Here is a 288358-nt window from a genome sequence, read left to right as displayed (position 1 = left end):
GTAATCCTCAGTATCTGTATTATTCTGTATATATACACTGCACAGTACCACTTCTCCTGTCCTGTATACTGGGTGTAATCCTCAGTATCTGTATTATTCTGTATATATACACTGCACAGTGCCACTTCTCCTGTCCTGTATACTGGGTGTAATCCTCAATACCTGTATTATTCTGTATATATACACTGCACAGTGCCACTTCTCCTGTCCTGTATACTGGGTGTAATCCTCAGTGTCTGTATTATTCTGTATATATACACTGCACAGTGCCACTTCTCCTGTCCTGTATACTGGGTGTAATCCTCAGTATCTGTATTATTCTGTATATATACACTGCACAGTACCACTTCTCCTCCATCCAGGCCCCGCTATAACAATAATGGCAGCTGCAGTAATTTATGGCGTTTTGCTCTTATTGACGCAGTCATTGATTATTTTCATTAGCTGCGATCTGATAATGAAGATTCTCTGCTGATCAATGGAGAAAGCGCAGAATAACAGCTACAACTCATCTATTATTAACCCTCCCCGTTCAAGGCATTGACTGCGCAGATGATTGATGCCCTGGGGTGCAGTGGTTTCTTGCTACCACCTGGGGGCAGTGTGACACCGCGGGCCACTGGCTGACAGCGCAGCATGCGGAGTCGCAGTAAATTGTCCGCCACTTAATCCATCTGCAGGTGAATATGGAGCAGATCTACAGTGTGTGCGGAGCTAATGAGTGGGGCTGGGGGCTCGCATTAACCCCGCGTGCAGGTTTTCTCCATCACACATTTAGCAGCCATGTATGAATGTGTGACATTCAGAACCTGCAGCGCTGAGATATATGCAAACATTGAATAATGTGTATATTGCGTATATATTAGCGCCCGCAGCGGCGTCACTTTGCTTTTGCATTACAGTTGCAGCAAATTTGCTCTCGTCCAGCCTCATACTTGTGTGGAGGACAGAGAACCATTGAAATTTATGAAGCTATTTTTATCCCCTGGGCCAGAGGGGTGCAGGGCTGTGACGAAAAACACCCCCTTAAACTTTAGTTAAGTTCCTGCACCCCCAAACCAACACACGGCCTCCTACAATAAAAGATGTTGGGTCTCAGAATGGAGGATCTCTAAAATCTAAAGTAAGAGGAAGCATCATATCTTACAGGCACTGCAGGTGATACTTTGTGGCCATCAGTGCCCTATATAAGTTCCACACCTATGTGCCAAGCCGGACACCTGACCCCTTGCTGACCCTGATCTGGGCCTTAGGTAGCAAGCGGTTGCAGTGAGCTCTTTGTCACTAGGGATAATAAACAAGGGAAAAAAACAAAACTTATTTCTAGGCGACTCAGTAAGAAGTTCAGTAAAAAACAGCAACGATCCTACAGATGAGTGCAAGCCGCCTGCTTGCATCCAAAGCTTGCAAAGGAACTGAATATCACCAGCATAAGTCCAGGAGAAATGAGAGTATTTAAACCAAAGGGGAAAAACAGATGATTAGCAGCTGAAGGGAAGAAATGCTCCCCAGGGTCCTAAGGGGAAAAGGATGAAAACCCAGCAGAGGAGATACCTAGTACACTGAATACTAACAGCAGGAATAACAGAGTCAAGGAGCATTTTGCACAGCCAAACGCTGTGACCTTCTATTGCTGGACACCATAGGACTGTGGTGACAGCCTTTTACCCTCGTCCCAAGCGTAACCCTTTTTCTATCCCTAACACTAACGCTAGTCTGAACCCTAACCATAGTTTTCTTTTATACATTGTAGTTTTTTTACATTTTATTTTTTTACATTTTTGTATTTCTTAATGTAATGATAGTATTACCATAGCCCTAAACCTAACCCTAGTCACAACCGCTTGCGCTTGTTCTAACATAACCGTTTTTCTATCCCTTAACCTAACTCTAGTCCTAACCCTAGCCCTAGTTTTATTTTATACATTGTAGGTTTTTTTACATTTTTGTTTTTTTAATGTAATTATTTTTTTTTTACAATAGCCCAAAAACTAACCCTATTTGTAACCATAATACTATCCCTAACCCTAGTCGCAACCCCTTGCCCTTGTCCTAACCATAACCCTTTTTCTATCCCTAGCCCAAGTTTTCTTTTACACATTGTAGTTTTTTCACATTTTTTTACTACATTTTTCTATTTTGTAATGTAATGATTTTATTACCATAGCCCTAAAACTAACCCTATTTGTAACCCATGATGCTATCCCTAATCCTAGTCCTAACTCTTGATCAGCTCATAAAAAAGTGTAAGCTCTTAGTGTCGCGCCCAGGGATATGGGGTACTCGGTCCTGGGCAGTGTATAACTGGGGGATGTCACTTTGGTGGCCGTTGCCCGGTTCCGTGCCTTGGGCGCTTTTTGTAAAGGCACGGCAAAGCTGTGGAGAGATAAGGCGCAATAGGGTCTTACCCGGTATGACAAAGGGCGGTGAATGTCAAAAGGAACACTCACCTGGTGAGGTTGTGTCAGTCACAACCCCTTTGAAAGCATGTAGATAACGTGGATGGCAGCGGTCCCGCAACAAGGAGTAGTTTCAATCAGCAGGAGAAAAGCAGGTTTAGAATACCGCGCCAAACCACAGGAGTCCAGGTGAAGATAGTAAAACTCTTTTCTTTATTTTCACAGGTCTACGCGTTTCAAGGACATATCCGTCCTCTTCCTCAGGACAAATGTGCAGAGAATACTTTTTGTAAAGGGGAATATTTACAGGGGATTATTTTAATGTTCACACGTGACGCCACTTGCGGTATTGCGGCTATCGGCTATATGGATGGAGCCGCAGCTGCGCAATGTGACTACTGGGGCTGGTATTAATGGCAGCCTGGGTGGTAGGCCCTACGCAAGTAGGGCTGGGTCCCAGAGGATAGGTGATGTGACGGGTGTCGGAAGAAGGTAGGCCACACAAGGAGTTCTGTGCAACTGGTCTTTACTCACTTTTGCTGGTGGTAACTGGTCACCCGAGGCCGGCTGGTTTCACCTCCAGGTCCCCTTTGCTACAGTGCCAGTATAGTAATCTGGTGCCTTCTTTCCCTGCACCTGTCTCTGGTTAGTGGGTCCCCGTGGCGTAGAGCAACTGGAGGTCTCCGTTTTGTGGTTTGTCCACCTCTATCCGCCTGACGGTAGCGTGAACCTTGTGGGGTTTAAGTCTCTGGTCCTGTCCCCGGTTCTCCCTTTGCTACTGAGTCTTCGGATTCTTTGGGTCAGCGAGGTCCTTGATGGTCCCCTCGTTGTGCAGGTGTTAACAGGTCGGCTTGAAGCTTCTGCCTGTCCTAGGGTCCTGTACCCCGTCGGTGCGTAGTTCCAGGAGTACTTCACCGTACTCCCCCGGCAACTACCCTCCTGGGTACCAGGTTACTGTCAACCCCGCGTCAGTGTGTCTCCTCCTGTCCACCTTCACTCCTCGACTTCCTTAGACTAAAGGCCACTTTACACGCAGCGACATCGCTAGCATTGTCGCTGCCGTTCGCACCCGCCCCGTCGTTTGTGTGTCACGGGCAAATCGCTGCCGTGGCGCACAATATTGCTAGTACCCATCACACTGACTTATCTTCCTAGCGACGTCGCTGTGGCCGGCGAACTGCCTCTTTTCTAAAGGGGCAGTTCGTGCAGCGTAAAAGCGACGTCACACGGCAGGCGTCCAATAGAAGCGGAGGGGCGGAGAGCAGCTGCATGAAAGAAGCGCCTACCTCATTTCCAGAGGACGCAGGTACGGTGTTGTTCGTCGTTCCTGGGGTGTCACACGTAGCGATGTGTGCTGCCTCAGGAACGACGAACAACCTGTGTCCAAAAGCAGCAACGACATTTGGGATAAGAATGACGTGTCAACGATCAACGATTAGGTGAGTATTTTTGATCGTTGGTGTCACACGCAACAACGTCGCTAACGAGGCCAGATGTGCGTCACGAATTCCATGACCCCAACGACATCTCGTTAGCGATGTCGTTGCGTGTAAAGCGGCCTTAACTCTGACTCTCTGTCCTCAGTCTGCCCCTCCCACTTGTCAACCAGTGGACTGGACTAGCTCCACCTCTAGGCGGCCAACCATTGGTCCGACCCTAGCCCTGTACCATTGTATGGGGGAATGTTGGGGAAAACTGGGATTACCTGGAGTTTTTGTGTGTTACCGGCACTGGTCTTCCGGGTACCTAGGGGGTAGCCCTGCATTCTGGTGAGGATGCAGAACCTTGTAGCTCGCTGATGGCTTCAGGGATGCTACATTAGCGTATATCGGTCCCTATTATCAGCTTTTTCATGTTAGTAAGAGCCTGACTTAAAGGGAATTTGTCACTCGCTTTGACTGTTTTAAGCTCTTAGTATTGGCATACAGGTAGTAGGATGGTGATAGTATTCTTACCTGTACGCCTCACAGTAGATGCCTTGTTCCAGAAATATTACTTGATATTACTTTATACCTATGCCACCTGTCGGGAATCGGCGTGGGATCGTACTGAAGGGCATCAGGACACATTGTATCACTCGGCGCGGTTCTGGAGACGTTCCTTGTGGACACATTTGTATTTCTCCTGTTGGAGCGTCCGTGTTGCCCACTTCAGGTTGAGTGTGCCGGCACTTGTAACTAAAGGGTCCTCACCTCCCCCCACACCCGGCGCGAGGTGCGCCGATCAATTCCGTCATTACGAGTTAAAGTCGTTAGGCCGGGCTGCTAATTTTGTAGGATCCGTGGCTGACAGCTGGAAGGAGCCGAGGCCGCGAGAACGACAGATCTGTGTGTTTAATTGTAGCTCATGTGCATTGGAAAAAGCCAATCGATGCTTGTTTACAATTCATTTCCCTCGCTCTGCAGCTCGGCTCGATGTCGGCAAACATTAGCCGGGAACACGTGTGCATTAGTCAGGAGCGGAGCTGTCAGGGAGTCGCCGGCCTCATCTGGAGAATGGCGGGGGCTGCGCGGAGTCACTCCGCCGCTCCGGAGGCCGAGCGCAGCCAGGTGACATTCCGATACATCCCTCATCACTGTCAGGAACGGCTCATTACACGACAACACCGGCCGCTAAACACGAGAACATTAGTGCGGGAGGCCATTCAGCAGGCACAGCGGGAGCCGCATTGTGTATCCGAGTGCGCGGGGATACACTACTTACTGCACATTCTTCATATGGCAGCCATTACCCCACACACGGCGCCGCTTATCTCCAAGGAAGAGCTAAACTCACTGTAATCTGAGGTGGTAGAGTCAGGGGCGGACATATCAATGGTGCAACCTGTGCGGCCGCTCCTGAGCCCATAAGGTGAGGAAGCGACTACCACCTCCAATGCAGGAGGAACTGTGCATTATTATAAGTTCTTAGACTCCAAAGGACCCATATATTGTTCTTACACAACGGCCTCTTCTGTCTGTGTCCACTAGTGGGACAAATGATGAGTATGTGTTCATATATAGAAAGCGTGAGTCCACCAGCAGAATAGTGAGTGCAGCTCTGGAGTATAATACAAGATGTAACTCAGGATCAGTACAGGATAAGTAATGTAATGTATGTACACAGTGACTACACCAGCAGAATAGTGAGTGCAGCTCTGGAGTATAATACAAGATGTAACTTAGGATCAGTACAGGATAAGTAATGTAATGTATGTACACAGTGACTGCACCAGCAGAACAGTGAGTGCAGCTCTGGAGTATAATACAAGATGTAACTCAGGATCAGTACAGGATCAGTAATGTAATGTATGTACACAGTGACTGCACCAGCAGAATAGTGAGTGCAGCTCTGGAGTATAATACAGGATGTAACTCAGGATCAGTACAGGATCAGTAATGTAATGTATGTACAAAGTGACTGCACCAGCAGAATAGTGAGTGCAGCTCTGGAGTATAATACAGAATGAAACTCAGGATCAGTACAGGATAAGTAATGTAATGTATGTACACAGTGACTGCACCAGCAGAATAGTGAGTGTAGCTCTGGAGTATAGTACAGGATTAGTATGGGATAAGTAATGTAATGTATGTACACAGTGACTGCACCAGCAGAATAGTGAGTGCAGCTCTGGAGTATAATACAGGATGTAATTCAGGATTAGTACAGGATAAGTAATGTAATGTATGTGCACAGTGACTGCAACAGCAGAATAGTGACTGCAGCTCTGGAGTATAATACAGGATATAACAGGATTAGTATGGGATAAGTAATGTAATGTATGTAGACAGTGACTGCACCAGCAGAATAGTGAGTGCAGCTCTGGAGTAATAAGGAATGTGACTCAGGATCAGTACAGGATAAGTAATGTAATGTATGTACACAGTGACTGCACCAGCAGAATAGTGAGTGCAGCTCTGGAGTATATACAAGATGTAACTCAGGATCAGTGCAGGATAAGTAATGTATGTGGTTTTGAGCTTCACCATAAATACCTGCAGTTATAAATGGTGACGGAGAAGGGCAGGGGTAGCTGTGTCACAGTATCATGTTCCCGGGTTTTTCCTATCTCTATGTACCTCTGGGAACATTCTCCTTCCTTGCAGGAGACAGGGACGTCCTGTATGGAGTGAATCAGTCACTGACGGGAGCATCTTGTAGTGAAACCATCTCCCTGATCCCAGGGTGAGTGGGACATTGCGATCCCCTTTTATTTTATATGTGACGTGTAGGATTCGTGTGATATGTCTGTCCGTGTAGCTGCGCGCCGCATGTCGTGGATGTAGGAACGGCTCCATCACAGCCGGTGATCTCTTTTTTATGAGCAGCCGATACATTATATTTACACATTATACTCCATATAGATGACGCCAGATGTCGCCGTTGCAGATTTACTGCGCTTTCAATAAACAAATAAAAGCGAAGCTCCATAAACACAGGAGAGAGGAGCTGAGATTGGAAGGAAAGTGTCTGTAATGAGCTGCGCAATTTCTTCAGCGGGGTTACATTCAGGTTGTGGTTCATCGTGATTGACAATAACAGAAGAGAATCTCCAGCCGTAAAAATAACAAAAATACAAGATATACAAAGAAAGGAGGATCTGGTGCCGAACACACTGACGATAACGAGTAACGAACAGTGGTATGTGGTGGCCCCAGCACCGCACTAATCACACCCCAAAATCTTCAATAAGGGAAGAAGTTAAACGACACAATAACAATGTTTATGCACTGAAATAATCATTGTTGTTTCAACAAACTTAAAGAAACCAACCGCACAAGCGAATGCAAGACACTTTGTATTATATCTTATCACAGAATCCTGCTTCTTTCTCCACTTAGGAGCCACTTTTTCTCCTTGTCCCCTAAACTCATCATTCATTGTCACAGTCGTCTCCCTATGTTTCCAGACTAGTGAACGGTTTAGGACTGGAGCCTCTCATCTCCATCTGGGACACTGTTTTTCATTTCTCTTGGTGCTCTAACAGTTAATGTTAGTTTTGCTGCTAGCAGCTCTCCTCTAGTGCAGGTCAGCTGCAGCTGCTCTGTAGCCTTGCCCCAGGGTTTCCCAGCAGTCTTTGCTGATTATACAAAACCATTTGTGTTCTAGCCGCCTTGGTGGAAGGAGCTGCTGTGGATTCGTCCTGAAGACGTATCTTTTCCATTTTGGTTGTTATTCCCATTTTTGTCTAATCTTGTTGTATTAGTGCAGCGGTGGGCCTAGTGAGCCTTGCCTTCCCACTCACTAGCCAGGACTTTTGACGGGTCTTGTCAGGACTTCAGGTTCCTGCTCGGTGGAAGGTGCAGAGCCTGTGTAGGGTCTGGCTAGGAGTTCAGGGTACAGAGGCAGGTTTAGGCACTAGCGCCAGGGCCCACCGTTGTTATTGTGTTCCTGGTGTTCCCCTTGTTGGTGGTGTTGGTCTTAATGCGCCTACCACATGTAATAGCGTGACATTCATGCTGAAAAAGTCTGTGTTGTCAAAATAAGACAGACTGCCAAGCTTCCAGTATTTCTAATGCTTTATCTCACTCCAGTGCTGGACTCACAGCTGCACAGCTCAGTACTGCTGTATATTGTCCTCCATGCTGCTGCTGCTGCTTCTGCCCATGTAGTATGTAGATATAGGAGAGCTTGGATCCCTCATGTCTGTGTGTGCTGTGTATGGGAGACATGATACCAGCTCCACCCATTGGTTGAAAGACCTCTTAACAGGCAAATCTGCTTTTTTTTTCTCCACATATGATACACTTCTACTCTTCTCCTTGTCTTCTGAACTCAGCATATCACTCTGAAAAGCTGCTAAAAGACATCGTTCTTAAAATAAGACGGCTGACATCTTTACTACACGGCTACATTGTTCAGAATTATTGAATATTGTTCCCCTTGCTGCTGCTTTCTAGTATTTATTTCACCCAATGCTGGATTTACTGTTATTCTTCTTAGTTCCGCTGTATAATTTCCTATATGCTATTGATTTCTAGTAAGTTTAGACAAATGTGGAAGCCACACAATGGAGTCAAATAATCCATAGATTTTTATTTATCAAAATGTAGAAACAAACAATTAAAAGGAATTGTAAACACACTTCCTAAGTAACAAACATGGTTAAAGAGGAAAAATAGAAGACCTCAAACATGTGGGGACCAGGGCCTTATGAATAATATATGGCTGGGGTTTTGTGGATTCCTAAATCTAGTGAAAGTGATAAGGCCACATCAATCACAGTCATACTAGTGTAATGAACCCCTCTTAAGTAAGAGACTGCATGGCGTGATAATAAAGGGGGATTCCCCTAATATCCAGGCACTAATAGTCCAGGATAAATCAATAGATCGTCTCAGAGTACATACCAGCAGTTCAATTAGGAGGGAAGGTCCGGGTTCCGCGCCCAACAGCCGTTTCGGTTAGCCTTTTTCAAGGGACACCGCACGTTTTCTAGTAAGTGTTTTATCTCATTCTTAGTGTAACGTCCATGCCAGCGTCCCCACGCTGTCCTACCCCCCTCCATCGACGTGTATGTCAGTTCTCTTACCTGCCCGGCCGGCCTGCGGTGGCTGTCCCTTCCCCAGTCCATGCTGCTGTCTCCCAGAGCTTGTTGTCACGTCACAGGTCAGCTGGTACTGCCTGAAGGGTGTGCACGGCCACACCCCTTTTCTTCAAGGGCCATCGCACCCTGACCCGGAAGTGCTTCTCAGGTCAGCTGAGATGTTTCAGGTATTTAAGGCACCTGCCCCTTAAGGGAGGTGCCTGGGCAGTGAATTCCTAACATTGCTAATTCTCAGGTCCCATTGTGCTGCTGCTGTATTTGTGCTGTCTTCTTCTCCTGATTCGTATCTGTGTTTCAGTGCATTACCAGTCTTCCGCTGCTGCTGGAATCATCCACGCCAGCCTGCTACCACAATACCCACTGCCACATACAAGTATCCACATTGGCCGCTGCTACTGCATCCATCCATCCATCCATCCTGGCTGAATCCACGACTGCAGTTGCTGCTGCTCTTCTTATCACCAGAGACTGTATGGTGTCTATGGTGCCAGCTGCCGAGGTGCTGCAGATCCCCTGGTGCTGCCCTGGGCCAGCCACTTACCAGCCAGCCACTTGTGTATCTGCTGCCAACTCCTGTGACAGCAGTGAAGACTCAGCTGCTGTTCCAGTTCTCTCCTCCAAGCAAGTGAACGGTACTTTTGGTCCAGTGGACCAACTAATACCATGATCGACCCCTTGAGCATAACACTTACCATAGAGCTGGATTCACAACTACACTTCTCAGTAGTGATCCATAATGTTTCAATGCTGCTGCTGACTAGTAAGAATTTATCTCACCCAAGTGCTTCATTCACAGTTATACTGCTCAGTACTGATGTATAATGTCCTCCATGCTGCAGCTTCTTCTGAACATGTGCTGCATATACATCAGGGATTCCTGCACTCCTGTCTGGGTGTGCTGTGTATGGGAGACATCATAGCAGCTCGTCTCGACCCACCAGCTCAGAGGCAACTGAAAATGATCAACAAAGCCTGCAGAGTGGAAATTGGTGACAAATGCAGGGTAAAAGTCATATAATGACCAGAAATTGTGATATTCCTCATGTGCACATAAAACAGCGCATTCTGAACACTCATGTGAAATGAGTTAGTGGGAACTAAGAGGCATTGTCTTCCATAGTAGCTTGTATTGTCCCAAAATGACCAATGCAATCACATAACAAAAAGCTCCATGATTACATTTGGCGTCCAATGTCATATTTGTGTTGCTCCGGCGTGGCCTCTTAAATTGCCACCATTTATACCGAGCCCGTTCCGATGTCCCCCCAATCTTACTTAGTGACCCCGCAGGCTGCAGATGTGTAATTACTCCACTCTCCGCACAATGACGCCTAATTATTATGTGTCCACATGTTATCCAGTGAGGGTTTTCAGTGTTAGGTTAATCAGATGTTTGCAGAATGCGCTCAGTAATTATTTCCTTGGATGCTTCGGCTGGGACAGTTTCAGCAATGTCCGTCCATTCATTCATTCATTGATCATTTCTAGGTTAAAATAACAAATGATGCAACATTCCAAAGTCCAGAATGTCACCATATTTACCAAATGGCGCAGAGCTCATACAGCGTGGTGCACAGATGCGAATGAATAAAAATTAAATATAGCACATTTATAAAAATGGTCAATATGCGTAAATTATTCATAGGCAAAAAAAAGCCTAATTGATGGAAATGTCACCTAAACCTTCATTTAGCCAAATCAGAGGCCATTTGAAAAACTAAGCTAAAAAATATCAGCAGTGAAGATATGTGAAAAAGCTGGTGACCAGATAGTAACATTCTCTTCACTTCTGTATATTCTATGTTATATGGACACTATATGGTAGCATTGTTTCTCATATTACTTAGGTTTTATATTGGGTATTGTGTCACAGATGACAGACAGTCATGTGGTTTCTGGCTATAGAAGGTCACAGCGTTTGGCTGCGCAGAATGCTCCCTGACTTTCTATTGTTCCTGCTGTCAGTATTCATTGGTATAGGTAGCTTTCCTGCTGGATTCATCTCTCTCACCTTTGGGCCCAGCAGGAGCCTTCCTTCCATCCAGCTGCTGATCATCAGTATTATCTTGGTGCTTATGTGCCGCCCCCGTGTCAGCAGCTTGGCTGCTCGGATCCAGATCCGCGGTGGCTCGAGGGGCGTCCGGACCCGGGGGTCGTGCGGCCACTCAAATGAAGAGGGTATTTACAGTGGATTGTGTATTTAGAGTTCGTGATGCCACCCGTGGTGTGTGGTAATGTGGAGTACCATCGCTGCAGTTGGGAGCACCCGGGGTCGATGGAGTGGGGCAACTAGGTGTTGGAACCCACCACGGGTAGGGGGGATGCCCCGGGACTCGGTGATGGTGTTTGGGGAGTGCTGTTGGGAGTGAAGGGGTCACTTGCGTACTCACTCAGTCCATAAAGCTGACACCGACAACTGGATAAACCAAAGTTCTGGACACCGCTGCCGCTGAGGGGAGCTAGTTTGGGTCCCGTCCCCAATGGTGCTGCCTGGTGATCTGTGACCTTCCTCCTGGCACTAAGTTCACTTGTCAGTTGGTCCCTGTAGTGTAGAACTAGCCGGGTCCCGCTCCCCACTATGGCTAACTGTGGGAGCTTGCTCTCAGGGTTCACGCTTGGGGTTTTCTGGACCGCTTTTGTGGAAAGTCCTATCCCCCTCGTTGCGCTAGTACCCTGATTCTAGAGTGAGTGGAGAGCGGATCTTGAAGGCTCCGTTCTAGTCGGGTAAATTGTCAGGTTGCCTGAAGCTACTCCCTGACCTAGGGTCCACGTACCCCGTCATGCCCTGGTCCCAGCCCGGTGATGGTACAAGGCCGCTGGCTGTCCTCCTCAACAGTTTCGTGCCCCTTGTCACGATCCCCTGCGACCGGGGTCCAGCTCCTACCAGGCCCAGACCACCGTCTGCTACCTAGTTGCTTCCAGGGAGCCCAGATCCTGACATCCTCACTTCACTCTCTCCTTCTCACACACTGACTGACTCCTGACCTCCCCTTACCAGCCCCCCAAGTGGGCAACCCTATTCCACTCAGGCCGTCCACTGGTGTGTCTGGTGGGTGTGGTGCAGAGTGTACCTAGGACTTTACTAGCTGTTGTAGGCAACACCATATAGCTGAGGACCCATAACCAAGGAGGAGGTGGATATTGCATAGAAGGGCAGATTGCACAATACCCTGTGACGACCTGATAGTCCAGGGCGTCACACTTATATACCCCTTCCTTCCCTGGACTGGTGCTGGTGATATTTTTCAGTTCATTCAAGCTTTGGTTGGAAGCAGGCGGCTTGTACTCAGCTGTGGTATCGTTGCTGAAGCTTCACTGAACCTCTCCCTGAGTCATCTGTAGATAAGTAATTCATGATTTTTCCTCTGTGTGACCTCCTTGTGTCTTATCTAGTGTTTAGTGGAGTTGGCAAAGTGCTCATCCAACCCATTCCCTATTTAGTGTCCAACACTAGAGATACCAAGGCTCAGGTATCCAGCTCAGCACATAGGTGCGGAACCTATCTAGGGTAGTGAGGGACCAGCACTAGGGATACCTAGGGTCAGGTGTCTGGCTCAGCACATAGGTGGTGAGGGAACCCAGGGACCAGCAGTAGGTTTGGTCAGGGGTCACCATCTTCCATTTTCCTAGACGCAGGGTTTCTTTCCCTTTCCCTTCGCTGCTCACTTGGTACTTCCCCCTTACCTAGTGTGACATTGAAATTACCAATAAAGTTGGTGAGGTGGATGGTTACATTGGTCATCATGCACCCCATTTCCAAAAAACTGTTTATGATTTTGGAAACACTGATTAGACCCCTAAACAAGAAAACAGGGTAAATACAGTAAACAAAATTATGATAAATTCCTGCGCCATTTCCAGCACTGGATTTTTAAAAAGAAAACTGCCTGTAGTGCCGGCCACCCCAGACGGGTCGCGTCCTCTCCCGCACTCCCCCGGCCATCCATGCGGGCTGCTGCCTCCTTCCCCTGCCAGGCCCTATACATGCCGCACATGGTTCCCAAGAGTGCACCTAAGACATGCACGCGCACTGGCCCTCCTCTTAAAGGGCCGGCATGCTATTTCCAGGAGATGCCTGTCAGCCTATGGCTGAGAGCCACAGTGTATTTAAGGCATCCTCCCATTAGGGGAGGTACCTGCACACACCTTCTGTTAATTAGTAAGTCAGTTAGCTGAGTCAGCTCCTGAGCTCCTGTTCTGTTATCCCTGTGTCCGTCTCCAGTGCCTGCCTTCCCATACCTGTCTATCCCTGCCGTACCCCCCATTCCTGTCCGTACCCGCTTGTCCAACCTGCCTCAGTCACCCCGCTTGTACCCGTCTATTCCTGAGTCCGTCACCTGTCCTGGGGGTCAGCTGCCAGAGTACCGATCACTGCCCTGGGAGTAGTACCTGGAGTCTGCCTCACGGTGGGCGCTTAGCATTAAGCCCCTTCCATTAAAGGGTAAGCCCAGGTCTCCCCTGTGATCTAGTGGGTCCACTAATCCCACTTGCTGCCACTACACTGGCCGCGAGCGTTACACTGGCCCACTTTCATATATGTCCATCAGGGACATTTTGGGGCTTGTGGATCCAAAAAAAGCAGAATCTAATCCCGGTTTTGGTAGAACACTGCATATTAGCGCTGAAGGGGGCGGCCATCCTGTGTGCGTGAATACTCATCTCCCTCCATTTTCGGCATACTACATCAGGCTGGTTCATAATAGGTGAAACGTTCGGAAAGAAATTCAAAGACCTCTAAAATTAGACGGAGGTAAATTGCTCCTAAGTATCGGTTCTGGCTGATCTGACTCATGTAATGTGGCCCCAGCAGGAGGACGCTGCGGTGACATCCCCCTCCTTCCACCGCAATCTCTCATTTAGTTCTTGCGTTTATTATAAATCTGTATTTCTGGCTTATGTGGGATTTATCCAGTAAGGAGGAATTAACACCTCCACTAACAGACGGTAATCCCAGTACAGAGGTTTCTACGGACAACTCCGCTCCCCTCCAGTGAATATTCAAAAGAAATCTGAGACCACGGGACATTCTATTTTGAGTTTTCACTAATTCGGCACATCTATAGAGATAAATTACTCGAGGAGGTCCAACTGTCGGGATATCAGCACTCCCAAAAACAGGACTCTCAAATTTCCCATAAGAGTGTGTTGGTGGCTGCACATGCGCACTAGTGCTTCGTTCTCCACAGGTCTTCTGGCCATAGATAGCCATATCTGACGGGACATTTCAATGCCCCAATCTCCAGTCGGAATAATTCCTTTAGAGTTCATTCCAAATATTTAAAGGGAACCTGTCACCAGATTTTGGCCTTCTAAACTAAAACTAGCACCTTAAGAAGCGCCTGTGCTGTATTTGTACCGCCCCGCGGGCTCGGCTGCGACCGCCGAGCCGCTCGGATCCGTGCTCGTACTGCGGGTGGTGGCTCGAGCCTCTCACGGACCCGGGGGTCACGTCGCTCTGCAAGGGAGTTGGCGCTACACGCGGGGACTTGGGTGAGAAGTTCCACGGCCGGGGCTGCGGTGGTTTCGTTTGGGATGTAAGTTCGTGACGCCACCCACGGGTTGTGGTGATTGTAGACACCACCGCTGCGGTGAAGGTATGGGGGCTCCCGGGAGCGGTGTAATGACGCAGCTAGGTGTTGACCCCTCCGTGGGTAGGGGGTGTTGGTCCCGGGGCTCGGTAGGCGAGGGCCGGGGTGCAGGGTGAAGTGTTGCGGTGCGGTGCAGTGCGCGGCCCGAAGGCACTGGTGTACTCACTATGACACAAGACACCGGAGTCTCTGGTAAACCAAACGGAGTGATGAACGGGGCCCGCAGCCGGCTGCAGCTTCTCCCAGAATAGGTTGGTGGTTTCCGCCTTTCCCCTGCACCTCTGTGTGTAAATGGTTGACTCCTATGCCTAGGCACCTGTAGTCCGCTCCCCGACTTGTATATGCCGAAGGAGCCCGTTTGCCCGCAGACGCTGGCCCTTTGGGTCTCTATGCCTTGGCGGTGGCGTTACCCTATATGGTTGGGCTGTTGTCTTCTAACGGGGCTTGTGTGGGATAGGTCCTAAAGTCCAGTCCGCAATCAGTTGATTCAACTCAGCCCTGTTGGTTCAGGGCTTTGTACTGGGTCTGAGTACCCCTCCTGGTGCTCCGGTTTCCAATCGGTTTCCCGGTTCGGTACCGGCGGGCCACCGCACGACCCCGTTCCCTACGGTTCCCCCGGCTGTAATCCCAGCTCCTGCAGGCGGCCACCACCGTCTGCCTCATTGCCAATGGTGACTGGGCTCTGACCCAGCCACCCGGTAGTCTCTTGGCAGACCTGGACACAGGACTGCCCGTGAATTTGACTGCTCTACACCTCCTCCTGACTACTCTCTTCTAGAACTTGCACTTCACTCCGTGTTTTCCCGCCTCCAGGTCTGTGAACTCCTCGGTGGGCGGAGCCAACCGCCTGACTCCGCCCCCTGGTGTGGACATCAAACCTGGAGGGTGGTGACAAGGGTTTTAGTTTGACTGATGTCACCTAACCGGGAGGGGTGTGTGATGTTGTGTGTGACTACCTGGGACGACCTGACTAGTCCAGGGCATCACATATTCTATGAAGGTGCACATTACCCCCTGACCCCCCCCATAGACCCCACAAATAAGTATAAAATCTCCAGCCCTGTATATAAATTGTCCGGTCCGATGGGCGTCCTAATCTGCGCCTCCCATCCCTCCTGTCACCCTCCTCCTGATTGACGTGGATGACGCCTCGGATGCCATCCAAGTAGGTGGACAAAATCTCTTAACTGCGCAGACATATTCCCGGCTCACACAGGCACACTTCGCTCTTACCTGTTGTGAGCAGAGCCGAAAACATAGGTACACTTGCGCGAATCGGCGTATTCTCTGCACAGGCGTGAGATATTGACCTGCGATGTGGATGACGTCTGTGGCGCCCCTGAGGCTTCCGTCACCACAGAGATATTGCACCTCAGCCAGAGGTGTGATGTCCCATCCTGGGTAAGAATGGGGTCATATGCCGGTCCACAGACTAAACTTGCACTCACCAATTGGTAGGCATACACTGGGTCAGGGATAGTGGCAGCAACCCCCATAGATGTATTCATGGGGCCATAAGTCCCATTTCTGGTCCCAATAGTGTGGGTGGAGCCTAGTCAGTGGGTGTGTGTGAGGAGTCAGAAAGTGTGAGTAGACAAGGAAACCAGGAAGTTCAGGGCAGACAGTCTGTGAGAGGGAGGAGGAGAGGGAGGTAGTTACCTCAGGAGAGTGAAGGAGTACAGTCTGAGGGAGGAGAAAGTGACAGAAGGAAGTTCCTGGTGGAGATCCTGGGGTCTAGTTAGGCCCAGGTGACACCTAAAGAAAGAAAGGGCCACGGAAGGGCATATTGGCTCGTGGCCTGTTCCACTGGAAGATCGGCTGGAGTGATCTGGCTGCATTCGGGGACGGTCCCCAGACAGAGGGAAGAAAGACAATTCCTCAAAAGTAACACCGAAGGCCCGGGGGTGGTTGCAAGCACCCAGGGTCACAACCCACCACAGATCCCCGGTGGAGGGGGCAAGATACAACTGCGGTTAGCCCCCTTTGTACAGGCCCTGTGGTGGAGGCCAAGACCAGCTCAGCTAAAACAGTCAAGGCTAAGAAGTCAGTCAGGAAAGAGACACAGGAGGGGTGCACCGGTATTGACCTCTGAACTACCCGGGATCGGCGGAGGCACCTGACAGTGGATCCCAGCATACTGTGGGCAACCGGTTTGCTAGCACCTGGACCAAGAAAACAGTGAGTAAAGATCTTAACTGCAAGCCCTGTGTCATCTGCTTTATTCTGCACTGCATCCAAAACACCATAGACTTTGTCTGCGCCCGACGGAGCCGTTGGAGGAGCGGCGGTCGCAGCCGCGGCATTTAACTAACGCTGCAGCGTGCAGGGATGCCAGGACTCTGCCGAAACACGTTCCTGGAACCAGCCATAAGATGTGCCAGGAGCTCCAGGCCCAAGTCCACTTCATGCTGGCGAAGTGGACGTCGGAGATGAAGGGCCTGACCGCAACCGTTTGGGCATCCGAAGTGGAGGTGGTCTCAAAGGAGCGGGTAAGCGACCCACGCCCCTATGTCCCCGAGGGATCTGTCGATACGGCTGAGGGGCCCGGCCTGCTGTCATCCACCACGCTACCTCCCTCACTGCCCATGCCCGCGGCCAACACCCCGACCGACCCGTTACCCCTGTCACCGGTAGCGGAGCCCGCAGCGTCTGAGGGAGAGGGCCCAGACCTATGACCCATGGGCCTTACCTTTGCCACCACCCTGGCACCCGTCCAGGCTTCCATCCCGACTGCGACAAAGATGACGACGGCCCCGGCAGTCAGCCCGACCGCAGCGGAGGCGATCCTCGACCAGAGGCCAGCGCCGCAAGTCCCGTCAACCGCTTCCAGACCCCGGGCCTCGGCTGAGGCACGGCGGGGATGCAGCTGCCAGGAGGCAGAGCAGGCCACGTCACAGCGGGGTCCCTCATTATCGAAGGTACTGGTCGTAGCCGGCACGAAGGGACTCTGTCTGGGCCCATCCCCCACACCGCCTGAACTGGAGCAAGCAGAAGGTGCTCCACACCGGGAGCGGCAGCAATGGCAGCTGTGCCGCGGGATTGCTGTTTAAAGCTGAGGAAAAGAGCAGTTGTCCCCGTTGGGACCCTGTGCAGTATGTTGATTGTTCCAGTTGTGAATGAATGAACACTAATCAAACCGAGTTTCGTCTGATTGTCTACCGTGATTATCCCGGCTGTTGCTGGCAAGTTGTCGACGGAGGGATCCTATGTGTTTCACTGTATGCATGAGGAACTGCTCATGGACATGGCCGAGAACTGGCAGGCCACCCACGAACTTGTGGGCCTGTAAATAATGTTGTGGGATAGATACCGTTGCCGCCTCCGGAGGAAGGGCCCGCAGCAGAGCAGGCTGGGGCCTGGCCACCACCAGGACCGATGGCCATCCTCCGGGGGTCAGGGGTCCCCCTGGACGTGGGGCCCCCTGAAGTGACAGTCGGGTGCGAGTTACCGTACCCGTTCCCGCTCGGGCAGCCTGAACCTGGACTGGGGTCAAGGGGTGCTGCCCACTTCTTAGGGGCAGCATCAGGGCTAGGTTGCTTGGGTGGGAGAGCGGAAGACATCCATCCGTCCGTCTGTATTAAAAATGTTTGTATGTGCAACGTTTGAAGTGACCTGAAAAGAAATGCTTGTGTTTTAAATGTTTACCGTTTTACCTGTTATTTATATTTTTACAGTTTTTGAACAAAAATAAAACCGGTGATGGACGGGCAGCCCGCGGACGGTCTGCATTTTACCAAGGGGGAATGTGACGCCCTGGACTAGCCAGGTAGTCACAGACATACCAACACACACACCCCCACCCTAGGCAGTTACAGCAGCCAAACACAAAACCCTTGTTGTCTCCCTCCAGAGTCTGATGTCCACACCAGGTGGGGCGGAGCCAGGCGGTTGGCCACACCCACCGAGGAGTTCACAGGCCTGGAGGCGGGAAAAGTGACAGTTTAGTTTTGGAGGAGGAAGTGAGAGGAGTGAACACTTGGGTGTCTGGGTTGGAGCCCAGACACTAACAGCAAGGTTGGCAGACGGCGGTGGCCGTCTGCAGGAGTTAGTGGAACTCCGCGGAGCCGTAAGGACCGGGGTCGAGCGTCGGCCCGCCGGTACTGGACCGGAGAACGGAGTGAAGCTAAGCACACAGGCAGGGCCATCGGACCCCGACCAGGCTTGGAGCCGCCGTCAATAGTCAAATCCGAATGTGACAGGAACCCCAGGGGTTTCTCAACTACTAAAGTCCCGATTGAAGGCAACCGTCCACCCAGAGAGGATATACAGCCACTGCCACAGGCTAGAGATCCAAGGGCCAGCGCCTGCGGGCAAAACGGGCTCCTACGGCACCTATACGCCGGGAAGCGGACTACCGGTGGGCAACCACAGGAGTCAGAACATTTTAAAAGGTGCAGAGAAAGACAGCCACCATCAGCCGTCTGGGGAGAGCACAACAACAACACTGCAGCCGGCTGTGGGACCCGTCCATCCGGCCGTTTTGGTTTACCAGAGACTCTGTCAGTGATTGTCTGAGTGAGTACACCAGTGCCGTCCGGCACCGCGCCGCGCAGTCCCTGCACCCCAGCCATCCAGCCTCCCCGTTACACCATCGGGCCCCGGGATCACCAACCCCTGTCCACGGAGGGGACAACATCTCAGCTGCACCCTACCATCTCTCCCGGAATCCCTGTTACCAGCAGCGGTGGTGCCATTATCACCACGACCCGTGGGTGGCGTCACGAACAATCTCCCTAACCAAACCACCATCCCCATTTCACTCACGAGTGAGGAGCACTGCTCGAGTCCCCGGGTCCGGTCCACCGCTCGAGCCACCGAACAGCAGCAGCAGAAGCCCCGGACACAAGCGTGGCGAGCGCGTCCCCTCCACCCGCGACACAAGCGCAACTATGTTTTTGGCTCTTCCCGCAACAGGACAGAGTAAAGTGCGCCTGCGTGAGCCGGCACTATGGAGATTTTGCCCACCTATGTGGATGGCATCCAAGGCGTCATCCACCTCAAATCAGTACAGGAGGAGGGCGAAAGGAGGGCGCAGATTAGGATGCCCATCGGACTGGACAATTTACATACAGGGTGGGAGATTTTATAAAGAAATATGTGGAGTCTACAGAGGGGTCAGGGGGTAACGTGCTCCTGTGTAGAATGCAGCACAGGTGCTGCTTAAGGTGCTAATGTGCCGCCCCCGTGCCGGCAGCCTGCCACTGCTCGGTTCCGGGCCTTCCGGTCGGTGGCTTTAGGGTCTCTGGACCCGGGGGATCCCGCGGACACTCCGAATGAAAAGGGTTGGGGTGATGTAGGACGTATATGTACGGGCTGGGCCGTACTAGGTTCGTGACACCACCCACGGGATGTGGTGAGTTTGGACACCACCGCTGCAGTTACGGGGCACCCGGGGGAGATGTTATGCAGCAAGTTGTTAACCCCTCCGTGGGCAGGGATGGTGGCCCCGGGACCCGTTGGGTGATTTGTTGGTGCAGGGAGATGGGCAACCGCAGGGTGCTGGTGTACTCACTATTGAAGGAAACACACGAGTCTCTGGTAAACCAAGGTGATGGTGGTCGGTGCCCGCAGCCGGCTGCGTTCTGGTTCCCCCACCCGGCTGGTGGTCTCTGTCTTTCTCCTGCACCTTTGTGTAATGGTGGACTGCCTGTGCTTGCAACTTCAGGAGTCTGCTCCCGGCTGGATGTGGACTAAGGAGCCCTTGTCCGCAGACGCTGGCCCGTGGGATCTCTGAGCCCTGGCGGTGGCCTTTTATCCCCCTCGGTGGGCTGTTGTCTTCTAATAGGGACTTTGGGTGGGACAGGACCTCTATTCCTGGCCTCAATCCGTTAATTAGCTGGTTCCAGTCACTTCTGGTCCCGGCTTCAGGGTCCGAGTACCCCCCTGTGTGCTCTGGTTTCCGAGTCGGTTCCCCGGGTCGGTAGCGGCGGGCCACTACCCTGTCCCATCCACCTCGGTTCCACCGAGCCGTCTTCCCGGCTCCTGCAGATGGAGGCCGCCTTCTGCGTCCTAGTCCAAGACACCAGGGCTCCTACCCCTGGCGCCGTTCAATTTGGGGGTATTCGCCTCTGCTGCAGCTGGACACAGCTCCAGCCCACACTCCCCTCCAACTTGAACTCTAAACAGACTCCCCTTTACTTTCCTGCCCCGGGATGTCTAGACTCCTTGGTGGGCGTCTTCCAACCGCCTGGTTCCGCCCCCTGGTGTGTCCATCTAGCCCTGAGGGGGGGTGACTAGGGTTTTGAAGTTGACTGATGTCACCTGTGAGGGAAAGGTGTAGTGCAGGGGCCTATCTGTGACTACCTGGCCCGGCCAGGGCGTCACACTAGCTTTATTTTAGAAGGCCAAAATCTGATGACAGGTTCCCTTTAATGATGAACCCTCAGGGCATCATCAGAGGTAAACTCAATGGTTCACTCACATCTCCAGAATCTCAGCGCCCGACCACTGTAGTGGCCATGGTCCTGTTGTACCGGACATTTTGTCTTCCTCATTGTTGTCGTGGGGACACATCATTTCCATTTTTGTTTAGATAATTATGTAAGCAGGGGACATAAATGGCGGGTGTCATCCAGTAACTCGTATCTGCAGATTACAGGCGCTGAGGATTTGTTACAGTCGCTCAGCTGCAGTTGCTCAGAATACGATCCCTCACCGAGCGGACCCTCCGCCTTCACACATTTCTTCCATATAAAAAAGGTTAAATGGAAAATTCACGGCTGTTGACCGAGCATTGTCCAGGGCGGATGTGACAGAACGCGGAGACTCAACACAATGGAATAAAGTGCTGCAATTTGAGCTGCAAGATAAAAGCTCCATAAACTAAAATATAAGGGCCAAATTGTGAGGTCTCCATGACTGGGTCAGATCGCCTTGGAAACGTGTAGTGTTGTGGAGTGTTCTCAGTATATGGCAGGTCCTGTGGGGTGTTTCTAGTGTACAACAGGTCTTGTGGGGTGTTCCCAGTATATGACGGGCCTTGTAGGGTTTTCCCAGTATACGGCAGTTCTTGTGTGGTGTTCCCGGTATATAGCAGGTCTTGTGGGGTGTTCCCGGTATACAGCAGGTCCTGTGGGGTGTTCCCGGTATACAGCAGGTCCTGTGGGGTGTTCCCAGTATACAGCAGGTCCTGTGGGGTGTTCCCGGTAGACAGCAGGTCCTGTGTGGTATTCCCGGTATACGGCAGGTCTTATGTGGTGTTCCCGGTATACGGCAGGTCTTGTGTGGTGTTCCCGGTATACGGCAGGTCTTGTGTGGTGTTCCCGGTATACGGCAGGACTTGTGGGGTGTTCCTGGTATACGGCAGGACTTGTGGGGTGTTCCCGGTATACAGCAGGTCTTGTGTGGTGTTCCCGGTATACGGCAGGACTTGTGGGGTGTTCCCAGTATACAGCAGGTCTTTCGTGGTATTCCCGGTATACGGCAGGTCTTGTGTGGTGTTCCCGGTATACGGCAGGACTTGTGGGGTGTTCCCGGTATACAGCAAGACTTGTGGGGTGTTCCCGGTATACAGCAGGTCCTGTGTGGTGTTCCCGGTATACGGCAGGACTTGTGGGGTGTTCCCAGTATACAGCAGGTCTTTCGTGGTATTCCCGGTATACGGCAGGTCTTGTGTGGTGTTCCCGGTATACGGCAGGACTTGTGGGGTGTTCCCGGTATACAGCAGGACTTGTGGGGTGTTCCCGGTATACAGCAGGTCCTGTGTGGTGTTCCCGGTATACAGCAGGTCTTGTGTGGTGTTCCCGGTATACGGCAGAACTTGTGGGGTGTTCCCAGTATACAGAAGGTCTTTCGTGGTATTCCCGGTATACGGCAGGTCTTGTGTGGTGTTCCCGGTATACGGCAGGTCTTTCGTGGTATTCCCGGTATACAGCAGGTCTCGTGTGGTGTTCCCGGTATACGGCAGGACTTGTGGGGTATTCCCGGTATACAGCAGATCTTTTGTGGTATTCCCGGTATACAGCAGGTCTCGTGTGGTGTTCCCGGTATACGGCAGGACTTGTGGGGTGTTCCCGGTATACAGCAGGTCTTTTGTGGTGTTCCCGGTATACGGCAGGTCTTTTGTGGTATTCCCGGTATACAGCAGGTCTCGTGTGGTGTTCCCGGTATACGGCAGGACTTGTGGGGTGTTCCCGGTATACAGCAGGTCTTTTGTGGTGTTCCCGGTATACGGCAGGTCTTTTGTGGTATTCCCGGTATACAGCAGGTCTCGTGTGGTGTTCCCGGTATACGGCAGGACTTGTGGGGTATTCCCGGTATACAGCAGGTCTTTTGTGGTGTTCCCGGTATACGGCAGGTCTTTTGTGGTATTCCCGGTATATAGCAGGTCTCGTGTGGTGTTCCCGGTATACGGCAGGACTTGTGGGGTGTTCCCGGTATACGGCAGGACTTGTGGGGTGTTCCCGGTATACAGCAGGTCTTGTGTGGTGTTCCCGGTATACAGCAGGTCTTGTGTGGTATACGGCAGGTCTTGTGTGGTATTCCCGGTATATAGCAGGTCATGTGGGGTATTTCCGGTATACAGCAGGTCATGTGGGGTATTCCCGGTATACAGCAGGTCATGTAGGGTATTCCCGGTATAGACCAGGTTTTATTGGGTGTTCCTGGTATATGGCAGGTCTTACAGAGGATATATGTGTTCTACCAAAGCCATCACTACTATAGTAGCTTTTTTGGATAGAAGGATGTTACAACCTTCAAAACAGTGCCACTTGCTTTGTGCGGGGTGGCATACATACACAGTGCACAATATTAGGCAGGGAGTTTCAATGTTATGACTCATTGGTGTATATAATAATGACATCGAAATCATGTATTAGCCCATTGGAAGCTGCTGACCATAAGACAAAGGAATCATATTCTTATACAAAACACTGGACCACCAGGGATCCTCAGGCCACCTATTGACTAAGCTTTTATGGGCCAAACAATAAATATTTATAGCATATGATTTACGTAACATTAAAAGTTCAACCATAGACCTGATATTTGGTAATAAAAGCGCCACTGACCACCAGGACTCATCAGAACATTCACACTAGTGATCACTCCATTGGCATCCATTGACCATTTTGGACTGGAAATTTGACTACAAGTGTCACCAGAAATGTGTCCAACAGCCCCATGATCAGGGGTGAGGTGGCCAGCGAGGTCCACTTTGGTGGACACCCCCATTATTTTTTTCTCAGCAGCTATTGATCCCCTCCCGAACTACAGAAAATCTAGAACATCGCGGCTGGATGGAGCATTGCAGACTACAGAGGAGGGTTTATCGGTAATATAATCATCTCTCAGTTACATTATTACTGTCTTAGTCCGACTTTAAAAGGAGAATCAGAAGAAACATCTGAAGTATCCGGAGAATATACCGCCAAGAGATGATTGTTCTATAAAAGCCGGGAATCGCAAAATGGTCTTAAAAGCGTCTTTGATGGAGAAACTCCGCAGGATTCTATTAGAAAGCCTTTAATTAGGACGGAGAAATATTTTTTTTATTATTATTAGTCCTAAAACCAGACTTTTTTCTGCTGCTTTCTTTAAAAAAAGAAAAGATTTTCTATAGAGCGAATAAACGGTGAAATTACAGAACGACGACGAGAAATGTTAATGCTACAATAAATCCCAGTAAACTTCATCAGATATTTCCGGCGCCGTACTGGGTATTATGGGAGACGCCGTGGCACAACGTTGGTTTTAGCCCAAAATTAAGTGGATTCAGACCGCAAAGAAGACGGAAACGCATTCACCTAGCCCATCAGGGAGTAGAAATTAGCTCCTTTACTCTCCTAGTGAACCAGGGATGGAACTTCAATGCCCCAGACCACCAGGGACACAGTCTTTAAACTATTTTTTTTTCCTCCTAGGACCAATAAGGATGCAGACAGTAACTCAGTCTATTATTATTATTATTATTATTATTTATTATAGCGCCATTTATTCCATGGCGCTTTACATGTGAAAGAGGATATACGTACAACAATCATTAACAGTACAAAACAGACTGGTATAGGAGGAGAGAGGACCCTGCCCGCGCGGGCTCACAGTCTACAGGGAATGGGTGATGGTGCAATAGGTGAGGACAGAGCTGGTTGCGCAGTGGTGTACTGGACTGAGGACTATTGTAGGTTGTAAGCTTGGTGGAAGAGGTGGGTCTTGAGGTTCCTCTACCCCTAGACCACCAGGAATGCAGTCATTAAGTTCTTCCTAGGACCACTAAGGATGCAGACAGTAACTCCGTCAACTCCCAGACCACCAGGAATTCAGTCATTAAAGTTCTTCAACCACCAGATCACCAGGAATGCAGTCATTAAGTTCTTCAACAACCAGACCACCAGGATTGCAGTCATTAACTTCTTCAACCACTAGGCCACCAGGGATTCTGACATTAACTTCACTTTCTCTAGCCCACAAAAGACTTAGGACCACTTCTTCCTAGGACCACTAAAAATTCAGACAGTAACTCCGTCAACATCCAGGCCACCAGTAATGCAGTCATTAAGTTCTTCCTAGGACCACTAAAGATGCAGACAGTAACTCCACCAACCCACCCCCAGACCACCAGTAATGCAGTCATTAAGTTCTTCTACCACTAGACCACCAGGGATTCAGACATGAACTTCACTTTCTCTACACAAAAGACCTAGGGCCACTTCTTCCTAAGACCACTAAGGATGCAGACAGTAACTCCGTCAACCCCCAGACCTCCAGGAATGCAGTCATTAAGTTCTTCCTAGGATCACTAAGGATACAGACAGTAACTCCATCAATCCCCAGACCACCAGGAATGCAGTCATTAAGTTCTTCAACCACCAGATCACCAGTAATGCAGTCATCAAATTCTTCAACCACTAGGCCACAAGGGTTGGCATTAACTTCACTTTCTCCAGACCACAAAAGATCTAGGACTACTTCTTCCTAAGACCATTAAGGATGCAGACAGTAACTCCGTCAACCTCCAGATCTCCAGGAATGCAGTCATTAAGTTCTTCAACCACCAGATCACTAGTAATGTAATCATTAAGTTCATCAACCACTAGACCACCAATGATTCAGATATTAACTTCACTTTCTCTAGACCACAAAAGATCTTGGACCACTTCTTCCTAGGACCACTAAAAATGCAGACAGTAACTCAGCCAACCCCCAGACCACCATTAATGCAGTCATTAAGTTCTTCAACCACCAAATCACCCGTAATACAGTCATTAAGTTCTTCAACCACTAGACCACCAGGGATTCAGACATTAACTTCACTTTCTCTAGACCACAAAAGATGCAGACATTAACTCATTTACTCTTAGACCATTAAAATGGTACAGAAATCTCTTTCACTCCCCTAGCCCACAAGGGATGGGTCCAGTTGAAGCAGCTCTCATCTTGAACGTGGTCCATGTGCAATGTCCAGTTGCTCATATAATTTCCAGTTCATTAACCAGTGATATACAAGCAGGGGTAAAGAATTACCAGGCCAAGAAGAGTTACCATCTAGGACTCTGGATAAACTAACTGACAACTTCTATGACAGCAGTAAAGGCGGCCATATTGGTTGTCACTTTCCCAGAAGGTGCCCATGACCTGTTTAGGTCTTTGATATCGGTGGCTTGTGTTCCCAGTCCCAGATCTGTCTGTGTCCTGACTCGGCACATGGACTCTTTCTACTTTTTGAGTCCGAGGAGCATTGAGGAATCCTCCTTCTCTTTGCTCCCTGACTAATGCATCCTCCCCGGGCCTCACCGCAATGTGTTGCACATGAATATTTAACACATTGTTTTTACATTTGTTGGTTGAGAGGAATGAGAAGGTCTTTTACCGTCCATCCCCTGAATAATTCAGCACCACAGAGCGTCCTCCCTGGGGAGATTTTATGGTGGAGCATTGGGAGGTGGGAACCATGGAGGGTGGGGGGAGTAGTCCACCAGGACCCAAAATATTCTCATTTCTCCCTGGCTCTAGAGCCCTATAGATGGCGGTGTGGCCATCACCAATTAATCCCTGATTAATTACTTATAAAGCTCAAGATGATCAGAAGATGGTGAGCGCTGGTTGGTTTACATACTTTATCCTTAACTGAATGAAAGCGGAGCCGAAAGTAAAGATTCTGAGGTTTCTCTGTGACTCAGAGGGTCTAAGGCTCTGGAGAATAATGGGGGAACCTTGTAATTATCAGACAGTTAATTAGCGTTTGCAGTCATCACAGGACACATCTGCTTTTTAGGAGTTAAAAAAGTTTATTGGCAGCCCGAGTGAGCATTAGTGACAGCCCCTGAGTGAGCATTAGTGACAGCCCCTGAGTGAGCATTAGTGACAGCCCCTGAGGGAGCATTAGTGACAGCCCCTGAGGGACCATTAGTGACAGCCCCTGAGGGAGCATTAGTGACAGCCCCTGAGTGAGCATTAGTGACAGCCCCTGAGGGAGCATTAGTGACAGCCCCTGAGGGAGCATTAGTGACAGCCCCTGAGGGAGCATTAGTGACAGCCCCTGAGTGAGCATTAGTGACAGCCCCTGAGGCAGCATTAATGACAGCCCCTGAGTGAGCATTAGTGACAGCCCCTGAGGGAGCATTAGTGACAGCCCCTGAGTGAGCATTAGTGACAGCCCCTGAGTGAGCATTAGTGACAGCCTCTGAGGGAGTATTAGTGACAGCTCTTATGGGAGCATTAGTGGCAGCCAGTGGTGTAACTAGAGTTTGATGGGCCCCTGTGCAAAGTTTGGACCTGGGACCCCCCTCCACGTACACTGACACTTGGGGTACGGGACAATGACACTGACTCTTGGCTCTTACCCTCAGCACCCAGGTTTCCCATGATCTGAAATCCCTCTATCAGCACCCAGCTTTCCTATGTTCTGATATCCATCTTGTCCTCGGCACCCAGCTTCCCCATGCTCTGCTATACATCTTTCCCTCAGCACCCAGCTTTCCCATATCAGAGCATGGGAAAGCTGGGTGCTGAGAGAAGATGTATAGCAGAGCATGGGGAAGCTGGGTGCTGAGAGAAGATGTATAGCAGAGCATGGGAAAGCTGGAGGCTGAGGGAAAGAGCCCTTCTCCTTCAGCACAAAAGGTTCCCATGCCATGCTTGTATCTTTGTCCCCCCTTGTATATAGTTCTCCAAACACTATAATGGCCCCCGCATAGCCTTCCATATAGTATAAAGGGTCTCACATAACCCTTCATATATTAGAATGCAGCTATATAGACCTCCATGTATTATAATGCATTTCCCATAGTTCTCCATGTATTATAATTCACCCCACAGTCCTCCATATATTATACTGCACCTCATAGTCCTCCATATCTTATAATTCACCCCATAGTACACAATATATTATACTGAACCACATAGTGCTCCATGTTTTATAATGCACCCCGATAGTCCATGTATAAGGTAGCCTTCATAGTCCTCCATATATTATAATGTAGCCTCCATAGTCCTATATGTATTATAATGCAGCCCTATAAAACCTTCACATTGTGTTATGCAGCCCCATACTCTTCCATGTATAATGCACCATATTGTCCATGTATAAGGTGTCCGTCATGTTATATAATGCAGACCCATAGACCTCCATGTATAATGCAACCAGCCCTCTATGCTCCATATATAATGCAGCCAGCCCCCCATGCTCCATGTATAATGCAGACAGCCCTCCATGCTCTATGTATAATGCAGGCAGCCCCCCATGCTCCATGTATAATGCAGCCAGCCCCCCATGCTCCATGTATAATGCAAGCAGCCCCCTATGCTCCATGTATAATGCAGCCCCCTCATGCTCCATGTAATGCAGGCAGGCCCCCCCATGCTCCATGTATAATGTAGGCAGCCCCTCCACGCTCCATGTATAATGCAGGCAGCCCCCAATGCTCCATGTATAATGCAGGTAGCCCTCCATGCATAATGCAGGAAGCCCCCTATGCTCCATGTATAATGCAGGCAGCCCCCCATGCTCCAGGTATAATGCAGCCAGCCCTCCATGCTCCATGTATAATGCAGCCAGCCCTCCATGCTCCGTGAATAATGCAGACAGCCCCCCATGGTCCATGTATAATGCAGGCAGCGCCCCATGCTCCATGTATAATGCAGGCAGCGCCCCATGCTCCAGGTATAATGCATATAATGCAGGCAGCCCCCCATGCTCCATGTATAATGCAGCCCCCCATGACCTCTGGCCACCGTGTACACACTGATTTAAAAAAAATCCCAAAAAAACCCAAAACAACAAGTTCTTACCTCTCTCCTTCTTCAACCGCTGCTCCGTCCTCGCCTCTCCTTGTTCTGCTTCTGCGGTCGGCGTCCTCCCGTCCTGCGCTCTGTGCTGTAAGCACAGGAGTCGCACAAGAGTGACGGCACCGCGCAGGCACAGGGGGAGAATGATGAAGCGTGGACACGCTTCAATGTTGCTGTGCGTGATGACGGGGAGGGGGGCCCGGTGTCAGCGTCGGCGGCAGCATTGGGTCATATAGTAGCCGCGTGGTCTGATAGAAAGGAGCTGGCTGCTGATCTGCCGGGTGGCTGTGGGCCCCTAAGCTGCAGGGCCTGGTCGCAGTCGTGACCTCTGTGCCCGCGGTAGTTACGCTCCTGGTGGCAGCCCCTGAGGGAGCATTAGTGGCAGCTCTTATGGGTGCATTAGTGGCAGCCCCTGAGGGAGCGTTAATGGCAGCCACTGAGGGAGCATTAATGACAGCCCCTGAGGGAGCATTAGTGGCAGCCCCTAAAGGAACATTAGTGGCAGCCCCTGAGGGAGCATTAGTGACAGACCCTGAGGGAGCATTAGTGACAGAGCTTGAGGGAGCATTAGTGACAGCCCCTGAGGGAGCATTAGTGACAGTGCCTGAGGGAGCATTAGTGGCAGCCCCTGAGGGAGCATTAGTAGAAGCCCCTATGGGAGCATTAGTGGCAGCCCCGATGGAGCATTAGTGGCAGCCCCTGATGGAGCATTAGTGGCAGCCCCTGATGGAGCATTAGTGGCAGCCCCTGAGGGAGCATTAGTGGCAGCCCCTGAGGGAGCATTAATGACCGCCTCTGAGGGAGAATTAGTGGCAGCCACTGAGGGAGCATTTGTGGCAGCCCCTGAGGGAGCATTAGTGGCAGCCCCTGAGGGAGCATAAGTGACAGCCCCTATGGGAGCATTAATAGAAGCCTGTGAGGGAGCATTAGTAGCAACCACTGTGGGAGTATTAGTGACAGCCCCTGGGGGAGCATTAGTGGCAGCCCCTTAGTGGTAGTGTCATGCTGGCTAAGGGGAAGAACCAAGCGAATGGCGAAAGGGAAGGGAAACCTAGGTAAGGGGAAGATGGTGACCCCTGACCAAGCCTACTGCTGCTCCCTGTGGTCCCTCACTGCCCTAGATAGGTTATGCACCTATGCGCTACCTGATACCTGACTCTGACTGACCCTGAAATAGGCCCTAGGTAGGGAATGGATAGGATGAGCTCTTCATCAACTTCACTAAGCACTATAAAAGATACAGGGATAACAAACAGGGGGAAAGAAACAAGAAACTTATCTCCAGATGACTCAAGAAAAGGAACTGCAACAACAACAAAGTTTCTCCAGATGAATACAAGCAGACTGCTTGCACTGAAGACTTGATAAGGGTACTAGATCTATCACCAGCAGCTGGAAGGGTGAGGAACTCCGCAGGGTCCTAAAGGGAAAGGGATAAACCAAGCAGAGGAGATACATTAGAAGATACCATATACACCAAACAGGAATAATAGAAGGTCAGGGAGCAGTTTGCACAGCCAAATGCTGTGACCTTCTATAGCCAAACACCACAGGACTGTCTGTCACGTGTGAGACACATGTGACAATAAAGCCATATGCAGGGCCGGCTCCAGGTTTTTGTGGGCCCCGGGCGGAAGAGTCCAGTGGGCCCCATCCACACACAGACACCAATACGAACACGTACATATACATATTTAAAGACAAACTCGCAAAAATACATATAGAACTGACACATCTATACAGTCATATACACTTACAGACACACACACACACAACTCTGCTACATACATACAGACAGACAAACACACACAACTCTGCTACATACAGACAGACAAACACACAACTCTGCTACATACAGACAGACAAACACACAACTCTGCTACATACAGGCAGACAAACACACACAACTCTGCTACATACAGGCAGACAAACACACAACTCTGCTACAGGCAGACAAACACACACAACTCTGCTATAGGCAGACAAACACACACAACTCTGCTACAGGCAGACAAACACACACAACTCTGCTACATACAGGCAGACAAACACACACAACTCTGCTACATACAGGCAGACAAACACACACAACTCTGCTACATACAGGCAGACAAACACACACAACTCTGCTACATACAGACAAACACACACAACTCTGCTACATACAGACAGACAAGCACACACACAACTCTGCTACATACAGACAAACACACAACTCTGCTGCTCTGTGGGGCCCGCACCCGCGGCTCTGCGGGGACAGCACCCGCGGCATCGGCGGGGACAGCACCCGCGGCTCTGCGGGGCCCGCACCCGCGGCTCGGCTGGCACAGCACCCGCGGCTCTGCGGGGACAGCACCCGCGGCATGGGCGGAGACAGCACCCGCGGCTCTGCGGGGCCCGCACCCGCGGCTCGGCGGGGACAGCACCCGCGGCATCGGCGGGGACAGCACCCGCGGCATCGGCGGGGACAGCACCCGCGGCATCGGCGGGGGGGGGGATTGGCAGGGAATACATCTGGGGGGGTAGAAGCAGCTCACGGGGGCCCATAATGGGGAGGCGGGGAGGGCACTTACCCGATTAGGTCACGATGGAGAGGGGGCCCACACAGCGCCGGACAGAAGCTCGCCTCCTTCATCTGTGGGACTGAGAAGGCGGTAGCTCCGCCCACAGATGAAGTTCAAACCAGGATGTCTGTGCGCCTTAAAGTGACGGCGCCGCAGATTGCTGCCGAGGACTGCGGTCCCCGGAACTCGGCCGGGGGCAGCAGAACTGTAAAGGCGAGTGGGCCCCGGCCAAGGGACAGGAGAACTGATGAGGCCGAGTGGGCCCCCCCGGCTCTCCAGGGCCCCGGCATTTGCCCGGGTTTGCTGACGCCGGCCCTGGCCATATGCACACAGTGCATTTTTTATGCCTTTTTTGTGCAGTTTTTTCACAAAACTGCATGGCTATGTTTATGCCAGCAAAGTCAATGAGAATTCTAAAATGCTGTGCGCATGTTGCTTATTTTTTCCTTGCAGATTTAGTGCAGAAAATAATCTGCAGCGTGTCAATTCTTAGTGTGTTTTTGCCTGCGTTTTTCAGCGCCTCCACCTATTGACTTCATTATGAAAAACGCATGGCACAAAAACGAACCAAAAACGCGGCAGCTGCATTTTTCTGCCAGAAGATGCCGGGGGGGGGGGGGGATATAATGATTTTTAGTGTGATTCTTTGAGTATAAATTGAGATCAGGAACTTTATCTGCCGGTAAAGCCCAGATTGCAGCTTTTCCCAGAATGCCATTTTTTACCGCCGTCCGCAGAGCATTTACCTGTAGGATGATGATGATGAACCATCCATAATGGCCATGTCTAATATCTGGCAATTTAATACATAATGTACAGAGCGTGATTAATAGCGGCCCGGGTGCAATATTTTAATAATCCAATTATGAGGCTGAATAGCAGTAATTCATGGTGTGACAGAGTTCCTAAAACACCATCAACTAAAACAAATGTTGCTCTTAACAGACCATTAACATTTTATGCAACTCGCTGCGAAACAAAGTAACAGACCAATTATTTATCTGAAATGAATCCTCAAAAAATGATTCATCACTGCTGTGCCTGTAACAAGTGCAGGAAGATGAGGACAGGGCTGCAAGGATTTCTAGTTTCTTTTCCAACACTATATGGATTCTTTAATTGAGTAAAATTAGAAAACTTGTAGTTCCAGAAACATTGTGGTGTATATACTTGAAGAGTAATGCTGTTTCTGCCAATTATATACCTTGCATGCTGCATTTTTCACCGGTTTTCCCCTCTGCAGGCTCCATGTCTATTTTTCTGTTGACTCTGAGCTGGTGGGTAAAGACCAGCTGCTATGAGGCCTCCTATACACAGAACACACAGACATGAGGGATGCCTGCTCTCCTGTGTCTATGTAGCACATATTCAGAGGTAGCAGCAGCATGGAGGACATTATACAACTATAATGAGCAGTGTAGCTGTGAATCCAGCACTGAGATGAGATAAAACACTTACTAGAAAGCTGATGCATGGATAAAATTATATAGCAGTACTGAGCTTTTTCGGTGTGAATCTGGTACTGAGGTGAAAAAAAACTTGAAGGAAGATGAGGACAGGGCTGCAAGGATTTCTATTTCCTTTTCCAACACTATATGGATTCTTTAATTGAGTAAAATTAGAAAACCTGTAGTTCCAGAAACATTGTGGTGTATATACTTGAGGAGTAATGCTGTTTCTGCCAATTATATACCTTGCATGCTGCATTTTTCACCAGTTTTCCCCCTTTGCAGGCTCCATATCTATTTTTCAGTTGACTCTGAGCTGGTGGGTAAAGACCAACTGCTATGAGGCCTCCTATACACAGCACACACAGACATGAGGGATGCCTGCTCTCCTGTGTCTATGTAGCACATATTCAGAGGTAGCAGCAGCATGGAGGACATTATACAACTATAATGAGCCGTGTAGCTGTGAATCTAGCATTGGGATGAGATAAAACACTTACTAGAAAGCTAATGCATGGATGAAATTATACAGCAGTACTGAGCTTTATCGGTGTGAATATAGTACTGGGATAAGAAAAAACTTGGGGTGTATATACAGGAGAAATAATGCTATTTTAGCCAATTATATGGCTTATATTCTGCATTTTTCACCAGTTTTCCCCTCTGCAGGCTCCATGTCTATTTTTCAGTTGACTCTGAGCTGGTGGGTAAAGACCAGCTGCTATGAGGTCTTCTATACATAGCACACACGGACATGAAGGGTTCATGCTCTCCTGTCTCTATGCAGCACATATTTAGAGGTAGCAGCAGTATGGAGAACATTATACAGCAATAATGAGCGGTGTAGATGTGAATCAAGCACTGGGATGAGATAAAACACTTACTAGAAAGCTGATGCATTGATGAAACTGTACAACAAAACTGATGTTTGCCAGTGTAACTCTAGTACTGGGGTATCACGCCAGAGCATACAGATACTCAGCATGCAGCGTAACACAAAGGTGACAATGGAGATGGTATAAAAGGAAGGCCCTGAGAGGAGAGAGGTGACACCTCCTGCAACACACCCGAGTCTGTAACCTATGCTCCCCAACGACTTTATACAAGTCCTTCCCCCATCGCTGTCATGTTCCTAGGCCCTGGCTTGCCCTGAACTCACCCTGGCTAGTAAGAAGGTCGGCGAGAGAACTAGTCCCACCACTCCAATAATAGAACACAACGTAAGGGAGACAGACAGAGGGAGAAAGACAAAAACAAAACACTCCACGTTTCTTCAATACAGCAAAACACTGCAGTTGCAATAGTCCCGACTCCTCAGCTTCTTTCAGAGACAGGCTCCTTCCAAAGTAGTCAGCATAAGAATGATATCCTATAACCGGCATAAGATTAGTGAAGGTGAGTGGTCACAAAGAGCTGCACCTGAGATTCAGGCTACAACAAAAGGATAGCCGGATAGTAAAGAGTCCTTAACTCCTATAGAACCAAAAGAAAGTAGCTACACTCAGATACCAGATGTAGACCTGTGAACAATAAGGCGCTGGGATCTTTTGGTTCCAGGCTGGCCAGAGGTCTGCCCAGGAGTCGGGGAGAAAAAGGGGCTCCTAAGTGGAGGAAAATATTTCAAAGTTTTTTATAATTACAGTGACCATTAAAAAATGATAGGCACAGTGTAATAATTACATTTTTGAGCCCCCATAGGTTATGGACAGAAGTAGGGGTCTCCTCAGCGCCTCAATATAAACTTTACAAGATGGCAGGACAGTCTCTCTGGCGCCACCTATAGGTGACTTTCTTATAAAGCAGTGCTTGGCCCCTTTTTAGGCTCTTGATACCTGACTTGGATTGCTAGCCTAAAGAGAATGAACATGAGGGTGATGGAGGTTGTGGCGGCTTTTAGGGTGTCTGATGTCAGCCGTACCGTCCTCTCCAGGCTAGATAATATCTTTTTGAGAATTTTTTGTCTTGTCAATGACAGGCTGATCGAGTCATTACCGGCTGTCAAGTTTTAATACAAAAAAAAAAAGTAGCAATGAATGGATCTCAGAGAGTTACATAAACCAGAGACTCGGGTGACCTTGTACTTTCAATGGAAATAGAATAACAATTCAAATGCAATGAATGAGGCAGAACACCTGCATCCTGCTGACAACATCTGCACCCCGAACACCGCAACACAGCACATACCAAAAACAGGACCCACCTGACACTAACAGAAACTACACACCCTAAATAGGTCATCGGGTGCAGAACTGATCATAGGGTGACGAGGTGACAGCAGAAACTGCTGCTCGACTGGTGACTGGTGATTATAGGGGTATGGCTGATCATGGGGTGACTGCAGTGATTAGATCATCTCACCGAGAGAGTATTCACTGCATGACACTAAACCACTGGATCAAAACAAAAGTGTGAGCTCCCCCTAGTGGTGGCTGCAGACAGAATCTTATCATGTATCTCTGTATACAGGGAGCTCTCCCTAGTGGTGGCTGCAGACAGAATCTTATCATGTATCTCTGTATACAGGGAGTTCCCCCTAGTGGTGGCTGCAGACAGAATCTTATCCTGTATCTCTGTATACAGGGAGCTCTCCCTAGTGGTGGCTGCAGACAGAATCTTATCATGTATCTCTGTATACAGGGAGTTCCGCCTAGTGGTGGCTGCAGACAGAATCTTATCATGTATCTCTGTATACAGGGAGCTCCCTCTAGTGGTGGCTGCAGACAGATTCTTATCATGTATCTCTGTATACAGGGAGCTCCCCCTAGTGGTGGCTGCAGACAGAATCTTATCATGTATCTCTGTATACAGGGAGCTCCCCCTAGTGGTGGCTGCAGACAGAATCTTATCATGTATCCTTGTATACAGGGAGCTCCCCCTAGTGGTGGCTCAGACAGATTCTTATCATGTATCTCTGTATACAGGGAGCTCCCCCTAGTGGTGGCTGCAGACAGAATCTTATCATGTATCTCTGTATACAGGGAGCTCCCCCTAGTGGTGGTTCAGACATAATCTTATCATGTATCTCTGTATACAAGGAGCTCCCCCTAGTGGTGGCTGCAGACAGTATCTTATTATATATCTCTGTATACAGGGAGCTCCCCCTAGTGGTGGCTGCAGGCAGAATCTTATGTATTTCTATATGAGGGAGCTCCCCCTAGGGGTGACTGGAGGCAGACTGTATTATATTCTGCAAGGACATTTAGACTGTGGCTTTCCTGAGGTTGTTGACTTGGACTTTCTTCCTATGATGGAGTAATGACAGGAAAATAGAGAAAGAAGAGGCAGTAAACCCCACTTGGACCTTGTCATTATATTTTGCATTCAGCCCTTATATCAGGACCATTAGACTTCAGCCATAACAACCTTAATTGTCACACTCTAGTGGAGTAATTAAAAGGAAGCAGATCATTAATTAAGACCTCATCCCGGGGTCACAATACCGCTTCACCAACATTATTTAGAATCTATGAAGAGAGTGATTAATATGCCAAATTCAGCCCAGAACGACTTACCTGAGACAAAGTGTCTGAAACATCTGTACAACACCAGCGATATCTGCACTGAGCAGGGCTGGAAACCCACGGATGAAGCTAAGGGATTGGATTCTGATCAAGATACAGTACGCAATCTAGATTGGACACATCTGCGCCCACTTTGTAATGTGTAACCCACCCAACATTGCTTTTTTTCTGGGTACTGTCACGCTCCCCGGGTCCCGGCGTCACCTGTCACTCACCGCTCCGGTTCCCGGTCCTTCTGCCCGCGGCTGCCCTCCTCACTCTCCCTCCTCTGCGTCCTCCGTGCCTCCTGCCCGCCGGTCCCGGCGTCCCTCTGCGACCAAGGACACTCTGTCTGGTCCCCCTGCATCTCCTGCACCGCTTCCTGCTCTGGTCTCCGGTACACGAGCCTCGCGCATGCGCATTAGGGCACGAGCTCACTCACCTCTTCTTAAAGGGCCAGCGTCCCGGAAACATGATATGGTCATTTACAGGTACAGGGTATATTAGGACTTCCTTTCCATGTGGGCGGTGCCTTATCAACGTGTTCCCATAGCTAGGTGTTCAGGTCCCTTTGTGCCTTGCCTCCGTTTAACTCTTTATCTTCCGCAGAACCCGTCCTGCCACCTTAACCTGGTCCTGACTGCTGATTCCCCAGGAAGTCTCCCGATGACCGTCTGCTGTGGATCCCGCCATCTACTGTCAGCCTGTACCCGTCACCGATCCCCGACTTCACCTGGTAACACCAGCCTTCACGTCTCACTGGACCCGGACCCAGTCTGCGGTTCCTACCCGGCACCTGAATCCGGTTCCAGTCAGCCGTTGCTCGTTGGACTCAGAGACATTCCCGTACAAGATCCCCGAAGGACTCTGATCCCGTACCCCTAGTGTGCATCTAGGCCCTCTGGGGGGTGATCGGATAGTCCCTGTATAGGAGTTAGCTCCGGGTTGCCTCACTAGGGGAGTCCGGTGCGCGGCCCAGTGAATCCACTGTAGGGAGCTCACTACATACACTTTTATATAGTCACCACTAGAGGGCGCTCACTAGATACATATTTATACAGCTATCACTAGAGGGCGCTCACTACACACAGATAAATACAGCCACCACTAGAGGGAGCTCATTACATACAGATTTATACAATCACCACTAGAAGAGGCTCACAACATACAGCTACCACTAGAAGGAGCTACCTACAGATAGATTTATACAGCCACTGCTAGAGGGAGATCACAAAATACAGATTTATATAGTCAACACTAGATGAAGCTCAGTACATAGATTTATACAGCCACCACTAGAGGGAGCTCACTGCTTACAGATTTATACAGCCACAAATAGGTAAAGCTCACTACATACAGTTTTATACAGTGACCATTAGGAGGAGCTCACTACATACAGTTTTTAATCACCAATAGCAGGAGGTCACTACATACAGATTTTTATAGCCACCACTAGACAGAGCCGAAAAATAATGTGTCAGCAGATGTTTGCTATGTAATCTGAAAATAGAATGCTGTAGTTGTTAACATACAGATTTCCATCATGTGTCTCTTATCACACTGTGTGCTGTTGTTACCTGCAATGTTTTTTTTAGCTTCAGGAAATTATTATTCCCGAACTAGGACAGCTAGTGGTCAGCTAGTCCGGCAGGCCCCCTACTGTGATTAGCAGTTCACTATCTATAGACATTATATATAGGGAACATAGTGAAGGCGGGAAAGACTTTTCTCAGCTCTGCTGCATTGCTAAATCTAAAAACTCTGATTGTGTCAGTACCGCTACACCCAGTAAACTAAGTGATACATTGTTGTATTCAGGGTCTCTTATTCTACATCATTCTGCTCTCAGATGAAGTAGCAAAAACAACCTGATGACAGATTTGATTTCATACATACAGATTTATATAGTCACCACTAGAGGGAGCTCACTACATATAGATTTATATAGCCATCACTAGAGGGAGCTCATTACATACAGATTTATACAGTCACCACTAGAGGGAGCTCACTACATACAGATTTGTACAGCCACCACTAGAGGGAGCTCACTACATACAGATGTATATAGTCACCACTAAAGGGAGCTCACTACATACAGATGTATATAGTAACCACTAAAGGGAGCTCACTACATACAGATGTATATAGTAACCACTAAAGGGAGCTCACTACATAGAGATTTATACAGCCACCACTGAGGAAAGCACACTGCATACAGATCTATACAGCCCTTACTAGGGGTATCTCACTACATACAGATTTATACAGTCATCACTAGAGGGAGCTCATGACAAACAGACTTTTACAGCCACCACTAGATGGAGCTCACTACATGCAGATTTATGTAGTCATCACTAGAGGGAGCTCACTACATACAGATTTATACAGCCACTACTAGATGGAGCTCACTACATACAGATTAATATAGTCACCACTAGAGGGAGCTCACAATATACAGATTTATACAGCCACCACTAGAGGGAGCTCACTACATACAGATTTATACAGTCACCACTAGAGGGAGCTCACAATATACAGATTTATACAGTCACCACTAAAGAGAGCTCACTACATACAGATAAATACAGCCACCACTAGAGGGAGCTCACTACATACAGATTTATGTAGTCACCACTAGAGGGAGCTCACTACATACAGATTTATACAGTCACCACTAGAGGGATCTCACAATATACAGATTTATACAGTCACCACTAAAGAGAGCTCACTACATACAGATAAATACAGCCACCACTAGAGGGAGCTCACTACATACAGATTTATGTAGTCACCACTAGAGGGAGCTCACTACATACAGATTTATGCAGCCACCACTAAAGAGAGCTCACTACATACAGATAAATACAGCCACCACTAGAGGGAGCTCATTACAGATTTATGTTTAGGTTTCTCCAATGTAGGATTTTTTTTACTGTTATCTGTAAGATATGTTTTTCCTGCATTTTTTCCTGTGTTACTTCCCGGCCTTTATAGACTTCCCATAGTTCGCTGATAATCTCTGGTGTAGGGATTATTTATCATTAGCTGTGGAACATATGAGGGGGGTTCTCCTTTAAGTGTTAGTATTTCCAGAGGACGCTAGCATTATCAGGTTTCCTGATTTTCTTCTGAATTCCCATTTCTGCTCCTCGCTGTCAGGCAGAGGCGGCTGCAGATGTGCGATCATTCTAGAATTACTCCTCTGATTAATAGATGCATTAATGAATCCAACACGAAGCTGCCGCCCCATCCTGACTCGCTCATCCGAGGGGGTTATCAATCACCAAAACTGTCTCCTTCTTACACGTTCAACTAGCTCCTTAACAAAGGCGGTTTTAATTTTACTGATTAGCAAATCCCGCAAGGAGCCGTTTTATTAGAATCCTCGTGCATTCTAGCCCGGCTGCTTTATACTAATTCTGTAATTACATTAATTTATGCAAATCTTTTCCATGCTTTCCTCCGAACTCTAGATGCAGACTGAGAATGTATGGGACGCAATATCTGTGCCGACACAGGGCATCATGGGAGATGGGAGCCGGGAGATCCAACTCTTCACTCATTGCAGCATTCTCATTTTCCCATTGAGATCTCCTATTCTGTGGTCCTGGAATTCATTTCATGGACATGGAAGCTCCGAATCACCAGTTCTATACACTTTGGGTGTTGAGAAATCAGAAAATACATTTTAAAAGGGTTAAAAAGGGATTTAAAAGGCTTTAATCTCAGGAATCCTTCTTTAAAAGGAGATCTGTCACTTGCCATAAATATTCATCCTTTTAAACAGTCTAAATGCTGCTGTTCTCCTGAATTCGACGCTGTCTTCCTTTCGTTCCTGCGCCTTTCTGTTCCTGAGATATGGCCTCCTCTTCTCTATTATAAGGCTAGTCTTTTTAGCCCACTGGGTGTGGTCATCAAAGCCATGCCCACAAAGAAGAGTTGAAGATGGAACCCACCTGTCTAAAAAGACTAGACTTGTCTATGATGAAGAGAGGGCCATATCTCTGTAACGGAGAGGCGCAAAAACAAAAGAAAAATGGCGTCTGATTCAGGAAAACAGTGGCATTTACATCAGATAAAAAGAAAATCATATTTATGACAAGTGGAATCTTCTCTTTAAAAATATATCAGAGCTGGGACATTAACAAAGAGTTATTAGTGCTGCCGGGAGGAAATTACCTTTAATCCTCCCCTTAGCGTTCAGGTTTCAGTTACGGTGGCGGTTCCCTTTAACTGATGGAAGATAGCCTACGCTGATACATTGCAGTAAACTGCAGGACATATTAAGCTGGGTCACGGTTTTAGCTTCTGTAGATAAAGAAGAATGATCCATTCACTAACAGCAAGTAGAAGTCTTGAAATTGGTGAGGAAGCAATGAGTAAGTTAGTAGGAAAACACCATGCAAAGTAACGGCCTTTAGTCTATTTAGTAAATTTAGTGATAGTTCCGTCCTATAGAGATACATTGGGTCATGTGACTTTATTTACAACATTGTATTAAGAAGAAATACACGGAGTGAAGAAATCAAAAACTGCGGAGGAGATCAAAGACCTGATTAATGAGGGCACCGCAGAAAAGAGTGATTACCATGGGGGCACTATTCATAATGAGGGCACTGCGGAGGACTCGGAGGAGCATTATTACTATGGGGGCACTATTCATAATGAGGACACTTAGAGGAGCATTATTACTATGGGGGCATTATTACTAATGAGAGCACTGTGGAGGAGTCTTATTACTATGGGGGCACTATTCATAATGAGGGAACTTAGAGGAGCATTGTTACTATGGTGGCACTATTACTAATGGGAGCACTGTGGAGGAGCATTATTACTATGGGGGCACTACTCATAATGATGGCACTGCGTAGGAGTGTTATTAGTATGGGACACTATTCATAATGAGGGCCCTGCAGTGGAGCATTATTACTCTTGGAATACTATTCATAATGAGGGCACTGCATAGGAGCATTATTACTATGGGGCACTGTTCATAAGGAGGCCACTGCGGAGCAGCATTATTACTATGGGAACACTATTCATAATGCGGGCACTGCGGAAGAGCGTTATTACTATGAGGGCACTATTCTTAATGAGGGAACTGCGGAGAAGCGTTATTACTATGAGGGCACTATTCATAATGAGGGCTCTGTGGAGGAGTGTTATTACTATGGGGGCACTTCATAATGAGGGCTCTGTGGAGGAGTGTTATTACTATGGGGGCACTATTCATAATGAGGGCTCTGTGGAGGAGTGTTATTACTATGGGGGCACTATTCATAATGAGGGCTCTGTGGAGGAGTGTTATTACTATGGGGGCACTATTCATAATGAGGGCTCTGTGGAGGAGTGTTATTACTATGGGGGCACTATTCATAATGAGGGCTCTGTGGAGGAGTGTTATTACTATGGGGGCACTATTCATAATGAGGGCTCTGTGGAGGAGTGTTATTACTATGGGGACACTATTCATAATGAGGGCACTGCGGAGGAGGATTATTACTATGGGACACTATTCATAATGAGGGCACAGCGGAGGAGCGTTATTACTATGAGGGCACTATTCATAATGAGGGCACAGCGGGGGAGCTGTTGCCTTTTCCGTATTCCATCTTCAACGGATGATGATTTTTATTTTTTTTTGCTGGGACATTCCTGTGGCTAGGTTTCATATGTAGTTTCCCCGCTATCATGTTATAAATCATTCTACATTTGCATAAAAAAAAGTTCTTTGCACAATGATACTTTTTTTATCATACTCATTGGGAGGCACAGATAATGACTGGTTATTGCCGCTGCAACTGGGTGGGCTGGTTATTGCCGCTGCAACTGGATGAGCTGGTTATTGCCACTGCAACTAGGTGGGCTGGTTATTGCCGCTGCAACTGGATGAGCTAGTTATTGCCACTGCAACTGGGTGGTCTGGTTATTGCCACTGCAACTGGGTGAGCGGGTTATTGCTGCTGCAACTGGATGAGCTGGTTATTGCCACTGCAACTGGGTGGGCTGGTTATTGCCGCTGCAACTGAGTGGACGGGTTATTGCCACTGCAACTGGGTGGGTGGGTTATTGCTGCTGCAACTGGGTGAGCTGGTTATTGCCGCTGCAACTGGGTGGGCTGGTTATTACCGCTGCAACTGGGTGGGTTATTGCCGCTGCAACTGGGTGAGCTGGTTATTGCCGCTGCAACTGGGTGAGCTGGTTATTGCTGCTGCAACTGGGTGGTCTGGTTATTGCCACTGAAACTGGATGAGCTGTTATTGCCGCTGCAACTGGGTGGGCTGGTTATTGCCGCTGCAACTGGATGAGCTGGTTATTGCCACTGCAACTAGGTGGGCTGGTTATTGCCGCTGCAACTGGATGAGCTAGTTATTGCCACTGCAACTGGGTGGTCTGGTTATTGCCGCTGCAACTGGGTGAGCGGGTTATTGCTGCTGCAACTGGATGAGCTGGTTATTGCCACTGCAACTGGGTGGGCTGGTTATTGCCGCTGCAACTGAGTGGACGGGTTATTGCCACTGCAACTGGGTGGGTGGGTTATTGCTGCTGCAACTGGGTGAGCTGGTTATTACCGCTGCAACTGGGTGGGCGGGTTATTGCCGCTGCAACTGGGTGAGCTGGTTATTGCCGCTGCAACTGGGTGAGCTGGTTATTGCTGCTGCAACTGGGTGGTCTGGTTATTGCCACTGCAACTGGATGAGCTGTTATTGCCGCTGCAACTGGGTGGGCTAGTTATTGCCACTGCAACTGGGTGGGCTGGTTATTGCTACTGCAACTGGGTGGGCTAGTTATTGCCACTGCAACTGGGTGGGCTGCTTATTGCCGCTGCAACTGGGTGGGCTGCTTATTGCCATTGCAACTGGGTGCACTGGTTATTGCCGCTGCAACTGGGTGGGCTGTTATTGCCGCTGCAACTGGGTGGGCTAGTTATTGCCACTGCAACTGGGTGAGCGGGTTATTGCTGCTGCAACTGGATGAGCTGGTTATTGCTGCTGCAACTGGATGAGCTGGTTATTGCCACTGCAACTGGGTGGGCTGGTTATTGCCGCTGCAACTGAGTGGACGGGTTATTGCCACTGCAACTGGGTGGGTGGGTTATTGCTGCTGCAACTGGGTGAGCTGGTTATTGCCGCTGCAACTGGGTGGGCTGGTTATTACCGCTGCAACTGGGTGGGTTATTGCCGCTGCAACTGGGTGAGCTGGTTATTGCCGCTGCAACTGGGTGAGCTGGTTATTGCTGCTGCAACTGGGTGGTCTGGTTATTGCCACTGAAACTGGATGAGCTGTTATTGCCGCTGCAACTGGGTGGGCTGGTTATTGCCGCTGCAACTGGATGAGCTGGTTATTGCCACTGCAACTAGGTGGGCTGGTTATTGCCGCTGCAACTGGATGAGCTAGTTATTGCCACTGCAACTGGGTGGTCTGGTTATTGCCGCTGCAACTGGGTGAGCGGGTTATTGCTGCTGCAACTGGATGAGCTGGTTATTGCCACTGCAACTGGGTGGGCTGGTTATTGCCGCTGCAACTGAGTGGACGGGTTATTGCCACTGCAACTGGGTGGGTGGGTTATTGCTGCTGCAACTGGGTGAGCTGGTTATTACCGCTGCAACTGGGTGGGCGGGTTATTGCCGCTGCAACTGGGTGAGCTGGTTATTGCCGCTGCAACTGGGTGAGCTGGTTATTGCTGCTGCAACTGGGTGGTCTGGTTATTGCCACTGCAACTGGATGAGCTGTTATTGCCGCTGCAACTGGGTGGGCTAGTTATTGCCACTGCAACTGGGTGGGCTGGTTATTGCTACTGCAACTGGGTGGGCTAGTTATTGCCACTGCAACTGGGTGGGCTGCTTATTGCCGCTGCAACTGGGTGGGCTGCTTATTGCCATTGCAACTGGGTGCACTGGTTATTGCCGCTGCAACTGGGTGGGCTGTTATTGCCGCTGCAACTGGGTGGGCTAGTTATTGCCACTGCAACTGGGTGAGCGGGTTATTGCTGCTGCAACTGGATGAGCTGGTTATTGCTGCTGCAACTGGATGAGCTGGTTATTGCCACTGCAACTGGGTGGGCTGGTTATTGCTGCTGCAACTGGGTGGGCTGGTTATTGCCGCTGCAACTGAGTGGGCGGGTTATTGCCACTGCAACTGGGTGGGTGGGTTATTGCTGCTGCAACTGGGTGAGCTGGTTATTGCCGCTGCAACTGGGTGGGCTGGTTATTACCGCTGCAACTGGGTGGGCGGGTTATTGCCGCTGCAACTGGATGAGCTGGTTATTGCCACTGCAACTGGGTGGGCTGGTTATTGCCGCTGCAACTGAGTGGACGGGTTATTGCCACTGCAACTGGGTGGGTTATTGCTGCTGCAACTGGGTGAGCTGGTTATTGCCGCTGCAACTGGGTGGGCTGGTTATTACCGCTGCAACTGGGTGGGTTATTGCCGCTGCAACTGGGTGAGCTGGTTATTGCCGCTGCAACTGGGTGAGCTGGTTATTGCTGCTGCAACTGGGTGGTCTGGTTATTGCCACTGAAACTGGATGAGCTGTTATTGCCGCTGCAACTGGGTGGGCTGGTTATTGCCGCTGCAACTGGATGAGCTGGTTATTGCCACTGCAACTAGGTGGGCTGGTTATTGCCGCTGCAACTGGATGAGCTAGTTATTGCCACTGCAACTGGGTGGGCTGCTTATTGCCGCTGCAACTGGGTGGGCTGCTTATTGCCATTGCAACTGGGTGCACTGGTTATTGCCGCTGCAACTGGGTGGGCTGTTATTGCCGCTGCAACTGGGTGGGCTAGTTATTGCCACTGCAACTGGGTGAGCGGGTTATTGCTGCTGCAACTGGATGAGCTGGTTATTGCTGCTGCAACTGGATGAGCTGGTTATTGCCACTGCAACTGGGTGGGCTGATTATTGCTGCTGCAACTGGGTGGGCTGGTTATTGCCGCTGCAACTGAGTGGGCGGGTTATTGCCACTGCAACTGGGTGGGTGGGTTATTGCTGCTGCAACTGGGTGAGCTGGTTATTGCCGCTGCAACTGGGTGGGCTGGTTATTACCGCTGCAACTGGGTGGGCGGGTTATTGCCGCTGCAACTGGATGAGCTGGTTATTGCCACTGCAACTGGGTGGGCTGGTTATTGCCGCTGCAACTGAGTGGACGGGTTATTGCCACTGCAACTGGGTGGGTGGGTTATTGCTGCTGCAACTGGGTGGGTGGGTTATTGCTGCTGCAACTGGGTGAGCTGGTTATTGCCGCTGCAACTGGGTGGGCTGGTTATTACCGCTGCAACTGGGTGGGTTATTGCCGCTGCAACTGGGTGAGCTGGTTATTGCCGCTGCAACTGGGTGAGCTGGTTATTGCTGCTGCAACTGGGTGGTCTGGTTATTGCCACTGAAACTGGATGAGCTGTTATTGCCGCTGCAACTAGGTGGGCTGGTTATTGCCGCTGCAACTGGATGAGCTGGTTATTGCCACTGCAACTAGGTGGGCTGGTTATTGCCGCTGCAACTGGATGAGCTAGTTATTGCCACTGCAACTGGGTGGTCTGGTTATTGCCGCTGCAACTGGGTGAGCGGGTTATTGCTGCTGCAACTGGATGAGCTGGTTATTGCCACTGCAACTGGGTGGGCTGGTTATTGCCGCTGCAACTGAGTGGACGGGTTATTGCCACTGCAACTGGGTGGGTGGGTTATTGCTGCTGCAACTGGGTGAGCTGGTTATTACCGCTGCAACTGGGTGGGCGGGTTATTGCCGCTACAACTGGGTGAGCTGGTTATTGCCGCTGCAACTGGGTGAGCTGGTTATTGCTGCTGCAACTGGGTGGTCTGGTTATTGCCACTGCAACTGGATGAGCTGTTATTGCCGCTGCAACTGGGTGGGCTAGTTATTGCCACTGCAACTGGGTGGGCTGGTTATTGCTACTGCAACTGGGTGGGCTAGTTATTGCCACTGCAACTGGGTGGGCTGCTTATTGCCGCTGCAACTGGGTGGGCTGCTTATTGCCATTGCAACTGGGTGCACTGGTTATTGCCGCTGCAACTGGGTGGGCTGTTATTGCCGCTGCAACTGGGTGGGCTAGTTATTGCCACTGCAACTGGGTGAGCGGGTTATTGCTGCTGCAACTGGATGAGCTGGTTATTGCTGCTGCAACTGGATGAGCTGGTTATTGCCACTGCAACTGGGTGGGCTGGTTATTGCTGCTGCAACTGGGTGGGCTGGTTATTGCCGCTGCAACTGAGTGGGCGGGTTATTGCCACTGCAACTGGGTGGGTGGGTTATTGCTGCTGCAACTGGGTGAGCTGGTTATTGCCGCTGCAACTGGGTGGGCTGGTTATTACCGCTGCAACTGGGTGGGCGGGTTATTGCCGCTGCAACTGGATGAGCTGGTTATTGCCACTGTAACTGGGTGGGCTGGTTATTGCCGCTGCAACTGAGTGGACGGGTTATTGCCACTGCAACTGGGTGGGTGGGTTATTGCTGCTGCAACTGGGTGAGCTGGTTATTGCCGCTGCAACTGGGTGGGCTGGTTATTACTGCTGCAACTGGGTGGGTTATTGCCGCTGCAACTGGGTGAGCTGGTTATTGCCGCTGCAACTGGGTGAGCTGGTTATTGCTGCTGCAACTGGGTGGTCTGGTTATTGCCACTGAAACTGGATGAGCTGTTATTGCCGCTGCAACTGGGTGGGCTGGTTATTGCCGCTGCAACTGGATGAGCTGGTTATTGCCACTGCAACTAGGTGGGCTGGTTATTGCCGCTGCAACTGGATGAGCTAGTTATTGCCACTGCAACTGGGTGGGCTGCTTATTGCCGCTGCAACTGGGTGGGCTGCTTATTGCCATTGCAACTGGGTGCACTTGTTATTGTCGCTGCAACTGGGTGGGCTGTTATTGCCGCTGCAACTGGGTGGGCTAGTTATTGCCACTGCAACTGGGTGAGCGGGTTATTGCTGCTGCAACTGGATGAGCTGGTTATTGCTGCTGCAACTGGATGAGCTGGTTATTGCCACTGCAACTGGGTGGGCTGGTTATTGCTGCTGCAACTGGGTGGGCTGGTTATTGCCGCTGCAACTGAGTGGGCGGGTTATTGCAACTGGGTGGGTGGGTTATTGCTGCTGCAACTGGGTGAGCTGGTTATTGCCGCTGCAACTGGGTGGGCTGGTTATTACCGCTGCAACTGGGTGGGCGGGTTATTGCCGCTGCAACTGGATGAGCTGGTTATTGCCACTGCAACTGGGTGGGCTGGTTATTGCCGCTGCAACTGAGTGGACGGGTTATTGCCACTGCAACTGGGTGGGTGGGTTATTGCTGCTGCAACTGGGTGAGCTGGTTATTGCCGCTGCAACTGGGTGGGCTGGTTATTACCGCTGCAACTGGGTGGGTTATTGCCGCTGCAACTGGGTGAGCTGGTTATTGCCGCTGCAACTGGGTGAGCTGGTTATTGCTGCTGCAACTGGGTGGTCTGGTTATTGCCACTGAAACTGGATGAGCTGTTATTGCCGCTGCAACTGGGTGGGCTGGTTATTGCCGCTGCAACTGGATGAGCTGGTTATTGCCACTGCAACTAGGTGGGCTGGTTATTGCCGCTGCAACTGGATGAGCTAGTTATTGCCACTGCAACTGGGTGGTCTGGTTATTGCCGCTGCAACTGGGTGAGCGGGTTATTGCTGCTGCAACTGGATGAGCTGGTTATTGCCACTGCAACTGGGTGGGCTGGTTATTGCCGCTGCAACTGAGTGGACGGGTTATTGCCACTGCAACTGGGTGGGTGGGTTATTGCTGCTGCAACTGGGTGAGCTGGTTATTACCGCTGCAACTGGGTGGGCGGGTTATTGCCGCTGCAACTGGGTGAGCTGGTTATTGCCGCTGCAACTGGGTGAGCTGGTTATTGCTGCTGCAACTGGGTGGTCTGGTTATTGCCACTGCAACTGGATGAGCTGTTATTGCCGCTGCAACTGGGTGGGCTAGTTATTGCCACTGCAACTGGGTGGGCTGGTTATTGCTACTGCAACTGGGTGGGCTAGTTATTGCCACTGCAACTGGGTGGGCTGCTTATTGCCGCTGCAACTGGGTGGGCTGCTTATTGCCATTGCAACTGGGTGCACTGGTTATTGCCGCTGCAACTGGGTGGGCTGCTATTGCCGCTGCAACTGGGTGGGCTAGTTATTGCCACTGCAACTGGGTGAGCGGGTTATTGCTGCTGCAACTGGATGAGCTGGTTATTGCTGCTGCAACTGGATGAGCTGGTTATTGCCACTGCAACTGGGTGGGCTGGTTATTGCTGCTGCAACTGGGTGGGCTGGTTATTGCCGCTGCAACTGAGTGGGCGGGTTATTGCCACTGCAACTGGGTGGGTGGGTTTTTGCTGCTGCAACTGGGTGAGCTGGTTATTGCCGCTGCAACTGGGTGGGCTGGTTATTACCGCTGCAACTGGGTGGGCGGGTTATTGCCGCTGCAACTGGGTGAGCTGGTTATTGCCGCTGCAACTGGGTGAGCTGGTTATTGCTGCTGCAACTGGGTGGTCTGGTTATTGCCACTGCAACTGGATGAGCTGTTATTGCCGCTGCAACTGGGTGGGCTAGTTATTGCCACTGCAACTGGGTGGGCTGCTTATTGCCGCTGCAACTGGGTGGGCTGGTTATTGCCATTGCAACTGGGTGCACTGGTTATTGCCGCTGCAACTGGGTGGGCTGTTATTGCCGCTGCAACTGGGTGGGCTAGTTATTGCCACTGCAACTGGGTGGGCTGGTTATTGCTGCTGCAACTTGGTAGGCGGGTTATTGCCGCTGCAACTGGATGAGCTGGTTATTGCCACTGCAACTGGGTGGGCTGGTTATTGCCGCTACAACTGGGTGGGCTGGTTATTGCTGCTGCAACTGGGTGGGCTGGTTATTGCCGCTGCAACTGGGTGGTCGGGTTATTGCCGCTGCAAATGGGTGAGCTGTTTATTGCTGCTGCAACTGGGTGGGCTGGTTATTGCCGCTACAACTGGGTGGGCGGGTTATTGCCACTGCAACTAAGTGAGCTGGTTATTGCCGCTGCAACTGGGTGAGCTCGTTATTGCTGCTGCAACTGGGTAGTCTGGTTATTGCCACTGCAACTGGATGAGCTGTTATTGCCGCTGCAACTGGGTGGGCTAGTTATTGCCACTGCAACTGGGTGGGCTGGTTATTGCTACTGCAACTGGGTGGGCTGGTTATTGCCACTGCAACTGGGTGGGCTGCTTATTGCCGGTGCAACTGGGTGGGCTGGTTATTGCCATTGCAACTGGGTGTACTGGTTATTGCCGCTGCAACTGGGTGGGCTGTTATTGCCGCTGCAACTGGGTGGGCTAGTTATTGCCACTGCAATTGGGTGGGCTGGTTTTTGCTACTGCAACTGGGTGGTCTGGTTATTGCCACTGCAACTGGGTGGGCTGCTTATTGCCGCTGCAACTGGGTGGGCTGGTTATTGCCACTGCAACTGGGTGCACTGGTTATTGCCGCTGCAACTGGGTGGGCTGTTATTGCTGCTACAACTGGGTGGGCGGATAATTGCTGCTGCAACTGGGTGAGCTGGTTATTGCCGCTGCAACTGGGTGGTCTGGTTATTGCCGCTGCAACTGGATGAGCTGGTTATTGCCACTGCAACTGGGTGAGCTGGTTATTGCCACTGAAACTGGGTGGACTGTTATTGCCGCTGCAACTGGGTGGTCTGGTTATTGCCGCTGCAACTGGATGAGCTGGTTATTGCCACTGCAACTGGGTGAGCTGGTTATTGCCACTGAAACTGGGTGGATTGTTATTGCCGCTGCACCTGGGTGGGCTGTTTATTGCCGCTGCAACTGGATGAGCTGGTTATTGCCACTGCAACTGGGTGGGCTGGTTATTGCCACTGCAACTGAGTGAGCTGGTTATTGTCGCTGAAACTGGGTAGGCTGTTATTGCCGCTGAAATTGGGTGAGCTGGTTATTGCCACTGCAACTGGGTGGACTGGTTATTGCTACAGCAACTTGGTGGGCTGGTTATTGCCACTGCAACTGGGTGGGCTGGTTATTTCCACTGCAACTGGGTGGGCTGGTTATTTCCACTGCAACTGGGTGGGTGGGCTGGTTATTGCCGCTGCAACTGGGTGGGTGGGCTGGTTATTGCCGCTCCAACTGGGTGGGCTGGTTATTGCCACTGCAACTGGGTGGGCTGGTTATTGCCACTGCAACTGGGTGGGCTGGTTATTGCCACTGCAACTGGGTGGGCTAGTTATTGCCGCTGCAACTGGTTGCAAAAAAGTGTAATCTCTTCACACTAGCTACAGATATGTCCACATGGAGATATTTGATGTGGACTTCTAAGGTTAAAAAAATCCATCTCCTAAAAAATCTGCATCTAAAAGACATGTGGTTTTTGGAGGGTATTATAACAAACCTTTTTTTTATGTGCATTTGATGCAGTTTTTAATGGGGTTTAGCAATAAGGTGTGCGTTTTGCCACTTTTCCTCTGCAAAAGCAACAGCAAAAATCTACGCTTTACCACAATTTACAAGTGGAAAAATCTTTAAAGTATTGACAAGCTGCTTTTCCAAAACTAATCAAAATCAAAAACCACTTAAAAAAAAACCCTTACCGCTGCTGCAGACACTGAGCTAAAAAAGTTTTCTAGAATTGCAGGAGGGGAAGCCGAGAAATCAGTCATTACGCCGAGTTCACATCTCTTTCCTTCATTGAAGCCAGTGACTCAGATAGGGTCTTCTATCAAATTCTTGCAAAATGTGATTCAGACAGAAGCCCCCATCTGAGCTATTGACGTCAATGAGGTGCACAACGTCTAAACTTAAAACTTCAGACTCCCCTTGGCTTCTTTTCTGGTGGTGTCCACATTTTTCATTGCTGGTCAAATTAGCAAAGGCTAATCCCGGTTTTCAGGAATTCAAATGAAGCCCCACTGACAATCGTAAACAGGGTCCAGGGGCGAACCGTGCATAACAGCCACCCACGTGGCCGCTATGGAGTCCGTTAATCAGAGGGGGCCCAGTGCTGAGCCCCCTCCCCCTGTCATCACAGTCTCAGGATGTGGATACCAATGAAGTCAATGGTGGAGCAGAGAGCTGAAGGCTCTCTGATCCACTGTTCAGTCTGAGTCTGATACTCCGCACACTGCAGGCGGGATGACGTCACTACACTGCGCCTGTATTGTGGGGTCTCAGTCCTGACACTGCACAGACTGGAGTAGCATGTCGAGGAATAGCACAAGGTGAGTAATGTTTTTTTTTAATGTCTCTAATTTTGGAGTCCATCATACTGACCAAGGGGGGTGCTGATGGGGGCCATAATACTAAGTAAAGGCTGGTGGGTGCCATATCACTGAGTGTGGAAATGCTGGTGGGGGCCATTATACTGTGTGAGGGGCTATGCTGGAGTGTGAGGGGCCCCATTTTGAGTTGGCGGTTTTGAGGGTTCCCATATTTGGTGGTAATTCTGTGTGGGAGGCTGTGGTGGTTCCTATACTGTGTAAAAGGCTGTGTGGACCATTATACTGAGTGGAGAGACTGTGGAGGCCATCATACTGAGGAGGGTGCTCTAGGGGGTCTCATACTAAGTGGATGGCTCGTATACTACGTGGAGGGTAGTGGGGGGGTTCCATACTAAGAGGGGGGCTCCCATATTGGGTAGGGGACTGTGGGGCCCTCATTCTGTGTGAGGTCCCTCATATTGAGTTAGGGGTTGTGGGGACTCTCATTCTGTGTGGGGTCCCTCATACTGAGTTGGGGGCTGTAGGAATCCTCCTTTTCTAGGGGGGCTCTGGAGACCGTCACTCTGTGTGGGATCCCTTATATTGAATTGGGGTTGTGGGGACCCTCATTCTGTGTGGGGAGTGTGACGCCCTGGACTATCCAGGTCGTCTCAGGTAGTCACACACACAACATCACACCCCTTCCAGTTAGGTAATAGCAGTCAAACACAAAAACCTTGTCACCACCCTCCAGGTTTGATGTCCACACTAGGGGGGGTGGAGTCAGGCGGTTGGCCCCACCCACCGAGGAGTTCACAGGCCTAGAGGCCGGAAAACAGGGAGTTGTAGTCTGGCTCTGGAAGAGTCAAGTTCAGAAGAGTTGAGGGAGGTTGTGTCCAGACCTGTGCTCAGGCCTGCCAAAGACTACTCCTGTGGCTGGGTTGGAGCCCAGTCACCATTGGCAAGGAGGCAGACGGTAGTGGCCGCCTGCAGGAGACTGGGAATACGACTGGCGGAACCGTAAGGGACCGGAACAGGGTAGTGGCCCGCCGGAACCGAACCGGGGAGCCAACTGGATACCGGAGCACCAGGCAGGGTACTCAGACCCTGAACTAGGCTATAAGCCACCACCATAGTCAAATTAACTGATTGCGGTCTGGACCTCAGGGGTTCATTCCCACCTAAGCCCCGATTGAAGGCAACAGCCCAACCATTCCGGATAAGTGCCACCGCCAAAGGCAAGAGATCCAAAGGGCCAGCGTCTGCGGGCAAACGGGCTCCTACGACACTTATACGCCGGGGAGCGGACTACTGGTGCCCCGGCACAGGAGTCAAGATTCACACACAGGTGCAGGAGAAAGGCGGACACTACCAACCTAACAGGAAAAGCTGCAGCCGGCTGCGGGCCCCGTTCATCACTCCGTTTGGTTTACCAGCGACTCCAGTGTCTTGTGTCAGAGTACACCAGTGCCATCAGGCACCGCACCGCGCTGCACCGCAACACTGCGCCCTGCACCCCGGTCCCCGCAACCGGGCCCTGGGACCAACATCCCCTACCCACGGAGGGGTCAACACTTAGCTGCGCCACTACATCGCTCCCGGGAGTCCCCGTACCTTCACCGCAGAGGTGGTGTCCACGATCACCACAACCCGTGGGTGGCGTCACGAACTATCCTTCCAAAACCAAATACCTGCATCCCCCGCGCGTAGTGCCAACCCCCCTTGTAGAGCGACGTAACCCCCGGGTCCGTGAGAGGCTCGAGCCACCACCCGCAGTACACGAGCACGGATCCGAGCGGCTCGGCGGCCGCAGCCGAGGCCGCGTGGCGGTACAGGAGCTCTGGACACCGTCATAAATGTGGGGTCCCTCATACTGAGTTGGGGGCTGCAGGGACCCTCCTTTTCTATGGGGGCTCTGGAGACCCTCATTCTGTGTGGGATCCCTTATATTGAATTGGGGCTGTGGGGACCCTCATTTTGTATGTGGAGCTCTGGAGGCCCTCATTGTGTGTGGGGTCCCTCATATTGAGTTGAGGTTTGTGGGGACCTTCATTCTGTGTGGTGAGTTCTGGACACACATTCTGTGTGGGGTCCCTCATATTGAGTTGGGGTTTGTGGGGACCCTCTTTTTGTATGGGGAGCTATGGACACCCTCCTTCTGTGTGGGTTCCCTCATATTGAGTTGGGGGTTGTGGGGACCCTCATTCTGTATTGAGGGGTTCTGGAAACCCTCATTCTGTGTGGGGACCCTCATTCTGTATTGAGGGGTTCTAGAAACCCTCATTCTGTGTGGGGTCCCTCATATTGAGTTGGGGGTTGTGGGGACCCTAATTCTGTATGGGGGGTTCTGGTGACCCTTATTCTGTGTGGGGATCCATTAAACTTAGTTGAGAGCTGTGGGGACCCTCATACTGAGTATGGGCATTATACTTACATGTGATACACTGTATTCCATGGGCAATACTGTAGGAGGATTCACTATGGGGATACCATACTCTCTGTGTGTGTGTGTGTGTGTGTGTGTGTGTGTGTGGAATTTTTGGGAGTATCACACTCTGAAATGGCCACAAAGGGGTGTTGTTGGTGATAAGAACACTTACGGGTTTCAGTAGGGATATATTTTTTTAGGGGGTGCAATTAGAAGTAGAATGTATGCTATGGGGTCACTGACGGGGATAGAAGTGCAATGTGAGCTCAGCCTTAAGTGCCAGTAATAAAATTAAAAATAAAACATTGGGAACCCATCAAATTGGAGAAAAGAGTTGTAAGGGAAAGAATTAGAGCTGCTTTCACACATCAGGTTTTTGCCATCAGGCACAATCCGGCAAAAACCTGAAAAAACTGATCCGGCATCTGTTGCCGCAGGATCCGTTTTTCCCCATAGACTTCTATTAGCGCCGGATTGTGCCGGATGGCCTTGCGTTCCAACCGGCAAAATTTGCTTGTCCGGCGGCCGTATGGAACGCTGAGGGGTACGTATTTTGTCTCCGGCGAAAAAACGTATCGCGCCGGATCCGGCGCCGTACAGCGTGTTTTATAATGGAAGCCTATGTATGCCGTAATGCGGCAAAAAACGGATACGGCCGCCGGATCAGTTTTTTTGAACTGAGCATGCTCAGTAACACAACGGATCCGTCAAAAAACTGAAGGAACTGATGGAAAAAACTGATGCAACTGATCTGTTTTTTCGCCGGATCCGTCGCATCATAGATACATTTGGTCATGTGACTTTATTCGCAACATTGTATCAAGAAGACAGACACGGAGTGAAGAAATCTCATGACTGCGGAGGAGACCGAAGATCTGATCTGTCGCCGCTGCCTGCTACAGAGATTATATTGTGAGATTTGATCTGACGCGGGTATCACAGCCCTCATTTCGGTGTCCATTATGCCGCAGATTGCGGATTTGTAGCGGCTCTAACACCCCCTGACCCCCTGAGGAGTCTATAATATTGTAACAAATGCACAGGATGTGTCACCTCCGCACAAGATAAAAAACAATCTATTCCCTGCGCTTCCTGCAGATAACGAATGAAACCAATTAACTGTGACCTTTCCTGATGAAAGTCAATGATCATCTGTGGTGGATGCGCTGCGCAGCGCAGTCCTGTGCGGTGACGTTCAGGCTTCGCACTCATCCAGGACCAGCGAGAACCGTCTGACTGGGAGACGGTGGCATTTACTTCAGGCAGTCACCCTCCTAATTGACACTAATTAGGTAGCTTCATTTTGGTGACTGGCACCGCATATACCGCACTTATGACCAGGCTGCAGAATTAATATTACCGTATTGTAATTGTATAGTCCTATAATGCCCCTTAATATCGACGTGAGCTAATGATGATTGCTCTAGTCACAAATTTTCATATTCTATCAAAAACCCTGTAACATGAGGAGAGGGGAGAGGAGGGGGATGCTGCTGCAGTTTCTCTTTCAGTGTTTCATTAAGGAGTAACCTAACCTTTTTCTTTAATAACCAGTCTTTCCAGAGCCATGAATCTGTGTAATATACTCCAGTATATTATTTTGTTTTCCTTTCTCTCAAACACCATGCTGATTGGGCTGTTTTAGCTGCACAGTTCTTGCCCTTTTGGTGTTGGTATACAATTTACAATACTTTCCCTGTGTGAGCAAATGGAAAAGGAGTAGAAAAGCTCTGTGAACATCCTACCTGCCGACATCTCCAGCTGCACCTTTGATTAGCCGTTCAGTCAAAATTTTGTGTGTGCATTATGCCGCCATGATGCCAGGCTGGCTAATGTCAAGAGGAGTGTAATACTCGTCGGCAAGCGGGAGTAGGAGTAGACCCACTGGACCAGAGGGGGGACCCAAGCTTACCTTGATGTGGAGGAGTGGACGCCAGGTACCACTGCCAGGGCAGTGTCCGGGATTGTGGCAGCTGAAACCTAGGGCAGGGAATGCAGGGACAAACACAGGTGCAGACAGGTGCAGTCTCTGGTGCAGGTGGGTGCAGCCGGGAGGCATGAGGCAGACAGGACAGCTGGAGCAGACAGATTCGGTGGGCAAGACAGGGTCAGAAAAGTATGGGAAGGTGGACACAAGTATAGTTTACTGGACAGGAGCACGGGACCTCACAACTAGCTAGGGGGCCATAATAATGCTTGTTTTTTAATGTTTGTAATTGTGGGGTCTCTCATGCTGACTAAGGTGGGGGAGGGGGCGCCGATGGGTGTCATAATACTAAATGAAGGCTGGTGGGGGCCATAATACTGAGTGTGGGGGGGCTGATGGGAGCCAATATACTGTGTGAGGGGCTATGCTGGACTATTAAGGCCCCCATATTAAGTTGGTGATTTTGAGGCTCCCCATACTATGTGGCAATTCTGTGTGGGGGCTGTGGTGATCCCAATACTGTGTGAGGCGCTATGGGGGCCATTACACTGAAAGGGGAGAAACTCTGGAGGGCATCATACTGAGTAGGATGCTCTAGGGGGTCCCATACATAGTGGATGGCTCCTATACTGAGTGGAGGGTGGTGGGGGTCCCATACTAGGTGGGGGGCTCCCATATTGGGTGAGGGACTGTGGGGCCCTCATTTTGTGTAAGGTCCCTCATACTGAAATGGGGGCTGTGGGGACTTCATTCTGTGTGGGGGCTTTGGACACCCTCATTCTGTGTGGGCTCACTCATATTGAGTTTTGGGCCGTGGGGACCCTTATTCTATATGGGGAGCAGAGTAAAGGCATTGTGCAGGCACCTTCCCTAGTGGGATGATGCCTTAAGTACCCAGTACCTCTGGAAACTGTCATTCTGTGTGGGGTCCTTCATAAGGAGTTGGGGGCTGTGGGGACCCGCATTCTGTATGGGGAGCTCTGGAGGTCCTCATTCTGTATGGGGTCCTTCATAAGGAGTTGGGGATTGTGGGGACCCTTATTCTGTGTGGGGAGCTCTGGAGGTCCTCATTCTGTGTGGGGTCATTCATATTGAGTTGTGGGTTGTGATGACCCTCATTTTGTATGGAGAGATCTGGACACCCTCATTCTGTATGGGGTCACTCATATTGAGTCGTGGGCTTTGGGGACCCTCATTCTGTATGGGGAGCAGAGTAAAGGCGTTGTGCAGGCACCTTCCCTAGTGGGAAGATGCCTTAAGTACCTAGTATCGAGAAATAGCACACCAGCCCTTTAGAGCAGGGCATGTGCACGCACACGCCCCCCAAGGCGCATTCCAGGTGGAATAGTGCGACGAGCACAGGTCCTGGGAGGAGGCGGCAGGCAAGCACATGGATGGTCGTGGGAGTACAGGGGAGGATGCAGTTCACCTGTGGGGGTAAGTGAGTTGGTGTCCCTGCCGGGGAGAGGCAGGGTAGTGCAGGCACTCCAAAAAACAGGTAGGATGCAATTTACAGGACTCCCATCCCGTGGCCTCGGAATACTACAATGCACCGGTGTCTAGGAATAGTCCTTAAAGCAACTGAATTGCAAATGTATGCAAAAAATGAAATACAATTTGTATATTGCGCTTATATTTATCCACCATATGGCGGAGTTATTTGTACACTGTATAGCAGAACAGAATATGGAGCAGGCACACTAAAAGAAAATAGGGCAAAATGTAACATATGGAAGTCCAGATTGTGAGCAGTCTATCAACAATCACACACTGCAGCAGCGCCCCCTGCAGGTCAGTGCATCATGAAATACAGGAGATCCGCCTGCTTGTTACTATCCATCTTGGAGAGTCTGTGTTACACTCAGCAGACAGAATACAAAACGACTAATTTTTGTTATGACAGAGATAGGAAAGTTGCCGGCACCAAGCGTTTATCTATCATATACATGGAAATGAGAAAAGTGTAATAAGCGAGAAGTACGCAATGTTCTGTTACCACGAGCAGCCTGTCCCCACTCCCATAGGCGAAGGTCTCATCAGTACACACACCGGTAACACTTGTAATATCTGCAGCCCGCGCCGCGCTCCTGTGTCAGGCCGTTCATTTACACTTTCTCCATAATGTCGCTACTTAGCGGATCTGTCGTCTTTCTTTTATGTGATAATAAATAATGTGCGCAGTAATTACGTCTCTGCATGTACAGAATATGAATATTGATATCCCTGCACTTAGCGTGCACAGGATAATGGACCTGGAATTACTGATCAGGTCCGTTCAGCTCTACCCTCCTAAATGCAGCATAGCCCTGGGGGAGGGGAGAGGGGGGATCTGACGGTGAAAAAACTGATTACGAATTATATGATTACATTAAATAATGACAATAACCCATTGCTGCAGGGTCTGTCTCCCACCTGCCTGCACATCGCAGCTCCCCAGGGCGTAATGCTGCCACCTACACGTTCTGCAAACACTGACACTTGGGAACTAATTAAAAACTCCTGAATGATAACTGGTCTATTCACTCCCAAATCCCCACCTTCCAGATTGTACAACATTAGCAGGCCTGAGGGTGGATGCCTGTAAACTGGAACAGAAAGAGCATGAGGCGGCAGATAACAGAGAGTTAAGTTTGAGCAGCAACAGGGTTAACATTGGAGCAATATTATAGTAGTTATATTCTTGCTGCTATGATTGTGTAATCAACTCACAAGGGAGAGATAGGTAAAAAACTGAAAAGCTGCAACTGGCTTGGGTGGTTCATGTACAGACTAGAGCTTTGGACTCCTCAGTCTCTAGTGGTTGCTGCGTAGGGTGGAATTGCCCTAACATCAGACTAAACTATGGCAACTCGGACCTATTTTGCCTGATCATGTAGGAGGGTAGTCTGCAACCCACACCTCCTCAAGACATCTTAATGTCTTCTATATCTCCAGATGGCCGAGGACGGCCATAGTTAAAAAGGGGAGGTGTGTAAGAGGGTGGTCTGCGAGACACATCCCCTGAAGACATGTTAATGTGTTCTATATCTCCAGATGGCCGAGGACAACCATGGTTAAAGAGGGGAGGTGTGTAGGAGAGTGGTCTGTAACCAACAACCCCTGAAGACATCTTAACGTCTTCTATATCTCCAGATGGCCGAGGATGGCCATGGTTAAAGAGGGGAGGTGTGTGGGTGGGTGGTCTGCAACCAACACCCCCCTGAAGGCATCTTAATGTCTACTACAGCTCCAGATGGCCAAGGGTAGCCATGGTTAAAGAGGTGAGGTGTTTAGGAGGGTCGTCTGCAACCCGCACCTCCCTGAAGATGTCATTTATGTATAAAGTATAAGGTGTATTTATCTGTATATTTGTTTAATTTGGTTAAATTCTCATGTGTGTTTTTGGGCACAGTGCAAGCCGCCACCACTAGAAGATGTCACCAGTTCCAGGTTGCCATAGTTGTAGGGGAAAGATTGGGTTTCTGGAACAGGGGCAATGGTGGTATGGGTAACTGTAGAAACCTGCCCACAGTGAGGGGAATATAGTGAAGAGTATTTCCTGTTTTAAGTAGTGTTGTATAGGGTAAACTAAGGCAGAGATAACGTGCAGGTGGACGCAGAGGTGACTGGAGTTGGATTGTAGATTAAGCTCCATTGAGGCGAGGGACAATAGAGCACTCCTCCACCGAGCAGGCAAGTGTGTTCAGTGGAAGAGCAGTTTGTTACAGGGACCGTTTAAGTGAGTCAGAAAAGAGGCCACCTGTCTGAAGGCCACTGACTTAGGGGAACAGAGTTTAGGATTGACTCGAGAGAAGTAGCAGAGTTGTGCAGGGTACTCTAATGACAGCAATACACATTGACCCGTGTGGTTAGATGCCCGGGGACAGAGAAGAGCCGAACTTCCCCTCCCTCCTTCGTAGCCTAAAAGACTAAACCAAGGATAACAGATAATAAACACCCTGAAAAGGTATATCTGCTGTGGCTCAATGGATAGGTAAGTAGACCGCAAAGCACAGATTTACGGGCCTGAACCCCGACGCATAACACCTGCTGTATACATCCCCAAGTGAACCGACCAGTATACACCAACACTGGGAATGTACAGAAGAGACCTGCGACCAGATTTCGGTCTTGACATGCTTGAATCTGATCGTGACGATGCCCAGAAGGATTGAGACAGTGCTGAAAGCCAAAAGGTGCATTTATAAAATATGAACAAAATAATACAAATTAAAATTTGATTTGTAGGAGCAAAACAGTAACAATGCAGTGACATGACAAGAATCTGCATAACTAATCATATGCTAAATAGCAGCAAGTCAAATTTTTGCATGAGATAGCCAAGATAATCGTCTATAAAATGAAGGTCGTCTCACGCTCAACGCTGTAGTGGATGGTGAGATATGGAGCCTGAAAAGCAAAGGTTCAAAACATAGTTGCCCTATTGCTTGTCAGTGTATTCTTGTATATAGCTAGCAGTATTATAGTAGTTATATTCCTGTACATAGGGGGGCAGTATTATAGTAGTTATATTCTTGTACATAGGAGCAGTATTATAGTAGTTATATTCTTGTACATAGAGACAGTATTATAGTAGTTATATTCTTGTACATAGGAGGCAGTATTATAGCAGTTATATTCTTGTACATAGAGGCAGTATTATAGTAGTTATATTCTTGTACATAGGAGGCAGTATTATAGTAGTTATATTCTTGGACATAGAGACAGTATTATAGTAGTTATATTCTTGTACATAGGGGCAGTATTATAGTAGTTATATTCTTGTATATAGGTAGCAGTATTATAGCAGTTATATTCTTGTACATAGAGGCAGTATTATAGTAGTTATATTCTTGTACATAGGAGGCAGTATTATAGTAGTTATATTCTTGTACATAGGGGAAGCATTATAGTAGTTATATTCTTGTATATAGAGGCTGTATTATAGTAGTTATATTTTTGTATATAGGAGCAGTATTATAGTAGTTATATTCTTGTACATAGAGATAGTATTATAGTAGTTATATTCTTGTATATAGGGGCAGTATTATAGTAGATATATTCTTGTACATAGGGGCAGTATTATAGTAGTTATATTCTTGTACATAGAGGTAGTATTATAGTAGTTATATTCTTGTATATAGGGGCAGTATTATAGTAGTTATATTCTTGTACATAGGGGGCAGTATTATAGTAGTTATGTTCTTGTACACAGGGGCAGTATTATAGTAGTTATAGTCTTGTACATAGAGGCAGTATTATAGTAGTTATATTCTTGTACATAGAGGGCAGTATTATAGTAGTTATATTCTTGTACATTGGGGGCAGTATTATAGTAGTTATATTCTTGTATATAGAAGCAGTATTATAGTAGTTATGTTCTTGTACATAGAGGTAGTATTATAGTAGTTATATTCTTGTATATAGGGGCAGTATTATAGCAGTTATATTCTTGTACATAGGGGGCAGTATTATAGTAGTTATGTTCTTGTACATAGGGGCAGTATTATAGTAGTTATAGTCTTGTACATAGGGGCAGTATTATAGTAGTTATAGTCTTGTACATAGGGGCAGTATTATAGTAGATATATTCTTGTACATAGAGGCAGTATTATAGTAGTTATATTCTTGTACATAGAGGGCAGTATTATAGTAGTTATATTCTTGTACATTGGGGGCAGTATTATAGTAGTTATATTCTTGTACAAAGGAGCAGTATTATAGTAGATATATTCTTGTACATAGGGGGCAGTATTATAGTAGTTATATTCTTGTACATAGAGGCAGTATTATAGTAGTTATATTCTTGTACATTGGGGGCAGTATTATAGTAGTTATATTCTTGTACATAGAGGCAGTATTATAATAGATATATTCTTGTACATAGGGGCAGTATTATAGTAGTTATATTCTTGTACATAGTGGCAGTATTATAGTAGTTATATTCTTGTACATAGAGGCAGTATTATAATAGATATATTCTTGTACATAGGGGGCAGTATTATAGTAGATATATTCTTATACATAGGGGGCAGTATTATAGTAGTTATATTCTTGTACATAGAGGCAGTATTATAATAGATATATTCTTGTACATAGGGGGCAGTATTATAGTAGATATATTCTTATACATAGGGGGCATTATTATAGTAGTTATATTCTTGTACATAGTGGCACACTCTGAAAACTTACATAAATGTTTTTGGACAGCAGTGTATATTATTTATTATCTAAGGGGGTCAGATATTTTCCTCGTTGTGTGTAATCCACTTACAATATTATTATAAATCCCATTAACTTTATGCATTTTTTTTCTATTTGGAAATATATTTGGTCCTTGACTTGCAGAGAATAATTAATGATTATCTTGACTAATTAAGTCTCTCCCCAATGATAGCTTGAGCCCGGAGTTAGTGGCTTTGAAGTGTCCCCTATGACAATGCTCATTTTATTACATTCATTATAAATCTGACCTATTTTATTTTCCAGTCAGATCAGATCATGCAGCATGTCTAACAACATTTCATGTCCCTAATAGATTTGGTGGCTGTGACTCCCTCGATGAAGCTCATCTGATGCTGAATGAGAAATGTCTGTACAGGACACAAGTGTGAAATGCATTTGTCTTTTGCTGCCAGAACTCTTGTGTTGATGAATTTCTGGAGGATTGGTTCCTGGAAGGCAATTCTTCTATCCATGGTGTACAAATTCCTATCTACCAATAATAAGGTGTCTAATTAGCGATTGTAATTAAGGACATTCCCATTCATTGCGTTGTCACCCAGTCTCCTAGATCTGCAATGTTACACTGAGGAGCAAATTGGGTTCCCATGGCCGTGCCACATTTTGATTTCCAGGTCCGAGAGGTCTGGTGTTTGCTTCCAAGTCTACACACTTTCTCTGCAACTTTGAATATGTAAATGAAGATAGAAGAATAAGGGTACCGGCACACTTTAGCGACTCTCCAGCGATCCCACCAGCGATCTGACCTGGTCAGGATCGTTGGTGCGTCGCTACATGGTCGCTGGTGAGCTGTCAATCAGGCAGATCTCACCAGCGACCAGTGACCAGCCCCCAGTCAGCAGCGACGCGTGGAAGCGATGCTGCGCTTGGTAACTAAGGTAAATATCGGGTAACCAAGTGCTTGGTTACCAGATATTTACCTTGGTTACCAGCGCACACCGCTTAGCGCTGGCTCCCTGCACCACTAGCCAGAGTACACATCGGGTTAATAAAGTAAACCGCTTTGCTTATTTACCCGATGTGTAGTCCGGCTACATGTGCAGGGAGTCGGCACTGGCAGCCTGAGAGCGGCGGACGCTAGTAACCAAGGTAAATATCAGGTAACCAAGCAAAGGGCTTCTCTTGGTTACCCGATATTTACCTTGGTTACAGCTTACCGCAGGCTGCCAGACGCCGGCTCCCTGCTCCCTGCACATTCAGATCGTTGCTCTCTTGCTGTCAAACATAGCGATGTTTGCTTCACAGCGGGAGAGCAACGTCCAAAAAATGAACCAGCACTGTGTGTAACGAGCAGCGATCTCACAGCAGGGGCCAGATCGCTGCTCAGTGTCACACACAGCGAGATCGCTAATGAGGTCACTGGTGCGTCACAAAAAGTGTGACTCAGCAGCGATCTCGCTAGCGATCTCGCTATGTGAGAAGTACCCCTTAGAGACAAATTCTGCAAAGGTCTCAGCTGCCAAAAGGCAAAAGCAAAAAGACAAAGCATGGCTGGTCCCCCTTTCTCCAAGGGCCCCATAGTAGCCACTTGGCTGCACACCCACCTCTTGGGTGAGAGAGTGTTCTTTTTTGAGGAACTCATTTCTCATTTGCCATTCTCATGGAATCTGATCTAAGCTAAAGTCAAATAAGTCCGAGCCGTCCGGGAGGTCATTGGGAAGGGACGTGCTCTGTTGTATGCCAGGGCTCAGCAGCCAATTCAAGAAAACTGAGACTGTCTGTGCTAGAAAATGAAGCTCAGCCCGTCGCTAATCAATTCTTGATTGTCATTTATGTGTCCTTTGATTCTGAGTCTAAGAAAGTCAGCGGGAAACAGAATTCATTTGTTACAGATGCACAAGTCATTGTCTAAACAGGAGAAAAGAGAGTAAAAGAGGAAAATACAAAGCGGTGGAGAGAAGCGGCCATCATGCCGAAGAGAAAAGGGACAGAGAAGGACAGACAGATGTGGACAAATGGAATATTCCCAACTAATGTCAATGTAAAGCTCCTGGCCGGTGTAGAGGCAGCGGACACAGGTATTAGTAACGGGACATGAGCACGGGACCTGACAACTAGCTAGCACATGAATAAACTAACTAAAGGTGTTGTGCAGGCACCTCTCCTAGTGGGAGGGTGCCTTAGGTACCTAGTGCCTGTCAGCCATAGGCCATTGGTGTAGAGGCAGTAAGCGGGATTAGTGGACCCACTGAACCACAGGGAGGGCCCGGGACTTACCCTTTAGTGAGAGGGGCTTAACTAATCACCCACCGCAAGGCAGATGCCAGGTACCACTAACAGGGCAGTGACCAGGACTGTGGCAGCTGACCCCCAGCACAGGAGGCAGACTTAGGTATAGGTACAGATGCAGACAGGTACAGGCAGGATGGCTGGGACAGGCAGGCAGGTACGGACAGATATGGTGGGCACTGCAAGGACAAATAGGTATGGGAAGGCAAGTGAAGGTGACAGACAAGGATAACGAGACAGGAGCACAGGAATCTGACAACTAGCTAGCAGACTGGAGACTAACTAAAGGCGTTGCACAGGCACTTTCCCTAATGGGAGGGTACCTTAAATACATAGTGCCTCTCGGCAACAGGCTGAGAGGCATTTCTGGGAAATGGTGTGCTGGCCCTTTAAGAGGAGGGCCGGTGTGCACGTGCACTCCCTGAGCACGGTCCCAGGAGACATGTATTGCATGCACAGGCCCTGTGAGGGGAAAGAGGCAGCAGCACACATGGATTGCCAGGGGAGTATAGGGACGACCTGCCCAGGGCGGTGACTAAGTCAACGTCCCTCTAGGGACACTGGCGTTACCTTCAAAATGGCAGAAGATGTTGTTACAATGTGATCAGTTTTCCGATAATGTCGTGGAGCCATATTAAATCCAGTAGGCTTTAGTATGTGTGGTCTTGGTAGCACCAATGATCTATTAGATCCCTTATTGTCAGTGACAACAACAAAATGGTCTCTGGTGCTGTTTTATATTACGTATCTGCCCTCACCCCAGTGGAGAATTCACTGCTACGCTGCTTAGTACTGCTGTATAATGTACTCTAGTTTGCATTTTAGTGTTTGTGTCACCACAGAACTCCATTAATAACTACATTGCTGAGCTTAACTGTATAACATATTTCTTGCTGCTGCTCTTAGTGTTTCATCCCACATTAGCACTGGATTCACAGCTACTCTGCACAACGCTGCTGAAAATCCCCCCCCCCCGACTTATTCGAAACTTGTCACATAACTGCACGGCACTGTAAAGCAGGCTGAGAAGAGAGTGAAGTGTGAACTGGGCATGCGTGGCCAGAATGCTGTCACCCACACAGAGGCAGACCCACCCCCACCAGTGACGTGCCCTGCTCAGTTTCTCCGATTATGGTCTCCAGACCAGAAGGATCAAAGCTAGATCAATAAAGATATATATGGGCCACAGAGAGGTAATCTTACAGGATCAGGGTAGGTAGCAGAAATATATTGGGAAAGTGTTAGTTAGGAAGGGTTAGGACAAATGAAAGAGGGGGGGTCACAATAGTAGTATAAAACCTTTTTAAATTGAATTGATTTATTTAGTCTGAAAGCCTGAAAATATGCAAGTTTGCATTTGATTTGCCTTTTCTGTCTGCTGTCATTCTCCTGCAATAAAAGTTTTTATCTTACATAGTGTACAGCTTGTTTCCATGGAGCTTTGACCCCAGCGCCTGGAGAAGTGTGCACGGTAGTTACCCTCCTAACATCCCAGCCATCTCTATCCCACCTAGTGATTGCTATACAGCAGTTAGCTGCTCATCTTCCTCCTTCATCCTTTAAGCGCCTTACAGAGCTCTTATCAGTCCTCTAAACTCACTAACTCACCAGCTCATTCATTCCACTCACTTTTCTGAGCCATATGCTTGCTCAAAGTCCATATTTACTTTATAGGTAAGTGTTGTGATAGCAATCAAACTCAGAGCAAACACTGACAGTTCACACTGACCATAAGGCCTAAAGGCCCCGTCACACTAAGCAACATCGCTAGCAACATCGCTGGTAACGAACAACTTTTGTGACGTTGCTAGCGATGTTGCTGTGTGTGACATCCAGCAACAACCTGGCCCCTGCTGTGAGGTCGTTGGTTGTTGCTGAATGTCCTGGGCCATTTTTTAGTTGTTGCTGTCCTGCTGTGAAGCACACATCGCTGTGTGTGACAGCGAGACAGCAACAACTAATGTGCAGTGAGCAGGGAGCCGGCTTCTGCTGAGGCTGGTAACTAATGTAAACATCGGGTAACCAAGAAGCCCTGTCCTTGGTTACCCGATATTTACCTTTGATACCAGCCTCCTCCGCTCTCACTGCCTGTGCTGCCGGCTCCAGCTCTGTGCACATGTAGCTGCAGCACACATCAGGTAATTAACCCGATGTGTGCTGTAACTAGGAGAGCAAGGAGCCAGCACTAAGCAGTGTGCGCTGCTCCCTGCTCTGTGCACATTTAGCTGCAGCACACATCAGGCAATTAACCCGATGTGTGCTGTAACTAGGAGAGCAAGGAGCCAGCGCTCAGTGTGCGCTGCTCCCTGCTCTGTGCACATTTAGCTGCAGCACACATCGGGTTAATTAACCTGATGTGTGCTGTAACTAGGAGACTGGGGGCTGGTCACTGGTTGCTGGTGAGCTCACCAGCAACTCGTGTAGCCACGCTCCAGCGATCCCTGCCAGGTCAGGTTGCTGGTGGGATCGCTGGAGCGTCGCAGTGTGACAGCTCACCAGCAACCTCCTAGCAACTTACCAGCGATCCCTATCGTTGTTGGGATCGCTGGTAAGTTGCTTAGTGTGACTGGACCTTTTGACACACGACATGAAAATGGGAGCGAGTGCAATGCGATAAAACATCGCATTCCACTCAGACTAATATTAGCCTGTGTGCCAGCACCCATGAGCGATTATTTTCTCAGCCCTAATAGGACCGAGAAAACAATGTCAGCATGCTGCGATTATAATGCGACCCTGTTTTTTCTCGCACCCATTCAAGTCTATGGGGCAAGAGAAAAATCGCACAGCACTTGCGGACACCGGTGTACTGCTAGTGCAGGGCGAGAATGGCAATAGCCGGCAACGGAGGAGAGAGTGTGATAAATCCCTTCCCCCCCTCCTCAGCGTCGGCCACCGCCCTCCTCAGTGCCTGCCCGCCCCTCCTCAGTGCCGGCCCGAATGATCGGACCTCAGTAGCAGTGACAGTTGCATGATACTTGGCTCCCCCTGAGCTACCAGCGTGAACCGAGTATCATGCGAGGATCGCATTAGTTCCCGTGTGGCCCCGGCTTAACTGTGCAACTGAAGAAACTACTCACCAGAACTGTCACTTAAAGAGGATCATCCACTCCCCAAGCAACAAGGAAGTAAGAAGACTGCACAGCTCTGAGTTGCTCAAGAGAAAACTTGAGAATACCCCTAAAGATTTAACTCCTCCGAGATCTGCATTTCAAGTTACATTGCTCAGTACTGCAGTATAATATCCTACATGCTGCTTCTTTCATAGTATTTTATCTCACTCCAGTGCTGGATTCTCACCTACACTAGTACCAGTGCTGCTGCATAATGTCTTCAATGCTGCTACTGCTTAATATTAATTGTATTATCACCACTAAAGGCCACGTCTCACTAAGCGACATCGCTATCGGCATCGCTGCTGAGTCACGGGTTTTGTGACGCAACAGCGATCTTGCTAGCGATGTCACTGTGTGTGACATCAAGCAACGACCTGGCCCCTGCTGTGAGGTTGCCGTTCGTTGCTGAATGTCCTGGACCATTTTTTGGTCGTTGCTCTCCTGCTGTGAAGCACACATCGCTGTGTTTGACAGCAAGAGAGCAACGATCTGAATGTGCAGGGAGCCGGCTTCTGCGGACGCTGGTAACCAAGGCCCACATTGGGTAACCAAGCAAAGCGCTTTGCTTGGTTACCCGATATTTACCTTGGTTACCAGTGTCCGCAGCTTCTAGAAGCCGTCTCCCTGCTCCCTGCACACGTAGCCAAGGTACACATCGGGTAACTATAAGCAAAGCGCTTTGCTTACTAACCCGATGTGTACTATGGTTACCAAGCACAGCGTCGTTACACGGGTTGCTGGTGGCTGATCTCTGATCGCTGTTGAGATCTGCCTGATTGACAGCTCACCAGCGACCATGTAGCGACGCTCCAGCGATCCCTGCCAAGTCAGATCGCTGGTGGGATGGCTGGAGCGTCGCTAAGTGTGACGGTACCTTAAGAGCTGGATTCACAGTTACACTGCTCAGTACTCAGATATGATGTCCTCCATGCTGCTACTGCTTTCTATTCATTGTTTTATTTCATCTAAGAGCTACATTCACAGTTATACTGCTCAGTGCTGCTGTATAATGTCCTTCATGCTGCTGCTGCTTCTGAACATGTGCTACATATAGATAGGAGAGCCTGATTGTCTTCTATCTGTGGGTGTTGTGTATGGACTGATAGCAGATAGTTTTCACCCAATAGCTCTAAAGCGGGCTTTACACGCTACGACATCGCTGGCATTTGCTGGCGATGTTGAGCGCGATAGCACCCGCCCCCGTCATACGGCCGATATGTGGTGATCGCTGCTGTAGCGAACATTATCGCTACGGCAGCGTCACATGCACTTACCTGCCCTGCGACGCTGCTCTGGCCGGCGAACCGCCTGCTTCCCAAGGGGGCGGGTTGTGCGGCGTCACAGCGACGTGACACGGCTGGCGTCCAATAAAAGCGGAGGGGCGGAGATGAGCGGGATGTAAACATCCCGCCCACTTCCTTCCTTCCGCATTGCCGGTGGAGGCAGGTAAGGAGATGTTCCTCGCCCCTGCGGTGTCACATGGAGCGATGTGTGCTGCCGCAGGAACGAGGAACAACATCGCTAATAAGCAGAAAACGATTTTTTGTTTCAGGACGACCTCTCCGCGGCAAACGATTTTGACCACTTTTGCGATCGTTTAAGGTCGCTCATAAGTGTCACACGCTGCGATCTCGTTAATGACGCCGAATGTGCGTTACAAACACCATGACCCCGACGATAATTCATTAACGATATCGTAGCGTGTAAAGCCCGCTAAAGCCAACGGGAAAATAGGGATAGAGCCTGAAGAGGGAAAATTGATGAACAATGGAGGAAACAAGTGATATAAGGTCAGAAATGGTGTTAAGGCCCCGTCACACACAGAGATAAATCTTTGGCAGATCTGTGGTTGCAGTGAAATCATGGACATATTGTTCCATTTGTACACAGCCACAAACCTGGCACTGATTGTCCACAATTTCACTGCAAATACAGATCTGCCAGAGATCTACCACAGATCTGCCACAGATTTATCTCTGTGTGTGACAGGGCCTTTATTCCTCAGAAACACAGGAAAGCTACTGAAAAGTCACCTGATGATCCTGTACCGGAGAGAAATACAAAGAATTCTGCAGAGCTTTAACAGCAATGCATATTATAGCCGGGCGCACAGTCTGCCCAGGGATGTCTGCTGATAGAGTCGCCTCCAGCTGTGCCCGGGACAATACCCAAGAAGGAGAAAGCGGATTATGCCAAGAACAAGAGACTAATCCGGGCTCATACAGACAATTCTATCTCGTGCTTGGCTAATAAAAGTTCTGATTATCTTTGTGTGTTGTGACCAGTGACTCTATATTGTTTTTGTCCCAGTGATCGGTATGTTTTGCTCATCCCTGGTAAATGTTACAGCTGCACATTTTCATTCAGGGCAGGTAGAGAATTTTCTCCGTGTTCAGCCACAAATTACATCGGACATTTGAGTCCAGTTTTTTCACATTGATGTCAGTAAATGCTGACTTATTTGTTGTACTGTGGAGGGCTCTGATTAGGGGTACTGTGGGGGGCTCTAATTTGAGGTACTGTGGCAGGCTCTGATTAGGGGTACTGTGGATGGCTCTGATTTGAGCTACTGTGGGGGGCTCTGATTGAGCTACTGTGGGTGGCTCTGATTTGGGGCACTGTGGGCAGCTCTTATTTGTTGTACTGTGGGCGGCTCTGATTTGGGGCACTGTGGGCAACTCTGATTTGGGGCACTGTGGGCGGCTCTGATTTTGGGCACTGTGGGCGGCTGTGATTTGGGGCACTGTGGGTGGCTCTGATTTGGGGCACTGTGGGTGGCTCTGATTTGGGGCACTGTGGGTGGCTCTGATTTGAGCTACTGTGGAGGGTTCTGATTTGGGGTACTGTGGGTGGCTCTGATTTGGGGCACTGTGGGTGGCTCTGATTTGGGGCACTGTGGGTGGCTCTGATTTGAGCTACTGTGGAGGGTTCTGATTTGGGGTACTGTGGGTGGCTCTGATTTGGGGCACTGTGGCGGACTCTGATTATGGGCACTGTGGGCAGCTCTTATTTGTTGTACTGTGGGTGGCTCTGATTTGGGGCACTGTGGGTGGCTCTGATTTTGGGCACTGTGGGCGGCACTGATTTGGGGCACTGTTGGTGGCTCTGATTTGGGGCACTGTGGGCAGCTCTTATTTGTTGTACTGTGGGTGGCTCTGATTTTGGGCACTGTGGGTGGCTCTGATTTTGGGCACTGTGGGCGGCTCTGATTTGGGGCACTCTTGGTGGCTCTGATTTGGGACACTGTTCGTGGCTGTGGGCACTGTGGCTGGCTCTGATTTGGGCCACTGTGGCTGACTCTGATTTGGGGCACTGAGTGGCTTTGATTTGGGGCACTGTGGGTGGCTCTGATTTTGGGCATTGTGGCAGACTGATTTGGGGCACTGTGGGTGGCTCTGATTTGGGGCACTGTGGGTGGCTCTTATTTTGGGCATTGTGGCAGACTGATTTGGGGCACTGTGGGTGGCTCTGATTTGGGGCACTGCGGGCGGCTCTGATTTTGGGCATTGTGGCAGACTCTGATTTGGGGCACTGTAGCTGGCTTGTTATGAGATGACTTTGATTAATGCTGTCACATTTGGTTGACGTTCCACCTCTCGCTTAGACTCAGCCCTTATTTCATTCAGCATCTTTCCCTTTGTCCTCTCCAGGAATTTTTTTTGTGAATTTCTTTACTGTAAACTGCTTTATACAAGAGAACATTTATTATTCTACTGTTTTGTATCCTTGCACTTGTTCACATCACCTCTCTATAAGCAGAGTCTATATTTAGCTTTTTATCACCATTCACAATTCAAGCCGCGCATCGTACAGATCGTTCTGTATTCCACCTAAAAATTCTTTCTTTGTTGTATGAATGTCAATAAACCCGGATCATTCATATGTAGAAAGCGGGACAAGAGAGCAAACATAGAAGAATAGGAGACAAAGACCAGATCAGGGAGGATTCTCAATCCACAAGAACTAAATCCAGTCTAATACAACAAGATTATTATAATAATATAGCATGTATATCGCTACATGTAACAGGAGGGTGAGCATTCTGTATGTAAATGTCACTCCATTATATCCGAGCAACATGGAAATTATATTCATTTTCATGTCACTTACGCTATCTGTATTCTCACCTAAAGACAGTTATATAACGACTATAATACTGCCGCTATGTACAAGAATATAACTACTATAATACTGCCCCTATGTACAAGAATATAACTACTATAATACTGCCCCTATGCACAAGAATATAACTACTATAATACTGCCCCTATGTACAAGAATATAACTACTATAATACTGCCCTCTATGTACAAGAATATAACTACTATAATACTGCCGCTATGTACATGAATATAACTACTATAATACTGCCCCTATGTACAAGAATATAACTACTATAATACTGCCGCTATGTACAAGAATATAACTACTATAATACTGCCCCCTATGTACAAGAATATAACTACTATAATACTGCTCCTATGTACAAGAATATAACTACTATAATACTGCTCCTATGTACAAGAATATAACTACTATAATACTGCCCCTATGTACATGAATATAACTACTATAATACTGCCCCCTATGTACAAGAAGATAACTACTATAATACTGCTTCTATGTACAAGAATATAACTACTATAATACTGCCCCTATGTACAAGAATATAACTACTATAATACTACCCTCTATGCATAAGACTATAACTACTATAATACTACCCTCTATGCATAAGACTATAACTATTATAATACTACCCTCTATGCATAAGACTATAACTACTATAATACTGCCCCTATGTACAAGAATATAACTACTATAATACTGCCCCCAATGTACAAGAATATAACTGTCAGGGCAGGGAGGACTGGTAGGCCCAGGAGGTGGATCCACTGGACCATGCACCCCACCGGAGGGCAGGGTACACGGCAGCCGGAGCACTGGCGAGGCAGGGACAGGTATAACCATGTCACCAGGGTCACGGAGTTCTTTAAGACGGTACAGAATGCTGGTACAGGTAACAGGACACGGTACCAGGGGACCTGAGGATCTAGCTCAAAAGACAAGGCTTCAAGACACATTGATCAGGCCCCGCCCACATGGAAAGGCAAGTCTTATATACCCAGCACAGCCCTCTGTCATTTCCTGCTTCAGGTGTGCTGGGCCTATAAGACCAGGAGAGTGGGCGCGGCCTGGTCCTATACAGAGGCATTAGTCAGAGTCAGACTCCCGAGACCAGGAACAGAACACAGGAGAGCACGAGCGGGGGCGGTAGCCGTGACCGGAGGACACGTGGACCGGATCAGTGGGTACGGAGCGGTGGTGCGATGTAGGTACAACTGGATCAGTGGGTACGGAGCGGTGGTGCGATGCAGGTACGACTTGATCAGTGTGTACGGAGCGGTGGTGCGATGCAGGAACCGGGTCAGTGGGTAAGGAGGGCTGCCAGGACACCGGGAGCGTGACAGTACCCCTCCCTTGAAGCCCCCCTCCCCGCGGCCGGGACATGTAGGCGCGCCGAAGAGGGGCAGCAACGTACTTCCAGGACAACCAGGACCGGGCCTCAGGACCGCAATCCACCCAATCGACCAGGAAGGACTGCTTACCCCGGACCGTTTTCATGGCCACTATGTCCCGTATCGGAGAACCCAAGTCAGCGGCAACGGAGGCAATGGAAAGGGGAGGACAGTCAGAAGCAGGACTGGAGTCTTGGAAGGCCGGATCGGGCAATCGGGCAACTCGGACTGGGTACAGGACATTGTCTCATCCTCAGTAGCCGGTGACATTGAAGTCTCAATAGCCAGGGACGGTGGAGCGATGCGAGACTGCGTCGTTTCTTCTTCAGGACCCGGTGGTACCAAGGACTCAGTCAACAGGAGTTGTGGTACGATGCTGGACTGCGTCGTCTCCTCTTCTTGTTCTGGTGGCACCACAGGTACAAGAGACAGGAGTTGTGGTACGGCGCTGGACTGCGTCGTCACTTCTTCCTCCTGTTGTGACATGACAGGCTCAGGTGCCAGGGGCCGAGGAACGGGCTGTAGACAGTTATCATGGCACAAGGGACTCCAGCGAGTGATTGCGCCAGAGCGCCAACTGATGTCAGGGTCATGGAGTTGTAGCCAGGGCAGACCCAGCAGGAGCGCGGGAGTCATTCTCGGGATGACGTACAAAGCAATAGTCTCAGTGTGCAGGGCACCAACACAGAGTCTCACGGGTTCGGTGGTGTACCGGATGGGTTCGTATAGCGGTTTTCCGTCCACGGAGGCGAACCAAAGGGGTTTAGCAAGCGGGATGACCGGTATTCGATATCGGTCCACTGTAGCTTGTAGAATGAAATTACCCGCTGCTCCTGAATCAATGTGAGCCTCTGCCGTGAACTGGGTCTTCTCGGTCGTGACCTGGACAGTCTGTGTAACCGGGACTGAAGGGATTCCGGTACCAAGGGTGGCGGTTCCCACCATCCCTTGGACTTGGGGTCTACCTGGTCTCTCCGGGCAAGAACGAAGCAGATGTGTACCGCTTCCACAATAGAAACACAGGCCCCGGGCAAGTCGCTCTGCTCGGCGTTGTTCAGCTTGGCTCAGTCGGTCGATTTGCATGGGTTCGGAAGCGGAATCGCAGGACGGCAATGGCGGGGGAACGATAGACCTCTGCGGAAGGGAGATGTGACGGATTGGTCGTTTCTCCCGGGATACTTCCTTGGTTCGCTCTTGAAAACGGAGATCAATCCGGGTAGCTAGTGATACCAAAGCATCCAAGGTACGGGGAACATCACGACCGGCTAATTCGTCCTTGATGTGACCGGAGAGCCCCTCCCAGAAGGCGGCAGTCAATGCCTCGTTGTTCCAGCCTAGCTCAGAGGCTAGCGTGCGGAACTGGATGGCGTACTGGCCCACCGTCAAGGTTCCTTGGCGTAGCCGGAGGAGCGAGGAGGTAACCGCGGTAGTGCGTCCCGGTTCATCAAAGGTACTTCGAAAAGCCTGAAGGAATTCCCGGATGTCGGTCGTTACCGGATCCTCATTCTCCCACAACGGATTTATCCAGGCCAGAGCTTCGCCTTCTAGGTGTGACATTAGAAATGCCACTTTTGCTTGGTCCGAAACAAACAGGTGCGGGAGCAGCTGGAAATGCAGAGAGCACTGGTTCAAGAAGCCTCTGCAGGTCTTGGGATCTCCCGCATAGCGAGGAGGTGCAGCGAGGCGGAGATGCGAGGCCGAGGAGACAACGGGTTCGGACGTAGTCGCTGTACGCTGTGTAGATGAGGTCGAGGCGGCAGTCTGTGACGTATACAAGCGGCTGTCCACAGACGTCAGGAAATTCAATATACGGGTTAAGGTTTCTCTCTGTCGCACCAGTTCCTGGCGCAGTTCAGCCAGCTCAGACGTTTGTGCTCCAGCGGGATCCATGGCCTGATCAATCTGTCAGGGCAGGGAGGACTGGTAGGCCCAGGAGGTGAATCCACTGGACCATGCACCACACCGGAGGGCAGGGTACACGGCAGCCGGAGCACTGGCGAGGCAGGGACAGGTATAACCAGGTCACCAGGGTCACGGAGTTCTTTAAGACGGTACAGAATGCTGGTACAGGTAACAGGACACGGTACCAGGGGACCTGAGGATCTAGCTCAAAAGACAAGGCTACAAGACACGTTGATCAGGCCCCGCCCACATGGAAAGGCAAGTCTTATATACCCAGCACAGCCCTATGTCATTTCCTGCTTCAGGTGTGCTGGGCCTATAAGACCAGGAGAGTGGGCGCGGCCCGGTCCTATACAGAGGCATTAGTCAGAGTCAGACTCCTGAGACCAGGAGCAGAACACAGGAGAGCACGAGCGGGAGCGGCAGGCGTGACCGGAGGACACGTGGACCGGATCAGTGGGTACGGAGCGGTGGTGCGATGCAGGTACAACTGGATCAGTGGGTACGGAGTGGTGGTGCGATGCAGGTACGACTGGATCAGTGTGTACGGAGCGGTGGTGCGATGCAGGAACCGGGTCAGTAGGTAAGGAGGGCTGCCGGGACACCAGGAGCGTGACAATAACTACTATAATACTGCCCCTATGTACAAGAATATAACTATTATAATACTGCCCCTATGTACAAGAATATAACTATTATAATACTGCCCCTATGTACAAGAATATAACTACTATAATACTGCCCCCTATGTATAAGAATATAACTACTATAATACTGCCCCCTATGTACAAGAATATAACTACTATAATACTGCCCTCTATGTATAAGAATATAACTACTATACTCCCGCCCCCTATGTACAAGAATATAACTACTATAATACTGCCCCTATGTACAAGAAAATAACTACTATAATACTGCCCCTATGTACAAGAAAATAACTACTATAATTCCGCCCCTATGTACAAGAATATAACTACTATAATACTGCCCCTATGTACAATAATATAACTACTATAATACTGCCCCTATTTACAAGAAAATAACTACTATAATCCCGCCCGTATGTACAAGAATATAACTACTATAATACTGCACCTATGTACAAGAATATAACTACTATAATACTGCTCCTATGTACAAGAATATAACTACCAAAAGACTACCCTCTATGTACAAGAATATAACTACTATAATACTGCCCCCTATGTACAAGAATATAACTACCATAATACTACCCTCTATGTACAAGAATATAACTACTATAATACTGCCCCCTATGTACAAGAATATAACTACTATAATACTGCTCCTATGTACAAGAACATAACTACTATAATACTGCTCCTATGTACAAGAATATAACTACCAAAAGACTACCCTCTATGTACAAGAATATAACTACTATAATACTGCTCCTATGTACAAGAATATAACTACTATAATACTGCCCCCTATGTACAAGAATATAACTACCATAATACTACCCTCTATGTACAAGAATATAACTACTATAATACTGCTCCTATGTACAAGAATATAACTACTATAATACTGCTCCTATGTACAAGAATATAACTACTATAATACTGCTCCTATGTACAAGAATATAACTACTATAATACTGCCCCCTATGTATAAGAATATAACTACTATAATACTGCCCTCTATGTATAAGAATATAACTACTATAATCCCGCCCCCTATGTACAAGAATATAACTACTATAATACTGCCCCTATGTACAAGAAAATAACTACTATAATACTGCCCCTATGTACAAGAAAATAACTACTATAATTCCGCCCCTATGTACAAGAATATAACTACTATAATACTGCCCCTATGTACAATAATATAACTACTATAATACTGCCCCTATTTACAAGAAAATAACTACTATAATCCCGCCCGTATGTACAAGAATATAACTACTATAATACTGCACCTATGTACAAGAATATAACTACTATAATACTGCTCCTATGTACAAGAATATAACTGCTATAATACTTCCCTTATAATAACCAGAACAGTTAGTATATTTTCCTATATTACAGGCGGTGCACATCTCCGTCATATATGATGAGTTTTACCTCCTATGTAATCTGTGTAATGACCTGTATAATGTATCTGCTTCTGCTCCACATTTGCTGCACACACATCTGTCCTTGGTGAATAGCGAGCTGTAAATGTCACCCTCATACCCTGTAGTGCTGTATAGCGGCAGATTAATGCAGTGTTCCCTGAAGAATACAATCAATGCCGGTTAGAGGACTCGAATCTTGTCGCTAATTGTCAGGTCACCTCATTTTATGAGTCTTGATTATGAAGAAATCGGGTTGTTTTCTATGGTGGCTCCTTAGTTTGGCGCAGTGCATCCCCTCCCGGACCTCGCAGACCTGTCTATGGGCGGATTTACGGTCCCCGCGCTCCTGTGCGGAGTGTACACAGACGATGATCTTGTGCTTGTTCTAATTTGTTATGATGCTGATTATGTACACAGCACATTACAGTATAAATGCTCCAGCCCTGGTAATTGCCGGCCCCCTGCTGCTGCTGCGCTCACGCACAAAGCCTCGGCAAACACAACTTTATTCTTTTCCGATTGCCTTCATTCCCGGGAATGTGATGTGAATCAGATGCCGGCTGAAGACCTGGCCCAGACTTCATATTTTTTGTGCCAAAAGATTATAATTTTTCACTGGCGTGGGTGAGGATTGCCAAACTGTGCAATAATACCGCCTCATGTGCCAATTTGGTCTGGAACCAATTATATATGGGATTTATAAACCTCCTTATGATATGGCAGCATGATGCATGAGCAGCAGGTATCATACACAGTGGCGTAACTAGCGTTTGATGGGCCCCAGTGCAAAGTCTTGACCAGGGCCCCCCCAACCGTACACCGACACTCGGGGTAGGGGATACTGACGCTGACACTTGGGGTATGGGATAACGACACCGACACTTGGGGTATGGGATACTGACGCTGACACTTGGGGTATGGGATAACGACACCGAGACTTGGGGCACGGGATAATGACACTGACACTTGGGGTATGGGATAACGACACCGACACTTGGGGCACGGGATACTGACGCTGACACTTGGGGTATGGGATAACCACACCGACACTTGGGGTATGGGATAACGACACCGACACTTGGGGTATGGGATAACGACACCGACACTTGGGGTATGGGATAACGACACCGACACTTGGGGTACAGGATAATGACACCGACACTTGGGGTACAGGATAATGACACCGACACTTGGGGTATGGGATAACGACACCGACACTTGGGGTACAGGATAATGACACCGACACTTGGGGTATGGGATAACGACACCGACACTTGGGGCACGGGATAATGACACTGACACTTGGGGTACGGGATAATGACGCTGACACTTGGGGTATGGGATAACGACACTGACACTTGGGGTATGGGATAACGACACTAACACTTGGGGTATGGGATAACAACACCGACACTTGGGGCACGGGATAATGACGCCAACACTTGGGGTACGGGATAATGACGCCGACACTTGGAGTACAGGATAATCACGCCAACATTTGGGGTACAGTATAATGACTCAGATACTTGGGGTACGGGATAGTGTGACTGACACTTGGCTCTTTTCCTCAGCACTAAGGTTTCCCATGATCTAAAATCCCTCTTTCTATCAGCACCTAGCTTTCCTATGTTCTGATATCCACCGTGCCCTCAGCACCCAGCTTCCCCATGCTCTGCTATACATCTTTCCCTTAGCAGCCGGCTTTCCCATGCTCTGCTATACATCTTTGCCTCAGCACCCAGCTTTTCCATGATATCAGAGCATTGGGAAACTGGCGGCTGAGGGAAAGATGTATAGCAGAGCATGGGAAAGCTGGGTGCCAAGGGATAGATGTATAGCAGAGCATGGGGAAGCTGGGTGCCAAGGGAAAGATGTATAGCAGAGCATGGGAAAGCTGGGTGCTGAGACAAAGATGTATAGCAGAGTATGGGAAAGCTGGGTGCTAAGGGAAAGATGTATAGCAGAGCACGGGGAAGGTGGGTGCTGAGGGAAAGATGTATATCAGAGCATGGGGAAGCTGGGTGCTGAGAGGTGTATAGCAGAGCATGGGAAAGCTGGGTGCTGAGAGATGTATAGCAGAGCATGGGGAAGCTGGGTGCTGAGAGATGTATAGCAGAGCATGGGAAAGCTGGGTGCTGAGGTTAAGAGCCTCTTTCCTTCAGCACAAAACTTTCCCATCCCATGCTTGTATCTTTGTTCCCCCTCTCCAAATACTATAATAGCCCCCACATAGCCTTCTATATAGTATAATGGGACCCACATAACCCTTCATATATTAGAATGCACCTCCATAGTCCTCCATGTATTATAATGCACCTTCCATTGGTCGTTACGCCCCTGATCATACACCTGTCTTAATTGTATAGGACAAGTGTACCTTACGGTCCTACAAATGCAATAGAAATAATATCACCATTGCCAGTGTGAAATACCACTGCCTTACAGCGCAGCTCCTCTCTCACTGAGAGGAGCCGGCTGCTTCTCTGCAGGGCGGGCGCAGGGCCCCTAACCCTGCTGGGCCCGGTCGCAATCTCTGCAACCGCGATCGTTATGCCCCTGCTTATAGTGCATAAATATTACTGCAATGATACCACTATGAAAAACCTCAATAATAGTGCTGCACAATTTCCATATAAAACTGACATAGAGTGCATAAATAATACTGTCATAAAAGGACAGTCTGGCTCCCCCCACTTCCACATTGGAGACATGAAGGCGATTTATTTTGTGTCTTCATATATCTGCTCACTTGTGTGCAAGAGCGGCAGGTATCATGTCCAAGTCAGTCAGGTGCAGCTAGTGGCTCAGCAGCTGCAATATCCAAATGTCAAATAGTACTGCCTTATAGTGCATAAATAAGACTGCTAAATAACACCGCTATACAGTGCTGCAATAACACCATTGTTAAGAGTCCCAATTATAGTATTACAAAAATTCCATATCATATTGTGTTGGAGTGCATGAATAGTACTGTCATAAACCATGCAATGGTTAAAAGTGCTGGAATAGACAGTAGGCGCTAATAGGGTCTTACCCTAAAACACTGTCAGCAAAGGTGGTGTAAGGGTAGACTCACCTGGTGTGATGTGAGAGTCACAGCCACTGTAATGGGTTAAATACGGCTGTGGCAGAACCCACGTGGAGATGCAGTTCACATTTGGAGAGAAAAGGGTTAATAGACCACGCTGCCGTAGAAAGGAGGATCCATGTAGAAGGAATGATTTTATTTGTCTACGCGTTTCAAAGCCTTATGGCTTCTTCCTCAGGACAAATCATATACTGATTGATTTGTCCTGAGGAAGAAGCCATAAGACTTTGAAACGCGTAGACAAATAAACTCATTCCTTCTACATGGATCCTCTTTTCTATGATGGCGCGATCTACTAAACCTTTTTTCTGCAAATCTGAACTGCATAAACCATGCAATAACAGTGCTATACGGTGGCTAATTTTCATCATTTTTACAATTCCTAAATAGTACTACCATACAGTGAACATATAATATATTAAAAAGCACTGTTATGGTTTTTAATAGTGGTATTATTGGAGCACTGTTTGGCGGCATTATTTGACACTATTACAGTCATATGAAAAAGTTTGGGCACCCCTATTAATGTTAACCTTTTTTCTTTATAACAATTTGGGTTTTTGCAACAGCTATTTCAGTTTCATATATCTAATAACTGATGGACTGAGTAATATTTCTGGATTGAAATGAGGTTTATTGTACTAACAGAAAATGTGCAATCCGCATTTAAACAAAATTTGACCGGTGCAAAAGTATGGGCACCTCAACATAAAAGTGACATTAATATTTTGTAGATCCTCTTTTTGCAAAAATCACAGCCTCTAGTCGCTTCCTGTAGCTTTTAATGAGTTCCTGGATTCTGGATGAAGGTATATTTGACCATTCCTGTTTACAAAACAATTCTAGGTCAGTTAAGTTTGATGGTCGCCGAGCATGGACAGCCGCTTCAAATCATCCCACAGATGTTCAATGATATTCAGGTCTGGGGACTGGGATGGCCATTCAAGAACATTGGAATTGTTCCTCTGCATGAATGCCTGAGTAGATTTGGAGCGGTGTTTTGGATCATTGTCTTGCTGAAATATCCATCCCCTGCGTAACTTCAACTTCGTCACTGATTCTTGCACATTATTGTCAAGAATCTGCTGATACTGAGTTGAATCCATGCGACCCTCAACTTTAACAAGATTCCCGGTGCCGGCATTGGCCACACAGCCCCAAAGCATGATGGAACCTCCACCAAATTTTACTGTGGGTAGCAAGTGCTTTTCTTGGAATGCCGTGTTTTTTTGCCTCCATGCATAACGCCTTTTTGTATGACCAAACAACTCAATCTTTGTTTCATCAGTCCACAGGACCTTCTTCCAAAATGTAACTGGCTTGTCCAAATGTGCTTTTGCATACCTCAGGCGACTCTGTTTGTGGCGTGCTTGCAGAAACGGCTTCTTTTGCATCACTCTCCCATACAGCTTCACCTTGTGCAAAGTGCGCTGTATTGTTGACCGATGCACATTGACACCATCTGCAGCAAGATGATGCTGCAGGTCTTTGGAGGTGGTCTGTGGATTGTCCTTGACTGTTCCTCATCATTCTTTTTCTCTGTCTTTCTGATATTTTTATTGGCCTGCCACTTCTGGGCTTAAGAAGAACTGTACCTGTGTTCTTCCATTTCCTTACTATGTTCCTCACAGTGGAAACTGACAGTTTAAATCTCTGAGACAACTTTTTGTACCTTCCCCTGAACAACTATGTTGAATAATCTTTGTTTTCAGATCATTTGAGAGTTGTTTTGAGGAGCCCATGATGCCACTCTTCATAGGAGATTCAAATAGGAGAACAACTTGCAAGTGGCCACCTTAAAAACCTTTTCTCATGATTGGATACACCTGCCTATGAAGTGCAAAGCTCAATGAGGTTACAAAACCAATTTAGTGCTTTAGTAAGTCAGTAAAAAGTAGTGAGGAGCGTTCAAATCAAGAAATTGATAAGGGTGCCAATACTTTTGCACTGGTCAAATTTTGTTTAAATGCGGATTGCACATTTTCTGTTAGTACAGTAAACCTCATTTCAATCCAGAAATATTACTCAGTCCATCAGTTATTAGATATATGAAACTGAAATAGCTGTTGCAAAAACCCAAATTGTTATAAAGAAAAACGGTTAACATTAATAGGGGTGCCCAAACTTTTTCATATGACTGTACTTAAGCACTTTAACTTGATATATGAGTGTTGGTGTCACGATTCCTCAGTGCAGAGCATCTTACACTCAGGTGATGCTCTGCTGCACTACAGAGCCAGAAGTGACATGTTTCCTTTGTGCAGAGCATTTTGCATTTGGAGATGCTCTGCTGTGTTTCTTTGAGCACAAGCTGACAGGTTGTTTGACAGCACAGAATTCCATGCAGGTTCTGGGAGATGCTGATTTCTCAGGTGTTCCACCTTCCTGGTAATTGCTCTGTTTCTTTACTGAGCATGCTCTCCCAGAACCTTGCCAGTCGTACTTCCTGGTTCTGCAGTTGTGCTCTTCGCTTGTGTTTGTGCTTGTTCTGATCTAAGCTTCTTGACCCTGGACCATTATCGGACCATGTCTCTGCCTGCTCCCTGTGTTTGTCGTTACCTCCCGGCTTCTGACCTCGGACCGTTACCTAACCACGTCTCTGCCCGCTCCCTGTTCTTGTTGTTACCTACTGGCTTCTGACCTCAGACCGTTACCTGACCACGTCTCTGCCCGCTCCCTGTTCTTGTCATTACCTCCTGGCTTCTGACCTCAGACCGTTACCTGACCACTTCTCTGTCTGTTCCCGGTTCTTGTTGTCATCTCCTGGCTTCTGAACTCGGACCATTATCTGACCCCGCCTCTGCCTGCTCCCTGTTCTTGTCATTACCTCCTGGCTTCTGACCTCGGACCGTTACCTGACCACATCTCTGCCCGCTTCCTGTTCTTGTCGTTACCTCCTGGCTTCTGACCTCGGACCGTTACCTGACCACGTCTCTGCCTGTTCCCTGTTCTTGTGGTTACCTCCTGGCTTCTGACCTTGGACCGTTACCTGACCATGTCTCTGTCTGTTCCCTGAATTGAATACGTACTCTCCTGGAATTCTGACCCTCGGCCTGTGACTTGACTGTGTTTTTGCTTACTCCCTGTGTCCTGACGTGTCCTCCTGTTACCTGACCCCGGCTTGTCTGACTACTCCTCCATTCTATACTACCCGTTAGTAGCAACTAGCATCACAGTTGGGTCCTGTACGTAAGGCCATAAAGGGGAAATATGGTCCACGTTAAAAAGGGTCTTCCTTCTGGGAGAGATGCCAATGAGTTGCACTGATGATAAACTATACCTACCCTCGCGTGTGACCTATGATTTCAGTCCAGGTAAATCCCCAGCTTGCTCCACTTTACATAAACCCTGGGTGTAATGACAGCACATTACAAAGACCAGAAACGTCTGCTAAAAGATGCATCATTTGGGTAAAAAAAAAAAATCCTTTTAAAATAATAATGCAGAAATTGTGTTCATTCCGCAGGTGGAGTGTGCTGCGGTGTGTATGAAGGAGCGGTAATTGGGCCATATTAGAGGAGTGAGGTAAGAAATACGGCAGATGATAGACACTTCTTACCGCATTAGAGTAAATGAGCCAATAAAGAATTCAGCTTTAAGTTATTTCACCTGTTACTGATCTGAATCCAAGTCTCCCGGCGATATCAATCATTTTTAACACAATGCTCATTAAAATCTTTATCATACCTGACAACCTCTATAAAAAAAATGTCACAGCAGGAGATGGAAGTTATGTCAGATGAGGCTGAATCAGAATATGTGCATTAAAAGAGAATTACCGCCATAAAGTAAAGAGAGGTACAGATAATTGCTTATATTGCAATTCCCTAATATTCCTTTATTAAGGCATTGAATGCAAGACACTATTTGTGGCAGTCTGTATTCCGCTTTTTGCACAGCAGACTCCAGCTCCCTTTTCCACTTCATTGCCTTTCTATGCTCAATACATACTTCATTTCTTTTCTATAATGGGGATTACTTCTTTTTATAGGGAACTGAATACAAGACACTATTTGTGGCAGTCTGTATTCCGCTTTTTGCACAGCAGACTCCAGCTCCCTTTTCCACTTCATTGCCTTCCTATGCACAATACATACTTCATTTCTTTTCTATAATGGGGATTACTTCTTTTTATAGGGGACTGAATACAAGACACTATTTGTGGCAGTCTGTATTCCGCTTTTTGCACAGCAGACTCCAGCTCCCTTTTCCACTTCATTGCCTTCCTATGCACAATACATACTTCATTTCTTTTCTATAATGGGGATTACTTCTTTTTATAGGGGACTGAATACAAGACACTATTTGTGGCAGTCTGTATTCCGCTTTTTGCACAGCAGACTCCAACTTCCTTTTCCACTTCATTGCCTTTCTATGCTAGGGATTGCTTCTTTTTTATAGGGAACTGAATACAAGACACTATTTGTGGCAGTCTGTATTCCTCTTTTTGCACAGCAGACTCCAACTTCCTTTTCCACTTCATTGCCTTTCTATGCTCAATACATACTTCATTGCCTTTCTATGCTGGGCATTGCTTCTTTTTATAGGGGACTGAATACAAGACACTATTTGTGGCAGTCTGTATTCTGCTTTTTGCACAGCAGACTCCGATGCTCTTTTCCACAACTTTATTGCCTTTCTATGCATAATAGAAAATCTGGCTGGGGAATATTTAATTATAAAACCTAGAGCAGAATACATTTGGGTTTTTGTGGCAGTCTGTATTCTGCTTGTGGTGCAGCAACTACGAGATTGTATTGTTTGACTTCTCTTCTGCTGCACTTTTATATCAAGTGTCTCAAGCAGCAAATTTCCTTATGGTTTTCTGTAAAATCTTCCTTAGAATATAACGTACTCTTTATAGCAGTCTGTATTCTGTCAGTAGAACATAAATGTCATTTATTTGCGAATTTGATATTTCCTATATTGCTTTTCTCTAAACCATCAAATAATCAGGAAAGCTAAGACTAAAAAAACTCACTGACAAATAAAACATTAGCAGAATACAGTTTATTTCTTGTGGCAGCCTGTATTCTGCTTATGGGGCAACTGGTGCAAGATTTGATTAGATCCCTGTTACTTCCAGTTTTGTTTATCAGATCATTAAGACTGAAGGTAAAAATGTGTTTGTGGATGCCCAGCTAAACCCCAAGTAGAATATAGACAGTTGTTTGTAGCAGTCTATATTCTGCTTATGGTAGAGATCCCATGATCTGCTGGGTTTTTCATTTCGCTGCTGCTGCTTGAGAGAGATGTTAAAAAGAAAAGTGCAACAACCGAAATATCACATTCCCAACGGTTTTAATCTGCGTCATTGGCAGAATACAGGCTACCATAGACAGCAAACTTTTGTTCCGGAAAATTTTTGCAGCAAAATGCCTGGGAATATAATTATTAGATCTTTAAATTACAAAATAATGTTCTCCAAAAAGCGTGGTACCTGTTTATGGCAGCCTGCAATCTGCTTCTGTTCTAGGAGACACAAATCACATTTCTTGACTGATGTTTTGCAATTTGTGGCAGTCTACATTCTGCTTGTGTTAGATAACTGTGCTGCCCCTGTGCCAGCAGCCGAGCTGCTCGGATCTGGACTCTCAGTGGTTTGAGAATCTCCGGACCCTTGGGTTGTGCAACCACTCAAATGATGGGGGGTATTTACAAGGGGAGTTATAGAGTTCGTGACGCCACCCATGGTATGTGGTAATTTGGAGTACCACCGCTGCAGTTGGGAGTACCCAGGGATGATGGAATGGGGCAGCCAGGTGTTAGAACTCTCCATGGGTAGGGGGAATACCCCGGGGCTCGGTGATTAAAGAGGAGTGTCGTTGGATGCAAGGGGATCACTGTGGTACTACTCAGTCCATTAAGCTGACACCGACAACTGGTAAAACAAGTCTCTGGACACCGCTGCCACTGAGAGGAGTTAGTTCGGGTCCCTTCCCCAATGGTGCTGCCTGGTGATCCGTGACCTGCCTTCTGGCACTAACTTTACTTCTTTGGTGGTCCCGGTAGTGTGAAACGTGCTGGGTCCCACTCCCCACTATGGCTAAGTACAGCTTGCTCTCAGGGCTCTCGCTTGGGATTTTCTGGACCGTTTTGGATTGGAAAGTCCTATCCCCCTCGTTGCGCTAATGCCCCGATTTTGGAGCGGGTGGGAACGGATCTTGAAGGCTCAGTTCTCCTCGGGAGAATTATCAGGTTGCCTGAAGCTACTCCCCGACCTAGGGTCCACGTACCCCCGTCGTGCCTTGGTCCCAGCCCGGTGATGGTGCAAATGTGGCGCCCCTGACCCAGTCAGACACCACTGAGTACTGCACCCATGCTGGGACAGTACTTCCAGGTAATCCTAAGGGCCAGAACGAGGTGTGTGCGCACAGACACATAGCAACCAGTTCTCCCACACCATTAGATGGGACCCTTGGGCAGTCTCCGGAGGGGTCTGGCCTTCAAATCTTGTCAAGGGGTGAAGCGGAGGGGCTGGGAGCTAGAAAGTGCAGAGGTTGTCAGGAAAGGAGGAGGAGAGCCAGTCTGGTAGTGGTGAGCAGCAGTCGCGAGGCGGATACGCGCGTGGCCACTAGTCAGACCCTGCACGGGGTAGTGGCCGTTAGCGGGGGAGAACGGTCACTTGGTAGTTAGAGTACGGAGCTGCTGGTGACTAGGCACGTACGGGGTACAGGTCCCTAGAGCAGACTCCAATTTAACGACCTGCTAAACCTGCCGGTGAGGGGAACTACAGGTACCTCACCAACCTTACAGAGTCCGAGCCTCAGCAGCAACGCAGGGACCCATAAGGGGACAGAGCTTGGAGCCATCTTACTTGGTCCACGCTGCCGGCAAACGGGCCGAACACAGGGGAGAAAAGGCAGTAGCGATTCCCTGGATAGACCCCCATGGTACTTCACGTCAGGGGGTTATCCGAACACAGAGTGCTAGGAAGGCGATCTAACAGGTCACCCTCAGACTGGCCCAAAGGAGCCCTGGTCCTACCTGGTTCATCACAGCATCGCCCGGGTCAGCTCACAACAACACCAAAGTGAGTAAAAACCAGTTGAAAGACTTTTGGACTCAGCCTGTGTTATTCCTGGACCCGCTACCCTGCTCACCCGAGCCCCTGGGGCCTGCCTCACTCACAGGAGGCTACACCATCTGGCTGCAGACCCCATCAGCCCCAGATGCTCGTAAAACCTGCAGCGGCGGTCATCCACATCCCTGACCGCAAGCCGTGAGTGGCGTCACGACACATAAAATAAAAACTGACATTACCTGTTGCCATATTGAACAAGTAATGTGGCGTCCCTGAACAGGATCATCACCCCTGGGGCATCACACAAGGCCGCCGGCTGTCCTCCTCGACAGATCCGTGCCCCTTGCCTCGATCCCTTCAACCGGGGGTCCAACTGCTCTAGGCCCAGACCACCGTCTGCTACCTAGATTGTTTCCCAGGAGCCCTGCTCCCAATCTCCTCTCACTTTCACTTCTCAGACTACATTCTCCTCGTGACACTCATGACCACCCCTCTCCAACCCCACCAGGTGGGCGACTGTATTCCACTCAAGCCGTCCACTGGTGTGTCTGGTGGGTGTGGTGCAGGGTGTATCTAGGATTTGATTAGCTGATGTAGGCAACATCATATAGTTAGGGACCCAAAACCAAGAAGGAGGTGGATACTGCACGGGAGGGCAGATTGTGCAGTACCCTGTGACGACCCGATAGTCCAGGGGCGTCACATAACACATACACTGTGGGGTATTTTATTTTCTTGCTGCTGAGAGAGCTGTTAAAAGAAAATGGGCAATAACTGATAGATCAGAAGTTGTGCCAGAGGCAGATTGCAAGCTGCCATAAACAGTAAACTAAATTTGCTGAGAACTTTGCAAAGAAATGACTGGAGAAATTATGATGTCACGGGGTAAGAGGGTATAACAGGGGACTGGGGCTCCTAGAATGGCCCTCAGTCTAGGGGTCTCTTGCTGTCTCCAATCCCAGAGATGCTTCTAATGGTGAAGATGTCTTGTCCGCTTTCCTTGCCCTGCTCCTGGCAAGCCCTGATCTTATACCCCCACTCTTCCACCCCAGGGGAGGACCAGGCCAGGAGTAGTTGAATCCACAAATATAGACAAACGGGGAAACCAAAAACTGTATCAAACAGCTAGCACACACTAACATATAAGACAATATGGGATAAGGAGGAAATAAAGAGCAGGGAGGAAATAACCAGACAAGGGGATTTCCACAGCACACCAAGCAGCATGTAATAAATCACCAGCAACTTGAACACAGCAGCTCACAGATCAGTTTAGCAAAAGCTATACTCGGCATGGGAAGACAGGCTCCACCATCTTAAAAAGGCAGGGAGTAACGGCTATAGATCTCACATAACATGTGATCCAAGAGGTAACCAGCAGACTAGCAGAGATTAACTCCTGCAAGCCCGGTCACTAATGAGTACACAGCTGGTTGACGCCCGAGCCTGTCTGTACAACTCAGAAGCACCAGAGAAGGCATAGTGTGGCGTGTCAGGTTCTGCAGTGTGAATAGCGTCAGATGCCGCCATGAGTTTACAACCAAACACCGTGTGACACCTAAGGGGTTACCATTCATGTGAATGATCTGCAGACCCTCAGTAGCTGTTTGTGGCAGCCTGTATTCTGCTTTTGGTGCAGAATATAGGCTGATTCTCTGCAAAACCCTAATACGAATTCAGGCATCAGTTTGTGGCAGCCTGCATTCTGCTTCTGGTACAGATGAACTGTATTATTATAGCACCAAGGCTGATGATGCCATCGGGGCACGAGGCACACAATGCGTCCATTCCTCTCGGAATATGATCATCTCTCATTTTTTCACTTATTTCTTTGGACTGAATTTCTCTTACAATTGACAGATGATCGTCTGACATGAAAAACAAGCACTTCCTTCATTTAATTAAAAAGTATCAGCCCTGATAGGAAACGAGTTAATTAAACTAAGAAGAAGTGCAGTCAAAGCTTTTGAAAAGTTGTTTCCAAATTAATCTCTGGAGTCAGGCTTAATTTCTACAAAGTTTAAAATAATCATGAAAATGTTCTGCGCAAATCTGTACAGACGGAAGAGTAAATGCTTTCCACTGAGCCTGTCCACGTGGTAAGGCAGGGAATTATATATATAGCATAAATGTCTCCAGCAGGGCTAGTGGTCAGCAGAGACTGGGGGTGTTACCTGCAATCTCTCTTCTCATTTAATCCATGGAATTACTCATTGTCACTTCCATCTGAAGGGGATTTATGTAAGTATTGTATCATGAAAAACTCTGCAACTTTCTAATAGATTTTGCATTTCAATTTCATTATCTGCACTGCAGTAAAACATCGGACAGCTGAGGGTTCGTTTCAGTTGTTTCCAGGGTGGATGATCCTTTATGAGCCAAACACATCAGCAGCAATCTCTCATCTGTCCTGACTGCTGATAGTTTGTTACAGTTTACCTGAATTGTTACATTGTATCAGTTTGGAGATCAAAATATTTACTATTTTCCAGAAGGTCAGCTGAAATCCTGAAATACTCTGTGCTGTTGGGAAACCAGTGTCACCCTATGTATAGGGAAGCACCAAGCGAACGGTAAAAGGGAAGGGAAACCCTGTGTCTAATGAAAAGGAAGATGGTGACCCCTGACCGAACCTACTACTGGTCCCTGGGATCCCTCACCACCCTAGATAGGTTCCGCACCTATGCCCCGAGCCGGATACTTGATCCTAGGTATCCCTACTGCTGGTCCAAGGGGTCCCTCACTACTCTAGATAGGTTCCGCATCTATGCGCCGAGTCGGATACCTGATCCTAGGTATCCCTACTGCTGGTCCATGGGGTCCCTCACCACCCTAGACAGGTTCCTATGCACTGAGCCAGATACCTGACCCTAGGTAGACCTAGTGCTGGGCCCTAAATGGGGAATGGATGGGATGAGCTCTTCATCAACCCCACTAAACAGTAGAGAAGACACAAGGGGGACACACGGGGAAAATGCATGAATTACTAATTCACAGGTGACTCAGGAAGAAGTTCAGCAAAGTTATAGCAATGATAGCACAGAGGAGTACAAGCCTCCTGCTTGCAAGCAGAGCTGAATGAACTGAATAGTATCACCAGCACCAGTCCAGGGACGATGGGAGTATTTATGCACAAGGGGAATACTGATAATCAGCAGCTGGACGGAAGGAGGGTTCTGCTAGGTTCTAAAGGGGAATAGATAAAAATCTAGCAGGAAAGCTACCTAGAACAATGAATACTGACAGCAGGAACAACATAAAGTTAGGGAGCATTCTGCGCAGCCAAACGCTGTGACCTTCTATTGCCAGAAACCACGTAACTGTGTCACCCATGACAGCTGGTTAAATTCCATTGTGTATCTATTAAGCCAGGTTCACTCAAATCTATTTCATGGTCCATAGAGAGACAGCAATGGCTGGTCTCGCGGAACGTCTCCTGTCTACAACCACAGTCAATTTGGGCTTTGAGGTCTGTATGGGGACCACAAAATAAGTTTGAGTGCCTCAGTCTTAGTCTGTGCTTCATACATGATCATTATATCCTTCTCCTGAAATACTCTGTGGCGCTGGGAAACCTGCTCCTTCCACTGTGTTTCTCTACCCTGCCTAACAAATTTCCATAAGATCAGTACAGCATTCTCCTGAAATACTCTGGTCCGCTGGCAAACCCTGCTCCTTCCACTGTGTGTCTCCTAACCTGAATAACAAACTTCCACAAGATGACAGCATTCTCCTGAAATACTCTGGTCTGCTGGGAAATCCTGCTCCTTCTACTGTGTTTCTCCTAACCTGCCTAACAAACTTTCATATGATCAGTACAGCCAGCGTCGAACTGGCTACCAGAGGAAACTCCAGTAATGCCAGACCTCGATTCAGGTATCTGAATGTGTGTAGCCTAGACTATACCGCGAGCGCCAAGTGATTGATACCCCGGTGCTTGCGGTTCAGTTCATGTCTGCTGCAGATAGGCCGGGCTGATCTCTGGTGCTCTCACCTGAACTCCGGAGTTCAGCCCAGCCTGTTTGCAGCTGTCATGAACTGAACCGCAAGTGCCGGGGAATCAATCACTCGGTGCTCGCGGTACAGTCTCGGCTGCACGCCGGTGCTCAGGTGAGCGCTCCGGATTCCAATGCAGATACCTGAATCCAGGCCTGGCATTACTGGAGTTTCCTCTGGTAGCCAGTCTGACGCTGAGTACAGCCCTGTCCTGAAATACTCTGGTCTGCTGGGAACTCTGCCCCTTCTACTGTGCTTCTCCTAACTTGCATAACAAACTTCCATAAGATCAGTACAGCGTTCTCCTGAAATACTCTGGTCTGCTGGGAAACCCTTCTCCTTCTACTGTGTATCTCCTACCCTGCATAAGAAGTTTACATAAGATCAGTACAGCGTTCTCCTGAAATACTCTGGTCTGCTGGGAACCCTGCTCCTTCTACTGTTTCTCCTAACTTGAATAACAAACTTACATAATATCAGTACAGCATTCTCCTGAAACACTCTGGTCTGCTGGGATCCCTGCTCCTTCCACTGTCTTTCTCCTATACTGCATAACAAACTTCCACAAGATCAGTACAGCATTCTCCTGAATTACTCTGGTCTGCTGGGAACACTGTGTTTCTCCTAACCTAAATAACAAACTTGCACAAGATCAGCATGGCCCTCTCCTGAAATACTCTGTGCTGTCACAAGCCTTCCAGTATGTATCAGCTCTGGGAGATATTTCCGAGGAGCTGACCCAGTTATCTGATGACTTTATGCAATGCCGCCCTTTATAGGGCTTCGCCTTCTCCTGCCACGTGAGATAAAGGCAGAGGACCCGGCGTCGGCTCATTTAAATAAAGGACTGAGACAGGAGAGACGATAGAACGGGCGGAGGGCGAAGATCTGGCCGGCGATTTGTGGAATCCGTCTCTTCTTCTCCATCTTCTTCTCTCTCGTTGCTTAGGAACAAGATGCTTTATGGGCGATGCTCAGAATCCTGGGGAATAGAAGATACAATGACGTCACGGAATGAGCCGCACATTCTTCTAGACACTTTCCGCCCACATCTCGCGCCATTCCAGAAACTGTCATCAGTGAATGGGCCCGACGCAGTCTTCAAGGACGACCCATTGTTCCCTCTTGTAGAATATGCCTCCGAGGCGTAGACCGATCCATTCAGATCCAGCTGCTGACGTCATCATTAGGAAAAGACAAAAGGAATAACACGAGGTAGAAAAAAACGGAAGCGGAGTCAGCGCCAAATCGCACAGCGCCCCCTGATTCATCATCCCGCCGGGTCAGGTTGTCGCTGGCTTATTGTATGTTCTGATATGCAGCTCGGTTACAAAAGTTGGTGCAATTTTTTGTCTACTTGGTGTGAGGGTGACATTTTTTTTGCAACTTCTCAGGTGGATTAAAAAAAAAAAAAAGCAAAAATACAAAACGGCGTGGGTGTGACGATGCACTGTCCGGTGCTGGTCTAAGAATAGCTGCGCCTCTGCAGCGTCAGAGGATCGCGGGGATGAGGATGGTCATATCAAGCGACCTGGGAGCATCAGAGCAGCGCTTACAAGCTCTATAGCAAACAGACTGTAAGCGCTGCACTCCTTGTCTAGGAGACCTGCAAAGGGGGCTGATAACTTAGGCAACAAGCAGTAAGCAATGAGATTAGTAGTCCCTCCATTCTTGACAACAGAGAGGATAACATGTAAATGTCAAAATTAGTTGTTTTCACAAGCCATTTTAACCATTTTTGATGAAGAGACATTAAAATGCATTGAGGTCCCAAACCTAAACTACGCAGTGGCATAACTAGAGTCCGATGGGCCTCAGTGAAAATATTTGGACCTGTCCTTCCCCCTCGCATGTTGGTCAGATGTATGGGACCTTGTTGCATTCCAAATCCTATAAGGAAATATAAGTTGCCCTCCTCCCCCATTAAGTAGTAGTGTTCCCCATCATGGTATATATGTTCATCAACTCGGGCCCATCCTGGTATATACATGATGAGCAAAAGGGTAACTGATTTGAACTTTTGGCTTTCAGGCTCCATATCTCACCATCCACTGCAACTCTGGCCATGAAAATACCTTCATTTTATAGACAAATCATCTTTGTACATAAATTTGACTTGCAACTATTTAGCATATGCTCCCCCATCCTGATACAATCCTGGTATATATGTCCCCATCCTGGGCCCATCCTGGTACATATGTCCCCAAACCTGTTATATATGCCTCCTATTTTGCTTCGGCTTTTTAGCGCATAATTGTTTTTTAAATTATTCTACTCACCCTCTCTCCACTCCCCCAGTGTGTGGCATGCTCATCTGAAGCCGGCAAATGACTTTGCTGTGTAAGCAGCGGGCAGCGCATGACGTCATTGCCATGTGGGCCGATGCCAGCTGCTGGCCTCTAATTGGCTGACAAATTTGTATTGCTGTGCAGGGTCCCAGGAGTCTCTGCATAGCAATACACTTGAGCTCAATGTGCATCTGAGGACACTGAAATATAAACTGGCGCCATTGGGCCCCCTAGATTGTTACGCCCCTGGGTTTACATTACCCCAATGGCCATCTCTTCCTGTACAGCGGTCTCCGCTGGTGCTGTACATTCTGTCCCCATTCATTATTTAAAGCCTCCGTCCTCCTCCGTCAGACATTTTATTACAGATATGAATGATTAAGTCCCCCTCTTAAGAGTCCTTGACCACGACTTGCCCTTGGCTCTTATATTTCCCCTGCTTCTCTATAGACCATTGTGTACTCGTTATGAAAGCTTATCCGGTGCTACAATGCTATAATTAATAGGTTTTATATATAATCAGTATATTATCAAATGTTCCCTGATGGAGCGATAATCAGAAGCTGCTGAATATAATAGACATCTATAAAAGACTCAGTAAGACCTGGAGCATGCGGATAAAATGGTCTGTCCCTGCACATGGCGATTGGGGGACGATAAAGTCACATCCAGCTCTGTACCCGGAGTATGGCTGAGAAAAGATGATAAGTGCCTTCTAATAGATTTTGTATTCCATTTCCTCACCGTATTCAAGGTCTCCGTTCGCTGACAGTAAATAGGAGCATTCTTCTTTATATATAAAGAGTGAAAACCTAATAAATCCAGAGACGTAGCGTGGGTTTCCTGCACTCGGGGCAGTATTCTGTGTCCCCTAACCCATGGGGCATTCGCACTCTGAGTCCCTTTCACCGCCCCAGCATTGACCCCCTCTCTCCAAATACAAGCATTGTGTAGTGATAAAACACTGATACAACTATACATTTGCCCTTTGACCCTCTAGTGATTTTTGCTCAATGATGTTATGACATTTTTGAAAAATCAAAAGTTATAATTTTATCACAGTTTTGTTTTTATTATGTAAATAATGTATTTCGCTAGCTTTAAACCTAACCCTATGCCTAGCCCTAACTCTAGCATTATGCCTACACCTAGTCTTAATCCTAACCAATCCCTAGCCCTATCACTAACTCTAGTATCTAATATATAAAGCTGAATGTGTGTGTGTGTGTGTGTGTGTGTATGTGGGTGTGTGTGTGTGTATGTGGGTGTGTGTGTGTGTGTGTATGTGGGTGTGTGTGTGTGTGTATGTGTGTGTGTGTGTGTGTATGTATATGTGTGTGTGTGTGTATGTATATGTGTCTGTGTGTGTGTGTGTGTGTGAGTGAGTGTGTGTATGTATGTATGTATGTATGTCCGGGATTGGCATCTGCACCGTCGCAGCTACAGCCACAACATTTTGCACACTCACACTTCTGGACCCCGAGAGCGTCATAGGTTATGTTTTGAGGGGAGATTTTAACCCTGCGCTTTACAGTTATTCACCAAAAAACCTGCCTCCATTAAAGCGAATGGAGCTGGGAGCCACAGTGCAGCCAGAACTTCAGAAGAATGTGCAGCCACGCCCTTAAATGGAATGTTGTCGTGTCAGAATGCAGCCAGGGAAAGAGACAGACACAGACAGGGAAAGAGGCAGACACAGACAGGGTAAGAGACAGACAGGGTAAAAGACAGACACAAAGAGACAGACAAAGAGACTGACTGACAGGGAAAGAGAGGGGAAGAGAGAGACAGGTTAAGAGACAGACACAGACAGGTAAAGAGACAGTCACAGATAAAGAGACAGAGACAGACACAGGGAAACAGAAAGACAGGGAAAGAGAGGGAAAGAGACAGACAGGGTAAGAGACAGACAAAGACAGGTAAAGAGACAGACAAAGAGACAGACATAGGGAAAGAGACAGACAGGGAAAGAGAGGGAAAGAGACAGACAGGGAAAGAGACAGACAGGGAAAGTGACAGAGATAGACAGAGAAAGAGATAGATAGACAGACAGGGAAAGAGATTGAGACAGACAGGGAAAGAGACAGACAGACAAAGAGAGAGAGAGACAGAGAGATATATACAGAGGGGGAGACAGACATTATAATTACATTTATATCTATTTGTTTTTTGGTTTTTGTGTGCAGAATACATTTTTGTTAATACATTCTATTTTGTTAACAGCAGTTATTAACCCGGGCGAAGCCGGGTAGTACAGCTAGTTATAAATAACGCTAGTCCTAACCAAATCCCTAACCCTAAATCTAAAGCTAGCATTCTACCTAACCCTAGTCCTAATCCAATCCATAATACTAGCATTATACTTACACCTAGTCCTAATCCTAACAATCCCTAGCCCTATCCCTAGCATTATATATAACCCTAGTCCTAACCCAATCCCTAAAGCTAAAGCTAGCATTATACCTAACCCTCGTCCTAATCCTAACCCAATCCCTAAACATAGCATTATACCTACACCTAGTCCTAATCCTAACCAATCCCTATCCCTATCCCTATCATTATACATAACCCTAGTCCTAACCCAATCCATAACCCTAAATCTAAAGCTAGCATTATACCTAACCCTATTCCTAATCCAATCCCTAATCCTAGCATTATACTTACACCTAGTCCTAATCCTAAACAATCCCTATCCCTATCCCTAACCCTAGCATTATATATAACCCTAGTCCTAACCCAATCCCTAAATCTAAAGCTAGCGTTATACCTAACCCTAATCCAATCCCTAAACGTAGCATTATACTTACACCTAGTCCTAATCCTAACCAATCCCTAGCACTATCCCTAGCATTATATATAACCCTAGTCCTATCCCAATCCTTAAATCTAAAGCTAGCATTATTCTTAACCCTTGTCCTAATCCTAACCCAATCCCTAAACCTAGCATTATACCTACACCTAGTCCTAATCCTAACCAATCCCTAGCCCTCTCCCTAGCATTATATATAACCCTAATCTTAACCCAATCCCTAAATCTAAAGCTAGCATTATTCTTAACCCTTGTCCTAATCCTAACCCAATCCCTAAACCTAGCATTATACCTACACCTAGTCTTAATCCTAACCAATCCCTATCCCTATCTCTAACCCTATCATTATACATAACCCTAGTCCTAACCTAATCCATAACCCTAAATCTAAAGCTAGAATTATACCTAACCCTAGTCCTAATCCTAACCCAATCCCTAAAGCCAGTATTATACTTAACCCTAGCCCAAACACTTGTCCTAACCCAACCCAATCCCTAACTATAACTAAATTCCTAACCCTAGGACTGTCCCTAACCCTAGTCCTAAACCTAGCATTATACCTGACCTTTGTTCTAACTCTAGAATTACATAAAACCCTAGTCCTAAGACTAATCCTAATATTAGTCCTAACCCAGCTCATAACCATAACCCAATCCCTAGCCCTAGCATTATCCCCAGCCTAGTAATTTAGCATTATACCTACATTTAGTCCTAATCCCCAACCCTATTCCTAACCCTAGTCCAAACACTTGTCCTAACCCAACCCAATTCCTAATCATAACAAAATTCCTAACTCTAGTAATGTCCCTAACCCTAGACCTAAACCTAGCATTAAGCCTGACCGTTGTCCTAACTCTAGAATTACATAAACAGGCTAGACCTAACACTAATCCTAATACTAATCCTAACACTAACCCAGTCCGAAACCATAACACAATCCCTAGCCCTAGCATTATCCCTTACCATAGTCCTAAACCTAGCATTAGAACTTAAGCGGGCTTTACACGCAACAACATCGCTAACGAGATGTCGTTGGGGGTCACAGAATTCGTGACGCACATCCGGCCTAGTTAGCGACGTCGTTGCGTGTGAAATGCAGGAACGACCGTTAACGATCAAAATTACTTACCTAATCGTTGACACGTTGTTCCTTTACCGAATATCGTTGCTGTTGCAGGACGCAGGTTGTTCGTCATTCCTACGGCAGCACACATCGCTACGTGTGACACCGCAGGCACGAGGAACATCACCTTACCTGCGGCCGCCCGCAATGAGGAAGGAAGGAGGTGGGCAGGATGTTACGGCCGCTCTTCTCGCCCCTCCGCTTCTATTGGGCGGCCGCTTAGTGACGCCGCACGAACCGCCCCCTTAGAAAGGAGGGGGTACGCCGGTCACAGCGACGTCGCTAGGCAGGTAAGTCCGTGTGACGGGTCCTAACGATGTTGTGCGCCACGGGCAGCGATTTGCCCGTGACGCACAAACGACGGGGGCGGGTGCTTTCACCAGCGATATCGCTAGCGATGTCGCTGTGTGTAAAGCCCGCTTTAGTCTAAACCTTAATTCCAGTTAAAGGTTAGATAGAAAGGACGTGATCAAGCACACCAGGAAAAGTCATCAGAATTTACGCCACAATTCACACTTTCCAGCCACTGTATGAAGATTTCTAGTGGTGGCTGTGGGGTGAGATTTTTACAACTCCATTGAATTTTATACCTGTAGCAGCTGCTCCCATGTTCCTTGACGTTCCACTACTGAACTCACCTGAGAGCTTAGTTTGTTGCTACAAATGTATCTAGTGTAGACCATCACAGACTCCAGAATGATACATTGTATCAAACTATCAAGCCAGGAGTGAGATATTTGATGCTGAGGGGTTTAGCTCGCACAGGATTGCCTGGATTGTGTATAAGCGATTGAGGTTGCTACAGTGGCATCCAAAAGTTTAGGCACCCCTGGTCAAAATTGTTATTGTGAACAATAAAGCAAGTTGAAGATTAAATGATCTGTAAAAGACATAAAGTTAAACATGACACATTTCCTTTGTATTTTAGGCAAAAAATAATAATTTAAAAATGTAAAAGATGGAAATATTTAAACAAAAAAGCAAACTGGTTAGATGCAAAAGTGTGGGCACCCTGCATGGTTAGTACTTAGTAGCCCCCTTTGGCAAGTATCACAGCTTGTAAATATTTTTTGTAGCACCCAAGAGTCTTTCAATTCTTGTTTGAGTGATTTTCATCTATTCTTGCTTGGAGACGTCTTCCAGTTCTGTAAGATGCCTGGCTCGACTTCTAGTTCTGTGAGATTCCTGGCTCGTCTTCCAGTTCTGTGAGATTCCTCACTCGTCTTCCAGTTCTGCAAGATTCCTGGCTCTTCTTCCAATTCTGCGAGATTTCTGGCTCGTCTTCTAGTTCTGCAAGATTCCTGGCTCTTCTTCCAATTCTGCGAGATTCATGGCTCGTATTCCAGTTCTGTGAGATTCCTGGCTCTTTTTCCAGTTCTGCGAGATTCCTGGCTCGTCTTCCAGTTCTGTGAAATTCCTGGCTCGTCTTCCAGTTCTATGAGATTCCTGGCTCATCTTCCAGTTCTATGAGATTCCTGGCTCGTCTTCCAGTTCTATGAGATTCCTGGCTCGTCTTCCAGTTTTGTGAGATTCCTGGCTCGTCTTGCATGCTCTGCTCTTTTGAGGTGTAGCCACAGATTTTCAGTGATGATCAGAGGACTTTGAGTGCCATTGTAAAACCTTCAGCTTGCGTATTTGAGGTCATCTATTGTGGATTTTGAGGTGTGTTTAGGATCATTATCCATTTGTAGAAGCCAGTCTATTTTCTCTTTTCTCCTCTTTTAAACTTGTTTTTTTACAGATGGTGTTATGTTTGCATCAACAATTTGCTGAAATTTAATTGATTTCATTCTTTCCTCAACTTGTGAAATGTTCTCTGTGTTATTGGCTGCAACACAACCCCAAAGAATGATTGATCCACCCCCATGCTTAATGGTTGGCGAAATATTTGTTTCCTGAAATTCTTTGCCCTTTTTTCTCCATACATACCTTTGATCATTGAGGCCAAAGTTCTATTTTAACCTCATTGGTCCACAGGACTTGTTTTGAAAATGCATCAGGCTTGTTTAGATGTTCTTTTGTATACTTATGACACCAAATTTTATGGTGGGGACACAGGAGAGGTATTCGTCTGATGAATCTTCCATAAAGGTCATATTAGTGCAGGTGTCTCTGAACAGTAGAACAATGTACCACAACTCCAGAGTCTGCTAAATCTTCCTGAAGGTCTTTTGCAGTCAGGAGGGGGTTCTCTCTAGTAATCCTACAAGCAGCCCTCATAGAAATTTTACTTGGTCTTCCAGATCTTATCTTGATTTCCACTGTTCCTGGTAACTGACATTTCTTAATTACATTTCAAACTGAGGAAAGAGCAACTTGAAATCGCTATCCTATCTTCTTATAGCCTTCCCCTGCTTTGTGGGTCTCCACCAATTTCAGAGTGCTAGGCAGCTCCTTTGAAGAATGGCTGCTGTTTTTGGCACAAGGTTAGAGGATTATGAATTTTTATAAAGCTGTGACATTTGCATTACCTGCTGATAGTGAACAAGTCATAACCCTAGGAGGTCTGAAATTTTGGTCAAAGTTACCTGAGCACACAAATTTGCAAGAGCGCCCAAACTTTTCCATCGGCCCATTTTCCTTTTTGTAATTTTTAAAATGTAAAGATGAAAATTTTTTTTGCCTAAAATACAAAGGAAATGCGTCATCTTTAAATTTCTGCCTTTTACAGATTAGTTCATCTTCGAGTTGCTTAACTGTTCACAATAACAGTAAATTTGACCAGGGGTGTCCAAAGTTTTGCAAGCTACTGTGGTCATTGTATACAAGTACAGTCACAGTGCTGGGCTTCCAAAATGTCCATAAATGTAGTGTCCTTGTATGAATTATAGTTTGTCTCCGTAATACATTATGTGCTGGGCTTTAGTCCTGGTCTCTTTCACAATGAGCTTCATTTTTCACGTCAGCTTTTTCCTTTGCCCCCTCCGGCAGACGCGGGCACAGGCTGGCAGCGGGGGCACACATTATACAGAACAATGAGACTTTCTTATGGAATAAATGTAATTACCCGACAAAGAAAAGGAACATGAGATTCCTGCCGCTTACCGGCTCCTTGCCCACGGTGAAGGTTTTCAGATGTCTCGCCCCGGAAATTAAAGAGTTCAAGGTGATCTACAGAACACAAGTGTTACAATGAACTGCTCAATATGGCGGATAATGGAACATGTATGACATTGTCCATAATGCATGGAGCCCAGTCTTCACCGATATAAATGCAAAGGTAGGGTTCTGGAGGGAGATAGTCGTGGGTGAGTTTTCAGTACAGTATCACACCATGGCACCCTACAGAAAAGACATGTTCCTGGTTAACTGTGAGGGGTGCAGTACATTTACTGGTTGATTGCTGCCTTCAGTGTTCTCAGATATTGTTCTCTGGAAACATATCACAATGGGCATGTCACGGGGTCCTTCTCCAGTATCACACAATCAACAGAGCGAGAGATGAGTGAGCAATTCAAAGAACATTTATTCCATGCAATCCAGAAGGTCCATAAAAATAATCCACCACAAAATAGGTAAAATATTCCAGGAACACAGATATAGTCCAGTAAGAGATAAATGTCCGAGTCTCTCTAGGGAGCCTCAGCTTCAACCACAGAGGATAAATCTTCCTGCTTGTCTCTTGTAGTTCTCAGACTGACTGACTAATCCCCCAGGTAAGCAGAGAGGATGGGTGGATTCCAGGCCTCCCTCCTCCAGACCTAGGGACAAAAGCACGGCAGGGGGTATTAACCTGCAAACAGGACAACGTACACACAAGGCAACACTCCCAACATCTGAACATACACAACCCACCATCACAGGGCACATACACTTCAATGGCTCAATTTGATGTTACAATATACGATACTTCAATGGTTCCGTTTCACATTACCATACACTTCCATGGTTCCATTTCATGTTACAATGTTGGTCAATGGTTCCATTTCACACAATATACTTCAAGGCTATCCCGTTCCCCCCACTGGGTTCACACTGCCTGCAGAGTCCCATATCTCACACACCCGCAGCTCCACGTCCTGTACTCCTCCAATGGGAGTCGGTTCAGGTACCTCACTGGCCACCCTATTCGAGCCTCATTCACCAGACTTTTCAGGAGTTTCTGCGCTGGAAAACTGAACCGACTCTGTACTGAGCGGAACGTAGTGTCTTCACTAGCACCACCTGCTTCAATCTTTCGGTCTCGGCGACTCCTCATCTTCTACCACTATACAGAAGGGGGGATTTTGGGTGTCTCCTTACCAGCAGCCCTGAGCCTTATGCTCCAGACGTCCAGGAGTTTGGGATTCCTGCCCGTTCGACACTGGGCACACCTGGCCACACTCGGCTCTCCATGTCCCTAGCTCCAACTAACTCAAAGATAGAGTCTCTCCTTTACACACTGAATCCAGCTCCTCCCCTGTGGACTACTCCCTCAGTTAAAGGGGTGGTTCACCCATTTTTTTTATTTTCTGTATGACCTCTACTTACCTTTCTAGGCGTCTTCTCCATTGGCTTCTGTTTCCAGTTCTGGCACTGAGCGGCGCTATGCTGCACGCTCAGTGCCGGTCACATGACCCCCTGGAGCTGTAGCCGCCGGCATCCTCTGACGTCCCGGCATTTCCGGGCTCTCAAACAAGACGGGTACGTCACAGGATGCCGGCGCCACTCAGATTGAGTGACAGGGCTGTGGGCGGTGACTACCGCACGTCACAGCTCAGCATCGAGGGGAGGATCCGGAGGACGTTTGTGTGGAGCCGGCTAGCGTCCTGCAGATGGTGAGGCACGGGGCGCCAGTGTGCAGTACAGGGGGGGGGGGTCTTCAGCTGAATCCCCCCCTGCACGTAAGTATGTGATCACACTGTCCACCCGCCCGCTCTGCTGCGATGTCAGGAGAGCGGCCGGTGTCGGGCAGTGTGATCATCTGCTCCTCCCAGCAGCAAGACACTGACAGGCATGTCACCGCTGTGCTCTGCCATCTGTCCTGCTGCATGGGACCAACTGTCTGCACTCTGTCACCTGCACCACAAGTCACAGAGTGGAGACAGTTGGTGACAGAGCACCTCTGCCCCCCCCCCCTGTTCTTTCCCCACTCTCTTCTCTCCCCCCACTCTTCTCCCCCTCCCCTCCACCCCCTCTTCTCTGCCCCCCTCTTATCCCTCTCTCCTCTCCCCTCTCTTTTCCCTCGCTCTCTTCCCCCTCGCTCTCTTTTCCTCCCCTCGCGCTCTCTTTTCCTCCCCCCTGCGCTCTCTTTTCCTTCCCCCTGCGCTCTCTTTTCCTCCCCCTGCGCTCTCTTTTCCTCCCCCTGCGCTCTCTTTTCCTCCCCCCTGCGCTCTCTTTTCCTCCCCCCTGCGCTCTCTTTTCCTCCCCCCCTGCGCTCTCTTTTCCTCCCCCCTGCGCTCTCTTTTCCTCCCCCCTCACTCTCTTTTCCTCCCCCCTCGCTCTCTTTTCCTCCCCCCTCGCTCTCTTTTCCTCCCCCCCTCGCTTTCTTTTCCTCCCCCCTCGCTCTCTTTTCCTCCCCCCTCGCTCTCTTTTCCTCCCCCCCTCGCTCTCTTTTCCTCCCCCCTCGCTCTCTTTTCCTCCCCCCTCGCTCTCTTCCCCCCCCTCGCTCTCTTTTCCTCCCCCCCTCGCTCTCTTTTCCTCCCCCCTCGCTCTCTTTTCCTCCCCCCTCGCTCTCTTTTCCTCCCCCCTCGCTCTCTTTTCCTCCCCCCTCGCTCTCTTCTCCCCCCCTCGCTCTCTTTTCCTCCCCCCTCGCTCTCTTTTCCTCCCCCCTCGCTCTCTTTTCCTCCCCCCTCGCTCTCTTCTCCCCCCCTCGCTCTCTTCTCCCCCCCCTCGCTCTCTTCTCCCCCCCTCGCTCTCTTCTCCCCCCCCTCGCTCTCTTCTCCCCCCCTCGCTCTCTTCTCCCCCCTGCTCGCTCTCTTTCCCCCCCCGCTCGCTCTCTTTTCCTCCCCCCCCCGCTCGCTTTCTTTTCCTCCCCCCCCTCGCTCTCTCTCTTTTCCCTCGCTCTCTCCTGGCATGGTCAGTACAGAAATCTCTCCATCGTGGAGGGGTGAGAGGGAGTAATAAACATGGAGTCCCTACTGTGTCTGTGTATTTATTTCTAATAAAGTATTTTTCTCTGTGTGGTCTTTTTTTTTAAACCCTTTATTGGAGATTCTTAATGGCCAGGTCAACCTTGGCCTGACATTAAGAATCTCGGGCTTTATACCAGCGGGTAAAACATAGCTGGTATTAACCCCTTATTACCCAGCATGCCACCTGCCACCAGGGCAACTGGAAGAGTTGGATACAGCGCCAGAAGATGGCGCTTCTATGAAAGCGCCATTTTCTGGGGCGGCTGTGGACTGCAATTCGCAGCGGGGGGCCCAGAAAGTTTGGGCACCCTTCACTGCGGATTCCAATCCCCAGCTGCCTAGTTGTACCTGGCTGGACTCAAAAATTCGGCGAAGCCCATGTCATTTTTTTTTTAATTATTTCATGAAATTCATGAAATAAAAAAAAAAAAAGGACTTCTCTATATTTTTGGTTCTCAGCCGGGTACAACTAGGCAGCTGGGGGTTGGGGGCAGCCCGTAGCTGCCTGCTGTACCTGGCTAGCATACAAAAATATGGCGAAGCCCACGTCATTTTCTTAAAAACGTTTTCAGGGAAAAACCTTTATAAAAAAAAAAATGCTTCCCTGCATTTCTATTGCCAGTGAAAGTAACACCAAGCAGCGGGGGCTAGCAGCCAGTAGCTGCTTTGGTTACCCTTAGCAACAGAAAATGCAGCGGGAGCCCACAAACAATGTGATTTTTTTGTTTTTTTATTTTTAATGATTTTTTTTTTTAAAAAATCGGCATGGGCTACGCCCATCGAGCACCAGAGCATTTTACTGCTCAATTCATCCCAAGTAATCAGATGACTCCAGTGTCGGCCGATTACTTGTTCTGTCTCCCCCTGCATCCATCGCAGCGTGTACGGGCTGTGAGGTCAGCGGAGTGGAGACAGTGACATGCTCTGCTCTGACACATAGTGTGCTGCATGTCACTATCTTTCTCCACTCTGGCACTTGTAGTGCAGGTGCCCGGATGCTACATGTCACTAACTGTCTCCACTATGGGACTTGTTTTGCAGGTGAGAGTGTATACAGTTGGTACTATGCAGCAGAAATCACAGAGTGGGGCAGTTAGTGACATGTATCATCCGGTCACCTGCACAACAAGTCCCAGAGTGGATACAGTGACATGCAGCTCACTATGTGTCAGAGCAGAGCATGTCACCAACTTGCTCTGCTCTGTCACCTGCGGTGCTGCATGTCACGTTTTTGCCGCGATTTGGTGCCTTTTTTGCTGCGTTTTTGCTCACTGCGTTTTTAATCAGTGCACAATGAACATTAAAGATTGTTGATGAAAAAAATAAAAAAGGTCTGATGTCATTTCCTTATTCAAAATGTTCATTGTATGCAGGAGAGCAGACAGCAGCTGCAGAACTACAAGGCTCAGCATCCTCCATCCAGGACTGTATGCAGTTTTTTACCCAAAAAGAAAAAAAAAATGACGTGGGCTTCGCCATATTTTTGTATGCTAGCCGGGTACAGCAGGCAGGTACGGGCTGCCCCAACCCCCAGCTGCCTAGTTGTACCCGGCTGGGAACCAAAAATATAGAGAAGCCCTTTTTTTTTTTTAATTATTTCATGAATTTCATGAAATAATTTAAAAAAAAAAATGACGTGAGCTTCGCCTAATTTTGGTGTCCAGCCGGGTACAACTAGGCAACTGGGGATTGGAATCCACAGTGAAGGGTGCCCAAGCTTTCTGGGCACCCCCACTGCGAATTGCAGTCCGCAGCCACCCCAGAAAATGGCGCTTTCATAGAAGCGCCATCTTCTGGCGCTGTATCCAACTCTTCCAGCTGCCCTGATGCCGGGTGGCTAGCTAGGTAATAATGGAGTTAGGGCTAGCTGTATATTATCAGCTAGCCCTAAGCCCGAAATTCATGGTGTCACGCCAATATTAGACATGGCCACCATGAAGTTCTAGTAATGATAAAAAAAAAACCACAACACACAGAAAAATATTTTTATTAGAAATAAAACACAACACAATTAGTGACTCCATCTTTATTGAAATAAACCCCCCTCCGCAGTAATCCTGGGTTAGGGTCCCGCGCCGTCCAATCCGGATCCAATATCATCTGATCGGTTTGCTGGAAGGCAAAGCGATCAGATGATGTGTCAGGTTAAACTACGTGAATCACATCATACATCAGCTGATTGTATAAAAGCCGATTATACAATCAGCTGAAGCATCAGTGCAAAAAAAAAAAAAATAAATACTCACGTCTGTGCTGATTACCGGCAGCTCCTGGAGCGGAGTCTGATCCTGGCCCATCACTGCAGGAGCTGCCGGTAATCAGCTGATGAAGTCCCCTGACGGCAGGATCAGCTGATAGCCGGCCGGGCGCGAAAAAGCCGGCGAGACTACGATCAGCTGATGCGTCAGGTGACTGCATCAGGTGATCCACGGCCAGGTCCTGCAAGCTTCGTACGTGCCCCGGGGAGACTGCACACAGCCAGAGCGGCGGTACCGAGACAGGGGCTGGAAGCAGGCATGGCACCGGGACCCTACAGACAGGTGAGTATGACATACGCACACACACATACACACTCACACACACACACACACTGTATATATACACACACACACACACTGTATATACACGCACACATACACATACACTGTATACACACACACACTGTATATACGCATACACATGTATATACGCGCACACACACTTTCTTCCCCTGGCTGTGTAGAGCTGCTGCTGTCTCTGTGTGATTGATCTCAGTGCATCCACTGGGAAGAGGCAGGGAGGAGGGTTTGGGTGGGAGCAGAGTGGGTGTATTAGACACAATGGGTGTGTTAGATAAGCCAGACACCGCCCTAGAGCCACAAAGAATTCTGGGACTTGTAGGAACTGAACACAGGAAGTCAGAGGAGAGATTAACCCCATCAGAGCTGGAGCCAGCAATGACCGTGTGCTCCTAGTGCACAATGAAAGGTAATTTTGCTGAAAAAACATAATAGATGTGTTGAGGGGCACATATTAGCAAGATTTATCAGAAAAAAAAAAAATCAGTTTTGGTAACTGAACAACTTCTTTAATGCCTTCCTAGACTTGTCACCTGTTACTACTGGCATTACCTAAATCAGCCACTAGATGGCAATATTTCCCACAAACATTATTATAGTCAACATCTAATACTCAATATATAGATGAATATGCTTGTGGCTTTAGGGATAGGAATCTGGCCACCTCTTCACAAACCCACCACAAAATCATCACAGCCCTCTCCTGAAATACTCTGTGCTGCTGAGGTCTCTGCTCCTTTCAGTGTGTAACCCTGAGTGTGTGACTTACAATATGAGCCCACTCCTCTACTGAAATACTCTGTGCTGCTGAGGTCCCTGCTCCTTTCACTCTGAAACATTCAGGCTTTGACCTACGAGATCAGTGCACTCAATTCCAAAATAGTCTGTGCTCCTGTTGACCTTGCTTCTCAGTCTGCAACCTACAACATTTCCTTAGTCCTCTCTTAAAATACTGTGCTGCTGTGAACCTACCAGTCCTCTCCTGAAATACTCTATGCTGCTTATGATCCTGCTTTTTTCGCTGTGTTACCCTCAGTGTGACTTACAATATAGGCTCACTCCTCTCCTGAAATACTCTGTACTGCTGAGGCCCCTGCTCCTTTTCTTTATAACCCTCAGTGTATGACTTGAGCCAACTACTCTCCTGAAATACTCTGTGCTGCTGAGGTTCTTGCTCCTTTTACTTTGTAACCATGACTTACAATATGATCCCACTCCTTTCCTAAAATACTCTGTGCTGCTGAGGTCCCTACTACTTTCACTGTGTAACCCTGGGTGTGACTTACAATATGATCCCACTCCTCTCCTGAAATACTCTGTGCTGCTGAGATCCCTGCTCCTTTCACTGTGCTACTTACAATATGAGAATATAATCACACTCCTCTACTGAAATACTCTGTGCTGCTGAGGACTCTGCTACTTTCTCTCTGCAACTCTCAGGCTTTGACCTACAAGATCAGTAAATGCAATTCCTAAAATACTCTGTGCTCCTATTGACCTCGCTTCTCAGTCTGCAACCTACAAAATCTCCTTAGTCCTCTCTTAAAATACTCTGTGCTGCTGTGAACCTACCTGTCACTCTCCTGAAATACTCTGTGCTGCTGAGGTCCCTGCTCCTTTCGCTGTGTAACCCTGAGTGTGGGACTTACAATATGTTCCACTCCTTTCCTGAAATACTCTGTGCTGTTGCTTTCCTGCAATACTCTGCCCTGTTGAGGTCCCTGCTCCTTTCCCTTTGCTCCCTTAAAATACTCTATGCTGCTGTGAGCTTTCCATATTTCCCATTTAACTTGTGACCTATAAGATCAGCACAGTCCTCTCCTGAAATACTCTCTGCTGCTGAGGTCCCTGTTTTTTTCACTATTTAACCGTTAGTGTGTGACTTACAATATGAGCCCACTCCTCTCCTGAAATACTCTGTGCTGCTGAGGTCCCTGTTTTTTCACTGTGTAACCCTTAGTGTGTGACTTTCAATATGAGCCCACTCCTCTCCTGAAATACTCTGTGCTCCTGTTGACCTCACTTCTCAGTCTGCAACCTACAAAATCTCCTTAGTCCTCTCTTAAAATACTCTGTGCTGCTGTGAACCTACCAGTCCTCTCCTGAAATAGTCTGTACTGCTTAGGCTCCTGCTCCTTTCGCTGTGTAACCCTTAGTGTGTGACTTACAATATGATACCACTCCTCTCCTGAAATAATCTGTGCTGCTGAGGTCCCTGTTTTTTCACTGTGTAACCCTTAGTGTGTGACTTTCAATATGAGCCCACTCCTCTCCTGAAATACTCTGTGCTCCTGTTGACCTCACTTCTCAGTCTGCAACCTACAAAATCTCCTTAGTCCTCTCTTAAAATACTCTGTGCTGCTGTGAACCTACCAGTCCTCTCCTGAAATAGTCTGTACTGTTTAGGCTCCTGCTCCTTTCGCTCTGTAACCCTTAGTGTGTGACTTACAATATGATACCACTCCTCTCCTGAAATACTCTGTGCTGCTGCAAGCCCTACTTCTCCAGGCGTGTCAGTGTCTGATCTCCCTGCAGATCAGCATATCATCTCCTTAAATACTCTGTGCTGCTGTGGACCGTCTTGTCCTTCTATTGTTGGTGACTGCTCGCCCGCACTGATTCATGCTGACATGTGACAGGTACATGCAGAGAGACCATCACCCCCATCATCCTCGGTGTCAGATGCGGCCTCCTGACTGACCCCTTGTCTGATGGTGACATCCTTTTACCTACAAGTAGTAATCCGTGTTGGCGCTGCATAATTCACCACGATCGGAGGATCTGTGTGCGCACGGGCCGCGGCTCTTGTCGTGTCTGCTGCATTACACACAGGCCAATTATCTGGAACATTTTGCCGGAGACGCGGAAACATCAAGCGGAATTCCTGACCCGTATTAAAATTGAATTTAGTCTGTAAATTGCTCCGCAGAACCCGAAGGATGAAGGAGACCGTGGAGCCTCTATCACCAGGAGGAGACTATACGGAGGAGACTTATAATTTGGAGGCTCCGCACCTCCACATAAGACGCCTCAGGATTTTTGGGTTTTGATCACCCTTGTTTTTCCAATCACAATAAATATGGATCAAAAATTAAGGCAGAAGAATCAACTCCAAAGGGTGATGAAACTATTTCATTGTCAAGATCTCCGCTTGCTGTCAGGGAATTTCAGATTTCACAAAGAATCTGGGAGACCAAAATTTGGAGGGAAGTTTGGAGCTATTTTGCACAGAATGGGGCCCTGGGCATGAAGAAAAATAGCACCCATACCATCAACCAAAATAATATTTCCATACCACCATATAGTGGCAAGTCAAAATTGCTATAGGAAACTCACATACAACTGCCATATAGTGCCAAGCTAATACTGCCATAGACAATCCACATAACACCGCCATATATATACTGCCATGATAATATTGCCTTATATAAACACATATGATCCTGCCATACCGCTATATAGTGAAAGGACAATATGGTCATGGACAAATATTATAATATATATATATATATATATATATATATATATATATATATATATATATAAATAATTATAACAAATATTATAATATATATAAATATATAATATATAACCCAAATAATATTGCAATATCACCACATAATAACAAGGAAATACTGCCATAGACATAACATATATTATTACCACGATATAGTGCAAACATAATATGGCCGTAGACAACTCACCTAACACCGCCATATATCTAATGCCAAGATAATATGGTTTATATAACCCCTATCATCCTGCCATACCGCTATATTGTGCAAGAACAATACTGCCATAGACAAATCTAACCACATAAAACCCAAATAATACTGATGTACCACCACATAGTAACAAAAATATACCACCATAGACAAGCCACATATTACCACAATATGTGCAAACATATCGCCATATACAACACACATAACACCGCTATACAATTATTTACACCGCCATATACGTACTGCCAAGATAATATTGCTTTAGATAACACCGCTATATATGTACTGCCTAAATAATATTGCTTTATATAACCCATATAAACCCGCCATACCGCTATATAGTGCAAGGACAAAATGGTCATGGACAAAAATTTCCATACAAATCCCAAATTTGCAATACCACCACATCTTAAAAAGAACATACTGCCATAGACAAACCACATCTTACCACGATATAGTGCAAACATAATATGGTCATATACAATCCATTTAACACCGCCATATAGGTACTGTTAAGATAATATTGCTTTATAGAACACCGCTATATACGTACTGCCAAGATATAACCCTGCCATACTGTGATATAGTTTAAGGACAATACTTTCATAGACAAATATTACTATATAAAACCCAAATAATATTGCAATACCACCACATAGTAATAAGAACATATTGCTATAGGCAAGCCCCATAACACCGTCATACACATACTGCCAAGATAATATTGCTTTATATAACACCACCATATAGGTACTGACAAAAGAATATTGTTTTATATAATACCGCCATATATGTACTGTCAAGATAGTACCATATATGTACTGTCAATATAATATTGCTTTATATAACACCGCCATATACATACTGCCGAGATAATATTGCTTTATATAAGCCATATAATCCTGCCATACCACTATATAATGCATGGACAACACTGGCATAGACAAATATTACCATATATAACCCAAATAATATTGTAATATCACCATATAATAAGGAAATACTGCAATAGACATTCCATATATTATTACCACGATATAGTGCAAGCATAATATGGCCATAGACAACTCACCTAACACCACCATATATGTACTGCCAAGATAATATGCTTTATATAACCCATATCATCCTGCCATACCGCTATATTGTGCAAGGACAATACTGCCATAGACAAATCTTACGATATAAAACCCAAATAATACTGATGTACCACCACATAGTAACAAAAAAATACTGCCATAGGCAAGCCACAAATTACCACAATATCGTGCAAACATATCGCCATATATAACACACATAACACCGCTATACAATTATTTAGTGCCAAGACAATGCCATCATAGCCAGCCCGGATACCACACAGCCCAGTAGTGCCATTGTTGGTAATATTGACCTCTATATCCTGTAGAATACTGAAATTTAGCCAAAAATCTATATCATATACAAGTAATACTGCCCTGAAGCACTCACATAATATTACCATATAGTTCCCACATAATACAATACCAAAATAATACCACCAAACACGGATAAAAAAAATACTGAATATGAATACTTAAAGGAGTATTCCCATCTCTAAGATCCTATCCCAATATATAAAAGGTGTAATAATAATAATATTAGTAAATACATCCAATTAGAAATATAGTATAGTTCTTAGCTATGTCTCTTACCTCATGTGCAGGACATTGCAGGACCTTAGGTATTCATGGTTATGACCACGCTTATAGTGACGGTTTGTTGCTCATGCTCTTAAATATTGATACCTAAGATCCTGCACTGCCCTGCACATGAGGTAAGTGACATACCTAATCAGGAGAACTATATTACATCTCTTACCTCATTTGCAGGGCATTGCAGGACCTTAGGTATTCATGGTTATGACCATGCATATAGTGACTGTTAGTTGCTCATGGTCTTATCCATTGATACCTAAGATCCTGCAATGCCCTGCACATGAGGTAAGTGATATAGCTAATCAGGAGAACAATACTACATCTCTTACCTCATGTGCAGGGCATTGCAGGACCTTAGATATCCATGGTTATGACCACACATATAGTGACAGTTAGTTCAGTTAGTTGCTTGTGGTCATAACCATGGATACCTAAGCTGCAATGCCCTGCACATGAGGTAAGAAACATACCTAATCAGGAGAACTATACTACGTCTCTTACCTTATGTGCAGGGCATTGCAGGATTTTAGACATACATCATTATGACCACACATATAGTGACAGTTAGTTAGTTACTCATGCTCATAACCATGGATAGATACCTAAGGTCCTGCAATACCCTGCACATGACGTAAGTGACATAGCTAATCAGGAGAACTATACTACATCTCTTACCTTATGTGCAGGGCATTGCAGGACTTTAGACATACATCGTTATGACCACACATATAGTGACAGTTAGTTAGTTACTCATGCTCATAACCATGGATAGATACCTAAGGTCCTGCAATACCCTGCACATGACGTAAGTGACAAAGCTAATCAGGAGAACTATACTACATTTCTAATTGGAGGTATTTGCTAATATGATTATTATTATTATTAGTATTACACCTACGACATATTGAGATGAGATCTTAGAGATAGGATTAACCCTTTATACTTTCATATGAAGTAACTATGCTACGGGGTCCCTCAAAAAACAGGAGTTTGGGCAATTGCTTAAATAGCTACTCCCTAAAATTATCTGAATAGATAGGGCTGCGGTTATGGAGGGTGCAGGTGTGCCTCCATCCTGGTGCCTAAAAGGGCCCCTACATTAAAAGTATGTTAAATAGGGGTCTTGTTACGTCAATGTGGCCCCTGGAGTTTGGGGGCCGCTCCAGGTTGTTAGGGTATGTGCGCACGTTGCTTTTTACCTGCTTTTTACCTGCTTTTTTGCTGCTTTTTCTTCTGCGCTGTTTAATGCCAAAATGGATGTGTTCTTCTATTCAAGCAAAGTCTATGGGAATTTGGGTTTCTTGTTCACACTATGTTGTTCAAAATGCTGCCTTTTTGTGGCAGAACTTTGGTCAAAAACTCAGCTTTGCAGTGCAAAACCCAAATGGCAAAAACAATTGACATGTTGCTTCTTTGAAAAGCTGAGTTTTTGACCAAAGTTCTGCCTCAAAAAGGCAGCATTTTGAACAACATAGTGTGAACAAGAAACCCAAATTCCCATAGACTTTGCTTGAATAGAAGAACACATCCATTTTGGCATTAAACAGCGCAGAAGAAAAAGCAGCAAAAAAGCAGGTAAAAAGCAGGTAAAAAGCAACGTGCGCACATACCCTTATGGTCTCTGAAGATTGTGTTGGGCACAGAACCTCCCTCCTGGGGTGGTTAGAAGCGCATTAGCGCCCATTACCTAAAAGGTGCCCCATTTTTAGATTTGCTATGTCCTTTGGGCTCCCAGAGTCCAGGGAGGTTAATATAATTTGGGGCCAATGTATAATGCCCCTTTAAGGCTATGTCCGCACGTTGCGTCGGTGTACCTGCAGTTTATTCTGCACGTTTTCCTTCCCTTGGTTTTTGACCAAATGGCTTTTGACAATTTTTTAGCGCTAAAAACGCATGCGTTTTTACCGCGTTTTTAGTGCGTTTTTTGCGCTTTTTACCTGCGTTTTCACCTGCGTTTCTGCAGATGCGTTTTTGAGATCAAGACACTGAGAAATAAAGTTGAATTAGTCAAAAAGAATGAAAAAAGAGAAAAAAAGTATAAAATTAACTTTTAATAAGATTATATGGGAAATTATCAATTATAATGTAATAATAGCGGTTATGCACATTTTAACAGAAAAATAGCTAAAGTTTATTATTTTTTTACACTTAAATTTTCGGTTAATGTGTGTGTGTAAAGGAACATTAGAACCCATTTATTTTTGCCCAGAAAAGCATGCGTTTTTGGAGCCAAAAACGCAGTTGAAAAGCAGGTAAAAAGCATGAAAAACGCAGGAATTGTGATTTTGGTTGCATTTTGCCATTTCTCATTGACTCCAATGTTAAGGAAACGCTGCAGAAATGGCAAAAACAACTGACATGCTGCTTCTTTTTCAGCATGGTTTTTGACCACAAATATGCAAATTAAACGCTGCTGAACAAAAAGCAAAGTGCAGACAGGATTTCTGCTTTTCCCATAGACTTTGCTGGAAATTAAAAACGCATGCGTTTTTGCGCAAAAACGCTGCAGCCAAAAACGCTGCAGAAACGCGGAAAAAAACGCAACGTGCGAACATAGCCTAAATACCTGCAGATAGGTGAACCAGTGCAATAAGTGTAAAGTTTGACCAAGTTCTCCCCGGACCCCCCTCATTACAATACATTAACTACAAATGTGCTAAAGGTTCTCACAAAACACACACGTCTATGACCTAAATCTATATACTTTAAGACCCGCAGAATGTGCGCACAGCGTCTCTTTAGTGGGAATCACAGGCTTGGGACACTGCGATGAATATTTCATTCACTTCCCATAAATAATTCTCTTGGAAATTGAAGATCAGAAAGTGACTGTTGAATGATGTGGGACATTTATGTAAGGCCCGAGCTTCCTGCATGCTAACAGCCTCCTCATCAGAGACCCCCGAAAGAAGGGCAGCCCTGCCTCGTCATCACCGCGCCGCCAGCCCAAGGCGAAGAAATCACTCACTAACGGAAAATGTCGGGAACCAATTAACTTATATTAGACCCAAGGAACAGCTCAACCCGCAAGGATTATACCAAAATGAGGACGGGAGGCTCAGAGTTCATCACCTCATTTTTAATACACGTGACCGACCGAGGAACATAATACTGCCCAATATTACTATTTCCACATATGGGATAGTCATAGCTTTAGGATCAGTATTATAGTAGTTATATTTTTGTACATAGGGCAGTATTATAGTAGTTATATTCTTATATATAGGAGCAGTAGTATAGTAATTATATTCTTGTACATAGGGGGCAGTATTATAGTAGTTATATTCTTGTGCATAGGGGGCAGTATTATAGTAGTTATATTCTTATATATAGGAGCAGTAGTATAGTAATTATATTCTTGTACATAGGGGGCAGTATTATAGTAGTTATATTCTTGTGCATAGGGGGCAGTATTATAGTAGTTATATTCTTGTGCATAGGGGGCAGTATTATAGTAGTTATATTCTTGTACATAGGGGGCAGTATTATAGTAGTTATATTCTTGTACATAGGAGCAGTATTATAGTAGTTATATTCTTGTGCATAGGGGGCAGTATTATAGTAGTTATATTCTTGTACATAGGGGGCAGTATTATAGTAGTTATATTCTTGTACATAGGAGCAGTATTATAGTAGTTATATTCTTGTACATAGGAACAGTATTATAGTAGTTATATTCTTGTACATAGGGGCAGTATTATAGTAGTTATATTCTTGTACATAGGGAATAGTATTATAATAGCTATATTCTTGTACATAGGGGGGCAGTATTATAGTAGTTATATTCTTGTACATGGTGCAGTATTATAGTAGTTATATTCTTGTACATAGGAGCAGTATTATAGTAGTTATATTCTTGTACATAGGGGCAGTATTATAGTAGTTATATTCTTGTACATAGGGGTAGTATTATAGTAGTTATATTCTTGTACATAGTAGCAGTATTATAGTAGTTATATTCTTGTATATAGTAGCAGTATTATAGTAGTTATATTCTTGTATATAGTAGCAGTATTATAGTAGTTATATTCTTGTACATAGGGGCAGTATTATAGTAGTTATATTCTTGTACATAGGGGCAGTATTATAGTAGTTATAATCTTGTACATAGGGGCAGTATTATAGTAGTTATATTCTTGTATATAGAGTCAGTATTATAGCACTTATATTCTTGTACATAGGAGCAGTAGTATAGCAGTTATATTCTTGTACATAGGAGGCGGTATTATAGTAGTTATATTCTTGTATATAGTAGCAGTATTATAGTAGTTATATTCTTGTATATAGTAGCAGTATTATAATAGTTATATTCTTGTACATAGGGGCAGTATTATAGTAGTTATATTCTTGTACATAGGGGCAGTATTATAGTAGTTATATTTTTGTACATAGGGCAGTATTATAGTAGTTATATTCTTATATATAGGAGCAGTAGTATAGTAGTTATATTCTTGTACATAGGGGCAGTATTATAGTAGTTATATTCTTGTATATAGAGTCAGTATTATAGCACTTATATTCTTGTACATAGGAGCAGTAGTATAGCAGTTATATTCTTGTACATAGGAGGCGGTATTATAGTAGTTATATTCTTGTACATAGGGGCAGTATTATAGTAGTTATATTCTTGTACATAGGGGCAGTATTATAGTAGTTATATTCTTGTATATAGAGTCAGTATTATAGCACTTATATTCTTGTACATAGGAGCAGTAGTATAGCAGTTATATTCTTGTACATAGGAGGCGGTATTATAGTAGTTATATTCTTGTACATAGGGGGCAGTATTATAGTAGTTATATTCTTGTACATAGGAGCAGTATTATAGTAGTTATATTCTTGTATATAGGGGGCAGTATTATAGTAGTTATATTCTTGTACATAGGGGCAGTATTATAGTAGTTATATTCTTGTACATAGGGGTAGTATTATAGTAGTTATATTCTTGTACATAGTAGCAGTATTATAGTAGTTATATTCTTGTATATAGTAGCAGATTATAGTAGTTATATTCTTGTATATAGTAGCAGTATTATAATAGTTATATTCTTGTACATAGGGGCAGTATTATAGTAGTTATATTCTTGTACATAGGGGCAGTATTATAGTAGTTATATTTTTGTACATAGGGCAGTATTATAGTAGTTATATTCTTATATATAGGAGCAGTAGTATAGTAATTATATTCTTGTACATAGGGGGCAGTATTATAGTAGTTATATTCTTGTGCATAGGGGGCAGTATTATAGTAGTTATATTCTTGTACATAGGAGCAGTATTATAGTAGTTATATTCTTGTACATAGGAACAGTATTATAGTAGTTATATTCTTGTACATAGGGGCAGTATTATAGTAGTTATATTCTTGTACATAGGGAATAGTATTATAATAGCTATATTCTTGTACATAGGGGGGCAGTATTATAGTAGTTATATTCTTGTACATGGTGCAGTATTATAGTAGTTATATTCTTGTACATAGGAGCAGTATTATAGTAGTTATATTCTTGTACGTAGGGGCAGTATTATAGTAGTTATATTCTTGTACATAGGGGTAGTATTGTAGTAGTTATATTCTTGTACATAGTAGCAGTATTATAGTAGTTATATTCTTGTATATAGTAGCAGTATTATAGTAGTTATATTCTTGTATATAGTAGCAGTATTATAGTAGTTATATTCTTGTATATAGAGTCAGTATTATAGCACTTATATTCTTGTACATAGGGGCAGTAGTATAGCAGTTATATTCTTGTACATAGGAGGCGGTATTATAGTAGTTATATTCTTGTACATAGGGGGCAGTATTATAGTAGTTATATTCTTGTACATAGGAGCAGTATTATAGTAGTTATATTCTTGTACATAGGAGCAGTATTATAGTAGTTATATTCTTGTATATAGGGGGCAGTATTATAGTAGTTATATTCTTGTACATAGGGGCAGTATTATAGTAGTTATATTCTTGTACATAGGGGTAGTATTATAGTAGTTATATTCTTGTACATAGTAGCAGTATTATAGTAGTTATATTCTTGTATATAGTAGCAGATTATAGTAGTTATATTCTTGTATATAGTAGCAGTATTATAATAGTTATATTCTTGTACATAGGGGCAGTATTATAGTAGTTATATTCTTGTACATAGGGGCAGTATTATAGTAGTTATATTTTTGTACATAGGGCAGTATTATAGTAGTTATATTCTTATATATAGGAGCAGTAGTATAGTAATTATATTCTTGTACATAGGGGGCAGTATTATAGTAGTTATATTCTTGTGCATAGGGGGCAGTATTATAGTAGTTATATTCTTGTACATAGGAGCAGTATTATAGTAGTTATATTCTTGTACATAGGAACAGTATTATAGTAGTTATATTCTTGTACATAGGGGCAGTATTATAGTAGTTATATTCTTGTACATAGGGAATAGTATTATAATAGCTATATTCTTGTACATAGGGGGGCAGTATTATAGTAGTTATATTCTTGTACATGGTGCAGTATTATAGTAGTTATATTCTTGTACATAGGAGCAGTATTATAGTAGTTATATTCTTGTACGTAGGGGCAGTATTATAGTAGTTATATTCTTGTACATAGGGGTAGTATTATAGTAGTTATATTCTTGTACATAGTAGCAGTATTATAGTAGTTATATTCTTGTATATAGTAGCAGTATTATAGTAGTTATATTCTTGTATATAGTAGCAGTATTATAGTAGTTATATTCTTGTATATAGAGTCAGTATTATAGCACTTATATTCTTGTACATAGGGGCAGTAGTATAGCAGTTATATTCTTGTACATAGGAGGCGGTATTATAGTAGTTATATTCTTGTACATAGGGGGCAGTATTATAGTAGTTATATTCTTGTACATAGGAGCAGTATTATAGTAGTTATATTCTTGTATATAGGGGGCAGTATTATAGTAGTTATATTCTTGTACATAGGAGCAGTATTGTAGTAGTTATATTCTTGTACATAGGGGCAGTATTATTGTAGTTATATTCTTGTACATAGGGGTAGTATTATAGTAGTTATATTCTTGTACATAGTAGCAGTATTATAGTAGTTATATTCTTGTATATAGTAGCAGTATTATAGTAGTTATATTCTTGTATATAGTAGCAGTATTATAATAGTTATATTCTTGTACATAGGGGCAGTATTATAGTAGTTATATTCTTGTACATAGGGGCAGTATTATAGTAGTTATATTCTTGTACATAGGGGCAGTATTATAGTAGTTATATTCTTGTATATAGAGTCAGTATTATAGCACTTATATTCTTGTACATAGGGGCAGTATTATAGTAGTTATATTCTTGTACATAGGAGGCGGTATTATAGTAGTTATATTCTTGTACATAGGGGGCAGTATTATAGTAGTTATATTCTTGTACATAGGAGCAGTATTATAGTAGTTATATTCTTGTATATAGGGGGCAGTATTATAGTAGTTATATTCTTGTACATAGGAGCAGTATTATAGTAGTTATATTCTTGTATATAGGGGCAGTATTATAGTAGTTATATTCTTGGACATAGGAGCAGTATTATAGTAGTTATATTCTTGTATATAGGGGGCAGTATTATAGTAGATATAGTCTTGTACATAGGGGACAGTATTATAGCCGTTATATTCTTGTACATAGAAGAGAGTAATATATTTGTTATATTTTGTACAAAGCAGGCAGTACTATATGTAGGTTGTGTGAGGGGCACGGTGAGCACTATGGTGCCAATTGACCTATATCCAACTGGTCAAACAAGCTCCTCATAAATCCTCTGATTGTGGTCTTCATTGATCTCTTGACTCTTCATATGGGCTTGTAATTCAGGAATGAAGAGGAAATAACCTTGACTATGAACATATCTTATATTTGAACCTTCCATGTTCCAACAATCCCTATCTGTCGTTGATCTCGTGCCATCTTCTGGACCTTCACCTGGTCTCCACTTTCAGCTTTGATGCATAGGATGAGCGTCATGGCGCCAATTGACCTATACGGTAAGAATAATGGATGGGAAATAATGGCGCAGCACTGAGGTGCCCTTTGATGGTTACTTTCAGATTGGAGCCGATGTGATCTGAGCCTCGCTCCTTGTAATTCCACTTTCAACCTCCTGACTTTAAGAAGAAGGAACACGAGGCCTTTCATCTTCATATAAGTTCCATTCAGATGCGAGAACACTCCAGAAAGCAATATATTGCTGAGGAGTTTAGGGACGGGCTGGAGCCTCATCCTCCGCCACAATCAGTCTTGTTTTCACAGTGTAGGATATGTCATCCAGTCTTGCATATCTCAGCCATTCTTGGGATCAGGATTATGCTGGCGCGCTTTTGTCACAGCACGGCACTTAAGAAACAAAAAAACACAATGACAAATCCCAGGTCCCTGCTAGAGACAAGAAATGTCACCGAGCTCGTACCGTAACTGCTGATTATTTTTATTAACATTTATTTGGCAAGTCTCAATTTACTCTGCAGTGATATACCGCACAGTAACACTCCAGAAAATAATGCTGTTTATGCCATAAAGGATTTTAATGAAAAAAAAAAAGGATTTCGTAGGCTGGCACTTCATGGGAATATTCATCTTTTGTGTAACGCTCGTGGCCGGTGTAGGGGCAGCGAGCGGGGTTAATGGACCCACTGGACCACAGGGGAGACCCGGGCTTATCCTTGAGTAGGAGGGTCTTAACTAGAGTTGAGCGGATTGGTTATAATCCGGATCCTGCGTATCCGGATCGGGTTGCCGCAGAAGTCCGGATCCGATCCGGAATCCGCGTCAATGGAAATCAATGGGGAGCTGGATCCGGGACGAGAGGGGAGAGAGAGAGAGAGAAAAAAAAACGGATCCGGATCGTGCACCCCGAATCACAGGTACTGGTCGGACTCATATCGGGCTCTCAAACCGTGCGGATCCGGATTTTGCGGACCTGGGTCCGCTCAACACTAGTCTTAACTAAGGGCCTACAATGAGGCGGACACCAGGTACCACTCCCAGGGCAGTGACTGGGACTGTGGCAGCTGACCCCCAGGGCAGGTGGCGGACTCAGGAATAGATGGGTACAGACTGGGTGACTGAAGCAGGCTGGTATGGACAGGAGTGGTGGGCACAGCAGGGATAGGCAGGTATGGAAAGGCAAACTTAGGTATAGGTAGCAGACACAAGGATAATAGGACCTGACAACTAGCTAACTAAATAGAAGCCTTGCGCAGGCACCTCCCCTAAAGGGAGGATGCCTTAAATAAACAGTGCCTCTCAGCTATAGGTTGAGAGGCATTTCCAAGAAATGGCATGTTGACCCTTTAAGAAGAGGGCCGGTGTGCGTGCATGTGTCTAAGGTGCACTCCCGGGAACTCTGTGTGGCATGTACAGGGCCCGGAAGTAGTGGAAGGCAGGAGAGCATGTGTGAGGCCGCTCAGCAGCAGGGGAGAACAGGACTCAGCTGGGGCAGTGAGTAATTGGGATCCCTGAAGGGACGCCAGCACTACACTTTATACTTCCAATGATCACAAGAATGTGGTCTGTTGTAGCCGAGAGGTTGCCCAAACCTCTATTAACCCTCCTGAGAAAGAGGCATTGCAAGTGTAAAGTGCCCACCATTGCTCAAAACTAAGCACGGCCAGGTGTTATCGACTCACCTTGTTAGGTAGATTCTTTAAGTCACAGGTCAAACTGAGCAGAACAGACTAGAGGAGATGATGCAGCAGAACTTGACTGACCGGAAGGCATGTGGCTCAGTGAGGACCAGTACAGCAGAATATGAAGAATGGGAGAACAGAGCTGGAAGTACAGGACACAGCAGAACCAAATATGTAAATTGGACAGTATCAGCAGAGATGTATAGGCAAAATGGTAACTTGCTTGCTGGGATGCAGTTAGAAATGGGAATAGCAGAGATGTATAGACAAACTGTTAACATGCTTGTAGAGGTGTTTGTGGCTCAGTGAGGACCAGTACAGCAGAATATGAAGAATGGGAGAGCAGAAAACAATGGGAAAGCAGAGCATGGAAGTAGAAGATGCAGCAGAATTAGATATGTTAATTGGAAGGCCTCAGCAGAGATGTATAGGCAAAATGGTAACTTGCTTGCAGGGATGCAGTTACACACAGGAATAGCACAGATGTGTAGACAAACTCTTAACATGCTTGCACAGGTGTGTGTGCGCTCAAAAATAGAACAGATGTATAGGCAAACTGATAAGTTACTTGCAGAGATAGGGTTACTCACAGGAATAGCAGAGTAGCAAATGTAGTCAGCAACAGCATAGCAGAAATGAGCAACAGTAGAGCTAGAATGCAAAAGCACCTCATATTACTAGATTGAGCTTGGAATTAGTAGTTAGTTACTGGATTGCAGACTGGGAATATATAGGACACCAAATTGAGCAGAGTAAAGAGGGAGATGGGGCTTACACCAGGAAAAGCGTGAGGTGCCATGGTGCTGAACGTCCCGCATACTCAGGCAGTGGGAGGCCACCTGAGCTTGACTTAAGAGACCTAAAATCACAATATCAGTGGCACTGGTGGACACAGATGGAAGAGGGTCCCTGTATAAGACCAATAAATATATGAGTCTTGCAGTCCAATAGCTCCTCATAATACACAATTCTTCCTGCATCGGAAGCGCTGGTGGCCCCCTGACCTCTTGGCACAGGTTGTACCAATGATATGCCCGCCCTTGATCAGTGGCGTTTTGCAGTAACAGTAACAAGAACAGACTGAAGCGGCCATATGAGAGGGAAGCAAAACCTGGTGCATGAGTCCGGACAGGTGAGTACCACGCCCTGTCTAGTTTTGGCTCTGATAAAAGGGAAATTAGGTTTCTGCAGATGGGTAAGGAATCTAAGGGTCACTTTCCCTCCAGACCATAGGAAAACACCCTAAAGTCACCCCAAACTAATAAGATATTGTAAGAGACACAGGAGGAAAGTAAAAAAAAAATAATCCTTGACATTTTTCTCAGGCAGTAAGGCGAGGGAGCTCAAGTGAAACATGTTGTTATGAGTGTTTCGCACCCTGCTGTAACCTCTGGGGTTTCTAGGATCAGAAGATCATGATCATTTGGATGATCGCAGATTCTCTTTAGAGCCCAATCGGCGATTATCATAAAGGAAAGGAATTATTTTCTTTCTGTATCAAAGGGGTAAAAATGCCTTTGTTTTCCTGCTAAGAATCATTGGAGCTGCCGCCACTTATGACTGTTCCCTTCCTCTATTTAAACTGACTCCTAGCTCTCTCCTATGCCGGTTATAGATCTTCTATGCTGACAGCTCTGGTGAAGTTGTTCCAGTTGAAGCTGTGGAGTTCTTTCCAGTAAAAATTCTGAAACCAACTCCTCTCCCTCTCTCCCTCTCTCTCTCTCCCTCCCTCTCGCTTGCCCTCTCCCTTCCTCTCCCTCTCACACTCCCTCTCCCTTCCCTCTCTCTCTCTCTCCCTCTCTCTCTCTCCCTTCCTCTTGCCCTCTCCCTCTCTCTGCCTCCCTCACTCTCTCTCCCTCTCTCTCGCCCTCTCCCTTCCTCTCTCTCTCGCCCTCTCCCTTCCTCTCTCTCTCGCCCTCTCCCTTCCTCTCTCTCTCGCCCTCTCCCTTCCTCTCTCTCTCGCCCTCTCCCTTCCTCTCTCTCTCGCCCTCTCCCTTCCTCTCTCTCTCGCCCTCTCCCTTCCTCTCTCTGTCTCCCTCTTGATCTCTCTCAGCATTGGAGTTCCTCTTTATGTTTTGTTCCACCTGTAGTCTTATTTCAGTGGTAAGACTAGGGATAGTCCAGGGTCAGCCAGGGCCTAGGCCATTCATGGCGAACCTTTTACAGGCCGAGTGCCCAAACTGTAGCCCTAAACCCATTTTTTTTCCGAAGTGCCAACCAATCCTAATATGTAAATAATTGATTTTAATCTTACCTTTGCCGTCTTCTCTTCAGCAGGGGGCATCACGTTCACGCTTACCACACACTGAAGCTGAGCCTCTCCCACTGCCCTTTCCAGACACAGCAGTTGGATTGATCTTTCTGGAAAAAATTGCAGCATATTAAACAGATTTTAGCCTGGAATGCAATCAGATGTCACCCTGTAATACACATCTACATTTCAAAGTCTGAACATCTTGAAAACCCAAAAAGACGTGCAAGTTGCTCCCCTCCCCTTTCATTGTGTAGTTATGTCCCCCTTCCTGGGCGACCTCCTGGTAAACATGTCCCCCTCCACCCTTACATATATTTCCTACATTCTGGTATATTTGTCCCCATCATGGTCCCATCCCGGCATGTACCCCATTCCTGGTAAATGTCCTCCATTGTGGTAAATGTACCCAATCATTGTAAATGTATCACATCCTGGCATGTTCCCCCATGCTGCTAAATGACTCTATCCTGGTAAATGTACCTCATCCAGGGATGTTCCCTTATCCTGGTAAATGTCCTCTTTCCTGGTAAACGTACCCCATCCTGGTAAATGTCACCCTTCCTGCTAAATGTTCCCCATCATTTCATGTTTCCTCCCATCCTGTTAAATTTATCCCCCCTTCCTGGTAAATGTATCCCCCCATCCTGGTAAATGTACCCCATCCTTGCATGTTTCCCCCATCCTTGCATGTTTCCCCCATCTTTGCATGGTTCCCTCCATCTTTGCATGGTTCCCTTTATCTTTGCATGTTTGCATGTTTCCCCCATCTTTGCATGGTTCCCTTTATCTTTGCATGTTTCCCTCCATCCTTGCATGTTTCCCCCATCCTTGCAGCCATGTTTCCCCCCATTCTTGCAGCCATGTTTCCTCCATCCTTGCATGTTTCCCTCCATCTTTGCATGCTTCCCCCATCTTTGCAGCCATGTTTCCCCCATCCTTGCATGTTTCCCCATCCTTGCATGTTTCCCCCATCCTTGCATGTTTCCCCATCCTTGCATGTTTCCCCCATCTTTGCATGGTTCCCTCCATCTTTGCATGGTTCCCTTTATCTTTGCATGTTTGCATGTTTCCCCCATCTTTGCATGGTTCCCTTTATCTTTGCATGTTTCCCTCCATCCTTGCATGTTTCCCCCATCCTTGCATGCTTCCCCCATCCTTGCAGCCATGTTTCCCCCATCCTTGCATGTTTCCCCCATCTTTACATGGTTCCCTTTATCTTTGCATGTTTCCCTCCATCCTTGCATGTTTCCCCTATCCTTGCAGTCATGTTTCCCCCATCCTTGCAGCCATGTTTCCTCCATCCTTGCATGTTTCCCTCCATCTTTGCATGTTTCACCCATCCTTGCATGTTTCCCCCATCCTTGCATGTTTCCCCCATCTTTGCATGGTGCCCTCCATCTTTGCATGTTTCCCTCCATCCTTGCATGTTTCCCCCATCCTTGCAGCCATGTTTCCCCCCATCCTTGCATGTTTCCTCCATCCTTGCAGCCATGTTTCCCCCCATCCTTGCATGCTTCCTCCATCCTTGCAGCCATGCTTGCCCCCGTGCTCTCCATGTTTGCCCCGTGCTCTCCATGTTTTTGCCCCTGTGCTCTCCATGTTTTTGCCCCCGTGCTCTCCATGTTTTTGCCCCCGTGCTCTCCATGTTTTTGCCCCCGTGCTCTCCATGTTTTTGCCCCCGTGCTCTCCATGTTTTTGCCCCCGTGCTCTCCATGTTTTTGCCCCCGTGCTCTCCATGTTTTTGCCCCCGTGCTCTCCATGTTTTTGCCCCCGTGCTCTCCATGTTTTTGCCCCCGTGCTCTCCATGTTTTTGCCCCGTGCTCTCCATGTTTGCCCCCGTGCTGGCACTGTCCCCCTACACCTTGGCACAGCCGCACACAGTTTAAAAAAAACAAACAAAAAAACCCTGACCTTCCAGCACCCGCTCCTACGCTGTGCGCCGCTGGGTCCTCAGTCAGTTCAGTTCTCGCGCGGCTACAAGACGCCGGCGCCCCCTACTGACGCTCCTCCGTCTCCCAGGCAACAGGCCTGCGGCCTAGGAGAGGAGGAGTGTCAGAGGGAGGAGAGATGTCTCCTCTGCTCCAGCACAACTTTGAACTGCCGGCGCGATCACACCGACAATTCAAAGTGGCTGAATGTGGCGAAAGCGCACGTGCCAGCAAAAAGGGCTCTGCGTGCCCAGTCTGGCACGCGTGCCATAGGTTCGCCATCACTGGCCTAGGCACATGATCGTACAAGGGGGGAAGGGCCCGTCTAGAGGCAATAGGGAGTGCGGGGTTCAGACTCAGTTGAGAGCTAGGAGGTGACCCTTCCTCCCTCTTCCTATCACCAGTGCCTCCCTTTATATTCCCCCTAATATTCTCCTCTATCATAATTCTGTTGTGCAGAACATTCTAAATCATTCTGCTATGCTCTACTGCAGAGCCGTTATATTTTGCCTGTGGTGCAGAGCATTTCGCAGTATGAATGCTCTGCTGGTTGTTTTTCACGCTGGTCCTGGGAGGTGCTCTTGCAGATGCTTCTCTTTCCCTGTGATTGCTCTGCTTCATTAGGGGGCATGTTAGCTCAGGACACTGCCAGTCAAACTTCCTGGTAACAGTTGTGCTGTTGGCTCTCGTGGTGCTCAGTGTCCAGATCTTGGTCTCTTGACTCCGGACTGTTGTTGATCCGTCTCTGCCTGTTCTCCCCTGTTTCTGTTGTTACTTCCCGGCTTCTGACTTCAGACTTCCTCCTGACCGTGTCCTCGCCTGCTCCCTGTATCGTACATGTTATCTCCTGGAACCCTGACCTTTAGCTTGTATCTTGACCTCATCTCTGTCTGCCCCCATGTACTGTCATGCCCTCCTGGTTTATGATTCGGCCTGTCTGACTACCTCTCCATCTACTGCATACTAGTAGTGTCTAGCTCCACCTTGTGACAGTCATCACGCCCTCCTGTTGCACTGCACGCCAAGCATTTCCTCGATATGGCATGACACATATGCAAATGTGCCAAGCCGTGTGCCCTCTGGAGCATTTATTTGTTTTTTTCCCGTGATGTCGACCATCCGATGTTAATACATTACATAGAGGGCATGTCCACTGACAAGCAGGAATAATAGAGAAAAACATGCACTCCTACAATAATGGAGGTGCCAATGATGTAGCCTTGGATCAAGTGGAGTGTTTTATCATCGTCTGTAATGCACCACGGGAAATGATAGAACAGTGACTCATAATACAAAAAATAGAAGCAGAGACAGATAATAATGGAAGAAAGGAGAAGACAGAAGACGAATCCATACTCCAGACCCTCTGTGCACAGGTGTCATAAATGCACCATATCACCATATACAAGAAAATGTATAACTTATACCAGCTGCACACATATACCATAGTTATATACAAAAGATGCCCAGGTTATACCAGCTGTACATATATAATTATATACAGGAGATACCCAGGTTATACCAGCTGTACATATATAATTATATATAGGAGATGCCCAGGTTATAGCAGCTGTACATATATAATTACATACAGGAGATGCCCAGGTTATACCAGCTGTACATATATAATTATATACAGGAGATACCCAGGTTATAGCAGCCATACATATATAATTATATACAGGAGATGCCTAGGTTATACCAGCTGTACATATATAATTATATACAGGAGATAATTATAATTAATAATAATAATAATTTTATTCATTTATATAGCGCTATTATAATTATATTATAATTATATACAGACGATACCCAGGTTATACCAGCTGTAGATATATAATTATATACAGGAGATGCCCAGGTTATACCAGCTGTAGATATATAATTATATACAGGAGATGCCCAGGTTATACCAGCTGTACATATATAATTATATACTGGATATATGCAGGTTTTACCAGCTGTACATATATAATTATATACAGTAGAAACCCAGGTTATACCAGCTGAACATATATCTATATACAAGAGATACCCAGGTTATACCAGCTGAACATATATAATTATATACAGGAGATGCCCAGGTTATACCAGCTGTACATATATAATTATATACAGGAGAGGCCCAGGTTATACCAGCTGTACATATATAATTATATACAGGAGATGCCCAGGTTATACCAGCTGTACATATATAATTATATACAGGAGATGCCCAGGTTATACCAGCTGTACATATATAATTATATACAGAAGATACCCAGGTTATACCAGTTGTACATATATAATTATATACAGGAGATGGCCAGGTTATACCAGCTGTACATATATAATTATATACAGAAGATACCCAGGTTATACCAGCTGTACATATATAATTATATACAGGAGATGGCCAGGTTATACCAGCTGTACATATATAATTATATACAGGAGATGTCCAGGTTATACCAGCTGTACATATATAATTATATACAGGAGATACCCAGGTTATACCAGCTGTACATATATAATTACATACAGGAGATGTCCAGGTTATACCAGCTGTACATATATAATTATATACAGGAGATGCCCAGGTTATACCAGCTGTAGATATATAATTATATACAGGAGATGCCCAGGTTATACCAGCTGTAGATATATAATTATATACAGGAGATGCCCAGGTTATACCAGCTGTACATATATAATTATATACTGGATATATGCAGGTTTTACCAGCTGTACATATATAATTATATACAGTAGAAACCCAGGTTATACCAGCTGAACATATATCTATATACAAGAGATACCCAGGTTATACCAGCTGTACATATATAATTATATACAGAAGATACCCAGGTTATACCAGTTGTACATATATAATTATATACAGGAGATGGCCAGGTTATACCAGCTGTACATATATAATTATATACAGAAGATACCCAGGTTATACCAGCTGTACATATATAATTATATACAGGAGATGGCCAGGTTATACCAGCTGTACATATATAATTATATACAGGAGATGTCCAGGTTATACCAGCTGTACATATATAATTATATACAGGAGATACCCAGGTTATACCAGCTGTACATATATAATTACATACAGGAGATGTCCAGGTTATACCAGCTGTACATATATAATTATATACAGGAGATGCCCAGGTTATACCAGCTGTAGATATATAATTATATACAGGAGATGCCCAGGTTATACCAGCTGTAGATATATAATTATATACAGGAGATGCCCAGGTTATACCAGCTGTAGATATATAATTATATACAGGAGATGCCCAGGTTATACCAGCTGTACATATATAATTATATACTGGATATATGCAGGTTTTACCAGCTGTACATATATAATTATATACAGTAGAAACCCAGGTTATACCAGCTGAACATATATCTATATACAAGAGATACCCAGGTTATACCAGCTGAACATATATAATTATATACAGGAGATGCCCAGGTTATACCAGCTGTACATATATAATTATATACAGGAGAGGCCCAGGTTATACCAGCTGTACATATATAATTATATACAGGAGATGCCCAGGTTATACCAGCTGTACATATATAATTATATACAGGAGATGCCCAGGTTATACCAGCTGTACATATATAATTATATACAGAAGATACCCAGGTTATACCAGTTGTACATATATAATTATATACAGGAGATGGCCAGGTTATATCAGCTGTACATATATAATTATATACAGAAGATACCCAGGTTATACCAGCTGTACATATATAATTATATACAGGAGATGGCCAGGTTATACCAGCTGTACATATATAATTATATACAGGAGATGTCCAGGTTATACCAGCTGTACATATATAATTATATACAGGAGATACCCAGGTTATACCAGCTGTACATATATAATTACATACAGGAGATGTCCAGGTTATACCAGCTGTACATATATAATTATATACAGGAGATGCCCAGGTTATACCAGTTGTACATATATAATTATATACAGGAGATGCCCAGGTTATACCAGCTGTACATATATAATTATATACAGGACATACCCAGGTTATACCAGCTGTACATATATAATTATATACAGGACATACCCAGGTTTTACCAGCTGTACATATATAATTATATACAGGAGATGCCCAGCTTATACCAGTTGTACATATATAATTATATACAGAGGATGCCCAGGTTATACCAGCTGTACATATATAATTATATACAGACGATACCCAGGTTATACCAGCTGTACATATATAATTACATACAGGAGATGTCCAGGTTATACCAGCTGTACATATATAATTATATACAGGAGATGCCCAGGTTATACCAGCTGTACATATATAATTATATACAGGCGATACCCAGGTTATACCAGCTGTACATATATAATTATATACAGGAGATGCAAGGGTTATACCAGGTGTACATATATAATTATATACAGGAGATGCCCAGGTTATACCAGCTGTGCATATATAATTATATACAGGAGATGCCCAGGTTATACCAGTTGTACATATATAATTATATACAGGAGATGCCCAGGTTATACCAGCTGTACATATATAATTATATACAGGACATACCCAGGTTATACCAGCTGTACATATATAATTATATACAGGACATACCCAGGTTTTACCAGCTGTACATATATAATTATATACAGGAGATGCCCAGCTTATACCAGTTGTACATATATAATTATATACAGAGGATGCCCAGGTTATACCAGCTGTACATATATAATTATATACAGACGATACCCAGGTTATACCAGCTGTACATATATAATTATATACAGGAGATGCCCAGGTTATACCAGCTGTAGATATATAATTATATACAGGAGATGCCCAGGTTATACCAGCTGTACATATATAATTATATACAGAGGATGTCCAGGTTATACCAGCTGCACATGTATAATTATATACAGGAGATACCCAGGTTATACCAGCTGTACATATATAATTATACACAGGAGATTCCCAGGATATAGCAGCTGTACATATATAATTATATACTGGATATATGCAGGTTTTACCAGCTGTACATATATAATTATATACTGGATATATGCAGGTTTTACCAGCTGTACTGCCACACGTGTTCGTTCGAGTCTGAGCTTACCAGGTGTCATGGCGTCTTCTGGTTCTGTTCACGCTGCAGGTTCTGACACGCCGCCTGGTGCCCTTTGAGTTGCTCTGTAAGAGCCGAGCGTCGGCCAGTTGTGAGTTTACTGGTGGTCGGTCTAGTAGGGGTTATTTCCTGCTGGCCTGTGAATTGCTGCTAGGGTCACAGGTTTCTGGAGACCTATCACTGCCGCCTCCGCCCTTTAAAAGATGGTGGAATCTCCCCCTCCATGCTGATAATAGCTTTTACAATTCCGGCTATTGTGCATGGTGTTCCAACTTCTGGTGAACAGCAGTATGTGTGTTGTGGGAATAATTTGTTTATAATTTCCTCCCTTCTCTTTATTTCCTCTTGAGCACGTTGTGTCTATACCTCTGTGAGTGATTGCTGTGAGTTTGAGTTTTGTTTTCTCCCTGTCTGTCTTTTATGTGGGAATAACCACTCCTGTCCCGGTTCTTCCCGGGGATATGAGACCAGGACTATTCAGGAGTTAGGGCTACACTGGCGATCCAGACCTCGCCACCATCAGGCGTACCTCTGGGATAAGGGACAGTTAGGGACTCCTGTAGCCTGAGGGCCAGTATAGAAGTCCCATTTCCAGTTCTATGTCACCCCATGGTGGAGGTTTTACCAGCTGTACATAAACATATCTGCGGTTCTCTATAATTGTTACCGCATTTTCTATCATCACAGTATAATTTTCGTTCCCTATGTTATAGCGGGTGGATGTATTTAGCTGCAGGAGTCTGTGGTGGTGTTATATCCCCGTGTTATATGGATGCGCAGCTCTCATGAGCTACGTCAAGCTCTTACACGTCGTATAATCAGAGATTTTACAAGGCTGATGTAAATGGCGCTCGTAATTCTCTTCATCACGTTGGCTGCCACCAAACCATCCTCCCCTCCCCTCTGTCAATAAACCTGGAAGGTTAAGGACGATGGGAGTAGTCACAATGTGCAGGGTCCTGCGCACTCTCATGGGTCTTTGTCTTCCATAGGTTCGCAGGAGCTTTTTGTCGGCGGTAACTCTGGAGATATTCTCTCATTGGTGTTGAACGTCCTTCAGCGAACACAAAACATCTGCGACTCCGGGCCCATTCAGCCGTATGTTCTGTTATCAAGGACCCCCGTTCCCTATGTATCGGGGGGAGACTGTATACATCACGCCGAATACTCACCTCAGAGAGTCACAAATGGATGTGCACAAGGAAAACATCTTTACAGAAGACATTTGCGCTCCATCAGCCCCCGCGAGTCAATAAAAAAAAACGGCCACCCTGCTGCTTAGTTGTATCTGTGTCAAGCTACTGCTAGCGGGCGCTGGGACTCAGGTAGAAAGAGAACTCCTGTGTGCAGTAAGACAGAAGCCCACTAGAGGTCGCTAACACAAGAGGAGGGATAGTCGATCAGTCAGGGTCTATGCCAGGATGTCATGTCTGTACCGAGGAGAAAACAAGACAAAATCAAAGAACAAAGCCGAGGTCGGATACCGGGAGAGCAAGTAAGCATGGGGAACTGAGTGGAGGACACGGAACAGGACCGGAATCCAGAGGACAGTGAGGAATGGAGGTAAAGGTCAGAAAGGAGGGACGGAGGTCAGGAGAGACGGAGGTCAGGACAGGCCAGGGAAAACAGAGGTCAGGTCGGGGAAATGGAGGTCAGGTTGGGCAGGAGAGATGGAGGTCAGGACGAACAGTACCGGGTAGCAGGACAAGAAACAGAAAACGTCTCTCAGGAACAGTGCACGCAGCAGAGCCGGAAATATTACTGGTGGCTTTCTGAAGGTAGCAGCACCAAGATATGGTGGCGCTGTGATGCCCCTGGACTATTCAGGTCGTCACAGGGTACTGCACAAACTGCCCTACCCATGCAGTATTCAACCCCCCATGTTTCTGGGTCTCTATCCTACAGTACTGCCTCCATCAGCATTTACAAATCCTAGATACACCTTGCACCACACCTGTCAGGCACACCAGTGGGCTGCTTAAGCAAAAATAGGGCCGCCCACCTAGGGGTCAGACAGGGAGGAGGGAGGTGTTAGTTCATTTCAGGAGAGTCGATTGGTAGCCCTTGAGCTGTGAGGAGCTCTGAGGAAGCTGGGAGTTGTAGCTCCCAGGGGAGAAGTAAACTAGGTCGCAGATGGTAGTCTGGTCCTAGAGGAGTCGGACCTCCGGTCGCAGGGGATTGAGGCTAGGTGCCTGGGACCTGTCAAGCAGGACGGTCAGCAGCCTGGTCCTATCACCGGTCCGGGACCGAAGGCACGATGGGGTACACGGACCCTGGGTTGGGGAGAAGCTTAAGGCAACCTGGCAATTAACCTGCGGAGAACGGGGCCTTTATGGACTGTTCCCATCAGCTCCAGAATCGGGGGCACTAGCGCAACAAGGGGGATAGGGCTTTCCTAGAAAGCAGCCCACTGAAATCACAAGCGTGAGCCCTGAGAGCAGGCTCCTCCACTTAGCCACAGTGGGGAGCGGGTCCCGGACAGCTCCAAGCTACCGGGTCACAACGGACAATCTAAAACTTAGTGCCAGGAGGCAGGTTACAGACCACCGGCAGTACTGTGGGGGACGGGACCCGGACGAGCTCCCCGCGAGAGGCAACAGCGTTCAGAGACTTGGTTTACCTTGTTGTCTGCTTCATTGCTGAGTGAGTATCCGACTGACCCCTGCACTGCGTCCCTGCATCTACCATCAGAGTCCCGAGGCCTGCTCCTACCCATGGAGGGCAACGTCACCAAGCTGCCCCACTCCATCACCCCGGGTACTCCCAACAGCAGCTGCGGTACTTCCAAATTACGTGGCGTCATGAACTACACCAAATCCCCTGTAAATACTCCTTTTTCATTTGAGTGTGGCCCCTAAGCCCCCGGGTCCGGAGACCCTCGAGCCACAAATGATCACCACACCTGGATCTGAGCGGTTTGATCCACTGCTAGGGTGGCACAGCGCGACCCCCGGAACGAGGCCAGAACGAACAGGCCCCTCCCAAGGGACCTAAGCCCCAGAGGCTAGATACATACACCGGCACAGCCATGTTTGAATCATGACAATCTGCTTTTGTGAAGGTTTGTGACTACCAATATGGCCGCCATAATTGCTTCCATCACATTTTTATAGTAAAACCATGTTGCCCTTTTGTACTTCTGCCATTTTTCATGTCGATCATCCAAATATACGTGTTGTCACTAATCATGGCAATACATAGGATTGATCTGGACGTGCGTGTCTACAGCCATTGGAAACTGCGCATGCGCACTTGCTGTTCTGTGATTGCTAACTTTACCGTTGAAAGGGAAAGTCATCACACAGGAGTGACCCTCCACCAACTTGAATGCCCCCAGAGAGTTTCCCTTTTTGTCCCTTTTTGTCCTGAGATAGTCATAATTTGCTGGGACTTTATCTTCCAATTCAGGACAGTTGTCAGGTGTTCCCACTGAGGCACCAAGAAATTAAAGTTCAAAGCAGAAATATTGCAACCGGTGAATAAATAATTAAAAAAATAAATTGATTTGTGATATCAGCTATCCATACACTGTATTCTCACAGATCTGGAGAACATGATTCTAGTTTGTACATTTTGGAGTAGAGCTGAGGTCGCGCATGCGCACCACAACTCGTTCATTGTCTGCGGGACTGGACTTGATGGGGGATTGTTCAGTACAGGATTTGTCAGGGTCCCAGCAGGTGGACACCCTTTTATCACCTATCCTATCCATTTTTTCCCATCCAGAGAGCAAAGCTCATAATTGCCTCATTTGCAGTGCGCTCCTTTCATTGTATATGGGACTGTCAAAGATAGTTAAAAACGGGTCTCAGGATTAGTGGGTTGCCTTACAAACAGACACCCAGCAATCAGCAAGTTATAACTTAAGGCCCATTTACACACAATGATATCGCTAACGAGATATCGTAGGGGGCACGGTGTTGGTGACGCACATCCGGCCTTGTTAGCGATGTCGTTGTGTGTGACACCTTTTTGTGATCAGTAACGATTGCAAAAAGGTGTGAAATCGTTCGTCGTGTACACGTCGTTCATTTTTAAGAAATCGTTCCTCGTTTGGAACACAGGTTGTTTGTCGTTCCTGCGGCAGCACACATCGCTATGTGTGACACCGCAGGAGCGAGGAACAACACCGTACCTGCGGCCACCGGCAATGAGGAAGGAAGTAGGTGGGCTTGATGTTACGGTCGCTCATCTCCGCCCCTCTGCTTCTATTGGGCGGCCGCTTAGTGATGCAGCTGTAAAGGAGAGATTGTTCGGCGGCCACATCAAATCTGATTTGATGTTCTTTGCCTGTTGTCCTGATGAAGGGAGCTGTGACTCCTGAAACGCGTTGACCTGTGCATGATATTAAAAGAAGCATTAATCTCCTTCTGAATCCGTTCGAGTCCTTGGCGCGGAATTAAGAACCCCTTCTTCGTTTACTCTCTGTTATCAGCCATATTTTGGGACTGCTGCATGGACCTGAATTCTTACATGCTTGCATAGTGGTTGTGACTGGCACAACCGCTATAGGTGAGTTTGATTTACATCTTTACCCTTTCTATATTGGGGTAAGACCCTATTGCGCTTTTTTTTCACAGCTCTTGAATAGCCATACCCTGCACAGAGACACTGGGTCCCGGGGCAACCATCCCTACCCACGGAGGGATTATTATCCAGCTGCCACTACATCTCCCTTGGGTATCCCACAACAGCAGCGGTGGTGCCACACTTCACCACACACCGTGGGTGGCGTCACGAACCGAATACGGCCAAGGCCATACAACTACGTCCCCCTTTTCATTCGGCGTGTCTGCGTGACCCCTGGGTCCGGAGGATCCCTCTAGCCACACAGCGGGCCTGGCTGATGCGGGCAGCACACTATTGTTGTGCGGTGTTCTGCGTTGCATTCGCTGGGTGTCATGGTGGCATTGAACTCTGTTCACACTGCACAGTCCGACAAACTGCCTAGGGTTATTTAGTTGCACAGCCTGTCATGTGCGTTGACTGGTTGTGGCTTCACTGCTTGCTAGTACAGCAGGAGTTCATTTCTGCTGGCCTGTGATCAGCTGCTGGGAGCTCAGGCTGCTGATCACCATCTCCAGCCTTTATTAGGTTCTGAATTCTGGGGCTGTTTGCCGGATATAACTTTGCTTCCTGTGGTTATCCAGGTCTATGGTGATCTACAAGTTGTGGTTTCGTGTGGTGTGTAAGTCCTCCAGTTTTGCGTTAATAGCCTCCTCCTTTTTGCTTTACTCCCCAGTTGACATACTGTCCCCCCCTCGTGTTTAAGTGCAGTGTGTGCGAGTTTTCGTTTACCCTTGTCTGTGCCTTTTTTATGGGGTTTTGGTTACTGGGTTTCTGGCCCGCTCCCTGGGTGGGGGAAAGTGGTATCAGGGCTTGAACAGGAGTCAGGTGAGTCGCCCACCACGGTGCTGCAGTCTTCAACTGCGGGACACTGCGGGGACTTCTCACTAGGGCCCCACCTCTGGCAACAGGTATGTGGGGTTAACTTTAATAGGAGTCGTGACGTCACTCTCGGTTTTGCGGTCAGGACGAGGGGTGACCGCCACTGCAGTTTAACGAGCGTCTGGGGCTGATGGTGTCTGCAGTTTGGTGTTATGGCCTCCTGAGAGTGAGGCTGGCCCCAGGGGCTCGGGTGTAGGTGCGTAGTACCACAGGTCGCAGAAGAACTCACACACAGTCCAGAAATGTCTTTCAGGGTTTTTACTCACGTGCAGTTGGTTAGTTGTGAGGCAACCCGGGTGATACTGAGATAGACTGCAGGGAGAACCAGGTATCCTTTAGGCTGTAATAAGGGTGACCATAAGCTCGCCTTCCTAGCCCTTCTTGTTTGAGATAACCCCTAACTTGAAGTATTGCGGGAATCACCCAGGGAAGTCGCAACTGCCTTTTCTCCCCTTTCTGGCCCGTTTTCTGGCAGCGTGCACCAAGTAAAGATGGCTTCTTGCCCTGTCTCACTTATGGGCCCCCTCGTTGCTGCTGATGCTGCGGACTCTGTATTGGTTGGTGAGGCACATCCAGCACCCTCACCAGCAGGTTTAGCAGACCGAGTAAGTGGATTTCTGCTCTAGGGACCCGTTTCCCCGTGCGGGCCCGGTCTACCAGGAGTCCCCGTACTCAATCACCTCGCTCCTTCCTGAGGTGTCTTTCAGGCTGACTGTGTGGCAACCGAACTCCCCCGCCGACAGCCACCACACGTGCAGGGTCTGACTAGTGACACCGCGCACGTCCTCCTTCTGCGACTGCACACTGCGCTTCCTCACTTCAGACTGGTTCACTACTGCCTCCACACTGTGCCTGCCACTGCAACCTAGCAACCAGCATCTCCACCCACCACTAGCTGAGATGTGGAGGCCACGCCCCCTCCTGGGTCTGCCCAGGGGTCCCCTCTATGGTGTGTGTGTGTGTGTGTGTGTACTAGCCACTATGTGTGTGTGTCCACACCCTATTCAGTCTTTGGGATTACCGGTTTGTACTCACCCAGCATGGGTGCAGTACTCAGTGGCGCCTGACCAGGTCAGGGGCGCCACACAGGGTCACCTTGGGTGCTTGAACCTGGCTACCATCGAGATAAGTGACAGTGCAGGGACACCAGCCTTAGGGTCAGCCTAGGAGCCCTTATTGCATCTGTACATACCCCGTGACACCTATCCATAATTTTCCATCTGGAGAATGGGAGTCTTAAATGCCTCTTAGGAATATGCACCATCTCTCCTTTCATTGTCTGTGGGACTGTTGGACATAGTCATAAACATCTTAGAGCTCAGAATTTCTATGGATCCCAGAAGTCCAATCCCGAGCGATCATCACAGCAGTTAGACCCTGAGAAATCATCAGTTATCACCTATCCTATTCACTTTTTCCAATGATCCAGAGAACAGGATTCTAAAATGTTCCTTTGGAGTGGTGCTGTGACTGCGCATGCGCACCTCTAGTACATTCATTGTATATATGATTTCTGTGCCCATCTTGGGATTTTTGAGGGTCCCAGCGATCAGCGAGTTATCAGCTATCCTATCCAATCCACTTTTTCTGACTTGGTGAATGTGGCTCTTCCATTTCCCTTTAGGACTATAGGGTGCTTTACACGCTGTGACATCACTAGCGATCTCGTTAGCGTTGTGACACGCCAGATCGCAGATAAGATTTACCGAGATCGCACATAGGTCAATTTTTGTAGCACCGGTCACATGTGCAATCTCGGCAAATCGTATGTGCGATCTGGCGTGTTTCATCGCTAATGAGATCGCTAGCGATGTTGCAGTGTGTAAAGCACCCTTATGACTCCTCCATTCATTGTACATGTGACTGCTGAACCCATCTTGGGATTTTTGAGGGTCCCACTGATCAGCGAGTTATCACCTATCCTATCCAGTCCCCTTTTTCACACCTGGTGAATGAGGCTCTTCCATGTCCTTTTGGGGCTGTGACTGCGCATGCGCTCCACTACTCCATTCACTGTATATATGATTGCTGAGCCAATCTTGGGATTTTTGAGGGTCCCAGAGATCAGCAATTTATCAGCTATCCCATCTAATCCACTTTTTCCAATTTGGTGAATGAGAGTCTTCGATTTCCCTTTAGGGCTGTGGCTGTGCATGCACAGCACCACTACTTTCATTGTCTATAGGACTTCACTTTGTGCATTCTGTACCGCCCCGCTTTCAGCAGCCGAGCTGCTCGGATCCGGCCCTTCTGTGGGTGGCTCAAGGGTCTCCGGACCCGGGGGCCTCATGGTCACTTCAAATGAAAAGGGGTAGTGATGGGATGGTGGATGTGGGACGTAAATGTACGGGCTGAGCCGTACGGAGTTTGTGACGCCACCCACGGTGTGTCGTGATATTGGACACCACCGCTGCAGTTACGGGGCACCCGTGGGAAATGTTGTGCAGCAAGTTGTTAACTCCTCCGTGGGCAGGGATGGTGGCCCCGGGACCCATTGGGGGTTTGGCGATGCAGGGAGATGGGCGACCACAGGGTGCTGGTGTACTCACTATTAGAAAACACACGAGTCTCTGGTAAACTAAGGTGATGATTGTCGGTGCCCGCGGCCGGCTGCGTTCTGGTTTCCCCACCCGGCTGGTGGTCTCTGTCTTTCTTCTGCACCTGTTTAGAATGGTGGACTGCCTGCGCTTGCAACTTCAGGAGTCCGCTCCCGGCTTGTGGTCGCCTAAGGAGCCCTTTGCCCGCAGATGCTGGCCCGTGGGATCTCTGAACCGTGGTGGTGGCCTTTTATCCCCCTCGGTGGGCTGTTGCCTTCAGTCGGGACTTTGGGTGGGACAGGACCTCTAGTCCTGGCCGCAATCAGTTAATTAACTAAGTCCATTCGCTTCTGGACCTAGCTTCAGGGTCTGAGTACCCCCCTTTGTGCTCCGGTTTCCGAGTCGGTTCCCCGGGTCGGTACCGGCGGGCCACTACCCTGTCCCGGTCCACCTTGGTTCCACCGAGCCATCTTCCCGGCTCTGGCAGACAGAGACTGCCGTCTGCCTCCAAGCCAAAGGTACCAGGGCTCCTACCCTGGTACCTGTCAGTTTGCCTCAGGCCCAGACACACAGGCCTGACCTCCACTCTCTCTGAACTCTGAAACTGAACTGATACTGAACTCACTTTTTTTCCCCACCCCGGGCTGTCTAAAACTCCTAGGTGGGCGTCTTCCAACCGCCTGGTTCCACCCCCTTGGTGTGTCTATCAAGCCCTTTTGGGGTGACTAGGGTTTTAAGAGTTGGCTGTGTGCTACCTGTGAGTGAAGGGTGTAATGCGGGGCCCTATCTGTGACTACCCTGCCCGGCCAGTGCGTCACACATTCCACATCTAAATACACTGACCTATGCAAAGTGGCACGAAATATGCTCCTTGGTCACAAATAGAAGCCACATTGGATGTACTCAGGGAGTAAGGGGTACTTTGCACACTACAACATGGCAGCTGCGATGTCGGTGGGGTCAAATCGAAAGTGACGCACATCCGGCGTTGCTGACGACATTGAAGTGTGTAAATCGTTTTTGATACGATTAACGAGCGCAAAAGCGTCAAAATCGTATCATCGGTGTAGTGTCGGTCATTTCCATAATGTCGCGGCAGCGACAGGTACGATGTTGTTCCTCGTTCCTGCGGCAGCATACATCGCTGTGTGAGAAGCCGCAGGAGCGAGGAACATCTCCTTACCTGCGTCCCGCGGCTCACACCGGCTATGCGGAAGGACGGAGGTGGGCGGGATGTTTACGTCCCGCTCATCTCCACTCCTCTGCTTCTATTGGCCGCCTGCCGTGTGACGTCGCTGTGACGCCTCGCGACCCGCCCCCTTAGGAAGCGACTTCGCAGGGCAGGTAAGTGCGTGTGAAGCTGCTGTAGCGATAATGTTCGCTACGGCAGCTATCACAAGATATCGCTGCTGCGACGGGAGCGGGGACTATCGCGCTCGGCATCGCAAGCATTGGCTAGCGATGTCACAGCGTGCAAAGTACCCCTAAGACTCGGGCACCATGAGATCTTTCCACTTTGATAGATGCTGCGCGGCCAAAGATCGCACTCTGCCGCCACTTCGTTGAGTAATGTACCTGACAGGGGTTATGCTGCGAGGTGCAAGTCAAAATAATTTGGATGGCATTCACTTACATTATACTACTGCGATGCAGCAGCAGTATAGCGGTTCTTTGGCCAAGTGTAAGGCGGCGTATGGCCCCAGGCTAATATTTACTGAGGATTTCTTGTGCTGCGCAGATTCTTACCTGGCACTAGACGTTCACGTCTCCATCAGAGACCCGGGTAGGAACACTCAGGGGAAATTTAAAGCTTTCCTGGAACTATTTGTTTTGGTAGAAGACGAGTGTTTGAGGCTGCGCGTCCCGGGGAAACGCCGCGCAAACCGACAAATCAGCGCCGAGAAAGACTAATGGCGTAAATTAATCTGCCGAGGAAGCGGAGTTTGACTATTGATCTGTAATCACTACGGCAAAATTAGAAGTTATGAGTCGTATTATAGCGGAGCATTTGCATGGCTGATATTATACACACACATCATTTCACGTCATATTCCTCCCAGGCCGCACTCAATAACCAAACACGGATGCTTAGCGTGTGGAGAGTCATGTTCTGCTGCCTCCTACCTGAGCACTGCAGGCTCCGAGGACGCGAGGGATCAAATAATCCAAAAATATGACAGCGGTTCACAAATACTTTATCCAGTACATGAGGGAATTGCACATTAAGCAGTTTTCTGGTATAACGCTACGGTAGTATTATAATGGAGCCGGGATCGGAAATCACGTTTCTGGAGGTGATGGAGGAGTCTGGCTTCCATGTTGCTGTTTTGTCTATTCTCAGAATCACTCAGGTGGTAATTACTGCATCTCAGGCAATCGCTCGTATTGCAATTCCCCAATGCGCTCCTATATGTGGCTCTTAATGAGAAGCTTCATTTTAGTGCAATATATCATTAGATTTCTTACTATTTATCAGAGTTCTCCCCACCCGAAATATAGGAAGCTCTCCCCATGTACAGCATTTGATTCACAAAGTACATGTGATTCAGTTCAGCGGTCTCCAAAATAATTACACCCCCCCTAATTAAAGGACCCCGGCCCCTTATACAGCATTAGCCCAGATCCGCTGAACCCAGACTAAACCCTGTAAATACAGACCCCAAACCAATCCTCCAGTATATTTACCCCAGACCATACCCCTTTATGTAAACCCTAGACCAGACCCACCTGTATACAGACTCCAAACAAAACCCATCTTCTAAACGTACCCTATACCAGACCCATATACAGTATATAGACCTCAGACCAACCTGTATAGTATATACCTGTATACACGGTGTATACAGACCATAGACCAGGCTCCCTATATATAAACCCTAGACTAATCTGTATGCAGGGGCGGGCTGGGCCAGGGGGCGGGGTGGCAATTGCCCCCCGGGCTGCTCTCCCAGGTATTGTATAGGGCCGGCCGCCTGTTGCATAATGTCATTATAACACACATGGCCGCGCACAGTGAATTGCGCGCGGCCGTGTCTCCTGTTCTGTGGCCGGGCACACTGACACTTCTACAGGCACATGACCGGCCGTATAGTTCAGGAGATCCGGCCGCTCGCAGTGCACAGTGCGCGGCCACGTGTGCTATAATGACGTCATGCAGCGCGCGCTGCCTCCATCCAGCCCAAGAGCATCAGACAAGGTTTGCAGCTACAGTACATCCCAGTTTCTAGGAGCTGCCTGGGTAGTGGGCGTGACCGGCTTTGTTAGTGGGCGTGGCCATGTTTCCTCCCGTCCACTATAATCATGCAGGCTGCGCCCCCCTGAACCCCCCATCTGGAGGTCTTACCTCAGACCCCCGCTTCTATTATAAAGAACTCCAGGACACCTGGAATTTCTTTCTGTTTTCAGCTGTATTGCTGAGGCCCCGCCCCTTCGGATCACATGGGCGTGACGTCACCACAGGTCCTTTAGCCCGTGGGATTTACCATCAAAGAAGTATGTGGCTGCACCGGAGAGAAGAAGAGAGACGTGTCCCCCAATCATCAAAAGTAAAAAGCCCCCCGGTATGTGTCTGAGTGTATAGGAATGTATCTGTGTATGAATTTTTGTATGTGAATGTTTTCAAATATGTATACACTTCTATGTGACTATATCTGTGTATGTGTCTGTGTATATGTGTGTGTATACAGCTATACGCAGGTGTGTCTATGTGTATACGGCTGTACGCAAGTGTGTGTGTATACGGCTGTATGCAGGTGTGTGTGTGTATACGGCTGTACGCAGGGGTATGTATGTGTGTGTGTGTGTGTATACGGCTGTACGCAGGTGTGTGTGTGTATACAGCTGTACGCAGGTGTGTGTCTATGTGTATACGGCTGTACGAGGATGTGTGTGTGTGTGTATACAGCTGTACGCAGGTGTGTGTGTGTATACGGCTGTACGCAGGTGTGTGTGTCTATGTGTATACGGCTGTACGCAGGGGTATGTATGTATGTGTGTGTATATGGCTGTACACAGGTGTGTGTCTATGTGTATACGGCTGTACGCGGATGTGTGTGTCTGTGTATACGGCTGTACGCAGGGGTATGTATATGTGTATACGGCTGTACGCAGGTGTGTGTCTGTGTGTATACGGCTGTACGCAGGTGTGTGTGTCTGTGTATACGGCTGTACGCAGGTGTGTGTCTATGTGTATACGGCTGTACGAGGATGTGTGTGTGTGTATACGGCTGTACGCAGGTGTGTCTACGTGTATACGGCTGTATGCAGGGAGGTGTATGTGTGTATACAGCTGTACGCAGGTGTGTGTGTCTATGTGTATACGGCTGTACACAGGGGTATGTATGTGTGTGTATACGGCTGTACGCAGGTGTGTGTCTATGTGTATACGGCTGTACTCAGTGGTGTGTGTGTATATGGCTGTACACAAGGGTGGGGGTGTGTATGTGTATATGGCTGTATGCAGGGGTGTGTGTATGTGTACACTGCTGTACGCAGGGGTGTGTGTATACGGCTGTACGCAGGTGTGTGTGTCTGTGTATACGGCAGGACGCAGGGGTGTTTGTGTATATGGCTGTACTCAGTGGTGTGTGTATACGGCTGTACGCAAGGGTGTGTGTGTGTATATGGCTGTATGCAGGGGTGTGTGTATGTGTACACTGCTGTACGCAGGTGTGTGTGTGTGTATACGGCTGTACGTAGGTGTGTGTGTCTGTGTATACGGTGGTACGCAAGGGTGTTTATGTGTATGTGTATATGGCTGTATTCAGTGGTGTGTATACGGCTGTACGCAGGGGTGTGTATGTGTATATGGCTGTACTCAGGGGTGCGTGTATACGGCTGTTCGCAGGGGTGTGTGTATGTGTACACTGCTGTACGCAGGGGTTGTGTGTATACGGCTGTACGCAGGTGTGTGTGTCTGTGTATACGGCGGTACACAGGGGTGTTTATGTGTATACGGCTGTACGCAGGTGTGTGTGTGTACACTGCTGTATGCAGGGGGGTGTGTGTGTATATACGGCTGTACGCAGGTGTGTGTGTGTCTATGTGTATACGGCAGTACGCAGGGGTGTGTGTGTATGTGTATATGGCTGTACTCAGGGGTTTGTGTGTATACGGCTGTACGCAGGTGTGTGTGTCTGTGTATACGGCGGTACACAGGGGTGTTTATGTGTATACGGCTGTACGCAGGTGTGTGTGTGTGTACACTGCTGTATGCAGGGGGGTGTGTGTGTATATACGGCTGTACGCAGGTGTGTGTGTGTCTATGTGTATACGGCGGTACGCAGGGGTGTGTGTGTATGTGTATATGGCTGTACTCAGGGGTTTGTGTGTATACGGCTGTATGCAGGGGTTTGTGTGTATGTGTATACAGCTGCATGCAGGGGTTTGTATGTGTATACGGCTGTACGCCGGAGTTTGTATGTGTATACGGCTGTACGCAGGGGTGTATGTGTATACGGCTGTACGCAGGGGTGTATGTGTGTATGTTTATACGGCTGTACGCAGGAGTTTGTATGTGTATACGGCTGTACGCAGGGGTGTATGTGTGTATACGGCTGTACGCAGGGGTGTGTGTGTATACGGCTGTATGCAGAGGTGTGTGTATATGGCTGTACGCAGGGGTGTGTGTGTGTATACGGCTGTATGCAGAGGTGTGTGTATCAGGGCTGTGGAGTCGGTAAACCAAACCTTCGACTCCGACTCCTCAATTTCTCTTGCACCGACTCCGACTCCCACATATATTGCTTAGTTAGGTGAAAAATTTATTGTAGTACATGAACATGTGTATGTGAACATCAGACATTTAATAATTTTTATGATACAATAATCAAGATATTTGGATAGAACATAAAATATATTTATTGGAATACAACTTTAGAACACAAAAAACTGTAATAAATTGTAAATATGTAATACACTATGTAATATACAGTAATTACATATATATCTTGTGTGTGTATATACAGTTAGGTCCAGAAATATTTGGACAGTGACACAATTTTCGCGAGTTGGGCTCTGCATGCCACCACATTGGATTTGAAATGAAACCTCTACAACAGAATTCAAGTGCAGATTGTAACGTTTAATTTGAAGGTTTGAACAAAAATATCTGATAGAAATTGTAGGAATTGTCACATTTCTTTACAAACATTCCACATTTTAGGAGGTCAAAAGTAATTGGACAAATAAACCAAATCCAAACAAAATATTTTTATTTTCAATATTTTGTTGCGAATCCTTTGGAGGCAATCACTGCCTTAAGTCTGGAACCCATGGACATCACCAAACGCTGGGTTTCCTCCTTCTTAATGCTTTGCCAGGCCTTTACAGCTGCAGGCTCTTGTCTGCTGTTATGTCATCAATAAACACAAGTGACCCAGTGCCATTGAAAGCCATGCATGCCCATGCCATCACGATGCCTCCACCATGTTTTACAGAGGATGTGGTGTGCCTTGGATCATGTGCCGTTCCCTTTCTTCTCCAAACTTTTTTCTTCCCATCATTCTGGTACAGGTTGATCTTTGTCTCATCTGTCCATAGAATACTTTTCCAGAACTGAGCTGGCTTCATGAGGTGTTTTTCAGCAAATTTAACTCTGGCCTGTCTATTTTTGGAATTGATGAATGGTTTGCATCTAGATGTGAACAGTGAACCCTTTGTATTTACTTTCATGGAGTCTTCGCTTTACTGTTGACTTAGAGACAGATACACCTACTTCACTGAGAGTGTTCTGGACTTCAGTTGATGTTGTGAACGGGTTCTTCTTCACCAAAGAAAGTATGCGGCGATCATCCACCACTGTTGTCATCCGTGGACGCCCAGGCCTTTTTGAGTTCCCAAGCTCACCAGTCAATTCCTTTTTTCTCAGAATGTACCCGACTGTTGATTTTGCTACTCCAAGCATGTCTGCTATCTCTCTGATGGATTTTTTCTTTTTTTTCAGCCTCAGGATGTTCTGCTTCACCTCAATTGAGAGTTCCTTAGACCGCATGTTGTCTGGTCACAGCAACAACTTCCAAATGCAAAACCACACACCTGTAATCAACCCCAGACCTTTTAACTACTTAATTGATTACAGGTTAACGAGGGAGACGCCTTTAGAGTTAATTGCAGCCCTTAGTCCCTTGTCCAATTACTTTTGGTCCCTTGAAAAAGAGGAGGCTATGCATTACAGAGCTATGATTCCTAAACCCTTTCTCCGATTTGGATGTGAAATCTCTCATATTGCAGCTGGGAGTGTGCACTTTCAGCCCATATTATATATATAATTGTATTTCTGAACATGTTTTTGTAAACAGCTAAAATAACAAAACTTGTGTTACTGTCCAAATATTTCTGGACCTAACTGTATATATATTACATAGTGTATTACATATTTACAATTTATTAGTTTTTTGTGTTCAAAAGTTGTATTCCAATAAATATATTTTATGTTCTATCTAAATATCTTGATTATTGCATCATAAAAATAATTAAATGTCTGATGTTCACATTGTACTACAATACATTTTTCACTTAAATATAAGCATTATACTAAATGTTATTATTTAGTAAAATATTCAGCACATTCTGCATTGCACTACTGTCCCCAATTTATGATATATTTTAGGAGTCGGAGTCGGTGCATTTTATACCGACTCCGACTCCACCAAAATGAGCTCCGACGCCACGCCTCCGACTCCACAGCCCTGGTGTGTATGTGTATACGGCTGTACGCAGGTGTGTTTAGGTGTATACCGTGTCAGTGTATATGTCTATATATGTGTACACATCTCTGTACTGTATGTTTACAGTCCGTGTTTCTGGGGTTGTGTATGTGTGTAAGATGCCTGTATGTGAGGCTCCGTGCCCACCATCAGGGTTCACAGCATTTTGGATTCAGAGTGTTTTCGCTGCATTGTACAGTACAAGCACAGTGGATGGGATTTCTAGAAATCCTATGCCCCCTGTGTGTGTACAGCCCACAGCGAAATCTGACCTGTGGTGTTGCTTCCCGAGCCCTGGCATGTCAATTTATTGCTGTGTAGCCACAAGTGTCTCCACAGAGAGAACAGAAGAGAGACCACAGCGGCCCGAACCCTGACTGTGGGCACCGGCTGCTGTGGTCCCTGCGGAGAGTAGTCGTGGCCCCACAAGAGAGGACATGCTGTGTCCAGGACACATCATGTCCAGACCGTGGGCACGTAGCCTTATAGTGTATTGTGTATGTGTAAAACATTTGTATCTGTAGGACACAACACTAAATCTATACGGGTGAGTGCCCACCATCAGGCGTCCTCACGGTCTGGACGCAGCGTGCTTTCTCTGCTGGAGACGCTAGGCTCCTGGGCGGGAGAACGTGCTGTCCGTGCTCACCATCAGGCGTCCTCACGGTCTGGAGACGCAGCGTGCTTTCTCTGCTGGAGACGCTAGGCTCCTGGGCGGGAGAACGTGCTGTCCGTGCTCACCATCAGGCGTCCTCACGGTCTGGAGACGCAGCGTGCTTTCTCTGCTGGAGACGCTAGTCTCCTGGCCAGGAGATCACGTTGTCCGTGCACACCATCAGGCGTCCTCACGGTCTGGACGCAGCATGCTTTCTCTGCTGGAGACGCTAGTCTCTGGGGCGGGAGATTGCGCTGTCCGTGCGCACCATCAGAGTGACTGTCAGCGGATATTCGCTATATTCTCCCGCTCAGAGTACTAGCATCGCTGTTAGAATAAATTGACATGCTGAGGATAGGAAAGCAGCGCCACAGGTCAGTTTATGGAGCGTCTAAAAGAGCCCAGGGGCCGGAGATTTCTATAAATCCATCCACTGTGCCTGTGCTGTACAATGCAGCATTTTGGACTCAGTGAAAACACTCTGCGTCCAAGACGCTGCCGACACTGATCGTGGGCACGCAGCATTAAGGGCTTATTCACATATGTGTTAGGGAATTTCATTTGTCTTTTTATGTTTATGAAAAGAAGTGACATTAACCCCTGCACTGTGAGGTAGCTATGTCACCACCTTATGGCCTCCTTCACGTGTCTGTGTATTTGGTATGTGTTGTGTCCGTTTTTTTCACAACGCGTACCCATTATAATCTATGGTGCTGCTCACATGTCCGTGTGTTTACACAGACCGTGTGTGATCCCTACGGAGACATCTGTTTTTTTTTTCCGGCAGCGCAGATGACAAAGGCCAATAGTAGTCTATGGGGCCGTGAAAAACACACACAGCACACAGATGGCATAAGTGTATAGTCCGTGTGCCAGCCGTGTTCTGTATGAGTTTAACATTGAAAATATAGGATAAGCTTTGTAATTGCTGTATATGTGGTTAGCTGGGTTATGGTACTGTATCTATGTAGTTTTACTCCTATATCAATACAGTAAGCTCAGTTATGGTACCATATTTAAGCAGTGAGCTTAGTTATGGTACTATGTTTATGCAGTAAACTTGTTCTGTTCCAGTAGCTATGTAGGAGGCTTGGTGTCCTGTTGCTGTTTCTATGTAGTAGACTAAGTAAGTACAATTTTGTTCCTCTATGGGTACAGTAAGCTCGGTTCTGCTCCCATATCTCTGTAGTAAGCTCGGTTCTGCACTCATATCTCTGCAGTAAGCTTGGTTCTGCCTCCATATCTCTGTAGTAAGCTCGGTTCTGCTCTCATATCTCTGTAGTAAGCTTGGTTCTGCTCTCATATCTCTGTAGTAAGCTCGGTTCTGCTCTCATATCTCTGTAGTAAGCTCGGTTCTGCTCTCATATCTCTGTAGTAAGGTCGGTTCTGTTCCCATATCTTTGTAGTAAGCTCGGTTCTGCTCCCATATCTTTGTAGTATGCTCAGTTCTGCTCCTATATCTCTGTAGTAAGGTCGGTTCTGCTCCCATATCTCTGTAGTAAGGTCGGTTCTGTTCCCTTATCTCTGTAGTAAGCTCAGTTCTGCTCCCATATCTCTGCAGTAAGCTTGGTTCTGCTCCCATAGCTCTGTAGTAAGCTTGGTTCTGCTCCCATATCTCTGTAGTAAGCTTGGTTCTGCTCCCATATCTCTGTAGTAAGCTTGGTTCTGCTCCCATATCTCTGTAGTAAGCTTGGTTCTGCTCCCATATCTCTGCAGTAAGCTTGGTTCTGCTCCCATATCTCTGTAGTAAGCTCGGTTCTGCTCTCATATCTCTGTAGTAAGGTCGGTTCTGTTCCCATATTTCTGTAGTAAGCTCGGTTTTGCACCCATATCTCTGTAGTAAGCTCGGTTCTGCTCCCGTATCTCTATAGTAAGCTCAGTTCTGCTCCTGTATCTCTGTAGTAAGCCCGGTTTTGTTCCCATATCTCTGTAGTAAGCTCGGTTTTGTTCCCATATCTCTGTAGTAAGCTCGGTTTTGTTCCCATATCTCTGTAGTAAGCTCGGTTTTGTTCCCATATCTCTGTAGTAAGCCCGGTTCTGTTCCCATATCTCTGTAGTAAGCTCGGTTCTGTTCTCATATCGCTGTAATTAGCTCCTTGCGGTTCCCATATCTCTGTAGTCATCTTGGTTCTGTTGCAGTATCTATGTAAGCAGTAAGCGTGGTTCTGTTCCCATATATATGTACCAGCCTGTTCATAAAGTCTGTTACTGCTGCTTTAATTCAGCAGCCAGAGATAAACAGACCAAAGGTGGGTCACTGCAACTTGAGGGCCACTGCCTTATGATTGCCCCCCAGGCTAAAATGTGCCAGCCAGCCCCTGTCTGTATGCAAGCCCCAGAACAGACTCCTTATATATAGACCCTAGACCAACCTGTATGCAAACCCCAGAGCAGACCCCTATATATAGGTATATATAGGGCCTAGACCAGGGGTCTCAAACTCAGCTGGGTATATGGGCCACACATAGAAAAAAAATCGAGAGGGGCCACATTCTTTGCAGGACAAAGTGCCATTTTAGTGATTCTATTTTTTTCTCTATACACCTTTTGGGTCACTTTTTTTTTTTACATTTTTTGCTTGTTTATTATGACAAACCTGCACTTTTTTGTTTAGTTAAGTGTGTGTATATATATATATATATATATATATATATATATATATATATATATATATATATATATATATAAAAAAAACATTTTTAATGGCAATAAAAGTCATACTTTTTACATTTTATCACCTTCTTGTAATATTGTTTTACAATTAGCAGCATCATATAATAATCGTAGCCAATATCTTGTAGTAATGTCCCCATCTGTGTGCCCAGTAGTATTCTGCCCATCCTTGTAGTATTGTGCCCATCCTTGGGCCCTGTAGTATTGTGCCCATCCTTGTAGTATTGTGCCCATCCTTGTAGTATTGTGCCCAGTAGTATTGTGCTCATCCTTCTGCGCTGTAGCATTGTGCCCATCCTTGTAGTATTGTGCCCATCCTTGGGCCCTGTAGTATTGTGCCCATCCTTGTAGTATTGTGCCCATCCTTGGGCCCTGTAGTATTGTGCCCATCCTTGTAGTATTGTGCCCATCCTTGGGCCCTGTAGTATTGTGCCCATCCTTGTAGTATTGTGCCCATCCTTGTAGTATTGTGCCCAGTAGTATTGTGCTCATCCTTCTGCGCTGTAGCATTATGCCCATCCTTGTGGTAATGTGCCCAGTAGTATTGTGCTCATCCTTCTGCCAGTAGTATTGTGCTCATCCTTGTGTCCTGTAGCATTGTGCCCATCCTTGTTGTATTGTGCCCAGTAGTATTGTGCCCTGTAGCATTGTGCCCATCCTTGTGATATTGTGCCCATCCTTGTGCCCTGTAGTATTGTGCCCATCCTTGTGGCATTGTACTAAGTAGTATTATGCCCATCCTTGTGCCCTGTAGTATTGTGCCCATCCTTGTAGTACTGTTCCCATCATTGTGCCCTGTAGTATTGTGCCCATCTTTGTGCCTTGTAGTATTGTGCAAATTCTTTAGTAATGCACACACACACAAAAATTCTCCTCACCTTTCCTCCGTTCCCTCTTATTAGGCTGTGTGCCCACGATGAATGTTTGTATGTAGCATGTTTCAGCTGCTTCCAAAACGCCGCATTGTACAGTACAAGCAAAGTGGACGGAATTTCTAGAAATCCCATGCCACTGTGCGTGTGCGGCCCACAGCAAACACTGACCTGCGGCGTGACTTTAAGAGGCCGCACCATGTCATTTCTTTGCTGCGGAATCACATGCGCCCTCCCTAGGGAGAACACAGCAAGGAGACTGCAGCGCACTGAACCCTGATCACAGGCATGTACCGTTCCTGCTTATTGCAGCCCGCAGACCCCGTAACGATCACGGCCCTATGCCAGGGGTCGGCATCGGCAGGACTTCACTGCAGTTGAATGATTTGTGGTGTACTATAGAGGAGCTCTGTGCACTATAGCAATGGCTGCGCCAGCCAATCAGATGCAAGGAGGTGACGTCATACAGTGATGTCACCTCTTTGCATCTGATTGCAGACAGCTCTTCTGCACGGCACCGCAAATGATTCAACTGTAGTAAAGTCCTGCCGGCGCCGACCCCCGACATAGAGCTGCGATCGTCACGGGGTCTGCGGGCTGCAACAAGCAGCCTGAGGGGTGTGGCCCATGGGCCGCTTGTTTGAGACCTCTGGCCTAGACCAACCTATATCCAAACACCAGACAAGAACTCATATATTTAGACCCTAGACCAACCTGTACACAAACCCCAGACCAGACCCCCCTATATATAGACCCTAGACCAGACTGTACACAAACCCCAGACCAGACCCCCTATATATAGACCCTAGACCAACCCATATGCAAACCCCAGACCAGAGCCCCTATATATATAGACCCCAGACCAACCTGTATACAAACCTCAGTGCAGATCTCCTATATATAGATCCCAGACCAACCTGTACACAAACCACAGACTAGAACTCCTATATGTAGACCGTAGACCAGACTGTACACAAACCCCATACCAGACCCCCTATATATAGACCCTAGACCAACCTGTATACAAACCCCAGACCAGAGCCCCTATATATAGACCCCAGACCAACCTGTATACAAACCCCAGTGCAGATCTCCTATATATAGACCCCAAACCAACCTGTACACAAACCCCAGACCAGACCCCCCCTATATATAGACCCTACACCAGACTGTACACAAACCCTAGACCAGAGCCCCTATATATAGACCCCAAACCAACCTGTATACAAACATCAGTGCAGACCCCCTATATATAGACCCCCATACTAGACCCCCTATACACAGACCTCAGACCAACCTGTATGCAAACCCCAGACCAGACCTCCTATATATAGACCCCAAACCAACCTGTATGCAAATTTGACGCCCCTGGACTAGTCCGGTCGTCACAGGGTAATGCACGCTCTTTATTCTTAGTGCAGGACTCAACCCCCCATGGTTCTGGGTTCCCAACTTGTAGTACTGCTTCCATCAGCATCCAAAATCCCAACCAACACCTCACACCATACCCTGCCAGACACACCAGTGGGCTGCTGAGCTGGAATAGGGCCGCCCACCTAGAGGTCAGGCAGACTGGTGGGAGGGAGGAAGTGTAGAGCAGAGCTTAGTCAGTGCAGAGTTAGCCCTTGAGTAGTGAGGAGCTGGGGTAGTTTGTGGTTCCCTGCGAGTAGAAGGTTGGGTTGCAGACGGTGGTCTGGGCCCGGAGGAGTCGGACACCCGGTCGCAGGGTATTGGGACTGGGTGCCTGGACCTAGTCTAGAAGGACGGTCAGCAGCTCGAGTTCAATAGCCGGTCCGGGACCGAAAGCACAGGAGGGTACTGGACCCTAGGTCGGGGAGTAGCTTCAGGCAACCCGGCAATTAACCAGTGGAGGATAGTGGCTTTATGGACTATCTCCAAGAAGCTCAGAGATCGAGGGCACTAGTGCAACGAGGGGGATAGGGCTTTCCAACCCAAGCAGCTCAAAGAAATCCCACGCGTGAGCCCTTGAGAGCGCAGCTCCTTTTTCCCAAAAAGGAGGAAGCGGGGCCCGGACAGCTTTATGCCTACAGACCACACGGACACTTTACAATTTGTGAACGGAGTCAGGCTCCGGACCAACAGGCAGTACTACAGGGGACGGACACTCAGACGGGCTCCCCAAAGAGAGCAGCGGCATCCAGGGACTTAGTTCACCTTGTTGTCAGCGTCTTCTTTGCGGCTGCACCACCACCAAAGTTGGCTGAGTGAGTACATGGTCCTCCTCTGCTTCCAGCTGGTCCTGCGCACCCCCGCTCCACCATCATCCAGAGCCCCGGGGCCTCCCCTACTCGTGGAGGGAACGTCATCTGGCTGCCCCACTCCATCTCCCCAGGTACTCCCATCGGCAGCGGCGGTACTCCATTACCGCAACCCGCGGGCATCACAAACTATTATCCTCTGTAAATAGCCCCCCTTTAATGTGAGTTGCTGCAAGCCCCCGGTTCCGGAGACCCTCGAGCCACAGTAACACCGGATCCGAGCGGTTCGACCGCTGCTGAGGCGGCACACAAACCCCAGATCAGACCTCCTATATATATAAAGACCTTACACTAACGTATGTACAAACCCCAGACCAGACCCACTATATATAGACCCCACCTGACCTGTATGCAAACCCCACACCAGACCTCCAAACCCCCGGTAAGCCCCGACCTTATCTTCCAACAAAGCTGTCACTGGCAGCCTGCAGGGGCCCCCGCCGGTGTATTAAAATGACCTGTGTCCGTGGCTCGTTAGACTGTCAGGCCGCCGACGCAGGTGATGACACTGTATGCAGGCAGCGGTCACTTTATGACAGTGCCAGCAGCCTAGCTACAAGGGGGGGCAAGGGGCGGTCCTGACAAGGAGCGGGCGCCCGGAGCTTATGAGCTGCAGTGCGGCAGGGGCAGAGTAGAAAGCTCCTGCCGAGAGGAAGAAAATGCATCTAGTGATGGATCAGCCAGGACCTGCGGTGACGTCATGCCCACGTGACCGTGTGGGAGGAGCCGGGCAGGAGATACTTACTAAAGGAGATGTGTTTGGTATTGAGAGACGAAAAGCTGGAGGGTGAGTGACATATGAGGGGTCCAGACTGTGACAGAGGGATGTGAAGTGATACAGGGTGTGTGGATTATGGGGTTTCAGTGTGTTTGAGAGAGGGGTAATTTGGGGTACAGCCAGTCTGTGTGAGATATGCAGGACATGGGGAGTGTTGGGTGTGTGTGATTTGGGGGTGCTGGGTGTGTGTGATTTGGAGGTGCTGGGTGTGTGTGATTTGGAGGTGCTGGGTGTGTGTGATTTGGGGGTGCTGGGTGTGTGTGATTTGGGGGGTGCTGGGTGTGTGTGATTTGGGGGTGCTGGGTATGCGTGATTTGGGGGTGCTAGGTGTGTGTGATTTGGGGGTGCTGGGTATGCGTGATTTGGGGGTGCAGGGTGTGTGCTCCAGTCCCTGCTGCGTGATGCGAGTGAAGTCCAAACAGTAACCAGTAGGGATTAGGGAAAGAGGGATAGCAGCAGTCAGAGAATGGTATGGGATTGGGAAAGCTGGGTGCTGAGCTGAAAGAGGCTCTCTTACTCATCACCCAGCTTTTCTATGTTCTGATATCCATCTTGTCCTCAGCTCCCCAGCTCCCAGCTTTCCCATTCTCTGATATCATACAAGATGGCTATCAGAATATAGAAAAGCTGGGTGCTGAAATAAAGAACCGAGTGTCCAGATTAATTATCCTGTACCCCCAGTGTCAGTATCTTATCCTGTACCTCCAGTGCCAGTGTCATTATCCTGTATTTCCAGTGTCAGTGTCATTATCCCGTACTCCTAGTGTCATTACCTTGTACCCCCAGTGTCAGTGTCATTATCCTGTACCCCCAGTGTCATTATCCTGTACCCCCAGTGTCAGTGTCATTATCCTGTACCCCCAGTGTCATTATCCTGTACTCCCAGTGTCATTATCCTGTACCCCCAGTGTCAATGTCATTATCCTGTACCCCCAGTGTCATTATCCTGTACCCCCAGTGTCATTATCCTGTACTCCCAGTGTCATTATCCTGTACCCCCAGTGTCAGTGTCATTATCCTGTACTCCCAGTGTCAATGTCATTATCATGTACCCCCAGTGTCATTATCATGTACCCCCAGTGTCATTATCCTGTACCCCCAGTGTCATTATCCTGTACTCCCAGTGTCATTATCCTGTACCCCCAGTGTCAGTGTCATTATCCTGTACCCCCAGGGTCAGTGTCATTATCCTGTACCCCCAGTGTCAATGTCATTATCCTGTACCCCCAGTGTCATTATCATGTACCCCCAGTGTCATTATCCTGTACCCCCAGTGTCATTATCCTGTACTCCCAGTGTCATTATCCTGTACCCCCAGTGTCAGTGTCATTATCCTGTACCCCCAGTGTCAATGTCATTATCATGTACCCCCAGTGTCATTATCATGTACCCCCAGTGTCATTATCCTGTACCCCCAGTGTCATTATCCTGTACTCCCAGTGTCATTATCCTGTACCCCCAGTGTCAGTGTCATTATCCTGTACCCCCAGTGTCAATGTCATTATCCTGTACCCCCAGTGTCATTATCATGTACCCCCAGTGTCATTATCCTGTACCCCCAGTGTCATTATCCTGTACTCCCAGTGTCATTATCCTGTACCCCCAGTGTCAGTGTCATTATCCTGTACTCCCAGTGTCATTATCCTGTACCCCCAGTGTCAATGTCATTATCCTGTACCCCCAGTGTCATTATCATGTACCCCCAGTGTCATTATCCTGTACCCCCAGTGTCATTATCCTGTACTCCCAGTGTCATTATCCTGTACCCCCAGTGTCAGTGTCATTATCCTGTACCCCCAGGGTCAGTGTCATTATCCTGTACCCCCAGGGTCAGTGTCATTATCCTGTACCCCCAGGGTCAGTGTCATTATCCTTTACCCCCAGTGTCAGTGTCATTATCCTGTACCCCCAGTGTCAGTGTCATTATCCTGTACCCCCAGTGTCAGTGTCATTATCCTGTACCCCCAGGGTCAGTGTCATTATCCTGTACCCCCAGGGTCAGTGTCATTATCCTGTACCCCCAGGGTCAGTGTCATTATCCTGTACCCCCAGGGTCAGTGTCATTATCCTGTACCCCCAGGGTCAGTGTCATTATCCTGTACCCCTAGTGTCAGTGTCATTATCCTGTACCCCCAGTGTCAGTGTCATTATCCTGTACCCCCAGTGTCAGTGTCATTATCCTGTACCCCCAGTGTCAGTGTCATTATCCTGTTCCCCCAGGGTCAGTGTCATTATCCTGTACCCCCAGGGTCAGTGTCATTATCCTGTACCCCCAGTGTCAGCGTCATTATCCTGTACCCCCAGTGTCAGTGTCATTATCCTGTACCCCCAGTGTCAGTGTTATTATCCTGTACCCCCAGTGTCATTATCCTGTACCCCAGTGTCAGTGTCATTATCCTGTACCCCCAGTGTCAGCGTCATTATCCTGTACCCTCAGTGTCAGCGTCATTATCCTGTACCCTCAGTGTCAGCGTCATTATCCTGTACCCTCAGTGTCAGCGTCATTATCCTGCACCCCCAGTGTCAGTCTCATTATCCTGTACCCCCAGTGTCAGTGTCATATCTTAGGCTATATGTAATTACCGTACTCTTCAGGAGGGCCTCAATATAAATAATGTATATGTAAAAAAAAAAAAATATAAAAGCCTGATCTGCCTATAGAGCAATGTTGTCAGAATAAACAGGACTAGTGAAAGGTTTATCAAACATGTAAAACTACGGTAATTTGGAAACCATAGTGAGGCTAAAAGTGATCACTTGCAGTACAGACACTGGGGGCCGATCATTACCTAATTATGTAATGTGTGAAGGTGGAAAGAGAAGACAAATATTCACCAGAGTCTCCAAATGGAACAGTGTATTGGAGGGTAAAGCTTCACACCTCCACATACTGATTCATAGGCCCTGTGCGCCCTAGAAAATTACATTTTCTTAAGAAAATTCCGGACCCTCTGAAAGATTCCCGCACCTGCGGTAAAAAAACGCACCAAAATCCTCATGCTAATTTGCTGCGGTTCGGTGCGGATTTGCCACGGTTTTTTTGCAGGTTGGTCCCTGCAGGTTTTTACCATTATCTATGGCAAAAACCGCAGGTACCTGTGGAAATTAAGTGACATGCACATTAATTCCACAGCAAAATCCGCAGTGTCAAAAAAATGCAGTGTGTGCACAGCATTTTTTAATCCCCATAGAATTTGCTGGAGAGTGACTTCAGAAATGTTATACACGTGTTCTGCAGCATTCCTTCAGCGAAATCCACAGCAAATCCGCAGATAAATACGCAGCGTGCGCACAGGGCCTTTATAGGGGATTTCCCTATATGGGGGATAGATAGTGGCAGAGGGGGATTAATTTTAGTAATCTTCTCCATGTGAAGATGCTGGAGAACATTTTGTTGCACTTTGAATATTGTTTGGCTGATGGACTCGGTGGTTTTCCTAGTACAAGGAATGTCCGTGTGTAAGAAAAACTGCGACTGATTGTAATCACAGATTCCATTACTAACTGCAATAAATAAGATATTATAAGAGATCCTGCGCTATCTGCAGGCACAGGACAGGGCTCTTCTGCGCTATCTGCAGGCACAGGACAGGGCTCTTCTGCGCTATCTGCAGGCACAGGACAGGTCTCTTCTGCGCTATCTGCAGGCACAGGACAGGTCTCTTCTGCGCTATCTGCAGGCACAGGACAGGGCTCTTCTGCGCTATCTGCAGGCACAGGACAGGGCTCTTCTGCGCTATCTGCAGGCACAGGACAGGTCTCTTCTGCGCTATCTGCAGGCACAGGACAGGTTTCTTCTGCGCTATCTGCAGGCACAGGACAGGTCTCTTCTGCGCTATCTGCAGGCACAGGACAGGTCTCTTCTGCGCTATCTGCAGGCACAGGACAGGTCTCTTCTGCGCTATCTGCAGGCACAGGACAGGGCTCTTCTGCGCTATCTGCAGGCACAGGACAGGGCTCTTCTGCGCTATCTGCAGGCACAGGACAGGGCTCTTCTGCGCTATCTGCAGGCCCAGGACAGGTCTCTTCTGCGCTATCTGCAGGCACAGGACAGGGCTCTTCTGCGCTATCTGCAGGCACAGGACAGGGCTCTTCTGCGCTATCTGCAGGCACAGGACAGGTCTCTTCTGCGCTATCTGCAGGCACAGGACAGGGCTCTTCTGCGCTATCTGCAGGCACAGGACAGGGCTCTTCTGCGCTATCTGCAGGCACAGGACAGGGCTCTTCTGCGCTATCTGCAGGCCCAGGACAGGTCTCTTCTGCGCTATCTGCAGGCACAGGACAGGGCTCTTCTGCGCTATCTGCAGGCACAGGACAGGTCTCTTCTGCGCTATCTGCAGGCACAGGACAGGTCTCTTCTGCGCTATCTGCAGGCCCAGGACAGGGCTCTTCTGCGCTATCTGCAGGCACAGGACAGGGCTCTTCTGCGCTATCTGCAGGCACAGGACAGGGCTCTTCTGCGCTATCTGCAGGCACAGGACAGGTCTCTTCTGCGCTATCTGCAGGCCCAGGACAGGGCTCTTCTGCGCTATCTGCAGGCACAGGACAGGGCTCTTCTGCGCTATCTGCAGGCACAGGACAGGGCTCTTCTGCGCTATCTGCAGGCACAGGACAGGGCTCTTCTGTGCTATCTGCAGGCACAGGACAGGTCTCTTCTGCGCTATCTGCAGGAACAGGACAGGTCTCTTCTGCGCTATCTGCAGGCACAGGACAGGGCTCTTCTGCGCTATCTGCAGGCACAGGACAGGTCTCTTCTGCGCTATCTGCAGGCACAGGACAGGGCTCTTCTGCGCTATCTGCAGGCACAGGACAGGTCTCTTCTGCGCTATCTGCAGGCACAGGACAGGTCTCTTCTGCGCTATCTGCAGGCACAGGACAGGTCTCTTCTGCGCTATCTGCAGGCACAGGACAGGTCTCTTCTGCGCTATCTGCAGGCACAAGACAGGGCTCTACTGCGCTATCTGCAGGCACAGGACATGTCTCTTCTGCGCTATCTGCAGGCACAGGACAGGTTTCTTCTGCGCTATCTGCAGGCACAGGACATGTCTCTTCTGCGCTATCTGCAGGCACAGGACAGGGCTCTTCTGCGCTATCTGCAGGCACAGGACAGGTTTCTTCTGCGCTATCTGCAGGCCCAGGACAGGGCTCTTCTTTGCTATCTGCAGGCACAGGACAGGGCTCTTCTGCGCTATCTGCAGGCACAGGACAGGGCTCTTCTGCGCTATCTGCAGGCCCAGGACAGGGCTCTTCTGTGCTATCTGCAGGCACAGGACATGTCTCTTCTGCGCTATCTGCAGGCACAGGACAGGGCTCTTCTGCGCTATCTGCAGGCACAGGACAGGGCTCTTCTGCGCTATCTGCAGGCACAGGACAGGGCTCTTCTGCGCTATCTGCAGGCACAGGACAGGTCTCTTCTGTGCTATCTGCAGGCACAGGACAGGGCTCTTCTGCACTATCTGCAGGCCCAGGACAGGTCTCTTCTGCGCTATCTGCAGGCCCAGGACAGGTCTCTTCTGCGCTATCTGCAGGCACAGGACAGGTCTCTTCTGCGCTATCTGCAGGCACAGGACAGGTCTCTTCTGCGCTATCTGCAGGCACAGGACAGGTCTCTTCTGCGCTATCTGCAGGCACAGGACAGGGCTCTTCTGCGCTATCTGCAGGCCCAGGACAGGGCTCTTCTGCGCTATCTGCAGGCACAGGACAGGTCTCTTCTGCGCTATCTGCAGGCACAGGACAGGGCTCTTCTGCGCTATCTGCAGGCCCAGGACAGGGCTCTTCTGCGCTATCTGCAGGCACAGGACAGGTCTCTTCTGCGCTATCTGCAGGCACAGGACAGGTCTCTTCTGCGCTATCTGCAGGCACAGGACAGGTTTCTTCTGCGCTATATGCAGGCACAGGACAGGTCTCTTCTGTGCTATCTGCAGGCCCAGGACAGGGATCTTCAGCTATCTGCAGGCACAGGACAGGGCTCTTCTGTGCTATCTGCAGGCCCAGGACAGGTCTCTAGTGCGCTATCTGCAGGCACAGGACAGGTCTCTTCTGCGCTATCTGCAGGCCCAGGACAGGTCTCTTCTGCGCTATCTGCAGGCCCAGGACAGGTCTCTTCTGCGCTATCTGCAGGCCCAGGACAGGTCTCTTCTGCGCTATCTGCAGGCACAGGACAGGGCTCTTCTGCGCTATCTGCAGGCACAGGACAGGGCTCTTCTGCGCTATCTGCAGGCACAGGACAGGGCTCTTCTGCGCTATCTGCAGGCACAGGACAGGTCTCTTCTGCGCTATCTGCAGGCACAGGACAGGGCTCTTCTGCGCTATCTGCAGGCACAGGACAGGGCTCTTCTGCGCTATCTGCAGGCACAGGACAGGTCTCTTCTGCGCTATCTGCAGGCCCAGGACAGGTCTCTTCTGCGCTATCTGCAGGCACAGGACAGGGCTCTTCTGCGCTATCTGCAGGCACAGGACAGGTCTCTTCTGCGCTATCTGCAGGCACAGGACAGGTCTCTTCTGCGCAATGTAGAGTTTGCAAATAGGCGCATGTTATACCGAGAGAAGCCCAAAATGTACAGGTAATAAAAACACTTATGGTAGCCATAGTGCAGGCCCCTAGAGGCAATTTCCCTGGTAGGCCCCTCAGACCCCAGTCCGACCCTGTATATATATAGACCCTAGACCTAGACTAACCTATGTGCAAACCTCAGATCAGACCCCCTATGTATAGTCTCCTGGCCAACCCGTATGCAAACCCCCAGACCAGACCCCCTATATATAGATCCTAGACAAACCCGTATGTAAATCCTAGACCATAGTCTCTATATATAAACCCTAGACTGACCTGTATGCAAACCCCAGACCAGACCCCCTATACTGTATATAGACCTTAGCCCCAACCTCTTGCATTCTGACCCCAGATCAGATCCCCTGTAAACAATCCTTAGAACATCTTCCTATAACCTACATTCCCATATAGACGCTTAGGAGGGTTGATCGTACTGACAGATTTCCTTTAAGCCGGTTCCACCTGTATATAAACCCCGGAACTGATCCTTTCCTGTATACAGACCTCAGACCAAATCCCTCTTATTCACAGAGAACAGACCAGACCCCAAACCGGCCTTTTGAGTTGCAGAGGTGATTGTCCTTGATCTTTCTCGAGCTTTTGCACAGGTTACTTCTCTCGATATCCCTCTAATTCCTCCCTCAGTCCAAAAGCATTGTCATATGGGAATTTTCTTCCTATGGCTGAACCTGAGCAATGATTCCCACATAGGGGTAGGGGGAATGTACAGCGCTCCAGAGTATGTCAGCGCTACACGGGTAGCCAGCTTTGATTGAGGGTGCTCTGTGCACAGAATGAGAGGGGTTATGACATGTAATGGGCGCTGTAAGCTGATAAAGATGAGCGCATTGTAGTGGAAATAAAGAAGAGAAGGTTGATTCAGCGTGAGTCACTTACATTCTGTGCACAAAGCTGCAAAAGAAACGCACCATTCTCCATAACAGCCACGTGCGATGTCATGTCACTCTCCGCAGAGAATAACGTGTTTTATGCACCGCACCGAGTGTTACATGAAAGGCAAATTACACACTACATGCACTCCGCAACGACATGGAGTCAAGAGCTGGTGTTACCTGCCAGAGCCTGTCAGCACGGATATATATACCGTATATACATGGGTCTCCTTCCTCCTGAGGCACACTCTGTTGGTGCACACCACCCTTCAATACTGGGTCCTGATCCCCCCTCCCTGAAGATGGCATGCTCCTCAGCATGGTTCCCTCAACCATTGTTTACTATCGACCTTGGGCCATACCATTCATAGATAATGGGGAAAGCTGAGCTGGGGTCCCCTCTACTTGAGTCCAGTAGTTGTTACATGGATGGTTACCATTATAACTTGTGCACCCTCTGCTAACAAATCCCAGATCTACTCAGACAATTTTCCAGGTTTTTTTTTTCACTCTTCTATTTTGCACCTTTTTAGGGCTCCTTTACACGTCTGTGCAAAAAATAACGTTTTGCACGGTCCGTGGTGCAGGTATGTATGTCCATCCGTGTGTGTGTGTGTTCTGTGTGCTAGCCGTGTGACATCCGGATAGCACACGACAGCACGAACTTGTATACTTACCTGTTTCTGGCACAACTGTCACACTGGTTTCCAGGTCCGCAGTCGGTGTAGTGAATATTCATGAGGCATAATTAGTGGGACCCGGAAGCAAGTGAGACAGCAGCACCGGAGACAGGTAAGTAAAAAATACATTTCTCAGTGACCTGTGTTTCCTCCGGTACGTGTCTCACTGACGTCACACGGATCACATCAGTGTGCGGTCCATGTGACACCTGTGTTGCCGGCAGAAAATGGACATGTAGCCGCTTAAAGCACATGGACACACGTGCTCCACACGGTCCATATCAAAACACAAATGTGTGCACAAACAGATTAATTTTAATGGGTCTACGTGTGCCTGCGTCTCCTGTACATGTGGAAACAGAAGTCACACGTACCGGATACATAGATGTGTGAAGGATACCCTACCTGTAGCATGAGGGTAAGTTTGTAAGTCCAGTGGTAAATGTGATAAGATCAATGTTGATGGTTGTCAGTCTAATACCTGGATGAGATCAATTCATGGAGTGAGGAGTAGTAACCATGTAGAGGCAAGTGCTTACATAGCTAAGTATATAGATAACATTCCCTGTAACTTCAATACAACTATGCCAATTACAATATAATATGAAGGTGTTGAGCGGTTATTATATCACAACAAAATACTATGAATTCAATAAGGCCTATATGTTAGAACTCACTGAGGCTGACAATATTCCAGGTGCTGTGTCCCTCTTCCCCAATGCACGTTTCACTTATTTGCTTCTTCTGGGGCTTATCTCAACAGTAGGGACAGTTGCCTAGTTATACATCTAAACCACCAATAGGAGTAAGGAAAGTAATGAATATTGTCCAATCAGCCTTAGATATACATTGACCAATGATTAGCCAACAGCAATACGCGTGTGACGTGCAAGGCTCTGATGGTGCATTGTGCTTTTGCTCTGCCCCACACTATGAAAAAGAACTTCATAGCGTGACATGGAACATGATTTTCTCACAAAAGGAAGTTCATGGGGCTCAACCAAATAGCATGTGCAATGCCAACCTTGGCACTAAGTGCTATGCTGTCTATAGGATTTAACCCTTCCCATATTCAAGTGTAGAATTTAAAGTGACAGTGCTGACATAACATTTTAACATGACATACACTCATAATAAGACCCCATGATATATCAAATTCCTACTTAACACCAAATAGACAAAATGAATAATAAATTAATTGTCACATGTATTGGGACAGGCTCAGGGTTTGCTCTTACCTTTACATCTGGGATCATGCACTTTAAACCTAGTTTTTCCTTTGGGCACTTTAAGCATTAATTCATTCCCTGGTGCAGCCGCAAACTTGCTCACCTGGCAGCAGTTAGTCAACTTCCAGCCAGGATTTAAGCCCTCTGACTCCTGGACTTGGTGCTGGTTATTCTAATCAGTTAGGAGCTAGCCTGGGAGCAGAGAGGACGTGGTTGTTGCTGCTGTTGCGGTTTGTTGCAAGTTGTTTGTTTTTGTACTACCTCCTTTCCCTTGTTATCCGTTACCCGTATATCCTTGGTTGTTCCCTGGTGTAGGTTTTAGATGAGCATGAATTTTTCTTTTACCCCATATCTGTAGTTCGTGGTTGTAGGGGTTTTGGGGATCTCTGTCCTGGTCAGTCCCCTGGTGGGTATGGTTGTGACTTGTCATCAGGGCTAGGACAAGAGTCAGGGCCAGGTCGGGGGCCTGGGCCTCCATACCTTCAAGGGTACCTCTGGGTATGAGGGTGAGCTCAGAGACCCCAGCATTAGGGTCTCCATAGGTTACCCTATCTTCCCTGGTCATCCGTTACACGTGATCCCTGACATTACTAGATAAAAAGAATATTGAAATAGTGTGCCACAGGCTCTTTAGCCTCACCCCAAATATAGAAAGGAATATAAAAATGAAGACGTTATTTGACCTTCGGATAATGGAAAAGTTAAGAATAAAGTGTAAATCTCAGAAAAAGATGGGTAGCAGCTGCCACCTCCTGTTCACTTGACTTCATTCTAATTATCATTGAAAATTCTCTTTGAATTTAATTGATGAGGAAATTGATAAACTACAAAAATCTTTGAACAAAGAAAATTAGGCCGAATATTTGGAAAAATGGTTGACATTGATAAAGAGATGGATGAATGGGAGAAGGACGTTAACCGAGGCAATAAAACAAAAAGTACCGTATCTAAAGGATGTGGCAGATTATGTATCGAATAAAATATTCTAATTGCAACAGAAGAAATTACACCTAGACTTGAAAAAACGAGGAGTTTGTCGAGAAGATCCAAATCTTCTCGAACTGACAGTATGTAGCGAAATGCATCTGTTACGTCACCGCCGGAGTCTGCTCCGGCGACTTCTGCTCCGATCGCCAGGCGATGCCGTGTTCCTGCCGTGGATGGTGCTGGTGATGGGAGAGGAGTCGATGCCAGCAGCACTGGTGGGCGCAGGCTCCGCTCATCCACTGGGCTGGGTTATCTTGGGATCTGCAGTACCGCTGGCTGACTGTGGGTGGCATGTGTCTTCCAGCTGAAGTTGCCAGCGTTCAGCTACAGCCAATGGGAAGACACCACACCCATCTTATTTCCCCTCCTGTCACATGACCACTGCCAGAGATAGTTCTGATTTCCTGGGTCCTGTTACGTCCTATTCTGTTTAGTGATTCCTGTGTGCTGACTTCTGCATGTTTTCTGACTACCCTCCTGCCTGCTGATTTTGTACCTCGCTGCCCGATCCGGATTTGACCTCTGCTACGTTTGCTGACTACGTCATTGCCTGCTGATTCTGTCCCTCTTCCGCAATTCCTGGTTTGACCTTGCCTGACTACTACTCTCATCGGACTGCAGCCTTCCACTGGTAGTGATCTCCAGGGTCCTGTGTAATTCCAAATCCCTGTATAGGGGTTAAAGGGTTTCAGGGTTCTGGGGGTCCTGCTTGGTGAGTGGCTTCCCTCTAGTCTGTCCATTACATCCCACCTGAGTCTGTGGATCCAGGCAGGCGTTACAGCATCTGACCAGGGATATCAACATTAGAACCAGAAATGGTGTCAAAAGAAAGTATCCGGATAAAAACAAAAATGCAAAAAACATTTGACCAATTGAAGGTGCTTAATCTTTCTCCTCACCTCCTTATTGATATAGAACTCAAATTGGTAGAAAAAGGGTTGACCTTTTCTCCATCTAATTTTGTAGACCACTTCACGACCGGAGAGATGTTCATGTATTTGCCAGGAAATTGATTAAAAAAAATTACACTATAAACCATCTTCTGATGACTTGGTGTCTACTGAAGACGAAAATTTCGCTATTGAGGTCATTACCTTTCCCACACATGTACTTGGTAATTCCAAAAATTTCCAGCACTGATGGTATATCCGACGGTAGAAATTTTTACTCAATTAGTTATGGCAGACATAGAATTGTTACTACACAGCTGGGGACCTTGTAACATCAATAAAGCAGAAAAGGATGCACTCAGGGAAATGCAATCCTGAAATGATATTTTATTTAAACCGACTGATTAGGGTGTTAATTTGGTGATTTGGCCAGTTTTCATGTAGGATGTGACACAGTCATGTGGTTTCTGGCCATAGAAGGTCACAATGTCTGGTTTTGTAGAATACTCCCTGACTTTCCATTGTTCCTGCTGTCAGTATTCATTGGTATAGGTACTTTTCCTGCAGGAGCTTGACTTCCAGCCAGCTGCTGATCATCGGTATTCTCTTAGAGTTTAAATACAGGGAAATCAAAAATGTATCCCCAATTAAAATATAACTTTTAATAATAGCATTAAAAGATCATAACATATTTTTTAATGCTATTATTAAAAGTTATATTTTAATTGGGGATACATTTTTGGTTTTCCTGATTTCTACCCCTACCATATTGGCTACGGCCTTGTTTAATTTGGAGTTTAAATACCCCTGTTATCCTCTGGACTGGTGCTGATGATATTTTCAGTTCCTTCAAGCTGAGGTTCCAAGCAGGTGGCTTGTACTCCTCTGTGGCATCGTTATTAAAAGCTCTGCTGAACTTCCACCCGAATCATCTAATGATAAGAAGTTCATGCTTTTCCCCCTGTGTGTCTTCCTTGTGTCTTCTATAGTTGTTTAGTGGGCTTGATGAAGAGCTCATCCCATCCGTTCCCTATGTTAGGCCCAGCACTAGGGATAACAAGGTCACGTATCCAGCTCGGCGTATAGGTGCAGAACCTATCTAGGGTGGTAAGGGACCCCAGGAACAAACAGTAGGTTCAGTCAGGGGTCACCATCTCCCCTCTCCCTAGACACAAGATTTCCCTTCCCTTTCGCCGTGCGCTTGTACTTCCCTGTACCTAGTGTGACACTTAGGCGGGCTTTGCACGTTGCGACATCGCAAGCCGATGCTGTGATGTCGCACGCGATAGTCCCCACCCTCGTCGCAGGTACAATATCTTGTGATAGCTGGCGTAGCGAAAATTATCGCTACGCCAGCTTCACATGCACTCACCTACCCTGCGACCGTCGCTCTGGCCAGCGACCCGCCTCCTTCCTAAGGGGGCGGGTCGTGCGGCGTCATAGCGACGTCACACGGCAGGCAGCCAATAGCGGCGGAGGGGCGGAGATGAGCAGGATGTAAACATCCCACCCACCTCCTTCCTTCCGTATAGCCGCCGGCGGCAGGTAAGGTGAAGTTCCTTGCTCCTGCGGCTTCATACACAGCGATGTGTGCTGCCGCAGGAACGAGGAACAGCATCGTACCTGTCGCTGCAGCATAATTATGGAAACGTCGGAGAATGCACCGATGATACGATAACGACGCTTTTGCGCTCGTTCATCGTATCATCTAGCATTTACACACTACGATGTCGAAAGTGACGCCGGATGTGCGTCACTTTCGATTCGACCCCACCGACATAGCACGTGCGATGTCGCAACGTGCAAAGCCGCCCTTAGACTTCTGGAAGATCAGAAAGCTACCCTCAAATCTGCTTGCTCTTTTTCAGGAGAAATTAGCATTTTGGATCAAGCATGTCAAGAAAGAATAATTCCACCAAAAAATGTTGTGAATTGCACCCACACCTTCCTACCGTCTATCTAATTACAAAAGTTCATAAAAACCTGTCCAATCCCCTCGGATGTCCCATAGTAGCAGGTAATGTAGGATTGTGTGAGGTTGTTTCAATAGACTATTTTTTAAGCCATCAGTTTCCACACTGCAGTCCTTCATGAAGAATACCACGGCAGCTCTGCAAAGACTCGAGCATCTGCATCTTGATGACAAAATGATCATGGTTACTGCAGATAATGAGTCTTTCTATACCTGAAGATGGTCTGAGAGCGTTTTCCTGGCTTCTTAAATCCTGTAACATGGATATCAATTGTCAAATCTTCTCCTGATCCTTCTTGAATTTGTTTTGAGACACAATATTTTTGTATTCAATCACAATCTATTTGCATCTTTAGGGCACCGCAATGGGGGCATCATGTGCCCCTTACCATGCTAATCTGTTCTTGTGTGCATGGAAGAGAGAGATTTCAGGCTGACTCTATGCTGGAAATGGATAAAATCCACAGGTAGATGCGGTATATAGATGACCTTTGGTCCATCTTGGAAGGAACAGTATATGAAAGGGAACGAGTTATGGAGAAGTTTAACAATAACAATTTAAACATTCGACTCCTCTTCAAGTTTGGGAGAGAGTTGGATTTTCTGGATTTTAAAATTCACACCAAGACGAATGTAGACATCATCAAGGACAGTTTTAGAAAACCTACCACTACAAATTCCCTACTCCATGCTTACTCATCCTATCCAGCAGCAACAATTCGGTGAATTCCAATTGGACAATTCCTGAGGGTTAAAATGGTTTGTTCTAATAAGTCAAGTCTTTGAAGCTCAATCAGTGGACATGACACTCGGCACACACTGGCAGTACAGCAGAGCCGAGTGTCATCCGAGTGTCCTTGCAACTGAAGTCCAATCGTGTGAGCGGACCTCAGCTGCGGGGGGCAGGAAGGCACGGAGGAGGAGAGGGAGGGATTTATCTACCTCTCCTCCGTAGCCAGCTATTGCCATTCTCGCCCTGCACTCGCGGTACACCGGTGTACCGCTAGTGTAGTGCGATTTTATTTTTCTCTCGCCCCATAGACTTGAATGGGTGCGAGAGAAAACAGGATTGCATTAGTTGCAGCATGCTGCAATTGTTTTCTTGGTCCGATTAGGACTGAGAAAATAATCGCTCATGGGTGCTGACTCATAGGGTAATATTGATCCGAGTGGAATGCAATGTTCATGCCGTGTGGCATAGGCCTAATATCTACCTTTGACAATCAATGGCAAGCTCTAACCTCTATTGTTAAGAAACATTGGTGGGGTTTTACAGATGGATCTTGTTCTTGGCAAACTACTCCAGTCCTCCCCTTCCATTGTGGCTAGGAGATATAAAAACCTTTGGGATCTTCTCCTCCAGAAGCATTACGATCCACACAGATCTAGTGGAAAGATCATGTTGCCCCACACTCAGACTTTTTTCCCTTGTGGCCTATGTAAGTCTTGCCTTAATCTGGTGAAAAATCAAAGTTTTAAAACTTTGATTTATCTAAAAGCTTTGCTACTAGGAAACAATTAACGTGTTCATCGTAGGGTGTAATTTACTATGCGACATGCCCATGTGGTAAAAGATATGTTGGGTTCGCCACTTGTGAACCTAAAATATGAGTTAGGAAACCTGTCAGAGGCTTTGAGAAAGGATAATGCCCTTTTGAAAACCTTACCAAGGCATTTCAGATTATTCCATGGAGGCAATTTCAGATCTCTTAAAATTCCGAGCATTGCCCCAGTAAATCTTCGTTTCAGAGATTGTAACGCCTGCCTGGAGCCACCGAGTCAGACGGGCTAGAGGGAAGCCACTCACCAAGCAGGACCCCGAGAACCCTGAAACCCTTTAACCCCTATACAGGGATTTGGAATTACACAGGGCCCTGGAGATCACTACCTGTGGAAGGCTGCAGTCCGATGAGAGTAGTCGTCAGGCTGGGTCAAACCAGGAATTGCAGAACAGGGACAAAATCAGGCAGGCAAGGACGTAATCACGAAACCAAGCAGAGGTCAAATCCGGGACTGGCGGCGAGGTACAGAAACGGCAGGCAGCAGGGTAGTCAGAAAACAAGCAGAAGTCCAAACACAGATGGTCACTAAGCAAAACAGAGAGGGAGCCAGGTAACAGGAAAACAGAACTATCTCTGGCAGTGGTCAGCAGACAGGAGGGGAAATAAGAAGGGTGTGGTGTCTTCCCATCGGCTGAGGCTGAATGATGGTAACTTCAGCTGGATGACACACGGCACCTACAGTCAGCCAGTGGTATTGCAGATCCCAGGGAAACCCAGATTAGTAGATGAGCCTGCGCCCACCAGAGTCACGGGCACCGACTCCTCTCCCATCACCAGCACTATCCACGGCGGGAATACGGCGGCGCCTGGTTATTAAAGCAGAAGTCGCAGGAGCAGACTTCGGTGGGGGCGTTACAGAGATGTAGACGTGGGCAAAATTGCTCAAACAGAAAGCAAGACAATCTTCAGACTGGGAATGTGAACACCACAGGGATTGAATTAAAATTTGGGGTTTGGGTCCTTACTCTGATTTGGAAATATCTTTTATGGGTAAGGATTTAGGGTTACTAATAATTGTATGATTTTAATCTACTGTTTTATGTATTCACATGCCTTTTTGTTCGTTTGTTGGGTCTATGGACCTTTTGTAATCTACTACACAAAGATGTGTATATGCTCCACCCTCTGGCCGAGTTTGAAAACCATTACTGTCATGGGTGTCAGACAGTTATGTGGTATCCGGCAATAGAAGGTCACAGTGTTTAGCTGCACAAAATGATCCCTGATGTTCTTTTGTTCCTGCTGTCAGTATTCAGTGTACTGGTATTTCCTCTGCTGAATTTTCATACTTTTCCCTTTAAGACCCAACAGAGCTCCTGTTCCCTTCAGCTGCTAATCATCTGTAGTTCACCTTGGGTTTAAATACTCTCATCTTCCCTGGACTTGTGCTGGTGGTGATATTCAGTTCATTCAAACTCTGGTTGCAAGCAGGTGGCTTGTACTCATCTGTGGTTTTGTTGCTTAAGCTTTGCTGAACTTTTACCTGAGTCATCTGTGGATAAGTAGTTCATGCTTTTCCCCTGTGTGTCCTCCTTGTGTGTTCTCTAGTGTTTAGTGAGATTGATGAAGAGCTCATCCCACCCGATCCCTATTTAGGGCCCAGCGCTAGGGATACCTAGGGTCAGTTATCCGGTTCGGCGCATAGGTGAGGAACCTATCTAGGGTGGTCAGGGACCCCAGGGCTTAGCGGCAGGTTTGGTCAGGGGTCACCATCTTCCGCTTCTCTTCCCTTTAATTGTTCGCTTGGTACTTCCCCATACCTATTGTAACAATCACATATAGATAACCATATTCAGGAATCCATTAATATATGTGAAAATCTCAGCAAATGGTTATTGCATTTAATCCGTAAAGTTGACTTTGAGGACTGTGTCATCATTCCTATTTCCAGTTGACCTTATAGACTGTATCATCATTGCCACTTTGTGCAATATTTTACTTACATAGTAGTATACCTCAAGAAGCTTCGAGTGTATACAACGTTTAACTGAACTACTGTATATATTTGGTGATGTTTCACAAGTTGGTTTATGTGGTTTTCATAATGTCATTGGGGGTAAATATTTGGATTTTAATCATTTAGCACTTTAGAACACTTCTTTAGGAGCATTTATACATTTATATTAATTAGTAATTAGGATATACTGACATTTTGACATTTAAGAATTTTTCGCACTGGCTATGCACTTACTAATAAAGCAGTATGCATCTTATTTATCTATTTTTGTCTTTGCACTATTTTTGGGCATCTTTAGATGCATAACTTGCAACCGAGCCTCACAGTATTTGCAGTGTTACACTTCCCTCTTTCCTCCTTATTTTGTTCACCACCTTATGTAGCAGGATATGCATTGTGTTATTGTGTCACCCAGGGTTATGGGGTACTCGGTCCCGGGCGGTGTATAACTGGGGAATGTCAGTTTGGTGGCCGCTGTCCGGTCCCGTGCCCTGGGTGCTTTTTGAAAAGTGGGAATATTTACACGGGATTTGAATAATGTTCACACGGTAGGTGATGCGACGGGGGTCGGAAGAAGGTAGGCCACACAAGGGTTTCAGTGCAACTTTTTTTTTACTCACTTTCTGGTGGTAACTGGTCACCCGAGACCAGCTGGTCTTAACAGCAGGTCCCCAAAGTCCCAGTGCCGGTTTAGTGACCTGGTGCCTTCTTCTCCTGCACCTGTCTTTGGTTGGTGGGTCCCCGTGGCATGGAGCAACTGGGGGTCCCCTCCTGGTTGTCTTCTACAGCAGTCCATATGACGGTAGTGTGCTGCCCCCGCGTCAGCAGCCGGGCTGCTCGGATCTGGTGGTGGCTCGAGGGATCTCCGGACCTGGGGGTCGGTGGTCGCGCGGCCATTCGGAATAAAGGGGGAATATTTACACGGGGTGTTATGTTTGAAGTTCGTGATGCCACCCGTGGTGTGTGGTAAGGTGGAGTACCACCGCTGTATTTGGGAGTACCCGGTTGAGATGTTGTGGGCAGCCAGGTGTTTAACCCATCCACGGATAGGGGGGATGCCCCGGGACTCGATGAGGGAGACTGGGAGGTGCCGTTGGGACAGTAAGGGTCACTTATGTACTCACTCAGTCCAATAACGCAGACACCAACAACTGTGGTAAACCAAAGTTCTTGACACCGCTGCAGCAATTAGGGAGCACGCCTGGATCCCTTGCCCATTGGTGTTGCCTTTTAGTCTGTGACCTTTTCCTTGGCACCTAGTTTTTCTGGTTGGTCCCTTGAGTATAAAACTGGTCGGGTCCCGCTCACCAGTATGGCTAACTGGGTGAGCTTGCTCTCAGGGTTCACGCTTGGGATTTTCTGGACCGTATAGTGGGAAAGTCCTATCCCCCTCGTTGCGCTAGTACCCCGATTTTTGGAGCGGGTGGAGAATGGATCTTGAAGGCTCCGTCCTTGTCGAGTAAATTGCCAGGACACCTGAAGCTACTTCCTGACCTAGGGTCCACGTACCCCGTTGTGCCCTGGCCCCTGCGCGGTGATGGCACAAGGCCGCCGGCTGTCCTCCTCGACAGTCCGTGCCCCTTGTCACGATCCCCTGCAATTGGGGTCCAGTTCCTACAAGGCCCAGACCAACGTCTGCTACCTAGTAGTTCCAAGGAGCCCAGCTCCTAACCTCTCACTTTCACCTCCAACACTACACTGACTGCTCCTGACACTCCTGACCTTCTTTTAACTAACCCCCCAAGTGGGCGACCCTATTCCACTCAGGCTGTCAACTGGTGTGTCTGGTGGGTGTGGTGCAGAGTGTTCCTAGGATTTTGTTTAGCTTGTTCTTGGCAACACCAAAGGTCAGGGACCCGTAACCAAGGAGGAGGTGGATACTGTGCAGAAGGGCAGATTGCACAATACCCTGTGACGACCTGATAGGCCAGGGCGTCACAGTAGCGTGAACCCTGTGGGGATGGAGTCTCTGGTCCTGTCCCCGGTTCTCCCGTTGCTACTGAGTCCCGAACTTCAAGGTCAGTGAGGTCCTTAATGGTCCCCTCACTGTGCAGGTGTTATCAGGTCTGCCTGGAGCTTGTGCCTGACCTAGGGACCTGTACCCCGTTGGTGCGTAGTTCCGGGAGTACTACACCATACTCCACCGGCAACTAACCGCCTGGGCCCCCAGGTCACTGTTCACTCCTGTCAGTCCGTTCACTTCCACACTTCACTGCCCACTCTCTCACACTCACTGTCCACGGTCTGCCCCTCCCACCTGGTTGTCTAGTAGACTGGATTGGCTCCACCTCTAGGCGGCCATCCATTGGTCCAACCCTAGCCTGGTACCAGTCTATGGGGAATTTGGGGAAGAACAGGGATTATCTGGAATGTTTTTGTTGTTACCAGCACTGGTCTTCTGGGTCCCTAGGGGTTATGCCCTGCATCCTGGTGAGGGATGCACTACCTTGTAGCTCCCTGATGGCTTCAGGGGCGCTACATTACAGTGGATATCTGTCACTTGGAGTTTTGCTCAAAACTTGCTAATTGTCAAGGTAGCATCAGACGCTGTTCCCACGATAGAATCTGACACTCCACACTATGGTTTCTCCAGTGTCTCTGGGGCCTCTTTCACATGTCAGTGCAAAACACACGTTTTGCACGGTCCGTGGTGTAGGTGCGTATGTGTGTGCTTGTGTCAGTGTGTGTTCAGCGTGTGCTGTCAGTGTGCTATCCGTGTGACATTTGCATAGCACACCGATAGCATGGACTTCTGTACTTACCTGTCCATGGTGCTGCTGTCTCCGTTGCTGCTGCTGCTTCCGGTCCTTGGTGCAGTGCATATGCAATGAGCATAATGAGCGGGGGTCAGAAGCAAGTGACAGCAGTGCTGAAGACAGGTGGTATAGAAAAGCATTTTATTTCAAAGACACATATTTTCTCCGGTACGTGTCACACTGATGTCACATGATGATGCGGTCCGTGCTACACCCCTGCTGCTGGAGAAAGTCAGACATGTCGCCGTATAGAGCACATGGTCACATGGTCCATTAGAAAACACGCATGTGTGTGCAAACCCATTGAGTTTAATGGGTCTGTGTGCCCGTTTCTCCGGTACATGTGAAAAAAGACGTCATGCTCATTCATGGTCAGGTTAGCAAGAGTTAACCTCTGCTAGCCTGCGGGTTACCTACCTCTGAGATCACATGTTGTTGGAAACGACTTCACACTCCTAGCCTTTTTAAGATGGTGGAATCTGTCTTACCACGCTGACTATAGTTTATTGTTGTGATGGTCTGTCTGCTGTTGTGTCCCAGTTCTGCTGGTGAGTGTGTTGCTTTGCGCTTGGTGTTGTTGTGGAAAAACCTGTTGTCTTGTTTCCTCCCTGCTCTTATTTTCTTCCTATGTCCTTATTGTCCTACCTCTGTGTGAGTGTGCTGTGAGATAGTTTTGGTTTCTACTATTTGTATATCTCTGTTGGTGTTATCACACTCCTGTCCCGACCCTCCCCTGGGGTAGGGGGTATAAGATCAGGACTGGTCAGGAGCAGGGCCAGGAAGGTGGCTCAGACATCCTCACCTTCAGAGGTAACTCTGAGATCAGGGACAGCTATGGTCGCCCTAGCCTGAGGGCCAGTCTAGGAGCCCCTGTACCCTGTAACATCCATGACAATGTCCTTTGTAGGATTATATCTTGTTAACTATTTATCCATTACTTATTCCTTATTTCACTCTTACTTCTCTTTTTTTACACTTTTTTCAGTAAATGCTATTCTCAGGGGGTTTCTAATATCCTTCTAGGACAGTTCTCCCGGTGTTTTCAAGCATTCAAGAATGGGAACAGTGCTCTTAGCTGGGATTAGATTATTTTTTGCACTTTAAAGGGAACCTGTCATCAGAAATTTCGCCCAAAAGCTAAAAGCTTCCCCCTCTGCAGCTCCTGGGCTGCATTCTAGGAAGGTCCCTGTTATTATTGTGCCCCATGTGAGACCAAAATAAAGCCTTTATAAAGTTCTACCTTTTTGTATGCAGCTTCTGTAAATCCGTCACGGGGGCGGGCTCTCTGCCGTCCGTTATTCTGCCTCCTGGTCCTGTATGCCGCCCCCATCGCTCCTTTCCATATCTGATGCACCGCCCACTGCTCCAGCCATCCCCGCGCATGCCCAGTGCCAGTCTCACAGGACTGAGCACTGTGACCGCTGGTGACGTGTGCGCAGGCAAGTGATTATGGACGGGACTGTGACTGTTATCAGCAAGTACCCGGCCATAATCTCTTGAGCGCGCAAATCTCTCCAGCATTCACACTGAGCTCAGTGTAGATGCTAGACTGTATGGGCTGCTTCCAGGAATGACGTCCCTTTGTCACGTGATAGTATTTCGAACACGCCCCTATCACATGACAAAGGGACGTCATTCCTGGAAGCAGCCCATACAGTCTAGCATCTACACTGAGCTCAGTGTGAATGCTGGAGAGATTTGCGCGCTCAAGAGATTATGGGCGGGTACTTGCTGATAACAGTCACAGTCCCGTCCATAATCACTTGCCTGCGCACACGTCACCAGCGGTCAAACTGCTCAGTCCTGTGAGACTGGCACTGGGCATGCGCGGGGATGGCTGGAGCAGTGGGCGGTGCATCAGCTATGGAAAGGAGCGATGGGGGCGGCATACAGGACCAGGAGGCAGAATAACGGACGGCAGAGAGCCCGCCCCCGTGACGGATTTACAGAAGCTGCATACAAAAAGGTAGAACTTTATAAAGGCTTTATTTTGGTCTCACATGGGGCACAATAATAACAGGGACCTTCCTAGAATGCAGCCCAGGAGCTGCAGAGGGGGAATCTTTTAGCTTTTGGGCGAAATTTCTGATGACAGGTTCCCTTTAAGCATTCACTGCAGTCGCCCATTATGCACATTTAATGTAGTACTATTTACAATTTATTCTTAATTTTTCCATTTCATCTGAAAGCCAAATACCTTCTTCATTTTAATATTCATTTTTTATTCTATATATATTTTTATATCTGGGGTGAGAATAAAGAGCCTGCGGTACCGTCTTACAATATTCTATTTATCTCTTCATTTATTATTTCTTTTTGTCTATTTGGTGTTAAGAAGGCATTTATTATATCATGGGGTCTTATTATCAGTGCATGTCATGTTCCAATGTTATTCCAGCACGGTCAATTTAAATTCTACACTTGAATATGAGAAGGGTTAAATTACGTAGACTGGGTAGCATTTAGTGTCATGTTTGGCATTGCGCATGCGCTATTTTGCTGGGTCCCATGAACTTCCTTTTGTGTGAAAATAATGTGACTGCATGCTTCCGTCTTGCGCTATGAGGAAGTTCTTTTTCATCATGTTGTGCAGAGCAAGAGCACAATGCGCTGTCAGAGCCTTGCATGTCACACACGTATTGATCGTTGGTGAATGTGTATCAATGGCTTATTGGGCATCATGGTGTGACGTTCCTTACTGCTATTCTCAGTTTAGATGTATAACTAGCCAACTGTCCTTCCAGTTGAGACAAGCCCCCAGAAGAATCAACTAAGCGAAATGTGCGTCGGGGTGAAGGGACACAGCACCTGGAATATTGTCAGCAGCGGTGAATTCTTAGAGACCAGTAGTGCTAATAATGGTTGTTAGAGTGTAACGTTATTAGACCAGTGGTAGAGGTTGTCAAACCAAAACTATTGGTTGTCAGCCTAGCTATAATATTGTCAGACCAGTGGTCAAGGTTATCAAACCAATAATGATGGCTATCCATCTAGTGATAAATTTGTTAGACCAGTGGTAGAGTTGTCAGACCAATAATAATGGTTGTCAGACTAGTGATAAGTTTGTTAGACCTCTGGTGGAGTTGTCAGACCTATAAAGATGGTTATCAGACTAGTCATAAATTTGTTAGACCAGTAGTAGAGTTGTCAGACCAATAATGATGATTGTCAGAGTATTGATACATTTGTTAGACCAGTGGTTGAGGTTATCAAAATAAAAACCATTGGTTGTCAGACTAGTGATAAGTTTGTTAGACCTGTGGTAGAGTTGTCAGACCCATAATGATGGTTGTCAGACTAGTGATAAGTTAGACCAGTGGTGCAGGTTGCCAGACCAATAATAATGGTTGTCAGAGTGAAAAGTTATCAGACCAGTGGTGGAAGTTGTCAGACCAAAAATATTAGTTGTCAGAGTAGTAATGAGGTTGTCAGACCAGTGGTCAAGGTTATCACACCAATAATGATTGCTATCCAACTAGTGATGAATTTGTTAGACCAGTGATAGAGTTGTCAGACCAGTAATGATGGTTGTCAGACTAGCGATGTTTGTTAGCCCTGTGATGGAGTTGTCAGACCAATAACAATGGTTGTCAGAGTGTACGATTATCAGACCAGTGGTGGAAGTTGTCAGACCAAAATAATATTAGTTATCAGAGTAGTAATAAGGTTGTCAGACCAGTGTTGAAGGTTATCCGTTATAAAGTTGTCAGAGCCGCCTCATCCCTTTAATGAGTTGATTTTTCCTCTCTCCCCGATGTTTGTGTGTAATACATTTCTACCTTATTATTCTGTAATTGCTTTTGCATTAATATTTTTTTCCTAATTGTCCGTAATATTTCAATCTGCTCAACAATTAGTGAGAGTAATTATTAGAGTCTCTGAGATCCCGGAGGACATGACCATTGCACAAACACTTCTGCATCCAATAACAAACACCATCAGAACCGTTATTCCCACCGAACGTTGTCCTCTTCTGTACGTGTGATGGAGTGACAACCGATCCGGTGATCAGTAACGCAGAAAGCAATGGTGCAAATACTAATCTGACAATATACAGTGTGTCCACCCATATCCTGTCCACCACCATTAACTTGAGAACGGCGGCAGCTATAGGCATAGAAGTGGTGTCTAGGTATAGTAAAGTAGCCATGCGCTACACAATGAAACCACCTATAGCACCACCTGGTGGAAAACAACGGAGTTATCATTTTTATTTCGGAAACGGAACGAGATAGAGAAAAAAAGTGAATTACAAAGTTGTAGGGCATCATCAATTCAATACGAATCCACACCTTGCATACAGAAATGCTATGATTAGAACGTGTAAAACTCACAAGGCTGCGGACGTGAAGCGATACCTCATGGAGTCCTTCCTACAAGTCATTGGGTATGGTGGCTGTGTGGACCGGCCTCCACGCTCACCTGACCTGACCCCATTGCACTTCTTTCTGTGAGTTCACATCAAACAGCAGGTGTATGCGACCCCTCCACCAACATTGCAGGACCTACGACGACGGATCACAGATGCTTGTGCAAACGTGTCCCCTACCATATTGCACAGCGTACAGCAAGATACAGTATGCTGTGCAGAGTCCAGATGTGCATTGCAGCTGACGGGGGCCACTTTGAGCATCAAAGTTAAATGAGCGCCATATTCGTGACCAGCATTCAATGTTTTGGGGGGTCCTGGGTTTCATATCATAGCATTTCTGTATGCAAGGTGTCGATTCATATTGAATTGATGATGCCCTACAACTTTGTAATTCACTTTTTTTTCTCTATCTCGTTCCGTTTTCGAGATAAAAATGCTAACTCCATTGTTTTCCACCAGGTGGCGCTATAGCTTGTTTCATTGCGTAGCGCATGGCTACTTTACTATACCTAGACACCACTTCTATGCCTATAGCTGCTGCCGTTCTCAAGTTAATGGCGGTGGACAGGATATGGGTGGACACACTGTATAGGAGAATGTGCTTATGAGTCTGCACAAATCCTCCTCCTAGACTGAGCGAGGTCCGGAGGGGCTTTTATTAGAGGATAGCATTTAGGGATTAGACCCCCTCCTGCAGTCATGAGCTTTACAGCCAAATATGTGAGAGGAAGGAGGAGATGACTCACATCTAATACTCATCTATGTTTCCATTTTTCTACCACTCTGTGGTTTTGATACAGATGATGACTCCTGTAGATCTGACCCAATCACATCGATCAGAACTATCGAATGTTTAGCGTTTTGTGTGGTTGAAAATGAACCCATCCCATCCGTTCAGTATTTAGGGCCTTGCACTAGGGATACCTAGGGTCAAGTATCCGACTCAGCACACAAGTGCGGAACCTATCTAGGGTAGTGAGGGACTCAAGAGACCAGCAGTAGATTCAATCAGGGGTCACCATCTTCCCCTTTCCTAGTCTAAGGCGGGCTTTGCACGTTGCGACTTCGCAAGCCGATGCTGCGATGTCGCACGCGATAGTCCCCGCCCCCGTCGCAGGTGTGATAGCTGGCGTAGCGAAAATTATCGATACGCCAGCTTCACATGCACTCACCCGCCCTGCGACCGTCGCTCTGGCCGGCGACCCGCCTCCTTCCTAAGGGGGCGGGTCGTGCGGCGTCATAGCGACGTCACGCGGCAGGCGACCAATAGCGGCGGAGGGGCGGAGATGAGCAGGATGTAAACATCCCGCCCACCTCCGTCCTTCCGTATAGCCGCCGGCGGCAGGTAAGGAGATGTTCCTTGCTCCTGCGGCTTTACACACAGCGATGTGTGCTGCCGCAGGAACGAGGAACAACATCGTACCTGTCGCGGCACCGGCATTATGGAAATGTCGGTGAATGCAACGATGATACGATAACGACGTTTTTGCGCTCGTTCATCGTATCATCTAGCATTTACACAGTACGATGTCGAAAGTGACGCCGGATGTGCGTCACTTTCGATTTGACCCCACTGACATCGCATGTGCGATGTCGCAACGTGCAAAGCCGTTAAGGGTTTTTCCTTCCCTTTCTCCATGCGCTTGGTACTTCCCTGTACCTAGTGTGATATCAGCTCACTGGGGGTGGAACTAGTGTTGAGGAGAGAGTTATTTCCTGGTTATAAAGAGAGCCAGTTCTGGAGAAGGGTTTGCATAAGGAAAACATACGTGGTGAGGTAGTTTAGCCAGCCTGGAACCTGGAGGTATGCTTGGAGGGTCCGGAGCCTATGGCTCACCCCGGACGGGCTTAGGGAAGTCAAGTGACTGGACAGCCGTTAGGGCAGTGGACGGTATTGCTAAGAAGAGTGAGGGAACAGAGGCAAAGCCCAAGCGCTTGCAGACACTAGGTCCAGGAAAGCGGAAATAAGCCGAGACAGCGTACCACAGGAAGTAGCCGTAGCTGATCCGTAGAAAAGGAGGCCTCATCTGTCACAATGGTGGAAAAGAAAATAAAGAGTTTAAGTTTGGTTTTCCTAGAGAATCCCAGTGTTGTGTGTGTCAAGTCTACTGTCACGGTGGTCTCTCTTAGATATGAGACTTGTGACAGATCCCAGATTTGAGAGTCATTTTCCATTCTTGACTCTCAATATGAAACGTGTTTTTCCTTTCTTTGCCAGTTGTAGGGTTAATTTCAGTATTCCTTGCCAGCTAGCAGGCTTATTTCCACCTCAGGTATTTCCAGTTTGGCACCACACTCAGTCCCTTTTATATAACCTCTGCTACCAGCAGAGGGTGCCAGTTATTCTTGATTCATTTCGATATTGGTCTAGGAGGAGAAAGGAGCTGCTGAAACTTTTTGCTGAGTTGCTGGTGTGGCTGCAGTCTTGGTGCTGATTGCAGGTGTGCCATCCTTGTGAAAGCAGCCGAACTGCTCGGATCCGGGTTCGCTGTGGCTCGAGGGTCTCCGGACTCGGGGGTTGTGCGGCCACTCAGATGTAAGGCGGATATTTACAGGGGAGTTGATATGTAGCTTGTGACGCCACCCGTGGTGTACGGTAATTTGGGGAGTACCACCGCTGCCGCTGGGAATACCCGGGGTGATGAAGTGGGGCAGCAAGGTGTCATAGCCCTCCACGGGTAGGGGGGATGCCCAGGGACTCGATGAGGGGTGCCGTGGGGTGCAGGGGTCACTCTCGTACTCACTCAGTTCATAAGCAGACACTGACAACCGGTAAACCAAGTCTCTGGGGGGAGCTCGTCCGGGTCCCATCCCCTATAGTGTTGCCTGGTGATCTGTGACCTGCCTCCTGGCACTTAGTTTAACTTCAACTTGGTAGCCCAGTAGTATGGAACTAGCCGGGCTCCGCTCCCTACTATGGCTAAGTATGGGAGCTTGCTCTCAGGGCTCACGCTTGGGATTTTCTGGACCGTTTTGGATTGGAAAGTCCTATCCCTCTTTTTGCAGTAATGCCCTGATTCAGGAGCGGGTGGGAACAGATCATAAAGGCTCCGTTCTCCTCAGGTGAATTGTCAGGTTGCCTGAAGCTACTCCTCGACTTAAAGTCCGTGTACCCCGTCGTGCCTTCCGTCCCGGACCGGTGATAGTGCTAGGCTGCATGCTGTCGTCCTCGACAGGTCCAGGCATCTCGCCACAATCCCCTGCGACTGGGGGTCCGACTCCTCTAGGCCCAGACCACCGTCTTTAACCTAGACAGTTCCTTCAGGAGCCACTGCTCCCGACTTCCACTGAGCTCCTCACAACTCGAGGGCTACTTCCCAACCTCTCTCCTTCAACTCTCAAACTCACTCTCTACACTCCTCACTTCCCCTCCATGACCTCTCAGGTGGGCAACTCTATTCCACTCAAGCCGTCCACTGGTGTATCTGGTGGGTGTGGTGTAGGGTGTATCTAGGATTTGATTTGCTGTTGGAGGCAACACCATTTAGTTAGGGACCCAGAACCAAGAGGGAGGCGAAATACGGCACGGAAGGGCATCTTGTGCAGTACCCTGGGACGACCTGATAGTCCAGGGGCGTCACACATCAGTCTGTTGTGTCTTCCCCCTGTTTGTCTTCCTTCCCTAGTGTGTTGTTTCAGTGCATTGGTAAGGCTAGCGTCCTTCACCTGCCCACTCCCTAGCCAGGGACTATTGTAGAGTCTTTTCAGGGCTTCAGGATCCTGCTCAGCAACAGGTGAGGAACCTGTATAGGGACTGGCTAGGAGTGCAGGGTACAGAGGCAGGTAAGTGGCAGAGGTGTCCATCTTCCCTCTCACTAGCGCTAGGGCCCACCGTTGTTGAAGAGTCTCCGGTGTACCCCTTGTTTGTTGTGGCATAACCTCTGTTGGTCTCTGTCCGTGTTATGACATTTACGTCCATGACAGTGACTGGATGCGGGATGGTGGAAACAATCCTGAAGAAAAAATTAAGTGTAGCACACCCTAGCCAAAGTGATATACAGACAGAGACGTCCTCTGGCGAGGGAGTATGGAGCCCCTATGGCTAGACACTGGCACCTTCCTTCAGGTATGTGACACCATAGGAAACTCTCCAAACCTTCCTCAAAAACCTGGCGTTTCAGTTCAGTTTCTGCTCCAAAAACTCAACGAAAAGACTCAGTGTGCATAAAGTCTAAGCTGAGCTTACAAATCCCAGACTCTGGGAGAGGAGGAGCTGCTGACGAGCCTCGTTAGTATATTGTTTTAAATCTGTCCTCTCTACAAGCAGAGTGAAGCCTGGTTGTCATCCAGCGCCTTCCTGGATCTTCTCCTTGTGATGGCGGTGACATTTTACTATTCAGAATCCTGAGTTTTTCTGTAATTATACTGAACGGTTAACGATGATAATCTCTGCAGTTTTAGGATTCGTCTGTTTCCTTCCCATTTTACATTTTTAGGAAGGAGAAGTTTCCGTCCTCAAATGGAGCCACATGCGAGGAGGATCTGTCCGCGGTGCTGAATCTCAGTCATCCAAGGTGCAATGTCAGGGGAATGATCGATCATGGACTGTATGAGAAAATGAACCCGCTGCCCAGCCGAGCTTACTAACAGGGCCGCAGAGCAGAAAGTCAATCTATTTATTGTATCAGCGGTGTTATTAGGCGGCATATTACCAGGAAGAAAGATGGCGGAGTGATGAAGACTGGCATGTCGGCACTGTGGGCACATGAAGAGGTGCTTGTAATCCAGTCATTAATTTTCCAGCTTTGCTTCACCAGCCAGACCTGGAGCTAAACCTGATTTTTCCTCAGATCTGATCAGTCGCTCGATGAATTGCCAGTATAATGTAGATTTCATCTTTTTAGCTCCAGCGCTGTTTCCGTTATGGGCAATTACAACCAATATTGGATGAACACTTGTGGTGAATGTCCTGGGCACCATCACCTGTCAGGACAAAGGGCTCTGCCCCCAAAACATGGTAGAGATCATGTTACATTACCATTCCAATACCGCCATATAGTGCCAAGATAATGCTGCCATAAACAACTCACAAAATACCACCATGTAGTTGGGATAGTAGGGAACCGGGGCTCTTAAGCTGTCCTTCAAGCTAGGGGGCCTACACTATCCCTAACCATAGGGATACTCCTGATGGTGGAGATGCCTGAGTCTCCTTCCTGGCCCTGAGTAGTCCTGATCTGATTTTCCATCTAACTCCCACTGAGGAGGGACAGGACAGGAGTGTGACAAAACCCACAAATAAAGACAGACAAGGGAAAACCAAAACTCTGTCACACACAAAGGATAAGACAATAAGAGGTTCAGGAAGAAAAACAAGATAAGGAAGGAAGCTACAAAACAACAGGGGTAAACTCCACAACAGCTCCAAGCAATAGACACAGCTTTCACCAGAGTGTCTGGGACACTACCCCTCATAGACCAACATAGAATAAACTATAGCTGGCATGGGTGGAAGGTTTCAACCAGCATAAATAAGAGGAGAGCAGATGTGATAGGTGTCCCCACAATATGTGATCAAAGAAGTAAGCAGACCAGCAGAGATTAAAGGGTGCTTTACATGCTGCGATATCGGTAACGATATATCGTCGGGGTCACATCGGTAGTGACGCACATCCGGCGCCGTTACCGACATCGCAGCGTGTAACACAAATAAGCGACGATCATCGAGCACAAAAACGTGAAAAATCGTTGCTCGTTGACACGTCGCTCATTTCCTTAATATCGCTGCTGCGACAGGTACGATGTTTGTCGTTCCTGTGGCAGCACACATCGCTATGTGTGACACCGCAGGAGCGACAAACATCTCCTTACCTGCTTCCACCGGCAATGCGGAAGGAAGAAGGTGAGCGGGATGTTACGTCCCGCTCATTTCCGCCCATCCGCTTCTATTGGATGGCTGCCGTGTGACGTTGCCGTGACGCCGCACGACCCGCCCCCTTAGAAAGGAGGCGGTTCGCCAGCCAGATCGACGTCCCAGGGCAGGTAAGTCCGTGTGACGGGGGTTAGCGATGTTGTGCACCACGGGCAGCGATTTGCCTGTGTCGCACAACCGACAGGGACGGGTACGCTCGCTAGCGATATCGGTACCGATATCGCAGCGTGTAAAGTACCATTAACCCTTGCTAGCCTGCCTATGAATCAGCATACAGCAGGCCAGTACCCGAGTCTGCCTGTGTTATTCCCAGACACTAGAGAAACCATTGGGCGGAGTGTCAGAATCTGCAAAATGGACAGAGCCCAACGCCACCATGACAGTCTCAGAAGTTTGTGCAAAACTCCATGCAACAGTACTGCTCAAAATAATGTTCAACTGTTGTAACATTGGATTTTTTTGCACAAATTAGATTCAACAGTGCAATCAATGAGGAAGCAGTGGTACCAATTTAATCAACTAACACAATGAAAAGGGGTACCTTCAGCTCAATATACTATTATAGTATAAGCAGGGAAAATAGAACAAATTAAGTTACAACAAAAATACAGTAATTCAGATGAAAAGAATATTAACACCATGCAATCTATACACTGCTGTGCTATTATTATTAGATAACTAGTATAATTGGTGATATCTCCTGATACCCCAATCTAAATGGTGTCACTGCCATTTCTAGGAGCGTTAGTGTCGTTACTCTCTAGGCAACAACAAACATCTCACAGGCCGTAATGGGGGTCAACGGTTCAACCTGCTAGGGTACAAGTCCCAGAGTGGGGAGTTATTTGGTACACTTGTCACACTGGCCACCTTTCTTCCTCAAATCGCTGCCCCAGTCCTCACTTTGTACCGTATAACTATACCGGAAATGATGATCCTCCAATAACATCCCTCCACTGTTGCCTAGTTGTCTCTCTCTTAGGTCTGACTCTGTTCACTCAGCTCAGCTCTCCAGGCTCTGGTCTCTCTAGAGTTTTCTCTTGGATCTGGTCTCTCTCTTGTCTTCTCTTTGGTCTCTCGCTTGTCTTCTCTTTGGTCTCTCTCTTGTCTTCTCTTGGGTCTGGTGTCTCTCATGTCTTCTCTTGGTTCTAGTCTTTCTTGGGTCTTCACTTAAGTCTGATCGTCTCTCGAGTCTTCTCTCAAGTCTGGTCTCTCTTGGGCCTTCTCTCGGGACTGGTCTCTCTTGGGCCTTCTCTCGGGACTGGTCTCTCTTGGGCCTTTTCTCGAGACTGGTCTCTCTTGGGTCTTCTCTAGAGTCTGGTGTCTCTCAGGTCTGGTCTCTCTTGGGTCTTCTCTCGGGTCTCTCTTGGGCCTTCTCTTGGGTCTGGTCTCTCTTTGGTCTTCACTCAAGTCTGGTTTTTCGTGGGCCTTATCTCGGGTCTGGTCTCTCTTGTGTTTTCTCTTGGGTCTCTCTTTTGGATCTTCTCTCGGTTCTGGTTTCTCTTGGGTCTTCACTCGAGTCTGGTCTATGTGGGGCTTTCCCTCGGGTCTGGTCTCTTTCGGGTCTGGTCTTTCTCGGGTTTCTCTTGGGTCTGGTCTCTCTTGGGTCTTCTCTCAGGTCTGGTCTCTCTCAGGCATTCTATCGGGTCTGGTCTCTCTTGGGTCTTCACTCAAGTCAGGTCTCTATCAGGCCTTCTCTCAGGTCTGGTCTCATTCGGGGTCTGGTCTCTCGGGTCTTCTCTTGGGTCTTCTCTCAGATCTGTTCTCTCTTGGGTCTTCTCTCAGATCTGGTCTCTCTTGGGTCGTCTCTCAAGTATGGTCTCTCTCGGGTCTGGGTTCTTGATTCCTTTATAACCGTGCTGCTACCAGTCCAGGTGCCAACTTCTGCCCTTCACTACCTCCTGGGCCTTTTATAACTGCGCCACAGCTACTCCCTGACCATGTGTCTCCTCCAATCCCTTCCCCAAGGGAACAAGCATGTTACTATTGGGTTCCTGTTAATGGAATTCTTTCTGCTTTTACTTTCTATAATCTTTAACCAGCAGAAGGCGGTGTTCACTTGCAGGCATTCTGTTAGGCATTAAAGGGAATCTGACACCAGGTTTTTGCTCCCCCATCTGAGAGCAGCATAATGTAGAGGCAGAGACAATGATTCTAGCGATGTGTCACTTACTGAGCTGTTTGCTGTCATTTTGATAAAATCAATGTTTTTTCTGCTGTAAATCTAGCACTAATACAGAGCTCATGAATATGCTGGACTACCTGGCAGCACACCAAGTAGTCTTGTAATAATAATCTACTGCTTATTAAACAATGATTTTATCAAAACGACACTCAGCATCCCAGTAAGGGACATATCGCTGGAATCAGGATTTCTGCCCCTACGTTATGCTGCTCTCAAATTAGGAGGCAAAAACCTGGTGACAGATTCCCTTTAACTATATGTGTCTTCTCTCTTGCCTATCTCCTTACAGATTTAATTTCCATACTGCTATATAGTGCTAAGATAATGCTGCCATATATAGCCCATACCCATACAGTGCTCAAATACTAATTAATAATGAACTGCTGCTCTATTACCTGCATATGCACTGGATTTTGATACAGCTTTCACTTCATTTTATTTTCCTACCACCATATAGTACCAAGATAATGATGTAATAATATACAAGCCAAATAATACTACCCTATAATGCTAAAATACTAATGAATATTTAACCATCAGCTGCTCCATCTATATTAGTGCATTGGACTTTGCCTACAAAATACCTGCTACCTCTCATTGTATTTTCATACTAATCATAAAAGGTCCATGGAGCCTCTGTTAGGAGTCTCGACACAGAAAATAGCCAGATATCCCTCCGGGAAGGACCCAGCCAAGGAGTGGCTTTTTTTAAGGAGACCACCATAACCACCATATTAAGTGTCCCTTTTAGTCAATATCCAACTCTTTGACGGGTTTAAAGATATGACAAGGGAAATACCAAGGCCAGGTATCCATCCACAGACAGCTGTTTCGCGGTATTACCCTTCATCAGTGTGGAGTAGGATTCTGGCCAGGTGGGAGCAATGCCTAGTAGACCAACAAGACAAAACAATCACTGATCTTGGGGAGACCAGCCAGAGAAAACACTGCCACCAGCCAACGAGGGCGCTCAACACAGTGAAATCCTAGGTGCATTGCTCCCTGGGAAGTATGCAAATCAAAAAAGGTCCGTGGAGCCTCTGTTAGGAGTCTCGACACAGAAAATAGCCAGCTATCCCTCCGGGAAGGACCTAGCCAAGGAGTGGCTCTTTCTAAGGAGACCACCATATTAAGTGCACCTAGGATTTCACTGTGTTGAGCACCTTTTCTGTCTGCTGGCAGTGTTTTCTCTGGCTGGTCTCCCCGAGATCAGTGATTGTTTTGTATTTTCATACTGACATATAATGCCATAATAAAGCTGTTATATAGAGCCCACATAATACTACCCTAGAGTAATACTTAATTACTATGCCGAAAGCAAACACTATGCAGCAGTATTACTCCATTACACTTTCAGCTGCTCCATTGAATTGGGTTCTACCTACAAAGTAGCCCTTTCCTTGCATTTCATTGCCACAACTAAACCACCACATAGTGCTAAGATAATACTGCTATATGCAACCCATTAAACAAGCAACTGCTGGGACATTGGATTTTTTTTCACAAAATAGATTCCATCTTGTATATTACCGTATTTCCATACCTCCATAAAGTATGGATAATGCTGCCATATATAACCCAACTAATACCACCTCATAGTGCTCAGATGGTAAACCATCGGTTGCTAGTGCTTTGGATCTATATAATACCGTCGTACAAAGCTTAACTAATGTTAGTCATTAAATACCAAAGTAATACTCAGCTAAAAGCTCACATAATACCGCCATGAGGTTCCCACATAATAAAAAAAATCAAATAATACCGCCATATACCTCTAAGCAAGAGATGGAGGTTTTATTTTAGTATTGTCAGTGCGGTAATGCCCAGTTTGCTTCCCTTAAACCCTGGGCTATCAGCATTTCTTAAGGCAGAGTCTTAAGATCGGGGGGTTTGTACGTCGATAGTTACGATTCTTGTCACTGAGTACAAGGAGGCGGCTGTCACTGCTTCATATGGGTACATTGTGTACGCGGAGCCCGATAGGCAGGTATAATGCCCTCCTGTACAGGTAATTTCCTCTTGTACGGCGTGTTGGCAGGTCCTGAATGACATTTAATGAGCACAAATGAATTATTTTTCTATTTAAAAAAGCAGAAAACAAGGTTCTCCCGCTGCGCCGCAGAGCGTTCCCCCTACAAGCCGAAATCAACAGTAAATAGAAGTCCTTAAGTCGTCTTCTTCTGTCAAGATGTTGAGACCTCAGCTTTTCAGCAGTTTCACAGTCAGGCGGCACAATTATTATAATTCATCATCTGAAGGTCTGATTGTTTGGTCCTAAAATGCAGAAAAATCGGAAATCTCAGTTCATCTGAGTGCGTTTAGTGTTTTCTGATGGTAATAAGGTATTATTCTATGGAAGTGGTAATCAGACATTGCATGGGGGCTGTAAGGAAACATTGTATAGCGGTGGTAATCATCATAGTATGTCGGTAGTAATCAGACATTGCATGGTGGCTGTAACAAAACATTGTATGGCGGTGGTAATCAGAGACTGTATGGTGATGGTAATCAGACATTGCATGGTAGCTGTAACGAAACATTGTATGGCAGTGGTAATTATACATTGTATGGCGGTGGTAATCATCATAGTATGTCGGTAGTAATCAGACATTGCATGGTGGCTGTAACAAAACATTGTATGGCGGTGGTAATCAGACACTGTATGGTGATGGTAATGAGACATTGCATGGTGGCTGTAACGAAACATTGTATGGCAGTGGTAATTATACATTGTATGGCGGTGGTAATCATCATAGTATGTCGGTAGTAATCAGACATTGCATGGTGGCTGTAACAAAACATTGTATGGCGGTGGTAATCAGAGACTGTATGGTGATGGTAATCAGACATTGCATGGTAGCTGTAACGAAACATTGTATGGCAGTGGTAATTATACATTGTATGGCGGTGGTAATCATCATAGTATGTCGGTAGTAATAAGACATTGCATGGGGGCTGTAACAAAACATTGTATGGCGGTGGTAATCAGACACTGTATGGTGATGGTAATGAGACATTGCATGGTGGCTGTAACGAAACATTGTATGGCAGTGGTAATCATACATTGTATGGCGGTGGTAATCAGACATTGCATGGGGGCTGTAACGAAACATCGTATGGCTGTGGTAATCATCATAGTATGTCGGTAGTAATCAGACATTGCATGGTGGCTGTAACAAAACATTGTATGGCGGTGGTAATCAGACACTGTATGGTAATGGTAATCAGACATTGCATGGTGGCTGTTACGAAACATTGTATGGCAGTGGTAATCATACATTGTATGGCGGTGGTAATCATCATAGTATGTCGGTAGTAATCAGACATTGCATGGTGGCTGTAACGAAACATTGTATGGCGGTAGTAATCAGACACTGTATGGTAATGGTAATCAGACATGGCATGGTGGCTGTAACGAAACATTGTATGGCAGTGGTAATCATACATTGTATGGCGGTGGTAATCAGACATTGCATGGGGGCTGTAACGAAACATCGTATGGCTGTGGTAATCATCATAGTATGTCGGTAGTAATCAGACATTGCATGGTGGCTGTAACAAAACATTGTATGGTGGTGGTAATCAGACACTGTATGGTAATGGTAATCAGACATTGCATGGTGGCTGTTACGAAACATTGTATGGCAGTGGTAATCATACATTGTATGGCGGTGGTAATCATCATAGTATGTCGGTAGTAATCAGACATTGCATGGTGGCTGTAACGAAACATTGTATGGCGGTAGTAATCAGACACTGTATGGTAATGGTAATCAGACATTGCATGGTGGCTGTAACGAAACATTGTATGGCGGTAGTAATCAGACACTGTATGGTAATGGTAATCAGACATTGCATGGTGGCTGTAATGAACCATTGTATGGCGGTGGTAATCATACATTGTATGATGGTGGTAATAAGACATTGCATAGCATTGGTAAACATAGAGTATGGCGGTGTTAATCAGACATTGTATTGTGGTGGTAATCATACACTATCGTGATGGTAATGACACATTGTATGGCAGCAGAAAATAGAGACATCGTATGATATCTGTAATGAGACATTCTATGGTAGTGGTAATCATACACTGTATGGCAGAGGTAATCAGACATTGCACGGTGGCTGTAATGAAACATTGTATGGCGGTGGTAATCAGACACTAGTTTGGTGGTAATCATACACTGTATGGCAGTGGTAATGAAACATTGCATAGCGGCAGTAACCATACAGGGTATGGCGGTGATAATCAGGCATTGTTCCTTGTCTTTTGGTGGTAATCAGGTATTTTATGGCGGTGGTAATCAGACATTGCATAGTGGCTGTAACGAAACATTGTATAGCGGTGGTAATCATACACTGTATGATGGTAGTAATGAGACGTTGCATAGCGGTGGTAATCATATAAAGTATGGTGGTGGTAATCAGACATTGTATTGTGGTGGTAATCATACACTATTGCGGTAGTAATGGCATATTGTATGGCAGCTGTAATGAGACATTGTAAGACGTGTAATGAGACATTCTATGGCGGTGGTAATCATATGCAGTATGGCGGTATAGTGGTGTTAATGAAACATTGTATGGCGGTGAAAATAAGACACTGTATGGCGGAGGTAATCAGAGATTGTATTGTGGTGGTAATGAGATATTGCATGATGGCGATAATAACACATATAATGGCAGTGGTAATCAGACATTCTGTGATGGTTGTAATGACACATTGTATGGAGGTGGTAAGCAGGCATCGTATGACCTTGAGAAATTGCATGGCGGTGAAAACCAAACACTGTATGGCAATGGAAATGAGACATTTTATGGCGATGGTAAAGAGGCATAGCATGGCATTTGTAATGACATATTGTGTGAAGGTTGTAATGACACGTAATTAGACATTGCATGGCAGTGGTAATCAGGCACTGTTTGGTGGTGGTAATCAGGCACTGTATGGTGGTGGTAATCAGGCACTGTATGGTGGTGGTAATCAGGCACTGTATGGCGGTGGTAATCAGGCACTGTATGGTGGTGGTAATAAAGTACTGTATACTGGTAATAATCAGATACTCTATAGCGGCGGTATGAAGGATATTATATAGTGGTGGTAATCAGACACTGTATGACGGTGATATTGAGATATTGTTTGGCAGTGGTAATCAGACATTACATGGGGGTGGTAATGATACATTGCATTGTGGTGGTATTCAGACATTGAATTGTGATGGTAATTACCACCGCTATACAGTGTCTAATTACCACTGCCATGCAATGTCTAATCAGGCACTGTATGCGCTGGTCATAAGGCACTGTATGGTGGTGGTCATTAGGCACTGTATGGCGGTGGTCATAAGGCACGGACGGTATGGCTTTGGTCATAAGGCACTGCATGGTGGTGGTCATAACACACTGTATGGTGGTGGTAATAAGGCATTGTATAGTAGTAATAATCAGATGCTTTATGGTGGCGGTATGAAGGATATTGTATAGTGGTGGTATTAAGACACTGTATGGTGGTAATATTGAGATATTGTTGTGGTAATATTGAGATATTGTATGGTAGTGGTAATAAGGCACTGTCTGGCGGTGGTAATCAGACATTATACGGTATGATTATTGTATTCTCTGTATTAGATGGCAGTATAGGCTACGCCATGAAGAGGGAGTCATTACAAGGGGCTGCACAGTACACCAGCCATTCTGATCTTTCATTAAAGATTATATACTTTCCAAAATCTTCAAAGGCGAACAACAAATGATGGGACACGTGTATCTGCGTTTCCTCTCGGCTGAGTCACATCTGGATTTCCTTCAGATCATATCAAACAGCTTAATTACATCTCATGTGAACAGGACTCCGGCTGCCGAGCTGTAATACGGCGCTGAATTATAGAAGCGTCTCCAAAACCGACTGTTTGATAATTCACAGTGTTGAACTATGAAGCAGCGTGAGAGGCGGTATTATGTGAGGGGAGAGCCAGGCTCGGGGTGACTTGTCTGTACAGACAGCTCTCTAATTAGCAGTTGGTTCATCGCGTCTGCCCAAGTCCACACTCACAGGAGACCCTCCGATTACCAGGCGGTGTCAGCATCACAATTTATTGCCCTTTTTAATCTTTGACATATTACCCCCCCAGTGCCGAGTGTCCGGCCCTTTACTACAGCTCTGTCTGATTAATAGACACTAATTAAAGACTTTACATCCTGCAGACACATTGCTACATGTTACATTGGGAGCAGATACATAAAAACCAGCTTATTATGTAACGATGCAACACCGGTTCACTGCGGAGATGTGAGGACGTTGTAGAGTATAAAGGCTACTTTACACACTGCGATATCGGTCCCGATATCGCTAGTGTGGGTACCCGCCCCCATCTGTTGCGCGACACGGGCAAATCGCTGCCCGTGTCGCACAACAGCCGTCACACATACTTACCTGTCCGGCGACGTCGCTGTGACGGGCGAACCGCCTCCTTTCTAAGGGGGCGGTCCGTGCGGCGTCACAGCGACGTCACTGAGGCGTCACTGAACCGCCGCCCAATAGCAGCGGAGGGGCGGAGATGAGCGGGACGTAACATCCCGCCCACCTCCTTCCTTCCGCATAGCGGCCGGGAGGCAGGTAAGGGGAGCTTCCTCGTTCCTGCGGCGTCACACGCAGCGATGTGTGCTGCCGCAGGAACGAGGAACAACTTCGTTACTGCTGCAGTAACGATTTTTAAGAATGGACCCCCATGTCGCCGATTAGCGATTTTGCACGTTTTTGCAACGATGCAAAATCGCTTATCGTAGTCACACACAGCAACATCGCTAATGCGGCCGGATGTGCGTCACAAATTCCGTGACCCCAACGACTCCACATTAGCGATGTCGCAGCGTGTAAAGCCCGCTTAAGGCTATGTGCGCACATTGCAAATTTGGTGCAGACATTTTCTGCATCAAATCTGCATCTTCTGGCAGAAAAAAAATCACCAAAAAACGCATGTTTTTTTGGTGCGTTTTTTTGTGCCGTGCGTTTTCTTAATGAAATCAGTGGGTGGACGGACAAAAAACGCAGGAAAAACTGCACCAACAAATGACATGCTGCAGATTATTTTCTGCACCAAATCTGCAAGGAAAAAATAAGCAACGTGCTGTTATGCCTCCAGCCACGGGTCCGACTCCTACTGGGCAGGACGGTTGGCGTCCAGCACATGGTTCTTTATGGTCTGCCCATCCTGCTTTCTTTCCTTCCATAGAGTGTACTTGTACCGCTCCGTGCTCGGCAGCCGAGCCGCTCGGATCCGGACCTTCAGTGGGTGGCTCAAGGGTCTCCGGACCCAGGGGTCTCGCGGTCACTTCAATTAAAAAGGGGATTGTGGTTTGGGGACGTAGATGTACGGCCGGAGCCGTATTAAGTTCGTGACGCCACCCACGGGATGTGGTGAAGGTGGACACGACCGCTGCAGTTACGGGGCACCCGGGGGAGATGTTGCACAGCAAGTTGTTAATCCCTCCGTGGGCAGGGATGGTGGCCCCGGGACCCATTGGTGGACGTTTGGCGGTGCAGGGAGATGGGTGACTGGAGGGTGCTGATGTACTCACTATTAGTAAACACACAAGTCTCTCGTAAACCAAGGTGATGGTGGTCGGTGCCCGCAGCCAGCTGCAGTCTGGTCCCCCACCCGGCTGGTGGTCTCTGTCCTTCTCCCGCACCTGTGTTAGATGGTGGACTGCCTGTGCTTGCAACTTCAGGAGTCCGCTTCCGGCTTGTTGTCGCCTAAGGAGCCCTTTGCCCGCAGACGCTGGCCCATGGGATCTCTGAGCCGTGGCGGTGGCCGTTTATCCCCCTCGGTGGACCTCTAGTCTTGGCCGCAATCAGTTTTTGTGCTCTGGTTTTCGAGTCGGTTCCACGGGTCGGTACCGGTGGGCTACAACCCTGTCCCGGTCCACCTCGGTTCCACCAAGCCGTCTTCCTGGCTCCTGCAGACGGAGACCGCTGTCTGCCTCCTAGCCAAAGGTACCAGGGCTCCTACCCCGGCACCTGCTCTAATTGGTTTCTCTCATCTGCTGGAGCTGCACACAGCTCCAGCCCACCCTCCTCTCCAACTTGAACTCTCAACCTTATCTGGCTACTTTCCCGCCTCTGGCTGTCTGAACTCCTCGGTGGGCGTCTTCCAACCGCCTGGTTCCGCCCCCTGGTGTGTCCACCAAGCCCTGAGGGGGGTGACTAGGGTTTAAATGTTTGGCTGTATGTTACCTAGGAGGGGCTGGTGTAATGCAGGGCTCTATCTGTGACTACCTGGCCCGGCCAGGGCGTCACATACTCACTTGGATCACAGTCGTGAACCTTCCTTCAGCTCTCCGCCTGTGGCCTGCTTGTCCAGGAGCATGCATTCACTGAACAGCTCTTCCAGGACTTTTCTTAAGCGACGTGCGCCACATCCTGCTAGAATGTAAATGGCCTGTACGTTATACCCTTGAAATGCTTCCCAGCCTATCACGGAGAGACTCTGGGCATATAAGGCATCCTCCCTTCTGGGAGGTGCCTGAGCAACGTCTTCCTGTCCCTTAAGCAGGGTTTACACGCTACGATATCGTTAATGAATTATCGTCTGGGTCACATTGTTAGTGACGCACATCCAGCGTCATTAACGATTTCGCAGTGTGTGACACGTTCGAGCGACCTTAAACGATCGCAAAAGCGGTCAAAATCGTTTGCCGCGGAGAGGTCGTCCTGAAACAAAAAATTGTTTACTGCATGTTAGCGATGTTGTTTCTTGTTCCTGCGGCACCACACATCGCTGTGTGCTGTGTGACACCGCAGGAGCGACGAACATCTCCTTACCTGCCTCCACCGGCAATGCGGAAGGAAGGAGGTGGGCGGGATGTTACGTCCTGCTCATCTCCGCCCCTCCGCTTCTATTGGACACCTGCCGTGTGACGTCGCTGTGATGGTGCACGAACCGCCCCCTTAGAAAGGAGGCGGATCGCCGGCTAGAGCGACATCGCAGAGCAGGTAAGTGCGTGTGACGCTGCCGTAGCTATAATGTTCGCTACGGCAGCGATCACACAATATCGCACGTACGATGGGGATGGGTGCTATCGCGCTCGACATCGCTAGCCGATGCTAGCGATGTCGCAGCGTGTAAACCCCGCTATAGTGTTGTGTTGCTTCTCGTTAGGTTCCTGCCTTTGTTGTTTAAACCTAGCTCCTGTTGCTAATCTCTATACCTTGCTGATGCTCAGAGCCAGCCATGTAGGTCTGCTGCTCCAGTCCTTAACTGGGTACCTGTGCTCCACAGAGTCTATACTTGCCCGGCTGTGACCACTCTGTTTCAGCCCACTGGATCGGATTAAGCACCAACAGAGGAGGTCCTTACCGAGTCCTTCCTACTACTGGATCAAGGCTTGGCTCGGTGCTATCATCTACCTCTAGAGTCCTACGGACTTTGCTGGTGCTCAGGTTGTTCCTGCTGTGCATTGCTACTTGGCCTTACCTACCGGTATTAGTTAGGACAATTCCTGTGCTGGCTGTACTTGCACTCTGGACTCTTCTCCAGGACTTTGTGTTGTTTGGCACTGGTCGCGCTCTGATCATGACAGTCCTATCTTTCCCTTAAATTTTGTCCGAGTCCATATCTGGGGTCAGCTGCCACAGTCCTCTGTGGTCCTGTAGCTTCACTACCGCGCTCTCCCGTGGGTAGCACAACATGTGCGAGTTTATCTATGGGGTCAGCTGCCACAGTCCTCTGTGGTCCTGTAAGTTCACCACCGCGCTCTCCCATGGGTAGCACAACACGTGCGAGTCCATCTCTGGGGTCAGCTTCCACAGTCCTCTGTGGTCCTATGGGTTCACTACCACGCTCCCCCGTGGCTAGCACAACACGTGCGAGTCCATCTGTGGGGTCAGCTGCCACAGTCCTCTGTGGTCCTGTGGGTTCACTACCGCGCTCCCCCATGGCTAGCACAACATGTGCAAGTCCGTCTCTGGGGTCAGCTGCCACAGTCCTCTGTGGTCCTGTGGGTTCACTACTGTGCTTCCCCGTGGCTAGCACAACATGTGCGAGTCCGTCTCTGGGGTCAGATTCCACACTCCTCTGTGGTCCTGTGGGTTCACTACCGCACTCCCCCGTGGCTAGCACAACACGTGCGGGTCCGTCTCTGGGGTCAGCTGCCACAGTCCTCTGTGGTCCTGTGGGTTCACTACCGCGCTCCCCCGTGGCTAGCACAACACGTGCGGGTCCGTTTCTGGGGTCAGCTTCCACAGTCCTCTGTGGTCCTGTGGGTTCACTACCGCTTTCCTCCGTGGGTTGCACAACACTTCAGAATTCGCATTGACTTTGCCGGCATATGGATAGGTATACGGATTTGTGCCAAAATCTGCACCAAGTTTGCATCAAAAATGCACTGTGCGCACGCAGCCTTAACTTTGCTTATTTACAAACTTGTTTCACTTTTTTTCGATGTTGCCAAAAACAAATGATTACATTGTGCAAATCCTTGAAAGCTCTTAGAGGCAGATTTGCCGAGTGTGACATTGTTATATTACAGATGACAGGCAGGATCTCAGCGAGCGAGTCCCCAGCGCCTCTCCAAGGCTTAAGCCGCCATCTACCATCTCGTTATATATGGACGCGTTCAGTATATCATCCGTCCCTCTCAATAACATGTAAACAGCGGTTTAATGTAAAGTCCCCGGCTGCTTCATCTCTGGGTCAGAGCAAATCAGTGATATAAAATCATCTCATTCCCGACGTCGCTCGCCCTTTAGACAAATGACTTTACGGTGATGCTGGTGCAGAGGGTCCCACAGGTCTGGAAATGCAAACTGTGACAATAAGGGTAAATGACAGGTAGGGGGCAGCGTCCTTAATACGTAGCTCTTACCTTGTTAACCAGCTGTTATGTGGTGACAGCCGCAAAGGGTCTCACGTTTCAATCTGCCTGGCCGAGATCCGTGAAGGATTTAATTCTCTTATTCTTGTCACTTCATTTCTAGAGACATTTCTGGTGATGACAACCAACATGGAGGCCTCCCTACCCCGCACTGTGCCTAAAAGTGATCCGTTAAACAAACAGGGGCATTGAAAATATTTAGAAACATTTTTGTCACAGGGTAGGAAATTATTATGTATTTTCTTTTTTCTCTCTCTCTCATCCGCTCAACTTTACTAGGGGTCCCTAGCTGTCCCTGATCCCAGAGATACGTCTAATGGTGACAATGTCTGGCCCGCCTTCCTACCCCTGCTCCTGACCAGCCCTGATCTAGTACCCCCTCCCTCCTTACCTCGAGAGGGGGTTAGGACAGAAGCGTGTAAATTCCAACAGGCAAAACTAAAAGTCTATCATATCTATATCACTATCTACAGTCTTGGCCAAAAGTTTTGAGACTGCTACAAATATTAATTTTTACAAAGTCTACTGCTAAAGTTTTTCTAATGGCAATTTGCATATACTCCAGAATGTCATAAAGAGTGATCAGCTTAACAGCAATTACTTGCAAAGTCAATATTGGCTAAGAAAATTAACTTTAACCCCCAAAACACATTTCAACATCATTGCATTCCTGCCTTAAAAGGAGCAGCTAACATTGTTTGTGATTGTTCCATTAACACAGGTGTGGGTGTTGATGAGGACAGGGCTGGCGATTAATCAGTCATGATTAAGTAAGAATGACACCACTGGACACTTTAAAAGGAGGCTGGTGCTTGGTATCATCGTTTCTCTTCAGTTAACCATGGTTATTGCTAAAGAAACACGTGCAGCCATCATTGCTCTGCACAAAAATGGCCTAACCGGGAAGAGTATCGCAGCTACAAAGATTGCACCTCAGTCAACAATCTATCGCATCATCAAGAACTTCAAGGAGAGAGCTTCCATTGTTGCCAAAAAGGCTCCAGGGCGCCCAAGAAGGACCAGCAAATGCCAGGACCGTATCTTAAAACTGTTTCAGCTGTGGGACCGGACTACCAGCAGTGGCGAGCTAGCTCAGCAATGGCAGCAGGCTGGTGTGAGTGCTTCTGCACGCACTGTGAGGCGGAGACTGCTTGAGCAAGGCCTGGTTTCAAGGAGAGCAGCAAAGAAGCCACTTCTCTCCAGAAAAAAACATCAGGGACCGACTGATATTCTGCAAAAGGTACAGGGAGTGGACTGCTGAGGACTGGGGGAAAGTCATTTTCTCAGATGAATCCCCTTTTCGATTGTTTGGGACATCTGGAAAACAGCTTATTAGGAGAAGAAGAGGTGAGCGCTAGCACCAGTCTTGTCTCATGCCAACTGTTAAGCATCCTGAAACCATTCATGTGTGGGGTTGCTTCTCAGCCAAGGGAATCGGCTCACTCACAGTCTTGCCTAAAAACACAGCCATGAATAAAGAATGGTACCAGAATGTCCTCCAAGAGCAACTTCTCCCAACTGTCCAAGAGCAGTTTGGCGCCCAACAATGCCTTTTCCAGCATGATGGAGCACCTTGCCACAAAGCAAAGGTGATCACTAAATGGCTCATGGAACAAAACAGAGATTTTGGGTCCATGGCCTGGAAACTCCCCAGATCTTAATCCCATTGAAAACTTGTGGGCAATCATCAAGAGACGGGTGGACAAACAAAAACCAACAAATTCTGGCAAAATGCAAGCATTGCTTATGCAAGAATGGACAGCTATCAGTCAGGATTTGATCCAGAAGTGTATTGAGAGCATGCCAGGGAGAATTGCAGAGGTCCTGAAGAAGAAGGGTCAACACTGCAAATATTGACTTGCTGCATTAACTCATTCTGTCAATAGAACCTTTTGGTACTCATAATATGATTGCAATTATATTTCTGTATGTGATGTAAACATCAGACAAACACAATAAAAAACCAGAGGGCAACAGATCATGTGAAAATATAATTTTGGTGTCATTCTCAAAACTTTTGGCCATGACTGTATAGTGATATGGAAGGAAACTAAATCAGGGAGGAAATAACCAAATGACAGGAGGAATTCCACTGCACACCAAGCAACACTAAATCACCAGACTGGAAAACAGCACACGGACCGGTGTAGCAGAAAGCTATAGTCGGCATAGGAAGACAACTTCCTCCATCTTAAAAAGGTGGGGAGTACCTGTGATAGGTCTCCCCCAACATGTGTTCCAAAAAGTAACCAGCAGGCTAGCAGAAATTAACTCCTGCTAGTCTGATCACTAACGAGCACACAGCTGGTCGATGCCTGAAGCTGTCTGTGCAACTCAGAAGCACCAGACAAAGTGTAGTGAGGAGTGTCAGCGTCTATAGTCTGAACAGCGTCTGATGCCAGCATGACACCCGGCGAGTTTAGAGCCAAACACCGTGTGACAATATTCTTTTACAACACAGATTCTTAAATAAATTTATATTAATTTTTCTTCTATTTCCTCCTTCTTTTACCTTATATCTGCCTTCATCTTCCTTGCCTTGGGCTGAAACTAGGATAATAGGTTTAGGCAGCGGGGCTTAGGCTGTTTTTTCTTTGCCTGGGGGTAATGGAAACCTCCCAATTTTAATCTGACTGGGATTGTAACCCCAAAACTAGGCAACACTTATATTTCCACATTAGTGTCCACATTAGGCTAAGAAAGGACCATTGGTGGTTTTGGTTGGTGTTTTTGATTTTCTTCTTTTTATTGGTTCCTTTAAAGGGTTATTCCCATCTCCCAGATCCCCTCCTAATATGTAGTAGGTGTAATAATAACAATATTATCTAATACCTCCAGTTAGACATGTAATATAGTTTTCCTGATTCACTATGTTGCTTACCTCATATTCAGGGCAATGCAGGACCTTAGGTATCCATGGTTACAATCATGCATATAGCCATAGTTAGTTGCTAGGGGTCATAACATGGATACCTAAAGTCCTTCAATGCCCTGAACATGAGGTAAGTGACATAGTGAGTCAAAAGGACTATATTACATCTTTAATTTGAGGTATTTGCTATTTTTACACCTATCGTATTACATATTGGCATAGGATCTTAGAGATTGGAATACCCCTTTAAAGAGAACCTGTCACCAGATTTTGGCCTTTTAAACTAAAGCTAGCACCATAAGCAGTGCCTATGCTGCATTCCATGAAGGAGCACGTTACCCCCTGTAAGCCCCCAAAAATACCTTTTATAAAATCTCCCTCTTATATGTAAATTGTCTGGTCCAATGGGCGTCCTGATCTTCATTGCCTGTCCCTCTTGCTACCCTCCTCCTGTGCTGATTGACGTGGATGACGCCGCAGACGCCATCCACATAGGTGGGCAAAATCTCCATATTCCCGGCTCGCGCAGGCGCACTTTGCTCTCCTCTGTTGCGGGTAGAGCCGAAAACATAGGTGCGCATGCGCGACCTGGCGAGTTTTCTGCTCAGGAGTGGGATTTTGCCTGGCAATTTGGATGACACTTGCTTCAATCACATCGCCTGGCAAAATCTCGCGCCTGTGCAGAAAACTTGCCGGTCCGCGCAGGCACACCTATGTTTTCAGCTCTGCCCGCAACAGGCCAGATCAAAGTGCGCCTGCACCGCCAAGAATATGGGGATTTTGCCCTCCTACGTGGATGGTGTCCGAGGCGTTATTCACGTCAATCGGCACAGGAGGAGGGCAAAATGAGGGACTGGAGGTGCAGATTAGGACGCCGAGACAATTTACATACAGGGCGGGAGATTTTATAAAGGTATTTTTGGGGGCTACGGGGGTTCAGGTGGTAACGTGCACCTTGATAGGATGCAGCACAGGCGCTGCGTAAGGTGCTAGCTTTAGTTTAGAGGCCAAAATCTGGTAGAAAATCTAGTTATGTATAAATAAAATGTGATTATTGTTCTTTGCAAACGTTTTCAACTTTCTACTCTCCCTTAATTTCAATCCATCACCCTTTTCAAGAGCTCTGCTTCTTGTCAGTGAATACCCAGCCCCATCCCGCTCTCACTGCTGCCAGATGACAGCTTCTAGTCTTCTGTGAAATTGATCATACATAAATATTTGAAGGAGTTTCTCATTCTGCTCATTAGGTGTAAACCGAACAGAATGATATCGCTAATTAGCAATCGCTTTGTGCAGAAAAGTCTTAACGAATGGAAATTAGCAGACAAGTGAAAGAATAACATGAGCAGATCGCAGTTACGCTCCAGGAATGAATATAAACAAGATCCATTTTTAGATGATCAGGCTTGGGAATTGTGGAGCAGAAATGGAGAGATGCCTTGTTTGTTGACGTTGGTATTTCTGATGCTGCCTCATTCTACACCACAAAAGCGTTGCGTTTATGTTTGTTCAGTGTAGATGCCATTTTTAATGCCATAGTTCACATTGGCAAAGGAAAAATAAATCCACATAAGGCGCGGAGTCTGACACCTACAGGCGTCACCATTGTAGCCTAAAGCCCATGTGTGACCAGCAAAACGGAGAACATAAGATGTTTACAGCCTTCAGGGAAGGAGGTGGAAAAAGAAACAGTCATTTCAGAATATTAATAAAGGAGATTTTTTTGTTATCCAAAAAAAGTCAAATTGAGCCCAGGAAGGTCCGAATGGCTCCTTTGTTTCTAGTAAAACTCCAGTGAAAGTCAGTGGCAAAGAGCAGAGGACCAACTAGGGCTTGGCCATCCTTCCCAAGGTTCGTGTAGAGATTTTATAGGTTTCCTGCATACCTTCATTCTGCACCCCTGCCTCATGCATCCCAGCCTTCTGCATCCCAGCCTTCTGCATCCTTGCCTCCTGCATCCCCGCCTCATCCACCGCTGCCTTTTCCACCCCTGCCTCATGCATCCCAGCCTTCTGCATCCCAGCTTTCTGCATCCTTGCCTCCTGCATCCCCGCCTCATCCACCGCTGCCTTTTCCACACCTGTCTCATGCACCCCTGCGTCGTGCACCCCTGCTTAGTGCCCCCTGCCTCGTACACCCCTTCCTCACCCATCCCTGCCTTTTGCACACCTGCCTCATGAACCCTTGCCTCATGTACACCTGCCTTGTCTACTCCTGCCTTCTGCACCCTGCCTCATGCAGCCCTGCCTTGTGCACCCCTGCCTGATCCATATCTACCATGCAGCCCTGCCTTCTGCACAGCTTCCTTTTGAACTCCTGCCTCATCTACCACTGCCTTACACACCCCTGCTTAGTGCACCCCGGCCTTGTCTATCCTCGCTTCATCCTGTGCATGCCTGTCTCGTCTACCTCTGTCTCGTTTACCCCTGTCTCATCTACCCCGTCTCGTCTACTCCTGCCTTGTGCATCCCTGCCTCGTGCACACCTGCTTCATTCATCCCTGCATTGTCTACCCCTTCCTCGTCCACCCCTACGTTGTGCATGCCTGCCTCGTCTACACCTGCCTCGTCTAACCCTGCCTCGTGCACCCCTACTTTGTGCACCCCTACTTTGTGTACCCCTGCCATGTGCACTCCTGCCCTGGGCCGGCGTCAGCACTCGGCAAACCCTGTCAAATGCCGGGGCTCTGAGCTGCCGGGGGGCCCACTCGCGGTGGCAGGAGTGGTGCACCGCTACTCAGGGGGGCCCGATGCCTGCGCTGTCACCGCCCCCTCCCCTCGCCGAGGATCGCACTTTCAATTGTATCGGCATCGCAGTTGCCAATACAGTTGAGAGCAATGATGAGAGTGAGCAGCGCGCTCCCTCTCTTATTCTCCCTGCTGTGACTGTCGGCGCTCTGACAGCTCTGCAGTGAAGCGCGGTGACATCATCACTGTGCGCCTGCAGTGAGATAAGAGCGACAGCAGTGGACGCGCCAAGGAGACCGGAGCAGCGGTGGAACGAGGAGAAGTGAGTATTAATCACTGTATGCTACATGAGGGTGCCTAATGCTATTTGGGTCTGCATTGTGCTGTATGCGGGCTGTATACTAAATGAAGGTGCCTAATGCTATATGGCTCTGCATTGTGTTGTATGGGGGCTGCTTAATGTTATATGGGGGCTGCATAGTGCATATGGGGGCTGCATAATACTATGTGGAGGACAATGGGGGCTTCATAACACTATATGGAGGAATATGGGGGCTGCATACTACTATACCCCCAGAGTTGTATGTCCCCTCCACCCAGGTGCTGTATGCCCCCTCAGAGCTGTATGCCCCACACCTCACAGCTGTTTGTCCCCCCACCTCAAAGTCACTGCCCTCCTCTAGAGCTGTATGCCCCCCATTGCTGTATACCCATTTCCTCAGAAATATGTATTCCCCCCAGTAATGTGTATGTCCCCAGCCTCTCTTGTGATGTATATACAGCAGTGTTAGTGTGCTCTATGTGCGGCCATGTCTGTTAGACAAGCCGGGAGGTGAATGAGGCTGTTGCTGGCTTCCCAATATTAGAAATATATATACAGTATAAGTACATACAAATAATGTGTGTGTGTGTGTGTGTGCATGTATGATGTGTATCTATGTATGTCAGGGAATATGACTGTGTATAGATTTATGTGTATTTATATGTGTTTTTGTAAATTTCTCTTTAAATAAGTATGTGTACGTATGCCTGTATGTGTATGTATGCCTGTATGTGTACGTCTGCCTGTATGTGTATGTATCTGTGCATGTGTATGTGTGGATGGGACCCGCTGAGACTCTTTCGCCCAGGGCCCACAAAAACCTGGAGCCGGCCCTGCTCCTGCCCTATGCATCTCTGCCTTTTAGCACTGTGCCTCATTCATCCCTGCCTCGTCTACCCCTGCCTCGTCTACCCTGCCTCGTGCACCCCTACTTTGTGCACCCCTACTTTGTGCACCCCTACCTTGTGCATGCCTGCCTCGTCTACCCCTGCCTCGTCTACCCCTGCCTCCTGCACCCCTGCCTCGTGCACCCCTACTTTGTGCACTCCTGCCCCATGCACCTCTTTCTTTTAGCCCTGTGCCTCATTCATCCCTGCCTCGTCCATCCCTGCCTTGTGCACTCCTTCCTCCTGCACCGCTGCCTTTTGGCCCCCTGCCTCGGGCTCCTCCTCTGATCCAGCACTGAGGACAATACTAAATATTTAGATTACAAGTTTACCAGCATCCTCACATTCCCACCACTCACTGCACATCCATGACTCCATCGCATCCATGGCGTATAACTCATGAGCTTGACAACCGGCTTACAGAGGATCAGATGGCAGCTTTCGCCGATGTTGTAGAACATTGGAGGCCGATGATGTGACTGAGGACCGAGCACAATGGCGTTACCTTTATGTGAACTTTAAGCTCCTCTGTGTTAAGCGGTGTTAGGACGCTGAGGCTTTTCCACTTATGTAACATCCTTATGAAACGCGTTTCGCAGCTTTGAACTTTCCTCATTTGCATTCTAAGAGCTGCAGGTAACGTTTAGAGCAATGGATCTTCATTTCAGAAGTGCTATAAATAAGAGCTTAAGAAAGCTGGAAAAGATGCAAGAAATGTAACTCCAGGGGGCAAACGATGAAGACCCTGTGGGACAAAATGTTTAAATGTTGTTATTGTCCAAAACATGGTGCTTACGGTCGGGGAGCAGGAGTCATGTCAATATGGCAGATTGTCTGTTAATAAAGCGGCAATCTCCAGACTTGGGCAATCTGAGCATAACGACTCCATCCCCGGTGCCTCACCTATCTCAGCTGTTCCAGGTTCTATCTCGAGGTGTTCCATTTATTTGTTGTTACATTTCAATTATTTGCCGCTGATCGAAAGAAAACGACTTCTCCTGTCACCTACGCTCTCCTCACACTAAATGTGACCAATGACGTCACCATCTCTTGGTCTTATTATTACATCCCTGATGGAGCAAAGAACATTTCAACATTTCACTTTCTATTGAAACTAACTGGTAGAACTTACATTATTTACTCTCTTAGATTTCTGTGATATTCTCATTCCTCAGGTTCAGGAGTCAATCCTGTGACCTATAGCTGCATGGTCAGTGTCCTTCCCTACTGAGCCATAGCCTGGTCCGTCCTTGTCCAAATGCTGATTGTCTTTTACCTTTTGTTTCTCTCCTTTTGGTTTGTGGTTATCAGGTGTTCCCACTTGCTCATTTTCTCTGTCCTATCACATCCCGGGTGGGACTATTTATACTCTCCTGTTACTAGCTTTCTCTGCTGGCTATATTCCTATGTGGATTCTGCTCAGGATTTCCAGTCCCACCACTAGGGGTTTAATGCCTGTTAGGCAGAAACCAGTTCTTGCTCAGTTATCTAACCTACACCTTTCTCCTGTAAGCCGTTAGGTTGTAGGAGCCTACCTTAGCTTGCATTTGTTGTTTTACCTTTTAGACTTCTGCATGTGCTTTATGTTTTTTCACCTTGGGTCTCTGCCTATATCTGCATGCTCTTCCTATCATCGTTTGTAGTGCGTTGCAATCTCCCCTCTGGTTCCTCAGGAGGTATGAGGAACAACTCGACGGCCTTTAAGGTAGACAGGTCTCAGTTGTTGGTTTCTAGTGTTGTGGCTAGGGATATTCCATTAGCGGCTGCACAGCTAGGGATAGTAGTTTATAATGGCAAAAATCGTTGATCGTTGACACGTCGCTAATTTTCATAATATCGGTGATTGTGCATGCCGCTGGTTGTTTGTCATTCCTGCGCCATCACACATTGCTGTGTGTGACACCGCAGGAACGACGAACATCTCCTTACCTGCATCCACCGGCAATGAGGAAGGAAGCAGGTGGGCGGCATGTTCCGGCCGCTCATCTCCGCCCCTCCTCTTCTATTGGACGGCCGTTTTGTGACGTCGCTGTGACGCCGAACGCACCTCCCCCTTGAAGGAGGGATTGTTCGGCGGTCACAGCGACGTCGCAGGGCAGGTAAGTGCGGGTGACGCTGCTGTAGCGATAATGTTCACTACGGCAGCAATCACCACATATCGCACCAACGACGGGGGCGGGTGCTATTGCTCGCGACATCGCTAGCGATGTCACAGCCTGTAAAGCACCTTTAGGCTTTATTTAAGGCCTTTTTCCGTGTTGGAATACTTATGTGCAAACATTTATCCTGGTGCAAGAACTGGAAAGATTCAGCATTTTACAGAGATCCTCTCGCTAACTGGGTGTCCAAATTTTAGTACATGGCACACCTTTTCTGGTGACATATGATGGAGCACTATACTCATGTGTCCTGTATATAAAGACCCTAAATAATCACAAACATATTAACAAACTGCATAAATCAAGGAAGTGCTATCAAGTTTGTATTATACCTTATCAAAGCAATGCACTTCACCCTCCACTAATGAACCACTTTTTGTCATCCCACATACGTTACTTACCTCAAGAACTCATCATGGACGCTGAAAAACTGAAAAAATCCATCCTGCCAAAGAGAAAATGGACTGCTAGCTCACTGAGGGATCTGATTACCGCTGTCTATTGAAACTCCCGGAGAAAGGAGGCAGAAAAGGAGCAGAGTGAAGGAGGTAGAGAGACTCACTGTCATCACAAGTGAGTTAGTTTTTAAACTCAATACAGAGCTAGATATAGAGGTACATTACTCAGTACTGTTGTATAATGCTACTTTCTGGTAAGTGTTATATCTCATCCTAAAGCTGGGTGTCATGATTCTGATTGGTGGTGCTTTGCTCTCCTGCAGAGCCGATGCTTGTTTTTGTGTTGTTACCCGGTGGTCTGGTTGCTCCCAGTCCTGGGCCCTGTAAGACTGTTCAATGGAGCCTCGTTCCGGGTGATTGCTCTGCTTTATTTTGGAGCTACATCACCCGGAACACCACCAGTGATAGTTCCTGTGTTTAAAGCAGTTGTTGCTTGCTCCCGTAGTGACCATCCTGATCTTGTCCCGCTTCCTCGTTCTTAGTACCCTCCTCCACTTGTTTCTCTGACCCTGACTTGACTCCCTGACTTTCTGACCTCCAAATTGTATCCTGACCTTGGCTCCGCTCTCTCACTTTGTACCTGACGTGTTCTCCTTGCTTTCAGGCCCCCGGCTTGTATCTGTTATGTCCCCACCGGAGTCCGCTCCAGCAACTTCTACTTCAATCACCAGGCGACACAGTGTTCCTGCCGTGGATGGTGCTGGTGATCAGATAGGAGTCGATGCTAGCGGCGCTGGTGGGCGCAGGCTCCGCTCATCCACTGGGCTCGGTTTCCTTGGGATCTGCAGTACCACTGGCTACTGTAGGTGGTGTGTGTCTTCCAGCTGAGGTTACCATCATTCAGCTACACCCAATGGGAAGACACCACACCCTTCTTATTTCCCCTCCTTTCTGGTGACATGTGCCAGAGATAGTTCTGTATTCCTGGTTCCTGTGCTGCCCTCTTCTGTTTAGTGATCCTAGTGTTTTGACTTCTGCTTGTTTCCTAACTGCCCTTCTGCCTGCTGTTTATGTACCTCGCTGCCCGATCCGGAATTGACCTCTGCTTTGTTTTCTGATTACGTCCTTGCCTGCACATTCTGTCCCTGTTTTGCATTTTCCGGTTCAACCCTGCCTGACTACTAGTCTCATCAGACTGCAGCCTTCCACAGGTAGTGATGACCTTGAGCCCTGTGTAATTCCAAATCCCTGTATAAGGGTTAAAGGGTTTCCGGGTTCTAGGGGTCCTGCTTGGTGAAGTGGCTTCCCTCTAGCCTGTTCATTTACAGCCGGTCTGAGTCTGTGGATCCAGACAGGCGTTACAGTATCCTAATCTCGGCTCTGCTCTCTCCCTTTGTACCTGACGTGTTCTCTTGGCTTTCAGACCCCTGACTTGTATCCTGACCTTGGCTCCGCGCTCTCCCTGTGTCACTGACAAGAATTCCTGGCTCCTGACCTTTGACTTGTTTGACTACATCTCCACTAGTGTATCTAGCGACACCTACTGTTCTGTCATCTGACTTCTCCTCCACCTGTGTTTCTAGGGACACCTAGTGTTAGAGCATCACATTGGCTTCACAGCTACACTGCTGAATATTGCTGTATAATGTCTGCCATATTGCTGTTTTTCGCACGTTTTTATGTAACTCCAAACCTGGATTCACAGTTGCAATGCTCAATATTATTGTATAATATCCTCTATACTGCTGTTGCTTTTTTAGTCACTGTACTATCTCACCTTATAGCTGGTTTCACAGCTACACCTTTAATTTGTAAGTTGTGTTGTATAATGTCATCCATGCTGTTGTTGATTTTTAATACGTGTCTATGTACCGCCCCGTGTCAGCGGCCGAGCCGCTCGGATCCGGACCCGCGTTGGTTCGAGGGATCTCCGGACCCGGGGAGGGGTTGTGGGGACACTCGAATTAAAAAGGGGGGATATTTACAGGGGAGTTAGAAGTTTGTGACGCTACCCACGGTGCGTGGTAAGGTGGAATACCACTGCTGCTGCTGGGAGCGCCCGGTGGCGGTGGTATGGCAGCAAGGTGTTTAACACCCTCCGTGGGTAGGGGTTTTGCCCCGGGGACCCGGTGATGGTAGTGAGGTGGTGCCGTTGGGAAGGAAAGGGGTTTCTCATACTCACTCAGTCCAAGAATACTGACACCGACAACTTGTAAACCAGAATTCTGAGCACCGCTGCAGCAGGGAGGGAGCACACGTGGATCCGTGCCCCTTGGTGTTGCTTGTTGGCCTGTGACCTTTTCCGTGGCACTCTCTTCACTATTTGGCCCTTGTAGTGTGGAACTAGTCGGGTCCCGCTCACCCGTATGGCTAACGGAGTGAGCTTGCTCTCAGGGTTCACGCGTGGGATTTTCTGGACTATGTTTGGGAAAGTCCTATGCCCTCGTTCCGCTAGTACCGCGATTTTGGAGCGTGTGGAGGATGAATCTTGAAGACTTCACCCTCGTCGGGTAAATTACCGGGATGCGTGAAGCTACTTCCCGGCCTAGGGTCCACATACCCCGTCGTGCCCTGGCCCCTACCCGGAGATGGCTCAAGGCCGCCGTCCGCCCTCCTCGGCAGATCCGTGCCCCTTGACACAATCCCCTGCGACCGAGGTTCCAGCTCCTACCAGGCCCAGACCAACGTCTGCCACCTAGTAACAGAGGAGCCCAGCTCCTGACTTCCTCACTCCTACGCCTCTCACTTCACACTCTCCCTTCTTCTAACACCTCTCACTTTTCCCTACCAACCCCCCAAGAGGGTGGCCCTATTCCCTTCAGGCCCCCCAACGGTGTGTCTGGTGGGTGTGGTGCAGAGTGTTTCTAGGGCTTTGACTGGCTCTGCTCTTAGCAACACCGAAGGACAGGGACCCGTGACCAAGGAGGATTTGGATACCGTGCAGAAGGGCAGGTTGCACAATACCCTGTGACGACCTGATAGTCCAGGGAGTCACATTTAATCTTACCCTACAGCTGGATTCACAGCTACACTGCTTAGTATTGCTGCTTCTACATAGAGATAGGAGAGCATACATCCCTCATGTCTCTGTGTGCTGTATATAGTCTCAACCCACTAGCTCAGAGACACCAGTAAACTATAGATAGAGGCTGCAGAGGGGAAATTGGTAAAAAACGCAATCTACAAGTCCTACTGACCAGAAGTAGTGCTGGCCCTCATGTACACAGTCTCCTGAAATGACAGGGACACTTTATGTCTTTAGTGGCTAGTGTTTCGCAAACCACCATTTATTTTTAGTGGCCAGAATGTTGCAGATCTCCAACCTCTGAGATAGATGGTGGTGGCATGGAGCTGGTACTTCCATGGTTGGCATTGATCCCAAAGATGTCACATTCTAGTTCTCCAGACCAGATCAGTAACGAATTTGGCGCAGTCACGTCCCGTGTGGGCGGGGCCTGGCTATGTGTCATGTGGGCGGGGCCTGGTTATGTTCATGTGGGCGGGGACTGGTTACGGTTTGTGTGGGCGGGGCCTGGCTAAACAAGATTTTATTTTTTTGTAGAGATGTGGTGTAATGAGATCTGTTCGGATGATTCCTCTTCCGTTCTTTTCAATCTGACAGGTCCTCGTTTGTGGAGACAATGAAACCGCACATTTCATTTCTCCCAATGATTGTCAGACAAATCAAATTACACGGAGCACAGTGCCCGCCAACATTCATCAAAAGCGGAGACATGCTTCACATCCCGTCACCATCAAACGCAAAGTGACTTCACACAAAGACTTGCAAATCTACAAACATCCCTGTGATAAATGCACAGAACGATCACAGATGGCCAGATGTGCGATCGCTGCCTCCCCTGCGAAAAAAACAGGAGGCGAAAACGAAGAGCGAGAATGCAAAAAGCAATACCCAACGCATGGACCTGAGACCATGAGGCACAGACATAAGGGGCATTCACTGCAAACCTATGGACATGAAATTAGTCATCAACCAGAAAGTATCCACAGATAAACATTTTATATTACAGAATTACTGTTGCACTAGCAAGCCTCAGAGCTGAAATCTTCCAGCATTGTCTATATGTTCAGCATCTACACAATATTTTAAAATCGTGAGTGCAGCTCTGGAGTATGATACAGGATGTAACTCAGGATCAGTACAGGATAAGTAATGTAATGTATGTACACAGTGACTGCGCCAGCAGAATAGTGAGTGCAGCTCTGGAGTATAATACAGGATGTAAAAAGGATCAGTACAGGATAAGAAATGTAATGTATGTACACAGTGAGTGCACCAGCAGAATAGTGAGTGCAGCTCTGGAGTATAGTACAGGATATAACTCAGGATCAGTACAGGATAAGTAATGTAATGTATGTACACACTGACTGCACCAGCAGAATAGTGAGCGCAGCTCTGGAGTATAATACAGGATGTAACTTAGGATCAGTACAGGATAAGTAATGTAATGTATGTACACTGTGACTGCACCAGCAGAATAGTGAGTGCAGCTCTGGAATATAATACAGGAGGTAACTCAGGATCAGTACAGTATAAGTAATGTAATGTATGTACACAGTGACTGCACCAGCAGAATAGTGAGTGCAGCTCTGGAGTATAATACAGGATGTAACACAGGATCAGTACAGGATAAGTAATGTAATGTATGTACACAGTGACTGCACCAGCAGAATAGTGAGTGCAGCTCTGGAGTATAATACAGGAGGTAACTCAGGATCAGTACAGTATAAGTAATGTAATGTATGTACACAGTGACTGCACCAGCAGAATAGTGAGTGCAGCTCTGGAGAATAATACAGGATGTAACACAGGATCAGTACAGGATAAGTAATGTAATGTATGTACACAGTGACTGCACCAGCAGAATAGTGAGTGCAGCTCTGGAGAATAATACAGGATGTAACACAGGATCAGTACAGGATAAGTAATGTAATGTATGTACACAGTGACTCCACCAGCAGAATAGTGAGTGCAGCTCTGGAGAATAATATAGGATGTAACTCAGGATCAGTACAGGAGAAGTAATGTAATGTATGTACACAGTGACTACACCAGCAGAATAATTATTATTTTTTTAATTTGTTTAAATGTTTTCACAATCTTCAATGTATAGGGCAGCAGCTTTATTTTCCATCTTGGTGACTCTGGTATATAAATAATCTCATATCTGCACTTTATTTATGTAACTCGGCAGCAGGATCACAGCAGCATTATTGGGGTCTTATGAACGCTGTGAAGCTTTATTAGAAGATGCATAGCTGTGTCATATACCATATTACACGAGGATGAAGCTTTATGGATGACACGACACCTGCGGCTTCACCGCCCTCCGGCAATTGTTCGCAGATTCCTGGGTCATCACATCTCTGACTTTGTTGATTTCTGTCCTTGAAAACTTTATTTATTTACTCTTATTTGAGGTCTATTAAGTTTCATTGCTGCACTTCCCATTAGTGAGATTAGTATTCAGAATATGGCTACTGGCAACCTGAGAAGAAACATATATGTGCTGCCAGGGGGCAAGGACGAAAATGGGGTGTTCATTCAGAGCTGTGTTTATGAGCATAGTAATACAACACCTGGCGCAACTCTCTGTTATCAGCCATAATATATACAGTAATCCTCAGATCAATGAGCCTGATACATTGTATATAGATAAGCTGTAACCAGGGTCGGACTGGGGTGTGAGGGGCCTACCAGGGAAATTGACTCAAGGGCCCACACTATGGCTACCATTACTTGTTCATTTTCGGCTTCTCTCAGTATAACATGCGCCTATTTGCAAACTCTACAGTGCGCATTAGAGCCCTGTCCTGTGCCTGCAGATAGCGCAGGATTTCTTGTAGCATCTTATTTATTGTAGATAATATTGGAATCTGTGATTACAGTCAGTCGCAGTTTTTCTTACACACGGACATTCCTTGTCCTAGGAAACCACCGAGTCCATCAGCCAAATAATATTCAAGAAGAAGCAGAATGTTATCCAGCGTCTTCACATGGAAAAGATTACCGTACTAATATTAATCCCCCTCTGCCGCCATCTATCCACCATATTGGGAAATCCCCGATAAGGCTATGTTCACACAAGGCTTTTTTGGTGCTTTTTTTTTTTCCCTGACCAAAACCTGATCTTGTGGCAGGAAATCTCCTATGAGTCATCTGCATTTTTGGTGCAGATTTGCTGCTTTTTTTTTCTACAAAATGGGTTGTTGAGTGACAGCTGTCTCACTGCAGCCAATCACAGCTGCCGATTGGTGGGTCTATATCGTGCAGTAAATTAAATAAATAAATAATTAAAAAAAAAAACGGCGTGCAGTTCCCCCCAATTTTCATACCAGCCAGGGTAAAGCCATACGACAGGAGGCTGGTATTGTCATGATGGGGAGCGCCACGTTATGGGGAGCCCCTCAGCCTAACAATATCAGCCAGCAGCCGCCCAAAATTGCCGCATCCATTAGATACAACAGTCTTGGGACTGTACCCGGCTCATCCCGAATTACCCTGCTGCGGTGGCAATCGAGGTAATAAGGAGTGAATGGCATAAAGCCCACTTTTTTCTCGCTCCGAAAAGATTCCATGGGGGTGAGAGAGCTGAGACTCGGTGCAAATCGCAGCATGCTGCGATTTCACCGAGAGCACGTGTGGAGTCGTAAAAAAAATGGGGAAAAGGAGACAGCATCATATATAATCATTTGTCAGGTTGCAGTCGCACAAAAAAACGCAAGTGGAGAAGAGCCCAGTAGAGCAATGCGAGAAAATCTCGCATTGGAATCGGACACATGTTAGTGAATGATTCAGCTCTCATCTGCGATTTTTTTCTCAGTCCAAATCGGACTGAGAAAAAAATCGCAGCATGTTGCTTTTTTGCGAGTTTCTACTGCGAGTCTCTCCAATGCAAGTCTATGGGAGCGTGTAAATAATCGGATGTCACGGGACGGCACTCACACCATCCTAGTGACATGCGATTTTCTAAATACATTTCTCGCATGTTTCCTAAAACACTGGAAACGAGCGATGTCTCACAATGTCTGTCAATCACTATTCTCTGTCAGTCGGTCTCTCCCTCTCGGTCTCTATTCTCTCTCTGTCAGTCCGTCACTATCTCTGTCCCTCTCTCACAGTCTGTCGGTCATTTTCCCCTCTCTCATACTCACCGTTCCCCGATCTCCGGCGCGGCACTGCTGCGGTGGCTTTTACCAATTTGAAAAAGCCGGCCGCTCATTAAACAATCTTGTATTCCCTGCTTTCCCCGCCCACCGGCGTCTATGATTGGTTACAGTGAGACACGCCCCCTTGCTGAGTGACAGGTGTCTCACTGCACCCAATCACAGCAGCCGGTGGGCGGGTCTATATTGTGCAGTGAAATAAATAATTAAATAATTTAAAAAAACGGTGTGCGGTCCCCCCAAATTTTAATACCAGCCAGATACAGCCATACGGCTGAAGGCTGGTATTCTCAGGATGGGGAGCTCCACGTTATGGGGAGCCCCCCAGCCTAACAATATCAGTCAGCAGCTGCCCAGAATTGCCGCATACATTATATGCGACAGTTCTGGGACTGTACCCGGCTCTTCCCGATTTGCCCTGGTGCGTTGGCAAATCGGGGTAATAAGGAGTTAATGGCAGCCCATAGCTGCCAATAAGTCCTAGATTAATCATGTCAGGCGTCTCCCCGAGATACCTTCCATGATTAATCTGTAAGTTACAGTAAATAAACACACACACCTGAAAAAATTATTTATTAGAAATAAAAAACACAAACAAACTCCCTCATTACCAATTTAATAAGCCCCAAAAAGCCCTCCATGTCCGGCGTAAGCCACGGACCTCCAGCGTCGCTTCCAGCTCTGCTGCATGGAGGTGACAGGAGCAGCAGAAGACACCGCTGCTCCTGTCAGCTCCATGCAGTAACTGAGGTGAGTAGCGCGATCTGCTGAGGTGTCACTGAGGTTAATCGCGGCCACCGCTGGATCCAGTGGTGGCCACCGGGTAACCTCAGTGACAGCTCAGCTGATCGCGCTACTCACCTCAGTTGCTGCGTGGAGTTGACAGGAGCGGCGGAGTCTGCTGCAGCTCCTGTCACCTTCATGCTGGAAGCGACGCTGGAGGTCCGTGGATTACGCCGGACATGGAGGGCTTTTTGGGGCTTATTAAATTGGTAATGAGGGAATTTGTTTGTGTTTTTTATTTCTAATAAATGATTTTTTCAGGTGTGTGTGTTTATTTACTGTAACTTACAGATTAATCATGGAGGGTGTCTCATAGACGCCTGACATGATTAATCTAGGATTTAGTGGCAGCTATGGGCTGCCATTAACTCCTTATTACCCCGATTTGCCAACGCACCAGGGTAAATCGGGAAGAGCCGGGTACAGTCCCAGAACTGTCGCATCTAATGTATGCGGCAATTCTGGGCGGCTGCTGACTGATATTGTTAGGCAGGGGGGCTCCCCATAACGTGGAGCTCCCCATCCTGAGAATACCAGCCTTCAGCCGTATGGCTTTATCTGGCTGGTATTAAAATTGGGGGGGACCGCACGCCATTTTTTTAAATTATTTATTTATTTATTTCACTGCACAGTATAGACCCACCTACCGGCTGCTGTGATTGGTTACAGTGAGACACCTGTCACTCAGCGTGGGGGCGTGTCTCAATGCAACCAATCATAGGCGCCTGTGGGCGGGGAAAGCAGGGAATACGAGATTGTTTAATGAGCGGCCGGCTTTTTCTCATCAAGAGAATGCCAAGAGTGTGCAAAGCAGTAATCAAAGCAAAAGGTGGCTACTTTGAAGAACCTAGAATATAAGACATATTTTCAGTTGTTTCACACTTCTTTAAGTATTTCATTCCACGTGTTAATTCATAGTTGTGATGCCTTCCATGGGAATCTACAGTTTTCAGAGTCATGAAAATAAAGAAAATTCTTTGAATGAGAAGGTGTATCCAAACTTTTGGTCTGTACTGTAAATATATATATATATATATATATATATATATATATATACATATACATATATATATATTGCTCAAAAAAATAAAGTGAACGTTTAGAACTTGGATGTGGTATTTTAGTGTTCTTTTTATTTTTTTGAGCAGTGTATCCATATAATGTACACATTATGTAGTTGTATCAAAATAAATAATTTAAAAATATGACGTAGCGTTCGGCTGTATTTTTGATTCTCAGCGCTGATAAAGCAGACGGCTACGGGAGGCCAATCCCATCTGCCTGATTTACCTTAGCTGGCAATCAAAATACAGGGAAGCCAATTTTTTTTTCTTTTTAGTTATTAAAAAAAAAAAAAAAAAATAAGGGGGTTCCAGCTGCATTTTCTATTGATAGCTAAGGGTAATCCAAGCAGCTACTGGCTGCTAACCCCACTGCTTGGTGTTACCTTAACTGGCAATGCAAAATCCAGGGAAGCCCTTTTTTTTTAAAGTTTTTTGCAAAATATAGGGAAGCCCTTTTTTTCATTATTTCATGAATTTCATGAAATAATTAAAAAAAAAAGACGTGGGCTTCGCCCAATTTTTGTGTCCAGCCAGGTACACCTAGGTAGCTGGAGATTGGAATCCACAGTGCAGGTTGGCCCAAGTTTTCTGCCAGCCCCCCGCTGCGAATTGTAGCCCGCAGCTGCCCCAGAAAACGGCGCTTTCATAGAAACGCAATCTTCTGGCGCTGTATCCAACTCTACCAGCGGCCCTGGTGGCACGCTGGGTAATAAGGTGTTAATACCAGATTTGTTTAACCAGCAAGTATTAAGCCAGAGATTCTTATTGTCAGGCCAAGTTTGACCCGGCTCTTAAATAAAGGGTTAAAAAAAGACATCACACAGAGAAAAAATACTTTATTAGAAATAAATACACAGACACACTAAGAGACTCCATGTTTATTACTCCCTCTCACCCCTTCACGATCCTGGTCTTCTGTCTTCTTTTTTCTTCAACACATGCAGCTCTGCTAAATCAGAATGCACAGGGGAGGAAGACGCTTCTGCTCCCCATGCTGTCTAATCACTCAATGAGTGAGCAGAGGCTGCGGGTTGGTAAGCGAGGACATCACCGCTGCCACCCTTGCCACAGAAACCTAACGAGCGGGTTACTATAGCAACGGTGATCTCCGATCACCTGATTCCTGGCGTCGCTATTCATCACCGGCTGTGGCAGCCAATCCCTGCATGTGGACTGACTCCGTAAAGAGCGCCAACATGCAGGGAGGGGGAGCCGAGCATGTGCCGAGCATCTTGCTGGTAAACGGCACTCACCGAGTATACAGTGTACTGAGATGCTTGGGCGAGCACTGACAGGACCTAGCATGACGTCATGTGACCGGTCTGTAACCATCGAGGTAATACAACATTCACACGTGACTGGTCACATGGGTATGACATCACGGAAGATCCTATCATCAGTGATGGTTACCGGGAGGGCATAGCGATGATCAGAAGCAGAAGCGGCGGGAGACAGAGTCCGCAGGACGCATCGTGGGATCTGTAAGTATAATACCAATGTTTATTATTAACGATATTCTTTATTTTACAGCCCCCCCGCACCATCCCATAACTGTAAAGTCCAAGTTTGTTGTTTGGACGCAAGTTCGTGTTATCTCAGAACCCGAACTCGAACCTTACAAAACATTTGGGCGAGTCTCCCGAACACGAACATCGGGGGGTTCGCCCTTCACTACATATGAGGGCTTATTTTTTGTGGAACGAGTTGTAATATTAAATCAAACCGTACTTTTACCACATATTGTACTGGAAAATGGCAAAAAAAATCCAAGTGCGGAAAAACTGCAAAAGTGCAATTGTTTTGGGGATATTTTATTCACCTTGTTCACTATATGGTAAAACTGATGTGTCGGTGTGATGCCTCAGGTCAGTACAAGTTCGTAGACACCAAACATAAATAGGTTTACTGTTATCTAAGGGGTTAAACAAATTCAGATATTTGTCCAAAAAAAAGTGGTGCACTTTTTGTGCCAATTTCCAAAAACTGTAGCATTCTCATTTTTTGGGATCTATGACTCAGTGATGGCTTATTTTTTGCATCTCGAGCTGACATTTTTAACGGTACCATTTTTGCCCAGATGCTACATTTTGATCGCCTGTTATTGCATTTTGTGCAAAATTTGCAGCAACCAAGAAACATAATCTTCGCGTTTGGAATTTTTTTGATGCTACGCCATTTACCAATAAGATTAATTGAGTTTATATTTTGATAGATCGGGCATTTCTGAACGCGACGATATTAAATATGTGTATATTTATTTATTTATTTATTTTAACCTTTTAATTCTCAATGGGGTGAACAGGGAGTGATTTGAACTTTTTTTTAGTTTTTTTCTTTTTTAACTTTTTTTTATTTTACTACTCCACTTAGAGGACTATAAGGATCAGCAGTCTGATCGCTCATTCATTTCTGTAGATCAGAGCAGCATTGTTCTGATCTGTAGAAAATCAGCTCTCCTCTCACTCACGGCGCTCTGCCCATTCCGGGTTCCTAGGACATCAGTGCCGGTTCCACACATCACCACAATCAAAACACACACAACATTGCCCCTTTCCTGACTGGGGACCAGGCTAGGGTCGGGTCTTATGGTTGGCCACCTAATGGTAAGGGCCTTCCCACCCACTAGTCCAGGGACCCAGGAGGGGGGAGGGGTGATGTCCGGGGAGTGAGGACTATACATTGTGACTGGTGTGCAACTCTTTATCCTATTGTTTAGTTGTATATTTTTGAGTCTTGCACCAAAAGAACACCATAGGTGTTCCAGACGTCCATTTTTTAATTAGTATGCATTTTCTGTCTGAGAACCCTGCCCCACCCATAGTCATGTGTCTTATTTCACATATATAACTTGGTCCTTTGCTTACCATACAGAGCAAGTTTTTAACTGCATGTAAGGTTACACATAGGTTAGGGACCCAAAAATAGAGATTACCTTGGCGTTTGGTTTTGGGGCTCCTTTGCATTGATCAATACAATGGCTAAACATCTCTTATATTCCTATTATTCATAGCAGTTATGCATATTTCATTTTCATGTTTTTCACTTTTTTCAGATAGTTCATTGTATTTTTCAGTCTAGCATTCCCGTAGCAGTTCTGCTTTTCATTATTCCCCTATACATTGTGACTGGTATGCAACTCTTTATACTATTTTTTTGGGGGAGTGAGGAGAGGCAACCCAGACAGTTAGTAGGAGGGAGACGTCTGCAGCCAGCAGACGGGATGGTTCAGTTCCAGACAGGGGAGCAGCCATACCACTGACACTGGGGGGACACAGGAGAAACGGTCGCCGCGGAGATACAGTGTCAGTTCCCCCAGGACCAGTGCAGTTCAGGGTACAGATCCTTAGGTTAGGGGAAGCTTCAGTCTCCCATGATAATTCTGCCGGTAGAGGAGATTTCATGTTTCCTGCACCCACCTACTGTGTCCGTGGCACAGCAGCATTTTCTATTGCTAGCTAAGGGTAATCCAAGCAGCTACTGGCTGCTAACCCCACTGCTTGGTGTTACCTTAACTGGCAATGTAAAATCCAGGGAAGCCCTTTTTTTTTAAAGTTTTTTGCAAAATATAGGGAAGCCCTTTTTTTCATTATTTCATGAATTTCATGAAATAATTAAAAAAAAAAAGACGTGGGCTTCGCCCAATTTTTGTGTCCAGCCAGGTACACCTAGGTAGCTGGAGATTGGAATCCACAGTGCAGGTTGGCCCAAGTTTTCTGCCAGCCCCCCGCTGCGAATTGTAGCCCGCAGCTGCCCCAGAAAACGGCGCTTTCATAGAAACGCAATCTTCTGGCGCTGTATCCAACTCTACCAGCGGCCCTGGTGGCACGCTGGGTAATAAGGTGTTAATACCAGATTTGTTTAACCAGCAAGTATTAAGCCAGAGATTCTTATTGTCAGGCCAAGTTTGACCCGGCTCTTATATAAAGGGTTAAAAAAAGACATCACACAGAGAAAAAATACTTTATTAGAAATAAATACACAGACACACTAAGAGACTCCATGTTTATTACTCCCTCTCACCCCTTCACGATCCTGGTCTTCTGTCTTCTTTTTTCTTCAACACATGCAGCTCTGCTATATCAGAATGCACAGGGGAGGAAGACGCTTCTGCTCCCCATGCTGTCTAATCACTCAATGAGTGAGCAGAGGCTGCGAGGACATCACCGCTGCCACCCTTGCCACAGAAACCTAACGAGCGGGTTACTATAGCAACGGTGATCTCCGATCACCTGATTCCTGGCGTCGCTATTCATCACCGGCTGTGGCAGCCAATCCCTGCATGTGGACTGACTCCGTAAAGAGCGCCAACATGCAGGGAGGGGGAGCCGAGCATGTGCCGAGCATCTTTCTGGTAAACGGCACTCACCGAGTATACAGTGTACTGAGATGCTTGGGCGAGCACTGACAGGACCTAGCATGACGTCATGTGACCGGTCCGTAACCATCGAGGTAATACAACATTCACACGTGACTGGTCACATGGGTATGACATCACGGAAGATCCTATCATCAGTGATGGTTACCGGGAGGGCATAGCGATGATCGGAAGCAGAAGCGGCGGGAGACAGAGTCCGCAGGACGCGTCGTGGGATCTGTAAGTATAATACCAATGTTTATTATTAACGATATTCTTTATTTTACAGCCCCCCCCCCGCACCATCCCATAACTGTAAAGTCCAAGTTTGTTGTTTGGACGCAAGTTCGTGTTATCTCAGAACCCGAACTCGAACCTTACAAAACATTTGGGCAAGGCTCCCAAACACGAACATCGGGGGGCTCGCCCTTCACTACATATGAGGGCTTATTTTTTGTGGAACGAGTTGTAATATTAAATCAAACCGTACTTTTACCACATATTGTACTGGAAAATGGCAAAAAAAATCCAAGTGCGGAAAAACTGCAAAAGTGCAATTGTTTTGAAGATATTTTATTCACCTTGTTCACTATATGGTAAAACTGATGTGTTGGTGTGATGCCTCAGGTCAGTACAAGTTCGTAGACACCAAACATAAATAGGTTTACTGTTATCTAAGGGGTTAAACAAATTCAGATATTTGTCCAAAAAAAAGTGGTGCACTTTTTGTGCCAATTTCTGAAAACTGTAGCATTCTCATTTTTTGGGATCTATGACTCAGTGATGGCTTATTTTTGGCATCTCGAGCTGACATTTTTAACGGTACCATTTTTGCCCAGATGCTACATTTTGATCGCCTGTTATTGCATTTTGTGCAAAATTTGCAGCAACCAAAAAACATAATCTTGGCGTTTGGAATTTTTTTGATGCTACGCCATTTACTAATAAGATTAATTGAGTTTATATTTTGATAGAACGGGCATTTCTGAACGCGACGATACTAAATATGTGTATATTTATTTATTTATTTATTTTAACCTTTTAATTCTCAATGGGGTGAACAGGGAGTGATTTGAACTTTTTTTTAGTTTTTTTCTTTTTTAACTTTTTTTTATTTTACTACTCCACTTAGAGGACTATAAGGATCAGCAGTCTGATCGCTCATTCATTTCTGTAGATCAGAGCAGCATTGTTCTGATCTGTAGAAAAGCAGCTCTCCTCTCACTCACGGCGCTCTGCCCATTCCGGGTTCCTAGGACATCAGTGCCGGTTCCACACATCACCACAATCAAAACACACACAACATTGCCCCTTTCCTGACTGGGGACCAGGCTAGGGTCGGGTCTTATGGTTGGCCACCTAATGGTAAGGGCCTTCCCACCCACTAGTCCAGGGACCCAGGAGGGGGGAGGGGTGATGTCCGGGGAGTGAGGACTATACATTGTGACTGGTGTGCAACTCTTTATCCTATTGTTTAGTTGTATATTTTTGAGTCTTGCACCAAAAGAACACCATAGGTGTTCCAGACGTCCATTTTTTAATTAGTATGCATTTTCTGTCTGAGAACCCTGCCCCACCCATAGTCATGTGTCTTATTTCACATATATAACTTGGTCCTTTGCTTACCATACAGAGCAAGTTTTTAACTGCATGTGAGGTTACACATAGGTTAGGGACCCAAAAATAGAGATTACCTTGGCGTTTGGTTTTGGGGCTCCTTTGCATTGATCAATACAATGGCTAAACATCTCTTATATTCCTATTATTCATAGCAGTTATGCATATTTCATTTTCATGTTTTTCACTTTTTTCAGATAGTTCATTGTATTTTTCAGTCTAGCATTCCCGTAGCAGTTCTGCTTTTCATTATTCCCCTATACATTGTGACTGGTATGCAACTCTTTATACTATTTTTTTTGGGGGAGTGAGGAGAGGCAACCCAGACAGTTAGTAGGAGGGAGACGTCTGCAGCCAGCAGACGGGATGGTTCAGTTCCAGACAGGGGAGCAGCCATACCACTGACACTGGGGGGACACAGGAGAAACGGTCGCCGCGGAGATACAGTGTCAGTTCCCTCAGGACCAGTGCAGTTCAGGGTACAGATCCTTAGGTTAGGGGAAGCTTCAGTCTCCCATGATAATTCTGCCGGTAGAGGAGATTTCATGTTTCCTGCACCCACCTACTGTGTCCGTGGCACAGCAGCATTTTCTATTGCTAGCTAAGGGTAATCCAAGCAGCTACTGGCTGCTAACCCCACTGCTTGGTGTTACCTTAACTGGCAATGTAAAATCCAGGGAAGCCCTTTTTTTTTAAAGTTTTTTGCAAAATATAGGGAAGCCCTTTTTTTCATTATTTCATGAATTTCATGAAATAATTAAAAAAAAAAGACGTGGGCTTCGCCCAATTTTTGTGTCCAGCCAGGTACACCTAGGTAGCTGGAGACTGGAATCCACAGTGCAGGTTGGCCCAAGTTTTCTGCCAGCCCCCCGCTGCGAATTGTAGCCCGCAGCTGCCCCAGAAAACGGCGCTTTCATAGAAACGCAATCTTCTGGCGCTGTATCCAACTCTACCAGCGGCCCTGGTGGCACGCTGGGTAATAAGGTGTTAATACCAGATTTGTTTAACCAGCAAGTATTAAGCCAGAGATTCTTATTGTCAGGCCAAGTTTGACCCGGCTCTTATATAAAGGGTTAAAAAAAGACATCACACAGAGAAAAAATACTTTTTAGAAATAAATACACAGACACACTAAGAGACTCCATGTTTATTACTCCCTCTCACCCCTTCACGATCCTGGTCTTCTGTCTTCTTTTTTCTTCAACACATGCAGCTCTGCTATATCAGAATGCACAGGGGAGGAAGACGCTTCTGCTCCCCATGCTGTCTAATCACTCAATGAGTGAGCAGAGGCTGCGGGTTGGTAAGCGAGGACATCACCGCTGCCACCCTTGCTACAGAAACCTAATGAGCGGGTTACTATAGCAACGGTGATCTCCGATCACCTGATTCCTGGCGTCGCTATTCATCACCGGCTGTGGCAGCCAATCCCTGCATGTGGACTGACTCCGTAAAGAGCGCCAACATGCAGGGAGGGGGAGCCGAGCATGTGCCGAGCATCTTTCTGGTAAACGGCACTCACCGAGTATACAGTGTACTGAGATGCTTGGGCGAGCACTGACAGGACCTAGCATGACGTCATGTGACCGGTCCGTAACCATCGAGGTAATACAACATTCACACGTGACTGGTCACATGGGTATGACATCACGGAAGATCCTATCATCAGTGATGGTTACCGGGAGGGCATAGCGATGATCAGAAGCAGAAGCGGCGGGAGACAGAGTCCGCAGGACGCGTCGTGGGATCTGTAAGTATAATACCAATGTTTATTATTAACGGAATTCTATATTTTACAGCCCCCCCCCCCCCGCACCATCCCATAACTGTAAAGTCCAAGTTTGTTGTTTGGACGCAAGTTCGTGTTATCTCAGAACCCGAACTCGAACCTTACAAAACATTTGGGCAAGGCTCCCAAACACGAACATCGGGGGGCTCGCCCTTCACTACATATGAGGGCTTATTTTTTGTGGAACGAGTTGTAATATTAAATCAAACCGTACTTTTACCACATATTGTACTGGAAAATGGCAAAAAAAATCCAAGTGCGGAAAAACTGCAAAAGTGCAATTGTTTTGAAGATATTTTATTCACCTTGTTCACTATATGGTAAAACTGATGTGTTGGTGTGATGCCTCAGGTCAGTACAAGTTCGTAGACACCAAACATAAATAGGTTTACTGTTATCTAAGGGGTTAAACAAATTCAGATATTTGTCAAAAAAAAAGTGGTGCACTTTTTGTGCCAATTTCTGAAAACTGTAGCATTCTCATTTTTTGGGATCTATGACTCAGTGATGGCTTATTTTTGGCATCTCGAGCTGACATTTTTAACGGTACCATTTTTGCCCAGATGCTACATTTTGATCGCCTGTTATTGCATTTTGTGCAAAATTTGCAGCAACCAAAAAACATAATCTTGGCGTTTGGAATTTTTTTGATGCTACGCCATTTACTAATAAGATTAATTGAGTTTATATTTTGATAGATCGGGCATTTCTGAACGCGACGATACTAAATATGTGTATATTTATTTATTTATTTATTTTAACCTTTTAATTCTCAATGGGGTGAACAGGGAGTGATTTGAACTTTTTTTTAGTTTTTTTCTTTTTTAACTTTTTTTTATTTTACTACTCCACTTAGAGGACTATAAGGATCAGCAGTCTGATCGCTCATTCATTACTGTAGATCAGAGCAGCATTGCTCTGATCTGTAGAAAAGCAGCTCTCCTCTCACTCACGGCGCTCTGCCCATTCCGGGTTCCTAGGACATCAGTGCCGGTTCCACACATCACCACAATCAAAACACACACAACATTGCCCCTTTCCTGACTGGGGACCAGGCTAGGGTCGGGTCTTATGGTTGGCCACCTAATGGTAAGGGCCTTCCCACCCACTAGTCCAGGGACCCAGGAGGGGGGAGGGGTGATGTCCGGGGAGTGAGGACTATACATTGTGACTGGTGTGCAACTCTTTATCCTATTGTTTAGTTGTATATTTTTGAGTCTTGCACCAAAAGAACACCATAGGTGTTCCAGACGTCCATTTTTTAATTAGTATGCATTTTCTGTCTGAGAACCCTGCCCCACCCATAGCCATGTGTCTTATTTCACATATATAACTTGGTCCTTTGCTTACCATACAGAGCAAGTTTTTAACTGCATGTGAGGTTACACATAGGTTAGGGACCCAAAAATAGAGATTACCTTGGTGTTTGGTTTTGGGGCTCCTTTGCATTGATCAATACAATCGCTAAACATCTCTTATATTCCTATTATTCATAGCAGTTATGCATATTTCATTTTCATGTTTTTCACTTTTTTCAGATAGTTCATTGTATTTTTCAGTCTAGCATTCCTGTAGCAGTTCTGCTTTTCATTATTCCCCTATACATTGTGACTGGTGTGCAACTCTTTATACTATTGTTTTGGGGAGTGAGGAGAGGCAACCCAGACAGTTAGTAGGAGGGAGACGTCTGCAGCCAGCAGACGGGATGGTTCAGTTCCAGACAGGGGAGCAGCCATACCACTGACACTGGGGGGACACAGGAGAAACGGTCGCCGCGGAGATACAGTGTCAGTTCCCCCAGGACCAGTGCAGTTCAGGGTACAGATCCTTAGGTTAGGGGAAGCTTCAGTCTCCCATGATAATTCTGCCGGTAGAGGAGATTTCATGTTTCCTGCACCCACCTACTGTGTTCGTGGCACAGCAGCAGAGAGAACCAGGAGTGGAGACTTGAATCTAGCTCCCCCAAAAGGTTTGCACCACCTGCGAACGGGCCAGGACTTTGACTAAACACAAAAGGGACCCCAAGTAGCTTCAGGCCATGGGGACCTGTCAGAAAAGAGCACACAGAGGAAGGGCCCACCAGTCACTGTATCGATCCCAGTGTCTGAATAGTCCGGGATCGGCTGGAGCCCATCTTTGTGGAAACCGGCACCTCGCAGGCAAAGAACAATCAGTGAATAAAGAACTTGAAGCGCAGTCCCTGTGTTGTCTACTTCATTGCCGGTGCCCCGTGCTTCGGCGTAGACTACCACCTCCATCATCCTCTCTGGGGCCCACTCTACCTGTGGAGAGTGATACCAACTTTGCTGCGTCACACCATCAGCCCCAGCAGTAAGAGACACTCCGCAGTGGCGGCTTCCTCCCTCATAGCCACGTACCACAGGTGGCGTCACGAAGACAACTACTCCCAACATTACCATCTTTCATTGACACCTCGGGGTCACGAAGCCGGGCAAGTCCACTGTGACATCCCCAACCATCACCGGACAAGTACAACCCCTGGCCCCGTGAGCGCGTCAGATCCATTGGGCTTTGATTTGTCTGTAAAGTTTGTGCTTCTTATCTTACTGTAAATACTTTTATGCCAAAACAGACAAAAGTTTTCTCTACTAGCCAATCCAAAAAATATTTGCTTTTGGTGCACAGAGGCTTTTTTATCAGGCAATGTTACAAATTAAACGAAAGATGATTTCCAGATTATCGGCTGAATAAATCGGCCGCCAGTCACCCGACTAAGGAGCAAAACAATGTCCATCGGGTGACAGATGATTGTGTTGATGATTGTCCTGTGCTAGAGTTATTGAGAATCGATGCACAGGATCCGGTCTATTGAGCTCGTCAGTAATCGGAGAATCATCAGTAATCTGAGAGCCCTGAGATCCGTGGAGGAAGGAGATGGTTCTCAGGGCAGCCAGCGGCCACAGATTACTGACATGGCCGATATACTGGGTCGTACAAATCGAATTGTACCAACTGTATTCTGTGCGCCTGGAAGTGCGATGATCGGCCGGTCTAAGAAAGACCATTAAATGACGGATGATCACCTGGATGTGGACGATCAGCGGTCGTTTAACAGACATGATCGGCCATTGTAAGTGCACTGTGCGTCCCACTGCCTATAAGACTTTATGCAGATGAGAACAACTGGACTCATCATTCCCATAGCTCACAATTACTGGCTGATTGGCCACTAGTGATACACTTTAGATTAAGGCTACACAGCGGCATGTGCGGGCGACATCTAGATCATGCATCTCATTGCTACATTGAAAGACAAATATTTCCAAATGTTTCCAAATGTGTTTGATTTTCTGTTTTTCTTTATTGCAGGAAAATAAAGGAGATGACACAAAGTTATATTTATAATATTCTACCTTTTATTACTGGCATATTTACTATACTTATAAATGTGAGGTTCTTAGTGCACAGTTTAACCAAATTGTGCAAGCCCATCTGCCAACGACAAGGCGACCTCATCAGATGGGACCCTACACTAACCTATTTACTGTATTTCTAATAGTCTTATTATTATCCTAGTAACCTATTCATTACTATTACAATATTATTATACTTATTATTACTATCATTACTTTAGTACTATAAGATCACTAGAATTAAAACTGTTGATCCAGAAGAAGGCGAAAAAAACCCCGGACACATTCAGCCAATTTGTGTCAAGGGGAAAAATTCCTTCTCGACCCCGGGAAAAGGCGATCAGTCTGAGGACCCTGGATCAAACCTGACACTACCTAGTAATGTATTATGTTTTTATTATATTATTCCTAATAATAATAATGCAATATTACAATTTGTATTTCTATATTAGTATTACTATTATTTTTTTAAATACTATTTGTGTTATGTTGTTGTTATTATTATTATTATTATTATTATTAATAATGTAATATTATCATTTATATTACTATTTTTTTTAAATACTATTTTTATTCTTTCTAATATTATTAATATTAGTACTAATATTTCTATTATTTCTCTATTTACTATTAATTAGATCCCTATTCCTAAAGCTGTTGATTCAGAAGAAGGTAAAAACCCCTGAACACATTCAGCCAATTTGTGTCTCAGGGGAAAAATTCCTTCTCGACCCCGGGAAAAGGCGATCAGTCTGAGGACCCTGGATCAAACCTGTCACTACCTAGTAATGTATTATGTTTTTATTATATTATTCCTAATAATAATAATGCAATATTACAATTTGTCTTTCTATATTAGTATTACTATTATTTTTTTAAATACTATTTATGTGTTATGTTGTTGTTATTATTATTATTATTATTATTATTATTATTATTATTATTAATAATGTAATATTATCATTTATATTACTATTTTTTTTTAAATACTATTTTTATTCTTTCTAATATTATGAATATTAGTACTAATATTTCTATTATTTCTCTATTTACTATTAATTAGATCCCTATTCCTAAAGCTGTTGATTCAGAAGAAGGCAAAAACCCCTGAACACATTCAGCCAATTTGTGTCTCAGGGGAAAAATTCCTTCTCGACCCCGGGAAAAGGCGATCAGTCCGAGGACCCTGGATCAAACCTGACAGTACCTAATAATGTATTAAGTTGTTATTATTATATTATTCTGAATAATAATGTAATACCTATTAATTATTTACTAATTATTCTAGTCATTATAATAAATACTGTAATATTATTATTATTATTAGTTATGCTATGTTTACTTTGTTGCTATTTTACTGATCTTATTACTAATTTATTATTATTATTATTAGTATCCTACTTTTTAATATTTTTTTTAGATATGTTTGGATTATTGCTATTTTATTATTACTATTATTACTAACATTTGTATTGATATTTTACTAAAATTATAACTTCGATCCCTATTCCTAAAGCTGTTGATCCAAAAGAAGGCAAAAACCCCCGGACACCTTCAGCCAATTTGTGTCTCAGGGGGAAAAATTCCTTCTCGACCCCGGGAAAAGGCGATCAGTCCGAAAACCGTGGATCAAACCTGCTGAAATTATTTTTATGGCTCTAATTATTATTATTATACAATTAATGATTATAATATTATATACTATATTACTGCTCCTATTATATGTCTTTTTAATGCTTTTACTACATTTTCAACCTATTTCTAAACCTAATAATTACTATTTTATGGTTATTATTAATTTTTATTATTATTATACTTACCAGATTTTATGCTGCTGTATGTTGGGGCCACAGTCCATCAGCGTCTCATCACTTTGAAGAGGTTGGTCCATATGGTGTCTTTTATTTTACTGAGGTTGGTGGTGAATTTTTTGAATATGGAAGACTGCCGGCGGATCATCTGTCTCTGTGACGGCTGCTTCTTAACTTGTTGTCTCTTGGCTGGCTTTTTCTGAAGTCTTTGTCTCTTTGCCAGGTGGATCTGAAGTCGTTGACTCTGTGCCGGCTGGTCCTGATCGCGTTTTCTCTTTGCTGGCTGGTTCTGATCGCGTTGACTCTGTTCCGGCTGGTCCTGATCTCGTTGTCCCTTTGCTGACTGGTCCTGATCTCGTTGTCCCTTTGCTGACTGGTCCTGATCTTGTTGTCTCTTTGCCGGCTTGTCCTGATCTCGCTGTCTCTTTGCCGGCTGGTCCTGATCTCGCTGTCTCTTTGCTGGCTGGTTCAGAGTGCTTGTTGTGGTATTTTGCACCATTCTTCTTTTAGCTCCTGAACCTTTCTTTTCTTTCTTCTTAGTGTCTTCTTTCTCATCTTCTTCAAAGTCTTTTACCTCCCGATATTTCATTGGATCGGATATTAGCACTTCATTCCGCTGCTGTGGTGTCTTCTTGGTGTCTTCTTTCTGACTTTCTTCCTGGTCTGTGACCTCCATTGGCTCCGCTATCTCCTCTTCATTCAGCTGCCTTGGCGTCACTGATGGCGGCTTTGGCGTCACTGATGGCGGCTTTGGCATCACTGATAGCGGCTCTGGCGTCACTGATGGCGGCTTTGGCATCACTGATGGCGGCTCTCGCGTCACTGATGGCGGCTCAGGTGTTTTTTCGTATAACGGAAACGGAAGATATTTTTTCTGTGCTTCGCGGTTGGTCGGCATCAGGCGCTGAGAAAAAAAGAGCAAGTTAATTGTCTGCTGAGACGTTCCTTTACATCTATGGACAGAACACGAGGACATAATATGCGGTGTGCTCAGTCACCTCCATGTTGAAGATCGGTGATGGCAGGAATCTGGTGCTGTAGATGAGCAGTTGGTTTTCCGCCTCCTCCCTTGTGCTGGGACAATCTGGAGAGAAAACACAAGCAGATAATGGGATCAATCATACAATGTCCAGAAATCCTTAAAATGACAGGAAAATTCCTTTAATCGAAATCATCGTGACCTGCTGGATTCTGACTGATTCTGTGCAAAGAAAATCACACAAATTACTATGGAAAACTATTTTCTAACTGACAATGTCCTGTAATTCTGTGTTGGAATAATACATGTTCTGGATTATTAAATGCTGGATTATAGGAATGACACTTTATTCTCAGATTAACTGGAAATTGTTATTATATAAAATAATAATCTCACATGATACGTATCCAGATCCGAAGATGCAGTGCCGGCGGCGGGAGACGTCCTAAATAAAACAGAATCTGGTGAGTGTCCACTTATCACTCATCAGGGATGGACAATAGGACGAGGGTCCGTGTATAATAAAGCTGCGGACCTCCATAGAGCGGCTGCTCGCTGCCATCTTGTAAATGTCGTACATTGACAACTCCATTTGAAAATCTGTGAATCCAAAAAAGATTTAGTCACAGATCTGATAGAGATCAAACACCGCAGCTTCCCACACATATTCATAGTTAGCGTCCCCCCCCCCCGGTATCAGACCCCATTACACCCATACATGGAGGCAACATGAGCAAATCCAGACTATTCTGGGTGTTTGTAGAGTCTCCAGTATAGGTAATACCACATGGAAAACATTGTACATAGGATTGTGCTGGGGCCTGTAAATAAAGATATATGGCAAACATGGATTTCTATGTTCTTCATGCAAATAAAAACAAGTAACCCCCCAAAAATGACAGCGAAAGTGACTTCATTACCAGCACTAGAGCCTGACCCCCAATAACAGTGCCAGGCACTAATCCCACTGACATTAGTGGTAAATAATGCCCCAATAAATAATACCGGCAGCAGTGTCCTGCGTAACCTAAACATAAACCTCTGCTTTCCTGCAGCCACTAGGGGGAGCCCAGTGCACCAGTAAATACAGATTGCACTGATAGCGCCCCCTAGTGGCCGGTGACAGCAGCGGTTGTGGCAGAATTCTCGGCTCTGCCCGGTGTTCTCGCCTGTTTTGAGTTTAGATGAAATAATAAAATCATCAGTGGATTCCAGATAACAGGAAAGAAGCATCGAGGAGAGGAGATAAATCAGTGTCTGGTCATCAGGGGATGTGATGGCGGCACTCACCGATATACAACTCCACTCGTCACTGTCTGTAAAACACTGAGGAGAGCGACAGTTTGTTTGTGTTTATTTCTTCAGATTCAAATCCAGCAATCTTATTGGCTGCTGACCAGTGTCATGCAACACGCAGAATTTAAAGGGACAGGACGCTGTTATTTCTCCACAGTGCATTTCATATAGACGTGCTATAACTCTGCTTAATATATGAAGCTGGGGAGATAATCTGGGGGAGCAGCTTTATGTTTTCATACTCAGCAATTAAAATGTCACTATTGATATCGTCAGAACATTATGTTCTACATATTATTAGAGTATCGGTGCATGAAGGAGTTAATTATAAATTATATTATTTTCAATTATCTCTTCCTGAACAGGATATTTTACACAATTTCCTTTTTTCTCACACGGCTGATGGCTATTTCTACATTACTGACATGTAACTTAATGACCCTGACTGCGGCCGAGGTGTCAGCCTGACCCCAATATCATCACTGGGGTCCATTGGTTGCAATAAGTTCTGAGCTGATGGGGCTGAGGGAGATTTTCTGATTCATGTTTAGTTTTTCATCTGCTGCCGTTTCCTTCTCTGCATGTTCAGCGCTCGACGTCGCCCATTTCTTGGTGCATCTTTACAATTACTTGAAGAACAAATCTTGAAGCCCCGTCTGCTGTGAAATTGTTGCCACTTTTTGCTGTGCTCTGTCTTGGCATGAAATTGTCTTCATCAGCCTCAACTTTGCAGTTGAGTTTAACTTTTCCTCACCCAGTTTTTGTCTATTTACTCACACACCTGACTATAATCCCTGACTTTGTGTTATGGGCAGCACAGTGGCTCAGTGGTTAGCACGGCTGCTTTATAGTCCTGGGTTCAAATCCCTCCAAAGACAACATCTGCAAGGAATAACAAAAAAGCTCCAGCACACCACTTTTTTTTGTTATTTATTGGACTTATTTTCTCCAGAGCACCTGACTATATAGTTGAGCCAGGTCTACTCTACTATTTAACATCTGCAAGGAGTCTGTATGTTCTCCCATGTTTGCATGGGTTTCCTCCAGATTCTCCTTTTTATTCCAACACTCTATGACGTCTATGGATTATCACACCTTGTACAGAGGTGATCAGAACCTGGGCAATCATCAATCAGAAGTTCCCAGTGGAGCACAGTTTTTACAGCAGAGTAATTTTCTATGTACAGAGTCACTGGGTAACTCTCCTTCTTCTGTAGAGTGTAAGCTCTTATGGTTAGTGGGGTCCCTTCTCTCTTTCCTATAGAGTGTAATCTCTTATGGTCAGTAGTATCCTCTCTCTTCTGTACAATGTAACCTCTTTTGGTTAGTAGGATCTCTCCTTCTCTCTCTCTCTCTCTCTCTTCTGTAGAGTGTAAGCTCTTATGGTCAGCAGTGTCCTCTCTATACTGTAGAGTGTAAGCTCTTATGGTCAGCAGTGTCCTCTGTATACTGTAGAGTGTAAGCTCTTATGGTCAGCAAGTTCATCTTCCTCCTGTAGAGTGTAAGCTTTTATGGTGATCGGGGTTCTCTCTGTTCTGTAGAGTGTAAGCTCTTATGGTCAGCAGTATCCCCTCTATACTACTGTAGAGTGTAAGCTCTCATGATCAGCAGTGTCCTCTCTATACTGTAGAGCAGGGTCGGACTGGGGTGTCTGGGGCCCACCAGGGGAATTGACTCCAGGGGCCCACCCTACAGCTAAATTTAAACACACATTATCGTTATCCCCATTATTGTGTTGCTTTGACTGTATACACAGGCAGCTCCTGCACATCTATAATGTGCGCCATAACTGGGAGGTACATTTATAGTAGTTTGCAGTAATGGGGTCTTTGGTGAAAACAAATTATCACTGATCCACAGGTTTGGTTAGTGATTACTTATTGATCGGTGGAACCAGACCAGTGGAAATCGCACCGATAGGAAGATTGGGGAACGTTTTGCAGCGGCAGCAGGTGGAGTGTGTGACCGCAGCTCCATTCATCCTCTGTGGAGCAGCCAGATAAAAACAAGCGCAGCGCTCGCAGCCACTGAGGGAATGAATGGATCAGGGGTCGAGTCGGACACAAGCTCCAGTGTAATGGGGGATAAAAGTTGCAGGATCGGTGCAGGTCCCAGCAATCGGACCCCACTAATGAATATGTTATCACTTATCCTTAGGCCACGTTCAGTATTTGGTTAGTATCTTACATTAGTATTTGTAGCCAAAACCAGGAGTGGGTGAAAAATAGAGAAGTTGTGCTCGAGTTTCTATTACACGTTTCCTCTGATTTTACCGCTCCTGGTTTTGGCTTCAAATACTGAGGTAAAAAACTCACTGAATACTCAACACATGCACGTGGCCTTAGTAAAGGTGATTACTTGTTTTCACTGGAGAACCTCTAAGTGCATATTTCCTGTAGTGTAATAGTCACAGGACAGGGATGGGTTAAATGTTTAAGTATTTAATTTCTATTGGAAATAATCTCCCCCTTATAGAAAGGAAAAAGTGACCTCCATATACAACACAATCCACTATACCAAAACCAATAATACCACATACAAGGGAGAATTCCTGCCACACCGTGACCAGACCACATATTACCACCAATCAGTGACCAAATACAGCCACATATAAGGGAGAAATACTGCCACACTGTGACCAGATAACAAACTACCAAAACATAGTGATCAAAAGCAACCACATACAAGAGAGTAATACCACCATACCATAATTGGACCACATAGTAACCAAATATTACCACATACAAGGTAGAAATACCGCAACACTATACCCACACCACATAATGACCGAATATAACTACGTACAAGAGAGTAATACCGCCATACCATAAACAGACCACATAGTGACTGAATACCACCACATACAAGGGAGAAATACTGTGACACTATAACCACACTACATAATGACCAAATAATACCACACACGAGACATATATCAGTACAGCATGACTTGAGAACATATTTCTACCACACAAGGACATATAATACTACAATAATGATCATGAATAAGAACTTCAATGCTAATAACGCTAATATTATGATCAGTGCCATAATGCACATGAGCTCTGTATATAGTGTATAGATAATACAGTGCTCACCAGTGACATTATACACAGGAGCTCTGTATACAGTGTACAGTATAGGCTAAGTTCATACTTCCGTTGTTTTGCATAAGTCACAATCCATAACCTTGAGGAATTACGGTATCCTGCAAAATATTTTGCCGGAATCCTGTTTTTCCCCATAGACTTCTATTAGTGACGGATTGCGACTGATGATGCTGCGTTGCATCCACTGCGTCACGGTCAGTCGTTTTTAACTGACCGCCGGGCGGGAGCAACGCAGCCTGTAACATTTTTTGAGCAGCGCGATCTGTAGGATTTTGCTGCGCATGCGCTCTCTGGCTCCCTGCCCCCGTAACCAGGATAAACATCGGGTAACCAAGCAATGCGCTTTGGTCAGTTACCCGATATTTACAGTGGTTATGGGTGCAGGGAGCCAGCGCTAAGCAGTGTACACAGGTAACCAAGATAAATATCCGGTAACCAAGCAAAAAGTGCTTTGCTTTTAGTTACCCGATATTTACCCTGGATACAGTGTGCAAGGAGGCAGACACTTCCCCACTCGGCTCCTCCCCCTCCCGCACTCCGCATGTGTATATACACACACACACACACACACTCACTTGTCCCCAGCCCTGCAGTCCCCACGACACTGAAGTCCTCAGCTCCACGGCCCCGCTCGGCTCCGCCTCCTCGTGCTCCGCCCCCTCCCGCACTCCGCATGTACACACGCATGTAGACACACACACTCACACACTCACCTGTCCCCAGCCATGCAGACCACGGCACTGACGTCCTCAGGTCCGCCTCCCGAACTCTGCCCCCCGAACTCTGCCCCCCGAACTCCGCCCCCCGCACACAACGGAGTCCGACAAGGAAATTCTTTTCTTTGTCATCCGTTGTACAACGCATCAGTCACATGCGTCAAGCAACACATGTGACTGATGCAAAACAACGGAAATGTGAACTTAACCATAGTGTGTGTGTTAATGTAACACACTGACTTACCAGTGACAGTGACGTCTCTAGCTGACTTTATTCATCTTCACATTTTCTCTTCATCCGGCGCTGACCGCCATCACTTCTTCCTGCCATGACGTGATTCTGCAGAAAATAACAGTCACCTATAGCCGATCACTCCTAGGGCACATTCCTCACTATTTCCCCAATTTCTACACCACGTCAGACTCTTGTTCCCCCATTGGAGACAGTGTCCTCAAAATTAACATATTTCATCAGTAATAATGTCCAATAATTTGCCCCGGCAGTAATTATGCCCCACGTGCCACCATAAACCAATAATGTATGTCCCTCATTCTGGCCCCATATAGTAATTATAGCCCTCATCCTGACCCCTTTTATTTAATACTGTCTGGGGAAACAAGTGGAATCAGAAGGGGTCCTTAATTGCTTCCTGCACAAAATGTCCCCCACACACTGCTCCTCTCCAAAATAGCCCCACAAAGTGACCCTTTACAAAATGTCCCCCAAAACTTTGCCCTTTCTATAATATCTCCCCCATACTAAATCCCTGTATAAATCCACCCCCCCACTGCTCATTATACTATGCTGCCTTCCACAATCCTTGATGTCTCATAATGTCCCCCATTGCCCTATAATGTCCCAATTTCTTTCATAACGTCCCCCACTGACCTATAATGCCCCAATGTGCTTCATAATGTCCCCTATTACCCTATAATGTCCCCCACTGCCTTATAATGTCTTCAACTGCCCTACAATGTCCCCCACTGCCCTATAATGTCCCCCACTGCCCTATAATGTCCCCCACTGCCTTATTATGCTCCCCACTGTCCTATAATGTCCCCCACTGCCCTATAATGTCCCCCACTGCCCTATAATATCCCCCACTGCCTTATAATGTCTTCCACTGCCCTATAATGTCCCCCACTGCCCTATAATGTCCCCCACTGCCTTATAATATCCCCCACTGCCCTATTATGTCCCCCACTGACCCATATTATGCTCCAAAAAGTCCCCCACTGCTTCTTAATGCCCCTTGTAAAATAACACTGCTACTCCCTCACCTCAGCCCAGCATGTAAAATTATTGTACGTCCTCTTCGGCTACTCTGGAGCGCTTACCTGTGCCTGCACGTCCTCCTCTTCATCTCTGCAGCTGCGGCTCCGGTGATGATGCATATCGGTGCAGGACTGAGGCGCGCTCCTCTGCCTCAGTCCTGTCCCGTCCTCTTCCTCTGCAGCCCCGGCCCCGGTGATGATGTCCCGTCATGGTGCAGTGCTGAGCAGCGCTGCTCTGCCTTTTGTCGCTGGGCGCACTGTACAAACGTATGCGCGCCTGAAAGACGCGCATACATTTGAATACCGGCGCGGTCTCCAGGTCCTGCACACATCATCGGTGCAGACCTGGGGACTCCCACAGTGCACCGCTAGGACCTTTGGTGAGTCACATGACACACGTAATGTCACTAAAGGTCCTGCAACTGCGGAAACTTCAGTGATCGTACAGAACTTGTACAATCACTGAAGTTTATGATTGAAAGGCTGGGGGCCCCTCAGAGCGTGGGGGCCCTGGATGAGCTGCTCAGTCTGCCCATCAATAAACGCCGGCCCTGAGAACCAGGCGGCCCCGCGGCCCTGTACAGCCGTCCCGCACTATATAAGGCCCACTGAGGGCCCCGGGGCCTACCGGGGGATTCCCCGCTACCCCAGTGAGCCAGACCGACCCTGCTGTAGAGTGTAAGCTCTTATGGTCAGCAGTATCCCCTCTCTTCTGTAGAGTGTAAACTCTTATGGTCAGCAGTGTCCTCTCCTGTAGAGTGTAAACTCTTATGGTCAGCAGTGTCCTCTCTCTTCTGTAGAGTGTAAGCTCTTATGGTCAGCAGTGTCCTCTCTATACTGTAGAGTGTAAGCTTTTATGGTCAGCAGTGTCCTCTCTATACTGTAGAGTGTAAGCTCTTATGGTCAGCAGGGTCCTCTCTGTCCTGTAGAGTGTAAGCTCTTCTGACCAGTGGGGTCCTCTCTGTCCTGTAGAGTGTAAGCTCTTCTGACCAGTGGGGTCTTCTTTCTCTCTGTCTTCTTTCCCCCCATTTACATTATCTGAACAATTACAGGTTTCCCAATATTGGGATTCATGCAAATTTGTTTGCAGTTGTCCATTCGGAAAGTCTTTTAGAATCCTCCAGCCGCTCTGCTCCAATAGAGGCCAGAAAAATTGCTAAAAAAAAGTGCTTGAAGTCCACTTCATTTGTATTTAAAAACGACTTTGCGGTTCCTACATTCAGGCTTTTGAATCTTTTTTATCTTCAGGTTTCCAGACATGACAAGCGTTTAACAGAAGTGACCGGATCATTCTTCTGGTATTTTCTCCTGTGAAGCCGCTGTATACTTTACAATAGAAGTTACTAAGAACGCAAAAAAAAATCCCAAAGTCACCTGAGTGTTTTTACTTAATTTTAGAGTATTATTCCTTACTTATCGGATTGCAAAGAAAACGAGAAAAAAATGGCCACAAGAAACACTTAAAAAATTGTTGAAACAATGTTAACAGACAATGATTTAGAGGAACCGTCAGCAAAACGCTGCGTTAAATGTAAAGAAGACGCAAACAAAAAAAGTGCAATGACCAAAAAACGCCAAGAATTGTCACATAGAAGAATTCCGGAAGCGGTTTCCACAGGAAAAACTTTTCATATTTGAACTGTTAATGAAACACAGTGTGAACTTATCCATACATTTAAACAGTGCGGCTCCAGGACTGAGGCGGAGGAGCTCCTGAGCCCCGCACCACAATGCCGCATCACCGGGGCCGCTCGGAAGAAGAGGACGCGCAGGTACTGGGTAAGCGCTCCTGAGGAGCCGAACATGACATGGAGAATCATTCTAGATGCAGGGGCCGTCGTGTGGAAGGAGCGGTGTTACTTTACAAAGAATATTAGCAGGCAGTGGAGGACATTATGGAGAAAATTGATTGGGACATTATTGGGCAATGGGGGGACATTATTGGGCAATGGGGGGACATTATTGAGAAATTTGGAATATAATGGGGCAATTTGGGACATGATGTGGCAATGTGGGACATTATGGGGCAATGAGGGACATTATGGGGCAATGTGGAACGTTTTTGGGCAATGGGGTACATGATAGGGCAATGTGGGACATTATTGGGCAATTTGGGACATTATGGGGTAATGTGGAACATTATGAAACAAATAAGAACATTGTAGGGCATTGGTGGACATTATGGGGCAAGAAGGGACATAATGAGGCAATTAGGAAGGAGATAGTGAATGGATAATATAGTATAACTAGAAGGTGGTCCGATTCTAACGCATCGGGTATTCTAGAATGTATTGTGTAGTTAATGTATGATTTTTGTTATATATATAGATGTTGTTGTGTGTAGTTGCCAGTGTTTGTGTAGGGCGCTGTAAATGTTCTGGGTGTTGTCTGGGTGTGGGGGGGGGGTGAGAGAGCGGTGTTGTTTGTGTGTTGCGTTGTGTGTGCTGCGTTGTTTGTGGAGCGCTGTGTGTCTGGAGCGTTGTGTGTGTGTGTGGTGCTGTGTGTGTTGCGCGGTTTGTGTGGGTGTGGCTGTGGGGTGCGTGTGTGTGTTTTGGGGGGAGGTATGTTTTGTGCAAGGTGTGTGTTGTGCGGTATGTGTGTATATTTGTGTGCGCCGTGGTGTTTGTGTGTTGGGTGTTGTGTGTGTGCGGCGTTGTCTGTGTAGGGCGGTGTTTGTGGTTCCCAGTGTGTGTGTAGTGTGTTGTGCGGTGCGTGTGTGGCAGTGTGTGTGTGTTTTGGGGGGAGGTGTGTGTGGAGACACGGGGCTCAGTGGGCGCTCTCGTCCACTAAAACCCGCCGCCTTTAGAAAGACAGCGTGGCTCAGGGCTCATCCCAACTGAACGCCGGCCTCCTTAACCGTGGGCGTAACACTACTCAGACAACACAGGGTGAGGGAACCACAATAATTAGACTTTATTGGATCCCCAAAATATTAACGGCACATAACGCATAACCAGCAGAACACACAAATGTAACAGGCAACAGAGTCTCACCCTTCCGCTGGCTCACCAGGGATTTAGAATGTCCATGCCTCACAGGTTCCAAGCTGTCTGAGGTCTGCAAAGTCTGTAACAGGTGACTGAACTGTCCCAACCTGCGTGTCCTCCTTAGGTAGTCCTGGTTTGATGTTAAAATCCTGGCAGCCGGAGTCGAAATCCCTAGGCTGTGGATATGGTCTCCAACCGGATCCGGAGTCCCTAGATTGAAGCCATAAGATGTCCTGATCCTCCAGTCAGCTCCAAAGAGCTTAGACTGAATCCATCAACCATCAAACCCTGGTGGCTTAAAGAAGTCCTTTTTATAGCCACAACCTTCCCCTTGGATACACTGTGTCCTCATCGATTGGTTGGACAAGATTGCTTCTCCCATTGGAGGAATTTCAAGCTGCATGGACAATGTTCATTTAAATGATATGGGTAGAAAGCCTGAGGGTGTACATGTAAACTGGGAGTCACCGTCTAGACAATGGCTACTAAGGTAATTACATTATCAATACACAACTACAATACAATGGTTACTGGAAATGTCTGGAGAACAATACGTTTGGCTTCCAGTGGCCAACACAATTACATTGAGTCAACAAGAGTCTTGTAAAAACAATGAGGGACTTCTCCCCCGTCTATAGACAATCTATCATGCTGTCTGGCTGGATTTTAAGAAACTTTAACCCATGTCGTCACAGTGTGCACCCCCCATCGTGGCCCACCCCCTATGTTGCACCCCACATCGTGCTCCATCCCCCATGCTTCGCACCCCCATCGTGCTCCATCCCCCATGCTGCGCACCCCCCATCGTGCTCCATACCCCATGCTGCGCACCCCCCATCGTGCATCATCCCTCATGCTGCGCACCCCTTATCGTGCTCCATCCCCCATGCTGTGCACCCCCCATCATGCTTCATCCCCCATGCTGCGCACCCCCCATCTTGCTCCATCTCCCATGCTGCGCACCCCTTATTGTGCTACATCCCCTATGCTGCGCACCCCCCATCAAGCTCCATCCCCCATGCTGCGCACCACCCATCGTGCTCCATCCCCCATGCTGGGCACCCCCCATCGTGCTCCATCCTCCACGCTGCACCCCCCATCGTGCTCCATCCCCCATACTGCACTCTCCATCGTGCTCCATCCCCCATGCTGTACCCCCCCATCATGCTCCATCCCCCATGCTGCACCCCCCATCGTGCTCCATCCCCCATGCTGCACACCCACATCGTGGTTCATTCCCCCATTCTGGGCACCCCCCATCGTGGTCCACCCCCCATGCTGCACCCCCCATCGTGCTCCATCCCCCATGCTGCACTTCCCATCGTGCTCCATCCCCCATGCTGCACTCCCCATCGTGCTCCATCCCCCATGATGCGAACCCCTCAGAGAGGAGTATAATAGGAGGATTAAAATAGGAGTATAATGGGAGGAGTAGTCCTGGGGAAAGAGGAGTATAATGGGAGGAGTAGTCCTGGGGAAAGAGGAGTATAATGGGAGGAGTAGTCCTGGGGGGAGGTGTACAGGTGCCCAGCGTGTGCGGGGGGCGTTGCCTAGCGGGCATAGTGTGCGGGGGCGTGGCCTATTGGGCATCGTGTGCGGGAGCCGTGGCCTAGCGGGCATCGTGTGCAGAGGCGTGGCCTAGCGGGCATCGTGTGAGGGGGCGTGGGCTAGCGGGCATCGTATGAGGGAGGCATGGGCTAGCGGGCATCGTGTGAGGGGGCGTGGCCTAGCGGGCATTGTGTGAGGGGCATTGTGTGCAGGGGCGTGGCCTAGCGGGCATCGCGTGCGGGGGCGTGGCCTAGCGGGCATCACGTGCGGGGGCGTGGCCTAGCGGGCATCGCGTGCGGGTGGCGGGCCTGGCCAAACGGTTAATCCATGCGGGGGGCGGGGCCAGGCCGAGCCCAGTGGCCAATCCGACGGTTGTCACTGTAAGGACACAATTTTGGAGCAAGACAGACAGACAGACAGAATAAGGCAATTTATAGTATAATGAGGAGCTGGGGGGACTTTATACAGAGATGTAGTATGGGGGAAATATTATAGAAAGGGCAAGTTTTTGGAGGACATTATGGAAAGGAGCACTTTGTGGAGCTATTTTGGAGAGAAGCAGTGTGTGGGGGGATATTTTGTGTAGGAAGCAATTAACAACCCATCTGATTACCCTTGTTTCCCTTAGCTATAAAAACACCTGGTGCTGGCATCATTCCAGCGCTGTCCGTAATTGCGATTTGTGGCTTACGTTACATTGTGACATCACAGGAGCCCCATGTCCAATCACTGCCAGCTTCTGTCTCCCCACCGTAGGAATGAATAATCATTTGGGGGAACATAGGGGCCCAGTATGGGAGACTTTATTAAATAAAGGGGGCCAGGATGGGAGATATTATTACTATATGGGGCCAAATAGTGAGGAACATACATTATTGGTTGATGGTGGCAAATGGTGGACATAATTACTGTAGGGGCAAATTAGAGGACATTATTACTGCTGTAATATTATTTAATTTTGAGGATACTGTCTTCCATGGGGGGAACAAAAGTTTGACATAGTGTAGAAATTGGGGAAAAAGTGAAGAATGTGCTCTGGGAGTGATCAGCTATAGGTGACTGTGTTATTTTCTGTAGAGTCACATCATGGCAGGAAGAAGTGATGACAGTCAACGCCAGATGAAGAAAAAATGAAGATGAATAACTTCAGCTAGAGAGGTCACTGGTAAGTCAGTGTATTGCATGTACACACTGTACACTATATACAGAGCTCCTGTGTATGTCACTAATTAATGTCACTGGTGATCACTGTATTACCTGTGCACTATATACAAATCTTCTGTCTATAAAGTCACCAGTGATCACTGTATTACCTGTACACTGACACTATATACAGAGCTACTATTTATAATGGCACTGATGGCAATATTAAAATATAAACATAAAAGAGCCACATAAGAAAAACATTATTGGCAACAACTCAAAATAACTGTAGAACCCAGACAAGAGAATCTTTATATTTGCCAAATGATAGAGACACTCAGACAAGCCATAATTATAAATGTACAAAACATTTTATTTAAATAATGCTGTAAGTGTACCAATAACATATCACAAAGACATAGAAAAAGGACCAGAGGGAATAAGTGCTGAGTGGGAGACACCCCACGTGTCCCGGAAATAAATAAAGGAGAACAAGTAAACACAAGATCCAAGAAACCTTCCCAGGGTTAAAATAACCAACCGGTAGATGATAGCCCAAGGGTGTAAAAGGTAGCCTAATGAATTAAGTAGTTTCAAGTATAGCCCAAAGGGCAATGCACCTACCAGGAAGATGGATCATCAGAAGACCGGGGTAGCACGTGGGGACCGACGTCCCAACACGTGTTTCGCTTGATGTGCTTCGTCGGGGGACAGATAAAACTAGTGCAATGTGTGGGCCTTATAAAGGATACCAAACCCCATTAAAACGCCCCCTCATCAGTGCATCAAGGTGAATAGCACGCCGGGTCGCGCCGCGGTGAAGCGTCAGCAGCGGAGGTCGGATGGAAGAAAACTTCCTGTGACGTCACAAACACTTCCGGTCTCCGCTGCTAAGGACGCCATCGCGGTCGCGCCCAGGAGGCAGATACCTCCAGCTGACGCGTCACACGGCCGACCCAGACCAAATAAGGTAAGAGAAGAAACTCACGCCCACTCAGCAAATGAGCGGCGATAGTCCTGCAAACTAGCAGAATCCTACCACAGTTTGCTGGGGAAGCTACAAGATGTAAGGTATTGGAACCGGGACGTATGAAAAATAAAGAGAGAGGTAAATGGAGGAAGAAAACAAGCATAGCTGAGACCACAATACAGACATGAGGAGAGCTCTTAATGCAATGTTATATATAATATAAAATACACATATAAACATACAAAATTACGTAACAGTTATTAATATAGTTATGCTGCAATGCATGTTTGTTAATAGATCCGATGTAGTGGACTCCATGTTCATGGTTTGCTTGTTAGAAAAACTTCCACCTCCTTCCATGATCTATGTCCCGGTGGGAATAAAGGCCACGGAGATGGGGGCTGGAAATGACAGGGGATGGATCAATATAAGCTAAGGAACCAAAAAAGACCACTGTTAAAATTGAGAACCAGAAATCGCTGCACAGATAACAAAAACAAACCTAAAAATGCTATAAGTGCAGTTGCCCACACGCCGTAAACAACTGCTATATGGACACATGCACCAACCATATAAAAATGGAGGTAACTCTCCTCGACACAAGGAGGACCAACCATAGAACAAAAACATGTCATATATGGGGAAAACCTGAGTCATTACAAAAATGGGCAAAAGTAAGCCGTTCATTAAGTCCATGCGGGGACATGGTTCCAAGGGTAAAGATCCACCGACACTCCACTTGTGCAAGGCGCTTTTTCAGGTCTCCCCCACGAATCCCAAGATGTACTCTGTCAATCCCACGGACCTTCAGGGATATTGGGTCACAATTATGGACCTCCCTGAAGTGGCGGGGGATCATCTTGAGGGATTCTGAGTTGCTAACCTCCTTGGCTGCCAGTATATCGCGTACATGCTCCCTTGTACGGATACGGAGTTCCCGAGAGGTCAATACGATATATATTTTGTCGCAACCACATGTGGCGTAATAGATTACGCCAGATGTGTTGCAGGAAATATATTCCCGGATTGAAAATTCTCTGAGGCCATTGGCGGAGCAGAAAGTATTAGCCCTGATAATATTTTTACATAACACACCCCTTATCTGTTCCCACTGTCTACAGTAAGTGGAGATAAATCTGGCTATTGGGCCAGTTGATTTTGCTGTCATATTTCTCCCAGATAATAGGTGGTCACGTCTCGAGAATTTGGCCCGCTGATAACCTCATTTTATAGATCTACTACTGTAGCCCCTATTTATGAATCTCTCCCTCATATCCCCTGATTCGACCTCAAAGGCGCAATCCGAAGAGCACAGTCTGCGCAAGAGCAGAAACTGGCCCGTCGGGATTGCGTTTACCGTTGACCTAGGGTGTCCCGAGGTGGCGTGGAGGAGGAAATTGACCGCTGTGGACTTACGAAAGATGGTGGTGGATATAGCGCCACTCAGTTCGATGGAAATCCGGATGTCACGAAAATCAATGGCCCTTGGCCCGATCTGATAAGACAATAAGATGTTCTGGTCATTGGAGTTGAGTCGACGCACAAAATCCTCAAGTTCAGAACCGGTTTCACCCCAGACGACAAAAAAGTTGTCTATATAGCGAAGCCAGCACTGCGCATGGGAGAAAGCCTCCCTCTCTCAGAAACCGAGAAAGAGGTTTGCATAGGACGGCGCACAAGCCGCCTCCATCGCAGTTCCGCGCCGCTGGAGGAAGAACCGGTCCCGAAAAACGAAGAAGTTGTGCATCAACACAAACTCCAACAACTCCATGATCAGACCGGACAGGGACCTATCCAGATTACTTGCATCCAGATAGAACTGAGTGGCTGCAAGTCCATCGCGGTGACCAATGCTAGAGTAGAGGGCCTCGACATCCATGGTCGCCAGTAGTACATCCTCCTCCAAGACTAAGCCCTCCAGCCTCCTAAGGATGTCCGAAGTGTCTCTGACATAGGAGGGCAATGTCTCCACAAGTGGGTGCACGTAGTGTTCAATAAATTTGCAAGTGACATCGCACAACCCACCCATGCCAGAGACAATGGGACGTCCCGGGGGCACCTTTGGGTTTTTGTGAATCTTGGGGAGGAGATAGAAAGTTGCAACCACTGGTGACTTCACTAAAAGGCCCTCATAGATCTTCTTGGGAATGATTGCCTCCTGAAATACCCGTAACAGTATCACCTCTAGGTCATTGGCATAACCCCGCATGGGATTATGGTGGAGAGGTTCATAGGCATCCCGATCTCTGAGTTGGCGCCATGCCTCCCTCTCGTACAGTTCCACAGGTCAAATCACCACATTACCGCCTTTATCGGCGGGTTTAACAACCACGCCATCAAGGGACTGTATCTCCCTGAGTGCGGATTGTTGCTGTCTAGTAAGATTATTACCGCCACCCTTCAAGGAGAGTCGCCGAATATCTCTAGTCACCAACTCCCCAAAAATCTGGATAGGGGGGCATAGTGATAGAGGCGGGAATGTGGTGGATTTTGGCATGGTATGTTGTGGGAAGTTACCTAATGGATGGTAAGTGGACTCCGCCTCCAGTTCTTCAAGGGTAGCAATGGCTTCCTGTTCAAGGGTAGACAAAGATGGCTTTCCTGAAGTTTTTTTATGGTGTAGTTTATGTAACATCAACTTCCGTAAAAATAAATGGAGATCTTTAATCACTGAAAATAAATTAAAATTAGCCTGAGGCACAAACGACAGTCCCAGCTTAAGGACCTCAATCTGAGGAGGGGTGAGCACATGTTTGGATAGATTGATTACCTCAAGGTGCGAGTCTCCCCCTTTCTTCTGAACTGGAGGAAGAGTCCCACGTCCACCACCAGGACCTATACCTTGTTTGTTCCGAGCATTTGTGGCTCTGGTATTAGGTCTCATATTCCTGATTTTATCAGATGTGGACTCTTCATCCACTGAGGACATAGATGATGCCGAAATTGACACCATTGAAGCATGATGTTTTTTCCTAGAATGTGACACACCCCGCCACCGATAAACTTGGCCGTTCTTATAGTCCATAACGTCCCGCTGGTATTTTTTCGTTTTGGTATTCAGAATTTCTTTCTCCCATTTCGAGAACTCTTTGTCCAGTGACTCATTATACTTGGACAGTTCATCTGGGTTTAGCTCCGAGGAAAGAAGGGTCTGGGCCTCCCCAATCTCCCTCTCAAGCTCACTGATGGACTTTTCATTCAGCTCTATCAGGAGCTGCATGAAAGTCCTGCAGCAGCCAGCCGCGGCTTCCTCCCATTTGGTTTTAATAGTTTCGTCCGAGACGGTGAAAGAGGGAAAAACCGTAACTCTAAGCCCCCTGGGGACCAACCCTCTATCCAGATACCTCTTCATAAATGCCACATTCCACCATAGACGTGTTTTTCTATTTAACATAGATTTAAGGCTGTTCATGTGATCCAGAGCAGTTCTGGAACTCAAAGAAGGTAACTCCTCCCCTCCAGCTTCAAACACCCGGTCCAATTGTGTTTCCCACGCTTTTTCGCGGGCTTTAAAATCCATAGGACCCTGAGAATAGACTGTGATAAACCACAGTAATACTGAAATATAATCATAAAAGAGCCCCATTAGAAAAAAATTATTGGCAACAACTCAAAATAACAGTAGAACCCAGACAAGAGAGTCTTTAAATTTGCCAAATGATAGAGACACTCAGACAAGCCATAATTATAAATGTACAAAACATTTTATTTAAATAATGCTGTAGGTGTATCAATAACATCTCACAAAGACATAGAAAAAGGACCAGAGGGAATAAGTGCTGAGGGGGAGACACACCACGTGTCCCGGAAATAAAGGAGAACAAGTCTCCACAAGACCCACTTATTCTCTCTGGTCCTTTTGCTATGTCTTTGTGAGATGTTATTGATACACCTACAGCATTATTTAAATAAAATGTTTTGTACATTTATAATTATGGCTTGTCTGCGTGTCTCTATCATTTGGCAAAATTTAAAGACTCTCTTGTCTGGGTTCTACTGATGGTAATATTAGTATTATTAGTATGGTGGTTTTTATTCATAATCATTATTGTAGTTTGTTCGGGCACTGTGTGGTGGTAATATGTGGTCTGGTCACAGTGTGGGGTTATTTGTCTGTTGTATGTGGTATTTTTTGGTCATCTATGTGGTTTTCTCATAGTGTAGCAGTATTTCTCCCTTGTATGTTGTTGTATTCAGGTACTATGTGGTGGTAATATGTTATTGGTCATGGTGTGGCAGTATTTCTCCCTTGTATGTGGTATAATTGGTCTTGGGATAGTGGATTGTGTCTGGAGGTCACTTTTTCTCTCTATCAATAAAGGGGAGATTATTTCCAGTAGAGATTAAATACGTGAACGTTTAACCCCTCCCTGTCCTGTGACTATTACACTGTAGCAAATATTCTAAGTAATCGCCTATTCTAAGGCCATGTGCCCATGTTGAATATTTGGTAAGGTGTTACATCAGTGTTTGTAGCCAAAACCAACAGTAGTAAAATCAGAGGAAAAGTATAATAGAAACACCTCTGCATTTTTAACCCACTCCTAGTTTTGGCTTAGAAATACTGATGTAACATTGTGACCAAATACTGAACGTGTGAACGTGGCCTAAGAATAAGTGATAACTTATTCATCTGTGGGGACTGATTGCTGGGACCTGCACCGATCCTGCAACTTTTATCCCCATTAAAGTGGAGCTGATGTCCGACTCGTCCCAGGATCCATTCATTCAATAAGTGATCACCTACCCAACCTGTGGATCGGTGATCACTTCACCAAAGATCCCCCTTACTGCAAACTACTGTAACTGTACATCAGTTATTGTGTGCACAGGAGATGTGCAGGAGCCGCCTGTGTTTTACAGTCAATGCTGCACTATAATAGGGATAACGGCTAACAGGTATCTGCATATCGCTGTAGGGTGGGCCGCTGGAGTCAATTTCCCTGGTGGGCCCCAGACACAACAGCCCAACCCTGTGCGTAACAGTAACATTGGTATGTAACACATCAACATTGCAATGTGTTATGGGCAGCTATTAGTTCAAGTGAGTGCAATGCTCCATGGGGACCATCCTGGTCACAAGGACACTTTTCTGGGCGCTCAGTCACCTTTTGTTATGGTGCTGAAAGAAGGATTTGGTGGTTGTAGGATACTGTGTCACCAAAGTGTAACTTTTTTTAATTAGTGTCACACCTATCACTTGGGAGAGAAGGCACCTCGCTGGAGAAGTGTCCACTCCTCGTGGGCTATGTATCTGTGGCGCCCCTGACCTGGTCAGGCACCACTGAGTACTGCACCCATGCTGGGGGCAGTACAATACAGGTAATCCAGAAGGCTGACCGAGGTGTGACTACACAGGCGCATAGTAATCAGGTCTCACACATGTACCTTTGGGAGGACTCCTGAGAGCTTCCATGAGGGGGCGTGGCCTCCATGTCCACTCAAGGGGTGTGGTAGAGAGCCTGGTTGCTAGGTGGCGCAGGCAGGCACAAAGGGGAAAGAGGAAGAGAAGGAGGGAGGAGTCTGGAGCAGGGAGTTGAGGAGAGAGGAGTGTGGAAGTGGAGCTCAGACAGGAGCAGCAGTGCAGAACCCACAAGTGAGCCGGTTTAGTGTGCAGCTCAGGGAGAGAAGACGGAGGGCCCTGGAGCTGTTGCAGTCTAACAGCGTCCGCGCAGTGACTACTGACGGGGGAGACCGGTCACCTGGTAGTGCCACCCGAAATCCACCCAAGGCTAAAGAGAGAGCAACGGAGTGAAGAGTAAGAGGACTGCCAGGGAGGTACCAGGCCCGAAGGGGTAACAGGTCCCAGTGCAGAGATAGATCTAGCTTTCTTCTGCCAAACCAGCCTGAAGGGGCACTTCAAACCCCCAAGACGACACCACAGGGTCCACAGCCACGTAGCAAAGTGAGGGCCCATAGCTCACAGGAGGCAAGCAGCCGGAGTGACCTGGTCCAGGCTACAAGCAAACGGGCCGAAACGAGGGGAGCAGCAACTTCCCTGGGTGACCCCCATAGGGACTGCAAGTCGGGCTTACCACAAACAACAAAAGGGCTAAGGAAGGCGAGTCAGTAGCCACCCTCACAAGTCAGCCTGAAGAACGCCTGGTTCCAGCCTGGTTCATCCCAGCTATGCCCGGGTTACTCACCCTGCCATCAACAGTGAGTAAAACCCCTGAAAGACATTCTGCTTGTGTTGAGTTATTCTGCGCCTTGTGGTTCCACACACCTACACAGGGCCCTGGGGCTTGCCTCACTCTCGGGAGGCCACTACATCTGACTGCACCCACCATCAGCCCCAGGCACCCTTTAACCTGCAGTGGTGGTCCCCACTGACTGCAATTCCGAGAGTGGCGTCACGACAATCCCAAGAAGGTTCCTTACCTGTGACCAGAACCGTCCCACCACGTGGAGTCCCTGAAGGTAATGCACCGACACAACCACACCTGCGGGGCTTCACATATCCATCCCATGGGGTGAGCTCTTTCTTGTATGGGGTGCAGTTTGCACCCGGTGTGTGCTCCCGGTCAGGGCGCTCAGTCTCTTGCAGTAATGAGGGGCTGCGATCTGTCATCCTGTCTCCATATATCATGTTACCCTGAACGAGAGATGGAAATTACAGATTAGTGATGTGGGGTGTCTCATAGACGCATGACATCACTAACCTAGGGCTTAGTGGCAGCTATGGGCTGCTGCCATAAACTTCTTATTACCCCGATTCCCTCCGCACCAGGGCAACGAGAAGAGTCGGGTCCAGCGCCAGAATTGGTGCATCTTATGGATCCGCCACTTCTGGGGCGGCTGTGGGCTGCTATTGTTAGGCTGGAAAGGGCCAAATAACGATGGTCCTTCCCACCCTAATAATCTCAGCCCCCTCTTGTCTGCTGCATCTTGGCTGGTATTAGAAAAATGAGGGGATCTCACGTCATTTTTTTTTTTAATAAATCAAATAATTAAAAAAAAGGGGTGGAATCCCCTCTATTTTTCATAACCAGCCAAGGCACAGCAGAGATCTGAGGGTTGCAGCCTGCAGCTGCTGCTGTTCCTGTGCTGGATATGAAAAATGGGGGGGACCCCATGTTATTTTTTTTACCCCAAAAAAAGAAAAAAAAACCTAACCAAGCTGGCTATCCCTCTATAAAGCTATTCTATTATTTTTTTCTATGTATTCTTTCTTATTATCTAATCAGAATTTACTATCCCGGGCAGTCCCGAAAGTGCTTCAGATGTGGTAAAACAGGTCATCTGTCCAATGACTACTGTGGGGAAGTGCAGCCTGTGTGGGGAAATCGGCCATATCGCTGCAGACTGCTGGGACATCAGGTGCAACCTCTGTGGTAAGATGGGCCACCCTCACAGGGACTGTCCAGATCCCTGGCACAACATCTGTAGAGTCTTCCCTGATGAGGATGTGATGGTAGCGGCAGAGGCTCGGGAGGTAGTGGCAGAGGCTCAGGAGGTAGCGGCAGAGGCTCAGGAGGTAGCGGCAGAGACTCGGGAGGTAGTGGCAGAGGCTCAGGAGGTAGCGGCAGAGGCTCAGGAGGAGGATTCAATGTCGGGAGAGGTACTGATCAGCTCAGATGTCCCCCGGGAGTCTACTCATGTAACACCAGAGCAGCAGGGTACGGAGGGTGCAGAAGGGAACATGGAGGTCATCCCTCAGGTGCAGCGGCCTCAGGTAGCCCCCCCTTCAGCATCACTGTCTGTATCTGATGACTGGAGCATTAATCAGAATAAACGGAAGAAAAAGAACACGTCCTCCCGTAAACCTGAGGCAGAATATGACAGAGCTAGTAAGAAGGTCCAGAGCTCTGCAGGTGTGATGGTCGTGTCCCACAAGTATGGGGCTTTATCTGAGTCAAATGATAATGATTATGAGGAAGAGTTGGGGAAACTTGAGGACGAGTGTGACAGGGACGTAGAGGACCATCCCCCGCCAAAGCGGAAGCCCCTGTCTGTAGACCCTCAGGTAGAGTCTGACATGGACACCGGTGGTGGACCGAACGTTCCTGACTCCTGATGATGGCTGTCACTCTGCTCCTTCTATATATTGTATGGTGATTGCAGGGTTTCTTTGACACTCATTTCCCACCACAGGTGTGGACTCTACTTTATTTGTGTGTATGATCTGATTATTTAGTGCTGGTGTCTATGTAACCTCAGTGATTTGTGTTTTTGTATTTATGGAAGTTTTTGTTTATTATACTTGTATTTATGTTTGTTTTTTCCAATTAAAATTGCCCCTATGTACAAGAATATAACTACTATGTACACGAATATAACTACTATAATACTGCTCCTATGTACAAGAATATAACTACTATAATACTGCTCCTATGTACAAGAATATAACTACTATAATACTGCTCCTGTGTACAAGAATGTAACTACTATAATACTGCTCATATGTACAAGAATATAACTACTATAATACTGCTCATATGTACAAGAATATAACTACTATAATACTGCCCCTATGTACAAGAATATAACTACTATAATACTGCTCATATGTACAAGAATATATCTACTATAATACTGCCCCTATGTACAAGAATATAACTACTATAATACTGCTCATAAGTACACGAATATAACTACTATAATACTGCTCCTATGTACAAGAAAATAACTACAATAATACTGTCCCTATGTACAAGAATATAACTACTATAATACTGCCCCCTATGTACAAGAATATAACTAATATAATACTGCTTCCTATGTACAAAAATATAACTACTATAATACTGCTCCTGTGTACAAGAATATAACTACTATAATACTGCTCCTATGTACAAGAATATAGCTACTATAATACTGATCCTATGTAAAAGAATATAACTATAATACTGCCCCCTATGTACAAGAATATAACTACTATAATACTGCTCATATGTACAAGAATATAACTACAATAATACTGCTCATATGTACAAGCATATAACTACTATAATACTGCTCCTATGTACAAGAATATAACTATAATACTGCCCCCTATGTACAAGAATATAACTGCTATAATACTGCCCCCTATGTACAAGAATATACAGTTAGGTCCAGAAATATTTGGACAGTGACACAATTTTCGCGAGTTGGGCTCTGCATGCCACCACATTGGATTTGAAATGAAACCTCTACAACAGAATTCAAGTGCAGATTGTAACGTTTAATTTGAAGGTTTGAACAAAAATATCTGATAGAAATTGTAGGAATTGTACACATTTCTTTACAAACACTCCACATTTTAGGAGGTCAAAAGTAATTGGACAAATAAACCAAACCCAAACAAAATATTTTTATTTTCAATATTTTGTTGCGAATCCTTTGGAGGCAATCACTGCCTTAAGTCTGGAACCCATGGACATCACCAAACGCTGGGTTTCCTCCTTCTTAATGCTTTGCCAGGCCTTTACAGCCGCAGCCTTCAGGTCTTGCTTGTTTGTGGGTCTTTCCGTCTTAAGTCTGGATTTGAGCAAGTGAAATGCATGCTCAATTGGGTTAAGATCTGGTGATTGACTTGGCCATTGCAGAATGTTCCACTTTTTTGCACTCATGAACTCCTGGGTAGCTTTGGCTGTATGCTTGGGGTCATTGTCCATCTGTACTATGAAGCGCCGTCCGATCAACTTTGCGGCATTTGGCTGAATCTGGGCTGAAAGTATATCCCGGTACACTTCAGAATTCATCCGGCTACTCTTGTCTGCTGTTATGTCATCAATAAACACAAGTGACCCAGTGCCATTGAAAGCCATGCATGCCCATGCCATCACGTTGCCTCCACCATGTTTTACAGAGGATGTGGTGTGCCTTGGATCATGTGCCGTTCCCTTTCTTTTCCAAACTTTTTTCTTCCCATCATTCTGGTCCAGGTTGATCTTGGTCTCATCTGTCCATAGAATACTTTCCCAGAACTGAGCTGGCTTCATGAGGTGTTTTTCAGCAAATTTAACTCTGGCCTGTCTATTTTTGGAATTGATGAATGGTTTGCATCTAGATGTAAACCCTTTGTATTTACTTTCATGGAGTCTTCTCTTTACTGTTGACTTAGAGACAGATACACCTACTTCACTGAGAGTGTTCTGGACTTCAGTTGATGTTGTGAACGGGTTCTTCTTCACCAAAGAAAGTATGCGGCGATCATCCACCACTGTTGTCATCCGTGGACGCCCAGGCCTTTTTGAGTTCCCAAGCTCACCAGTCAATTCCTTTTTTCTCAGAATGTACCCGACTGTTGATTTTGCTACTCCAAGCATGTCTGCTATCTCTCTGATGGATTTTTTCTTTTTTTCAGCCTCAGGATGTTCTGCTTCACCTCAATTGAGAGTTCCTTAGACCGCATGTTGTCTGGTCACAGCAACAGCTTCCAAATGCAAAACCACACACCTGTAATCAACCCCAGACCTTTTAACTACTTCATTGATTACAGGTTAACGAGGGAGATGCCTTCAGAGTTAATTGCAGCCCTTAGAGTCCCTTGTCCAAATACTTTTGGTCCCTTGAAAAAGAGGAGGCTATGCATTACAGAGCTATGATTCCTAAACCCTTTCTCCGATTTGGATGTGAAAACTCTCATATTGCAGCTGGGAGTGTGCACTTTCAGCCCATATTATATATATAATTGTATTTCTGAACATGTTTTTGTAAACAGCTAAAATAACAAAACTTGTGTCACTGTCCAAATATTTCTGGACCTAACTGTAACTACTATAATACTGCTCATATGTACAAGAATATAACTACTATAATACTGCTCATATGTACAAGAATATAACTACTATAATACTGCTCCTCTGTACAAGAATATAACTACTATAATACTGCTCCTCTGTACAAGAAAATAACTACAATAATACTGTCCCTATGTACAAGAATATAACTACTATAATACTGTCCCTATGTACAAGAATATAACTATTATAATACTGCTCCTGTGTACAAGAATATAACTACTACTAGAAGGTGGCCGGATTCTACGCTTCGGGTATTCTAGAATTTACGTATTGTGTAGTTAATGTATGATTTTTGTTATATATATATATATATATATATATATATAGTTGTTGTTGTGTGTAGTTACCAAGTGTTTGTGTAGGGCGCTGTACATGTTCTGGGTGTGGCGGGGGGTGAGAGTGGTGTTGTTTGTGTGTTGCGTTGTGTGTTGCATTGTTTGTGGAGCGCTGTGTGTGTGTGTTGCGCGGTTTGTGTGGGTGTGGGGTGTGTGTGTGTGTGTGTGTGTTTTGGTGGGAGGTATGTTTTGTGCAATGTGTGTGTTGTGCGGCATGTGCGTATATTTGTGTGTGCCGCGGTGTTTGTGTGTTGGATGTCTGTGTAGGGCGGTGTTTGTGGTTCCCAGCGTGTGTGTGATGTTGTGCAGTTGGGGGGAGGTGTGCACTCCCCATCGTGCTACATCCCCCATGCTGCGCACCCCCCATCGTGTTCCATCCCCCATGCTGCGCACCCCCCATCGTGCTACATCCCCCATGCTATAATAGTTCTCCTATTATACTCAGAGAGGAGTATAATAGGAGGACTATAATAGGAGGAGTAGTCCTGGGGGGAGAGGAGTATAATGCTGGCTCCCTGCACATGTGTATCGGGAGCCGGTGTACGCTGTTAACTATGATACACATCGGGTAACTAAGGGACCTGAGTTAGCCGATGTGTATAATGGTTACCAGCGTTCACCGGCTCCGTCACGATCCCAGCATCGCAAGGTTATGTCTGGCGATGCGTGCGGAGGGCCGGGGCGAGCGGCCAATCCATGCGGAGGGCGGGGCCAGGCCGAGGCGAGCGACCAATCAGTGGGGGGGGGCGGATCAAGGCCGCTGGGGAGCCGGTGTACACTGGTAACTATGATACACATCGGGTAACTAAGGGACCTTAGTTACCCGATGTGTATAATGGTTACCAGCGTTCACCGGCTCCGTCACGATCCCAGCAGCGCAAGGTTATGTCTGGCGATGCGTGCGGGGCGGAGGGGCCAGGCCGAGGCGAGCTACCAATCCGTGGGGGGCCATGCCGAGGCAGCGGCCAATCAGATGCTTGTCACCGTAAGGACACAATTTTGGAGCAAGACAGACAGACAGACAGAATAAGGCAATTTTATATATAGATAATACTGTCCCTATGTACAAGAATATAGCTACTATAATACTGTCCCTATGTACAAGAATATAACTACTATAATACTGCTCCTATGTACAAGAATATAACTACTATAATACTGCTCCTATGTACAAGAATATAACTCTGGAAACTTAATCCCTTCTGGATCCAGCTTATAGGGGGATCTTTGCATGATACTATCTTAGAATATTTCCAACTTAATGAGTGCTCCGCACCATCACATATAGTCTGGGACTCTATGAAAGCCGTGGTCAGGGGCATCTATATCAGAGAAATATGCATACGTAAAAACCAAAACAGACGCTACACCCAAAGTCTAATTCAGGAAGTTTCTGTTGCGGAGGCTGCGGTGGTGCTCAACCTGACAGAGGAAACTAAAAACACTCTAGAGAAGGCACAGATGTCACTCAAAGAAAATCTCATGTCGGCGGCAGCAAATAAACGTTACTTCCTCAAACAGAAATATTTCATAGAGGGGGAAGGAGTAGGGCACCTACTAGCCACGGTCATTAGGGCGCAGGAAGGATCTTCATATATAAATAGGATGAAGACGGAGTCGGGTGATCTTGTAACGGAAAGTGAGGATATAGTGAGGGAGATAAAGAGGTATTATATGCGGCTATACACATCAGACTGTGACCTTACGGAGACTGAGATTGAGCAATATTTGGATGCTCTGTCTCCCCACACTGGCCGACGAAGAAAGGGATTTGTTGGATCGAGACATCCTGTTGGAAGAATTAGAGGAAGCGCTTGGCCAGATGCAAAATGAAAAAGCTCCGGGAACGGATGGCCTGCCTGGCGAGTTTTATAAAACGTATGCACCCTTACTGCTACCTAAACTACTTAAAGTATTTGAAGAGGCTGAAAGGCAGAGGGTTCTCCCGCCTTCTATGAGGGAAGCTTTAATAGTCTTAATATTAACACCCGGAAAAGATCCGGAGATCCCGGATTCGTACCGCCCAATCTCTCTACTACCAACAGATGTTAAATTACTGGCCAAGGTGCTTGCCAATAGGATGTCCCAAGTAATCTCATCTATTATACAGAATGATCAAACAGGATTTATTCCATGTAGAGCCACATCTATGAATCTTAGAAAATTATACTTAGGGATTCAGCATAGTTCTGAGAAGCCAGGGGAAAGGGCAATTTTGTCCTTAGACGCCGCTAAGGCGTTCGATAGCTTAGAATGGGGGTATTTGTGGGCGGTACTTCGCAAAATGGGTTTTAGACACAGATTTATAAATTGGGTGAAGCTGCTATATGACTCACCGGTGGCGAAGGTTGGGGCTAATGGCAGGGTCTCTGAGTCTTTTCCTCTCGGAAGAGGTACTAGACAGGGGAGCCCACTCTCGCCCTTGCTATTTGCTACTGCAGTAGAGCCATTGGCAGTTGCAATACGGAAGTCCAGGGAGATAACGGGATTTAGGTGTGGAACAGTGGAGCAGAAAGTATCATTATATGCGGATGACCTACTTTTATATTTAGACAGGGTACATTCCTCGATTTTGCCGGCAATGGATATCATTCAAGAATTTCTGCGGAGGTCTGGCCTTCAGATTAATTGGTCTAAATCGGCTTTAATGCCGATAGACCCTCTCTCGGACTTGCAGATACCGGTTCCTGTGGTCCGAGAGTTTAAGTATCTGGGAGTAACTGTTAGCCCAAATCTGAAGGATTTCCAGGCCCTAAATCTGGAACCCCTGTTGCAGCAGTTCAGAGCAAAGGTACACACCTGGTGTCGCTTGCCGCTATCAAATATCGGTAGATCCAACTTAATCAAAATGGTAATGATGCCACAATTACTATATCTTATACATAAGTCTCCAGTGTGGATACGTAGGGAATTTTTTTACAAAAATTAATACATTATTCCGGGAACTTATCTGGATGAAAAAACAGGCTAGGATTCGACTGGAAGTGCTACAGCGGGGAAAGGAGGAGGGAGGACTGGCGGTACCAAACCCATATATATATGTTATATAGCCTCCCAGATGCAACATCTTAGGGGTTGGGGCAAAGAAGGAGCGTATGATACCAGTGGTGATCTAGTGAGACAGGGATCGGTATGGAAATATCCGGGTTGCGGGTTGGATGTGAGACAAAGACAGATAAATGGGGAACGATATCCCACGTTGGCTATGATATTTCGGGTATGGGACAGAGGTAAGTTTCTTTTGAAGATAAATGGGCCTACAGAGCTCTGGCCACTGTGGCGGAACCCGGATTTGCCAGAAATTAAAAAATTAGTGGGGTTCAGAGGATGGGAAGATAAAGGGATCCATTTAGTGTCACAAGTACTACAAAATAATATTCTTAAGAGTTTTGAGCAATTGAGAACGGAGTTTCACCTCCCGCATGTCTTCTTTTATCAGTATTTACAGCTAAGGCACGCACTGGAAAGACAGGGGAGGACAAACCCGGTGACAGTGACACATAATCAAACATTACATAGGCTGCTTACATCTGAGTCCTCTAAAGGTCTTATTTCTGAACTATACAAAAGATTATTACCTGCCCATCTGGAGACATACCCACTGACTGTTAAAAGTAAATGGGAACGGGACGTTGGTCCCCTGACGGAAGACCAGGGGTCCGACATTCTAGAACAGGTCCCTAAACTGGCGGTCTCTGAGTGCCAAAGGCTTTCTCAAATATATCTCATCCACAGGGTATATAAAACTCCCAGCCTATTATTCAGGATGGGACTTAGACCAAATGCACAATGTGTTAGGTGTGGACAGGATGATGCCCATTTGATGCATGTTATGTGGGAGGGTGGACACATTGGTGATTTCTGGAAACAAACCCTGGGACTCATAGACCAAATATGTCATATCACAATCCAGCCGTCCCCTCGTTTATGTTTGTTGAGTCTGTGGGAGGGAGGAGTAGACCCGGACTCTCCAACAGCCCTGGGAATAGCCCGTATCCTGTATCAAGCAAGGAAGATACTGGCATACCATTGGTTAGATCCTCTACCACCAACATTACTGGAGCTTAAAAATAAATTAAATAATGTCATTAGATTGGAAAGGGGAGTTTATTTAAAGAGTAAAACACTGAGAAAGTTTTACAAAATCTGTCAGCCATGGATGGAGTGGCCGGGTCTCCCCTCTGGGGCACTAGTGCAGGGTGCAATGCTGGACCAGTTACTGTTGTGCTTGCAGTGAATGGAACGTTTGGGGAGTAAAAGTTAAAACTAGTGTTTTACGTGGCAAAGTGGACTTTGAGCGGCGCTGTGGGGGGGCCGGAAGGGTGCGATTAATGACTAAACGGGGAGAGAGAGGCAAGCGGGTATGGAAATATGATGCGGAGCGACACGGCTAATGGAGGAGACTTTTCTATTAGACTGAGGCATTATTGCATAATTTAAACTTTAGTTTATCTGTGGAGCCATGTTCTATGTTGGCTCAATTTATATAACTGATCTAAGAATCCTTTTTTCCTTTTTTTTATATTCAGAGGAAGAACCTGATTTATAGACAACATATGTTTTTTCAATGTACACTTTTACTAGTTATATAAGATGCAATATATTTTCTCTGTATTGATTCTTAGTTGTTTAATAAAAAAGATCTGATTTAAAAAAAAGAATATAACTACTATAATACTGCTCCTATGTACAAGAATATAACTTCTCTAATACTGCCCATATATACAAGAATATAACTACTAAAATACTGCTCCTTATGTACAAGAATATAACTACTATAATACTGCTCCTATGTACAAGAATATAACTACTATAATACTGCCCCCTATGTACAAGAATATAACTACTATAATACTGCCCCTATGTACAAGAATATAACTACTATAATACTGCTCCTATGTACAAGAATATAACTTCTCTAATACTGCCCATATATACAAGAATATAACTACTATAATACTGCTCCTTATGTACAAGAATATAACTACTATAATACTGCTCCTATGTACAAGAATATAACTACTATAATACTGCCCCTATGTACAAGAATATAACTACTATAATACTGCTCGCTATGTACAAAAATATGACTACTATAATACTGCCCATATGTACAGGAATATAACTACTATAATACTGCTCCTATGTACAAGAATATAACTATTATAATACTGCCCCCTATGTACAAGAATATAACTACTATAATACTGCTCCTATGTATAAGAATATAACTACTATAATACTGCTCCCTATCGACAAAATTATGACTACTATAATACTGCCCATATGTACAGGAATATAACTACTATAATACTGCTCCTATATACAAGAATGTAAGTACTATAATACTGCCCATATGTACAAGAATATAACTACTATAATACTGCTCCTATGTACAAGAATATAACTACTATAATACTGCTCCTATGTACAAGAATATAACTACTTTAATACTGCTCCTATGTACAATAATATAACTACTATAATACTGACTATATGTACAAGAATATAACTACTATAATACTGCTCCTATGTACAATAATATAACAACAATAATGCTGCTCCTATGTACAAGAATATTACTACTATAATACTGCTCACAATGTATAAGAATATAACTACTATATTGCCCCTATATACAAGAATACATAATAGTATAATACTGCCCCTATGTACAAGAATATAATTACTATAATACTGCTACTATGTACAAGAATATAATTACTATAATACTTCCCCCTCTACAGGGTAGGACTGGTCCACCAGTGCACCGGGGAATCCTCTGGTGGGCCTTGGATTCCCAGTGGGCCCCAATGGTTTATATTTGTGGGGTACCACGGGCTTGTTACTGTGGGCTGGGCACAGGTGTTTCTCATTGCCAGCAGACTGGGCCCCCATGCTCTGATGGGCCCCCAACCTTTCCATCATAAGCTGCAGTGATTTTATAAATTCTGTACGATCTGTGCAGTTTCCGCGGTTGCAGAATGACCTGTGTTGACATCACATGTGACTCACCAAAGATCCTTGCACTGGATGAGTCCAGGCCTGCACAACAGGGCCGCCATCAGGGCATTACTACTGTGCCTGGTGTACCGGGCCCGGTGAAGAGAGGGGGCCTGGACAGGCCCGGGGTAATTACTTAGCTTTGTTAAGCCCCGGGCAGGCCAGGCCTCCCCTCTTCACCGAGCCCCAGTCACAGCCGCAGCAGAGGGGCCCGGCCGTGTCATTTCAGCCACTGCACACATGGCTAAATTGCAAGCGAAGCCCTTCTAGGGCATCACATGCAAATTAGCCATGTGGCCGGAAGCGAGGCAGTGGAGCAGGGAGGCGGCACGTCATCACACAGCACTGTGATGAGGTCATCACTCTGCGCCTCATCACAGTGCTGCTGCAGGCAATGCGGAGGTGGTGAGGATGCGGCATCCTACGGGGAAAGGTAGGAGTTCGGTGAGCTGAACATCGCCGTGGGTGGTGGGGGGGGTGCCCTTCCCTTGCTTTAGCACAGGAGTTGGAACCTCGGGCCTGCGATGAGTTTTTGTGATGTCCCCAGATTCTCCGGGGCAGCAGTGCTCGGGTGCTTACACTTATAAATGTGATCAGGACTTGCTGTGTGCCTGGAGTCCGCCCTCCGGTGTTGTGTGCCCGCTCACCAGTGCTGTCTAGCACCCCCACAGTGCTGTGTGCAGCCCCCCCACAGTGCTGCTTGAAGCCCCCCCAACAGTGCTGTGTGCAGCCCCCCCAACAGTGCAGTGTTGAGCCCCCCTACAGTGCAGTGTTGAGCCCCCCCACAGTGCAGTGTTGAGCCCCCCCACAGTGCAGTGTTGAGCCCCCCCACAGTGCAGTGTTGAGCCCCCCCCACAGTGCTGTGTGCAGCCCCCCCCCACAGTGCTGTGTGCAGCCCCCCCACAGTGCTGTGTGCAGCCCCCCACAAGGCAGTGTGCAGCCCCCCTACAGTGCTGTGTGCAGCCCCCCATAGTGCTGTCTCCAGCCCCGCACAGTGCTGTGTGCAGCCCCCCACAGTGTTGTGTTCCCTCTAATGCTGTGTACCACCCCCGGTGATGTTTCCCCCCCCCTAGTGATGGTTGTGCTCCGCAATTGCTGTCCGTGCCACCCTAGTGATGTCTGTGCCCCCTAGTGATGTCGGTGCGCCCCCCCTATATAGAGAGAAGGTATGCACACGAGTGACTATATAAGGGGGATACATGTAATAGCAGAAACTGCTGTGTGAATACTGCCCTGAAAAATACAATAGCTATATGTGAAAATTAAAATATGACAATGGAATCTGCATAACTACCATGAACATATGAATAAAGAGAAATTTAGCTATTGAATTGATCAATGCAACAGAGCCCCAAAACCTCGTCACGGTATTCTCTTATATTGGGGTCCCTAGCTAATGTGTGTCCTCTCATGCAGTTAAACAACTTAGGCTGTGTGCACACGTTGCGTTTTTTACCGCGGAAACGCTGCGTTTAGAACCGCAGCATTTCAGTGGCAAATTGCATGCGTTCAGCTTTCCCAGCAAAGTGTATGAGAAAGCCGAAAAATCAGTGCACATGCTGCGTTTCTAAACGCAGCGTTTTGGATGCCAAAAATCGGTCCGGAAAGAAAAGCAGCATGTCACTACTTTTGTGCGGTGTGGCTGCGTTCTCTCCCCCATTGAATCAATGATGTGGGGTCAGAACGCAGCTACACCGCAGTGAGCTGCCTTTTTGTTGCGGTCCGCGGGCTTTGTCGGCACACAGAACGCAGGCATTTACCTGGAAGTGAGGTCAAGAGGTTTCCTGTTGACCTCACTTCCTGGCAAAGTCCTGGAAAGCCCCCGGTGTCGCCAAAGTGCCCGCCCCGACCCCCCTCCCGAAAAGCCAACATGGCCGCGCGCACAGTAGCGCACCGGCCGCCCTGCTCCTATGATTTCTGTCGCATGTGCCTTGAGACATGCGACAGAAAAATGCCCCCCAGGCCCTGCCAGGTCACCCCCTATTCCCCCCCGGTATTCCCCCTTACCTGTCCGGTCGCAGCGCTGATCCCCCGCGGCCCCTCCTCCTTCACAGTGCACGCTGGCCGGTCACATGTGCAGAGCAGCTGACAGCCAGCACTGTGTTCAGAGAGCTGTGCTGGCTGCTCGCACTCTGCAGCTGTGACCCGGGGAGAGTGGGTGCAGATTTTTGGCACCTACTCTCCTCAAATGGAGGGTCTGCCCTCCTAGAAAATGGGGGATACGTTCCCTGAACGTGCCCCCATATTCTAGAAGGTCCAGAGGCGACGTGGAACGTCCAAATGGATTTCTGCGGACCCATTTTTTTTTCAAATTTTTTGATTAAATTGGAGAACAAGGGAATGATTTGGGGAGTGTTTTTTCTAATAAAAAAATGTTTGTCATTTTTTTTTTTTGCTTTTGTTTACTGTCAATTAGTTATGTCTGGTATCTGATAGACGCCGTGACATCACTAATTGCTGGGCTTGATGCAAGGTGACATTACACATCTGGTATCAACCCCATTTATTACCCCGTTTGCCAACGCACAAGGGCGCGGGATGAGTTGGGGCGAAGCGCCAGGATTGGCGCATTTAATGGATGCGCCACTTCTGGGGCGGCTGCGGCCTGCTATTTTTAGGCTGGGAAGAGTCCAATAACCATGGCTCTTCCCACCCTGAGAATACCAGACCCCAGCTGTCAGCTTCACCTTGGCTGGTGATCTAATTTGGGGGGACCCCACGTTATTTTTTTTTTTTAATTCTTTATTTATAAATAAAAAAAAAAGCCTGGGGAGCCCTCCAAATTGATCACCAGCCAAGATGAAGCTGCCAGCTGTGGTTTGCAGGCTACAGCTGTCTGCTTTACCCTGACTGGCTATCAAAAATAGGGGGGACTCCACGCCATTTTTTTTATTGTTTGTTTTTTGGTTGTTTTTTTTTTGGATAAATACTAAGCTAGGCACCCTTTAGTGCCACATGAAAGGTACTAAAGGTGCCAGCTTAGAATATGCAAGCGGGGGTGGGACGTTATATATATTTGACATCCATTCATCCATTGACGCTTTTTAGGCTGTGTGCCCACAATCAGGGTTTGCAGCGTTATGGGCACTGAGTGTTTTCCCTGCGTCCATAACGCTGCGTTGTGCAGTAGAAGCACAGTGGAAGGATTTTTGGAGATCCCATGCCCACTGTGCATCTTTTCTCCGCAGCATAAACTGACCGGTGGCGTGGCTTCCCGAGCCTCAGCATGTCAATTTATGCTGCGGAGACGAGAGTGTTCTCTGCAGGTAGAATAGAGCTAAAGTCCACAGCAGCCTGAACCCAAATCATGGGCATGGGCAGCTGCAGGAAGGCTGACACTGTGTACTAGACGCCGTGTCGCTGGATCATGGCCACATAGCCTTAGGCCTCTTTCACACGTCAGTGATTCTGGTACGTGTGTGCTTTTTTTTAAACGTACCAGAATCCCTGAGATACGCAGACCCATTATAATGAATGGGTCTGCTCACACATCAGTGATTTTTCACTGCACGTGTCTCCGTGCGGCGTACCCGCGTGTGCGTGATTGCCGCACGGAGACATGTCCATTTTTTTTCTGGCATCACTGATGTTCCACGGATCACGCAGTGGTGTGGTCCGTGAAACACGTGCCAGAAAAAAACGTGCTTTTAAAATAAAAATCATTTTAACTCACCCGGCGTCCAGCGATGTCCTCTGCAGCCCGTGCAGCTTGCTGCTTCTGAGCCGGCTCATTATTGTCGCGCATATTCATGATGCGCGACACAGCCGACCCGGAAGCAGCTGCTGCGGGGGTCAGCACCAGCCGGATGCTGCACCGCAGGAGCGATCAGCACCATGGAGAGCGGGAGCGCGCACAGGTGAGATGATTACTGAGTGCAATCACGGGCCACGGAGAACGGAGCCCGGATTGCACTTAGACAACCCATGTGAATCACGGCACACGGAGGGACATGTGCATGTTTTACACGCCAGTGAAAAACGTCAGTGTTTTTCACTGACGTGTGAAACGGGCCTAAAAGTGAGAATATTGTTGCTACAGCAACATTTTGGGTGAAGTAGCTGTGGATTCAAAATGCTTAATATACTCCTGAATAAAATCCTTGAGGGGTGCAGATTCCAAAATGGGGTCACTTGTGAGGGTTTTCTGACGTATAGGTACCCAAGGGGCCCTGCTAATGTGACATGGTGCGCGAAGTTTTTATCAACTTTTCCAAAATTCAAATGGTGCTCCTTCCATTCCAAGCCCTCCCATTTATCCAAACAGAATGTGGAGAAGGAAATGACATCACAGGTTTTTTTTCCAAAGGTCTGTGTTCAACCAACTTTATTAACACTGACAAGTCTTTAAAAAACGCACCTAAAAAACCGCATGAAAAACGCATGAAAAACGCATGCGTTTTCGATGCGTTTTTCTCAAAAAGCATTGTTTACAATTCTCCCCTCTGCCAGAGGGTGCGTTTTTTTCCCGCGCTGAAAAAAAAGCAACGTGTGCACATAGCCTTACCGTGTATGGGAAGCTGAGACCCAGGCTATATATGTATGATGTGGACCGGAAATAGGTAGGGGTGGGGTTGGGTTCACAAATGAAGGACTACAAACAAATTAAGAAATAACGTCTGGAACCCCATTCTAATGCGGGCTTTACATGAGACGATCTATCGTGCGACAGATCGTTGGGGTCACGGTTTTCGTGACGCACATCCGGCATCGCTTGCGACGTCGGCCCGTGTGACACCTATGAGCGTCTGTAAATGATCGCAAATCGGTTACAAATCGCGAGTCGTGTACAGGTCGCTCATTTTTAAAAAATCGTTTAATCCTTTGCGCCGGTTGTTCATCGTACCCGGGGTAGCACACTTCGCTCCGTGTGACACCCCGAAACGATGAACACAGCTTACCTACGTCTCGCGGCACCTGCCGGCAATGCGGAAGGAAGAAGGTGGGCGGGCTGTTACGTCCCGCTCATCTCCGCCCCTCCGCTTCTATTGGCAGGCGGCTGTGTGACGACACTGTGACGCCGAACGTCCCTCCCCCTTCAGGAAGTGGATGTTCGCCGCCCACAGCGAGGTCGCTCATCAGGTAAGTACGTGTGACGGGGGTTTAACGACTTTGTGTGACACGGGCAGCGATTTGCCCATGACGCACAAACGACGGGGGTGGGTACGATCGCTCGTGAAATCGCACGATAGATCGTACCGTGTAAAGCCCGCTTAAGTCTGAACTGGGTGCAAAAACCTAAAACCCCCTTACATAGTCACTTTTGTGCATACCTTCTCTCTATATAGTGATGGTTTTTTAGGTTTTTGCACCCAGTTCAGACTTAGAATGGTGTTCCAGACCTTATTTTTTAATGTGTGGCCCCCTAGTGATATATGTGCGACCCCCTAGTGACATCTGTGCATCCCCCTAGTGATGTCTGTAATGTAATTTTTTGAGGGAAATACTTCATCTGGAACAACTTCAAGGGTGCTAACACTTTTGGCCGTGTGTGTTTGAGTATATATACTGTATGAGTGTGTGTATATGTATGTGTGTGTGTGTGTGTGTGTATATATATATATATATATATATATATATATATATAGATACACACTAGCAGTAGTTCCCAGTGTTGTCTGGGATAGTAACTGCCTCTTTCCCACTGTCCTTCTCTTCCAGCCTCTGTCTGTCTCTTTCCCTGTCTATCTCTTCCCTTTGTGTGTGTCTCTGTGTGTCTGTCTCTTTTCCTGTTTGTCCCTGTCTGTCTTTTTCCTTGTGTGTCTGTCTCTGTGTGTCCGTCTCTGTGTTTGTCTCTGCCTCTTTCCCTGACTGCCTCTTTCCCTCTCTGCCTCTTTCTGTCTGTCTCTCTCTCTGTCTTTCTCTTTCCCTGTCTTTCTCTGTTTGTCTCTTTCCCTGTCTGTCTCTGTCTCTCTTGATATCTGTCTCTCCACCGATATCATATTACCTCACACATAAGCTTAGTATACTAAGAATATCATTCGTTGCCTATAGCAACCAATCACAGCTCCTATTACTAACCTGTAGCTCCCAGCTCCATTGACTTTAATAAAGGCAGGTTTTTTTGGAGAGTAACTGTAAACTGCAGCGTTACATTTTCCACTCAAACTAATAGTCTATAATGTTCCCTGAGTCTCATGAGGCGTCTTTGCAAAATTTTGTGATTATAAATGTCCCTGTCTGCCTCTTTCCCTGACTGCCTCTTTCTGTTTGTCTCTCTTCCTGTCTTTCTGGCTGTCTGTCTCTGTCTCTGTCTGTTTCTTTCCCTGTCCTTCTCTTTCCCTGTCCTTCTCTTTCCCTGTCCTTCTCTTTCCCTGTCCTTCTCTTTCCCTGTCCTTCTCTTTCCCTGTCCTTCTCTTTCCCTGTCCTTCTCTTTCCCTGTCCTTCTCTTTCCCTGTCCTTCTCTTTCCCTGTCTGTCTATTTTCCTGTCTGTCTATTTTCCTGTCTGTCTCCCTGTCTGTTTCTCTCTATCTGTCTCTCCGCTGCTATCATATCACCTCACACATAAGCTTATTATACTAAAAATATCCTTTGTTGCCTATAGCAACCAATTACAGCTCCTATTAATAACCTGTAGCTTCCAGCTCCATTGACTTTAATGGAAGCAGGTGTTTTGGAGGGTAACTGTAAACTGCAGAGTTACATTTTCCACTCAAAACAATAGTCTGACGTTCCCTGGGTCACATGGGGCGTCTGTGCAAAATTTTGTCATTATAAATGTGACGGTGCGGATTCCTTTAGCGGACATACACACACACACACACACACACACACACACATACATACATACATACATACATACATACACACATACATGTGACGACATGGACTCTCATGGGTTAAAGTTTCTTAACATTCAGCCAGACTATTGTTCTTATGTGTGCTAAGTCATGTTTGCTTAGCTATTGTATCTCCAGACTTTTCCAGTAGCCATTGTATTGTAGTTGTGTATTGATAATGTAATTACCTTAGTAGCCATTGTCTAGTCGGTGACTTGCCGACTCCATGTAGATATACTGAGTCTTTCTATGCACATCATTTAAATGAACATTATCCATGCAGCTTGAAATTCATCCAATGGGAGAAGCAATCTTGTCCAACCAATCGATGAGGACGCAGTGTATCCTAAGGGAAGGTTATGGCTATAAAAGGGACTAGTTTAAGCCACCAGGGTGGATGAAGGTTGATGGATGCTGATGGATCCAGTCTAAGCTCTTTGGAGCTGACTAGAGGATCAGGATATCTTATGGCTTCAATCTAGGGACTCCGGTCTCGGTTGGAGACCATATCCACAGCCTAGGGATTTCGACCCCGGCTGCCAGGATTGTAACATCATACCAGGACTACCTAAGGAGGACACTCAGGTTGGGACAGTTTAGTCACCTGTTACAGACTTTGCAGACCTCAGACAGCTTCCTAAATCTGGCATTATTCCTTTCTCGGTGGGTGCCCGCCAAAAGCGGGGTGCTGCTGGATTTGAGTAAATAGCCCTGGAACCTGTGAGGCATGGACATTCTAAATCCCTGGTGAGCCAGCGGAAGGGTGAGACTCTGTTGCCTGTTACATTTGTGTGTTTTGCTGGTTATGTGTTATGTGCCATTAATTGTTTGGGGATCCAATAAAGTCTAATTATTGTGGTTCCCTCACCCTGTGTTGTCTGAGTAGTGTTCCGCCCACGGTTAAGGAGGCCGGCGTTCAGTTGGGATGAGCTCTGAGCCACGCTGTCTTTCTAAAGGCGGCGGGTTTTAGTGGACGAGAGCACCCATTGAGCCCCGTGTCTCCACAATACACTCAGCCTTATATATATATATATATATATCAGTACAGACCAAAAGTCTGGACACACCTTCTCATTCAAAGATTTTCTTTATTTTTATGACTCTAAAAATTGTAGAGTCAAATTAAAGGCATCAAAACTATGAATTAAAACATGTGGAATGAAATAATTAAAGTGTGAAACAACTGAAAATATGTCTTATATTCTAGGTTCTTTAAAGTAGCCACCTTTTGCTTTGATTACTGCTTTGCACACTCTTGGCATTCTCTTGATGAGCTTCAAGAGGTAGTCACCAGAAATGGTCTTCCAAGAGTCTTGAAGGAGTTCCCAGAGATGCTTAGCACTTGTTGGCCCTTTTGCCTTCACGCTGCGGTCCAGTTCACCCCAAACCATCTCGATTGGGTTCAGGTCTGGTGACTGTGGAGACCAGGTCATCTGGCGTAGCACCCCATCACTCTCCTTCGTCAAATAGCCCTTACACAGCCTGGAGGTGTGTTTGGGGTCATTGTCCTGTTGAAAAATAAATGATGGTCCAACTAAATGCAAACGGATGGAATAGCACGCCACTGCTATTAATAAATTAATAAATCCCCAACAGTGTCAACAGCAAAGCACACCCACACCATCACACCTCCTCCTCCATGCTTCACGGTGGGAACCAGCCATGTAGAGTCCATCCGTTCACCTTTTCTTTTGGTCTGTACTGTATATATATATATATATATATATATATGTATATGTGTGTGTATGTGTATGTGTGTATGTATATATATATATATATATATATATATATACACATATACACAGTGCCTACAAGTAGTATTGAACCCCCTGCAGATTTAGCAGGTTTGATAAGATGCAAATAAGTTAGAGCCTGCAAACTTCAAACAAGAGCAGGATTTATTAACAGATGCATAAATCTTACAAACCAACAAGTTATGTTGCTCAGTTAAATTTTAATACATTTTCCACATAAAAGTGTGGGTCAATTATTATTCAACCCCTAGGTTTAATATTTTGTGGAATAACCCTTGTTTGCAATTACAGCTAATAATCGTCTTTTATAAGACCTGATCAGGCTGGCACAGGTCTCTGGAGTTATCTTGGCCCACTCCTCCATGCAGATCTTCTCCAAGTTATCTAGGTTTTTTGGGTGTCTCATGTGGACTTTAATCTTGAGCTCCTTCCACAAGTTTTCAATTGGGTTAAGGTCAGGAGACTGACTAGGCCACTGCAACACCTTGATTTTTTCCCTCTTGAACCAGGCCTTGGTTTTCTTGGCTGTGTGCTTTGGGTCGTTGTCTTGTTGGAAGATGAAATGACGACCCATCTTAAGATCCTTGATGGAGGAGCGGAGGTTCTAGGCCAAAATCTCCAGGTAGGCCGTGCTATCCATCTTCCCATGGATGCGGACCAGATGGCCAGGCCCCTTGGCTGAGAAACAGCCCCACAGCATGATGCTGCCACCACCATGCTTGACTGTAGGGATGGTATTCTTGGGGTCGTATGCAGTGCCATCCAGTCTCCAAACGTCACGTGTGTGGTTGGCACCAAAGATCTCGATCTTGGTCTCATCAGACCAGAGAACCTTGAACCAGTCTGTCTCAGAGTCCTCCAAGTGGTCATGAGCAAACTGTAGACGAGCCTTGACATGACGCTTTGAAAGTAAAGGTACCTTACGGGCTCGTCTGGAACGGAGACCATTGAGGTGGAGTACGTTACTTATGGTATTGACTAAAACCAATGTCCCCACTGCCATGAGATCTTCCCGGAGCTCCTTCCTTGTTGTCCTTGGGTTAGCCTTGACTCTTCGGACAAGCCTGGCCTCGGCACGGGTGGAAACTTTCAAAGGCTGTCCAGGCCATGGAAGGCTAACAGTAGTTCCATAAGCCTTCCACTTCCGGATGATGCTCCCAACAGTGGAGACAGGTAGGCCCAACTCCTTGGAAAGGGTTTTGTACCCCTTGCCAGCCTTGTGACCCTCCACGATCTTGTCTCTGATGGCCTTGGAATGCTCCTTTGTCTTTCCCATGTTGACCAAGTATGAGTGCTGTTCACAAGTTTGGGGAGGGTCTTAATTAGTCAGAAAAGGCTGGAAAAAGAGATAATTAATCCAAACATGTGAAGCTCATTGTTCTTTGTGCCTGAAATACTTCTTAATACTTTAGGGGAACCAAACAGAATTCTGGTGGTTTGAGGGGTTGAATAATAAATGACCCTCTGAATAAACTTTTCACAATTTAAAAAAAAAAAGAAGAAATAACATTCTTTTTTGCTGCAGTGCATTTCACACTTCCAGGCCGATCTACAGTCCAAATGTCACAATGCCAAGTTAATTCCGAATGTGTAAACCTGCTAAATCTGCAGGGGGTTTAATACTACTTGTAGGCACTGTGTATATATATATATATATATATATATATATATATATATATATATATATATATATATATATATATAGAGTCAGACTGGGGTGTAAGGGGCCTACCAGGGAAATTGCCTCTAGGGGCCCGCACTATATCTACCATAAACGTTTTTATTACTTGATCATTTCCGGCTTCTCTCAGTATAACATGCGCCTATTTGCAAACTCTACAGTGCGCATTAGAGCCCTGTCCTGTGCCTGCAGATAGCGCAGGATTTCTTGTAGCATCTTATTTATTGTAGATAATATTGGAATCTGTGATTACAGTCAGTCGCAGTTTTTCTTACACACGAACATTCCTTGTCCTAGGAAAACCACCGAGTCCATCAGCCAAATAATATTCAAGAAGAAGCAGAATGTTATCCAGCGTCTTCACATGGAAAAGATTACTAACGTTAATCCACCAATTGCCGCTATGTATCCACCATATAGGGAAATCCCCGATAAGGCTATGGTCACACAGGGCTTTTTTGGTGCTTTTTTTCCCTGACCAAAACCTGATCTTGTGGCAGGAAATCTCCTCTGAGTCATCTGCGTTTTTGGTGCAGATTTGCTGCTTTCTTTTTCTACAAAATGGGTTGTATCAATGAAAAAAACACATTCTTTAAAAACCTGACCAAAAACACAGCTATTTGACAAAACCGTCAGGAAAAAAACTTGATGTGTTTGTGTGTGCATGAGATTTCAGAAATCTCATAGACTTTGCTGGGACTGTAAAAAGCAGATTTTTATTAGCATGGATTTGCATGAAAGGTAAATCTACAGCTAAAAAAATGCACCAAAAAAGCTGTGTGTGAACATACCCTAAGGCCATGTGCGCACTAGAAACTGACTTTTTCTTAAGAAAAAAACGGACCCTCTGAAAGAATCCAGCACCTGCGGTAAAAAACCGCACCAAAATCCGCATGTGGATTTGCCGCGGTTTTTCTGCAGGTTGGTCCCTGCAGGTTTTTACCATTATTTATGGCAAAAACCGCAGGTACCTGCGGAAAAGAAGTGACATGCACATTAATTCCGCAGAGGAAAATCCGCAGGTATAAAAAAAATGCAGTGTGCGTACAGCAATTTTTTATACCCATAGATTTTGCCGGGGAATGACTGCAGAAATGTTAGAAACATTTTCCGCAGCAAATCCGCAGCGTGCGCACATGACCTAAAGGGTGCTTTACATGCTGCGACATTGCTAGCGATGTTGCGCGCGATAGCACCCGCCCCCGTCGTTCTTACAACATGTGGTGATCACTGCCGTAGCAAAAAACATTGCTATGGCAGCGTTACACGCACATAGCTGTTCAGCGACGTCGCTGGAGACCCCGAACAATCCCTCCTTCAAGGGGGAGGTGCGTTCAGCGTCACTACACGGCCGCCCAATAGAAGAGGAGGGGAGGAGATGAGTGGCTGGAACATCCTGCCCACCTCCTTCCTTCCTCATTGCCGGTGGAGGGCAGGTAAGGAGATGTTCGTCGTTCCTGCAGTGTCACACGCAGCGATGTGTGATGCCGCAGGAACGAGGAACAACAAGCGGCATGCACCACCAATGATATAAAAAGGAGCGACGTGTCAACGATCAACGATTTTTGCCGTTTTTGCGATCGTTGATCGTCGCTCCTAGCTGTCACACGCTGTGATGTCGCTAATGACGCGTCACAAACACCGTGACCCCGACAATATATCGTTAGCGATGTCGCAGCGTGTAAAGCCCCTTTAGAGTCAGTAGTGTTGGTGTGCAGCATTACCCTCCATACACTCTTCCATCTGGAGACTGGTGAATATTTGTCTTCTGTTTCCACCGTCACACATTACATAATTATCAGTAATGATCGGCCCCGGTGTCTGTACTGGATGTGACCAGTCATTCTGTGGGGACAGAGGCCTATAAAAGCCGCACTATAGTTTCCAAAATAGTGTTACATGTTGGATGAACCCTTCACTAGTCCTGTGTATTCTGACAACACTGCTCTATAGACAGATCAGGCTTTTTTTTTACATATACAGTATTTATACTGAGGCCCCTCCTGTACTATCACCACATATAGGCTATGTGCGCACATTGCATTTCTTTCTGACCACAAAGATGCAGCGTTTCAGGCCCCAAAAAAACACACAAAATTGCATCCACCAGAAAAAACGCATCAAACAAACCGCATGTGTTTTTTTTGCTGCATTTTTGTCCGATGCATTCAATAGGTGAAAAATGCAGAGAAAAAGGCAAAAAGAATTGACATGCTGCAGTGGTCACCACAAAGACGCAGCCAAAAAAACTGCAATGTGCGGACAGCCAAAATAAAATCTCATAGACTTTGCTGGGGAAGGAAATTCATGCAGTTTTGAGACACTGATGAGTAATTACATATAGCCTAAGATAATGACACTGAGGGTACAGGATAATAACACTGACACTGGGGGTACAGGATAATGACACTGACACTGGGGGTACAGGATAATGACACTGACACTGGGGGTACAGGATAATGACACTGACACTGGGGGTACAGGATAATGACGCTGACACTCGGGGTACAGGATAATGACACTGACACTGGGGGTACAGGATAATGACACTGACACTGGGGGTACAGGATAATGACGCTGACACTCGGGGTACAGGATAATGACACTGACACTGGGGGTACAGGATAATGACACTGACACTGGGGGTACAGGATAATGACACTGACACTGGGGGTACAGGATAATGACGCTGACACTGGGGGTACAGAATAATGACACTGACACTGGGGGTACAGGATAACGACGCTGACACTGGGGGTACAGGATAACGACGCTGACACTGGGGGTACAGGATAATGACACTGACACTGGGGGTACAGGATAACGACGCTGACACTGGGGGTACAGGATAATGACACTGACACTGGTGGTACAGAATAATGACGCTGACACTGGGGGTACAGAATAATGACACTGGGGTTACAGGATACTGACGCTTGATACTCGGTACAGGATAAAACACTTGGGGTACAGGATAATTACTCTGGACACTCGGTTCTTTTCCTCAGCACCCAGCTTTTCTATGTTCTGATAGCCATCTTTTGTCTTTAGCACCCAGCTTTCCCATGATATCACAGAATGGGAAAGCTGGGAGCTGGGGAGCTGAGGACAAGACGGATATCAGAACATAGAAAGGCTGGGTGATGAGGAAAAGAGCCTCTTTCTCTCAGCTCAGCACCCAGCTTTCCCAATCCCATCCCATTCTGTGACTGCTGCTATCCCGCTTTCCCTAATCCCTACTGATATATGATTACAGTGTGGACTTCACTCATGTCACACAGCAGGGACTGGTGCACACACCCAGCACCCCAAAATCACACACACCCTGCACCCCAAAATTACACACACCCTGCACCTCCAAATCACGCACACCCAGCACCCCAAAATCACACACACCAATGTCCTGCATATCTCATACAGACTGGCTGTACCCCAAATTACCCCTCTCTCAAACACACTGAAACCCCATGTTCTATACAAATAGTATCCCTTAACACCCCTGTGTCACAGCCTGGACCCCTGATATGCCACTCAACCCCCCCCACCCCTCCCCCACATATCTCTCACCAGACATATCTTCCTCGGTCACATCTTCCTCGGTATTTCCTGCCCGGCTTCTCCCACACGGTCACATGGGAATGACATCACTGCAGGTCCTCACTGCTCCACCACTGAATGCAATGCATCCTTTTCTCTGAAGCCGCTTCTGCTCTGCCCCTGCCACGCTGCAGCTCATAAGCTCCGGGTGCCCCTCCAGGTCAGGAGCGCCCCTCCCCCCCCTCCCGCACGCCAGACCAACGCTGTGTGTATATGTACATATATATATATATATATTACACGTTTTTCCAAGCATGGCGTTAAGAGTGTGGAAGGTTTGAGGGGTGGAACCTGGGCGGAGTTTCAAGGGGGCCCAAAAATGTTGCCAGTATGGGGCCCTGAAATTCCTAATGGCGGCCCTGCTGTACAGTATGAGGTGTGCAGGACCTGCAGACTTCGCCTCTCATACTCAAATGTACGCGCGTCTTTGAGGCGCACAAACAGAACAGTGCAGCACCAGGACTGAGGTGGAGGAGCTCCTCAGCCCCGCACCGACGTACCCTCACCACCAGGGCCACACGGAAGAAAAAGACGAGCAGGCACCGGGTAACCGCTCCTGAGGAGCCGAACATGACATGGAGAATCATTTTAGATGCAGGGGCCGCCGTGGGGAGGAGCGGTGTTACTTTATTGTACAAGTAACATTGTCGGACAGTGTGGGACATTATGATGAAAATTGTTGGGCAATGGGGGAAATTATTGGGCAATGTGGGACATGATAAGGCAATGTGGGATATGATAGGGATGGGGGACATGATAGGGCAATGTGGGATATGATAGGGCAATGGAGGACATGATAGGGCAATGGGGGACATGATGAGCCAATATTGAACATGAGAGGGCAATGTGGGATATTATTGGGCAATGAGGCAATTAGGAAGGAGATTGTGAAAGGTGGCATAGTATAATGAGAAGCATGGGGGGGAGTTTATGCAGAGATGTAGTATGGGGGAGATATTATAGAAAGGGCAGGTTTTGGGGGGACATTATGGAAAGGGGCACTTTGTGGGGCTATTTTGGAGAGGAGCAGTCTGTGTGGGGATATTTTGTGCATGAAGCAATTAATAACCCCTTCTGATTCCCCTTGTTTCCCCCAGCTAAAATAAAAGACCCTGTATTCACCTCTGGGGCTGGCATCATTCCAGCGCTGTCAGTAATCGCGTTTTGTGCCTTATGTTACATTGTGACATCACAGGAGCCCTACGTCCAATCACGGCCAGCTTCTGTCTCCCCGCCTTAGGAATGAACAATCATGTTGGGGAACATAGAGGCCCAGGGTGGGAGATATTATTACTATATGGGGCCAGAGTGAGGAACATACATTATTGGTTAATGGTGGAAAATTGTGGATGCAGAGACACGGGGCTCAGTGGGTGCACTCGTCCGCTGGCCTGGCTGCCATTAGAAAGACAGCGTGGCTCAGGGCTCATCCCAACTGAACACCCGACCTCCTTAACCGTGGGCGAAACACCACTCAGACAACACAGGGCGAGGGAATCACAATATCAAGACTTTATTGGATCCCCAAACAATTAACGGTACATAGCACATAACCAACAAAACACACAAATGTAACAGGAAACAGAGTCTCACCCTTCCGCTGGCTCACCAGGGATTTAGAATGTCCATGCCTCACAGGTTCCAGGGCTACTTACTCCAGTCCAGCAGCACCCCGCTTTCGGCGGGCACCCACCGAGAATGGAATAACGCCAGATTTAGGAAGATGTCTGAGGGTCGCAAAGCCTGTAGCCAGGTGACCAAATTGTCCCATCCTAGGTTTTTTCCTTAAGTAGTCTCTGGTATCACAGCCGAATCCTTGCATTTGATGCTGAAGTCCATGTAGTGTTATAATCCAGGTTCACCTATGGCTTGCCAATCGGATCCGCAGATCTTAGATTGGTAGCATGTAGCAAGAGTCTCACTGGGCAATGGACAGTCCTCCTTCTTATACCTCTGAGCTCTCCATTCAGACCATTGGGGTCTTCACGATTGGTGGATAAGACTGGGCTCTTATTGGCTAGATTTCAAGCCGTATACAAAATATCCCAGTAATAATGGTCAATTGCAGAGATGAGGGAGAGACAGCTAAGTTAAATCGCATCCAGCGAACACATCGTATTACAATGGGTGTCTGGCCTTCAGTGGCCAAAACAATTACATGAGTCAACAAAAACTTCAATACTAAACTCCCAAGAGTCTTGTTGAACAATGAGGGATTATCCCCCATCTATAAACAACCTGTCTTCATGTCTGGCTGAATTTTAAGAAAGTTAACCCATGCTAGGTACTGAGTGTCCATGTCGTCACAGTGGACATAATTACTGTAGGAGCAAATTAGAGGACATTCTTATTGCTGTAATATAATTTAATTTTGCAGATACTATCTTCCATGGGGAAACAAAAGTCTGTCATAGTGTAGAAATTGGGTAAAAAGTGAGGAATGTGCTCTGGGAGTGATCGGCTATAGGTGACTGTGTGTTATTTTCTGTAGAGTCGCGTCATGGCAGGAAGAAGTGATGGCGGTCAGCACCAGATGAAGAAGAAAATGAAGGTGAATAACTGAATAAGAGGTAAGTAAGAGTGAATAAGAGGTCACTGGTAAGTCAGTGCATTACATGTACACACACTATACACTATATACAGAGCTCCTGTGTATAATGTCACTAATTAATGTCACTGGTGATCACTGTATTACCTGTGCACTATATATAGATCTTCTGTCTATAAAGTCACCGGTGATCACTGTATTACCTGTACAATGACACTATATACAGAGCTCCTATGTATAACTGATGGTAATATTAGTGTTATTAGTATTGGGGTTTTTATTCATGATCATTATTGTAGTATTATTCGGGCACTGTGTGGTGGTAATATGTGGTCTGGTCATTGTGTGTATTTCTCTGTTGTATGTGGTATTATTTGGTCATTTATCTGGTCTGGTCATAGTGTTGAGGTATTTCTCCCTTGTCTGTGGTTGTAGTCGGGTACTATGTGGTGGTAATATGTTATTGGTCACGGTGTGGCAGTATTTCTCCCTTGTATGTGGTATTATTGGTCTTGGGATAGTGGATTGTGTCTGGAGGTCACTTTTTCTCTCTATCAATAAAGGGAAGATTATTTCCAGTAGAGATTAAATACGTGAACGTTTAACCCCTCCCTGTCCTGTTACTATTACACTGTAGCAAATATGCTAAGTAATCGCCTATCCTAAGGCCATGTGCCCAGGTTGAATATTCGGTAAGGTGTTACATCAGTATTTGTAGCCAAAACCATGAGTGATAAAATCAGAGGTAAAGTCCAATAGAAACACCTCTGCATTTTTAACCCACTCCTGGTTTTGGCTTAGAAATACTGATGTAACATTGTGACAAAATACTGAGCGTGTGAACGTGGCCTAAGGATCAGTGATCAGTTATTCATCTGTGGGGACCGATTGCTGGGACCTGCACCGATCCTGCAACTTTTATCCTCATTAAAGTGGAGCTGATGTCCGACTTGTCCCCGGATCCATTCATTCAATAAGTGATCACCTACCCAACCTTCACCTACCCAACCTGTGGATCGGTGATCACTTCACCAAAGATCCCCATTACTGCAAACTACTGTAATTGTACATCAGTTATTGTGTGCGCAGGAGATGTGCAGGAGCCGGCTGTGCTTTACAGTCAATGCTCCACTATAACGGGGATAATGGCTAACAGGTATTTGCATATCGCTGTAGGGTGGGCCGCTGGAGTCAATTTCTCTGTGGACCCCAGTCCGACCCTGACTATGACTATGCAAACGGGACTGGAAGAGAACGCTCAGACCGGGCAGCGCCAGAAGCCCCGTCCCCAGATCACCTCCTGCCACACAATCCTCTTTCATCTTCTGAGCTGCACTGATCCATATGGTCAATATAGGGAGGACGATGCCTAGAAATTCAGTGGGTGACATTGTGTAGCCTGTTATTAGGCGTCCACAGCCCTATTCATCAGGCTAGAATACAATATGGCAGTTTTAATGAAATAGGGACTAAAGCGGGCTTTACACGCTGCGACATCTCTAATGCGAAGTCGTTGGGGTCACGGAATTTGTGTCGCACATCCGGCCGCATTAGCGATGTTGCTGCGTGTGACACCGATAAGCGATTTTGCATCGTCGCAAAAACGTGCAAAATCGCTCATCGTTGACATGGGGGTCCATTCTCAAATATCGTTACTGCAGCAGTAACGAAGTTGTTCCTTGTTCCTGCGGCAGCACACATCGCTCCGTGTGACGCCACAGGAACGAGGAAGCTCTCCTTACCTGCCTCCCGGCCACAATGCGGAAGGAAGGAGGTGGGCGGGATCTTACGTCTCGCCCATCTCCGCCCCCCCCGCTTCTATTGGGCAGTGGTTCAGTGACGCTGCTGTGACGTTGCTGTGACGCTGAACGAACCGCCCCCTTAGAAAAGAGGCGGCTCGCCAGTCACAGCGACGTCGCTAGGCAGGTAAGTATGTGTGACAGGTCTGGGCAATGTTGTGCGACACGGGCAGCGATTTGCCCATGTCGCACAACCGATGGGGGCGGGAACGCACGCTAGCGATATCGGTACCGATATCGCAGCGTGTAAAGCAGCCTTTAGGGGGAGATTTAGTAAGGATTTGTTTTTACAGAAATCTGGTGTAAATATCTTAAAGAGAACCAACCAGCAGGATTTTGCTATATGAAGTAAAGGCAGTGGCATACAGGAAGTAAGATGCTGAATCCAGGCATACCTGTTGTACAAAGATCCGATGCTTGGCTGATGAAATATCTTATATCGAAGTTGCAGAAATACCCTGCACTCTGATTGTGTGCAACGGGGGCGGGGCCTTTGTGGGTCGGGTCCTTGACGTTTATTCCTCCTCCGGCGTCCTCCTGGCTTTTCCCCCCTTTCTTTATTTGAATATCGTGCCACCATTGCTGTTGTTGGCAGCACGTGCACATTGCCACAGTTATTCTGTCTTCATTAAAATGGTGCCAGAGTCTGCGCATGCACGTACCATGATCTCCAGCGCCATTTTATTGAAGACACTGCAGTGAAGACTATGAGAGGCATCAGCGTGTGCGCAATTTATTTATTTTTTTTACATTTGTGTGTGCGCCCCTGCTGCTCATAGTGTTCACCACAGTGTTTGCAATAAAATAGAGCCAGAGATCGCGGTACACGCATGCGCAGACTCCGGCGCCATTTTAATGAAGACAGAATACTGTGGTAATGAGCACGCGCCGCCAAGAGCAGCAATGGTGGTGCTGTGCGATATTCAAATACAGAAAAAGGGGAAAGCCAGGAGGACGCCAGAGGAGGAATAAATGCCGAGGACCCGACCCACAAAGGCCCCTCCCCCGCTGCATCTGTCAATCAAAGTGCAGGGCATTTCTGGAACTTTGATTAAAGATATTTCTGCAACCGAGCATCCGATCTGTCTAAAGCTGGCTTTACACGCTGCAACAAGCGCGACAGCACCCGCCCCTGTCGTCCATGCGTTATCTGGTGATACCTGCCGTAGCGAACATTATCGCTACGGCAGCTTCACACGCACATACCTGCCCTGCGACGTCGCTGTGTCCGCCAAACAATCCCTCCTTCAAGGGGGAGGTGCGTTCGGCGTCACAACGACGTCACTTAGTGGCCGGCCAATAGAAGCGGAGGGGCGGAGATGAGCGGGACATAACATCCCGCCCACCTCCTTCCTTCCGCATTGCCGGTGGACGCAGGTAAGGAGATGTTTGTCATTCCTGTGGTTTCACACACAGCGATGTGTGCTGCCGCAGGAACGACAAACAACATCGTACCTGCAGCAGCAACGACATTATGGAAAGGAGCGACGTGTTACCGATCAACGATTTGTGACGTTTTTGTGATCGGTGATCATCGCTCCTAGGGTTTACACGTTGCGATGTCGGTAACGGCGCCGGATGTGCGTCACTAACGACGTGACCCCAACGATATATCGTTACCGATGTCGCAACATGTAAAGCCCGCTTAAGGCTAGGTTCAAATTTCCGTTGTTTTGCATCAGTCACATGTGTTGCTTGACGCTTGTGACTAATGCGTTGTACAACAGATGACAAGAATAGAATTTATTGTCGGATTCCGTTGTAAAACATGAGAGAGAGAGCGATAAGCTGATCGTTTACAATAGCCGGCCGCCGGGTGATCAGTTGATCGCTCACAGAAGGCGGCCGCCGGGTGATCAGCTGATCGTTCGGCCGCTGAGAGAGAGCATGCACAGTGGAATCAAAAGGATTCCGCTGTTAATAAAACGTTACATGCTGCGTTCCTGCCGCCCAACGGTCAGTCGTTCCACGGCAGATCAGTCGGGCACCAGTCATAATCTGCCGCTCATACAAGTATATGGGAACAATGGAATCCGCCAAACGGATTCCGTTGTTTACCAGAGTGGCGGATTTTTACTTATGCAAAACAACGGAAATGTGGACCTAGCCTAAGGCAGCTGCCATTTATATACAGAAATGAATGAGCCTGAGTAAAGCCTTATCTGCTCAAAAAAAGATTCTTATGCCATAAACATTTGTTTAGTGGGACTTAAGCTGTTAAGACTTAACCCCTTCATCCCGGGCAGTTTTCCGTTTTTCCATTTTTGTTATTTGCTCCCCTTCTTCCGAGAGCCGTAACTTTTTTATTTTTCTGTCAATCTTGCCATATGAGTAGGGATTGGCGAACCCAAACTGTAAAGTTCAGGGGTCCCTACTGAACACATGGGTGTTTGTGCACACGACCCCGAACACGAGCTTTCCTGGGACGTTCGTGTTACAGTTCGAGTCCAGTTGGGGTCAGGGGCTGTAAAAAAAAAATCACGTAATTAAAAAACATTTTGACCATACTTACAGGTCCCGCGACGCGTCCTGCAGACTCTGTCTCCCGGTGCTTCTGCCTGCGCTTCCGATAATTGCTGTGCTGCCCGGTAACCAGTACGGAGTTACAGGACCTTCCGTGACATCATACCCATGTGACCAGTCACGTGTGAATGTTGTATTACCTCATTGGCTACAGACTGGTCACGTGAGTATGACGTCATCAAAGGTCCTTGTGTGCCGTATTGCGAGAGTTGCGTCGCATCACGGCGCACAATCTCCCTACAGCAGAGGGTCAGCTGCGTTTATTTCCATGCAGCTGAGTCGCTCCTGTCCTGGGAGTGGGGAGATGCAATGCGAGATGTAAGTGCAATCATCCCCTCACTGTCAGCCTGCTACATCGCCCTGCGCAGAGTGATGTAGCAGAGCTGACTTGGGCCTCTTTGCTTCTCACTTTGTATAGACTGTGTCTGTGCACAGTGATGAAGCAGAATTGACATTGCCGTCCCTGTGGATTACGTTGGACTAAGGATCTTTTAATAATAAAGATGGAGTCTCTAAATGTTTTTTTTGTTTTATTTCTAATAAAAAAGTTTTTCTATGTGTTGTGTTTTTTTTTACTGTTTCCTAGAAATTCATAGTGGCCATGCCTAATTTGGCGTGACACCATGAATTTTGGGCTTAGTACCATCTGAGAATAGAAATCCGGTATTAACCCCTTTATTACCCAGCGAGCCACCCGGCACCAGAGTCGCTGGACAAGTCGGGTAACGCGCCTGGAAATGGCGCTAATAAACAATGTCGACAATCCCAGCCCCCAGCTGCCTGACTTTACCTGACTGGCGATCAAAATACAGCGTGAGCCCACACATTTTATTTTTAAATATTTTGTTAAATAAAAAAAAATAATGGACTTCCCTGTATTATGATCACCAGCCAAGGTAAAGCAAGGCAGATGGAGGGTTGGAAGCCCGTAGCCATCCGCTTTATCTGCGCTGAGAATCAAAAATACCGTGGAGCGCTACATCATTTTTAAAATGATTTATTTTTACAGTACTGTCAGGTAATCACAGACCCGACACAGAGAATGGACATCTGTGATTGTCTGTTTCAGGAGGGGTTAGCCATGTAGTCTTGTTCAGCTGGTCACACCCACTTACCTGGAGGCAGATCATACAATCAGAAAATCAGAAAAACTGAAAATTTTGCAGTGGTTTCTTACGGGAGGCCAATCCCATCTGCCTGATTTACCTTGGCTGGCAATCAAAATACAGGGAAGCCCTTTTTTTTTTCTTTTTAGTTATTTTAAAAAAAATAATTTAAAAAAAAAATAATACATGGGCTCCAGCTGCATTTTCCTTTGCTAGCCAAGGGTAATCCAAGCAGCTACTGGCTGCTAACCCCCACTGCTTGGTGTTACCTTAACTGGCAATGGAAAATCCAGGGAAGCCCTTTTTTTTCCAAGTTTTTTTGCAAAATATAGGGAAGCCCTTTTTTTTAATTATTTCATGAATTTCATGAAATAATTAAAAAAAAGAAATACGTGGGCTTTGCCCAATTTTTGTGTCCAGGCAGGTACAACTAGGTAGCTGGGGATTGGATTTCACAGCACAGGTCGGCCCAATCTTTCTGCCCCCCCTTTCCAGCTGCGAATTTCAGTCCACAGCCGCCCCAGAAAAGTGCGCTTTCATAGAAGTGCCAACTTCTTGCGCTGTATCCAACTCTACCAGCGGCCCTGGTGCCGGGTGGCATGCTGGGTAATAAGGGGTTAATACCAGCTTTGTTTAACCAGCTAGTATTAAGCCAGAGATTCTTATTGTCATGCCAAGTTTGACCCGGCCCTTAAGAATTTCCAATAAAGGGTTAAAAAAAGACATCACACAGAGAAAAAAATACTTTATTAGAAATAAATACACAGACACACTTAGGAACTCCATCTTTATTACTCCCTCTCACTCCTCCACAATCCTGGTATTCTGTCTTCTTTCTTCTTCAACCCATGCAGCTCTGCTACATCAGACAGCACTGCAAGGGAGGAAGATGCTGCTACTCCCCATGCTGTCTAATCACTCAATGAGTGAGCAGAGGCTGCAGGTTGGTAAGCAAAGACATCACCGCTGCCACCCTTGCAATAGTAACCTAACAAATGGGTTACTATAGCATCGGTGATTTCCAATCACCTGATTCCCGGCGTCGCTATTCATCACCGGCAGTGGCAGCCAATCCATGCATGTGGGCTGACTCTGTAAAGAGCGCCAACATGCAGGGAGGGGGAGCCGAGCATGTGCCCGAGCATCTCTCCGGTAAACGGCGCTCGCCGAGTATACAGTGTACTGAGATGCTTGGGCAAGCACTGACAGGACCTAGCATGAGCAACTCTCGCAATACGGCACACAAGGACCTTTGATGACGTCATACTCACGTGACCAGTCTGTAACCAACGAGGTAATACAACATTCACACGTGACTGGCCACATGGGTATGACGTCACGGAAGATCCTATCGTCAGTGATGGTTACCGGGAGGGCACAGCGATGATCGGAAGCAGAAGCGGCGGGAGACAGAGTCCGCAGGACGCATCGTGGGACCTGTAAGTATAATACCAATTTTATTATTAACGATATTCTTTATTTTACGTCCCCCCCCCCCCCCCCCCCCGCACTATCCCATAACTGTAAAGTTCAAGTTTGGTGTTCTGACGCAAGTGCACATTATCTCAGAACCCGAACTCGAACCTTACAAAACATTCGGGCAAGTCTCCCAAACACGAACATCGGGGGGTTCGCCCGTCACTACATATGAGGGCTTATTTTTTGTGGGACAAGTTGTAATTTTAAATGAAGCCGTACGTTTTACCATATATTGTACTGGAAAATGGCAACAAAAATCCAAGTGCGGAAAAATTGCAAAAGTGCAATTACATAATTGTTTGGGGGATATTTTACTCACCTTGTTCACTATATGGTAAAACTGATGTGTTGGTGTGATGCCTCAGGTCAGTACAAGTTCGTAGACACCAAACATAAATAGGTTTACTGTTATCTAAGGGGTTAAACAAATTCAGATATTTGTCCAAAAAAAAGTGGTGCACTTTTTGCTGCAATTTCCGAAAACCGTAGCATTCTCATTTTTCGGGATCTATGGCTCAGTGGCGGCTTATTTTTTGCATCTCGAGCTGACATTTTTAACGGTTCAATTTTTGCCCAGATGCTACATTTTGATTGCCTGTTATTGCATTTTGTGCAAAATTTGCGGCAACCAAGAAACGTAATCTTGGCGTTTGGAATTTTTTTGATGCTACGCCGTTTACCAATCAGATTAATTGAGTTTATATTTTGATCGGGCATTTCTGAACGCAACGATACTAAATATGTGTATTTTTTTTTTTTTTAACCTTTTAACTCTCAATGGGGTGAACAGGGAGTGATTTGAACTTTTTTTTTTTAGGTTTTTTTTTAAACTTTTTTTTAACTTTTTCTTATTTTACTACTCCACTTAGAGGACTTTAAGGATCAGCAGTCTGATCACTCATTCATTTCTGTAGATCAGAGCAGCATTGCTCTGATCTGTAGAAAAGCAGCTCTCCTCTCACACACAGCGCTCTGCCCATTTCGGGTTCCTAGGACATCAGTGCCGGTTCCACACATCACCACAATCAAAACACACAACATTGCCCCTTTCCTGACTGGGGACCAGGCTAGGGTCGGGTCTTATGGTTGGCCACCTAATGGTAAGGGCCTTCCCACCCACTAGTCCAGGGACACAGGAGCGGGGAGGGGTGATGTCCGGGGAGTGAGGACTATACAGTGTGACTGGTGTGCAACTCTTTATCCTATAGTTTAGTTGTATATTTTTGAGTCTTGCACCTTGTTCATACCATAGGTGTTCCAGACGTCCATTTTTTAATTAGTATGCATTTTCTGTCTGAGAACCCTGCCCCAACCATAGTCATGTGTCTTATTTCACATATATAACTTGGTCCTTTGCTTACCATACAGAGCAAGTTTTTAACTGCATGTGAGGTTACACATAGGTTAGGGACCCTAAAATAGAGATTACCTTGGCGTTTGGTTTTGGGGCTCCTTTGCATTGATCAATACAATGGCTAAACATCTCTTATATTCTTATTATTCATAGCAGGTATGCATATTTCATTTTCATGTTTGTCACTTTTTCAGATAGTTCATTGTATTTTTCAGTCTAGCATTCCCGTAGCAGTTCTGCTTTTCATTATTCCCCTATACATTGTGACTGGTGTGCAACTCTTTATACTATTTTTTTTGGGGGGTGAGGAGAGGCAACCCAGACAGTTAGTAGGAGGGAGACGTCTGCAGCCAGCAGACGGGATTGTTCAGTTCCAGACAGGGGAGCAGCCATACCACTGACACTGGGGGGGACACCGGAGAAACGGTCGCCGCGGAGATACAGTGTCATTTCCCCCGGGACCAGTGCAGTTCAGGGTACAGATCCTTAGGTTAGGGGAAGCTTCAGTCTCCCATGATAATTCTGCCGGTAGAGGAGATTTCATGTTTCCTGCACCCACCTACTGTGTCCGTGGCACAGCAGCAGAGAGAACCAGGAGTGGAGACTTGAATCTAGCTCCCCCAAAAGGTTTGCACCACCTGCGAACGGGCCAGGACTTTGACTAAACACAAAAGGGACCCCAAGTAGCTTCAGGCCATGGGGACCTGTCAGAAAAGAGCACACAGAGGAAGGGCCCACCAGTCACTGTACCGATCCCAGTGTCTGAATAGTCCGGGATTGGCTGGAGCCCATCTTTGTGGAAACCGGCACCTCGCAGGCAAAGAACAATCAGTGAATAAAGAACTTGAAGCGCAGTCCCTGTGTTGTCTACTTCATTGCCGGTGCCCCGTGCTTCGGCGTAGACTACCACCTCCATCATCCTCTCTGGGGCCCACTCTACCTGTGGAGAGTGATACCAACTTTGCTGCGTCACACCATCAGCCCCAGCAGTGAGAGACACTCCGCAGTGGCGGCTTCCTCCCTCATAGCCACGTACCACAGGTGGCGTCACGAAGACAACTACTCCCAACATCCCCATCTTTCATTGACACCTCGGGGTCACGAAGCCGGGCAAGGCCACTGTGACATCCCCAACCATCACCGGCCCGGTGACAAGTACAACCCCTGGCCCCGTGAGCGCGTCAGATCCATTGGGCTTTGATTTGTCTGTAAAGTTTGTGCTTCTTATCTTACTGTAAATACTTTTATGCCAAAACAGACAAAAGTTTTCTCTACTGGCCAATCCAAAAAATATTTGCTTTTGGTGCACAGAGGCTTTTTTATCAGGCAATGTTACAAATTAAACGAAAGATGATTTCTAGATTATCGGCTGAATAAATCGGCCGCCAGTCACCCGACTAAGGAGCAAAACAATGTCCATCGGACGACAGATGATTGTGCTGATGATTGTCCTGTGCTAGAGTTATTGAGAATCGATTCACAGGATCCGGTCTATTGAGGTCGTCATTAATCGGAGAATCATCAGTAATCTGAGAGCCCTGAGATCCGTGGAGGAAGGAGATGGTTCTCAGGGCAGCCAGAGGCCACAGATTACTGACATGGCCGATATACTGGGTCGTACAAATCGAATTGTACCAACTGTATTCTGTGCGCCTGGAAGTGCGATGATCGGCCGGTCTAAGAAAGACCATTAAATGACGGATGATCACCTGGATGTGGACGATCAGCGGTCGTTTAACAGACATGATCGGCCATTGTAAGTGCACCGTGCGTCCCACTGCCTATAAGACTGTATGCAGATGAGAACAACTGGACTCATCATTCCCATAGCTCACAATTACTGGCTGATTGGCCACTAGTGATACACTTTAGATTAAGGCTACACAGCGGCATGTGCGGGCGACATCTAGATCATGCATCTCATTGCTACATTGAAAGACAAATATTTCCAAATGTTTCCAAATGTGTTTGATTTTCTGTTTTTCTTTATTGCAGGAAAATAAAGGAGATAACACAAAGTTATATTTATAATATTCTACCTTTTTATTACTGGCATATTTACTATACTTATAAATGTGAGGTTCTTAGTGCACAGTTTAACCAAATTGTGCAAGCCCATCTGCCAACGACAAGGCGACCTCATCAGATGGGGCCCTACACTAACCTATTTACTGTATTTATAATAGTCTTATTATTATCCTAGTAACCTATTCATCACTATTACAATATTATTATACTTATTATTACTATCATTACTTTAGTACTATAAGATCACTAGAATTAAAACTGTTGATCCAGAAGAAGGCGAAAAAAACCCCGGACACATTCAGCCAATTTGTGTCAAGGGGAAAAATTCCTTCTCGACCCCGGGAAAAGGCGATCAGTCTGAGGACCCTGGATCAAACCTGACACTACCTAGTAATGTATTATGTTTTTATTATATTATTCCTAATAATAATAATGCAATATTACAATTTGTATTTGTATTTCTATATTAGTATTACTATTATTTTTTTAAATACTATTTATGTGTTATGTTGTTATTATTATTTTTATTATTATTATTATTATTAATGTAATATTATCATTTATATTACTATTTTTTTAAATACTATTTTTATTCTTTCTAATATTATGAATATTAGTACTAATATATTTCTATTATTTCTCTATTTACTATTAATTAGATCCCTATTCCTAAAGCTGTTGATTCAGAAGAAGGCAAAAACCCCTGAACACATTCAGCCAATTTGTGTCTCAGGGGAAAAATTCCTTCTCGACCCCGGGAAAAGGCGATTAGTCCGAGGACCCTGGATCAAACCTGACAGTACCTAATAATGTATTAAGTTGTTATTATTATATTATTCTGAATAATAATGTAATACCTATTAATTATTTACTAATTATTCTAGTCATTATAATAAATACTGTAATATTATTATTATTATTATTATTAGTTATGCTATGTTTACTTTGTTGCTATTTTACTGATCCTATTACTAATTTATTATTATTATTTTTATTAGTATCCTACTTTTTAATATTTTTTTTAGATATGTTTGGATTATTGCTATTTTATTATTACTATTATTACTAACATTTGTATTGATATTTTATTAAAATTATAACTTCGATCCCTATTCCTAAAGCTGTTGATCCAAAAGAAGGCAAAAACCCCCGGACACCTTCAGCCAATTTGTGTCTCAGGGGGAAAAATTCCTTCTCGACCCCGGGAAAAGGCGATCAGTCCGAAAACCGTGGATCAAACCTGCTGAAATTATTTTTATGGCTCTAATTATTATTATTATACAATTAATGATTATAATATTAGATACTATATTACTGCTCCTATTATATGTCTTTTTAATGCTTTTACTACATTTTCAACCTATTTCTAAACCTAATAATTACTATTTTATGGTTATTATTAATTATTATTATTATTATTATACTTACCAGATTTTATGCTGCTGTATGTTGGGGCCACAGTCCATCAGCGTCTCATCACTTTGAAGAGGTTGGTCCATATGGTGTCTTTTATTTTACTGAGGTTGGTGGTGAATTTTTTGAATATGGAAGACTGCCGGCGGATCATCTGTCTCTGTGTCGGCTGCTTCTTAACTTGTTGTCTCTTGGCTGGCTTTTTCTGAAGTCTTTGTCTCTTTGCCAGGTGGATCTGAAGTCGTTGACTCTGTGCCGGCTGGTCCTGATCGCGTTTTCTCTTTGCTGGCTGGTTCTGATCGCGTTGACTCTGTTCCGGCTGGTCCTGATCTCGTTGTCCCTTTGCTGACTGGTCCTGATCTTGTTGTCTCTTTGCCGGCTTGTCCTGATCTCGCTGTCTCTTTGCCGGCTGGTCCTGATCTCGCTGTCTCTTTGCTGGCTGGTTCAGAGTGCTTGTTGTGGTATTTTGCACCATTCTTCTTTTAGCTCCTGAACCTTTCTTTTCTTTCTTCTTAGTGTCTTCTTTCTCATCTTCTTCAAAGTCTTTTACCTCCCGATATTTCATTGGATCGGATATTAGCACTTCATTCCGCTGCTGTGGTGTCTTCTTGGTGTCTTCTTTCTGACTTTCTTCCTGGTCTGTGACCTCCATTGGCTCCGCTATCTCCTCTTCATTCAGCTGCCTTGGCGTCACTGATGGCGGCTTTGGCGTCACTGATGGCGGCTTTGGCATCACTGTTGGCAGCTCTAGCGTCACTGATGGCGGCTCTGGCTTCACTGATGGCGGCTCTGGCTTCACTGATGGCGGCTCTGGCTTCACTGATGGCGGCTTTGGCATCACTGATGGCGGCTCTGGCGTCACTGATGGCGGCTCAGGTCTTTTTTCGTATAACGGAAACGGAAGATATTTTTTCTGTGCTTCGCGGTTGGTCGGCATCAGGCGCTGAGAAAAAAAGAGCAAGTTAATTGTCTGCTGAGACGTTCCTTTACATCTATGGACAGAACACGAGGACATAATATGCGGTGTGATCAGTCACCTCCATGTTGAAGATCGGTGATGGCAGGAATCTGGTGCTGTAGATGAGCAGTTGGTTTTCCGCCTCCTCCCTTGTGCTGGGACAATCTGGAGAGAAAACACAAGCAGATAATGGGATCAATCATACAATGTCCAGAAATCCTTAAAATGACAGGAAAATTCCTTTAACCCAAATCATCGTGACCTGCTGGATTCTGACTGATTCTGTGCAAAGAAAATCACACAAATTACTATGGAAAACTATTTTCTAACTGACAATGTCGTGTAATTCTGTGCTGGACTAATACATGTTCTGGATTATTAAATGCTGGATTATTGGAATGACACTTTATTATCAGATTAACTGGAAATTGTTATTATATAAAATAATAATCTCACATGATACGTATCCAGATCCGAAGATGCAGTGCCGGCGGCGGTAGACGTCCTAAATAAAACAGAATCTGGTGAGTGTCCACTTATCACTCATCAGGGATGGACAATAGGACGAGGGTCCGTGTATAATAAAGCTGCAGACCTCCATAGAGCGGCTGCTCGCTGCCATCTTGTAAATGTCGTACATTGACAACTCCATTTGAAAATCTGTGAATCCAAAAAAGATTTAGTCACAGATCTGATAGAGATCAAACACCGCAGCTTCCCACACATATTCATAGTGAGCGCCCCCCCCCCGGTATCAGACCCTATTACACCCATAAATGGAGGCAACATAAGCAAATCCAGACTATTCTGGGTGTTTGTAGAGTCTCCAGTATAGGTAATACCACATGGAAAACATTGTACATCGGATTGTGCTGGGGCCTGTAAATAAAGATATATGGCAAACATGGATTTCTATGTTCTTCATGCAAATAAAAACAAGTAACCCCCCAAAAATGACAGCGAAAGTGACTTCATTACCAGCACATAGAGCCTGACCCCCAATA

The sequence above is a fragment of the Anomaloglossus baeobatrachus genome, chromosome 8 (genome assembly GCF_048569485.1).
Source record: "Anomaloglossus baeobatrachus isolate aAnoBae1 chromosome 8, aAnoBae1.hap1, whole genome shotgun sequence".
Taxonomy (NCBI): Eukaryota; Metazoa; Chordata; class Amphibia; order Anura; family Aromobatidae; genus Anomaloglossus; species Anomaloglossus baeobatrachus.
Note: the sequence above shows the minus strand (reverse complement) of the source record.